At 45.9% G+C, this 288358-nt stretch overlaps 2 protein-coding genes across 10 annotated transcripts; both read right to left on the bottom strand.

Annotated features, from left to right (window-relative positions):
- Positions 1 to 53789: 53789 nt before the first annotated feature.
- slc9a6a (solute carrier family 9 member A6a) lies at positions 53790 to 114074 on the bottom strand. Of its 2 annotated transcripts, none has more exons than XM_078211734.1 (16): positions 113675 to 114074; positions 104757 to 104956; positions 104296 to 104373; positions 103408 to 103484; positions 98507 to 98619; positions 94627 to 94732; positions 86872 to 87018; positions 83592 to 83692; positions 78868 to 78956; positions 76901 to 77014; positions 75108 to 75219; positions 69755 to 69908; positions 66990 to 67044; positions 66145 to 66224; positions 58410 to 58515; positions 53790 to 54499 (listed from the first exon to the last, which is right to left on the bottom strand). In XM_078211734.1, the coding sequence occupies exons 1-16, from the start codon at positions 113838 to 113840 to the stop codon at positions 54236 to 54238; spliced, it is 1962 nt and encodes a 653-aa protein (XP_078067860.1). In that variant the 5' UTR covers positions 113841 to 114074; the 3' UTR covers positions 53790 to 54235. The 2 variants fall into 2 exon arrangements, with proteins under 2 accessions (XP_078067860.1, XP_078067859.1); XM_078211733.1 differs by having other exon boundaries at positions 83592 to 83697; positions 86877 to 87018.
- Positions 114075 to 124925: 10851 nt separating this feature from the next.
- On the bottom strand, positions 124926 to 211639 carry ints6l (integrator complex subunit 6 like). 8 transcript variants are annotated; one of them, XM_078211730.1, is made up of 18 exons: positions 211363 to 211639; positions 211144 to 211221; positions 201800 to 201949; positions 191704 to 191793; positions 185072 to 185255; positions 177752 to 177880; positions 169109 to 169272; positions 160672 to 160824; positions 156133 to 156265; positions 151331 to 151425; positions 147860 to 147973; positions 144626 to 144841; positions 144000 to 144126; positions 139006 to 139148; positions 137652 to 137877; positions 136719 to 137129; positions 133151 to 133244; positions 124926 to 125785 (listed from the first exon to the last, which is right to left on the bottom strand). In XM_078211730.1, exons 1-18 carry the CDS (start codon positions 211471 to 211473, stop codon positions 125686 to 125688), a joined length of 2718 nt encoding a protein of 905 aa, XP_078067856.1. In that variant the 5' UTR covers positions 211474 to 211639; the 3' UTR covers positions 124926 to 125685. The 8 variants fall into 8 exon arrangements, 5 of the variants coding, with proteins under 5 accessions (XP_078067856.1, XP_078067853.1, XP_078067855.1 ...); XM_078211727.1 differs by having other exon boundaries at positions 169109 to 169224; positions 211363 to 211604; XM_078211729.1 differs by lacking the exon at positions 211363 to 211639 and adding an exon at positions 207200 to 207241 and having other exon boundaries at positions 211144 to 211172.
- Between the last annotated feature and the right edge of the window lie 76719 nt (positions 211640 to 288358).

Raw genomic sequence — 288358 nt, 5'->3', positions numbered from 1 at the left:
CTGAAAGGTGAAACTAGAACTAAGGGGCATGGCCTCAAAATAAGGGGGAGTAGATTTAGGACTGAGTTGAGGAAGAAGTTCTTCACACAAAGGGTTGTGAATCTGTGGAATTCCCTGCCCAGTGAAGCAGTTGAGGCTACCTCATTGAATGATTTTAAGGATAGATAATTTTTTGAACAGAAATGGAATTAAAGGTTATGGTGTGCGCGCGGGTAAGTGGAACTAAGTCCATGAAAAGATCAGCCATGATCTTATTGAATGGCGGAGCAGGCTCGAGGGGCCAGATGGCCTACTCCTCATCCTAGTTCTTATGTTCTTATGTATAATGAATATTCTCTGCTGGCTGTGATATACACACAAATCTCGAATGAGAGTTATCCTGTTCAATGTGAGAGCCAGCGGCAGAGACCTCACCCTCGAGTCGAGCTGATGACAAATGATCCACATTTCACACAGCGGAGGTTCAAATCCTCCCACTGGGCAAATTGAGCACATTCATTATAAAAATGTGAGATGAAGAGTTTGGAATATTTTCCAGGGCGGCTGAGATTTATGGGCTGTTTCTATAAAAATATGAAGGAAAATATCGAGTGAAAGGCAAATAAATCAAACTGATTCTCACACTATATTTGGAATAAAATTTGACATTAGCCATTTGAAAATTTGGAGATAATTCACAGAATCACTTATTTTACTAGTTTACAAAATGTGTAAAAAGGATTTAATTCCCCGCTCAGCTATTTTAGAGGTGATTAACTTTCGGGTCAAGTCAATGATAAAACAATGAGTCATTGGAGAGATTTAAATTCATTAATGAACAATGGAATAAAACAGTTCCTTCAATAGACACCTCGGGCCTACAGCACAGAAACAGGCCATTCGGCCCAACTGGTCAATGCTAGCGTTTAAGCTCCACTAAAGTCTCCTCCCACTCTTCTTCGTCTCACTCTATTAACCTGACTAACATGTGGAAAACAAACAGAAGGATTAACTCTCACAGGTGGAGTGGAGAACATTGAAAGGGGGAACGTAACTAAAGTGACAAATGTTGTGAGGGGATGAATTAGTGCGCGAATCGGTAACCAGGGATATTAATTCACATTTAGGAAATAATTACCTGTATTTCTATAATCTTTTCAACATAATAAATATCCCAAAGCTTTTCACATGAGTAATTATCAAATAACATTTCACCCCAAGCTCACAACAAGGAAAGCTTGGATGAGATGCCTGGACGAGCACTCAGATCCTGTGCGGACCAGCTGGCGGGAGTATTCACAGACGCCTCTACTTTCTCAGAAGACTAAGGAAATTTGGCATGTCAGCTATGACTCTCACCAAATTTTACAGATGCACCATAGAAAGCATTCTTTCTGGTTGTATCACAGCTTGGTATGGCTCCCGCTCTGCTCAAGACCGCAAGGAACTACAAAAGGTCGTGAATGTAGCCCAATCCATCACGCAAACCAGCCTCCCATCCATTGACTCTGTCTACACTTCCTGCTGCCTTGGAAAAACAGCCAGCATAATTAAGGACCCCACACACCCCGGACATTCTCTCTTCCACCTTCTTCCATCAGGAAAAAGATACAAAGGTCTGAGGTCACGTTCCAACCAGCTCAAGAACAGCTTCTTCTCTGCTGCTATCAGACTTTTGAATGGACTTACCTTGCACTAAGTTGATCTTTCTCTACACCCTAGCTATGACTGTAACACTACATTCTGCACTCTCTCCTTTCCTTCTCTATGAATGGTATGCTTTGTCTATATAACATGCAAGAAACAATGCTTTTTACTGTATATTAATACATGTGACAATAATAAATCAAATCATATCAGATAAATCAAACCTCTCTTTACACCAATCTGAGGTCTCTATCTGCTTCAAGAAGATGACCATCATCTCGGTACCAAAGAAAAGACAGACAACATCCACTGCTCCATCTTCATCAATCATCTTCATCACTTCCTCGAAAAACTCAATCAAGTTCGTGAGACATGACCTCCCCTTCACAAAACCATGTTGCCTCTCGCTAATATGTCCACTTATTTCCAAGTGGGAGTAAATCCTATCTCGAAGAATCCTCTCCAATAATTTCCCTGCCACTGACGTAAAGCTCACTGGCCTGTAATTACCTGGATTATTCTTGCTATCCTTCTTAAACAAAGGAACAACATTGGCTATTCTCCAAAGTATTCATTCAATACCTTGCCCATTTCCTCTGGCTCCACGTATAGATTCCCTCCCGTCCTTGAGTGGGCCAACCCTCTCCCTGGCTATCCTCTTGCTCTTTATATATATATATATAAAAAGCCTTGGGATTTTCCTTAATCCTGCTGGCTAATGATTTTTCGTGACCCCTTTTAGCCCTCCTTACTCCTTGCTTTCTACTTTTCTTGTATTCCACACTTGCTTCGTGTGTTCCCAGCCTCCTAGCCTTGACAAATACTTCCGTTTTCTCTTTGACTAGGCTCACAATATTTCCCATTATCCAAGGTTTCCAAAACTCCCTTGAGAGCAAGAACATCCTTCCTCTGAAAAGGAGACCAAAACTGCACACAATACTCTAGGTGTGGCCTCACCAAGGCCCTGTATAATTGCAGCAACTCATCCCTGCTCCTGTACTCGCAATCTTTCACAATGAAGGCCAACATATCGTTTGCCTTCTTTACCGCATGCTTACCTTCAGTGACGGGTGCACAAGGACACCCAGGTTGACTATTGACTACAGCTCAGCCTTCAACACTATTATTCCTACGAAACTCATCTCCAAACTCCGTGGCCTGGGCCTCAGCTCCTCCCTCTGTGACTGGATTCTAGACTTCTAACTCACAGACCACAATCAGTAAGGATAGACAACAACACCTCCTCCACGATCATCCTCAACACCGGTGCCCCACAAGGCTGTGTTCTATACTCCTTATACACCTATGACTGTGTGGCCAAATTCCCCTCCAATTCGATTTTCAAGTTTGCTGACACGACTGTAGTGGATCCAGTCTCAAACAATGATGAGACGGAGTACAGGAAAGAGATAGAGCATCTGGTGAAATGGTGCAACGACAATAATCTCTCCCTCAATGTCAACAAAATGAAGGAGATAGTCACCAACTTTAGGAAGCACAGTGGAGAACATGCCCCTGTCTACATCAATGGGGATGATGTGGAAATTGTCGCAAGCTTCAAGTTTTTCGGTGTCCAGATCACCAATAACCTGTCCTGGTCTTTCCATGCCAACGCTATAGTTAAGAAAGCCCACCAATGCCTCTACTTTCTCAGGAGGCTAAGGAAATTTGGCATGTCTGGTATGATTTTCATCAACTTTTACAGATGCACCATAGAAAGCACTCTTTCTGGTTGTATCACAGCTTGGTATGGCTCCTGCTCTGCCCAAGGCCACAAAATACTACAAAGGGTCATGAATGAAGCCGAGTCCATTACACAAACCAGCCTCCCATCCGTTGTCTACACTTCCTGCTGCCTTGGAAAAGCAGCCAGCATGATTAAGGACCCCATGCACCCCGGACATACTCTCTTCCATCAGGTGAGATCACATACCAACCGACTCAAGAACAGCTTCTTCCCTGCTGCCATCAGACTTTTGCCTGGACCTACCCTATATTAAATTGATCTTTCTCCACACCCGAGCTATGACTGTATCACTACATTCTGGACTCTCTCCTTCCCTTCTCTGTGAATGGTATGCGTTGTTTGTATAGCGCGCATGTATACTAATAGATGTGACAATAATAAACCAAATCAAATCAAAAAAGCTTGGTCAAAGCAATAGGTTTTATGACTTATTAAAAATTTGGACCCTTCAGCCTGACAGATTTCAGATTCTTTGAAGCCACTCTTTATTTAGGTCAATCCCTGGGCATTGGTCCCCAATCCTCTTTCCCAGGCCCAGTTGGGAACCCCCAGGATGTTGATTCTGGGATTCAGCGATGGTGATGCCATTCACTGTGAAAGGGAGATGATTAGATCCTCTCTTGTTGGAGATGGTCATTACCTGGCATTTGTTTGCTGCGAATGTTACTCCTTTTATGAAGCACCTTGGGACATTTTATTCCATGAAAAGAACAATGTAAATGTAAGTTGTTATTGTTGTTGAAAGTGGGGTAGAGAGGAGAGCCAGGAGAATGTACACAGAAGAAAGAAGATTGGAGAATGGATAGATTTCTAAAGGGGAAATTGTGTCTAACTAATTTGCTGGAGTTTTTTGAGGAGGTAACAGAGAGGATTGATAAGGGTAATGCTGTTGCTGTGGTTTACATGGACTTTCAGAAGACATTCAATATAGTGCCACACAACAGACATGTGACAAAAGCTATAGCTTATGGAATAAAAGGGACAGTCGCACTGTGGATATGGAATTGGCTGAATAATAGAAAGCAGAGAGTAGTGGTCAATGGATTTTTTTCAGGCTGGAGCAGAGAGCAGCAGAGCGGCGATGCTGATTGGCTGTTGCAGGGAAGATTTGCATAGGCGCAGGCACTGCTACCAGAAGGTGGACCTCTGGAAGGCACCCTCTGCATTCGAGTGAAGGCAAGTGTCCAGCAGAGCAGCAACGCTGATTGGCTGTTGCGGGGAAGATGTACCGAGGCCTAGGCACAGGCACTGGCACTGCTACCAGAAGGTGGACCCTCTGTGTTCGAGTGAAGACAAGTGTCCACTATGACTTATTGAAGGATGGTTTGTAATGGAGTTCCCCAGGGGTTGGTATTTCCCCCACAGTAAGGTAGGTTGGTAGCACGGACACAATCCGCAAGGTTGGCGGTTTCTGACAGAGAACGCAATCATCTTTGCAATAAAAATCTTCTTTATAATTCCCCAAGCTCCTCACCTTAACCCAGCCCCACAACCCTCCACCCTTGAGCTACACTCACCCTCTCACTCTCCACCACACTGATTTCACACACAGCATTTGACAGATTGGGATTGTTCACCATTCATCATGGTGCCACTGGGGGTGGGGGGGGGGTGGCTGGAGGGGGCACTCCCTCAGTACTGACCCTCTGACAGTGCGGCACTGCCTCAATACTGACCCTCTGACAGTGCAGCACTCCCTCAGCACTGACCCTCTGACTGTGTGACACTCCCTCATACTGACCCTCTGATAGTGCAGCACTCCCTCAGTACTGAACCTCTGACAGTGCAGCACTCCCTCAGTACTGACCCTCTGACAGTGCGGCACTGCCTGAATACTGACCCTCTGACAGTGCAGCACTCCCTCAGCACTGACCCTCTGACTGTGTGACACTCCCTCATACTGACCCTCTGATAGTGCAGCACTCCCTCAGTACTGAACCTCTGACAGTGCAGCACTCCCTCAGCACTGACCCTCTGACAGTGCGGCACTCCCTCATACTGACCCTCTGATAGTGCAGCACTCCCTCAGTACTGACCCTCTGACAGTGTGACACTCCCTCATACTGACCCTCTGATAGTGCAGCACTCCCTCAGTACTGACCCTTTGACAGTACAGCACTCCCTCATACTGACCCTCTGACAGTGCGGCACTCCCTCAGTACTGACCCTCTGACAGTGTGACACTCCCTCATACTGACCCTCTGATAGTGCAGCACTCCCTCAGTACTGACCCTCTGACAGTGCAGCACTCCCTCAGCACTGACCCTCTGACAGTGCGGCACTCCCTCATACTGACCCTCTGATAGTGCAGCACTCCCTCAGTACTGACCCTCTGACAGTGTGACACTCCCTCATACTGACCCTCTGATAGTGCAGCACTCCCTCAGTACTGACCCTTTGACAGTACAGCACTCCCTCATACTGACCCTCTGACAGTGCGGCACTCCCTCAGTACTGACCCTCTGACAGTGTGACACTCCCTCATACTGACCCTCTGATAGTGCAACACTCCCTCAGTACTGACCCTTTAACAGTGCGGCACTCCCTCAGTACTGACCCTCTGACAGTGCGGTATTCCCTTAGCACTGACCCTCTGACATTGCGGCACCCCCTCATTTCTGACCCTCTGACAGTGCAGCACTCCCTCAGCACTGACCCTCTGACATTACGGCACTCCCTCAGTACTGACCCTTTGACAGTGCAGCACTCCCTCAGTACTGAACCTCTGACAGTGCAGTACTCCCTCAGCACTGACCCTCTGACAGTGCAGCGCTCGCTCAGCACTGACCCTCTGACAGTGCAGCACTCCCTCAGTACTGACCCTTTGACAGTGCGGCACTCCCTCAGCACTGACCCTCTGACAGTGCAGCACTCCCTCAGCACTGACCCTCTGACAGTGCAGCACTCCCTCCGTACTGACGCTTTGACAGTGCGGCAGTCACTCACCACTGATCCTCTGACAGTGCGACACTCCCTCAGGACTAACGCTCTGACATTGCGGCACTCCCTCAGTACTGACCCTTTGACAGTGCGGCACTCCCTCAGGACTAACGCTCTGACATTGCGGCACTCCCTCAGTACTGACCCTTTGACAGTGCGGCACTCCCTCAGCACTGACCCTCTGACAGTGCGGCATTCCCTCAGTACTGCATCTCTGACAGTGCAGCGCTCCCTCATTTCTGACCCTCTGACAGTGCGGCACTTCCTCAGTACTGACCCTCTGACAGTGCGGCACTCCCTCAGTACTGACCCTCTGACAGTGCGGCACTCCCTCAGTACTGACTCTCTGACAGTGCGGCACTTCCTCAGTACTGACCCTCTGACAGTACGGCGCTCCCTCAGTACTGACCCTCTGACAGTACGGCGCTCCCTCAGTACTGACCCTCTGACAGTACGGCGCTCCCTCAGTACTGACTCTCTGACAGTGCGACACTCCCTCAGTACTGACCCTCTGACAGTGCGGCACTCCCTCAGTACTGACCCTCTGACAGTGCAGCACTCCCTCAGCACTGACCCTCTGACAGTGCGGCACTCCCTCAGTTCTGACCCTCTGTCAGTGCGGCATTATTTGCTCACACAGTTTTCAATGTGATGGTTGATTGGCAGTTTTGTTATAACAGTACTTGTAAGTAATTTGAACTCTGAGATTGTGGGGAATTTCAATGGGATATTTTCCAGGTTTAATTAAAACTACATATTTTACTTGTATTAATAAATTTCTCCCAATTCTGGAAGAAACTTGAAATCTGTTTCCAATTCTGGGGAGTGTTTGTCACGTTGAAAATATTACATGAGATCACCATTTGTGTTTTGCTGATTTCATTATAATTAGAAAGTGTTTTCATTGTAACTAAGCAGATGGGTTGGTGAGGTCTGACTCACACTCCAGCTATAAGCAGGCTGACGAATTAATGGTGTGCTCACAACTGTCCCATTCTCCTGACCCCAAAATTCATTGCTGACCTTGAGAAGCCGGCTCTGATTTGATAAATGTTTACACTTCATTCTGGAAAAGAGCCGTGAAACTGAGGTGAACTGGACAGAAAATAATCCAGAAGGACAGGCACATTTAAACATAAAGCACATCCTACACACTCAGGGTAGGTATTGTGTGCATGATCTTCCAATTCTCCCTTTAGGATGACAATCTCACTACAATGTCTCGGTTATGAAGATGGTTCAGTGTGATGGGAGGAATCTAGTCAGGGTCAAATGGAATCAAAGACTAACTGCAGGAGCAGGAACAGCACAATGGCTGATCCCTATGGAGAGAACACTGAGATATAAACTCGGTAAATTCCAATGAGTGAAGGGAGGGAAACATCAATAATGAGGGAGACAGGAGGAGGAGGCTCCACTAATCTCCTTATTCTCAATGATGGCAGAGTCCAGCACACCCGTGCAAAAAGCTGAAGCACCTGTGACTATTTTCAGCCAGACTGGATGATCCATCTCGGCCTTTGGAGCGGGTCAGAGGCTCAGAATCCTGCGGCAAGTAACTCACCTGCTAACTCCCCAAAGTATCCAGACGTATCACAGCTTGGTATGGCTCCTGCTCTGCCCAAGACGCCAAGAAAACTACAAATGGTTGTGAATGTAGCCCAATCCATCATGCAAACCAGCCCCCCATCCATTGACTCTGTCTACACTTCCCGCTGCCTCATCAAAGCAGCCAGCATAATTAAGGACCCCCACGCACCCCGGACATTCTCTCTTCCACCTTCTACCGTCGGGAAAAAGATACAAAAGTCTGAGGTCACGTACCAACCGACTCAAGAACAGCTTCTTCCCTGCTGCTGCCATTAGACTTTTGAATGGACTTACCTTGCACTAAGTTGATCTTTCTCTACACCCTAGCTATGACTGTAACACTACATTCTGCACTCTCTCCTTTCCTTCTCTATGAACGGGATGCTTTGTCTGTTTAGCGCGCAAGAAACAATACTTCTCACTGTATACTAATACATGTGACAATAATAAATCAAATCAAATTTCCTACCTCTTCAGCTGCCAACATGGCCCCCGACCCCCGCAGGTAGGAGCTCTCCCAAGAAGCTTCTCTACCACAGTCTTCTCATCTTCAGCGCTGTTTGTATGTTGGGGGAACAGTTTAAGGGAACGGGTCACATCACCCTGGGTGTCTGGTGATCTGGCGGGAACCTACCCTGGGAGCGAGCGAGACCTGCAAATAAATCCCTGTGTTCCCCGGCGTGTGACTGTGGAGTCAGTTCTTGGGATACACCTCAGTCACCAAATACACAGCAAGCACCAATCGAATGCTCCACAATAGTGCTGTTCTGGAACTGTTGGAGAAAATGGTGGACTTGCATTGTTACTGTTTCTCAGACTCTCCTACACCTGCTCAAAGCCAGTCAGGCCATTCTCGAGCTGCAAGAAGCAGTGATCTGGATATCAGGAATTACATCACAGCTTTTCTTCAGATATCTGTCTGGGGTCCACCAGAGAGAGCGGACAAGACCTTGGCTGAACATTTCATCCAAAAGAAGGCACTTCTGACAGTGCGGCACTCGCTCAGTACTGGCCCTCTGACTGTGCGGCACTCCCTCAATACTGACCCTCTGACAGTGCGGCACTCGCTCAGTACTGACCCTCTGACAGTGCGGCACTCCCTCAGTACTGACCCTCTGACAGTGCGGCACTCGCTCAGTACTGACCCTCTGACAGTGCGGCACTCCCTCAATACTGACCCTCTGACAGTGCGGCACTCGCTCAGTACTAACCCTCTGACAGTGCAGCACTCCCTCAGTACAGACCCTCTGACAGTGCGGCACTCCCTCAATACTGACCCTCTGACAGTGCGGCACTCGCTCAGTACTGACCCTCTGACAGTGCGGCACTCCCTCAATACTGACCCTCTGACAGTGCGGCACTCGCTCAGTACTGACCCTCTGACAGTGCGGCACTCCCTCAGTACTGACCCTCTGACAGTGCGGCACTCCCTCAATACTGACCCTCTGACAGTGCGGCACTCGCTCAGTACTGACCCTCTGACTGTGCGGCACTCCCTCAATACTGACCCTCTGACAGTGCGGCACTCGCTCAATACTGACCCTCTGACAGTGCGGCACTCCCTCAGTACTGACCCTCTGACAGTGCGGCACTCCCTCAATACTGACCCTCTGACAGTGCGGCACTCGCTCAGTACTGACCCTCTGACTGTGCAGCACTCCCTCAGTACTGACCCTCTGACAGTGCAGCATTCCCTCAGTACTCACCCTCTTACAATGCAGCACTCCCTCAGTACTAACCCTCTGACAGTGCGACACTCCTTCAGTACTGATCCTCTGACAGTGCGACACTCCTTCAGTACTGACCCTCCGACAGTGCAGCACTCCCTCAGTACTAACCCTCTGACAGTGCGACACTCCTTCAGTACTGATCCTCTGACAGTGCGACACTCCTTCAGTACTGACCCTCCGACAGTGCAGCACTCCCTCAGTACTTCACTGGAGTGTCGGGCTGTATTGTGTGCTCAAATGTCAGGAGCGGAGCTTGAACCTGGCTGTTTGTGTCTTAGAGGCAGGCATGTTACCCACTGAGTCCCAGCTGATATGAGTGTGAAGCTCCATTATGTAAACTCTGACACTTAGCTGAAGCTTGACAATACAGAGGAAACAGAACGGGTGCAGAATATATCTGAATGATCTATTACAACTATAACAGACTCCATATATTCTGCTTCTGCGCATTTTGTACACATAACACTCTCTGCATTATCAAACATTAACTCTGTAATATTGACCAATTATACTTAGACCCTAAGTAACGCACCATTCTAATCACTGAACTTAGTTCATACTGAACCAGTCTTTAACTTGTGAAATTGTTCAAGTTAATTTCTTGAACCTTGTTAGCTTCACATTGAAGTCACTGATATATGATTGTAAATGGCTGTGTATGTGAAATGAGATGTTAAGATTCATTTCCACAAACAGACATTCCTGATAAAATTCATAAAACAGCCAAGACTGGATGGGGATTATAGTCAGGAATGAGTTGGACTGTTCCATGGAAATGCAGAAGTGGATCAAGCAATATTTAATCACAGATTTACTAAAGTTGAAGACATTGTCATCTTTTTCCTCTATCCTGCTGATGCAATGTTCCATCAGTTAATAGGAACAGCTTTCCTTTGTCTGCCTTATCTAACGCTGTCAGAATCTTGTCCACCTCTAATAAATCCCCCCTCACGCAAACCAGCCTCCCATCCATTGACTCTGTCTACACTTCCCGCTGCCTCGGCAAAGCAGCCAGCATAATTAAGGACCCCATGCATCCTGAACATTCGCTCTTCCACCTTCTTCCTTCGGGAAAAAGATACAAAAGTCTGAGGTCACGTACCAACCGACTCAAAAACAGCTTCTTCCCGGCTGCTGTCAGACTTTTGAATGGACTTACCTTGCATTAAGTTGATCTTTCTCTACACCCTCGCTATGACTGTAACACTACATTCTGCACTCTCTCCTTTCCTTCTCTTTGAACAGTATGTTTTGTCTGTATAGCGCGCAAGAAACAATACTTTTCACTGTATCCCAATACATGTGACAAGAATAAATCAAATCAAATCAAATCAAATCATAACGAAAGCTCCTCATCCCTGGGAACATTCTGGTCAATCTGCAGCAACTGAAACACCCTCACATCCTTCCTAAAGGCTGATGGCCAGACCTGGGGCCTAACCAAAAATTTATAAAGATTCACAGAATCTCCAGGGTTTTGCCCTCAATGTCTCCATTTCTAAAGCCCATGATCCCACAGGCTTTGCTAATCACTGTATCATTGGAAAGACGGAGGCTGAGGGGAGATCGGATAGAGGTCTACCAAATAGTGAGGGGCATAGACAGAGTGGATAGTCAGAGGCTTTTTCCTAGGGTGGAAGTGTCAATTACAAGGCAGCATTGGTTCAAGATGAGAGAGAGAAAGTTTATGGGAGATGTGCAGGGGAAGTTTTTCATGCAGAACGGTGGGTGTCTGGAACGCGCTGCCAGAGGAGGTGATAGAAGCAAGCACATTGGCAACATTTAAGAGGCATCTGGATGGGTCCATTATTGGGAGGGAATAGAGGGATACGGACCGGGTAAGTGCAGAAGGTTTTTTTTTAGTTCAGTTAGGGCATCATGATCAGTATGGGCTTGGAGGGCCGAAGGGACTGTTCCTGTGCTGTACTTTTCTTTGTTCTTTGATCCCTGTTCAGCCTATACAGGTGAACCATTAATACTATTTTCCCACCGCATGACTCCTTTGTCAAAATACACTACCTCACAAATTTATGTATTAAATTCTAGTTGCCACTTGCTTTCCGTTCTACCTGATTATTGCTGCTGGCAATTGACATCATCCTCACCGTAGCTTCCAGATCCTTGATTAAAATCATCGACATTTAGTCACATCCAAAGTCATAAAGACAACATTCAGCATGAGATTATCAGTGTAGTACAGAGTGCCGCACTGTCAGAGGGTCAGTACTGAGGGAGTGCCGCACTGTCAGAGGGTCAGTACTGAGGGAGTGCCGCACTGTCAGAGGGTCAGTACTGAGGGAGTGCCGCACTGTCAGAGGGTCAGTACTGAGGGAGTGCCGCACTGTCAGAGGGTCAGTACTGAGGGAGCGCCGCACTGTCAGAGGGTCAGTACAGAGGGAGTGCTGCACTGTCAGAGGGTCAGTATTGAGGGAGTGCCGTACTGTCACAGGATCAGTATTGAGGGAGTGCTGTACTGTCAGAGGGTCAGTACTGAGGGAGTGCTGTACTGTCAGAGGGTCAGTACTGAGGGAGTGTTGTACTGTCAGAGGGTCAGTACTGAGGGAGTGCTGTACTGTCAGAGGGTCAGTACTGAGGGAATGCCGCTCAGTTGGATGTTCTGCATTAGCCTGATGTTCTCTCTGAAGTGTTAACCATGATCTGGCGAGGATGGGTGAAGTGCTCACTTCTCCACGAGTCACAATGTTTATTTCTCTGATTTCTGCAGCAAATCGACACTTTCCTGTCGGCCTCTGAATGACCTCGCACTGCCCAGGTTTCTCCAAAAACGAACCAGACTTCGTAACTCACAGACCACAATCAGTAAGGATAGGCAACAACACCTCCTCCACGATCATCCTCAACACCGGTGCTCCACAAGGCTGTGTTCTCAGCCCCCTACTATACTCCTTATACACCTATGACTGTGCGGCCAAATTCCCCTCCAATTCGATTTTCAAGTTTGCTGATGACACCACCGTAGTGGGTCGGATCTCAAACAATAACGAAACAGTGTACAGGAATGAGATAGAGAATCTGGTGAACTGGTGCGGCAACAATAATCTCTCCCTCAATGTCAACAAAATGAAAGAGATTGTCATCGACTTCAGGAAGCGTAAAGGAGAACATGCCCCTGTCTACATCAATGGGGACGAAGTGGAAATGGTCAAGAGCTTTTAGGTGTCCAGATCACCAACAACCTGACCTGGTCCCCCCATGTCGACACTATAGTTAAGAAAGCCCACCAATGCCTCTACTTTCTCAGAAGACTAAGGAAATTTGGCATGTCAACTATGACACTCACCAACTTTTACAGATGCACCATAGAAAGCATTCTTTCTGGTTGTATCACAGCTTGGTATGGCTCCTGCTCTGTCCAAGACCATAAGAAACTACAAAAGGTCGTGAATATAGCCCAATCCATCACGCAAACCAGCCTCCCATCCATTGACTCTGTCTACACTTCCCGCTGCCTCAGCAAAGCAGCAGCATAATTAAGAATTGCACGCACCCCGGACATTCTCTCTTCCACCTTCTTCCGTCGGGAAAAAGATACAATAGTCTGAGATCAATCACGTACCAACCGATTCAAGAACATCTTCTTCCCTGCTGCTGTCAGACTTTTGAATGGACTTACCCTGCATTAAGTTGATCTTTCTCTACACCCTAGCTATGACTGTAACACCACATTCTGCACTCTCTCATTTCCTTCTCTATGAACGGCACAAGAAACAATACTTTTCACTGTATGTTAATAATGTGACAATAATAAATCAAATCAAATCAAACCAAAGTCTGGTCCAGTAGAAAGGCAACGTTAACATACAGAATGAAATATGAAAATATAAAAATTACTCTAAATTCCCTAACTGTCACTCTCACACACACCCTAAAAAAGAGAAATTCTGTCAAAGGGTTAAATGTCATTGGTTCAAGGGTCAAGGATAAATGGGGTTGTCCTTGAAATGGTTCCTGGGTTATGCAGCTGCTCTCAGTGCCGTTGTGTGGAAACTCTTCCACTACGTTTCAGGCAGATTTCACTGGAAACTTGCCGTTAAAATCAATCGATTTCAGAAAGTAGGGCAACTGCCGAGTAAGTGCCCCTCACTTCTTGCTTCCAATTGGGTCTCGAGCTTCAGGAGCTGGTGTGTTCTTTTCCCAATCAGTTCATGTTTCTCTAACACAAACCTTGCCGACCAGCTTTTAATCACAGTTTTCCCAGCATGACTTTCCTTCAAAGCTTTAAACTACCGTGTGGCCCTTTCGTCAATTCCACTGGGGTCAGGAGTTTTCCAGCTTCTTTCAAACTGCCTAGTTACCTTTTCCTGTAAAATGTTGTCTTTCCCAGAAACAGCAGCAACCAGAGTCCTTGCAAGATCAGTGCTGTGGCACAATGGTTAGCACTGCTGCCCCACAGCGCCAGGGACTTGGGTTCAATTCCAGTCTTGGATCACTGTCTGTGTGGAGTTTGCATGTTCTCCCCATGTCTGCGTGGGTTTCCTCCAGGTGCTCCGGTTTCTTCCCACAGTCCAAAAGATGTGCGGGTTAGGTTGATTGGCCAGGTTAAAAAAAAAATTGCCCCTTAGAGTCCTGGGATGTGTAGGTTAGAGGGATTAGCGGGTAAATATGTGGGGGTAGGGCCTGGGTGGGATTGTGGTCGGTGCAGACTCGATGGGCCGAATGGCCTCCTTCTGCACTGTAGGGTTTCTATGATTTCTATGATAATGCATTTATGACACTAATTATTCCTTAGCCAATATACAGCTAAAATTAAAAAAGTCAGATTTGCTCATTATTCCATTATTGTTTGTGGGATCTTGCTGTGTATAAATTGATTGCCATGCTGCCTACAGTACAACAGCATGTACATTGAAAAGATCATTCATTGGCTGTGAGACAATGTGGGATTTTCTGTGGTGATGAAAAGCAGGCTCTTTCCTTTTCTTTTGGTTAGTATTTTACTGAGATCAGGTTTCCCCCAGCTGTAATTTCAGCCATTCCCATATATGTCCAGCTTTCAGTCGAGTGTGGGAGTTCACCCAATGCACAGCAGGACTCTGATTTTTCCATGTTGCTAATCCAGGGATCCTAAGGCCAGTTTTAGTAACTTTGCAACACCTGTCCAACATCCCCAACTTGTCACGGGCAATGGGCCATCGCTAGGGGAGCTAAAAGGACAGTGTAACAGCAACAGAGAATCCAACATTGGATGACCTTTCTTTATGCGGAGGTTCTGTCAGCGAGCAACATGTGTTCTCAACCTTCCTTAGAAACCCCAGTGGACAGTCGCAACAACATTGTGGTAATGTAATCCATGTAAATACTGGGGAAGCTTTGTAAGTGTAGCTGATGCTCTCACACTGACACTCAAACATCAAACTCATTCACAGCATTCAGGGGAGATGCTGGCACAGGGGTAATGTCACAAGATGAATAATTCAAAAACCCAGGCTAACTGGGGACAGAGGTTCGAATCCCATCACGGCAGCTGGTCGAATTTAACATTTGCCCCTTAAATCTGGAATATAAATCCTGTGACCGTGAAACCACAAATTATTAAAAACCCATCTGGGTCACTAATGTCCTTTTGGGAAGGAAATCTGCTGTCCTTACCCTGGTCTGGCCTACATGTGACTCCAGAGCCACGGCAATGTGGTTGACTCTGAACTGCCCTCGGGCAACTAGGGATGGGCAATAAATGCTGGCCCGGCAGCGACGCCCAGGTCCCATGAAAATATAAAGAAAAGGGAATGAAAAGCACAGAGGGACTCTCAGAGATTCACTGACTGAATCTAATGATTAACCACGGCACACTTATTGAGGTAACTGTAATGAAATTAAAGAACAAACAAGGAGGAATTAACTGGAATTATGGAAAGGTGGTGAAAATCTGGAAACTTTCCAAACTGCCAAACACTTAGGTTGAGCCGAGAGGCTCGAGACCGGCCTCCAAACTGAATGCCAGAAACTCGCAGTGATTTGGAGCCAGGATCAGGGAGAGTTGGCAAAGCCGGACATTCCAGTCTGAGTGAGTCAATGTTATTGTCAGAATCACCGCAACAAACATCAACACACAAACAACCATTCACAGCACTGAGGGGAATGGAGGGGGGGGGGGGGGGGGCGCAGGGTCAGTGAAGTGGGTCAGTGAGGGGGGGGTCAGTGCGGGGGGGTCAGTGAGGGAGCGTCAGTGAGTGGATGGAGGTCAGTGAGGGGGGGGGTCAGTGAGGGAGTGAGGGGGTGGGGGGGTCAGTGAGGGGGGGTCAGTGAGGGGGGGTCAGTGAGGGGGGGTCAGTGAGGGAGCGTCAGTGAGTGGATGGAGGTCAGTGAGGGGGTCAGTGAGGGGGGGGGTCAGTGAGGGAGTGAGGGGGTGGGGGGGTCAGTGAGGGGGGGTCAGTGAGTGGATGGACGTCAGTGAGGGGGTCAGTGGGGGGGGGTCAGTGAGGGAGTGAGGGGGTGGGGGGGTCAGTGAGGGGGGGGTCAGTGAGGGGGCTCAGTGAGGGGGGTCAGTGAGTGTGTGGGGGGTCAGTGAGGGGCTGGGAGTGCAGGGGGTGGTGGGGGAGGGTGCCTGGGTTTGAGGGGCATGGGGATGGGAACCTGGGCCAGGCACAGGTTGGGGGTGGTGGGGGGGTAACTGGCCCATTAAGGATGCCCCCACCCCTGCTTAGTGCCAGCCTTTGCCCTGCTTGTTGTGGGTCTCTCCGACCACTTGTGCAATCCCATCAACAGTAGGAGTGGGTATTCATTGGCTACTGGTTGGGTGGTCTGTCCATTCCCTGCCGTAGGTAACATTGCGCTGGGTGCAGGGGTGGATGGGGAGAGTGCAGGGTGCTGGGTGCAGGGGTGGGTGGGGAGAGTGCAGGGTGCTGGGTGCAGGGGTGGGTGGGGAGGCAGCCCAGCCAAGTTGGTTTTCACCCAGTTAACTTTCTCTCTTTCTCCTTGTCCAATGTTTGCCTAAAACATACAACATAATGATCGCTGTCTCCCAAATGTTATCCTGCTGACATCCACCTCATTCCTAAGAACCAGGTCCAGCAGTGCCTCCTTCCTCATTGGACTGCAAACCTACTGAAGAAAATGTTCCTGAGCACACTAACCCCTGTCCCTCTCCGCCCAATCAACTATTAGCTGTCTATATTATGAAAATTAAATGCTGGTTAGGGGCATTGACCCGAACTGGCACTCGAGTGTGGCGACTAGGGGAGTTTCACAGTAACTTCATTGCAGTGTTAATGTAAGCCTTGTGACTAATAAATAAATAAACTTTAATAAACATTTCTCAACCTTGCAGCTTATAATTAATACCCAGTGTGTGGACACCTCTATTCAATGTTCCTTAGCTCTGTGCAAATAGATTCTGCCCTTGAGCCCTCTGGGACATCTTCTCTCTCTCTCATCATGGCACAGTGGTTAGCACTGCTGCCTCACAGCACCAGGGAACCTGGGTTCAATTCCCGGCTTGGGTCACTGTATGCGCGGAGTCTGCACATTCTCCCCGTGTCTGCGTGGGTTTTCTCTGGGTGCTCCAGTTTCCTCGCACAATCCAAAGACGTGCTGGTTAGGTGCATTGGCCATGCTAAATTCAACCTTATTGACCATGCTCTGCATATTTGCACAGTAAACTGAAGTTTAACCTGAATGTATTTCCTCTCACTCTGGCCCCATTCCTTATGCTCATTCTATCCTTGTACACGTTCCTTTTTTTCCCTATTTAACCTGCTGCTTCCCATTTCCCAGCCTGGTTAGTTTAAATCCTCCCTAATGTTTCCGAGGCCCAGAACCAATGTTTGGCTGAATGTCCTGGAAGGTTCCAGCACATTAAAGGCAATATATAAATACTGTCTGTAATGTATCAATACAGATGGTTGTTGATGGATTCCCCACAGAAAATCAGATAATTAACCAGGATGATTTACACAGTCCCAGTGAACTTTACCACACAGTTACAGCATTAACACTGTGAGGTCTCAATAACTGCATCCCCAGCATCAAACAGAGCACAGGACATTAACCAGCTAAACAATATAGATACATAGAAACTAGAAGCAGGAGGAGGTCATTCCACCCTTTGAGCCTGCTCCGCCATTCATTTTGATTATGGCTGATCATCGAATTCAATATCCTGATCCCCCCTGCTCCCCATATCCCTTGATCCCTTTATCCCCAAGAGCTATATCTAACTTCTTCTTGAAATCAGACAATGTTTTGGCCTCAACTACATTCTGTGGTAGTGAATTCCACATGTTAACCATTCACTGGGTGAAGAAGTTTCTCCTCACCTCAGTTCCAAAAGGTTTACCCCCTATCCTCAAACTATGACCCCCTCGTTCTGGACTCCCCCACCTCTGGGAACATTCTTTCTGAATCTACCCTGTCTAACCCTGTTAGAATTTTATAAGTTTCTATGAGGTCCCCTCTCACTCTTCTAAACTCCAGTGAATATAATCCTAACCGGCTTAGTCTCTCCTCATATAACAGACCTGCCATCCCAGGAATCAGCCTGGTAAACCTTCGCTGTATTCCCTCTGTAGCAAGGACATCCTTCCTCAGATAAGGACACCAAAACTGCACACTACTCTAGGTGTGACCTCACCAACGCTCTATACAATTGCAGCAAACATCCCTATCCCGATACTCAAATCCTCTCGCTAAGAAGGCCAACACACCATTTGCCTTCTTTACTGCCTGCTGTACCTGCGCGCTTACTTTCAGCGACTGATGCACGAGGACACCAAGGTCTCGTTGAGTATCCAACTCTCTCAATTTACACCCATTCAAGTAATAATTTGTCTTCCTATTATTGCTACCAAAGTGGATAACCTCACATTTATCCATTTATACTGCATCTGCCATGCGGGTGCCCACACACTCGGCCTGTTCAAATCACGTTGGAACATCTCTGCATCCTTCTCACAGCACACCCTCGCACCCAATTTTATATCATCTGCAAATTTGGAGATAATACATTCCATTCCCTCTTCCAAATCATTAGAACAAAGAACAAAGAACAATACAGCACAGGAACAGGCCCTTCGGCCCTCCAAGCCCGCGCCGCTCCCCGGTCCAGGATTGAATCCTGAATCCAGGATCCCCGCCCAATTTTCCAGCCTATCTACATACCAATATCCTATCCACCGAGCTGTCCCTCACAGCTACGATGCTTTGTTCATCACAACCTATTAACTCACCCCCACCCCCCCATTCCAGACCATGTGATCTCCAGGGAGAGGCGAAAACCCAGAGTGAAAACCCCAGGGCCAATATGGGGAAAAAAATCTGGGAAATTCCTCTCCGACCCCCTGAGGCGATCGAAACGAGTCCAGGAGATCACACTGGCCCTGATCGGAAAATGCTTCCCAACCCTATTCATTTCCACTTCCACGAACACCATATGAATTCCCTGCCCCCGAGACAGGTTCCCAACTATCCGCAGTCTCGCTCTGTACTGGCACCAGCAAGATGATCATAGAATGAAGCCTTGAAACGAGAAACAAGGAACAATTAGCCCGCGCCGCTCCCTGGTCCAAACTAGACCACTCTTTTGTATCCCTCCATTCCCACTTCGTTCATATAGCTGTCTAGATAAGTCTTAAACGTTCCCAGTGTGTCCGCCTCCACCACCTTGCCCGGCAACACATTCCAGGCCCCCACGACCCTCTGTGTAAAATATGTTCTTCTGATATCTGTGTTAAACCTCCCCCCCTTCACCTTGAACCTATGACCCCTCGTGAACGTCACCACCGACCCGGGGAAAAGCTTCCCACCGTTCACCCTATCTATGCCTTTCATAATTTTATACACCTCTATTAAATCTCCCCTCATCCTCCGTCTTTCCAAGGAGAACAACCCCAGTTTCCCCAATCTCTCCTCATAACCAAGCCCCTCCATACCAGGCAACATCCTGGTAAACCTCCTCTGTACTCTCTCCAAAGCCTCCACGTCCTTCTGGTAGTGTGGCGACCAGAACTGGACGCAGTATTCCAAATGTGGCCGAACCAACGTTCTATACATCTGCAACATCAGACCCCAACTTTTATACTCTATGCCCCGTCCTATAAAGGCAAGCATGCCATATGCCTTCTTCACCACCTTCTCCACCTGTGACGTCACCTTCAAAGATCTGTGGACTTGCACACCCAGGTCCCTCTGCATCTCTACACCCTTATATATTATATTATACATTATATTATACATTATACATTAATATATAATGTGAACAGTTGGGGTTCTAGCACAGATCCCTGCAGAACCCCACTAGTCACTGACTGCCAATCAGAAAAAGACCCATTTATTCCAACTCTTTGCTTCCTATCTGCTAACCAGCTTTCTATCCATCTCAAGACATTACTTGCAATCCCATGTGCTTTAACTTTACATAGTAGTCTGTTATGTGAGACCCTGTCGAAAACCTTCTGAAAATCTAAATAAACCACATCCACTGGTTCTCCTCAGTCAATTCTACTAGTTACATCCTCAAAGAATTCCAATAGATTCGTCAAGCGTGGTTTCCCTTCTGTAAGTCCATGCTGACTTTGTCTGATTATTCCACTGCCTTCCAAATGCCGAGTTATGAAATCCTTGATAATAGACTCTAGCAACTTCTCCAGTACAGACGTTAGGCTCAGTGGTCTGTAGTTCCCTGTTTTCTCTCTCCCTCCCTTTTTGAATAGCGGAGTGGGAACTGATCTGAAGCCAGAATAAACCCCCTCCCTCAACAACCCAGCAAAAACCTTCAATTATTTCAATAACACCCTAAAGGAGGGATTAGGATTTAAATGTGAATTTGTCTCATTTTAGGATGAAATTCTGGATGGTGCCTTGTGTTGGATCTGAATTCATAGACTTAATGTCCATTTAGCAATGAGAGCAGCGAGGAGAGAGATTTTGCTCTAATTGGATCCAGATGAGGGAGTGAGAAGCTTTTGGACTGATGCTTGTTTTGAAGAGATTGATTCCAGAGAAAGGCTTTTAGCTCGCGCACTGTCACAACAGCTGAGAAACAAGCAGCCAAAGGGTCAAATTCTGAGTGTGTGAGTCAGATGGCACAACACCACGTCCCACACAGAATGTCGAATACTTCAGATTTAATCCGACCCATTAGAAATATCTGCAACTGATAGCAGCGACAGATGTAACTCTGAAAGGTTCATCAGAAGCTGCAGGACACATTGCCACATCAAATCATAGAATCCCTACAGTACAGAACGAGGCCATTCGGCCCATCAAGTCTTTACCGATCACAGTCTAACCCAGGCCCTATTCCCGTAACCCCACACATTTACCCTGCTAATTCTCCTGACACTAGCATGGCTAATCCACCTAACCTACACATCTTTGGACTATGTGAGGAAACTGGAGCACCCGGAGGAAACCCACGCAGACACGGGCAGAACGTGCAAACTCCACACAGACAGTGACCTGAGGCCAGGAATCGACCCAGGTGATTGGCGCTGTGAGGCAGCAGTACTAACTACAGTGCCACCGTGCAGCACCATCAGAGGGTCAGTACTGAGGGAGTGCCGCACTGTCAGAGGGTCAGTACTGAAGGAATGCTGCACTGTCAGAGGGTCAGTACTGAGGGAGTGCCGCACTGCCAGAGGGTCAGTACTGAGGGAGTGCTGCACTGTCAGAGGGTCAGTACTGAAGGAATGCTGCACTGTCAGAGGGTCAGTACTGAGGGAGTGCCGCACTGCCAGAGGGTCAGTACTGAGGGAGTGCTGCACTGTCAGAGGGTCAGTACTGAAGGAATGCTGCACTGTCAGAGGGTCAGTACTGAGGGAGTGTTGCACTGTCAGAGGGTCAGTACTGAGGGAGTGCTGCACTGCCAGAGGGTCAGTACTGAGGGAGTGCCGCATTGTCAGAGGGTCAGTACTGAGGGAGTGTTGCATTGTCAGAGGGTCAATACTGAGGGAGCGCTGCACTGTTAGAGGGTCAGTACTGAGGGAGCACTGCACTGTTAGAGGATCAGTATTGAGGGAGTGCCACACTGTCAAAGGATCTGTTTTCCAGGTGAGATGTTTAGTTGAAGTGAGACGGTTCTCTTATATGGATTTAAAAGAGGCCACAGCTGCTCGTCGAAGAGGAGCAGGAGGAAGTCACCCCAGTCCCCTTGGACAATATTTATCCCTCAACTGATCTCCCCAAATCAGACGATCTCAATCACTGCTGCTAGTGGGATCTTCCTGTGCTAAGGTTGGCTGCCAGATTTTGCACATTACAGTGAGTGCATCACCATAGGATCTGATTGGTTGTTAAGTTTTTTGCATGTGCTGAGGTGATGACAAGAGCTGTTGGAATGCGAGTTTGTCCTCACAGTTCTTATTGATTTACATTTCAATAGTATTGCCCGGGGTTTGGTTTGTGTCTTAACTAACGGTTTATAACGACAGCACAAAGTGTGCTTTCCCTGTCTGTTAGCTTTCTCTCCCTGTGCTTGGCCATCGGGGAGTTAAAACAGAGAACTGCCTCGCTGGATAAACATCCACACTGCCCACAGCTGTTCTACTTACAACATTGACACAAGTATAAAAACAAATGCTTAAAATAATTTACTTGTATTTTAACAACCTGAGTGAGAGTTACCCAAAGCTCTAAGTAAATACCTAAATCTTTCAATTTCAATCAGTATCTGGAGACCTGGCATTGTACTCAATACGGGGGGGATGGGAGTCAAGTTAACAGACTATGTGACTTTTAATCAGTCGAGCTCTTGGTCAGAAAGTGGACACACTCCCCTCTCAACAGCATTAGATGTGTACAGTTCGAGAGGTGCTGTGGGTGCCTAGGGGTGTAACACAGTACTCCATCCAGTAACACAGACAACCAGAAACCCTCGCAGCAACAAAAAAGGCCAATCACCCCATCACAGCTGTGCTGGCTTTTTGAATCATAGAATCATAGAATCCCCACAGTGCAGAAGGAGGCCATTTGGCCCATCGACTCTGCACCAAAACTCACCCAGGCTTAACACATATTTACCCCATGAATCCCCCTAACCTATATATCTTGGGACACTAAGGGGCAATTTAGCAGAACTGTGACTTTATATTTTGTATACATTTTGGTTTCTAAACTTATTATTTAATTATAACTGCGGCTCAATCTTAGTTTCTGGGCTCGGGTCCAACAATTCCTGAGTTGATGGATCAAGGACTCAGCTGTTCCTTATCTCTTGTTTCTATTGTTATGGACTCTCTAACAACACAGATTCGTCCTGTTTGCTTTTGAACTACAAAAGTGATTCTCGCAAATTAATCTTAATTTAAATATAAAGACTTAATAAGTAACATCACACAGCTAAATATGTCAATAAAAAGGGAATTCATAATTCCAGTCCTCATAATGACTGTTATTAAAAGACAGACTGTTTTGTAATTAGAAATTACTGGCAGATGTTTTTAATACATTTTAATGTGTTGTTTTACTGTCAGGTCCAATTCCAATTCTCTTCTCACACCTAGTGAAGCCCTAAGGCAGAATCTTGTCTGTTTCCATAGCGACTTATTCCTGGAACAGGAATCCTGTCACCATCGCTGTCAGCTACAGGCTGTAATTTTGCTAAACTTAAAAGTTTTTCAATATTGCAATTTCATGTATTTTGCTCAAAGACTTCTCTTCAAAGGCTATTCATCTTAGTCAAGCCTATTAAATAACAAATAGTTTATCTGATATATGTCAAAATTCATTGAGGTTCAGTATCTGTTGCCGGCTAGTCTAATTCATTGTCAGTACAACAATATATAAAGTAGTTACTGTTAAAGAATAACATGTTGCTTCTAAGATGGCTTCCCTTGGCCCTGTTAGTTTATTCAATAAGTTTAGTCTAAGAATGATTGACTTTTATTTAAAAATCACCATCTCGGCTTATTTCCCTATTTGTGGAAACATTTCTCTGAACTTGTTCATTTCTTAATGAGATTATTGCAATTCCAGTTTCATGCCCTCACTCCAGCCAGTGAACTGAGCCCGTGATCCCATTGTGGAAAAAAACCACATCCCTGTGTTGAAATCTTTCAGCTTTTATTTAATATGCCATCGTTCTGTGAATTTAGTTTACTTTCCTGTCATGAGCAGATATGTTTTTGATAAGAAGTGGAAACCTCTGCAGAGTTGACTATAGAGCACTAACATCGAACACTAACTCGAACACTAACAGGAAGGGCAATCTGCTTTACTGGTTATTCTGCCCTTAACCCCTTACTGAAGTTTAGTTTCTAACATAAATAGTACTTTCTCAGGAAACTAAGGAAATTTGACATGCCCGCTACAGCTTTCACCAACTTTTACAGATGCACCATAGAAAGCATTCTTTCTGGTTGTATCACAGCTTGGTATGGCTCCTGCTCTGCCCAAGACTGCAAGGAGCTACAAAGGGTTATGAACGAAGCCCAGTCCATAACTCAAACCAACCTCCCATCCATTGACTCTGTCCATACTTCCTGCTGCCTCGGCAAAGCAGCCAGCATAATTAAGGACCCCACACATCCCGGACATACTTTCTTCCACCTTCTTCCATTAGGAAAAAGATACAAAACCTGAGATCACGTACCAACCGACTCAAGAACAGCTTCTTCCCTGCTGCCATCAGACTTTTGAAGGACCTACCTCACATTAAGTTGATCTTTCTCTACACCCTAGCTATGATTGTAACACTACATTCTGCACTCTATCGTTTCCTTCTCTATGAACGGTATGCCTTGTCTGTAGAGCGTGCAAGAAACAATACTTTTCACTGTATGTTAATACATGTGACAATAATAAATCAAATCAAATCAACTGAGGCACTGTGGGCCATCAACAGCAGTGGAATTGTACTCCAGCACAATCTGTAACCTCATGGCCCGGCGTATCCCCCACTCAACCATTATCATCAAGCCAGGGGATCAACCCTGGTTCAATGGAGAGTGCAGGAGGGCATGCCAGGAGTAGCACCAGGTATACCTAAAAATGAGTGTCAACCTGGTGAAGCTACCAAACAGGACTACTTGCATGCCAAACTGCAAAACAGCAAGTGATAGACAGAACTAAGCGATCCCACAACCAACGAATCAGATCTAAGTTCTGCAGGTCTGCCACATCCAGCCGTGAATGGTGATGGACAATTAAACAACTCACTGGAGGAGGAGGCTCCACAAATATCCCCATCTTCAATGAGGGGGGAGTCCAGCACATCAGTGCAAAAGATAAGGCTGAAGCATTCACAACAATCTTCAGCCAGAAGGGCCGAGTGGATGATCCATCTCGGCCTCCTCCAGTGGTCCCCAGTATCTCAGATGCCAGTCTCCAGCCAATTCGATTCACTCCACGTGATATCAAGAAATGGTTGGAGGCACTGGATACTGCAACGGCAATGGGCCTTGATAACATTCCGGCAATAGTACTGAAGACTTGCGCTCCAGAACTTGTTGCTCCCCTAGCCAAGCTCTTCCAGTACAGTTACAACACTGGCATCTACCCAACAATGTGGAAAATTGCCCAGGTAAGTCCTGTACTCAAAAAGCAGGACAAATCCAACCCGGCCAATTACCACCCAATCAATCCACTCTCAACTGAAATGGACTATGCCACTAATGCAGTGTCCTGTGGTTTAATGGTCCTTTGGGGATTGCTGAGTGGAGCTTGATTGAGGTTGATTGACAGTTTATGTCATGTGGGGCTATGCTTCAGAGAAAAGTCCAGTTTTAGTTTAGTTTCTTAGTTGTGCTAGAAGCTGGTGGAGGCAGTCAGTGTAGCTCTCTCTCTCCGGGCCCTGTCTCTCTCTCTATGTGTGTCTCTCTCTCTCTCTTTCTCTCTCTCTCCCCCTGGGCCCTGTCTCTCTCTCTCTCTCTCTGTCTCTCTCTCTCTGTCTCCAGAGGCGTGCTGAAAGTTCCAGGACTGGGAAGCCTCGGAGATTTAATCCAACATTCAAAGGAGCAATTCATATAGGGTTAAAAGCTGCACTCCAGCATCACCTGAGCATACTTGTTTCTATGCCAACTCTGAAGAGGGGTTTGTGTCTCTGGGATGGTGGTTAACTTGGAACAACAGAGATAGCTAGCTGTTAGGAGTTACACTGTGACATGTTTAATTCTTGTAATTGGTAAAAGTTATGTTAATTCTTTTTGTTATATTCTGTGTTTTTAAATAAACTTTGTTTGATAAAAGCTTCCTAGTGGATCACATGAATCATACCTGGAGTGAAACACCTTATGCTCTCCAACGCCAAAATCAAATGGAAAACTGAGGATCTCAGCTAACTTCACAAAACACCTGCGATTTTCTGGTTTGGGTCTTAATATGCCTGACATATCTGATTGAATTTTTTGAGGAGGTTATCAGGTGTGTAGACGAGGATAGTGTAGTTTTTGATTTGATTTATTATTATCACATGTATTAACATACAGTGAATACAGTTGGGAAATGAACCGGGCCAAGTGTTAGATTTGGTTGTGGGAGAGCACTTTGGAGATAGTGACCACAATTCGGTGTCTTTTGTTATTGCAATGGAGAGGGATAGGGCCGTACGGCAGGGCAAGGTTTACAATTGGGGGAGAGGTAATTATGATGCGATTAGGCAAGAATTAGGGGGCATAAGTTGGGAACAGAAACTGTCAGAGAAAGGAACTAATGAAAAGTGGAACTTTTTCAAGGAACAAATACTGGGTGTCCTTGATAGGTATGTCCCTGTCAGGCAGGGAGGAAATGGCTGAGTGAGGGAACCATGGTTCACGAAAGAGGTGGAATGTCTTGTGAAAAGGAAGAGGGAAGCTTATGTAGGGATGAGGAAACAAGGCTCAGATGGCTCGATTGAGGGTTACAAGTTAGCAAGGAATGAGCTGAAAAAGGGGCTTAGGAGAGCTAGGAGGGGACACGAGAAGTCCTTGGCGGGTCGGATCAAGGAAAACCCCAAGGCTTTTTACTCTTATGTGAGGAATAAAAGAATGACCAGGGTGAGGTTAGGGCCGGTCAAGGACAGTAGTGGGAACTTGTGTATGGAGTCAGTAGAGATAGGCGAGGTGATGAATGAATACTTTTCTTCAGTGTTCACCAAGGAGAGGGGCCATGTTTTTGAGGAAGAGAAGGTGTTACAGGCTAATAGGCTGGAGGAAATAGATGTTCGGAGGGAGGATGTCCTGGCAGTTTTGAATAAACTGAAGGTCGATAAGTCCCCTGGGCCTGATGAAATGTATCCTAGGATTCTTTGGGAGGCAAGGGATGAGATTGCAGAGCCTTTGGCTTTGATCTTTGGGTCCTCGCTGTCCATGGGGATGGTGCCAGAGGGCTGGAGAATGGTGAATGTTGTTCCTCTGTTTAAGAAAGGGAATAGAAATAACCCTGGTAATTATAGACCGGTTAGTCTTACTTCGGTGGTTGGGAAATTGATGGAAAAGGTCCTTAGGGATGGGATTTACGACCATTTAGAAAGATGCGGATTAATCCGGGATAGTCAGCACGGATTCGTGAAGGGCAAGTCGTGCCTCACAAATTTGATAGAATTTTTTGAGGAGGTAAATAAGTGTGTTGATGAAGGTAGGGCAGTTGATGTCATATACATGGATTTTAGTAAGGTGTTTGATAAGGTCCCCCATGGTCGGTTTATGATGAAAGTGAGGAGGTATGGGATAGAGGGAAAGTTGGCCGATTGGATAGGTAACTGGCTGTCTGATCGAAGACAGAGGGTGGTGGTGGTGGATGGAAAATTTTCGGATTGGAGGCAGGTTGCTAGCGGAGTGCCGCAGGGATCAGTGCTTGGTCCTCTGCTCTTTGTGATTTTTATTAATGACTTAGAGGAGGGGGCTGAAGGGTGGATCAGTAAATTTGCTGATGACACCAAGATTGGTGGAGTAGTGGATGAGGTGGAGGGCTGTTGTAGGCTGCAAAGAGACATAGATAGGATGCAAAGCTGGGCTGAAAAATGGCAAATGGAGTTTAACCCTGATAAATGTGAGGTGATTCATTTTGGTAGGACTAATTTAGATGTGGATTACAGGGTCAAAGGTAGGGTTCTGAAGACTGTGGAGGAACAGAGAGATCTTGGGGTCCATATCCACAGATCTCTAAAGGTTGCCACTCAAGTGGATAGAGCTGTGAAGAAGGCCTATAGTGTGTTAGCTTTTATTAACAGGGGGTTGGAGTTTAAGAGCCGTGGGGTTATGCTGCAACTGTGCAGGACCTTGGTGAGACCACATTTGGAATATTGTGTGCAGTTCTGGTCACCTCACTATAAGAAGGATGTGGAAGCGCTGGAAAGAGTGCAGAGGAGATTTACCAGGATGCTGCCTGGTTTGGAGGGTAGGTCTTATGAGGAAAGGTTGAGGGAGCTAGGGCTGTTCTCTCTGGAGCGGAGGAGGCTGAGGGGAGACTTAATAGAGGTTTATAAAATGATGAAGGGGATAGATAGAGTGAACGTTCAAAGACTATTTCCTCGGGTGGATGGAGCTATTACAAGGGGGCATAACTATAGGGTTCGTGGTGGGAGATACAGGAAGGATATCAGAGGTAGGTTCTTTACGCAGAGAGTGGTTGGGGTGTGGAATGGACTGCCTGCAGTGATAGTGGAGTCAGACACTTTAGGAACATTTAAGCGGTTATTGGATAGGCACATGGAGCACACCAGGATGATAGGGAGTGGGATAGCTTGATCTTGGTTTCAGATAAAGCCCGGCACAACATTGTGGGCCGAAGGGGCTGTTCTGTGCTGTACTGTTCTATGTTCTATGTAAAAGTATTGTTTCTTGCGCGCTATACAGACAAAGCATACTGTTCATAGAGAAGGAAACGAGAGAGTGTAAAATGTAGTGTTCCAGTCATAGCTAGGGTGTCGAGAAAGATCAACTTAATGCAAGGTTGATGTAGTTGATGTAGTTTATATGGATTGCAGCAAAGCCTTTGACAAGGTCCCATATGGGAGATTTGTAAAGAAGATAAATTCACATGGGACACAGGGTAATTTGATAAAGGATTCAAAATTGGCTCAGTTGTAGGAGACAGAGGGTGAGGACAGAAGGCTGCTTTAGTGACTGGGAGCCAGTGTCCAGTGCCGAACCACAGGGATCTGTGTTGGGCCCCCTATTATTCATCATTTATATAAATGACATCGATGAATCCTACGTAGGAGTAGGATTAGTAAGTTTGTGGATGACACAAAGATTGGCTGGTGGTTAACAGTGAGGCGGAGTGTCTTGGGCTACAAGAAGATATAGATGGAATGGTCAAATGGGCAGATAAGTAGCAAATGGAATTTAACCCTGAAAAATGTGAGGTGATACACTTTGGAAGGAACCATTTGGCAAGAAAGTATTCAATGAATGCTAGGACACCAGAAAGTTCTGTGGAACAAAGGGACCTTGGTGTGTTTGTCCATAGACTCTGAAAGTGGAAGGGCATGTTATTAGGCTGGTGAAAAAGGAATATGGGACACTTGCCTTTATCAGTCGAGGCATAGATTACAAAAGCAGGGAAGTCATGTTGGAATTGCACAGAACTTTGGTGAGGCCACAGCTGGAGTACTGTGTGCAGTTCTGGTCGCCACATTATTGGAAGGATGTGATTGCACTGGAGGGGGCGCAGAGGAGATTCACCAGGATGCTGCCTGGGATGGAAAATGTAAGTTATAAAGAGAGGTTGGGTAGGCTTGGGTTGTTTTTGTTGGAGGAGAGAAGACTGAGGGGGCGACCTGATTGAGGTGTACAAGATTATGAGGGGCATGGACAGAATGGAAAAGGAGCAGCTGTTCCCCTTAGTTGAAGGGTCAGTCACAAGTGGCTGCCTTGGCCAGTGGGATTAAGTTGTAGATAATCCTTCCAAATACTGCACTCTCCTAACCTCGATTCTAAAAATACAGAGTGTTCTGGCTGAAGGTGATCGTATAGAAATGCTCTGACAGACGGTTACAGAGTGTGGCTGATCTTACAGAGAATCATCAGTAATGCTGAGCCACCTGTGTAAAGTGTCTCAGATCAGGTTAATGTAGTTATTCTTTGTTTTACCTGGTAAGAGTGTGGATAAAGCACGGTCTTTGGTCAGTTCCACTTGCGTCCTGAGACTGATTCTCAGGTAACAAGGACGTCTGTGTACCTTCCAGATATAGTCAGATACTACCCCTAATAAAATGACCGAATTACAGAACAATACAGCACAGGGGGAGACCATTTGTCCCATCATATCTGTAGCAAGCAGTTCTTTGAAAGAGCTATCCAATTATTCTCACTCCCCTGCATTCTCCCCAAACACTGTAATTGTTCTTATTCAGTATTTATCTGCTTCCTTTGTGAACGTTATTATCGAGTCTGCTTCCAGGCGGCACGTCCCAGATCACAACAAATGGCTGCCTCACAAAAATGGTCCAGATGTCACCTCTGGTTCTTTTCCAATGACCTTCAGTCAGTATCTCCAACCCTCCTGCCAATGGAAACAGTCTCTCCTTATTGACTATATCCAAACCCTTTGTGGTTTTAAACACCTTAATTAAATCTCCAAAACTTCTCTGCTCCAAAGAGAACAACCCCCAGGTTCTCCAGTCTCTCCACATTCACTGTATTCCCTCATCCCTGCTCCCACTCCAGGAAATCTCCTCTGCACCCTCTCCAAAAACTTCACCTCCTCTGAAAGTGCAGCTCCCAGAATGGGATACAATTCTCCTGTTTTTATAACTTAATTAATTTGCTGAATTCATTCCAATCTTCACATTTTCCAATAATTAACACCGCAGGTTAACCTGAGGAGGAAGCGGAGGAGCGAAATGTCGAGAAAGGGAAGGTAAAACCTAAGGGATGGAAATAGTGAAATCTGACTCTCTCGGGTGTATTGAGCTTCTGACTGCAGCGGGATAGAATGTTAACAAGATATCTGGGACAGCCAAGGTCACGCAGAGAGGATCGGGGCATACAGGAGGTCACCAGCAGCACGCAAAACATCTTGTTTGAGATTTTAGATAGACAAATAATCAGTGAAAAGCATTTTGTTAATTTATTGCTAAAAAGATTCATTAACCTGAGGAGCTGTTAAAATATCAGTGCGGTCAGTACAAGACACACTACACCCGATCATTTATAGAACAGTTTGAATTGGAAGTGATCTCCCTACATGAGCTGATTCCCTGTTATTGGCGTATCCCAGACCCAGAAACACAACATATCTTCTGGGGCAAATCACAATTGACAGGCTGTACAGGAGAACATGAGAAACAGGAGCAGGCCACTCGGCCCATCAGGCCTGCGGCTGATCTATCTCAAAGAACAAAGAACAGTACAGCACAGGAACAGGCCCTTTGGCCCACCAAGTCTGTGCCGACACAGATGCCTCTCCAATCTGATATTTTCTTGCCTCTACGTGGTCCATATCCCTCTATTCCCTGCCTATTCATGGATCCATCCCGATGTCTCTTGAACATTATTATAGAATCTGCTTCCACCACCTCCTCCGACAGCACGTTCCAGGCATTCACCACCCTCTGTGTGAAAAACTTGCTCCTTACATCTCTTTTAAAATTTCCCCCCACTCTTTTTCAACCTATGCCCCCGAGTAATTGACTCTTTGACCCTGGGAAAAAGACTCTGACTATCCACTCTATCCAAGCCTCTCATAATCTTGTAAACATCCATCAAGTCCCTCCTCATCCTCTGATGCTCCAATGAAAATAATCCAAGTTTGTTCAACCTTTCTTCATAGTCCATATCCTCCAAACCAGGCAACATCCTGGTAAATCTCTTCTGCACTCTTTCCAATGCATCAACATCCTTCTGGTAGCGTGGCGACCAGAAATGTACACAATACTCCAAATGCAGCCTAACCAAAGTCTTATACAGCTGCAACATGATTTTCCAATTCCTATACTCAATGCCCTGACCGATGAAGACCAGCATGCCATACGCTTTCTTCTGGCTTGTCCACCTGAGTTGCCACCTTCAGGGAACTGTGGATTTGCACACCTAGATCCCCCTGGATGCTAACATTTCTAACGGCTGTACCATCTCAACTTCACTTTCCCGCCCGTTCCCCAAATCTTATAATTCCTCATGAAACCAAACATTTGTCTATCTCAGCCTGAAATATATCCGACAATGGAGCTTCCAGAACCTCTGTGGAGTAGAGAATTCCAAAGATTCACAACCCTTTGAGTGAAGAATCACAGAACTGTTCCGGTGCAGAAGGAGGCCATTCAGCCCATCATGTCTGCCCTGGCGTTCCAAACGAGCATCATCATTTAGTGACATTCTCCTGCCTTTTCCCCCATATCCCCATGCACATTGTTTCTATTCAAATAATCATCTAATGCCCTCATGAAGCCTCAATTGAACCTTCCTCTGCTACCCTCCTACGCTGTGCATTCCAGACCCAAACCCCTCGCTGGGTGAAAAGGTTTTTCTGATGTCACATTTGCTTCTTTTGGAGGCAGGTTCAAGGACACCTTCTCTTGGATAATTATGAATTCACAATAAATGCTGTGATAGCCAGCGACACCCACATCAGTAATGATGAAATGTGAATGCCACCTCAATCTCCTGGTGGGGCTCTGCGCATTCTCTACTGCTCATTACCAGCATTGGTGCCACTTAGCTGCCAGTTTCAAATGGCCATTTAGTCTTGGCATTGTACCAAATAACTGGCTGAGCAGGGGTTCCTGATGTGAGCTAACTCTGTGGCTCACTGTGGATGCAGGTTCCTGCTCATGCCCAATGTATGGACCCTACACCCAGTCTGCTCTTGTATGGAATTTGTTTCTGACAGACAGGGCAGTGAGCTCGCGATAATGAAAATCCTGCCCCTTTCCAGATTGTTCCAGCTCATCGAGTCGCTTTAGGCACCAGCTCACCTGATTGGGTCACTGACCCACACTCCCTCAGCGAGCTCCAATCACCTCCCTGCTGCACCCACCGCCCCCCACCCCTCCCCACCCCACCCCACTACTCCCCCTCCCCACCGCCCCCCTCATTCGCTGGGAACAGAACCTCTGTCTGACCCTCCACCTCCCACAGGAGCATCTCCAGAGAGGAGCCCCCCAACCCCACACCCACACCCCCACATTCCCCACCCCCACATCCCCAACACCCGTCCTCACCTTCACCCCCACCCCCACACTCCCCCACCCCCACACCCTCAACACCCACCCCCAACACCCACCCTCACCCACACTCCCCACCCCCAACACCCACCCTCACCCCCACCCCCACATTCCTGTCAGCCCAGCCATTCTGCACAGCTTTCCTTCTTCAGCACCCCTCCTTCCCTGGGTGAAGGCTGCACGCTGGCCTTTCAATACAGTTCAGATATCCTCCCTGCTGACACACTGCCACCCAACACCCATTATAAACCCTGGCTGAATGACCAGATGTTAATGGGAGAGTGTGGAGGCTGCACCCACTCCTGTGTGCAGTCCCAAGATCCACAAATCACACAAGTGTTGAGATTGGAGTGAATCGCTAACGTTCTAGACCCTTACAGATCGGCTCAAAATATCAGAGACATTCTTATCAAATCAGTCATCTGATTTTTAACAAACATTCGCTTGTGTTTAATGGTTTATTTATGACAAAGAATTTATTGCAGAAAAACAGCCCCATGGTTCGATGTGTCAAAAGTAGCGTCACTGCCCCATGGCTCCTCATCTCAATATCCTTACATTCCTTTCCCCCTCAGGTATTCATCCAACTTCCCCTAAACCATATCGACCACATTCACCTCGAGCACTCTGAATGGCATTGAGCTCCACATTCTCCCCACTCTCTGTGAGAGCAAGTCCCACATTCTCCCCACTCCCCGTGGGAGTGAGTCCCACATTCTCCCCAATCTCTGTGGGAGCGAGTTCCACATTCTCCCCACTTTCTGTGGAAGCGAGTTCCACATTCTCCCCACTCTGTGGAAGCGAGTTCCACATTCTCCCCATTCGCTGTGGGAGCGAGTTCCACATTCTCCCCACTTTCTGTGGAAGCGAGTTCCACATTCTCCCCACTCCCTGTGGGAGCGGGTCCACATTCTTCCCACTCCCTGTGGGAGTGAGTTCCACATTCTCCCCACTCCCCGTGGGAGCGAGTTTCACATTCTCCCCACTCCCCGTGGGAGTGAGTCCCACATTCTCCCCACTCCCCATGGGAGTGAGTTCCACATTCTCCCCATTCTCTGTCGGAGCGAATCCCACATTCTCCCCACTCCTTGTGGGAGCGAGTCCCACATACTCCCCACTCTCTGTCGGAGCGAATCCACATTCTCCCCACTCCCTGTGGGAGCGAATGTCACATTCTCCCCACTCCCCGGTAAAGAAGCTTCTCCTGATTTCCCCAATGGATTTATTCGGGACTATCAGATATTTATGGTTCCAATTTTCAAACTCCCACGGAAACCAAATCATCTTTGCCACAACTATCCTATTGAACTCTTTCAGAATCCTAAAGAGCTCCATCAAGTCACTCCCCCAGAGAACAAATGATTATTATGAAGCTGCACCTTCTTACTGGAATAAAGTAGGATTTTGTAAAACACACGCACAAATCTCCAAGGTTTCCACAAAACAATTTTTTTAAAGCAACATTTTAAACGTCTACAGAAAGGAAACTGCCTGTTAAAGTAATTGATTGAGTCTAGGAATGTCAAACTAAAATCCTGCAGATACTGGAAATCTGAAATAAAAACTGGAAACACTTAGTAAGTCAGGCAGCATCTGTCGAGAGAGAGAAAGATGGTTAATGTCCTGAAGAGTCGAATATGACTCTTCAGAGAAAGATGCTGCTGTAAAGATGCTCAGTAAGAGTTTTAACAACACCAGGTTAAAGTCCAACAGGTTTACTTGGTAGCAAATGCCATTAGCTTTCGGAGCGCTGCTCCTTCGTCAGCTGGAGTGGATATCTGCTCTCAAACAGGGCATACAGAGACACAAAATCAAATTACAGAATACTGATAAGAATGCGAATCTCTACAGCCAACCAGGTCTTAAAGATACAGACAATGTGAGTGGAGGGAGCATTAAGCACAGGTTAAAGAGATGTGTATTGTCTCCAGACAGGACAGCTAATGAGATTCTGCAAGTCCAGGAGGCAAGCTGTGGGGGTTACAGATAGTGTGACATAAACCCAAGATCCCGGTTTAGGCCGTCCTCATGTGTGCGGAACTTGGCTATCAGTTTCTGCTCAGCGACTCTGCGCTGCCGTGTGTCGTGAAGGCCGCCTTGGAGAACGCTTACCCAAAGATCAGAGGCTGAATGTCCGTGACTGCTGAAGTGCCCCCCACAGGAAGAGAACAGTCTTGCCTGCTGATTGTCGAGCGGTGTTCATTCATCCGTTGTCGTAGCATCTACATGGTTTCCCCAATGTACCATGCCTCGGGACATCCTTTCCTGCAGCGTATCAGGTAGACAATGTTGGCCGAGTTGCAAGAGTAGGTACTGTGTACCTGGTGGATGGTGTTCTCACGTGAGATGATGGCATCCGTGTTGATGATCCGGCACGTCTTGCAGAAGTTGCTGTGGCAGGGTTGTGTGGTGTCATGGTCACTGTTCTCCTGAAGGCTGGGTAGTTTTCTGCGGACAATGGTCTGTTTGAGGTTGTGTGGTTGTTTGAAGGCAAGAAGTGGGGGTGTGGGGATGGCCTTGGCGAGATGTTCGTCTTCATCAATGACATGCTGAAGGCTCCGGAGGAGATGCCGTAGCTTCTCCGCTCCGGGGAAGTACTGGACGATGAAGGGTCATCCCTTTGAACAGGATATGGCGCTCGACTCATCGATCGACAGTTCCGACACGCCACAGCGAAAAACAGCACCGATCTCCTCAGAAGACAAACACGGGACACAGTGGACAGAGTACCCTTCGTCGTCCAGAACTTCCCCGGAGTGGAGAAGCTACGGCATCTCCTCCGGAGCCTTCAACATGTCATTGATGAAGACGAACATTTCGCCAAGGCCATCCCCACACCCCCACTTCTTGCCTTCAAACAACCGCACAACCTCAAACAGACCATTGTCCGCAGCAAACTACCCAGCCTTCAGGAGAACAGTGACCATGACACCACACAACCCTGCCACAGCAACCTCTGCAAGACGTGCCGGATCATCGACATGGATGCCATCATCTCACGTGAGAACACCATCTACCAGGTACACGGTACCTACTCTTGCAACTCGGCCAACGTTGTCTACCTGATACGCTGCAGGAAAGGATGTCCCGAGGCATGGTACATTGGGGAAACCATGCAGACGCTACGACAACGGATGAATGAACACCGCTCGACAATCACCAGGCAAGACTGTTCTCTTCCTGTGGGGGAGCACTTCAGCAGTCACGGGCATTCAGCCTCTGATCTTCGGGTAAGCGTTCTCCAAGGCAGCCTTCATGACACACGACAGCGCAGAGTTGCTGAGCAGAAACTGATAGCCAAGTTCCGCACACATGAGGACGGCCTAAACCGGGATCTTGGGTTCATGTCACACTATCAGTAACCCCCGCAGCTTGCCTCCTGGACTTGCAGAATCTCACTGGCTGTCTTGTCTGGAGACAATACACATCTCTTTAACCTGTGCTTAATGCTCCCTCCACTCACATTGTCTGTATCTTTAAGACCTGGTTGGCTGTAGGGATTCACATTCTAATCAGTATTCTGTAACTTGATTTTGTGTCTCTGTGCCCTGTTTGAGAGCAGATATCCATTCCATCTGACGAAGGAGCAGCGCTCCAAAAGCTAATGGCATTTGCTACCAAATAAACCTGTTGGACTTTAACCTGGTGTTGTTAAAACTCTTACTGTGTTTACCTCAGTCCAACGCCGGCATCTCCACATCGTAAAGATGCTCGACAGAGCTGTGGAGTATTTCCAACACTTTCTGGTATTTATTTATTATTAATGAGGAACCGATGGCCACTGTCAGACTCTCAATGCTTCTGAATTTCTGTTAAAGTAAAGAGATCTTCACCATCATAACAAATATTCCACAAGTGTACAGACAAAAGTTACACACTTACACATCTGACTTCTCCACTGGGTCACTCCTCGCTTTCTGCTCACATCCGTGCGTTCTCCTTCATTTAAATAGTTTTCCAACAAAATCCCAGTGGAAACTATCCAAGCAGACAATTCTCCAGTTCATGAATCCAGCACAGGATCGGACCTTGGAGCCAGAGACCACAGGAAACATTCCCACATCGATGTCACTTCTCTGGAATGTGATGAATTTCCTTCCTCAATTAGAAAATTTAATGACTCTAAAATGGTTTGTGTTGAGAAAGATTAACAATCTCCGAGAATTGATTCTATCATAAATAAACAACACAGACAACATTCTGAATATTTATCTGTTAATTCCATGAACTAGAAGATGCGTATTAGCAACATTTAAGAGGGACCTGGATGGGTCCATGAATAGGGAGGGAATAGAGGGATATGGACCTAGTAAGGGCGGAATGTTATCTCTTAGTTTAGAATCATAGAAACCCTACAGTGCAGGAAGAGGCCATTCGGCCCATCGAGTCTGCACCGACCACAATCCCACCCAGGCCCTACCCCCATATCCCTACATATTTTACCCGCTAATCCCTCTAACCTACTCATCTCAGGACACTAAGGGGCAATTTTAGCATGGCCAATCAACCTCACCCGCACATCTTTGGAGTTTAGTTAGGGCACCATGATCAGCACAGGCTCGGAGGGCCGAAGGGCCTGTTCCTGTGCTGCACTGTTCTTTGTTCTAATGAGTCATTAGCCAGAGTGATCACTATCGCTAGAATCACAGCAAATTGGGAGCAGGGACAAAAACAGAAAATGCGGGAAAATCTCAGCAGTTCTGACAGCCTCTGTGGAGAGGGAATAGAGCCAACGTTCCGAGTCTGGATGACCCTTCGTCAGAAGGCCTTCTTCATCCTCATTTACATCCCCTTTGTCCAATTACAGCCCCCTTCCCCCCAACCCTCACAGTATAAATCTCTTTGCTCTCAGTTCTGACGAAGGGGCATCTGTTTCAGATTCCAGCATCCACAGTATTTTGCTTTTAAATTAGGAGCCGGAGTAGGCCATTCGGCCCCTCCAGCCTGCTTGGCCATTCAATGAGATCATGGCTGATCTGACTGTGGCTTCAACCCCTCTTTTCCGTCCAGTCTCCAGAACCACTGACTTTCATGTTGATCAAAAGAAGGCAAAGGTTTTGCAAGAGTTGCAGATGATGGAGGACCGGGAGATGGGGTGGGGAGGGGGTCGAGGGGAGGGGGAGATGGGGTTGAGGGGAGGGGGGAGATGGGGTGGGGGGGCAGGGGGAGGAGGAGCGGGGGTGGGGGTGGGGGAGAGGGAGATGGGGCAGGAGGGAGGGCAAGGGGGCATGGGGAGGGGAAGGGGTGAGGGAGAGGAGGGGATGGGGCGAGGAGGGGGCAGGGGTAGGGGGAGATGGGACGTGGAGAGGGGAGGGGGAGATGGGGGAGGGGGAGGGGGAGATGGGTCGGGGAGCAGAGAGGGGGAGATGGAGTGGGGGAGGGGAGACGGGATGGGGAGGGGGATGGGAGAGGGGGGCGGGGGATGGGATGGGGGGGCGGGGGTAGGGGGAAATGGGGCAGGGGCTGAACAGAATTATTGCGCGATATTCAAATTTAATGCAGGTTCGAACGAGGCTTTCAGCTGAGACAATGCAATTGGTGGAGTTAGCAATGGAGCAGGGATGGACTGGGATCCACTCCTGGTGGGAGGGAAAGCCAGTGGGGGTGGAGAATTCAATGGGACTCCCCCAAACCCCCATTCAGATCATCCCCTCCACGCTCAACAATGAAGTGATTGGCTTCCTGCCTTGAAAAGGTCATCAACCCATTAACATACATTTACATCTAATTAGTGGGCTTGCCCCCATATTCAATAATCCCCCTTGTGAATGTCTCCCAGGGTAGAGGGTCATGCCTGAGCTGTCTCCTGGGCACTACCCCCTGGCACTGACCCCTGGCACTGCCCTAGTACTGACCCCTGGCACTGCCCCCTGGCACTGCCCTAGCACTGCCCCCGGCACTGCCCTAGCACTGACCCTTGGCAGTGACCACTGGTACTGCCCCCTGGCACTGCCTCCTGGCACTGCCCCCTGGCACTGCCCTCGGCACTTCCCCCGGCACTGCCCCCCTGCGCTGCCCCCGGCACTGCCCTTCTCTCCCAAGGTTGCTGGTGGGAGGAGTTCATTCAGAATCTGCCCCGCCAGAGTGAGATTATGGTACTGACTCCCTGAATATTTTTAACTGAGTGCAGAACCATCCTGCGGGAAAGGTGTCAGCAGCGGGATTGACACCTTAGTTAACAATTAGTCAAAAATAAGAACGTTCCACCCATGGAGTCAGAAACGCAGCTAATCATTAACCACCGTAGAGTCATAGAGTCACGGAGGTTTACAGCATGGAAACAGGTCCTTTGGCCCAACTTGTTCATGCCGCCCTTTTTTTTTAAAACTACGAAGCTAGTCCCGATTGCCCGCATTTGGCCCATATCCCTCTGTACCCATCTTGCCCATGTAATTATCTAAATGCTTTTTAAAAGACAAAATTGTACCCGCCTCTACAACCAACTCTGGCCGCTTGTTCCAGACACTCACCACTCTGTGTGTGAAAAAAATTGCCCCTCTGGACCCTTTTGTATCTCTCCCCTCTCGCCTCAAACATGTGCCCTCTAGTTTTAGACTCCCCTACCTTTGGGGAAAAGATAACCATCAACATGCAGAATATCAGTCTCTGAGCGCAAAGTATTGGGTAAAACGAGAATATCGCTTCATCAAAATAGCTGCAGAATATCTTTTAAAATCATGTTGACTTCATAGAATAATATGGAGGCCATTCAGCCATCATGCCTGTTCTAGCTCTTTAAAAGTGTCTATCCTTGAAGCAGAATGTTAGCATTATGGGAGTAACTTCTCCCCTGAATCCTGCAGGTATAAAGAGGCTAAATGTTTTTTCTATTACGGGAAAGGTCATTTAAGGCATTGATGCAAAAGCAACTCTTGCCTACCCAATAGCTAGTTAAGTGGAGTGTCACAAGTATAAAGTGTGGCAGAAGCTAGCACCAACGATTTAGATGTTCACTCCCTGCTTAACGGGAAAGGGGGTAAGACAGACCCCAGCACCGTAACACTCCTGGCAAAGATGGAAGTCAACACCGGGGCATCTGCCACTGTGCTAGGTCGACATACATTTCACTACTCGAGGGAAGAAGCCCAGCCACTGAATTTCAAGAGACCTGAGGCAAAGTTAACAAGTTACACGGGAAAAGCCTTAAAAATAATGGGCATGGCAACAGTTCGTGGAAGCGACGGGGCAGCAGTCTGCCCGGCTCCCTGTAACAATCGTGTCAAATGAAGAACAAAGCTTAATAAAAGCAAATTACTGCGGATGCAGGGCAAGGTTTACAATTGGGGGAGAGGTAATTATGATGCGATTAGGCAAGAATTAGGGGGCATAAGTTGGGAACAGAAACTGTCAGGGAAAGGAACTAATGAAAAGTGGAACTTTTTCAAGGAACAAATACTGGATGTCCTTGATAGGTATGTCCCTGTCAGGCAGGGAGGAAATGGCTGAGTGAGGGAACCATGGTTCACGAAAGAGGTGGAATGTCTTGTGAAAAGGAAGAGGGAAGCTTATGTAGGGATGAGGAAACAAGGTTCAGATGGCTCGATTGAGGGTTATAAGTTAGCAAGGAATGAGCTGAAAAAGGGGCTTAGGAGAGCTAGGAGGGGACACGAGAAGTCCTTGGCGGGTCGGATCAAGGAAAACCCCAAGGCTTTTTACTCTTATGTGAGGAATAAAAGAATGACCAGGGTGAGGTTAGGGCTGGTCAAGGACAGTAGTGGGAACTTGTGTATGGAGTCAGTAGAGATAGGCGAGGTGATGAATGAATACTTTTCTTCAGTGTTCACCAAGGAGAGGGGCCATGTTTTTGAGGAAGAGAAGGTGTTACAGGCTAATAGTCTGGAGGAAATAGACGTTTGGAGGGAGGATGTCCTGGCAGTTTTGAATAAACTGAAGGTCGATAAGTCCCCTGGGCCTGATGAAATGTATCCTAGGATTCTTTGGGAGGCAAGGGATGAGATTGCAGAGCCTTTGGCTTTGATCTTTGGGTCCTCGCTGTCCACGGGGATGGTGCCAGAGGACTGGAGAATGGCGAATGTTGTTCCTCTGTTTAAGAAAGGGAATAGAAATGACCCTGGTAATTATAGACCGGTTAGTCTTACTTCGGTGGATGGGAAATTGATGGAAAAGGTCCTTAGAGATGGGATTTACGGCCATTTAGAAAGATGCGGATTAATCCGGGATAGTCAGCACGGATTCGTGAAGGGCAAGTCGTGCCTCACAAATTTGATTGAATTTTTTGAGGAGGTAACTAAGTGTGTTGATGAAGGTAGGGCAGTTGATGTCATATACATGGATTTTAGTAAGGCGTTTGATAAGGTCCCCCATGGTCGGTTTATGATGAAAGTGAGGAGGTGTGGGATAGAGGGAGAGTTGGCCGATTGGACAGGTAACTGGCTGTCTGATCGAAGACAGAGGGTGGTGGTGGATGGAAAATTTTCGGATTGGAGGCAGGTTGCTAGCGGAGTGCCACAGGGATCAGTGCTTGGTCCTCTGCTCTTTGTGATTTTTATTAATGACTTAGAGGAGGGGGCTGAAGGGTGGATCAGTAAATTTGCTGATGACACCAAGATTGGTGGAGTAGTGGATGAGGTGGAGGGCTGTTGTAGGCTGCAAAGAGACATAGATAGGATGCAAAGCTGGGCTGAAAAATGGCAAATGGAGTTTAACCCTGATAAATGTGAGGTGATTCATTTTGGTAGGACTAATTTAAATGTGGATTACAGGGTCAAAGGTAGGGTTACCATAGAACCATAGAAAATTACAGCTCAGAAACAGGCCTTTTGGCTCTTCTTGTCTGTGCCGAACCATTTTATGCCGAGTCCCACTGACCTGCACTTGGACCATAACCCTCCACACCCCTCTCATCCATGAACCCGTCCAAGTTTTTCTTAAATGTTAAAAGTGACCCCGCATTTACCACTTTATCCGGCAGCTCATTCCACACTCCCACCACTCTCTGCGTGAAGAAGCCCCCCCTAATATTCCCTTTAAACTTTTCTCCTTTCACCGTTAACCCATGCCCTCTGGTTTTTTTCTCCCCTAGCCTCAGCGGAAAAAGCCTGCTTGCATTCACTCTATCTATACCCATCAAAACCTTATACACCTCTATCAAATCTCCCCTCAATCTTCTACGCTCCAGGGAATAAAGTCCCAACAGGTTCTGAAGACTGTGGAGGAACAGAGAGATCTTGGGGTTCATATCCACAGATCTCTAAAGGTTGCCACTCAAGTGGATAGAGCTGTGAAGAAGGCCTATAGTGTGTTAGCTTTTATTAACAGGGGGTTGGAGTTTAAGAGCCGTGGGGTTATGCTGCAACTGTACAGGACCTTGGTGAGACCACATTTGGAGTATTGTGTGCAGTTCTGGTCACCTCACTATAGGAAGGATGTGGAAGCGCTGGAAAGAGTGCAGAGGAGATTTACCAGGATGCTGCCTGGTTTGGCGGGTAGGTCTTATGAGGAAAGGTTGAGGGAGCTAGGGCTGTTCTCTCTGGAGCGGAGGAGGCTGAGGGGAGACTTAATAGAGGTTTATAAAATGATGAAGGGGATAGATAGAGTGAACGTTCAAAGACTATTTCCTCGGGTGGATGGAGCTATTACAAGGGGGCATAACTATAGGGTTCGTGGTGGGAGATACAGGAAGGATATCAGAGGTAGGTTCTTTACGCAGAGAGTGGTTGGGGTGTGGAATGGACTGCCTGCAGTGATAGTGGAGTCAGACACTTTAGGAACATTTAAACGGTTATTGGATAGGCACATGGAGCACACCAGGATGATAGGGAGTGGGATAGCTTGATCTTGGTTTCAGATAAAGCTCGGCACAACATCGTGGGCCGAAGGGCCTGTTCTGTGCTGTACTGTTCTATGTTCTATGTTCTATGCTGGAATCTGAAACCAAAAGGGAAAATGCTGGAAAATCTCAGCAGGCCTGGAAGCATCTGTGAGGAGGGAAAAGAGCTGACGTTTTGAGGCCAGATGAGCCTTTGTCAAAGCTCTTTTCTCTCCTTACAGATGCTGCCAGGCCCGCTGAGATTTTCCAGCATTTTCCCTTTTGCAAGGGCAAAGCTTTCTGGGCTGTGTTTGGCTTAAAGAAGTCAAGTTAAATTGGACCGAGACTTTCTAAGTGTGGAAGGAGGGACTGCTCAAACTGATGAAGAAATATGAGAATGTCTTCAGAGACAGGTGAGGCAAGAATAAAGGCCTGCAGTCAAAGATCAATAATGAATCCAGAGGAGACCGCTTGTTTTTTTTAAGGCAAGACCACTGCCGTATGAGAAAAGATAGGTACAGGATTAAAGAGATTGAAGGAATTGGGCATTATCCAGTAGTTCAGTTCGTGGAATGGGCAGCACCATAGTCTCCCTGAAGCCAGACAAGACGTCCGCATGTGGAGACTACAAGTTAACAGTTAATCGGGTTGCCAAATTGGATAAGTTGACAACCCCGAGAATTGAAGATCTTTATGCAAAGCTGCTCAGAGATCAATCTAATATAAAGCTGGATATGAGTCACGCAAATTAGCAACTTGAATGAGACGACACTTCCTGAGGTTATTCCACAATAAACACAAACAAATGTTCACTCCAGTACACGCACCTGCCTTTTGGTGTGTCATCAGCATGTGTTATTTTCCAGTGGACAATGGAGAGAGTCTGCTGCAGTGGGTTCCAGGAATTACAGTAAACCCCTGGATGATGGTCTCATAATTGGATCAACAGAAGTCGACCACCTAGATCACTTAGAGGAGGCGCTAAGGATATTGCAAGAGGCTGGGGTTATGAAGCAGAAATGTACTTTTTAAGCCACTGAGGGTAACCTACCCGGGGAACTGAGTAAATGCACAAGGATTACACCCCATGGAAGACAAGGTCAGAGCCAGAAAAGGGGCATCGGCCCCCGAAACACACCTGAGCTCAAGTCATTTTTAGGAATGGTGAATTACCACGGGTGTTTTTTTAATCAAATTTGTCGACATTATTGGCCCCCTTGAATATTCTGCAAAAGCAACACCAGCGTTGGATTTGGAAGATTCCCAGAAAGAAGCTTTTAACAAAGTAAACAATTTGCTGCATTCTTTGAACTTAGTTCGACCCATCTCAGGAACTGGTGTTAACCTGCAATGCCTCTCCATATGACGTTGGTCCAAATTGTCCCATGAGCTGGGCGGCAGATCTTAAAGGCCAATAGGGTATTTCTCGAGAACACTTCGAGAGCAAAAAAAGGCTACTCACAAATTGAGAAAGAAGGATCATCAATAGTTTTTGGTATCAAGTAATTCCACCAGTGTTTATACTGTCGGCACTTAATAGACATGGTAGAGTCGGGAGGCAATGGCCTAGTGATATTATCACTGGACTATAAATCCAGAAACTCAGCGAATGTTCTGGGGACCCAGGTTTGAATCCAACCATGGCAGATGGTGGAATTTGAATTCAATAAAAATATCTGGAATTAGGAAGCTACTGAAGACTATGAAACCATTGCCGATTGTTCGAAAAACCCATTTGGTTCACTAATGTCCTTTAGGGAAGGAAATCTGTTGTCTTTACCTGATCTGGCCAACATGTGACTCCAGAGCCACAGCAATGTGGTTGACTCTCACCTGCCCTTGGGCAACTAGGGATGGGCAATAAATGCTGTAAGAAGTCTCACAACACCAGGTTAAAGTCCAACAGGTTTATTTGGTAGCAAATACCATAAGCTTTCGGAGCAGAGCTCCTTCGTCAGAAGCTGCTCCGAAAGCTTATGGTATTTGCTACCAAATAAACCTGTTGGACTTTAACCTGGTGTTGTGAGACTTCTTACTGTGCTTACCCCAGTCCAACGCCGGCATCTCCACATCAATAAATGCTGGCCAGCCAATGATGCCCATGTCCCACAAATAAAAAAAAACGTGGTCATCATTTATGATCACAAGCTGCTTTTGGGTATTTTTCAAAGAAGACAAAGCTATTCTGCCAATCTCAACAAGAATTCAGTGTTCGATGTCAATCCTCTCCACCTATGAATGTACCTTGAAGCAGCTGCCTGGAAAACCCACAGTGAATGCAGAGAGTGTAGCACCTCCCCCAGTACCACAGGAAATTGCCATGGTGTTGAATTTCTCAGACACATTGCCAGTTGCGGTGAAACAGATCATGTACTGGTCCAGTCAGGTGAGGCACAGGTTACTAATGGGTTGGGCGAATGAGCCAGCTTCTGAATAGATGAAAACATATTTTTATGAAAAGATGAGTTGAGTTGCCAAGCTGGCATCATACTTTGGGGAGCAAGTGTAGTCGTCCCTGTATCAGGAAGAAAGTTGCTCCTAGCTGAATTACACAGTGTCCATCCGGGTCTGCTCGCCAGGAGTTATGTCTGGTGGGCTGGCACCAATGCCAACATTGAGACCCTAGTCAAGCATTGTGTACAGTGCCAATTGCAGCCAGGTTGCAGTCAGTTGGCTGTTAAATATTGGCCAAGAATTTCAATTAATGAGGTGCCACAATTCTGGGTTAAAGTCAAACATGATGCAGGTTTATTTAGGAGATGTTGCTCATCAAAGGCGAAGATGGAAGTGCCCCAAAGGCCCACGAACCTCTGCTTATGACACTACAGGTTACCTGACATTCTACTTGCAGAGATGCAACTACTTTAAATACATAACATCCCTCCACCTTTACTTCTTTAGTTCCAAACTACAGCTTTTCTTTATGTTTAAACAACAGACCTAATTAAACAGTGGATACATACTTACGCATATTTATTTTTTCATTTCTGTGCCAGTAGTAAGAGAGTCTCTCAGGTGGACGTCAATCATCAATTTCTTTTGGGTTGGACTCAATGTCCTCGAATTTGGTTACTTGTGATCTTTGAAGTGCCCTCTTTTAATTGGGTTGTTAATTCTTTATGTGAAACAATTTCAGTGTCAGTTTCAATTGGTGTTCAACATTCTACTTAGCATTTCCACTAATGCTTCTTGTGAAGCTTCAGTGAATTCACTTCTTGAGGCTAGTATTTGCTCAATATATCGCCACTCTCATCATCCAGCTGTACGATATAAGATAATGGACCTGTTTTGCTAGTGTGACATTAGTGTAGCTTTAAGAAGGGTTTTTAAAAAAATCATGATCTCTGCAGCTCTCACAGTCAGTGTTATTCAGCTCACAGCCTTAGCTGATGCCATTATGGCACTGGCTTATCTGGAGATATACTTTTCTTGCTGCTTATAGAGAGAGAGAGAGAGAGAAGAGGAGAAAGGAGTTTTTTTCATTTTGAATTTGGAGCTGCAGATTTGAGTTTTAGTTTTAGAAGCGACATCAAGCTGAAAAGAAGCCTCTCTCTCTCCCTGGTTTTGGAAATTCTGCAGGTTAGTTGAAAGCCTTCCTGGAGTAGAAAATCTGCTGTTGGGGGCTTGACCAGAGTCTACCAGGGGTTCTGAGATGCTGTTCTGACTTCAAATTGTTTTGGGTGCATCCAGAGAACTGCAGACTTCAAACAAAGGACTCAATTTCAGTATCACGTGAGCATTTGTCTTTGCTATGTTGAACTTGTTTAAAGGATTTTGTTAGATTGGAACATTTTAGATATCTTTAATGGTTATACATTACAGTGGTTGTTTTGTTTCTTGTTTGTAATTGATAAGAGTTCTTGCTAATTTTCTTACTATACATGTTAACTATATTCTTATATAAACTTTGTTTGATAAAAGCTCCCTACTGGGTCCCTTGAATCAACTATGCTTATCCTAGCCAAATTCAAGATGCTAAACATATGATCCAGGCGGGCTCCATAAATCACTTTGGAGTTTCTGACCTGAACCATAACACTGGCAGGTGCCCAATTTTCATTGGTAGTGTGCTTGTGAGAAGTTACCTGTTCCCCCTAAATAAATATTCTCTGTTCCCTCTTAGCAATCTGCTTTTTGTTGTCTTTCATCAATCAGCTGGTATCAAAACGTCAAACTTTGTTCGATCTTTTTATAAGCAGTATCGCTGGTGAATTGTGTAATTGTGTGTGTGATTTTCCTATATGATATCAGTGATTTATTTACTCATCTTGGCAACATCCCTTGGTCCTGTGATACCTTTAATGAATGTTTGAGTAACAGTATGAATTGTTCAGATAATCCATTTGTCAATGGATGATAAGGAGCTGATTTGATTGTTGTATACCATTTTCTTTCAAGTAATCTTTGAACTATTACTAAAGAATACGGGAGAGGAATTAAGTACTCCTCTAATACTAGAGGAGTAGTATTAGACAAACTAATGGGGCTAAAGGCAGGTAAGTCCCTAGGTCCATGGTGGCACAGTGGTTAGGACTGCTGCCTCACAACGCCAGGGACCTGGGTTCAATTCCCGGCTTGGGTCACTGTCTGTGTGGAGTCTGCATGTTCTCCCTGTTTCTGCGTGGGTTTCCTCCGGGTGCCTCCCATACTCCAAAGATGTGCGGGTTAGGTGGGTTGGCTGTGCTAAAATTGCCCCTTAGTGTCCGGGGGCTAGCTAGGGTAAATGCATGGGGTTATGGGGATAGGACCTGGGTGGGATTGTGGTCAGTGCAGACTCAATGGGCCGAATGGCCTCCTTCTGCACTGTAGGGATTCTATGACTCTAGGTCCAGATGGTTTGCATCCTAGGATCCTAAAAGAAGCAGCTACAGAGATAATGGATGCATTTGTTTTAATTTTCCAAAAATGCTTGGATTGTGGTGAAGTACCGGAGGATTGGAAAACTGTCAATGTGACACCTGTATTCAAAAAGGGAGGGAGGTAAAAAGCAGGTAACTATTGGCCGATTAGCCTAACATCTATTGTTGGAAATGTTGGAATCAAGAATTAAGGAACTAACAGCAGCAAATTTGAAAATTCCTCATCTAATCAATAGAGTCAGCATGGCTTCATGAAAGGGAAATCGTGTCTGACTAATTCATTAGAGTTTTTCGAGGAAATCGCAACCAGGATGGATAGAGGGGAACCAGTAGATGTGTTGTATTTGGACTTTCAGAAGGTGTTTGACAAGGTACCTCACAAAAGGTTAAATAGTAAGAGCCCATGGTGTTGGAGGTAATATATTGGCAAAGATAGAGGATTGGCTAAGAGGCAGGGAACCGCGAGTGGGGATAAGGGGTTCTTTTTCAAGTTGGTGACCTCTAACCAGTGGAATTCCATAGGGATCAGTGCTGGGACTGCAACTGTTTACAATATTTATTAATGACTTGGAGGAAGGAAGCGAATGCAGACGACACAAAACTAGGTTGAAAGACAAGTTGTGAGAGGGATACAAACAGTTCACAAAGAGATATTGATAGGTTAAGTGGGCAAAAAGATGGAAAATGGAGTGTAAGGAGGGAAAATGTAAGTTGTTCATTCTGGAAGGGAGAACAAAAGAACAGAGTATTATTTAAATAGAAAAAAACTGCAGAAAGCTGCAACACAAAGGGGACTTGTGCATGAAACACAGAAAGCCAGCAGACAGGTGCAGCAAGTAATCAGGAGGCTAATGGAATGTTGGCCCTTATTTCAAAGGGGTTGGAGTATGAGAGTCGGGAAGTCTTGCTGCAACTGTACAAGGTACTGATGAGACCACATCTGGAGAACTGTGAGCAATTTTGATCCCCTTATTTAAGGAAAAATATTTTATTGGAGGCAGTTCAGAGAAGGTTCACTAGAATGATCCCCAGTAAGAGATTGTTTTATGAGGAAAGGTTAAACAGGTTGGGACTCTACTCATTGGAATTTAGAAGAATGAGGGGTGATCACATTGAAACATACAGGATTCTTAAAGGGCTTGACAGGGAAATGTTGAGAGGATGTTTCCCTCATGGGAGAGTCTAAGACCAGAGGACACACTCAGAATAAAGGGGCAACAATTTAAGACTGAGATGAGGAGGAATTTCTTTTCTCAGAGGGTTGAGAGTCTTTGGAACTCCTTGCCACAGAGAGCTGTGGGGGGCAAAGTGATTTTAAGGCTCAGATGCAGAGATTTTTGATCAGTAAGGGAATTGAGAGTTATGGGGAAAAGGCAGGAACGTGGACATAAGAAATGTCGGATCAGCTATGATCCTATTGAATGACGGAACAGGCTCGAGGAGCCGAATGAGCCACTCCTGTTCCTATTTCTTATGGTCTTATGATAACAATATAGAGTGCAACAGTGTGCAGCGTAACATTTTAACCCATTTGATTGGAGTCCATTTCACCCTGTACAATATACCTTTAAAATACATCTTAATCTTGAGATGTTGAGTAATCTTGTCTGAAGCAATATATCAGTCAGAATGGTGTGTCACCAGTCGATGAATCTGGAAGCAATGAGTTAGACTGTGTTTAATTGCTTGGTGAATGAGTGAGAGCTTCATCATGGACTGAATTGTCCACATTGAATAATCTCAGAGTTTGGTAGCAATGGTGCTGAATTGAATAATCTGCACAGCTAAATCAAACTATTCCCAGTTATAAATGAAAGATACATTTCCAATCTTTCAATTACTGAAAGGAAAGACAGTGGACAGGCAATGACAGGCATTTAAAGAACAAATAGGTAAACTCCAGAAGTTGTTTATTCCTGTTTAGCGCAAGAGTGGTAAGGGAATTGTGGCCAAACCATGATTTACAAGGAAAATTAGAGATAGTATCAGATTCAAGGAAGAAGCGTACAAATTGGCAAGAAAAAGCAATAGGCCTGATGATTGGGAGCAGTTTAAAATTCAGCAATGGAGGACCAAGCGATTGGGCAACATGGTAGCACAGTGGTTAGCACTGCTGCCTCACAGCACCAGGGACCCAGGTTCGATTCCAGCCTTAGGTCACTGTCTGTATGTATGGAGTTTGCACATCTTTCCTGTCTGCATGGGTTTCCTCCGGGTGCTCCGGTTTCCTCCCACAATCCAAAGATGTGCGGGTTAGGTTGATTGGCCATGCTAAATTGCCCCTTAGAGTCAGGGAGACTAGCAGGGTAAAGATGTGGTGTTACGGAGATAGGGCTTGGGTGGGATTGCTGTCTGTGCAGACTCAATGGGCCGAATGGCCTCCTTCTGCATTGGAGGGATTTTATAAAGAATTAAGAAGGGAAAAATAGAGTATGAAAGAAAGGAGGCGGGAAATATAAAAACTGACTGTAAAAGTTTCTATAGATAAGTAGAGAGAGAAAGATTAACAAAAATGAATGTGGGCCCCTTAGTCAGAAACAGGAGAATCATAACGGGGAATAAGGAAATGGCTGAGGAATTAAATTTGTACTTTGCTTCAGTCTTCACAAAGGAAGATATGAATAATGTACCAGAAGTGCTGAGAGAAACATGTTTTAGTGAGGAGCTGAAGGAAATCAGCATTAGTAGAGGAATGGTTTTGGGGAAATTGAAAATGGATAAATCTCCAGGTCCTGATAATTTTCATCCCAGAGTACTTCAGGAAGTGGCCCTGGAAATAATAGATTCATTGGTGGTTATTTTCCAAAATTCTTTGGACTCTGGATTGGTTCCTAAAGATTGGAGGGTAGTTAATGTAAGCTCGCTATTCAAAAAGGGAAGTAGTGAAAACAGTGAACTATAGACCAGTGAGCCTAAAGTCAGCACTGGGGAAGTTGTTTGAGTCTATTATCAAGGATTTCATCACTCAGCATTTGGAAGGCAGTGGTATAATCAGACAAAGTCAGCATGGATTTACAGGAGGGAAATCATGTTTGATGAATCTATTGGAATTTTCTTTGAGGATGTGACTAGTAGAGTTGATCGAGGAGAACCAGTGGACGTGGTTTATTTAGACTTTCAGAAGGCTTTCGACAAGGTCTCACATAACAGACTACGAAGGGCCTACTATATGTCAGGAGTAAAAGAATGACTAGGGTAAGATTAGGGCCAGTCAAGGACAGGAGTGGGAAGTTGTGCGTGGAGTCTGAAGAGATAGGAGAGGCACTAAATGAATATTTTTCGTCAGTATTCACACTGGAGAGGGACAGTGTCGAGGGGAGTACTGAGATGCAGGCTGTTGGACTGGATGGGATTGAAGTTCATAAGGAGGAGGTGTTAGCAATTCTGGAAAGGGTAAAAATAGATAAGTCCCCTGGGTCGGATGGGATTTATCCTAGGATTCTCTGGGAGGCTAGAGAGGAGATTGCAGAGCCTTTGGCTTTGATCTTTGGGTTGTCATTGTCTACTGGAACTGTGCCAGAAGACTGGAGGATAGCAAATGTTGTCCCCTTGTTCAAAAAGAGGAGAGACAACCCTGGTAACTATAGACCGGTGAGCCTTATTTCTGTTGTGGGCAAAGTATTGGAAAGGATTATAAGAGATAGGATTTATAATCACCTGGAAAGGAATAATTTGATTAGGGATAGTCAGCACGGTTTTGTGAAGGGTAGGTCGTGCCTCACAAACCTTATTGAGTTCTTTGAGAAGGTGACCAAAGAGGTGGATGAGGGTAAAGCGGTTGATGTGGTGTATATGGATTTCAGTAAAGCGTTTGATAAGGCTCCCCATGGTAAGCTTTTGCAGAAAATACGGACACGTGGGATTGAGAGTGATTTAGTGGTTTGGATCAGGAATTGGCTAGCTGGAAGAAAACAGAGGGTGGTGGTTGATGGGAAATATTCATCCTGGAGTTCAGTTACTAGTGGTGTACCGCAAGGATCTGTTTTAGGCCACTGCTGTTTGTCATTTTTATTAATGACCTGGATGAGGGCATAGAAGGATGGGTTAGTAAATTTGCGAATGACACTAAAGTCGGTGGAGTTGTAGACAGTGCGGAGGGAAGTGGCAGGATACAGAGGGACATAGATAAGCTGCAGAGCTGGGCTGAGAGGTGGCAAATGGAGTTTAATGCGGAAAAGTGCGAAGTGATTCACTTTGGAAGGAGTAACAGGAATACAGAGTACTGGGCTAATGGTAAGATACTTGGAAGTGTGGATGAACAGAGGGATTTGGGTGTCCATGTGCATAGATCCCTGAAAGTTGGCACCCAGGTTGATAGGGTTGTTAAGAAGGCGTACGGTATGTTAGCTTTTATCGGTAGAGGGATTGAGTTTCGGAGCCAGGAGGTCATGTTGCAACTGTATAAAACTCTGGTGCGGCCGCATTTGGAGTATTGCGTACAGTTCTGGTCGCCGTATTATAGGAAAGATGTGGAAGTGTTGGAAAGGGTGCAGAGGAGATTTACCAGGATGTTGTCTGGTATGGTGGGAAAATCGTATGAGGAAAGGCTGAGGGGCTTGAGGTTGTTTTCGTTAGAGAGAAGGTGGTTAAGAGGTGACTTAATAGAGGCATAGAAGATGATCAGAGGATTAGATAGGGTGGATAGTGAGAGCCTTTTTCCTCGGATGGTGATGGCTAACACTAGGGGACATAGCTTTAAATTGAGGGGTGATAGATATAGGACAGATGTTAGAGGTAGGTTCTTTACTCAGAGTAGTAAGGGCGTGGAATGCCCTGCCTGCAGCGGTAGTGGACTCGTAATCATTAAGAGCATTCAAATGGTTATTGGATAAACATATGGATGACATTGGAATAGTGTAGGTTAGATGGGCTTTAGATTGGTTTCACTGGTCGGCGCAACATCGAGGGCCGAAGGGCCTGTACTGCGCTGTAATGTTCTATGTTCTATATAAAGTTAAAGCACATGGGATTGCAGGCAATGTCTCAAGATGGATAGAAAGCTGGTTAGCCAATAGAAAGCAAAGAGTTGGCACAAATGGGTCTTTTTCTTATTGGCAGTCAGTGACTAATAGGGTTCCACAGTGCTAGGACCCCAACTGTTCACATTAATATATAATGATCTGGAAGAGGGAACTGAATGCATTATCTCCAAATTTGCAGATAGAAACATAGAAAATAGGTGCAGGAGTAGGCCATTTGGCCCTTTGAGCCTGCTCCACCATTCAATTTGATCATGCGCTTCCAGTATCCCACTCCCGCTTTTTCTCCATATCCCTTGATCCCATTAGCCACAAGGGCTACATCCAGCTTCCTCTTGAACAGATCTAACAAACTGACCCCAACAGCTTTCTGTTATAGAGAATTCCACAGGTTCACAACTCTGAGTGAAGAAGTTCTTCCTCATCTCATCCTGAATGGCTTACCCCTTATTCTTAGATTGTGATCACAGGTGATACAAAGTTGGGTGGGAGGGTGAGCTGTGAGGATGCAGAGATGCTTCAGCGTGATTTGGACAGGCCGAGTGTGTGGGCATATGCATGGCAGATGCAGTATAATGTGGATAAATGTGAGGTTATCCACTTTGTAGCAATAATATGAAGACAGATTAGTACTTGAATGGGTGGAAATTGAGAGAGGTGGTTACTCAACGAGACCTTGGAGTCCTCATGCATCAGTTGCTGAAAGTAAGCGCACAGCTACAGCAGGCAGTAAAGAAGACAAATGGTATGTTGGCCTTCATAGCGAGAGGATTTGAGTATAGGGATGTTTGCTGCAATTGTATAGGGTGTTGGTGAGGTCACACTTGGAGGATTGTGTGCAGTTTTGGTGTCCTTAACTGAGGAAGGATGCCCTTGTTGTAGAGGGAGTACAGCGAAGGTTTACCAGGCTGATTCCTGGGATGGCTGGTCTGTCATATGAGAAGAGACTAAGTCGATTTGGATTATATTCACTGGAATTTAGAAGAGTGAGAGGGGATCTCATAGAAACTTATAAAATTCTAACAGTGTTAGACAGGGTAGATTCAGAAAGAATGTTCTCAATGGTGGGGGAATCCTGAACTAGGGGTCACAGTTTGAGGATAGGGGGTCATAGTTTTAGGATAAGGGGTAAAACTTTTAGAACTGAGGTGAGGAGAAATTTCTTCACCCAGAGGGTGGTGAATGTGTGGAATTCACTACCACAGAATATAGTTGAGGCCAAAACATTGTCTGATTTCAAGAAGAAGTTAATACAAGACACAGGCTCTGAGAGCCATCAATGGGTATTTTGGGAATGACTGAGCAGCAATTCTAATAGTTTACACCTCAGAGTTCCTTCAGTCAAATGGAAATATCATTCATGCCTGATTCCCTCAAATTAAAACCTGCTAGTCAACCTCAAAGCTTTAAATACTGACCAGCATCAAGTTAATAATCTGCACCAATCCGGCAACCACTTTCCCTGAAGCTGGAACGGTGCAACTGGTTCTAGAAGCAGAATGAAACCCAATCAGATTTACACACAGGCCGGGCTCTCCCCAATAAGCCAGCTTTAATAAGATGTGACTGAACCAGGCCATCTCAGTGTCAACAAATCAAACCATCTCTTTCTTAATGAAAAGTGCAACAAAATTCAAACTATTTCAAAGTCAGGGTGAGAGAGTGAATAAAGTGCCGAACCCATCCTTGTTAAGGTGATGTCTTGTTGGGAGGGCAGATCGTTGAAAAAGAAAAGGAACCAAATGGAGAGAGAATTAGTCTTAACCACAATCCATTCACATTTCGAAATCCACCTTCCTGTCTCTCTGCTCCAGTTGGGAATGAAATTCAATCCTTCAAACAGCTCAAAGTAGATTAAATAGCAGCCCCTCCAACTCCCGATTACACAGACGTCAGCCAATGGCAATGGGCCACCAGAAATTGCACCAAGGATGAATGAAGTCTCTGATTGGACATCTTACATCAGCTGAGGACCAGAATTCTCGGGCAGCTTTAAGTCAAGGGCGGGTTCAGTGTTTTCCACGGGAAGGACCAGCCTGGTTCCCCGAATCACCAGCTCGTGCTCCCCAGAAGCCAGCTCCTGTTCCTGGGCATCTTCCAGGTTATGAATGAGGTTCCTGCGATCAGAGGTGGTGGTCTGGCTGGAGTCTCCATACGTCAGACTGATGTCTCCATCATTCAGAATCAAGTCCGAATCATCATCTTTCAGCTGTTCCTGGTTCTGAGAAACAGAAACAATTTAGTTCAGCACGACCAGCATAATATACAGTAAATGCAGGAGAGGCGATGGCCGAGTGGTATTATTGCTAGACTATTAATCCAGAAACTTAGCCAATGTTGAGAGGTGACCTGATAGAGGTTTACAAGATGTTGAGGGGTCTGGATAGGGTGGACTCTCAGAGGCTATTTCCAAGGGCTGAAATGGTTGCTACGAGAGGACACAGGTTTAAGGTGCTGGGGGGTAGGTACAGGGGGGATGTCAGGGGTAAGTTTTTCACTCAGAGGGTGGTGGGTGAGTGGAATCGGCTGACGTCGGTGGTGGTGGAGGCAAACTCGTTGGGGTCTTTTAAGAGACTTCTGGATGAGTACATGGGATTTAATGGGATTGAGGGCTATAGATAGGCCTAGAGGTGGGGATGTGATCGGCGCAACTTGTGGGCCGAAGGGCCTGTTTGTGCTGTGGCTTTCTATGTTCTATGTTCTATGTTCTGGGGACCTGGGTTCAAATCCCGCCACAACAGCTGGTGGAATTTGAATTCAATAAAAATATCTGGAATTAAGAATCTACTGATGACCATGAAACCATTGTGGATTGTCAGAAAAACCCATCTGGTTCACTAATGTCCTTTAGAGAAGGAAATCTTCCATCCTTACCCCATCTGGCCTACATGTGACTCCAAAGCCACAGCCAATGTGGCTAACTCTCAACTGCCCTCAGAACAGGGGCAACAAGGGCAATAAATGCTGGCTACACCCATGTCCCACAAATGAATTTAATAAAATATACACATATATATACACAATATAGAATCAGACAGCCACTGAATTGTTACAGTGCAGGAGGACATTTGGCCCATCCTGTCTGCACCGGCTCTCCAAATGAGCATTGTGACTTAGTGCCATTCTCCTGCCTTTTCCCCCGTCCCCCTGCACATTGTTTCCATTCAAATAATCATCTAATGTCCTCTCGAATACCTCGATTGAACCTGCCTCCACCACACTTCCAGGCAGAACATTCCAGACCCCAACCACTCACTGGGTGAAAAAGGTTTTTCTCACATCACATTTGCTTCTTTTGTAAATCACTTTAAATCTGTGCCCTCTCGTTCTCGATCCTCCTATGAGTGGGAACAGTTTCTCTCTATCTACTCTGTCCAGCCCCCTCATGATTTTGAACATCTCTATCAAATCTCCTCTTAGCCACCTTCTCTCCAAGGAGAACAGTCCCAACCTCTCCAATCTATCCTCATAACTGAAGTTTCTCACCCCGGAACCATTCTTGTAAACCTCTTCTGCACTCTCTCCAAGTGTTCACATCCTTCCTATAGTGTGGCACCCAGAACTGTGCATAATATTCCAGCTGATGGCTAACTAGTGTCTTGTGTAATTTCACAACAACATAATATTCCAAGATGGTGCTGTAACGAGGCGACTTCTTGTAAGCTGTGCCCAGCATACCCTCTAATTCTATCTTTTACTCTTGTTCTCTGCTTTGAAAACTTCATTCTAACTCTTTTAAACTCTCTAACAATGCTTTAATTCAATCTCTTACAGATTTGGCATATGTTGATCTTTCTCTACACCCTAGCTATGACTGTAACACTACATTCCACACTCTCTCCTTTCCTTCTCTTTGTACTGAATGCTCTGTCTATATAGTGCGCAAGAAACAATATTTTTCACTGTATGCTAATACATGTGACAATAAATCAAATCAAAATTCAGCATAACTTCCTTGCTCTTGTACCCTGTGCCCCTATTAATAAAGCCCAGATTACTATATGCTTTATTAACTGTTTTCTCCACCTGTCATGCCACCTTCAATGGTCTCTGCACAGATACACCCAGCTCCCTCAGCTCCTGCCCCCTTTAAGAATTTTGCCCCTTATTTTATGTTGTCTCTCTATGTTCTTTCTACCAAAATGCATCACTTCACACTTCTCCGCATTGAACTTCATCTACCGCCTATCTGCCCACTCCCCCAACTTGTCTGTGTCATAGAGTCGTGTCCTTTTGAAGTTCTGCACTGTTCTCCTCACAGTTTACAATACTTCCAAGTTTTGCATCAGCTGCAAATTTTGAAACTGTCCCCTGCACACCAAGATCTAGATCATTAATATATAATCGGGAAAAGCAAGGCTCCCAATATCGACCCCTGGGGAACTCCACTACAAACCTTCCTCCAGCCTGAAAAATATCCACTGACCATTACTCTCTGTTTCCTATTATTCAGCCAATTTTGTATCCATGTTGCTTCTGTCCCTTTTATTCCATGTGCTATGACAAACACACATATAAATATGTTTTATTCATTCATGATCTTCCTGGCTAGATTAGCAGTGGTGAGCTGCCATCTTGAACCGCTGCAGGGGTGTCAATCAAGCAGGGCTGCTTTGTGATGTTGAGCTTCTTGAGTGTTGTTGGAGCTGCACTCATCCAGGCAAGTGGAGAGTATTCCATCACACTCCTGACTTGGGCCTCAGACAGGCTTTGGGGAGTCACCACAGGATTCGTAGCTTATGGCCTGCGTGTGTAGCCACAATATTTATATGGCCCGTCCAGTTCAGTTGATAGTGGGGGATTCAGCGATGGTAATGCCATTGAATGTCAAGAGGCGATGGTTAGATCCTCTCTTATTGGTGATGATCATTGCCTGGCACTTGTGTGGTGTAAATGTTACTTGCCACTTATCAGCCCAAGCCTGGATATTGTCCAGGTCTTGCTGCATTTGGATATGGACTGCTTCAGCCTTATCTTTTGCACTAAGATGCTGGGCTCCTCCATCATTGAGGATGGGGATATTTGTGGAGCCTCCTCCTCCAGTGAGTTGTTTAATTGTCCACTACCATTTACGGCTGGATGTGGAAGGACTGCAGAGCTTAGATCTGACCCGTTGGTTGTGGGATTACATAGCTCTGTCTATAATTTGCTGTTTATGCTGTTTGGTATTCAAGTAGTCCTGTGTCACAGCTTCACTGGGTTGATAGCTAATTTTCAGGTATGCCTGGTGCTGCTCCTGCAATGCCCTTCTGCACTCTCCATTGAACCAGGGTTAAACATAGAAACTAGAAGCAGGAGGAGGCTATTCGGCCCTTCGAGTCTGCTCCGCCATTCATTTTGATCATGGCTGATCAACAAATTATATATCCTGATCCCCCCTTCCCCCCACAAGCCCCCAGATGTTAGTAAGGAGATCTTTGCAGGGTCGACAGGGCTGGGCTTGCCGTTGTTGTTTGCAGTACCTGGGTCGATGCCGGGTGGCCCATTAGTTTCATTCCTCTGAGACTTTTCTTTAGTGTTTTGATACAACTGAATGTCTCGCTTGGTCATTTCAGAGGCATTTACGAGTTAACCACATTGCTGTGGCTCTGCAGTCACCTGTAGGCCAGACCAGGTAAGGATGACAGATTTTCTTCCCCAAAGGACATGAGTGAACCGGATGGGTTTTTCTGACAATCGACAATGGTTTCATGGTCATCAGTAAATTCTTAATTCTAGATTTTTATTGAATTCAAATCCCACCATCCGCTCTGGTGGGATTCGAACCCGGGTCCCCAGTCCAGTGAGAATACACCACTGCATCACCCGATATACAATACACACACATGTATAAATATACCCAGAGAGTGCACATACCCGACTCATTGCCAGCCACATATTAGCCGCTGAACAGTGTCAGTGACGGAGCAGATATCGGATTGGCTCTCATTCATTGCGAAAGCTGGAATTTTGGAGGGAATGAACCAATGAGGCACCTTCCTTGGGCTCCTCCCTGATCAGGGAGCCAATCATTGCAGGTTGGGTTCATAGAGCTTCCAGCAGAATAAGGCACTGCAGCTCGATGCAGCTTCCAGAAGCTTCCAGCAAACACAACCAGAGAGATTCATGGATAAGATTGATGGTGTTCTCACCTGGTAAGCCAATGGGCTGGTCAAGAACCTGGCGATCGGTCCACACCATCCGGGCAATGTGGTGGTGAGAGGGGGTCCGCTGTCCGTTAAAATCGGTTTCAGATAACTGGTTACCTCTGGTGAAGGAAAAGAGTTTCACAAACTGGCTACAAGTGGAGGAAGCAGTCGAGTGACTGAAACCTGACAATTCCCTCCTTCAGACTTAAAAAGTCACTCGTTCAGAGCAGCAAGGAGCAGTGGAAATAAATTCAATGGCAACTTTCAAAAGAGGAATTTGATAAATAGGATAATATAATAGTGACAGTACTGAAGGTGTCTGTTCGGCCTGTATTGTCTGTGCTAGCTCTCTGGTTTAGTACCCTTCTCCTGGCCTATCCCTGTGCACTGCACATTCTTTCTATCCAGATAGTAATCCAATTCCCTTTTGAAAACCTCGATTGAAGCTGCCTCCACCACCCTCACAGGCAGCACATTCACTGGGTAAAGCTTTTTTAAGTACAGTAAGAAGTCTCACAATGCCAGGTTTAACCTGGTGTTGTGAGACTTCTTACTGTGCTTACCCCAGTCCAACGCCGGCATCTCCACATCATAAAGCTTTTTTCACATGGTGCATTTGCTTCTTTTGCCAATTACCTTAAATCTGTGCCCTCTCATTCTCAATCCTTCCACCAATGGAAACAGTTTCTCTCTATCTACTCTGTCCAGTCCTCTCATGATTTTGAACATCTCTATCAAATCTCTTCTTAGCCTTCTTCTCTCCAAGGAGAACAGTCCCTACATCTCCAATCTATCCTCATCACTGAAGTTTCTCATCCCTGGAACCATTCTGGTAAATCTCTTCTGCACTCTCTCCAATGCGTTCACATCCTTCCTACAGTGTGGTGCCTAGAACTGTACACAATATTCCAGCTGGATAAAAGTTACAAAAGTCCGAGGTCACGTACTAACCAAACTCAAGAACAGCTTCTTGCCTGCTGCCATCAGACTTTTGAATGGGCCTACCTCAAATTAAGTTGATCTTTCTCTACACCCTAGCTATGACTGTAACACTACATTCTGCATCCTCTCCTTTCCTTCTCCCTTATGTACTCTATGAACAGTATGCTTTGTCTGTATAGCGTGCAAGAAATAATACTTTTCACTGTATCCCAATACATGTGGCAATAATAAATCAAATCAAAAAATCAAAGCTGAGGTCTAACTAGTGTCTTGTATAAGTTCAGCATAACCTCCTTGCTCTTGTACTCTGTGTCCCTATTAATAAAGCCCAGATTACTATATACAATATTAACTGCTCTCCCCACCTGTCCTACCACCTTCAATGATCTCTGCAGAGATACATCCGGGTCCCTCTGTTCCTGCACTATTTAGAGTTGTACCTTTTGTTTTATACTGTCCATGTTCTTTGAGTTGAGTTTTTGAGGTAGTAACAGAGAAGGTTGGTAAGGGCAATGTTGCTGATGTAGTCATAAAATCATAGAGGTTCACAGCATGGAAACAGGCCCTTTGGCCCAACCTGTCCATGCTGCTCCTTTTTTTAACCCCCATGCTAGTCCCAATTGCCCGCATTTGGCCCATATCCCTTTATACCCATCTTACCCATGTAACAGTCTAAATGCTTTTTAAAAGACAAAATTGTACCCGCCTCTACTACTACCTCTGGCAGCTTGTTCCAGACACTCACCACCCTCTGTGTGAAAAAATTGCCCCTCTGGACCCTTTTGTATCTCTCCCCTCTCACCTTAAACCTATGTCCTCTAGTTTTAGACTCCCCTACCTTTGGGAAAAGATATTGACTATCTGGCTGATCTGTGGCCCTCATTATTTTATAGACCTCTGTAAGATCGCCCCTCAGCCTCCTGTGCTCCAGAGAAAAAAGTCCCAGTCTATCCAGCCTCTCCTTATAACTCAAACCATCAAGTCCCGGCACATCCTAGTAAATCTTTTCTGTAAATGGATTTTCAAAAGGCATTGGAAAGAAGGTCACAAAAGTCTTGTGAGCAAAATTCTAGCTCATGGAGTAAAAGAGAAAGTCGGCACTTTGATAAGAGATTGGCTGACAGGCAGGAATGGAGAGTAATGGTAATTGGGTATTTTTCAGATTGGAGGAAGGTTTGGAGTGGAATTCCCCGGGGGTCAGTGCGGGACCCTTGCTCTTCCTGATATCTAAGAATGACTCAAACTGTGCTGTTCAAAGCATGACTTCAAAACTTACAAATATTACAAAGATTGGAAAGTTATGATGGGGATAGTCTTGAACTTCAAAGGACAAAGACATATTGGTGGATTGGGCAGACAAGTGGCAGGTTAAGTTCAATGCAAAGACATGTGAGGTGATTAATTTTGTCAGGAAGAATATGCAGAAAAGGCATAAAATAAAGAGAGAAACTCTAAAGTAGGTGCAGGAACAAAGGGGCTTTGGTGTGTATGCGCACAAGTCATCGAAGGTGGCAGGGCATATTGAGAGAACAGTTGATAAAGCATCCAGTATTTTAGGCTTTATTAGTAGGGTATTGGGTACTAAGTAAGGAGGTCCCGTTGAACTTGACATTAGTTGGGCCTCATCTGGAGGCTGTGTCCAGTCCTGGGTGCCATACTTGAGGAAGGATGTGAAGGCATTGGAGAACAGAGAAGATTCCAGGGAGCAAGAGCTGTAGCTTTGAGGATCGATTGGGGAGGTTGGGTCTGTTTTCCTTGCAGTAAAGAAGGTTGAGATGAGACTTGATAGAAGTTTTCAAGATCCTGAGGAGTATGGACAGTGTAAATAGTGAGAAACTGTTCTCTCCCAAAGTACCTCAAGATGGGAGGAAAATAATTCACCCGGAGGATGTTTGGGAGTCTTGAATGAACTCCCTGAGAGGGTGGTGGAGGCAGGTTCGATCGAAGTATTCAGAAGGGAATTGGATTGTTATCTGAAAAGATAGAATGTGCAAGGTTACGGGGATAAGGTGGGGAATGGGGCTAGTTAGAATGCTCTGAGGGCTAGTGCAGACTCGATGGGCTGAATAGCCTCCTTCTGCATTGTAAAGGTTCTGTGATTCTTCCTACTGAAATGAATCAGTTCATACTTCCCTATATTAAGTATTATCTTTCATTTGTCCATCCCCTCCAGCAGCCATTAATCCATTGAGGCGCTACACTGTGCTCACAGCTTGTCATGTTTCCCAGTTTTGTGTCATCTGTAAATTTTGAAAATGTGTCCCTGCATACCGAGGTCAAAGTCATGAATATGGAACAAGATAGGCAGTGAACTTAACACTGATAGAAACATAGAAACTAGAAGCAGGAGGAGGCCATTCGGCCCTTCGGGCCTGTTCCATCATTCAGTTTGATCATGGCTGATCGTCAAATTCAATATCCTGATGCCCCCCTTCCCACCCTATTCCTTGATCCCTTTAGTCCCTAGAGCTATATCTAATTTCTTCTTGAAATCAGACAACGTTTTGGCCTAAATGCATTTGTGGTAGTGAATTCCACACATTCACCACCCTCTGGGTGAACAAATTTCTCCTCACCTCAGTTCTAAAAGGTTTACCCCCTATCCTCAAACTATGACCCCTAGTTCTGTTTTGCTGCAATTGTATAGGGCATTGGTGAGGCGGTGTGTGTGGTTTTGGTGTTCTTATCTGAGGAAGGATGTTCTTGCTGTAGAGCGAGTACAGTGAAGGTTTACCAGGCCGATTCCTGGATATTGAATTCAATGATCGGCCATGATCAAATTGAATGGCGGAGCAGGCTCGAAGGGCCGAATGGCCTACTCCTGCTTCTAATTTCTATGTTTCTCTCCCTATCCATATACTCAACTCCTCTCACTATGACAGCCAACATACCATTTGCCTTCTTTACTGCCTGCTGTACCTGTGTGTCTACTTTCAGTGACTGATGCACGAGGACGCCAGAGTCTTGTTGAGTATCCACCTCTCTCAATTTACACCCATTCAAATAATAATTTGCCTTTGCGGCACAGTGGCACAGTGGTTAGCACTGCTGCCTCACAGCGCCAGGGGCCCGGGTTCGATTCCTGGCTTGGGTCACTGTCTGTGTGGAGTTTGCACATTTTTCCCGTGTCTGTTGTTTAAGAAGGGTAGCAGGGATAACCCAGGAAATTATAGGCCGGTGAGCTTGACGTCCGTGGTAGGGAAGTTGTTGGAGAGGATTCTTAGAGACAGGATGTATGTGCATTTAGAACGGAACAATCTCATTAGTGACAGACAGCATGGTTTTGTAAGAGGGAGGTCGTGCCGTACAAATTTGGTGGAGTTTTTTGAGGAAGTGACAAAAACGGTTGATGAAGGAAGGGCCGTGGATGTCGTCTATATGGATTTCAGTAAGGCATTTGACAAAGTCCCACATGGCAGGTTGGTTAAGAAGGTTAAGGCTCATGGGATACAAGGAGAAGTGGCTCGATGGGTGGAGAACTGGCTTGGCCATAGGAGACAGAGGGTAGTGGTCGAAGGGTCTTTTTCCGGCTGGAGGTCTGTGACCAGTGGTGTTCCGCAGGGCTCTGTACTGGGACCTCTGCTATTTGTGATATATATATAAATGATTTGGAAGAAGGTGTAACTGGTGTAATCAGCAAGTTTGCGGATGACACAAAGATGGCTGGAATTGCGGATAGCGAAGAGCATTGTCGGGCAATACAGCAGGATATAGATAGGCTGGAAAATTGGGCGGAGAGGTGGCAGATGGAATTTAATCCGGATAAATGCGAAGTGATGCATTTTGGAAGAAATAATGTAGGGAGGAGTTATACAATAAATGGCAGAGTCATCAGGAGTATAGAAACACAGAGGGACCTAGGTGTGCAAGTCCACAAATCCTTGAAGGTGGCAACACAGGTGGAGAAGGTGGTGAAGAAGGCATATGGTATGCTTGCCTTTATAGGACAGGGTATAGAGTATAAAAGCTGGAGTCTGATGATGCAGCTGTATAGAACGCTGGTTAGGCCGCATTTGGAGTACTGCGTCCAGTTCTGGTCGCCGCACTATCAGAAGGACGTGGAGGCATTGGAGAGAGTGCAGAGAAGGTTTACCAGGATGTTGCCTGGTATGGAGGGTCTTAGCTATGAGGAGAGATTGGGTAGACTGGGGTTGTTCTCCTTGGAAAGACGGAGAATGAGGGGAGATCTAATAGAGGTATACAAGATTATGAAGGGTATAGATAGGGTGAACAGTGGGAAGCTTTTTCCCAGGTCGGAGGTGACGATCACGAGGGGTCACGGGCTCAAGCTGAGAGGGGCGAAGTATAACTCAGACATCAGAGGGACGTTTTTTTACACAGAGGGTGGTGGGGGCCTGGAATGCGCTGCCAAGTAGGGTGGTGGAGGCAGGCCCGCTGACATCGTTTAAGACTTACCTGGATAGTCACATGAGCAGCCTGGGAATGGAGGGATACAAACGATTGGTCTAGTTGGACCAAGGAGCGGCACAGGCTTGGAGGGCCGAAGGGCCTGTTTCCTGTGCTGTACTGTTCTTTGTTCTTTGTTCTGCGTGGGTTTCCTCCGGGTGCTCCGGTTTCCTCCCACTGTCTGAAAGGCGTGCTGGTTAGGTGCATTGAACCAAACAGGCACTGGAGTGTGGCGACTAGGGGAATTTCACAGTAACTTCATTGCAGTGTTAATGTAAGCCTTACTTGTGATTAATAAATAAACTTTAAACTTTACAATTCCTATCAAAGTGGATAACCTCACATTTATCCACATTATACTATGTATTTGCCCACACACACAGCCTGTCCAAATCACGCTGAAGCATCTCTGCATCCCCCTCACAGTTCACCCTCCCACCCAACTTTGTGTCATCTGCAAATTTGGAGATAATACTTTCAGTTCCCTCTTCCAAATCATTAATATATAATGTGAACATTTGGGGTTCTAGCACAGATCCCTGTGGAATCAATAAGGGAATTAAGGGTTATGGGGAGCGGGCGGGTAAGTGGAACTAAACCACTATCAGATCAGCCATGATCTTATTGAATGGCGGGGTAGGCTCGAGGGGCTAGATGGCCTACTCCTGCTCCTATTTCTTATGTTCTTAACCCCACTAGTCACTGACTGCCAATCCGAAAAAGACCCATTTATGCCAACTCTGTGCTTCCTATCTGCTAACCAGCTTTCTATCCATCTCAAGACATTACCTGCAATCCCATATGCTTTAACTTTACATATGTGTCTATTGTCTGCCCTGGAGCTCCCCCTGCTGAGCCATCCAACACATTACAAGTCACCACGACCCAACTCCTGGTCTGTACAGAATTGAAACCTGCTTCCAATATCTGGGTTGAATGTTACACTCCCCTCCGGGCTGCTTCAGAGGCTGGCGGGGGGGGGGGTGTTGTAATATTGAATGGGTGGGATTCCCTCCAAGTTTCCGCCCTCACTGACCCAAATTCAATTTGACGTCCACTTTCTATGCCTTTTAGCTTTGACAAAGGGTCATATGGACTCGAAACGTCAGCTCTTTTCTCTCCTTACAGATGCTGCCAGACCTGCTGAGATTTTCCAGCATTTTCTCTTTTGGTTTCAATTTGAAGGTGCGGCCTGTAAACGACTCCCACAAGTGACCTTTTTAGCTTTATCGTTCCTCGTCTCTACCCAAACCCATTTCCTGAACTTGGGTCACCCCCTCTATTGTGCTAATCCCATCATTAACTAACAGAGCCACATTTCCTTTACTTCCTGTCCTTCCAAAATATCCCGTACCCTTCAATATTCCGTTCCGAATCCATGTCCTCTGAAATAGCTATTAATCGGACTTATCTATTTCTATGCGCGCTCTCGGTTCATCTGTTCTGTTTTGAATGCTTTGTACATTCGGATAGAGGGATTTTAGTTTTATCCTTTTAATCTTTTTATAACCTCAAGCCTCGTCTGTTGATTATTAGATTTGTGCTCTCTGACCCTTCCTGTTACCGGTGGCTTTTCATTCCCATAATGCCTTTTTCTTTGCCTTGTCTCTACTTTGATTCGCCACATCATCCACATCTGATACCCTTAGTTTAAAATCCTCTCTACTTCCCTAGCAATGCAACTTGCATGAACACTTGTCCCAGCATGCTTCAGGTGTATGCCATCCCAATGGCACACATCTCAATTTTCCCCAGTACTGGTGCCAGTGTCCCACGAACCGAAACCCACTTCTCCCACACCAGTCTTTGCCAATTTGCAGGTAGCTCAGTTAATAACCTCGAGATTATAACCGTGGAGGTTCTGTTGTTTAATGTGGTGCCTAGCTCCTCATTCTCAATGCAGAACTTCTTTCCTGGTGCTAACCATTTTGTTAGTACCTACAAGGACCATGACAACAGGATCCACACCCTCTCATTGCAAGTTCCTCTCTAGCCTGCATCAGATGTCCTGAACGCTGGCACTGGGCAGGCAACAGCTGTCTGGACTCTGGCTTTTTGTTGCAGAGAACAGTCAGTCTCCTTCACTACATTCCTTTTTCTCCCCTCACTTGAATGGCTTAATGTACCACAGTGCCACGGTCAGTCAATCAACGGATCCATGCTGAAGCCCCCACTCCCTTGCATACAAGCTGAGAGAACCTCAAACCTGTTGGACAATTGCAGAGGCTGACACTCCTGCCCTCAGGGTCCCCTCCCCTGCCTCACTCGCAGTCGCACCCTCCTATCTGAACAGTCATCAGTTTATATGATCTTGCTGCAAGGTCCACAATAGAAACCTCATCACCGCAGCAACAGCCGTACTTGGAGTCGGTGTAAGAGTGAAGGATACTTGTGGTCAAACGTATACCAGAGGCGGAAGAGCCAGGCACTCTCGGCTTTCGTGTTCCTTTGGCCTCCTTCAGAACCATCCTGAGGAAATAGGAAAGGAACAGGTTAGAATCCTCAGTGACGCTCCCACATTCCCAACTCTCCCAAAACTAGCCAATGAGAGAGGGCTGAACATTCTGGCAGACACAGTGAGGGTTTTGTGTGCTCTCATTGGATCAAATCATCACCTGATCAAACTTCAGAATTTGCCATTATTCTCACTTGGAGAATTTGTTACAGTTTGTCCTCCCGCCCCACCCTTCTTCCCCCCCCCCACCCCCCATCCCCAGACAGAATCAGGAACGCTTTCTTACACTGACTGAGAAACATTTCAAAATATTCCCATCGAATATTCCCAGTGCTGTGGGAAAGAGCAGGAGAGTGGGAATAATTACATAGACTACTCAAACGGCCGGCAGAGTTACAATGGGCCGAATGGCCTCATTTTGTGCTGTATGTTTCTATGATGTTCTTAAGTTCATAAGATATAGGAGCAGAATTAGGCCATTCGGCCCATCGAGCCTGCTCCGCCGTTCGATCATGGTTGATATGCTCCTTCTCCCCGTAACTCTTCAACCCATTACCAATTAAAAATCTGTCTAACTCCTCCTTAAACTTACTCACTGTCCCAGCATCCGCACTTTGGGGTAGCAAGTTCCACAGATTCAAAACCCTTTGGGAGAAGATGTTTCTTTCCCACATGGAAAATAACAGGTTTAAATGAAAAACAAACTCTGCTGCAAGATCACCTCAAACTCCAACATTACAAAGGGTCACTTTAGCCACAGTTGAAGCAGCAGAATTTACCTGTTGTGAATGATCAAGATTAACAGAATGTTCTTGGTCAGGATCAACACCAACTCTGAAATCAAGATTCAAAATTAAAATTATTTCACAAATACCTAGACAAAACACGAAGAGAGAAAAGGAATAAGATAATTCTGTTGAAGGGTCATCCAGACTCGAAACATTGGCTCTAGTCTCTCTCTACAGACGCTGTCAGACCGGCTGAGATTTTCCAGTTTTTGTATCAGTCAGACTGTTCACACTCTCACAAGTTTATTAATCCACAACTTAACTCATAAACTACATTGTTGAATTCCAATCTCCTGAATCATTTCATATCCCGCCCTGTCTAAACCCACTCTCCATTTCCTATTTGTCAAATAAAAGTAAAGTTTATTTGTTAGTCACAAGTAGGCTTACATTAACACTGCAATGAAGTTACTGTGAAATTCCCCAAGAGGGTTATGGACTTTCAATCACTGGTTTGCAGTGGAGAATTGGACTAGGGATATTGGAGCAGAGGCCATTCAGCCCCTTGAGCCTGCTCCACCATTCAATAAGGCCATGGCTGATTTGGCTGTGCTCTCAAATTCAGTTCCTGTCTGCCCCCCATAATCCTCACTCTCTTAACAGCAAAACATCTCTCTAACTCAGCTATGGATAAATTCGCAGACCCAGCCCTCTGGGGGAAGAGAATTCAGTAAGAAGTTTCACAACACCAGGTTAAAGTCCAACAGGTTTATTTGACAGCACAAGTTTTCGGAGTGTCGCTCCTTCTTCAGGTGAGTGAGGAGTCTTTACAGGTAATCAAGTCTTAAAAGTACAAACAATGTGAGTGGAGAGAGGGTTAAGCACAGGTTAAAGAGATTTGTATTGTCTCCAGCCAGGACAGTTAGTGAGATTTTGCAAGCCCGGGCAAGTCGTGGGGGTTACACACCTCTTTAACTTAAGACTTGATTACCTGTAAAGACTCGCATTCCAACCATTATCTTGTAAATTGAGTTTGTGTCTATAAACGCCCTGTGCGAACACAACTCCTCACTCACCTGAAGAAGGAGCGACACTCCGAAAGCTTGTGGTACCAAATAAACCTGTTGGACTTTAACCTGGAGTTGGGAGACTACTTACTATGTTTACCCCAGTCCAATGCAGGCAATTCCATATCATGGAAGGAGAATTCCACAGACTAATGACGCCCTGAGAGAAAACATTTCTTATCATCCCCATCTTAAACAGTAGAGATTATATTTTTAAAACTGTGTCCGTTAGTTCTAGTCTTCCCCACATGAGGTTCAAGATGAGGGGCAGGAGGTTCGGGAGGTGGGGTGGGGGGGGGGGGGGAAGAGATGCGAGAAAAATCTTATTTACCCGGAGGGTAGTGACACTGGCTGGAATGCACTGCCTGGGAGGGTAGTGGAGGCGAGATGCTTATCAGCCTTTAAAAAGTACCTGGATAAGCAGTGCAGCACTCCCTCAATACTGGCCCTCTGACAGTGCAGCACTCCCTCAGTACTGACCCTCTGACAGTGCGGCACTCCCTCAATACTGACTCTCTGACAGTGTGGCTCTCCCTCAGTACTGACCCTCTGACAGTGCGGCACTCCCTCAATACTGACCCTCTGACAATGCGGCACTCCCTCAATACTGACCCTCTGACAATGCGGCACTCCCTCAATACTGACCCTCTGACAGTGCAGCACTCGCTCAATACTGACCCTCTGACATACTACATGCATTCAGATAGAGAGCTTTTTGGCCTTTTTTCCCCTATCTTGATCACCTTTAGCCTTATTGGTTGGGTTGCAAGTTCTGTCCCTTCGTGCCACTCTGGTCATTTTCCTCTCTTGCCCTTTCTTCTCTATTTCATTTTTCACATCTTCCCTCACTTGATCCCTCACCCCCTATATTTTGTTTAAAGCTCTCTCTACCTCCCTAGTTTTACATCTTTCCAGAACACTCATGGCAGCGGTGTTCAGGTGTCGAACGTCCCGGTGATACAGGCCCCACTTTCCCAGTACTGGTGCCAGTGCCCCAGGAATTAAAACACATTTATCCCACACCAGCCTTTGAGCCACACATTTAACTCTCTAATCTGACATACTCTGTTCCAATTTGCTCAGGAGTCAGGTAGTAATCCAGTAATTATTACCTGTGAAGTTCTCCTGTTTAATTTAGCTGCCAACTGCTTATACTTCCACAACAGAACCTCTTTCCTAGTTGTACCCATGTCACTGGTACCTATGTGGAGATTCCCGTGCGTCCCTCCCCCCCCCGCCCAATGCTCTGTGTTCCTCTCTAGCCCAGAGCTGATGTCCCAAACCCTGTTACCGGGCAGACAACACAGCTGCCTGGATTCCCGCTTTCGGCTGCAGAGAATAGTGTCAATCCCCCTATACCCTCCCCAACCACCACTACATTCCTATTCGTCTCCCCTGCAGCACAATGCCACGGTCAGTTTGCTTGCCTGCCCTGCAGCCCTCACTCTCATCCATACAGACAGCCAGAACATCAAACCTATGGGACAGTTACAAAAACTGAGGCTCCTCCACTTTTACCTTCTCAATCCCTGTGCCTATCTCATTCACAGTCACACCCTCCTGTCCCTGACTACTGGCCACATCAGGAGACCCCATCCACAGGAATGTGACTGCCTCCAGGTACAAAGTGTTCATGTAACTACCCCGTCCCCTGCTATTCCTGTTGTGTTATGGGTTATCAGGTGATTGGACATCACTCTCACTTCAGTCGTGCACCAACTATCTGAGGTTGTTCGTTGGGGATCTCACCTGATTTGAAGCCAGGACAACATCTGTGTGGTTCCTCCCCCAAAGACCCAGACAGTGAAGAAAACAATTAAAAGTGTCGTACTGAACATCATCTGACGTGCGTAGGTAGCAGTGTCGCGAATGGCCAAGGCAAATGCCATTGCCCCTCTCAGACCTGGAAGACAGGGTCACTCACACAATAACAATTACATTCTGGGGCAAAGCAACAGTAACCTAACAACAACTCACCGCATTCAAACACAGCCCAGAGCAGCTGTGGGGTTTGAGTTTCATTCCACTGGTATTAAAAAGGGAGAATCACAGTTAGCCTGACCTCCACATCTGCTTTCAGCACTGGGGAAGATGAGAGAGTCTATCATAAAAGTCATAATAACAGAACATTTTTGGAAAGCATTAACGGGATTGGACAAAGCCAGCGTGGGTTTATGAAAGGCAAATGATACTTAACAAATCTACTGGAGTTTTTTGAGGATGCAACTAGTAAAATAGATAAGGGAGAACCAGTGGATGTGGTGTATTTGGACTTTCAGAAAGCTTTCGATAAGGACCCTCATAAGAGTTTAGTGTGCAATATTAAAGCACCTGGGATATGAGGTAATGCATTGGCATCGATCGAGAATTGGTTGACAGACAGGAGAGTGGAAATAAATGGGAGGATAATAGGGGCTGCAGAAGGTTAGAGATAGGGAGAGGTGTAGGGACTGAAAGAGGTTACAGAGATAGGGAGGGTTGTAGGGGCTGGAGGTTAGAGTAAGGGCAGGTGAGAGATAGGAATAGGCCACTTGGCCCCTCAAGCCCACTTCACCATTTAACTGGATCCTGGTTGATCTTCTAGCTAAACGCCATTCTCACATTATTCCCAATTCCCTGAATATCTTTAGTATTCAGTATCTATAGATTTCTGTCTTGAACATGCTCAATGACTGAGCTTCCACAGTTCTCTGGGGAAGAAAATTCCAATGATTCACCACCCTCCAAGTGAAGAAATTCCACCAGATCACAATCCGAAATGGCCACCCCTTATTCTGAGACTGTGACCCTGGGTTCTCGACTCCGTCCCAGCCAGGACGAACATCCTTCCTGTTGAGCCCCAGAGGAATTTTATATCCTTCAATGAGATCACCTCTTATTCTTCTAAACTACAGCGAATACAGGCCCAGTCTCCTCAATCTTCCCTCAGAGGACAATCCCACCATCCCAGGATTCAGTCTGGTGAACCTTTACTGCACTCTCTCCATGGACAGTGTATCTTCCTCAGTAAGACTAAAACTGCACACAATGCTCCCGGTGAGGTTTCACCAATGCTCTATAAATCTGGAGCAAAACTTCCTTACTCCTGTACTCACAGCATCTTGCAATAAAGGCCAACATACCATTTACCTTCCTCATTGTTTGCTACACCTCCATTTTAGCCATCAGTGACTCATGAATAAGGACATCCAGCTCCCTTTGGACACCAACAATTCCCAACCTCTCGCCATTTAAGAAATAATCCGACTTTCCGTTTTTTCTACCAAAGTGAATAACTTCCCATTTTTTCACATTATTTTCCATCTGCCATGTTCTTTCTCACTCATTCCGATGTCTAAATGCCCTTGAAGTTCTTTGTGTCCTCCTCACAACTCATATTCCCACCTCATTTTGTGTCATCAGAAAATTTGAAAATATTACATTTGGTCCCAAATCTAAAGAATTTAAATAGATTGTGAACAGCTGGGGCCCCAAGTACGGTCCTCGTGGTAAACCCACTAATCGCAGACTGCCATCCTGAGGATGACCCATTTATTCCTACTCTCTGGTTTCTTTCTGCTTACCAATTCTCAATCCATGCCAGTATATTACCCCCAACCCCATGTGCTCTAACCTCCTGTGTGGGATCTTCTCAAAAGCCTTCTGAAAATCCACATATATCATATCCACTGGTTCTCCCTCATTGATCTGCGAATAAAATCCTCTAAGAACTCCAACAGGTTTATCAAAGATGATTTCCCTTTGATGACAAAGAGAAGAATTTGAAAATGAAGGCCTTGATGGACCAGGAGTCAGTGTAGCGAGCACAGCGTTGATGAGTGAATAGATATTAAATAAGTGATTGTTTGGGGTATAGAACTGGAGTGTTGCTGAAGAGAGAGCCATGCTGATGAAGCTTTCTGCCTCATACTCATCAGGACAGAATATACCAATGGTAAATTTATACTGCATTAGAAGAGAGTGCTGATTGGTTGACAAGTGCACTCTGATTGGCAGAAATGTTGCCATGGAGAATGCATCAATTAATTGATGACTGGTAATTAACTGCCAAGCTTTGTTTAAATTGAAACCAGTCGGGTTGACTCTGATTGGTCAAGACATTGCCCTGGGGAATGAACCAGAGAATTGTTGTTGCCTATTTTGTTTAGTTGAAACAGACGCAATGTGTGTATATGTTCTTTCTGTCTGCAAAGAGCAGGGTCTGGTGTATTGGTATGTGTAGCTTCTAGGCCACACTGCGAGCCTGATTTATAATCTTAAATTGTCTGTCAATATAATCCTTAGCACACTAAGGATTGTTTAGCTAATGTTGTCCAATCATGGAATCACATCTAATGTTGGACACTGTTGCCGGAATTCTACCGCCCCGCCTGCCACGGGAATCGGTGTGGGTGAGGGGCGGACAATGGGAAGGTTCGTTGACCTCGGGCAGGATTTTCCGGTCTCAGTTTAAGCAGGGCCACAAAATCCCGTCCAGTGTTGAGTTTTACAAGCACAGGCTGGTTGGTATGGTGTGTACAATGCCCATTGTGCACAGTGGCTGGGACATGCTGTTTAAAAGACGTGCTGGTTAGGTGCATTGTCCGTGCTAAATTCTCCCTCAGTGTACCCGAACAGGCGCCAGAGTGTGGCAACTAGGGGATTTTCACTGTAACATCATTGCAATGTTAATATAAGCCTACTTGTGACACTCATAAATAAACTTTGATGATCCAACAGTCTTTTGGGACGCCTGACTTATGATTAAAGTTTTAAAGTTTCAGATTCACTTTTGAAATGGAGCAGGCCTTCCTCGCCCTGACGTGCTAATTGAGAAATCTACCAGTAAGCTCTCTGTAACGATCAATCACAAGCCTACTTTCACCAATCAATATTTGCCTTGGAATTCCTACAGTTGTACGTGTTATATGATTGGCCATATTGGCAACCTCGTAAATAGGGTCCAAGCCATCTCATTGCACAGTGTCCTCTCGCAATCCACAGCCAATCAGATAATAATCTGCCTTCCTATTTTTGCTACCAACATGATGCAACTGTCAAGCCAGAAAGATGCTCTGCCTATCATGCGAGTAAAGTGATATATGAATTCCAGTGCTGCCCTGATGCTGGACATGTAGCCACATGTTTCAGGAACATCTGTGCAATCTCTCCAAGCTCCCACCTGCCCCGACCTTCTATTCTGTTCTCCAGCCTCTCTTAAACACTATAAATTCCATCACACTTCTCCCTGTCTTTAACTCGGAAGATGAGTCATACAGACTCGAAATGTTAGCTCTAATCTCTCTCCACAGATGCTGCCTGACTTGTTTTTCCAGCAGTTTCTGTTTTAAAGTCCATTCTGCCGTTCGCAGTGGGCAAAGTACAGACTGCACAATGTTCAACATTAGATGTGATTCCATGATTGGACAATAGCGGCTAAACAATCCTGTGTGCCAAGAATTACACTGAACACCAATTTAAGATTATCAATCAGGTTCACCATGTGACTCACGAATGCCAGAAGCTATAGATATTAATGAGCATGTATATTAATATGCATGTGTTATGTTAATGTACAGGATCCTGGCCTTTGCAGACAGAGGGAACACGGACATACACTGTGCCTTTTTCAACTAAACAGCCCAGGGTTCAATCATATGGCAATGCCTTGACCAGAGTCAACCTACCAGATTGAATATAAGCAAAGCTTGGCAGATAACTGTCAATCATCATTTAACTGGAGCATTCTCCATGGCAACAATCCTATCGATTAGAGACCACTCACCAGCCAATCAGCATAGAAACATAGAAAATAGAGGCAGGAGGAGGCCATTTGGCCCTTCGAGCCTGCTCAGTCATTCATTACAATCATGGCTGATCGTCCAACTCAATAGCCTAAACCTGCTTTCTCCCCATAACCTTTGATCCCATTTGCCCCAAGTGCTATATCCAGCCGCCTCTTGAATGCATTCAATGTTTTGGCACCAACTACTTCCTGTGGGAATGAATTCCACAGGTTCACCATTCTTTGGGGGAAGAAATGTCTCTTCATCTCCATCCTAAATGGTCTACCCCGAATCCTCAGACTGTGACCCCTGTTTCTGGACTCCCTCACCATCGGGAACATCCTCCCTGCATCTACCCTGTCTAGTCCTGTTAGAATTTTATACGTCTGTATGAGATCCCCCCTCATTCATCTGAACTCCAGCGAAAACAATCCTAACCTAGTCAATCTCTCCTCATACATCAGTCCCGCCATCCCCGGAATCAGCCTGGGAAACCTTCGCTGCACTCCCTCGAGAGCAAGAACATCCTCTGATGAAATAGAAGTTGTTGTTCTCTTTACAACTTGATATTCTTGCAACATGTCCTGATGAGTGCAAGATGAAAAGCTTTTACAGCATGTCTCTTTTCTCAGAACATAAAATGCGTTGTGAAATTTGGAGATAAACTAATTAAGAGTTTGGTTAAATTCTCCATGGAATTAACTGGAAAACTGCAAGTGGATTACCAACATTGCCAGTCCAAGAATAAAGGCACTGATTGGCTAAAGGCACCACTAGATCAATGCTTAAGGGAGAAGGTGGGTGAGAAAGATTTGCGATTGGCCTGACAGACCTCAGTTTGTCCTCAGTGTGGGAGAGACACTCGAGAGCAAGGTGAAAGGTTTCATCCATTGTCAGACCTTCCTGCACATGTGACAGATACACGGAGGTTTGAAGTGTAACAGGCATGTAGAGAGCAGAGTGGACGCGAGGGGAAAAAAAACTCCAAAATACTTTAAAAAATCAGTCATTCTCCCTTGGCAAGGCAAACCTGAGCTGGAGTGCAGTTTGGGGAAAGGGGATAATTGGAGCAGGAAATGCAGATAGAAACTCAGCCCACATTTTAAAGTCCCACATTCTGTTCTTTCTTCTTTATATCTTCCTGTTATGAATTCCAATTTCTAGCAGAAATGTATGTAAACATCACGCTGTAATTCCACCCTGCCATCTGTGGTGGGATTATAGCATCCATAGTGATGGTGCCAGATGTTGAGAGAAGTGAAAGGAGCTATAGGATTTGAATACATCACATCTGGATGTAGTTGAATGATAAAATTCACACAGTGACTGTAACACACCGGCAAACATCATCATGTGCTGCAGATTGGAACCAATCTTTTTCCTTCGACCCAAGTTCAGGAGGAACGAAAGTGGGTAAATATTCGCAGCTCTCCCGAGGAACACAGCCAGCTAAGCGAATGGATTAAGGAATGAACAGCTGGAATTACAATGCAGAGACAAATCACAATCTTCCACCAGGTCACCAGAAAGAATCCAAAAACAAATCTTTTGTTTCAAGATTAAATAGAAAATGTATTTCCAGAGCCAGGGTACTCTGTGCTGCACAATTAAAATTCTGTCCAAGTAATAAAAACCCAGACAATTACACTGTCATTAAAACTTAGATCAATTCATCTTATAATTTACAGGAACAAGCATTCAGACAAACCCATTCTCTCAACAATATTATTTAATTATGAAGGCTATAGATAGGGTGAACAGTGGGAAGCTTTTTCCCAGGTCGGAGGTGACGATCACGAGGGGTCACGGGCTCAAGGTGAGAGGGGCGAGGTATAACTCAGATATCAGAGGGACGTTTTTTTTACACAGAGAGTGGTGGGGGCCTGGAATGCGCTGCCAAGTAGGGTGGTGGAGGCAGACACACTGGCATCATTTAAGACTTACCTGGATAGTCACATGAGCAGTCTGGGAATGGAGGGATACAAACGAATAGTCTAGTTGGACCAATGAGCGGCCCAGGCTTGGAGGGCCGAAGGGCCTGTTTCCTGTGCTGTACTGTTCTTTGTTCTTTGTTCTTAAAATACTTTATATTTTGGGATTATTTCGATTGTCAGAGGATTGATAATCACAGATTTAAAAATCTATCACCAATACTTTAGCAATACAAACATATCAACACAGGGATTAGGAACCGGCTGCCTCACCTCTCAACAAAACACTTACAAAGTAGACACTTCACAGTTTTACTCATTCACCCTGGGATGTGGCTTTCACTGGCGAGGTCAATGTGACTGACTCTCAAAAGCCCTATGAAATGGAGGGCACTTAGGGATGGGCAATAAATGCTGGCGACGCCCACATCCCATGAAAGAATAAAAAAAAAGTCAGCATTTATTGCCCATCCCCAATTGCCCTTGAGAAGATGGTGAGCTGTCTCCTTGAATCGCTGCAGTCCATGTGGTGTAGGTACACCCACAGTGCTGTTAGGGAGGGATTTCCAGGATTTTGACCCAGCGACAGTGAAGGAACAGCCGATAGTCAGGAATGATGAGTGGTTTAGAGAGGAACCTCCAGGTGGTGGAGTTTCCAGGCATCTGCTGCTCTTGTTCTTACAGATGGTAGTGGTCGTGGGTTTGGAAGGTGCTGTCTAAGGAGTCTTGGTGAGTTCCTGCAGTGCATCTTGTAGATAGTACACACGGCTGCTACTGTGCGTTGGTGGTGGACGGAGTGGATGTTTGTGGATGTTGTGCCAATCAAGCGGGCTGCTTTGTCCTGGATGGTGTGAAGCTTTTTGAGTGTTGTTGGAGCTGCACCCATCCAGGCAAGTGGGGAGTATTCCATCACACTCCTGATTGTGCCTTGTAGATGGTGGACAGGCTCTGGGGAGTCGGGAGGTGAGTTACTTGCCGCAGGATTCCTAGCCTCTGACCTGCTCTTGCAGCCACTGCGTTTATCTGGCTAGCTTGCGTTTAGTTTCTGCCCGATGGTAACCGCCCCCGGCATGTTGATAATAAATGTCAAATGTTGTATCTCTATTGCTGGGGGTGATTATTGGTGGCACATTCGTGTTGTCATTAATTAGACCAGAATGGCAACAGCCCATCAGATGGTAATAAATCAGAAAGGATACAAAAGCGGCAATGATGAATGTGGGATTGAAGGCGTGGCTCTCAAACGTGAAGAGCGTCAATCCCATGTAGGAAAAGATAAAATTTTCTGCCAAGAAATTGAGGAGTTCAAATAACTGAAAAAAACAAAATACATCATTTTTATATTAATTCATATGAGATCAGTGTAATCACATGATCAAACACAACACTGCCAGAGTCTCAGTTAAAGAATCAGTTCAAGCACAGAGCTGGGAATTAAATCCTCCAGCAGTCACCACTTTCCCAACAGTTATTCCGCAAGACAGCAAACCCAGATTCCAGGAGTTTGATTTTGACATTCTTCCTATATCTTCCCCGCCCAAGTCGCCCTCTGTAAACCAGCGCCTAGGATAGTCACCAAATCATCAGAACACTCATTATCTGGCCAACTTGGAAATACTGAATGGATCCTGTGAATGGAAGATGAGAACGAGGCCGGCGTAGGAGGGCTAAGAGGAGGACTTTGTACAAATATTTGGGTGAGGGGGGCGGCGGGTGAGGGGGGCGGCGGGTGAGGGGGGCAGCAGCAGGCAAGGATTTGCTCTGGGATTTGAGCCGGGGGCATAATTCATTAAAACACTTCCACTGCCAGAGAGAATCGACTCCAGCGAGAGACACAGAGAGCAAAACATGAATATAACTGGCTGCAATTCAGATCCTTCAGAGACAGAGAATTCAGTCCAATGTTCAAATCAATGGTGACACATGTAGCTATTCACTGCCTACTTAGATTTAAAACCCCTGGATCTTCAGTACTAAGGGTGTGCCGCATTATCAGAGGGTCAGTACTGAGGGAGTTCCGCACTGTCAGAGGGTCAGTGCTGAGCGAGTGCAGCACTGTCAGAAGGGTCAGTACTGAGGGAGCGCCGCACTGTCAGAGAGTCAGTACTGAGGGAGTTCCGCACTGTCAGAGGGTCAGTACTGAGGGAGTTCCGCACTGTCAGAGGGTCAGTACTGAGGGAGCGCCGCACTGTCAGAGGGTCAGTACTGAGGGAGTTCCGCACTGTCAGAGGGTCAGTACTGAGGGAGTGCCGCACTGTCAGAGAGTCAGTACTGAGGGAGTTCCGCACTGTCAGAGGGTCAGTACTGAGGGAGTTCTGCACTGTCAGAGGGTCAGTACTGAGGGAGTTCCGCACTGTCAGAGGGTCAGTACTGAGGGAGTTCCGCACTGTCACAAGGGTCAGTACTGAGGGAATACCGCATCGTCAGAGGGTCAGTACTGAGGGAGTGCTGCACTGTCAGAGATGTTTAAAGAAGGCTTGCATTCCCTTTTCTTTTGAGCAATGTAATTTATTGGTTATAATAATCTTGGAGATTGGGAAATATGGGTGTTTCTGACAGGATGAATTCAATTCAGTAACAGAGATTTCTTCCCTTCCTGGGTGGTCTTGAGGAGGCAGTGCAGCTGGACTATGGACCAATGGTAGGAGAGTGGGGGGGGGGGGGGGGGGGGGGGGTGGCATTATGGGGTGCAGGTCATGTGACAAAAGCTCCAGGAATGATCCCACCACCTCAATTTGAGTTGGCAACCCCTAACCTGGTTGGTCAGAGTGAATTGAAGCTGTGAAAGTTGGAGAGATAGAGATGAGTGTCCAGAGAGCTGGACCAAGGCTCAGATGTCCCACACTCAGCCCAAAGCTGCACCTTAAAATCCATCTCAATGGCCAGGGAAAGTGCCAGAGCTTCTTCACTGAAACATCTCAAATCAATCTCGATTGCTGACTTATCTGGGAAGCAAAGTAATTCAAATGAGAAATTACTCCACAAATGACACATCACAAAGAGCCATCAATATTTCCACAGATAAATAATGTTCAATTTCTGGAGTCAACATTGACACAGAGAAACTGGAGGAAGAGTTTCAAAAGGTGTGCTATTCGCAAAGTAACTGAACCCTCTCTTTAAACCTCAATCTCCAATTAACACATTGCAAATAACAATGTCTGACCTGCTTGGTGCGGATCCTGGACTCAGGAGATAGGTTATTGTAGGTATAGTGAGCCTGTGTGATCCCACAGAATAGGACAGCCACAACTCCTGGAAAACAGCAAGCAAGAGGAGTCTTTCATTTTTATTTTATTAAATGATCAGAATCCAGTTTCCAAAACAGGATGTTGGCATAAACAGAAATGCAATTTGATTTAAATCCACTTTCAAATTCCACAAATACAAAATAATATAATTCAGGGGTTCCCTATTTTGAAGGCTACACAGACTGATATGTCACTGAGCATTCCAGCACAGAAAGAGGCCAATCGGCCCCTTGAACCCAAAAGAGAAAATGCTGGAAAATCTCAGCAGGTAGAGCTAATACCCCACCTCGACCCCTTTGTTTTCATTTCATTTAATTTTTTTTTACTGTTCTCTACCTTTTATTTCTTCATTGTCGTTCTTCATTTTTCTTCCCCCCACTTTACCCCCTACTTTATCCCCGATTTCCTTACCTTTTCTCCCCGTTTCTTCTAAATTTTATCTCTCTCTCATCCATTCCGCCCCCTCCCCCCACATCCTCATCTGTCACAGCTTACCCTCTGATTTCAGCTTCTCTGCCGTTTGGCCGTTCACACCCTTTATTCTCTCTGTGGACTGTCATTAGCAGTCTTTTCCCCTGGTTTCTGTGGCTATGACTCATCTTTCATTCCCTCACCCTGCAGTATAAATATCTCCCACTTTCTATGCCTTTTAGCTTTGACAAAAGGTCATCTGGACTGAATACGTCAGCTCTTTTCTCTCCTTACAGATGCTGCCAGACCTGCTGAGATTTTCCAGCATTTTTTCTTTTGGTTTCAGATTCCAGCATCTGCGGTAATTTACTTTTATCCATTTGGATTTCTGTTCCACACAAGTTTTCTCCCACCCACCTCTCCATCAAAGCCCAGTCCGATCCATCTTTTGATACTCACAAAGTCTCACTTCAGACCGAACACAAGTCATTCTGAGTTCCTCAGGAAATCGTGAGGCTTACAGTGATGCACAGCAAAACAATTACATTAAAAAACTGATCAAACTAACCATATTCCCACTGAAGGTCCACTCCAATATAAACTGGGGCAGCTTTAGTCGGAAAGGAATGGAGGGAACAGGATCCTTGAGCTACATTCAGGAGAATGTTTTTAGCCAATCTGTAGCAAGTCCAACAAGAAAGAGTGTCATTCTAGACTTGATTTTGGAAAATGAAGCTGGACAAGTGGAAGGACTGGCCGTGGGGGAGCATTTCAGCAGTAGTGATCAGAATTCGGTTACTTTTAACATAATTATGGAAAAGGATAAAGATAAGACAAGATTTAGAGTTTGCAATTGGGGAAAGGCCCATTTCACAAAGCTGAATAGTGATTTAGAAAAAAATGGATTAGGAACAGCAACCTGAAGGTAAATCAGTGTCAGAGAGGAATTCAAATGGCAGATTGAAGGGGTTCAGAGTAATTAAAGTTTATTTATTAGTGTCACAAGTAGGCTTATATTAGGCATTACATTATGGGGAGGTGGTATTGTCGCTAGACTATTAATCCAGAAACTCAGCTAATATTCTGGGGACCCGGGTTCAGATGGTGGAATTTGAATTCAATAAAATATATCTGGAATTTAAAGTCTAATGATGACCATGAAATAATTTGTTGATTGTCGGAAAAACCCATCTGGTTCACAAATGTTCTTTAGGGAAGGTATTCTGCTGTCCTTACCTGGTCTGGCCTACATGTGACTCCAGAACCACAACAATGTGGTTGACTCTCAACTGCCCTCCAAGACCAATTAGGGATGGGCAATAAATGCTGGCCAGCCAGCGACGCCCATGTCCCATGAATGAATAAATTTTTAAAAAACACTGCAATGTTACTGTGAAAATCCCCTATATGCCACACTCCGGTGCCTGTTCGGGTACAGTGAGGGAGAATTTAGCATGGCCAATGCACCTAACCAGCACGTCTTTCAGACTGTGGGGGGAAACCGGAGCACCCGGAGGAAACCCATGCAGACACGGGGTAACATGCAAACTCCACACAGACAGTGACCCAAGCCGGGAATCAAACCTAGGTCCCTGGCGCTGTGAGGCAGCAGTGCTAACCATTGTGCCACCGTGCCACCCCAAAGTTCCCACAAAGAAAAAGGGTGGGACGGCCAGACGTAGAGACCCCTGGATGACAAGGAGCTTACAGGACAAGACAGACAGACACTGTCTACACTTTCCGCTCCCTCGGAAAAGCAGCCAGCATAATTAAGGACCCCACGAACTCCGGACATTCGCTCTTCCATCTTCTTCAGTCAGGAAAAAGATACAAAAGTCTGAGGTCACGTACCAACCGACTCAAGAACAGCTTCTTTCCTGCTGCCATCAGACTTTTGAATGGACCTACCTTGCACTATGTTGATCTTTCTCTACACCCTAGCTATGACTGTAACACTACATTCTGCACTCTCTCATTTCCTTCTCTATGAACGGTTTGCTCTGTCTGTATAGCGCACAACAAATAATACTTTTCACTGTATGCTAATACATGTGACAGTAATAAATCAAATCAAATTATGTCAGACATCATGAGCTTAATGCTATAGAAAGTGAAAGGGTGAAATTGGAAAAGAAATTCGGAAAGCAAGGGCAGTGCATGAAAGAATATCGGCAAGTAAAATCAAGGAGAGTCCAAAGATGTTTTATCAATGTGCTAAGAGGATAACTAAGGAAAGATTACAGCCCAGAGAAGAGCAAAAGGTAACCGATGTGTGGAGGTGAAGAATGTGGGTATGGTCTTTAATGAATCCTTTCTTCATAAAAGAGGGAGACATTGCAGACAATGTGGTTAAGGAGAAGAGTGTAAAAAGTTAGATGTGAGAAACAAAGGGAGAGAGGAAGTATTGAGGGATTAGCATTCTTGAAAGTGGATAAATCACCAGGGTGGAATGAAATGTTCTCCAAGTTGTTAAAAGAAACCAGGGAGGAAATAGCGGAGGGTCATTTTCCAACTCACTGGATACAACTGTGATGTCGGTGGATCAGAGACGTGCTGTCTTTGTATCTTTGTTTAAAAGGGGAGCGAGGGACAGTTCGAACAATTACAGGCCACTCAGTCTAACAGAGGTAGTGGGCACGCTATTAGAAGCGATCCTGAGGGACAGGACAAACTGTCACTGAGGCACGGATTAATCAAGGACAGTTGGCATGGATTTATTAAGGGAAGGTCATGTCTGACTAACAATGAGGATTAGGAACAAAGCAATTAGGAACGAGAGAAGGCCAATCAGCCCTTCGAGCCCGCTCCGCCATTCTATATGATCATGGCTGATCTCCATCTCATCCTAACTCCACTTCCCTGCCTTTTCTCCATAGCCCTTTATCCTGCTTTTGATCAAATATTTATCTATCTCTTTCTTGAATCCATTGATTGATTCTGCATTCTGGGCCAGTGAGTTCCATAGATTCACAACCCACTGTGAGAAGTAGCTCCTCCTTATCTCTGTCTTGAGTCTCCTCCCTCTTACTCTACAACTATGACCTCCTGTCCTAGATAGTTCGAGAAGGGGGAACATTTGGTTAACATTTACTTTATCAATCCCGTTAAGTATTTTATATACTTCAATCAAATCCCCCCTCATTCTTCTGCACTCCAGCGAGTACAAGTCCAAGCTACTCAACCGCTTCTCATACAACAGCCCCTTCAAACCTGGAATCAATCTTTGATTGAGGGCAGTGCAATTGATGCGATCTACGTGAATTTTAGCAAGACTTTCGGCAATGTCCCACATTGCAGATTGGTTAAAAAAAATCGCCTGGGACCTAAGAGAATGTAGCAAGCTGGGTACAGAATTGGTTCAATGACAGTTTAAAAATAAAAGCCGGGAATCGAACCTGGATCCCTGGCGCTGTGAGGAAGCAGTGTGAAACACTGTATCACCATGCTGCGTGTGGTAGGAAACAGAGTAATTGTTGATGGATGTTTTTGGAACCGGAAGACTATTTCCATGGAGGGGTTCTGCACAGCACAGTTCTAGGATCCCTGCCCTTTGTGCTAATTTGGACACAAATGTAGGGGGAATGATCAGGAGATTTATAAAGGAACTGAGGAGGCTGAGGGGGAATTTTCTGGAGATGTACAAAACTATGGGGAGCCCGGATAGAGTGAGTGGGAAAGATCTATTTCAGTTAGCAGAGAGATCAGCGACTAGGAGTGATAGATTTAAATTGACTGGTAGAAAGATTCAAAGGGAAAAGCTTTTCACCCAGAGGTTTGAGAGGATCCGGAACTCACGTTGGAACTTTAGAAGAGGTAGAAACCCTCAACTCGTTTGAAAGATGCCTGGTTATTCACCTCTCGTGCCGTAATCATGTAGTGGAAAATAGGATGAGTTTGGCCAGTGGAGAGACTGGCTCCAGATTGGCTCCTTCTGTGCTGTAAATATTTCTACTTTTTCTAAATGTCTGAAAAAAAAGGAATGTGCAGGAATATGGGGAGAGGGCGGGGCATTGCGGTATTGCTCTTTAAGGAGAGTCACCACGGACAAGATAGGCCGAATGGCCATATTCTGTAATGATTCTATTCACACACACTCAGATCCACACACACTGTGGAACCGTACAGGCTGCCTGTACTGACAATATAGCCAGAGGCTAACTCCTATACCATACACTTAGAGAGTGAATCCTTCATGATAATGTTTTAAGACTGTGTTATATTTGCTTACCTGTAAAGCCACATGCTTCAGCCAGCAGAAAGGTGCTCCAGGACATCAGGAAGAAAAGAGCCGTCTCCAGTAACTGGAAGTCTCTTAACTTTGTGAATTTTGTAACGTACTCAGGTTAAGATCAAACAGACAGAGACAGGTACTGAAGCGCATCCAGGGATCCCGGACAGGGAGTGAGACACACCCAGGGATCCCAGACAGGGAGTGAGACACACCCAGGGATCCCAGACAGGGAGTGAGACACACCCAGGGATCCCAGACAGGGAGTGAGACACACCCAGACAGGGTGTGAGACGCATCCAGGGATCCCGGACAGGGAGTGAGATGCATCCAGGGATCCCGGACAGGGAGTGAGATGCATCCAGGGATCCCAGAAGGGAGTGAGACACACCAAGGCGTCCCAGACAGGGAGTGAGACACACCCCGTGATCCCAGACAGGGAGTGAGACACACCCCGTGATCCCAGACAGGGAGTGAGACACACCCCGTGATCCCAGACAGGGAGTGAGACACACCCCAGGATCCCAGACAGGATTCTGGGTTCTAGACAATGTACATTTCTAGTCACCCTGCTCCCCCCGCGACACGCATTTTGCTGAAGGGGGTCTTGGTGTGCGGTTTGAATGTTTTGTCTCTTTGCCTCTGATTTTGGTCGGAAACATGTTAGTCTTTTCCCAAGAAAGACTCAACCCAGAATTCACTGCTCACTGAGGCTTTGAACCAAGAGGGAAGCACTCCCTTAGTATTGACCCCCTGACACTGCGGCGCTCCCTCAGTACTGACCCTCTGACAGTGCAGCACTCCCTCAGTATTGACCCCCTGACAGTGCAGCACTCCCTCAGTACTGACCCCCTGACAGTGCAGCGCTCCCTCAGTACTGACCCTCTGGCAGTGCGGCACTCCCTCAGTATTGTCCCCGACAGTGCGGCGCTCCCTCAGCACTGACCCTCTGACAGTGCGGCGCTCCCTCAGTACTGACCCTCTGACAGTGTGGCACTCCCTCAGCGCTGATCCTCTGACAGTGTGGCATTCCCTCAAAGCTGATCCTCTGACAGTATGGCATTCCCTCAGCGCTGACTGACTGTGCGGCATTCCCTCAGCACTGACCCTCTGACAGTGCGGCACTCCCTCAGCACTGACCCTCTGACACTGCGGCGCTCTCTCAGTCCTGACCTTGACACTGCGGCACTCCCTCAGTACTCTCTGCGATTGCCATTCTAGATTTTCTAGATTATAACAGTGACTAGACTAAAAGTGTCTAATTGATGGTAATGTGCTTTGTGGTTATTCTCAATCAGTGAAAGGAGCGATTCAATTTTATCTGCTCCAACCCTGAATGAGGTTGTTAATGGCAGAGCACTGGTACAGATCTGAGTGTAATTCATTGGATGATGCAGGATATTGTTCGCTGTGTTTCTAGGTGAGCACACAGTGAGCTGGGCCCAGGCTGGACCCAGTGGAGGCAGTGAGGAACGGGTAAGATCGGGGAGAAACTGAAGGTACGATCTAAGGAGGTCCATCAAAGATGCCAAAAGACAGTACCAGACCAAGCTAGAGTCCCGAGCTAGCCACACCGACCCCGCTGACTATGGCAAAGTCCGCAAGACATAACATGCCAAATGAAGGCTTGTAAAATCGCCGGTTCCAACGCACCCCTCCCTGATGAGCTCACTGCATTCTACGCCCGTTTTGAGCAAGAGGTAATCGAAAGCATGCCCTCCACCCTGGAAACCCTGGATGAACCTGTATCTGGGATCACCACTGCAGATGTCAGAGCAGCTTTCTCAAAGGTCAACCCACGGAAAGCAACTGGCCCGGATAGGGTACCCGGACATCCGCGCAGGATTTGAGTGTATCAGCTGGCGGGGGTATTCGCAGACATCTTCAACCTCTCTTTACACCAATCTGAGGTCCCTATCTGCTTCAAAGAGATGACCATCATCCCAATGCCTTAATGACTATCGGCCGGTGGCTCTGACATCCATCATTATGAAGTGCTTCGAAAGGTTAATCATGGCACGAATCAATTCCAGCCTCCCGGCTTACCTGGATCCACTACAGTTTACCTACCACCGCAACAGGTCCACAGCAGATGCCATTTCCCTGACCCTGCACTCAACCCTGGAACACCTAGATAACAAGGACACCTATGTCAGACTCCTATTTATTGATTACAGCTCAGCCTTCAACACTATTATTCCCACGAAACTCATCTCCAAATTCTGTGGCCTGGACCTCGGCATCTCCCTCAGTGACTGGATCCTGAACTCACAGACCACAATCAGCAAGGATAGGCAACAACACCTCCTCCACAATCATCCTCAACACCGATGCCCCACATGGCTGTGTTGTCAGCCCCCTACTATACTCCTTATACACCTATGATGTGCAGCCAAATCCCCCTTCAATTCGATTTTCAGGTTTGCTGACAACACTACCTTAATGGGTCGGATCTCAAACAATGACGAGACAGAGTACAGGAATGAGATAGAGAATCTGGTGAACTGGTGCAGCAACAATAATCTCTCCCTCAATGTCAACAAAACGAAGGAGATTGTCATTGACTTCAGAAAGCGTAAAGGAGAATATGCCCCTGTCTACATCAACGGGGGATGAAGTAGAAAGAGTTGAGAGTTTTAAGTTTTTTGGTGTCCAGATCACCAACAACCTATCCTGGTTCCCCCATGCCGAAATTATAGTTAAGAAAGCCCATCAACGCCTCTACTTTCTCAGAAGACTAAGGAAATTTGGCATGTCAGCTACGATTCTCACCAACTTTTACAGATGCACCATAGAAAACATTCTTTCTGATTGTATCACAGCTTGGTATGGCTCCTGCTCTGCCCAAGACCGCAAGGAACGATAAAAGGTTGTGAATATAGCCCAATCCATCACAAAAACCAGCCTCCTATCCATTGACTCTGTCTACACTTCCCGCTGCCTCAGCAAAGCAGCCAGCATAATTAAGGACCCCACACACCCCGGACATTCTCTCTTCCACCTTCTTGCTTCGGAAAAAAGATACAAAAGTCTGAGGTCACGTACCAACTGACTCAAGAACAGCTTCTCCCCTGCTGCTGTCAAAGACTTTTAAATGGACTTACTTTGCATTAAGTTAATCTTTCTCTACACCCTAGCTATGACTATAACACTACATTCTGCACTCTCTTGTTTCCTTCTCTATGAATGGTATGTTTTGTCTGTATAGCGCAAGAAACAATACTTTTCACTGTATGTTAATAGATGTGACAATAATAAATCAAATCAAACCAAGATAAAGGATATCAGTGCAGTCACCACTCCTGTGGCTGATCCGAGTGCAAACGATCCACTGAAAATTCCCAGAAATAATCCAAATGATTTGAACATTGCAGACACATCAAAATTGTGAGAACCAACCCCCACTGGCTGATATGCCACAATCGACCTAAAAACAGAAATTCCAGTTAGTGATCAGACACCAAAATCCAACCGAAAACTAGAGAAGGTTCAGATCAACACACTGCCCCAAACCATCAAAAAACCCTTCGCAGTCTGTCACAGTTCCTCCAGCCGTGTGGGGGGGGGGGGGGGGAGGGGGGAGATAGTTGTCATTCTGGGGGGGGAGCGGATGGTCAGTGTTTATAGGTGCCCTTGTCGAGAGTTCACCCTGTCACCCACACAGAAACAATAGGAGGGGTAGGGTGAGTGCTGGGGGCTGCCGTTGAATCAGTGACCAAGTTGCCACTGAGATATCTAGGATTTAAGATCAATCTGAAAACAGGCTCGGCGGTGTCGGGGAGGGGGATTGCGGGGAGGCGTGGAAAATGGAAGGTACACCTGCAAGAGTTAAAAGTTGTGCCAACAGCCTGCATACCCCCCCAGCTCCATCCCACCCTGGAATTATTTTCAAAGATGAGGGACGTGGGCTGGGTGGCTGGTGACAGGATGGATCCAACCGGACTCATTCAGGAATTCCTAAGGATCCTGGTAAAATGCAGCAGCCTATAGATAGCCACAGGGTGTGGTCTGGCTGAAAAAAATCATTTTTATTTGAATGTGGAAGTTGTGGAGAGCACTGCTGTCTCTCGTTTACCCAGCTTGCCATCCTGCTGCTGTTTTCCAGTTGTAAAGCCCACTCGCCATTCTTTATCAGATCGCCAGTGCACCCCCACCTCCCCCCATCTCCCAGACAGTATTCACAGAAAATCCCATTGCTTAATTATTTCCCACGCTGTGTTGCTTTGTATCCCTGATGACGGTGAGCTCACAGGGTATTCCTACCCTACTGACGAGCATGAGGTGATGTGAAAAACTGCCCAGCACACCTGGAGCAATGTCATTCCTAAACAGACCTGGGAGCACTGTCAGAATCACCAATCCCAGAGGGAGCCATTCAGCCCATCAATCTCGATCCTGATAGTTGAACAGCTCAGTTTGTGATGGAGCCCTTTAGTTAGACACTGGTTCCAATATTCCCTCAACATTTACCAGTTCAAAAAAAAAATCACAAAAGTTTAATATGATGACTCTATGACTCTAAGGGCGAGGGCTAAATTCCAAACACAGGACACAATAGGAGATCATTATTTGCAAATCAGATCATCTATATTTAGGAATTGTCAATTGAAACCAACTCCAAAAGTAATGGTCAGTTAGAGACGGTCACAAGGTTTAATCCAAGTTTTTGATGAGTGAGATTTGCAGAATGTGAAGATTATCCCATGGTTAAATACTGAGATTGCACCAACCACACAACAAAACCTTTGAAAAACTCATGGGATAATTCATTATTCCATACATTGGTTAATGACCCCCTGAACTTTAGCACTGTGTGACGTGTCAGTCTGAGTTTGAGCGGAGTATTCGGAATACTTCTGCCGTTATTCTAGGAGAGTAGATGCAGCCACAATGGGCCGAATGGCCTCCCTCTGTGCTGTAACAATCCTGCGATCTGGTTATTACACCGAGTTCAGATCCTGGGTTCACAAAGAAAAGCTAATTATTGTTCCTGCTGAACCAAACCCTCATATCCCAGAGCAGAATCGTGGAGCCAGCTCCCCGGGACACAGTGTCATAGAGGTTTACAGCTTGGAAACAGGCCCTTCAGCCCAACCTGTCCTTGCCACCATGATCCTGGTACTGGGTGGAAGGTGATAGAAACAGAGGACTAATCAATCTCGGAATTCAAACTAGATATAAGCCGCAATGTAGGTAAATCATAACTCAATCTTCAGAGAGTTGAGAGTCTGGATTAGCAGTTGATGTCTTTGAACAGGTATTGTATGGGGTACATTTACACTAGGACACAAGGACAAAACCCAGTTTACTGTGCTCCCAGTGCTAATCGAGATAAACCCATTCCAGGTATGGAATATAGCACAAATTCACAAAGAGAACGCATGCAAACGAGATTCAGATTTTAAAAAACAGGATAATTGCAGTTTTGAAATCCCCCGTGGCAATTTCCATGATATATATTCATGTTTTGAATGTCTCTGTACAAATATAACGGGTTTGTCAATGTGAATAACATGTACTCATGTCTCCAATTAGTGTCATGTACGCAAATACATGTGAGCAGATATTACACTTACTAGTATGCAAATATTCTGTATTTATGCATGTAAATATGATGTATGATTTCTATTATACTGGCATGTGCAAATATTGCATCTGTCAGTGATTGTTACATATACATGGTTTGCGTCTGCAATTATGTATTCATGAGATTATGATATATTCCTGTATTCCAATTTGACATATTTATGCATGCAATTAATACATAATCAGAGGTATGAACATTTTGCATATTCAAGTATGCAAATATTATGTATTCTTCTATGCAAATACTACCAAGAGTTCACACAATCAAAGTTTATTCCACAACGCAGTGTGGGTTTTTCATGCAGATACATGACTTTACTCAAACCCTGTTGCATTTGGCAGCCGAGTCTCAATGGATTCACGAAGTTGCTGTTTCCCAAAACAATTAAGAATTCTGTGAATAGATGGTCTGAGTGTGAATATTCTGTTGAAATATTGAGAGTTAAAGTAATTTGGTGAAAGGTAGATATTACTTGTACAGGGACTTTAATAAACCCCGTGTTACTAATTTCACCAACACAAGCCACGGGTGATTAACGAGTTTGTGTTGCGGCCTTCCTGGATTGCGAAGCCCTGGTCGTTCTCACACACACAAATAAACTGTAAAATGTTAGTTTTAGTGTCACAAGTAGGCTGACATTAACACTGCAATGAAGTTACTGTGAAAATCCCCTACAAAACTAGGAGCAAAGGCAATGTCCACACTGATACTCTCAAAGCAGCCGAACCTTTCCTCGTTCAGTCTGTTCAAACCAGCAGGCTATACAGAGGAAACAGGAGCAGTAAAATTGGACCATTCGGCCTTTCGATCCTGCTCCACTAGTCAATACGATCACGGCTGATCTGATTGTAACCTCAACCCCACATTCCTGCCGACCCACCCATAACCTTTCACCTCCTGTTTACTGTGATAATTCCCCCAAGGCCAGTCTCCATCACCAAAGGCCTTTTTATGATAACACCAGAATGGCCCCTTGGCTCACAGCAAGTCAGCCCCCGAGGATCTACAGAATACTGGCTCAGAGTAAAGCAATGGCTTTTAATCCCCCCGCTGTAACTCCCGATTGGACAGGCCGTCCCTCACTCCCGATTGGACAGGCCGTCCCTCACTCCCAATTGGACAGGCCGTCCCTCACTCCCAATTGGACAGGCCGTCCCTCACTCCCAATTGGACAGGCCGTCCCTCACTCCCAATTGGACAGGCCGTCCCTCACTCCCAATTGGACAGGCCGTCCCTCACTCCCAATTGGACAGGCCGTCCCTCACTCCCAATTGGACAGGCCGTCCCTCACTCCCAATTGGACAGGCCGTCCCTCACTCCCAATTGGACAGGCCGTCCCTCACTCCCAATTGGACAGGCCGTCCCTCACTCCCAATTGGACAGGCCGTCCCTCACTCCCAATTGGACAGGCCGTCCCTCACTCCCAATTGGACAGGCCGTCCCTCACTCCCAATTGGACAGGCCGTCCCTCACTCCCAATTGGACAGGCCGTCCCTCACTCCCAATTGGACAGGCCGTCCCTCACTCCCAATTGGACAGGCCGTCCCTCACTCCCAATTGGACAGGCCGTCCCTCACTCCCAATTGGACAGGCCGTCCCTCACTCCCAATTGGACAGGCCGTCCCTCACTCCCAATTGGACAGGCCGTCCCTCACTCCCAATTGGACAGGCCGTCCCTCACTCCCAATTGGACAGGCCGTCCCTCACTCCCAATTGGACAGGCCGTCCCTCACTCCCAATTGGACAGGCCGTCCCTCACTCCCAATTGGACAGGCCGTCCCTCACTCCCAATTGGACAGGCCGTCCCTCACTCCCAATTGGACAGGCCGTCCCTCACTCCCAATTGGACAGGCCGTCCCTCACTCCCAATTGGACAGGCCGTCCCTCACTCCCAATTGGACAGGCCGTCCCTCACTCCCAATTGGACAGGCCGTCCCTCACTCCCAATTGGACAGGCCGTCCCTCACTCCCAATTGGACAGGCCGTCCCTCACTCCCAATTGGACAGGCCGTCCCTCACTCCCAATTGGACAGGCCGTCCCTCACTCCCAATTGGACAGGCCGTCCCTCACTCCCAATTGGACAGGCCGTCCCTCACTCCCAATTGGACAGGCCGTCCCTCACTCCCAATTGGACAGGCCGTCCCTCACTCCCAATTGGACAGGCCGTCCCTCACTCCCAATTGGACAGGCCGTCCCTCACTCCCAATTGGACAGGCCGTCCCTCACTCCCAATTGGACAGGCCGTCCCTCACTCCCAATTGGACAGGCCGTCCCTCACTCCCAATTGGACAGGCCGTCCCTCACTCCCAATTGGACAGGCCGTCCCTCACTCCCAATTGGACAGGCCGTCCCTCACTCCCAATTGGACAGGCCGTCCCTCACTCCCAATTGGACAGGCCGTCCCTCACTCCCAATTGGACAGGCCGTCCCTCACTCCCAATTGGACAGGCCGTCCCTCACTCCCAATTGGACAGGCCGTCCCATACTCAGTAATAGAGTTTGCACTCCACGAAGCCCACAAGGAAATCTATTGATTGCCTCAGAGACCACTATAACATCCCTCCCCCTTTAGGTCCCCCACCGCGAGAAGGTCCTTTCTGTCAGTTGGCAGCCAGTCTGAGGTCCGAAGGCGGGGCTGGGCCTGGTGGTGTGAACAGAATAGGGAGCCTTTGTGTCCAGAGGGAGTGTCGCAGGGTGACTGACGCGGGCTCCTCCCTGGGTTCTGCTTCAGCCACGATGCCAGCTTCCAGTCTGTGTCCTCCTCTTCTGGAGGGGCTAACACAGGCCGGCTTCAAGTTGTGGGTAGACACTGGAAGGAGCATCTCCACAGCTGGTGAGACCTGCTCGGGCAGGGACTCCCTACCTCTGAGATGGTCCAGGTATTTCTTTACAATGTTGCCCTGGACTTTAACCTTGTAAGTTACTGGGCCCGTTTTCTCCATAATGATCCCAGTGACCTAACTGGAACCATCTCCAAAGTTCCTTATGTGAACCAGATCACCTGTTTTCTATGTTCATTTAGTCCTTGCAGAATGGTGATTATTTTTCTGGGTTTCTTGTTGGGACTCCACGCTTCCTCCCTCCCTCCCTCCCTCCCACCCCCCTATTCTCCCACCCACCCTCTCCTCTTCCCCAAGGTTTTTTGTGGCATTTGCACGTTCTCCCCGTGTCTGCGTGGGTTTCCTCTGGGCGCTCCGGTTTCCACCCACACTCCAAAGATGTGCGGGTTAGGTGGATTGGCCAGGCTAAATTGCTCTAATGTCCCAAGGTGTGTTTGGGTTAGACGTAGGAATCCACATCTCTTCCTCTCCACCTCATAGACGGAATTCAAAGGAAGGACGGGTATCTCTACCTCCGGAGCCCACTCAGTTGCAGGGGGTTGGGAGGCAGGTTGGAATGGGGGAGAGGGAGGAGGAACATTCCTCCTTTCATAAAACCATATCGACTCAGCTTAATCATCTTGTCATTTTCTAAATCTCCTATTAGCATCTCGTTAATCTATCCATTTACCCAACCCCTCAAGCAGACTACCCCACATGTGGCAGTCTGCAGATCCCGCATTGGACTCTCAACCATCTCAGAACCTATCCACCTGGAGGGAAAGTGAGTCACTCCCCCATCCTGAAAGACTGTCTCGAAAGAGCAGAATACTCTTCAAGGGCCTTTGCTAAACACTGGAGCCCTTCCTGTTTAGGACTCTGTGCAGTGGAATATAAGAGCAGGAGGGGGCCCTCAAACTGATACATGAGAGAATAATCAGATCTGGGCAATAGATGGGTTGGGATTGATGGGCATATTAGACTTCAATGGTTCTTTAGTTGGGTGTTAGTGCAGAAAGTGCGATGACTCAAGCACCAGGAAATGCTGTGACTTTTCAATTCTGGGGGCAGGGTTCAAATCTCTTCTGGACGAGAGGGAAATTTCACAGTAACTTCATTGCAATGTGAATGTAAGCCTTATTTGTGACTAATAAACAAACTTTACTTTACTTTCTCTCTGTTAGCCTGATGCAAGATGCCAACTCTTACAATATAAACGTGGCTGGCAGTTTCACCAGATGATGCCACAGGGGTGGGTACAGAACCCACTGGCCTGCAGCCACTTGGATCTTGGTGTGACTGAGGCTGTCGGGATAGGTGTCTAAACCAGCACAGGGGAACACTGAAACTGGCAGTACCCCAGTCCCCAGCTCAAAACACCAGGAAAACTGAGAAACAGGAAACAGCAAAGTCCGCATTTCACAAGTAAAAGGAAAAGCGCAACATGAGGAGACGAAGGTGGCAAAGTGGATACAGAACTGACTCGGACATAGAAGACAGAGGGTAGCAGTGGAAGGGTGTGTTTCTGAATGGAGGGCTGTGACAAGTGGCGTTCCTCAGGGATCAGTGCTGGGACCTTTGCTGTTTGTAATATATATATAAATGATTTGGAGAAAAATGTAACTGGTTTGATTAGTAAGTTTGCGGACGACACAAAGGTTGGTGGATTTACGGATAGTGATGAGGACCATCAGAGGATACAGCAGGATATAGATCGGTTGGACTTGGGCGGAGAAATGGCAGTGGGGTTTAATCCAGACAAGTGTGAGGTAATGCATTTTGGAAGGTCTAATACGGATAGGAAATATACAGTAAATGGCAGAACCCTTAAGAGTACTGATCGCCAGAGGGATCTGGGTGTACAGGTACACAGGTCACTGAAAGTGGCAACGCAGGTGGAGAAGGCAGTCAAGAAGGCATACAGCATGCTTGCCTTCATCAGCCGGGGCATTGAGTTTAAAAATTGGCAAGTCATGTTGCAGCTTTACAGAAGCTTAGTTAGGCCGCACTTGGAATATAGTGTTCAATTCTGGTCGCCACACTATCAGAAGGATGTGGAGGCTTTGGAGTACAGAAAAGATTTACCAAGATGTTGCCTGGTATGGAGGGCATTAACTATGAGGAGAGGTTTGTTCTCACCGGAACGACGGAGGTTGAGGGACGACCTGATAGAAGTCTACAAGATTATGAGGGGCATGGAGAGTGGATAGTCAGAAGCTTTTTCCCAAGGTGGAATTACTCGGGGGCATAGGTTTAAGGTGCGAGGGGCAAGGTTTAAAGGAGATGTATGAGACAAGTTTTTTTACACAGAGGGTGGTGGGTGCCTGGAACTTGCTGCCAGGGAAGGTAATGGAAGCAGATACGATAGTGAGTTTTAAGGGGCGTCAGGACAAATACATTATTAGGATGGGAATAGAGAGATATGGTCCCTGGAAGGGTAGGGGGTTTTAGTTCAATTGGGCAGCCTGGCTGGTGCAGGCTTGGAGGGCCGCAGGGCCTGTTCCTGTGCTGTAATTTTCTTTGTTCTTTGAATGAAGTTGTGGCTGTCAGCAAGGATGCATCTGGTGACTTGTTAATTACCAACTGACCAAGTTTCTCTTGTTCAATAATCAGGAACTGGAAACTTACGAAGACAGGACAATGGCAACCGCATCATTCAGGACACTTTCTCCAAACAGCAGGGCGTACAGATCCACATCAGCTTGTAGTTCATTAAATATTGCAAGCACAGTCACTGTAAGAGAATGGATTTCATTAATAAAACCTCAATGCTGGCTCTCTGCATACATTAGGGTGGCACAGTGGTTGGCACTACTGCCTCACAGCACCAGGGACCCGAGTTCAATTCCAGCCTTGGGTGTCTGTGTGGAGTTTGCACGTTCTCCCTGTGCGTTTCCTCCGGGTGCTCCAGTTTCCTCCCACAGTCCAAAGATGTGCAGGTTAGTTTGATTGGCCATGTTAAATGCAAGGACAGGGTGGTGGGATGCTCTTTCAGAGAGTTGGTGCAGACTCGATGGGCCAAATGGCCATTTCTTGCACTGTAGGGATTCCATGGGTGAACATCAGAATTTAAAATCCGAGAAAGTTTATGTCACAGAAAGAAGCCACTCAGCCCATCACGTCTGCACGAGCCTAACCCCTGTCCAGTACTTGGTTATGGGATTTCAGGTATACCCAGACAGCTGAGGGTTTCTGCCTCTACTTTCAGGCAGCGGATTCCAGAACCCCGCAACCTTCTGGGTGAAAAACTGTTTCCTCATCTCCCTCTAACCTTTCTACAAATCACTTTAAATCTATGCCCCTTAGTCACTGACCTTTCTGCTGATGTAAATAGGCTGTCCCACTCTCCCCAGGACCCTCGCATTTTTGTACATCTCAATCAATACTCCCCTCAGCCTGTTCTGTTCAACAACCAGTCCCAACCAATCCAATTTTCCAGTCCTGGCCACATGTGCGTAAATCTCCTCTGGACCCTCCTTAGGTAAGTTTATTTATTAGTCACAAATAAGGCTAACATTAACACGGCAATGAGGTAACTGTGAAAATCTCCTAGTCGCCACACTCTGGCGCCTGTTCGGGTACACAGAGGGAGAATTTAGCATGGCCAATGCACCTAACCAGCACGTCTTTCAGAATGTGGGAGGAAACCGGAGCACCCGGAGGAAACCCACGCGGACACAGGGAGAACGTGCAAACTCCACACAGACAGTGACCCAAGGCAGGAATCGAACCTGGGTCCCTGGCACTGTGAGGCATCAGTGCTAACCACTGTGCCACTCCTAATGCAATTAAATCCTTTCCATCATGAGGTGACCAGAACTGCACACAATACTCAAGTTGTAACTATCTGGTATTTAATACAGCTCCAGCACCACTTCTCTGTCCTTACATTCTATACATGATGTGGAGTTGCTGGCATTGGACTGGGGTAGACACAGTAAGTTGTCTCACAACACCAGGTTAAAGCGCACTCGCCTGATGAAGGGGCAGCGCTCCGAAAGCTCGTGCTACTAAATAAGCCTGTTGGACTTTCACCTGGTGTTTTAGGACTACTTACTATATTCTACACCTTAGCTAATAAATGAAAGGATTCCCTATGCCTTCTTAACCATCTTATCAACCTGTCTTGCAACCTTCAGGGGTCTGTGGACATTCACTCCAAGGTCTCTCATTTCCTCTACACCTCTCATTATCCTCCGACATGTTGTCTAATCCTTGGCTTAATTTGATTCCAAATGCGGCTCCTCACATTTCTTCAGGTTGAATTCCATTCCAGGACATGAATATCTTCCTTGTCTACAGTAATTCTCCTATCAACCATGCAGACAACTTTTATGCCGTCTGCAAATCTCCTGATCATTCCCCCTACATTTATGTCCAAATTATTAAGAAATACCACAAAAGGTATGTGTCCTAGCACTGTGTGGTGCAGAACCCCTCCATGGAAACAGCCTTCTGGTTCCAAAAACATCCATCAACAATTACTCTTTGAAAGACAGGAACATAGAAGAAAGGATCAGGAGGAGGCCATTTGGCCCTTCGAGCCTGCTCCACCATTCATTACTATCATGGCTGATCATCCAACTCAATAGCCAAATCCTGCTTTTTCCCTATAACCTTTGATCCCATTCGCCCCAAGTGCTATATCCAGCTGCCTCTTGAATACACTCAATATTTTGGCATCGACTACTTTCAGTGGTAATGAATTCCACAGGCTCACCATTCTTTGGTTGAAGAAATGGCTCCTCACCTCCATCCTAAATGGTCGACTCTGAATCCTCGGACTTTCTTTCCTGCACTGAGTCAATTCTGTACGCAGCTTGCTACATTCTCCTGGATTCCATGGACTTATTTTTAATCAATCTGCAATGTGGGATATTAACTTTCCTCCACCAGTCAGAAGCCATGATAACAAAACATTGCTCAAGCTCCCAACACCCTCCTGGTCACCACTGCCTCCACCACAAAGAACCAGACAATGTCCCTGAGGCAGAGGCTCAGAATGGCCATTTTGTAACTGAACACAATCCCACTCAGGAGGAGGCCATTCAGCCCATTGTGTCTATACTGGCTCTTTGAAAGATCTATCCAATTAATCCCAGCTGCCCCCTGCTCTTTCCCAATTGTCCTGCACATTTTTCCTTTTCAAATATTTATCCAATTTTCTTTTGAAAGCTCCTACCAAATTTGTTTTCAATGCACTCTCAGGCAGTGCCTTCCAGATCACAACTCACCATGTTAAAAAACATTTTCCCATCCCCCCAGCTCTTTATTCATATTTTCAATCTCTATCTCTCTAAAGACCCTCCTGCCACTGAAAACTATTCCAACTTATTCCGCGTTTCCCAAACTCTGGAACTCTGGGTTTGTGCTGAATGCGTTCAAGAATGTCGCTGATGTACAACATTGGAAAGATGCTGTGAAGATGCTTCTCCAATCACAGGCTGGTTTTTCCATCAATCAGTGAGAAGCTGGCCTCTGATTGGACAGCAGGAAAGATCCAGTAAAGGTGAGAGTGAGGAAGAGAGCGGCTGGTGGAGTCGGGTCGTGGGGCACAAGGGCAAGTGATGTGTGTGGGGGAGTGAGAGGACGCGGGGCGGACACGGCGTGGGCGAGACTGTGTGCGTGCGAGACTGCGTGTGATAAAATCCTGGAACACCCTCCCTAACAGCACTGTGGATGCAGCTACGCCACATGGACTGCATCGGTTCAAAGAAGCAGCTCACCACCAAGTTTTTAAGGGCAATTAGGATAGACAATAAATGCTAACCTAGGATGTAGCCACCAAAGCTCATATACATACAAAGGGTTGTGAATGCACCCCGGTCCATCATGAAAATGACCTCTTGCTTCAGGAAGGGAGGGAGGCAGGAAAGAGGGAATTAAAGGCCAGTTTGGTTGATCTCTGTCATGGGAAGGTGCAGGAGTCAATCAGAGAGAGGTTATAGCTGGACACTCAGACAAGCTGAAGGTCATTGGGAAGAGTGAGCCTGGTTTCGCAAAGGTGATTGGTGTTGAGCACCGCCTTGGCTGCAAGAGATTTCAGCTGGAGTCTGGGGAAAGAGGGAAGAGTGTCCCTTCTTCTCTCCGATTGGTGAGTACTTCTTTGCTTTAAAATGAAAGGAAGGGTCGCACACAGACTTTTTGTAAAGTTTTGTGGACATTCACAAATATCCCACAGAGAAGGGAACTTGCGCATGGTCTACATGTGACCCCGCTCCCAGCAGCCAGTCCATGGAATAGAATCGGATTTAGCAGCGAGGATAGTGCTGAGCCAGAGCCTGTCCACAGCTCAGAATAAATGCTCGAAACGGTACCGGCATTATTCCTCTCAGAGGGACAGCTGATTGGTAGGGTAAGGAAATGCCACCACCTTCCCTCCACGCCCCCTGTCCTCCTAAAGTCCGTCCCTCCCTCTCCCCCACTCCTCCATCTCCTACACTCCTCCCTCCCACTCACCCTGTTCTGGTTTGAGATCTCTGCCAGCTGATTGGCCAGTTTGACGTACCTGGGTCAGTCGCAGAAATCAAAGCCCCGAAGAGCAGGCAGTCTGTGAAATAAAAGTCCCCATTCAGCTGGCCAATCAGAGCCATCAGCTTGACACAGCCATACATAATCAGCCTATTGAAAGAGAGAAGGGAGAGAATTCATTCTGGGCAGTGATTGGATATGTTTATTTAACTCTTCGTGTCAGTTTGCGTGAAGCAGCGCGAATCCAGATCCCAGCCGGTCCGTTGCTGGGATCTCGCAGCTCCAGCCAATCACAGACAGCTTAACAACAGATTCCAAATCCGCAACCCCTCCCCCAACCCCTTCATCCTGAGACTGTGTCCCCGTGTTTTAGGTTCCCCGACCAATGGAAACAATGTCTTCGGCTCCACTCTATTAAACCCCGACAGAATTTTTCAGATTTCAATGAGATCACTTCTCATTCTTCCAAACTCCAGAGAATATCGACCCAATTTACTCAGCCTCTCATCCCAGGGCAACCCCATTTATCCCAGGAACTAATTGTGAATCATTGCTGTATCGCCTCCAATGCAAGTATATAAGAAACTTAAGCAAGGAGTAAGGAGGTCAAAAAGGGGTCACGAAAAAGCATTGGCCAGCAGGATTAAGGAAAATCCCAAGGCTTTTTATACATATATAAAGAGCAAGAGGGTAGCCAGGGAGAGGGTTGGCCCACTCAAGGACAAGGGAGGGAATCTGTGCGTGGAGCCAGAGGAAATGGGCAAGGTATTAAATGAGTACTTTGCATCAGTATTCACCAAAGAGAAGGACTTGGTGGTTGATGAGTCTGGGAAAGGATGAGTCATGTTGAGATGGTATTGGGGTTCTTGAGAAACATTAAGGTAGACAAGTCCCCAGGGCCTGATGGGATATACCCCAGAATACCAAGGGAGGCAAGGGAGGAAATTGCTGGGGCTTTGAGAGAAATCTTTGTATCCCCACTGGCTACAGGGGAGCTATGATGTGGAGATGCCGGCGTTGGACTAGGGTAAGGACAGTAAGAGGTCTCACACCACCAGGTTAAAGTCCAACAGGTTTATTTGGCAGCACTAGCTTTTGGAGCCCAAGCCCCTTCTTCAGGTGAGTGAGGACTCGTGTTCACAAACAGGGCATATAAAGACACAAACTCAATTTACAAGATAATGGGTGGAATGCGAGTCTTTACAGGTAATCAAGTCTTAAAGGTACAGACAATGCGAGTGGAGAGAGGGTTAAGCACAGGTTAAAGAGATGTGTATTGTCTCCAGCCAGGACAGTTAGTGAGATTTTGCAAGCCCAGGCAAGTCGTGGGGGTTACAGATAGTGTGACATGAACCCAAGATCCCAGTTGAGGCCATCCTCATGTGTGTGGAACTTGGCTATCAGTCTCTGCTCAGTGATTCTGCGTTGTCATGTGTCGTGAAGGCCGCCTTGGAGAACGCTTACCCGAAGATCAGAGGCTGAATGCCTGTGACTGCTGAAGTGTTCCCCGATTGGAAGGGAACACTCCTGCCTGGTGATTGTTGAGCGGTGTTCATTCATCCGTTGTCGCAGCGTCTGCATGGTCTCACCAATGTACCATGCCTTGGGACATCCTTTCCTGCAGCGTATCAGGTAGACAACGTTGGCCAAGTTGCAAGAGTATGTACCGTGGATGGTGTTCTCACGTGAGATGATGGCATCCGTGTCGATGATCCGGCACGTCTTGCAGAGGTTGCTGTGGCAGGGTTGTGTGATGTCGTGGTCACTGTTCTCCTGAAGGCTGGGTAGTTTGCTGCAGACAATGGTCTGTTTGAGGTTGTGCGGTTGTTTGAAGGCAAGAAGTGGGGGTGTGGGGATGGCCTTGGCAAGATGTTCGTCTTCATCGATGACATGTTGAAGGCTCCGGAGAAGATGTCGTAGTTTCTCCGCTCCGGGGAAGTACTGAACGACGAAGGGTACTCTGTCCGCCGTGTCCCGTGTTTGTCTTCTGAGGAAGTCGGTGCGGTTTTTCGCTTTTGTCGATCAATGAGTCGAATGCCATATCCTGTTCTTATGAGGGTATCCTTCAGCGTCTGTAGGTGTCTGTTGCGATCCTCCTCATCTGAGCAGATCCTGGGTTACGGAGGGCTTGTCCGTAGGGGATGGCTTCTTTAACGTGTTTAGGGTGGAAGCTGGAGAAGTGGAGCATCATGAGGTTATCCGTGGGCTTGCGGTAAAGTGAAGTGCTGAGGTGACCGTCCTTGATGGAGATGCGTGTGTCCAAGAATGCAACCGATTCTGGAGAGACTACTCTCCGTGAAGGCGGCCTTCACGACACACGACAACGCAGAATCGCTGAGCAGAGACTGATAGCCAAGTTCCACACACGAGGACAGCCTCAACCGGGATCTTGGGTTCATGTCACACTATCTGTAACCCCCACGACTTGCCTGGGCTTGCAAAATCTCACTAACTGTCCTGGCTGGAGACAATACAAATCTCTTTAACCTGTGCTTAACCCTCTCTCCACTCACATTGTCTGTACCTTTAAGACTTGAATACCTGTAAAGACTCGCATTCCACCCATTATCTTGTAAATTGAGTTTGTGTCTTTATATGTCCTGTTTGTGAACACGAGTCCTCACTCACCTGAAGAAGGGGCTTGGGACTCTGAAAGCTAGTGCTGCCAAATAAACCTGTTGGACTTTAACCTGGTGTTGTGAGACTTCTTACTGTACAGGGGATCTCCCAGAGGATTGGAGAATAGCCAATGTTATTCCTTTGTTTAAGAAGGGTAGCAAGAATAATCCAGGTAATTACAGGCCAGTGAGCCTTACATCAGTGGTAGGGAAATTATTGGAGAGGATTCTTCGAGACAGGATTTATTCCAACTTGGAAATAAGTGGACGTATTAGTGAGAGGCAACATGGTTTTGTGAAGGGGTGGTCGTGTCTCACTAACTTGATAGAGTTTTCCGAGGAAGTGACAAAGATGATTGATGAGGATAGGGCAGTGGATGTTGTCTCCATGGACTTCAGTAAGGCTTTTGACAAGGTCCCTCATGGTAGACTAGTGCAGAAGGTGAAGTCGCATGGGATCAGAGGTGAGCTGGCAAGATGGATACAAAACTGGCTCAGTCATAGAAGACAGAGGGTACCAGTGGAAGGGTGTGTTTCTGAATGGAGGGCTGTGACAAGTGGCATTCCTCAGGGATCAATGCTGAGACCTTTGCTGTTTGTAATATATATACATAAATGATTTGGAGGAAAATGTAACTGGTTTGATTAGTAAGTTTGCGGATGACACAAAGGTTGGTGGATTTGTGGATAGCGGAGGACCATCAGAGGATATAGATCAGTTGGAGACTTGGGCAGAGAGATGGCAGATAGAGTTTAATACAGACAAATATGAGGTAATGCATTTTGGAAGGTCTAAAACAGATAGGAAATACACAGTAAATGACAGAACCCTTCAGAGTATTGATAGGCAGAGGGATCTGGGTGCACAGGTACACAGGTCACTGAAAGTGATAACGCAGGTGGAGAAGGCAGTCAAGAAGGCATACGGCATGCTTGCCTTCATTGGCCGGGGCATTGAGTTTAAAAATTGGCATGTCATATTGCATCTTTATAGAAGCTTAGTTAAGCTGCACTTGGAATATAGTGTTCAATTCTGGTCACCAGAAAGATGTGGAAGCTTTGGAGAGGGTACAGAAAAGATTTACCAGGATGTTGCCTGGTATGGAGGGCATCAACTATGAGGAGAGATTGGAGAAACTTGAGTTTGTTCTCACTGGAGCGACGGAGGTCGAGGGGCAGCCTGATAGAAGTCTACAAGATTATGAGAGACATGGACAGAGTGGATAGTCAGAAGCTTTTTCCAAGGCTGGAAGAGTCAATCACTAGGGGGCATAGGTTTAAGATGCGAGGGGCAAGGTTTAAAGGAGAAGAACAAGGCAGGTTTTTTTTTTACAGCGGGTGGTGGGTGCCTGGAACCCGCTGCCAGGGGACATTGTGGAAGCAGATATGATAGTGACATTTAAGGGACGTCTTGACAAATACATAAGATGGGAATGGAGGGATAGGTCCCCGGATGGGTAGGGGGCTTTAGTTCAGTCGAGCAACATGGTTGGTGCAGGCTTGGCGGGCCGAAGGGCCTGTTCCTGTGCTGTAACTTTCTTTGTTCTTTATCTCCTTTCTTAAATGTGGAGACCAAAACTGCACACAGTATTGCAAATGTGGTCCCACCAAAACCCAAATCACATTGGCCTTTTTAGAAAGGGAGTTAAAGTATCAGAATAAGGAAGTCTCGTCAAAGTTACATGGACTTTAGATGTACGCCATCCCTTTGCAATTTTTTATTGGTACCTCTTAGTACTTTATTTCTAATTTAAAAAGCCAATTCCAATTAAGTCCAATCATGGTCCCCACACGAGGGACAAACAGGATCCAAGCTGACAGGATGAGGCATTGCAGCCCCTCCCGGGCTTCATCTTTGCCAAGAGGCCAAGCTGGCTTTGAAAAATTGCATCAGGTAAAGCCTAGATTTTCCCTCATTGGCTTCCCTGATCCTTTACTCGACCCTAGCTCAGAGGAACCACCATCGCAGGTGTCAGCATACCTCCCATGCAATGGCCTAGCCCAATTCAGGCCAACATTTCATTTGCCTTCCTAATTATTTGCTGTACCCATTAACATTCTGTCGATGTTGTGATAGGAGTGTGAAAATATAATTCCTCAACTTTGAATTCATTTAATGATTGGATGATTTTTTTTGGAAGTAACTGAATCCAGGAATTTTGTATAACGGGCCCTTAACCCACCTGCCCTCTGCTGGTCAACAACATTAACAACAGATAAACCACAGCTAAACTCCAACCATTCTCACAATGAAGTTTGAGGAAAGTTCACTGTCTAAATTATTGCTGGTCAGAATCAGGAATGTGTTGGTAATACTCACCCAATCACAATACAGGAAATGACAGTCCCAATAAAAGCATACGCCAAAATGGAGCCCAGGTTCCGGAAGAAATGTCGCTGAAAACACACAAAGTGATAAATTTCCCAACACGCAAACTCCAAACTAATCTCCAGGGAAAGAATTTAAACCCTGGGGTCTTGATTAATAAGGGGACGAGGAGTTTATGGGGAAAAAGCAGGAGAAAGGTGATGAGAGAAATATGAGCCTTAATTGAATGGTGGAGCAGACTCGATAGGCCGAGTGGCCTAGTTCTGCTCCTGTGTCTTATGATCCCCAGAAATATTGGCTAAGATTGGCTTGGAGGAGGAGCTATGCCTACTCCAATCAGCTTGGATCATGTAGATCAAGCCCAAGACAGGAGGTGAAAGCCCTGTCTTGTCAGCTTGGATCGGGAATGTCTCAACTTGTTGAGACTCTGAATTGGGGACTTGATTTGATTGAATTGGAATAAAGATACAAAAATCTATAAAATATCTCCCCATTTCAAACAGCTTTGTAAATGTGAACATTCCCAATGTTATGAACCCACTGAAAAATTCCTTTTCTTGGGAACCTTCCTGATTTTCCCAGTCCACCTGCATATTGAAGTCCCCCATGATTATTGTAATATTGCTTTTTTTTAATGTCTTTTCTATCTCCTGATTTATTTTCTGCCCCACATCCTGACTACTGCTCGGGGGCCTGTATATAACTCCCATCCCATATCTTACCTTTGCGATTCCTCAACTCTACCCACAGAGATTCTACGTTGTCCGACCCTATATCAATTCTTGCTATTGATTTAGAAATTTATTCTGATATTTAACTAAAATACAGAAACATACATCAGTTGCACTCATGAAAATCAGAGAGTAGAATTTGACTCACTCGTTTCAGACTGTAACCTGCATAAAATATAATCGGAGGGAGCAGGATGTTAAAGAACACTTCTGGGTCAAAGGTCACCTGTACATCAAAGCAGAAGCAATGGTAGAATTATCAAAACCTAGAGCGGGTAAAGAGATAAACCCAGGCCTCACTAACACCCTCTCCCTAACCCCTCCAGTCCCCTGCCCCTCTCCCCTTCCCACCCCCTGCATTACCCACACCACTTCCTCCCCATTGAGCTCTGCCACCCACCCCAGTGCTCCCCCTCCCCAACTCCTTACCCCGAGGTCCCACCCATCCTCCTCCCATTCTCCCCACTCCCACCCCCTCATCTCTCCCCCCCCCCCCCCGCCCAACCCCATCACATGCCCATCCACGCTCTTTGCTTCTTTCCCCCAGTCTCTCAGCCCGATCCCCCGGATTCTCCACCAATCAGTGAGTGAAATCAGGAATACATTTACCTTTTGCAGCATCTCGTTGTCGTGTACATTATTAATGTCCTTGGGGCTGATTTCACTCTTCATTGTGTATTCATAAAACTTCCCACTGACATTAATTAATAAAGTTGCAGGACTGTCTTCTAGCTCACAGCTCAGGGTCACATTATTGACGTCCGTGGGAACATGGATCCCATATCGGAGAACAACTCCAGCCAGGAGGCCTAAACAACAGGCAGAGAGATATTAGAACCCTAAACAACAGGCAAAGAGACACTAGAACCCTAAACAACAGGCAGAGAGACACCAGAACCCTAAACAAAGGCAGGGAGATATTAGAACCCTAAAGAAAGGCAGAGAGATATTAGAACCCTAAACAACAGGCAAAGAGACACCAGAACCCTAAACAACAGGCAGAGAGACACCAGAACCCTAAACAACAGACAGAGAGATATTAGAACCCTAAACAACAGGCAAAGAGACACCAGAACCCTAAACAACAGGCAGAGAGACACCAGAACCCTAAACAAAGGCAGAGAGATATTAGAACCCTAAACAACAGGCAAAGAGACACCAGAACCCTAAACAACAGGCAGAGAGACACCAGAACCTTAAACAAAGGCAGAGAGATATGAGAACCCTAAACAACAGGCAGAGAGATATTAGAACCCTAAACAACAGGCAGAGAGATATTAGAACCCTAAACAACAGGCAGAGAGATATCAGAACCCTAAACAAAGGCAGAGAGATATTAGAACCCTAAACAACAGGCAGAGAGATATCAGAACCCTAAACAAAGGCAGAGAGATATTAGAACCCTAAACAAAGGCAGAGAGATATTAGAACCCTAAACAAAGGCAGAGAGATATTAGAACCCTAAACAAAGGCAGAGAGATATTAGAACCCTAAACAACAGGCAGAGACACACCAGAACCCTAAACAACAGGCAGAGAGATATTAGAACCCTAAACAACAGGCAGAGACACACCAGAACCCTAAACAACAGGCAGAGATACACCAGAACCCTAAACAACAGACAGAGACACACCAGAACCCTAAACAACAGGCAGAGAGATATTCGAACCCTAAACAACAGGCAGAGACACACCAGAACCCTAAACAACAGGCAGGAAGATATTAGAACCCTAAACAACAGACAGTGACACCAGAACCTTAAACAGCAGGCTGAGAGATATTAGAACCCACACAAAGTTAGTATGTAGGTACAGCAGGTAATTAAGAAGGCTCATGGAATGCTGCCAAAAGTAAGGATGTTATACTGCAGTTTCACAGGACATTGGTAAGACCACATCTCGAAATAAATGTATTGGAGGTGGGTTACGTGATTGATACCTGGAATGAGTGGGTTGTTTTATGAGGAAAGATTGGACAGACTGGGCTCGTCTCCACTGGGGTTTAGAAGAATGAGGGGTGATGTGATTGAAGTTTACAAGACCCTGAACGGTATTGACAAGTTGGATGGGCAAAAGATGTTTCCTCTTTTTTATTATTCATTTATGAACATACAACATACAAATTAGGAGCAGGAGTAGGCCACTCGGCCCCTCAAGCCAGCTCCACCATTCAATAAGATCATGGCTGATCAGATTGTAACTTCAACCCCACATTCCTGCTTACCCTCAATGTGGGTACCCCATGGGATGTGGGCTTTACTGGTCAGGCCAGCATATATTGCCCATCCCTAATTGCCCTTGAGAAGGTGATGGTGAGCTGCCTTTTTGAACAGCTGGAGGCCCTGAGATGTAGGCACACCCACTGTGCTGTTACAGAGGGAATTCCAGGGTTTTGACCCAGTGATGGTTAAGGAACCGCGATATATTTCCAAGTCAGGATGCTGAGTGGTTTGGAGGGGAACCTCCAGGTGATGGTATAACCACGTATCTACAGCCCTTGTCCTTCTAAATGGTTCTGGTCATAGGTTTGGAAGGTCCTGTCTAAGGAGTTTTGGTGAGTTCCTGCAGTGCATCTTGCAGATGGCACACACTGCTGCCACCGTTTAAAGTGATGAAGGGAGTGAATATTTGTGGAAGGGGTGCAAATCTAGTGGGCTGCTTTGTCCTCCATGGTGTTGAGCTTCTTGAGTGTTGTTGGAGCCGCACCTATCCAGGCAAGTGAGTATTCCATTACAAGACAGTCCAAGAGAGTATTCCATTACACTCCTGACTTGCACTTTGTAGATAGTTATAGAAATGTGTTTAGTCACATTTTCGAAGAACTCCACCAGGCTCGTAAGGCACGATCTGCCCTTGACAAAGCCATGCTGAGTATTCTTGAGCATACTAAACCTCTCTAAATGCTCATATATCCTGTCCCTCAGGATCTTCTCCACCAGTTTACCAACCACTGAGGTTAGACTCACCGGTCGGTAATTACCTGGGCTATCCCTATTTCCCTTCTTGAAAATAGGAACCACATCCGCAATCCTCCAATCCTCTCCCGTCTCCATCGACGACGCAAAGATCATCGCCAGAGGCTCTGCAATCTCCTCCCTCACCTCCCACAGTAACCTGGGGTACATCCCATCCGGACCCGGCGACTTATCTATCTTGATGCCATTCAAAGATTCCAGCACAACCTCTTTCTTAAAGTCCATCATTATTTTGATGATGGCTGATCATTAAATTCAATATCTTAGAAACATGGAAAAACGACAGCACAAACAGGCCCTTCGGCCCCACAAGTTGTGCCGAACATATCCCTACCTTCCAGGCTTACCTATAACCCTCCATCCTATTAAGTCCCATGTACTCATCCAGGAGTCTCTTAAAAGTCCCTATTGAATTTGTCTCCGCCACCACTGACGGCAGCCGATTCCACTCACCCACCACCCTCTGTGTGAAAAACTTCCCCCTAACATTTCCCCTGTACCTACCCCCCAGCACCTTAAACCTGTGTCCTCTCATAGCAGCCATTTCCACCCCGGGAAAAAGCCTCAGAGTCCACCCGATCTATGCCTCTCAACATCTTATATACCTCTATTAGGTCTCCTCTCATCCTACGTCTCTCCAAGGAGAAAAGACCAAGCTCCCTCAGCCTATCCTCATAAGGCATGCCACTCAATCCAGGCAACATCCTTGTAAATCTCCTCTGCACCCTTTCAATCATTTCCACATCCTTCCTGTAATGAGGCGACCAGAACTGAGCACAATACTCCAAGTGGGGTCTGACGAGGGTCTTATATAGCTGCATCATTATCCCCGGACTCCAAAACTCAATCCCTCGATTGATAAAGGCCAGCACATCATACACCTTCTTAACCACCTCCTCCACCTGCGGGGCCGATTTTAGAGTCCTATGGACCCAGACCCCAAAGTCCTTCTGATCCTCTACAGTACTAAGAGTCTTTCCCTTAATATTGTACTCCTTCATCCCATTTGATCTGCCAAAATGGACTACGCATTTATCTGGGTTGAAGTCCATCTGCCACTTCTCCGCCCAGTCTTGCATCCAATCTATGTCTCTCTGTAACTTCTGACATCCCTCCAGACTATCCACAACCCCACCAACCTTCGTATCGTCGGCAAACTTACCAACCCATCCCTCCACTTCCTCATCCAGGTCATTTATGAAAATGACAAACAGCAAGGGTCCCAGAATAGATCCCTGGGGCATTCCACTGGTGACCGACCTCCATTTAGAAAAAGACCCATCTATATGCACTCTCTGCCTCCTTTGGGCAAGCCAGTTCTGGATCCACAGGGCAGCAGCACCTTGGATCCCATGCCCTCTCACTTTTTCTAGAAGCCTTGCATGGGGGACCTTGATCCCCCTTCACCCCATATCCCTTGATCCCTTTAGCCCCAAGAGCTGTATCTAATTTCTTCTTGAAATCAGACATTTTGGCCTCAATTATATTCTGTGGTAGTGAATTCCACACATTCACCACTCTCTGGGTGAAGAAATTTCTCCTCACCTCAGTTCTAAAGGTTTACCCCTTACCCTCAAACTATGACTCCTAGTTCTGGACTTCCCCACCATTGGGAACATTCTTTCTGAGTCTACCCTGTCTAACCCTGTTCGAATTTTGTAAGTTTCTATGAGATTCCCTCTCACTCTTCTAAACTCCAGTGAATATAATCCTAACCGATTTAGTCTCTCCTCATATGACAGACCTGCCATCCCAGGAATCAGCTTGGTAAACCTTCACCATTCTCCGAATGAGGTTATCCAGCCCATTGAGACTGCACCGACTCTCCAAAAGAGCATCCCTCCCATAGGCAGGGGCTACAAATGGACAAAGATAAACGCAAAATACTGTGGACGTTTCATCTCATTCTCCATTTTATCGCTCTCCTTTCCACCTCGCCCCCACCCCCTCCACCCACCCCCCCTTTTTCAGGCCAACTGCCAGATTCCTTAGGCAGTCCTTTACCAAGCTGTACCTTTGTTTTGCCCATTCACACATTCTGATTACTTAATGGACACTTTTAGCACCTTCTCAGCCTTCTGCATTTACATTCCCTTTGTCCAATTCCACCACCCCCACCCTCAAGAGTATAAATCTTGTCTGATTTTCTTTCCTCTCAGCTCTGACCAAGGGTCACCCAGACTCGAAACGTTGGCTCTATTCTCTCTCCACAGATGCTGTCAGACCTGCTGAGATTTTCCAGCATTTTCTGTTTTTGTTACAAATGGACATAGATGGGTTTAGTGAGTGGGCAAAAATCGGTCAAATGGAGAATAATATGGGCAAATGTGAAATTGCCTATTTTGACAGGAAGAATGGTGAGAGGTTGCAGAACTTTAAGGTGCAGAGGGATCTGGGTGTCCCAGTGCACAAATCACAAAAGCAGGTACAGCAAGTAGATAGGAAAGCTAATTGAATGTTAATGTTTATCGTGAGGAAATCAATTACAGAAATAGGGAGGTTATGCTTCAGTTTTACAGGACACTGGCGAGACCGCATCTGGAGCATTGTGTACAGTATTGGTCTCCTGATTTAAGGAAGGATGCAAATATATTAAATATTGCAGTATCATGTTCCTGTATTAAGGGTTGCAGCATCTTGTGTGTTTGCTGGGAACACATTCTAGCTGTTGCCTTATCAGAATAATTCTGGGCCCTTTCTCTGCTGCAGTGAGCACAACCTCCCTAAAAGTGTATAAGTGTTATGTAAACAAGATAATCTACACATATTTTGCGATACAGATGCTGCTCGAACAATGATTCAATGTCTGTGTCACCTTTACCTGGGGCCTCAGAAAGCTGCAATGTCGGAATGCTGATTACTGATCAGTAAACAAAGGGAGTCTTGTGAAGTGTCTAAAAGTAACAAGTTATAAATAGAAAATACACAGACAACAAGAGGGTCAGGGGGGAGGGGAAAGTTTGGAGGGGGGGTGGGGGGGAGTTTGGAGGGGGGTGGGGGGGGGGGGGGGAGTTTGGAGGGGGGTGGGGGGGGGGGGGGGGGGAGTTTGGAGGGGGGTGGGGAGTTTGGAGGGGGGTGGGGGGGGGGGGGGAGTTTGGAGGGGGGTGGGGGGGGGGGGAGTTTGGAGGGGGGTGGGGGGGGGGGGAGTTTGGAGGGGGGGTGGGGGGGGGGGAGTTTGGAGGGGGGGTGGGGGGGGGGGAGAAGAGTTTGGAGAGGGTAGTTGGGAGAGGGGGTTGGGGCAGGGGTTTGGGGATGGAGGCTGGGGGTCTCCTTACCGTACACCATGGCCAGTCCATTCTCACTGGGGTGGGGGAGGGAGTTTGGGGGGCTGGGGAGGGGGGCTGGTTGGGTGGGGATCTCTTTACCGTACACCATGGCCAGTCCACTCTGCTCGGGGGTAGGTTGGGGAATTTGGGTGGGGAAGTTTGGGGAGGGGGGTGGGGAAGTTTGGGGAGGGGGGTGGGGAGGTTTGGGGCTGGGGTCTCCTTACTGTACACCATGGCCAGTCCACTCTCATGGGGAAGTAGGGGGGAGGAAGGGGATTGGAGGGGGGAGGTTGGGGCGGGGATCTCCTTATCGTACACCATTGCCAGTCTGCTTTCATGGGGAGGTAGGTTGGGCAGTTTTGGGGGGGTGGGGAGGAGTTGGGGGGGTTTGGGACAGTTTTGGGGGGGTTGGAGGTGGAGGGAGAGGGTTGGAGGTTGGGGCGGGGGTCTCCTTACTGTACACCATGGCCAGTCCGCTCTCATGGGAAGGTAGGTTGGTGAGTTGGGGGGGGGGGGGTGGTGAGTTGGGGGGGGGTGGTGGTGAGTTGGGGGGGGGGGGGGGGGTGGTGAGTTGGGGGGGGGGGGGGGTGGTGAGTTGGGGGGGGGGGGTGGTGAGTTGGGGGGGGGGGGGGGGTGAGTTGGGGGGGGGGGGTGGTGAGTTGGGGGGGGGGGTGGTGAGTTGGGGGGGGGGGGTGGTGAGTTGGGGGGGGGGTGGTGGTGAGTTGGGGGGGGGGGGGGGGTGAGTTGGGGGGGGGGTGAGTTGGGGGGGGGGGGTGGTGAGTTGGGGGGGGGGGGTGGTGAGTTGGGGGGGGGGTGGTGAGTTGGGGGGGGGGGGTGAGTTGGGGGGGGGGGTGAGTTGGGGGGGGGGTGGTGAGTTGGGGGGGGGGGTGGTGAGTTGGGGGGGGGGTGGTGAGTTGGGGGGGGGGTGGTGAGTTGGGGGGGGGGGGGTGGTGAGTTGCGGGGGGGGGTGGTGAGTTGGGGGGGGGTGGTGAGTTGGGGGGGGGGTGGTGAGTTGGGGGGGGGGGTGGTGAGTTGGGGGGGGGGGGTGGTGAGTTGGGGGGGGGGGGTGGTGAGTTGGGGGGGGGGGTGGTGAGTTGGGGGGTGGGGTGGTGAGTTGGGGGGGGGGGTGGTGAGTTGGGGGGGGGGGTGGTGAGTTGGGGGGGGGGTGGTGAGTTGGGGGGGGGGTGGTGAGTTGGGGGGGGGTGGTGAGTTGGGGGGGGGGTGGTGAGTTGGGGGGGGGGTGGTGAGTTGGGGGGGGGGTGGTGAGTTGGGGGGGGGGTGGTGAGTTGGGGGGGGGGGTGGTGAGTTGGGGGGGGGGTGGTGAGTTGGGGGGGGGGGTGGTGAGTTGGGGGGGGGGTGGTGAGTTGGGGGGGGGGGTGGTGAGTTGGGGGGGGGGGTGGTGAGTTGGGGGGGGGGTGGTGAGTTGGGGGGGGGGGTGGTGAGTTGGGGGGGGGGGTGGTGAGTTGGGGGGGGGGTGGTGAGTTGGGGGGGGGGTGGTGAGTTGGGGGGGGGGGTGGTGAGTTGGGGGGGGGGTGGTGAGTTGGGGGGGGGGGTGCTGAGTTGGGGGGGGGGGTGCTGAGTTGGGGGGGGGGTGGTGAGTTGGGGGGGGGGGTGGTGAGTTGGGGGGGGGGGTGGTGAGTTGGGGGGGGGGTGGTGAGTTGGGGGGGGGGTGGTGAGTTGGGGGGGGGGGTGGTGAGTTGGGGGGGGTGGTGAGTTGGGGGGGGGGTGGTGAGTTGGGGGGGGGGGTGGTGAGTTGGGGGGGGGGGTGGTGAGTTGGGGGGGGGGGGTGGTGAGTTGGGGGGGGGGTGGTGAGTTGGGGGGGGGGTGGTGAGTTGGGGGGGGGTGGTGAGTTGGGGGGGGGGGTGGTGAGTTGGGGGGGGGGGGTGGTGAGTTGGGGGGGGGGGGTGGTGAGTTGGGGGGGGGGTGGTGAGTTTGGGGGGGGGGGGTGGTGAGTTGGGGGGGGGGGGTGGTGAGTTGGGGGGGGGGGTGGTGAGTTGGGGGGGGGGGTGGGTGAGTTGGGGGGGGGTGGTGAGTTGGGGGGGGGTGGTGAGTTGGGGGGGGGGTGGTGAGTTGGGGGGGGGGGTGGTGAGTTGGGGGGGGGTGGTGAGTTGGGGGGGGGGTGGTGAGTTGGGGGGGGGGGTGGTGAGTTGGGGGGGGGGGTGGTGAGTTGGGGGGGGGGGTGGTGAGTTGGGGGGGGGGGTGGTGAGTTGGGGGGGGGGTGGTGATTGGGGGGGGGGGTGGTGAGTTGGGGGGGGGGGTGGTGAGTTGGGGGGGGGGTGGTGAGTTGGGGGGTGGGTGGTGAGTTGGGGGTGGGTGGTGAGTTGGGGGGGGGTGGTGAGTTGGGGGGGGGTGGTGAGTTGGGGGGGGGGGTGGTGAGTTGGGGGGGGGGGGTGGTGAGTTGGGGGGGGGGGTGGTGAGTTGGGGGGGGTGGAGTTGGGGGGGGTGGTGAGTTGGGGGGGGGTGGTGAGTTGGGGGGGGGGTGGTGAGTTGGGGGGGGGGGTGGTGAGTTGGGGGGGGGTGGTGAGTTGGGGGGGGGTGGTGAGTTGGGGGGGGGGTGGTGAGTTGGGGGGGGGGTGGTGAGTTGGGGGGGGGGTGGTGAGTTGGGGGGGGGGTGGTTGAGTTGGGGGGGGTGGTGAGTTGGGGGGGGGTGGTGAGTTGGGGGGGGGTGGTGAGTTGGGGGGGGGTGGTGAGTTGGGGGGGGGTGGTGAGTTGGGGTGGGGGTTGGTGAGTTGGGGGGGGGGGTGAGTTGGGGGGGGGTGGTGAGTTGGGGGGGTGTGGTGAGTTGGGGGGGGTGAGTTGGTGAGTTGGGGGGGGGGTGAGTTGGGGGGGGGTGAGTTGGGGGGGGGGGTGAGTTGGGGGGGGGGTGAGTTGGGGGGGGGGTGAGTTGGGGGGGTGGTGAGTTGGGGGGGGTGGTGAGTTGGGGGGGGGGTGGTGAGTTGGGGGGGGGGTGGGGGTGGTGAGTTGGGGGGGGGGTGGGGGTGGTGAGTTGGGGGGTGGGGGTGGTGAGTTGGGAGGGGGGGGTGGTGAGTTGGGAGGGGGGGGTGGTGAGTTGGGAGGGGGGGGTGGTGAGTTGGGAGGGGGGGTGGTGAGTTGGGGGGGGTGGTGAGTTGGCGGGGGGGTGGTGAGTTGGGGGGGGGTGGTGAGTTGGGGGGTGTGGTGAGTTGGGGGGGGTGGTGAGTTGGGGGGGGGTGAGTTGGGGGGGGGGTGGTGAGTTGGGGGGGGGGGTGGTGAGTTGGGGGGGGGTGGTGAGTTGGGGGCGGAGATTGGAGCGGTGGGGGTCTCCTTACCGTACACCATGGCCAGTCCGCTCTCATGCAGGAAGCGGAAGCGGCGATGTTTAAAGAGCCAGATGCTGAGGATGGTGAGGGTCAGCAGGAGGATAAAGAGCAGCAGGTTGGCGCTGTCCTGCCGGTGACTCTCCTCCGCCTCCTTCTCCGTCGTGATGTCCTTCATGGCCCCGGGCACAGGCTCAGCACAGTCCAACCTCAGCAGCACTGTTCCGGCCACACACACCGCTCCCAACCCCGTGCTAAACCCGCTCCCAGCGCAGCATCGCGGAGCCCGGAGCTGAGAGAGAGACCGGGAGCGACACGGAGAGAGAGACACAGAGAGAGAGCGAGACAGCACCGACACCAAACCCAGAGACAGCGCCAACCAACACAGCCCAAACCCAACACTAATACAGCCAGAGAGGCAGCACTGAGCAATTCAAACCCAAACCCAACTCCAATTTATTATATTTGATCCCACAGGCTTTCCTTAATCTTGTCTGGCGGAGTGGATTGTATCTTTCCAGGTTGAGTCCTTAGGTGGCTGGTCCGTCATAAGGAGAGACTAAGTCAATTAGGATTGTATTCACTGGAGTTTACAAGAGTGAGGGGATCTCATAGAAATTTATAAAATTCTCACAGGGTTAGACAGGGTAGATTCAGAAAGAATGTTCCCGCTGGTGGGGGAGTCCAGAACTAGGGGTCATAGTTTGAGGATAAGGGGTAAATCTTTTAGAACTGAGGTGAGGAGAAATTTCTTCAGTCAGAGGGTGGTGAATGTGTGGAATTCACTACCACAGAATGTAGTTGCGGTCAAAACGTCTGATTTCAAGAAGAAATCACATATAGCTCTTGGGGCTAAAGGGATCAAGGGATATGGGGGAAGGCAGGATCAGAGTATTAAATCTGATGATCAGCCATGAATGGCTGAGAAGGCTTGAAGGGCTGAATGGCCTACTCCTGCTATTATTTTCTATGTATGTTTTCTCAAGATACCTTGACAATTCTTCCAGTTGGTAGGGTCTCCTTTGTGCGGAAGTGTGTTAAATTTTCCAGTTGATGGGGCCTGAGCGGCACTTCCAGTCTGGCTGGAGATGAGTGAGGTTTATTTTGTGGAGACAAGCTTGTTGATTCTTCTTCTATCCTGCTCCCCAGACCTAGAATACCTGATGCTAAAATGCTGCCCCTATTACCTTCCACATGAGTTCACCTCTGTTATCCTGACAGCAATGCCTCAAACATCCCACACCATGCAGACGTGAAGATCGCACTGGACGAAATATACACCACTACAAATAGCCTTGAGACGAAACACCCCGAGGCCTTGTTCATCGTGGTCAGGAACTTCAATCAGGCCAAGCTCAAGAGCCTACTACCAAGTTACCACCAACACGTTTCCTGTTCCACCAGAGACCCAAACACCCTAGACCACTGCTACACAAATATCAAACATGCCTACCGCTCTATCGCCTGTCCACACTTTGGCAAATCAGACCACGAGGCTGTGCTCCTGCTTTCGGCTTACAAGCAAAAACTGAAACGGGAGAATCCATCAAAGCAAGTCATGCAATGTTGGTCTGAGGAATCGGATGATCTCCGAGGGGCTGCTTGGAGTCAGGGGACAGTATTTAAAAGCTCTGTGACCAGTCTGAATGAGTATGCCACTACTGTAACTGATTTCATTAGTAGCTGTAGAAGACTGTCTGCCAAAGAAGCAAATCTGCATGTTTCCCAACTGGAAGTCATGGATGAACAGGGATATCCACTGAAGTCCAGGTCTGAGGCATTCAAGTCAAATGACCCTGACCTATACAAGAAAGCTGGATACAATCTAAGGAGATCCATCAAAGATGCCAAAAGACGGTACTGGACCAAGCTTGAGTCCCAGGCTAGCCATACAGACTCCCACCGACTATGGCAAGGTCTGCAAGACATAACAGGCTACAAGATAAAGGCATGTAAAATCGCTGGCTCCAACACATCCCTCCCTGATGAGCTCAACACATTCTATCTATGCCTGTTTTGAGCAAGAGATCAGTGAGAGCATGGCCTCCACCCCGGAAGCCTTGGATAAACCTGTATCTGGGGTCACCGTTGCTGACGTCAGAGCAGCCTTCTCAAAAGACAACCCACGGAAAGCAACTGGTCCAGATGGGATACCTCGATGAGCACACAGGTCCTGCATGGACCAGCTGGTGGGGATATTCGTAGACATCTTCAACCTCTCTTTGCAGCAATCTGAGGTCCCTATCTGCTTCAAGAAGACGACCATCATTCTGGTACCAAAGAAAAGCCAGGCAGCATGCCTTTGGGACTTGGTGACTATCAGCCGGTGGCTCTGACATCCATCATTATGAAGTGCTTCGAAAGGTTAGTCATGGCACAAATCAATTCCAGCCTCCCAGACTACCTGGATCCACTACAGTTTGCCTACCGCTGCAACAGGTCCACAGCAGACGCCATCTCCCTGGTCTTACACTCAACCTTGGAACACTGAGATAACAAAGGCACCTATATCAGACTCCTATTTATTGACTATAGCTCAGCCTCCAACACTATTATTCCCATGAAACTCATTTCCAAAATCCGTGGCCTGGGCCTCAGCACCTCCCTCCGCGACTGGATCCTGAACTTCCTAACTCACAGACCACAATCAGTAAGGATAGGCAACAACACCTCTTCCATGATCATCCTCAACACCGGTACCCCACAAGATTGTGTCCTAGGCCCCTTACTATACTTATGCACCTATGACTGTGTGGTCAAATTCCTCTCCAACTTGATTTTCAAGTTTGCTGATGACACCACCGTTGTTGGTCAGATCTCAATGACGAGACAGAATACAGGAAAGAGATAGAGAATCTGGTGAACTGGTGCGATGACAATAATCTCTCCCTCAACGTCAACAAAACGAAGCAGATAGTCTTCGACTTCAGGAACTGTAAAGGAGAACATGCCCCTGTCTACATCAATGGGGGCAAAGTAGAAATGGTCGAGAGCTTCAAGTTTTTAGGTGTCCAGATCACCAACAACCTGTCCTGGTCCCTCCATGCAGACGCTACAATTAAGAAAGCCCACCAACGCCTCTACTTTCTCAGGAGACTAAGGAAATTTGGCATGTCCGTGACAACCCTCACCAACTTTTATAGATGCACCATAAATCACAGCTTGGTATGACTCCTTCTCTGTCCAAGGGTACAATAAACTACAAAGGGTTGTGAACGAAGCCCAGTACATCACTCAAACCAGCCTCCCATCCATGGACTTTCCCGCTACCTTGGAAAAGCAGCCAGCATAATCAAGGACCCCACACACCCTGGACATTCTCTCTTCCACCTTCTTCCGTCGGGAAAAATTAAAAAAAAACTTTTCCAATTCAATCAAATCAAGTCCAATTCAGAGTCTCAACAAGTTGAGACATTTCCGATCCAAGCTGACAAGACGGGGTATGTGACCCTTTACTCTGTCTTGGGCCTGATCTACATGAGCCAAGCTGATTGGAGTAGGTGGACATCTCCGCCCCCAAGGCTTGATCTCATTTGCATCTTAGCCAAAAGGCCGAGATGCCGCTTTTAAAAATTGCTTCATATGAAAATGAAGCTTAAATGCAACCCAATGGCCACTACCAAGTGCAGCATCAGCAGACTACACTTGATCTTAGCCAAAAGGCCGAGGAAGAAAATACATAAGTCTGAGGTCACATACCAACCGACTCAAGAATAGCTCCTTCCCTGCTGCCATCAAACTTTTGAATGGACCTACTTTACATTAAGTTGATCTTTCTCTACACCCTATGACTGTAACACTACATTCTGCACTCTCTTGTTTCCTTCCCTATATATGATATGTTTTGTCTGTATAGCGTGCAAGAAACAATATTTTTCATTATGTTAATGCATGTGACAAATCAAATCAAATCCCTGCTCCAGACCCACACAGCAACACTTCATCCTCAGCAGTAACGTTCCTCTTGCTGGGCCAGGAGCCACTGCTCCAGACCCACACAGTAACACTCCATCCTCAGCAGTAATGTTCCTCTTGCTAGGCCAGGAACCACTGCTCTTGACCTGCACAGTAACACTCCATCCTCTCAGCTGTGTGTGTCTGCAGAGCTGGAAAAGTTTGAATTAATCTGACATGTCGAAATGCCATCCAAGGAAAACCATCCGCTTTACACTGGACAGGACTGGGTCTGTGTGTGTCCAATTCCAGATTCGCTTTGACGATAACAGCAGCATATCCAAGACGTTGAGGGCTAACACTAACTACTTGTGGTACTGAGGGTGGTGATGTTGTTTGAGGCAGAGGAACAAAGAACAATACAGCACAGGAACAGGCCCTTCGGCCCTCCAAGCCAGCACCGCTCATGTGCCCATTAGACCATTCTTTTGTATCCCTCTATTCCCAGTCTGTTCATGTGGTTATCTTGATAAGTCTTAAACGATCCCAGCGTGTCCGCCTCAATCACCTTGCTTGGCAGTGCATTCCAGGCCCCCACCACCTTCTGTGTAAAATACGTCCTCCTGACATCTGTGTTGAACCTTGCCCCCCTCACCTTGAACCCGTGACCCCTTGCGTTCGTCACCTCCGACCTGGGAAAAAGCTTCCCACTGTTCACTCTATCTATGCCCTTCATAATTTTATACACCTCTATTAGGTCGCCCCTCATCCCCCGTCTTTCCAGTTTACCTAATCTCTCCTCATAGCTAACCAGGCAACATCCTGGTAAACCTTCTCTGTACTCTCTCCAAAACTTCCACGTCCTTCTGGTAGTGTGGCAACCAGAACTGGACGCAGTACTCTAAATGTGGCCTAACCATCGTTCTATACAGCTGCAACATCAATGCCAACTTTTATATTCTATGCCCCGTCCAATAAAGGCAAGCATGCCATATGCCTTCTTCACCACCCTCTCCACCTGTAAGGATCTGTGGACTTGTACACCTAGGTCCTTCTGTGTGTCTATACTCCTGATGGTTCTGCCATTTATTGTACAGCTCCCCCTTACATTAGATCTACCGAAATGCATCAGATGACTCAGGGCATCAGTATTTGATATTTTGGTACCTGGTTAATGTCGGAGCTGCTGTATGAAAGCCCACAAGCTGATGCAGTAGGTGGAATAGACTTTTCTTTGCAAAATAATCCTAATAATGGCTTGTAATCAATGATGATCACAAATTGACACCCCTAAACATAATGGCGGAATTTTTTAAAACTCCGTAACTGATGGCTAGCCCTTCTTTCTCAATTTGGGAGTATTTTGTCTTGGCATCAGTTAAGGTTCATGATGCGAAAGCGATGGGCCATTCTACGCCATCTTCCAGTCTATGAGACAAAACTGTCCCTGGTGAAGCATCACACATTAGGATTATTTCTCTATTTGTGAAGTAAATTTGAAGATTGTAAAGCAAATTTAACTTTCTTGAAAGCTTCTTGTTGTGACTCTGTCTACACTTCCTCCTGCCTCGGAAAAGCAACCAGCATAATCAAGGACTCCACGCACCCCGCACATACTCTCTTCCACCTTCTTCTGTCGGGAAAAAGATACAAAAGTCTGAGGTCATGTACCAACCGACTCACGAACAGCTTCTTCCCTGGCTTTTGAATGGATCTACCTCATATTAAGTTGATCTTTCTCTACACCCTAGCTATGACTGTAAAACTAGATTCTACACTCTCTTTTCCATCTCTATGAACGGTATGATTTGTCTGAATAGCATGAAAGAAACAATACTTTTCACTGTATACCAATACACGTGACAATAATAAATCAATTCAAAAACTCTTATCAAAAACTATTAGTGGAGAGCCGATGGCCGAATGGTATTATCGCTAGACTATTACTCCAGAAACTCAGAATAAAAAATATCTGGAATTAAGAATCTACTGATGACCATGAAACCATTGACGATTGTCAGAAAAACCATCTGCTTCACTAATGTTCTTTAGGGAAGGAAATCTGTTGTCCTTAACCTGGCCTGGCCTACATGTGATTCCAGAACCACAGCAATGTGGTTAACTCTCAACTGCCCTCCAAGGGCATCTAGGGATGGGCAATAAATGCTGGCCCAGCCAGCAATGCCCATGTCCCATAAATGAATTTTTAAAAAAATCACCATTTCTTTATTGTCATTCGGTCAATATCTTTGAACTCTCTCCCAAACAGCATTGGGGGTGTATAGTTGTGTCCAATGAGGTTCTTCACTCTGGTCAGTGTGTGGATGGAGGATTTGCTGCATTGTTTGTGGCTCCTGCATCGGTGGATGGGTCTGCGCAGTCAGGTGTTCCAGGTTGCTGTCGGACTGCGGTTTGGCTTTGCAGGTTGGTGGATGTCCAGACCACTCTCCGGCATGGATGGGTTGAAGTCATACACCTATGACTGTGGCCAAATTCCCCTCCAACTCGATTTTCAAGTTTACTGACGACACCACCATAGTGGGTCGGAGCACAAACAATGACGAGACAGAGTACAGGAATGAGATAGAGAATCTGGTGAACTGGTGCGGCAACAATAATCTCTCCCTCAATGTCAACAAAATGAAGGAGATTATCATCGACTTCATGAAGTGTGGAGAACATGTCCTTATCTACACCAATGGGGATGAAGTAGAAATGGTCGAAAGCTTCAAGTTTCTACGTGTCCAAATCACCAACAACCTGTCCTGGTTCCCCCCTATGCCAGCACTACAGTTAAGAAAGCCCATCAACGTCTCTACTTTCTCAGAAGTTAAGGAAATTTGGATGTCAGCTACGACTCTCACCAACTTTTACAGATGCACCATAAAAAACATTCTTTCTGGTTGTATCACAGCTTGGCATGGCTCCTGCTCTGCCCAAGACTGCAAGAAACTACAAAAGGTCATGCATGTAGCCCAATCCATCACGCAAACCAGCCTCCCATCCATTGACTCTGTCTACACTTCCCGCTGCCTCAGAAAAGCAGCCAGCATAATTCAGGACCCCAAGCACCCCAGACATCTCTCTTCTACCTTCTTCGGTCAGGAAAAAAATACAAAAGTCTGATGTCACGTACCAACCGACTCAAGAACAGCTTTTCCCCTGCTGCCATCAGACTTTTGAATGGACCTACCTCGCATTAAGTTGATCTTTCTCTACACCCTAGCTATGACTGTAACACTACATTCTGCAGTCTCTCCTTTCCTTCTCCATGAACGGTATATTTTGTCTGTGTAGCTCGCAAGAAACAATACTTATCACTGTATGCTAATACATGCGACAATAATAAATCAAATCAAAAATACACATTGACTGCAATGGTTCAAAAAGGCTGCTCACTACCACCTTCTCAAGGACAAATAGGGATAGACAATCCAATGACATTCACATCACAGAATTGTTATGGTGCAGAAGGGGGCTATTCGGCTCATTGTGTCTGCACCAGTGGTTCAAATGAGCACCATATCCTGAATGTTATGTACATTGTTCCTATTCAAGTATTCCTCAATTGAACCTGCATTCACCACACTTCCAGGCAATGCATCCCAGACCCAAACCACTCGCTGGGTGAAAATGTTTTCTCACAAAACATTTGTTAATTTTGCAACTAACTTTAAATCTGTGCCCTCTTGTTCCCAAGCCTTTAGAGTGGCTACAGTTTCTCCCTATCAACTCTGTTCAGCTGCCTCATGATTTTGAGCATCTCTATCAAATCCCCTCCTAGAGTGGCGCCCAGAACTGTACATAATCCTCTAGCTGAGGTCTAACTAGTGTTTTGTATAAGTTCAGCATCAACATCTTGCTCTTATACGCTATGCCCCTATTAATAAAGCCCAGAATGCTTTTTTAACTGCTCTACCTGTCCTGCCACTTTCAATGGTCTCTGCAGATACACCCAGCTCCCTCTACTCCTGCCCCCTTTAAGAATTTTACTGCTTATTTTGTATTGTTTACGTTCTTCCTATCAAAATGCATCACCTCACACTTTTCCACATTGAACTTCATCTGCCACCTATCTGCCCATTCCACCAACATGTCTGTATCCTTTTGAAGTTCTGCACTGCCCTCCTCACAGTTTACAATAATTCCACGTTTTGTGTCAATCACAAACTTTGAAATTGTCTCCTGCACACCAAGATCTAGATCATTATCAGGAAAAGCAGGGGTCCCAATACCGACCCCTGGGGAACTCCACTACAAACCTTCCTCCAGCCTGAAAAATATCCACTGACCGTTACTTTTTGTTTCCTATTATTCAACCAAATTTGTATCCACGTTGTTACTGTCCCTTTTATTCCATCCACTGAATGGATGAAAGAATTATAATAACAATCTACTTATTGTACAATTGTATGATTAGAGTAACAATCTGCTTAACCTTATGAGGCAGGAACATTGAAGAATGTTTTGCATTTTTCGTTGTCTATAGAAGTTGGCTTACTCTATGGATTCTCTGTTGTCACATGAAGCTTCCCATTCTTTCAACAGCATACTTGAGCTTTCTCTGCATTGTCAGTGGATAGCACTCTCTTCATCAGAAGATTTCTTCAAGCCCCACTCCATGCTTGAACAAGTAATCCAGCTTGATGATTTAGTGCTGGATCTTCTTAAGTTACCTCACTATAACTGTGTTGAACCTACACTGCATCCCTTTAAGGTCAATATATCCTTCTTGAAGTGCAGTATCCAAGACGATTGCAGTGGTCCAAATGGGGTCTTATCAAGGCTCTGTACAAGTAAAACATTATTTCCTCACCTGATTGCGTTCACTTCTCCAACTCTACAGGCTTTACAGACTTACATATAATTTACAGCACAGAAACAGGCCATTCAATCCAATAGCTCTACATTAATTTACCTCCAACCCTACTTTGTCTCATTCCATGACCAAATCCTCCTTTTCACTCCTGCATTTACCTAGATTTTCCTTAAATATATCTATGCTATTCAGCCCCGTGCATGTGAGAACTATTGGAACCGACTGAATGGAATGTAGTCATTTCCAGTCCTTAACTTTCTCCAGTTCCTATAATAAATGATGCTGCCATTAACTTGCAGGTAATGCAGTTGCTCAGTATCCGGATTTAGGATTAACCTACCAAGGATGTAATAGTATTAACAATAGCCCTTTCCCAAATCTCCTGGTCCAGGATGCTGAAATAGGAGAAATCTGTGTGTAGTACAAAGGTTCAGTGGAACTCATCCCCTGGGATACCAAGCCAAGATTGCTGGGATCTGGCAGCTCACTTTGTCCCCTCCAATTATTTACATCCTTCTATATCTGCGCAACATTGAACCTTGACCTTTAAACTGGTATTTATTCTGCACTATTTGCATGTTACCTGAATATCCCCCAAGTCCTCTGTGGGTAAGGGAAGAACGTTTTTTCAAATATTTGAACTGACTTTTAGCGAATTAGTTTTGTATTCATGCCACCTCACTCCGACAGTCTAATGTTAAAGTAAAAGGCAAAATACTGTGGAAGCTGGATTCTGAAATAAAAACAGAAAATGCTGGAAAATCCCAGCAGGTCTGACAGCATCTGTGGAAAGAGGATAGAGACAATGTCTTGAGCTCTGACGAAGGGTCATCCAGACTCGAAACATTGGGTCTATCCCTCTCTCCAGAGATGCTGTCAGACCTGCTGAGATTTTCCAGCATTTTCTGTTTTTGTTACTGTTAAGTAAGATGCTCCTCCCCTTGGCCTGATTTTGTTCACCCCAATGAAAGTACGGATCTCTTCCTAAATTTGAACTTGAGTTCAAAATACCTTAATCAATCTTTTCTGAACGTTTTTCAATATATCAAAGTCATTTTGACGGTTCATTATACAAAACTGTACACAATGTTATAAATGTAGCCTGCCCTATAGCATTAGCTGTGGTTCAGAAGGTAGCTCTGAGTCAGAAGATTGAGAGTTCAAATCTGACCCCAGAGACTGGAGTACAGAAATCTAGAGTAACACTCCAGGGTAGAACTGAGGGAGTACTACACTGTCAGAGGCATATCTTTCAGGTCATAGAATTGTAGAGGTTTACAGCATGAAAACAGGCCCTTCAGCCCAACTTGTCCATGCCGCCCTTTTTTTTAAAACCCCGAAGCTAGTCCCAATTGCTCGCATTTGGCCCATATCCCTCTGTACCCATCTTACCCATGAAACTGTCTAGATGCTTTTTAAAAGACAAAATTGTACCTGCCTCTACTACCTCTGGCAACTTGTTCCAGACACTTACTCCCCTCTGTGAAAACATTGCCCCTCTGGACACTTTTGTATGTCTCCCCTCGCCTTAAACTTATGCCCTCTAGTTTTAGACTCCCCTATCTTTGGGAAAAGATATTGACTATCTAGTTGATCTGTGCCCCTCATTATTTTATAGACCTCTATAAGATCACCCCTCAGCCTCCTACGGCTCCAGACAAAAAAGTCCCAGTCTATCCAGCCTCTCCTTATAACTCAATCGATCAAGTCCCGGTAGCATCCTAGTAAATCTTTTCTGCACTCTTTCTAGTTTAATATCCTTTCTATAATAGGGTGAAAGATTAAACTGAGGCCCTGTCTTTTCTCTTTGTGGATGTAACAGCCCCCCATCATCATACTGAAGAGGAACAGGGGAAGTGTCCAGGCCAACATTTATCATTTCACTAAAACAGATTATCACATTGCTGTTTATGGGAGCTTGCTGGTGCCAATTGGCTGCCACGTTTTCTAAATTACAACAGTGATTACATGGCACAAAGTATTTCATTGGTTGTAAAGTGCGTTGTGATGTCCTAAAGCTATATAAATGAAGTCTGTCTTACAGGTTACATACATAGTGTTACAATAATTTGCACATTCAAATTACACATTTGTTTATAGGTGCAAAAAAAATACAATTAAAATATATTTTGGTCTAAAATATTTTAACCAGGAAAGATAGCCAGGAAGTTATTCCTTTTGTTTAAAATTTAACGTCACAGCTATTTCAGACTATACATATCTAGCAGAAAAGGTTCTCAACATATAAGGTCATGCATTCAGTAAAGTGTGTGCTACAACAGGGTTTGAAAGGTATCGAGTATCTATAAATCTTACAGACTTACACAAGCCTTCAGATTCTCTAAACCTTCAGCTTCCAAAACTCTGATATTAAACTTGAAAGATTTGCTTGCCCCTAAAGGATTTTTAAAAAAATATAAAATAACACAATAACAGAAGTCAATTTTAAAACAACCATTTGTTATCAACAGGATTAAAAGAAAACTCTTACAATAGTATAAAGTGCCATCAAAAAATGTGTTCGATACATTTTCACATGTAAATAAAAAATTCATGATAAACTGTATTTATTTTCAATAGATAGAAGTTACAAAAGTTACCTCACACTTTAAAATATGACAATTTGGTGCTTTATTTTGTAACAATGTGGTTCAAAAATAATTCCTCTCATATGAACATTAAAAAGGTCAATATGTTCTGTATCCACTTTAGTGCTTCCAAAGCACATTGTGGAAAGTCCACTCAGTAAGACAGCATCCTCCCCATGGACTGGAACACAACTAAGGAAGAATTAGCCACAAGTGAACTTTCAACAAGTCTGCAGACAAAACAGTAAAGTGAGTCTGAGGTAGATGGTTTCTTCCCCATTTTTAATTTTCAGTTCTCTTTTTAAATAAAATACTCACATTTTCTCTCCCCCCCCCCCCCCCACAGTGCCTGGTTCATGTGCCAAAATAAAAACGGCACCATATCTGAACAATGCAAAAATGCAGGCCTATACCAAAGTCTCCATATTAACAGGCCAGAGAAGAGCAGTTACAAAGTGGAGAATTGTGGACACTATCCAACTCTCCCCCATCTTTTAGGCTCACCACATCTCTCTCTCAGAGCAACAGCTGCTCACAATACCAATAAAACTCTTCAAACAATCCAACATGGCTTCAGTTCACAAGCTCTGCCACCCCAAAATTCCAAGAGAAGCTAATGTCACTGGGTGAAAGGATGGTTAAAGCGAGCAGTTACAAGTGTTCATGCGCTGTACACAGATTGAAAGGGAAGTACATTCCTGGTCCGCAGTTCAGCAGCTGGGCTAGCTGCTGTTGACATGGTTGATCTGTGCTGACAAAGACCTTGAAATAACATCTTCCAGTACTCTTTCTAGTTGCTGTATTAACACTCGCCTTTTAAACCTAGGGGACAAAATCAACAGCCAGAATCAGAACATAAAGTACACAGGAAGAAAAGGCCATTGCTGCATCAGTTTCACATCACAGACTAGGCCAGTTTATGCAATCATAGAATCATGAACCCACTCTCCATCAAACACTCTGTGGTAGAAAGTGAATATCATTGCCAGCAAAAACTGGATATAATGCACACCAATGTCATAGATCATTTCCCTTTAGCCCGACAGTGTCTGACTTAATATTGGGTCAGGCTAGTTATCAGGCACCTGAGCTGACTGCCTAAAGTACACATTGAGCTGCTTGCAAGTGTTACTGACAGACTGGTGAGGTTTTAGGGAAACTGCACAAAGCAAAGGCAGATTGAATGTGGCCCAGGAAGCAGCTGTCCCATAAAGGCAAAGTCCATCCCACAGCTGACCCATTTCATCCGTGGCCACTCCCTTCCCCTCCACATGTTTCTGATTGCCCCCATTCTCCCCAGGACTTGGCTTGCAGTTTCTTGAATAGGAGAGGAAATAATGTTAAATGAAGCATGAGTCCAAATTTGGGCCACCATTTGTTCCACCTGGTTAAGATGCAGAACCAACCACTTCAGTCCCAAAAATAGAAGTGCACAGGAGAAGAGTGAGCAGAGAGATCTGGCTGTATATGTGCGTAAATCATTGAAGTTGCAGGACAAGTTGAGAGAGCAATCAATAAAGCATATAGTATCCTGGGTTTTATTAACAGCAACAGGAGAGTACAAAAGCAAGGAAGTTGTGTTAAAACTGTACAAAACGCTGGTTCAGCCTCAATTGGAGTATTGTATCCAGTTCTGGGTGCCACACTTTAGGAAGTAGGTAATGGCATTAGAGAAAAGTTGATTTTATTCATTCAGGGGATGTGAGCATCGCTGTCTAGGCCAACATTTATCGCCCAACCCTAATTGCTTGAGAAGGTGCTGGTGAGCTGCCGCCTTGAACCACTGCAGTCCATGTGGTTTAGTAGGGGAAAAGTCACTTGTGGGAATGGCTGGCAACCCCTTAACAGTAACCATAACATAGAGCAAACTCTAGAAGTAGTATTGGGTGTTTGTGCTAAAGGGACGGTAGTAATCATGGGTGACTGCGATCTATAGAGAAACTGGAAAAATTAGATTGGCATTAGAAGCCTGGATGAGGAGTTCTTAGAAAGCTTAGAATATACTCTGCAACCAACCAGAGAGCAGATTATTTTAGATTTGTGTATTTGATAGGATTGTAACCCAGTAAGGGAATCAAGGGTTATGGGGATAAGGCAGGAAAGTGGAGTGAGGATTATATCAGATCAATCATGATCTCTCTGAATGGCTGAGGAGACTCGAGGGCTTACGACTTAATTAATGACCCCAGAGTAAAGGCACCCCTGGGTCGCAGCGACCACAACAGGAATGAATTTTCTATTCAGTTTGAAAGGGAGAAGAGTAGATCTAGGGCTAGTATTTTAAACTTAAATAAAAGTAAAGTTATCTAAAGTTGAGTTAGGTGAAGTGAACAGGGGTACTAGGTTAAGGGATAGATTAATAGAGAAGCAGTGATAGACATTTAAGGGAATATTTCAGAATATTCGGAATAAGTATATATTCCTGCTGTATAGAAAAATTATAAAGGAAGGAATAATTTCTCCTCATCTGCTTCCTCTTATCCTAAAATTATGACCTCTTGTTCTAGCGTGTCCTACAAGACGAAACATCTCTCCATGTCTACTTTGTCAATCCCCCTGATCAGCTTGTACACCTCAATTAGATCTCCTCTCATTCTTCTAAACCTTCAGGGAGTTCTAGGCCTAAACTGCCCAATCTCTCTTTGTAAGTCAAACCCCCCATCTCTGGAATCAATCCAGTGAACCTCCTCTGAACCGCCTCTAAGGCAACTACATCCTTCCTCAAGTAAGGGGACCAAAACTGTACACAATATTCTAAGTGTGGTCTCACTAATGCTTTGTACAGTAGCAGCAACACTTCAATACTTTTACATTGTATTCCTTTAACAATAAATGCCAAGATTCCATTTGCCTTCCTTATTACCTACTATACCTGCATAAATAGGTCTTTGTCTGATTGGCAGGATGTGACAAGTAGAGGCCCATAAGAGGCCTGTGCTGGAGCCTCAGCCTTTTACAACTTCCATCAATTACTTGTGAGAGGAGTGAAGGCATGGTAATTAAATGTGCAGATAACAAAGGTAGGAAAGTATGTTGTGAAGAGAACACAGAGTTTGAAGATGGATATAATTAGAGTGTACAAACATCTGAAAGGTGGGGTATTAAGTGGGAAAGTGTGAAGTTGTTCACTTTGCAAAGAAGAATTATAAAGCAGGATATTACTTAAATGGAGAACGACTGTAGAATGCAGAAGGATTTAGATGTTCTCGTACATGAGTCACAAATTTAATATGCAGGTACAGCATGTAATAAAGGCGGCTAATGAAATGCTTTTCTTTATTATGAGAGGAATTGAACTTAAAAGTGAGGATGTTTGGCTTCAGTTAGTAAGAAGTTTAACAACACCAGGTTAAAGTCCAACAGGTATATTTGGTAGCAAAAGCCACACAAGCTTTCTGAGCCCCAAGCCCCTTCTTCAGGTGAGTGGGAATTCTGTTCACAAACAGGGCATATAAAGACACAGACTCAATTTACATGAATAATGGTTGGAATGCGAATACTTACAGCTCAAGTCTTTAAGATACAAACAATGTGAGTGGAGAGAGCATCAAGACAGGCTAAAAAGATGTGTATTGTCTCCAGACAGGATAGCCAGTGAAACTCTGCAGGTCCAGGCAGGCTGTGGGGATTACAAATAGTGTGATATGAACCCAATATCCCGGTTGAGGCCGTCCTCATGTGTGCGGAACTTGGCTATCAGTTTCTGCTCAGCGACTCTGCGCTGTTGTGTGTCGTGAAGGCCGCCTTGGAGAACGCTTACCTGAATATCAGAGGCCGAATGCCCGTGACCGCTGAAGTGCTCCCCAACAGGAAGAGAACAGTCTTGCCTGCTGATTGTCGAGCGGTGTTCATTCATCCGTTGTCGCAACGTCTGCATGGTTTCCCCAATGTACCATGCCTTGGGACATCCTTTCCTGCAGCGTATCAGGTAGACAACGTTGGCCGAGTTGCAAGAGTATGTACCGTGTACCTGGTGGATGGTGTCCTCACGTGAGATGATGGCATCTGTGTCGATGATCCGGCACGTCTTGCAGAGGTTGCTGTGGCAGGGTTTTGTGGTGTCGTGGTCACTGTTATCCTGAAGGCTGGGTAGTTTGTTGCGGACAATGGTCTGTTTGAGTTGTGCGGTTGTTTGAAGGCAAGAAGTGGGGGTGTGGGGATGGTCTTGGCGAGATGTTCATCTTCATCAATGACATGTTGAAGGCTGCGGAGGAGATGCCGTAGCTTCTCCGCTCCAGGGAAGTACAGGACGACGAAGGGTACTCTGTCCACCGTGTCCCATGTTTGTCTTCTGAGGAGGTCAGTGCGGTTTTTTGCTGTGGCGCGTTGGAACTGTTGATCGATGAGTCGAGCGCTATATCCTGTTCTTATGAGGGCGAGTCATGGACTACTCTCTGGAATCGGTTGCATTCTTGGACACACGCATCTCCATTAAGGACGGTCACCTCAGCACCTCACTATACCACAACCCACGGATAACCTCACGATGCTCCATTTCTCTAGCCTCCACCCCAAACACGTTAAAGAAGCCACCCCGTACGGACAAGCCCTCCGTATACACAGGATCTGCTCGGATGAGGAGGATCGCAACAGACACCTCCAGACGCTGAAAGATGCCCTCATAAGAACAGGATATGGCGCTCGACTCATCGATCAACAGTTCCAACGCGCCACAGCGAAAAACCGCACCGACCTCCTCAGAAGACAAACATGGGACACGGTGGACAGAGTACCCTTCGTCGTCCAGTACTTCCTCGGAGCGGAGAAGCTACGGCATCTCCTCCGGAGCCTTCAACATGTCATTGATGAAGACGAACATCTCACCAAGGCCATCCCCACACCCCCACTTGCCTTCAAACAACCGCACAACCTCAAACAGACCACTGTCCGCAGCAAACTACCCAGCCTTCAGGAGAATAGTGACCACGACACCACACAACCCTGCCACAGCAACCTCTGCAAGACGTGCCGGATCATCGACACAGATGCCATCATCTCACGTGAGAACACCATCCACCAGGTACACAGTACATACTCTTGCAACTCGGCCAACGTTGTCTACCTGATACGCTGCAGGAAAGGATGTCCCGAGGCATGGCACATTGGGGAAATCATGCAGACGCTGCGACAACGGATGAATGAACACCGCTCGACAATCACCAGGCAAGACTGTTCTCTTCCTGTTGGGGAGCACTTCAGCGGTCATGGGCATTCGGCCTCTGATATTCAGGTAAGCGTTCTCCAAGGCGGCCTTCACGACACACAACGGCGCAGAGTCGCTGAGCAGAAACTGATAGCCAAGTTCCGCACACACGAGGACGGCCTCAACTGGGATATTGGGTTCATGTCACACTATTTGTAATCCCCACAGCCTGCCTGGACCTGCAGAGTTTCACTGGCTATCCTGTCTGGAGACAATACACATCTTTTTAGCCTGTCTTGATGCTCTCTCCACTCACATTATTTGTATCTTAAAGACTTGATTAGCTGTAAGTATTCGCATTCCAATCATTATTCATGTAAATTGAGTCTGTGTCTTTATATGTCCTGTTTGTGAACAGAATTCCCACTCACCTGAAGAAGGGGCTTGGGGCTCCGAAAGCTTGTGTGGCTTTTGCTACCAAATAAACCTGTTGGACTTTAACCTGGTGTTGTTAAACTTCTTACTGTGTTTACCCCAGTCCAACGCCGGCATCTCCACATCATGGCTTCAGTTACACAGGGCATTGGAGAGATCACATCTCGATATTGTGCACAGTATTAGTCTCCTTATTTAAGGAAGGATGGAAATGCATTGGAGGTTGTTTAGAAGAGGTTTATTAAATTGATATCCGGAATGAGCAAGTTGTCACATGAGGATAGGTTGGAAAGATTGGGCTTACTTCCATCGAATCTACAAGAGCGATGTGTGACTTGATTGAAGTATATAAGATCCTGAACAGTTTTGACAAGGTGGACACTGAATGGATGTTTCCTCTTGTGAGTGAGTACAGAACCAGGAGGCACTGTTTTGAAATTAAGGGACATCTTTGTAGGACAAAGATGAGGAGAATTTTTTTCTCGGAGGATTGTGTGACTTTGGGACTCAGCCTCAGAAAGTGGTGCAAGTGGGATCACTGAATAGTTTTAAGGCAGTGGTAGATAGATTCTTGGGGTAGATGGGAATGTGGAATTAGAAACTCAAACAGGTCAGATATTGAATGGTGGAGTAGGCTTGAGGGGTCAAATGGCCGACTATTGTTCCTATTTCGTATGTTCGTAATGTGGTGCAATCATTAGCAAACTTCCTAATTTCTGACCTAACGGTGGAAGGAAGGTCATTGATGAAGCAGCTGAAGTTGTTTGGACCTAGGGCACTATCCTGAGGAACCTCTGCAGGGATGATCTGGAATTGAGATCATTGACCTCCAACAACCACAACCATCTTCCTTTGTGTTGGTATGTCTCCAACCTGCAAAGAATTTTCCCTTTGATTCCCATTGACTCCAGTTTTTCTAGGACTCCTTAATGCCACATTCGGTCTAATGCTGCCTTGATGTCAAGGGCAGTCACTCTCAGCTCACAGTGCAGAAAAGATTCACAACAATGGTTCCAGGAATGAAGAACTTCAGTTATGAAGAAAGATTGGAGAAGATGGGGCTATTCTCCTTGGAGAAGAGAAGGTTGAGGAGAGACTTGATAGAGGTATTCAAAACCACAAGGGATCTGGACAGGGTAGATAGAAACTGTTCCCAGTGCTGCCTGGGAGGGTGGTGGAGGCAGGTTGCCTCACATTCTTTAAAAAGCATCTGGATGAGCACTTGGCACATCGTAGCATTCAGGGCTATGGGCCAAGTCCTGACAGATTTGATTAGGTGGGAGTTCAGGTGTTTCTGATGAGTCGGTGCGGACTTGATGGGCCGAAGGGCTATAATGGTTCTATGATTCTATAATGGTAGAACATTCAAGAACAAGAGGGCACATATTTAAGGTTATTGGTAAAGAAAGAAATGGTGACATGAGGAAAAACTCTTTTATGCAAGTAGCATCAATGGGATCTGGGGTGCATTGCCTGAGCATGTGAAGGAGGCAAATTCAATCAAGGCATTCAAAAGGAATTGAATTATATGAAAAGGAAGGATGTGCAGGGTTACGGGGAAGTGGGCAGGGACTGGCACCAGGTAAATTTTGCATTCAGAGCGCCAGCTCAGGCTCCTGTAACAATTCTGTGAACTTCCATCCCATCAATTTCCTTCCCTGAAAAAAATGACCTCGTAGCACTGTTAATACTTGGATAATCTCCAGCTTCCAGTGCGTGGGTAACATTGGCAAAGCCTCATTATAGCCTATAATTTGGCTCTTCCAAGTGGTGATGAGCCTGCCTTTGTCATTGCAGTCTGTGCTGAGGGTGCTCCCTCAGTCCTGCTCCCTTTTAAAAGTCTTCAATAATCCCAGATCAACTATCTTCTGCTACGTTCTATTACTGGAATGGCAACTCACATATGAAGAGAGGCTGGATCGACTGGGCTTCTACTCACTGGAATTTAGAAGAATGAGAGGGGAATCTCAGAAACATAAAATCCTGATGGGACTGGACAGGCGAGATGTGGGAAGAGTGTTCCCATTGTTGGGGAAGTCCAGAACTAGGGGTCACAGTCTAAGAATAAGGGGTAAGCCATTCAGGATGAGACGAGGAAGAACTTCTTCACTCAGAGTTGCCAACATGTGGAATTCTCTACCACAGAAAGCTGTTGGGGCCAGTCCATTAGATATGTTCAAAAGGGAGCTGGACATGGCCCTTGTGGCTAAAGGGATCAAGGGATATGGAGAGAAAGCGGGAGTGGGATACTGAAAGTGCATGATCAATCATGATCATATTGAATGGTGAAGCAGGCTCAAAGGGCCGAATGGCCTACTCTTGCACCTATTTTCTATGTTTCTACCCTGAAAAGGTTTGAGGCTTGCTGAATTTTGAATCTGTTTCCCACAGATGTACCAATTCTGCTTTGTGCCAGAATCCAGCTCTAAAGGGGGATTATGATTAATACCTTTGGTAATGGCGTAAATTTATATTTACATCACTCATTGTATTACTCAGATATTTCCACAGTCACTGTTGGTGGTAATGAGTAACTGGCAATTGGTATTTTAAGTTACAAGTATCACTATTTCAGTCAATGTGGACCTCGCGGATAAATATGCACTTACCTGGCAGCTTCTTTGATAGTATTCTGAATGAAATTCCTCTGAATATCCAAAGGACCTTGTATACCCTCCAGTAATCTGAAGAGTCTCTCATAATCTGAAATTTAAAAATAGTCAACGATTTAGCAAAAGATACAGATGCTTTGGGAAAAGGAAAAGCTGAAAGATTTCAAACAAATCTTCAGCCAAAGTCATGGGGAACATATCAATTCAAAGGTACCACAAAGAAAGTATAACACTTTATTGTGTGTGTTATTTACTGCAATATTATTTTACTTATTTTATCCCGCTAAGGTCGTTCTCTCTGTAACAAGCACAGTTCCCTAACCGAGAGGTTAAATACCAACCTACATCTCAGATAAAGGCAATTTCTACAGGGACATAATCAGAGCAAAACACCAGTCCTGGAACACAATCTATTTTTACAAAATGATATCAGTTAAATATTTCAAAGTGCACAGAGACATCTGTCAGTAGGTTTTTGTTTTATTCCAGGAGATTGCTGTGAGAATATGTTAAATAAAGCCAAACATTGGCTAAGTGAGCACATTGTCTGCTTTAGCATCATGAAAGACAGTGGCTTAACATTTTCCAGCTTTATTTTTCACTTGTGTTTTGGTCACATGCAAATTTCTAACAAACATGATAAACAAAGAACCATTATTTCCTACCCATCGGACGTTCCACTGTATTCCTCCTGTGCTCTACATCTCTTATTGTGTAAGTGGAAAACATGGGGTTTCTTTAACCAGGTAGTAGACTCCAATTCTCAGAATGCATGGGGGCAGAGGGGAGTGCAATGGGTGAAAGGACAGTGAACCGTCTCAGCTGGAAATGAACAAGTGGAAATGTGCCAACGAATGAAGATGAACTGATCATAACTGGGAACAAGAGGAGCTGAAGCAATACTCAGCCTGGCCAGGGAGAGGTTTCAGGTCAACGTCAGCACCCAGAAACAGTGCAACATTAAAGTGGCTTTTGACTGATTTGCAGGGTATTTTAATTCTTTGCTATGTGCAATTTTTTCTGCATTCTTTTTGCTCAGAAAATACAAATCTTTAAATATATTTGACATACTTATTTTGATTGTTACCTTAAAATTTACTTTGATGTAAGAGCAGACTTCAGAGGAAATCTCTACTTAGACTGACTCTTTTGCATTGTCTAATATCCTGGGAAAATCTTTCCTCAATCCACTCAAAGCTCTCTTGGAATGAACTGAAGTAGGTGATGCTCGTCAACAGGTTTGAGGACATTTAGCTGCCCTTTACACATTTGTACAAAGAACAGTACAGCACAGGAACAGGCAATTCAGCCCATCAGGTCTGTGCCGACACAGATGCCTCTCTAATCTAATATTTTCTTGCCTCTACGTCCATATCCCTCTATTCCCTGCCTATTCACGTATCTATCCAGATGCCTTTTTAACGTTGCTATATAATCTACTTCCACCACCTCATTTGGCAGCACATTCCAGGCATCACCACCCTCTGAAAAATTTGCCCCTTACATCTCTTAAACCTTCTTTCTCTCACTCTCAACCTATGCCCCCGAGTATTTGACACTTCAACCCTGGGAAAAAGACTCTGACTATCCACTCTATCCAAGCCTGTCATAATCTTGTAAACCTCTATCAGGTCCCCCCTCATCCTCCGATGCTCCAATGAAAACAATCCAAGTTTGTTCAACCTTTCTTCATAGTCTATCTCCTCCAAAACAGACAACATCCTGGTAAATCTCTTCTGCACCCTTTCCAATGTAGTGTGGCGACCAGAAATGTACACAATACTCCAAATGCATCCTAACCAAAATCTTATACAGCTGCAACATGATTTTCCAATTCCTATACTCAACGCCCTGACTAATGAAGGCCAACATGTCATACACTTCTTGACCACCTTGTCCACCTGAGTTGCCACCTTCAGGGAACTGTGGATCTGCACACATAGATCCCTCTGTGTGCTAACATTTCTAAGGGCTCTACCATTTACCGGAGACTTTCCTTCTGCAGTATACCAAGCAAATCGCATCACCTCACATTTGTCTGAGTTAAATTCCATCTGCCATCTTTTGGCCCAGGTCTCCAGCTGATTTATATCCTGCCGTATCCTCTGACAATCCTCCTCACTATCCGCTACTGCCCCAATTTTTACATCATCTGCAAATTTACTAATCAGACCACCTACATTTTCCTCCAAATCATTTATATATATTACAAACGACAGAGTCCCCAGCACTGATCCTTGTAGAACACTGCTTGTCACAGACCTCCAGTTAGAAAAGTACCCTTCCACTGCTACTCTCTGCTTTCTATGCCCAAGCCAGTTTTGTATCCATCTTACCAGCTCACCTCGGATCCCATATGACTTCACCATCAGCCTGCCATGAGGAACCTTATCAAAGGCTTTACTAAAGTCCACGTATACAGCATCCACTGCGCTGCCCAATCTTTCTTGTCACTTTCTCAAAGAACTCAATCAGGTTTGTGAGACATGACCTGCCCTTCACAAAATCATTTTGCCTATTGCTAATAAGCCTATTCTCTTCTAGATGCAAGTACATCCTACCCTTAAGAATCTTCTCCAATAATTTCCCCACCACTGATGTAAAGCTCAAGTCTGTAATTTCCCGGATTGTCTCTTCTGCCCTTCTTGAACACAGGAACAATGTTAACTACTCTCCAATCCTCTGGTACCTCGCCCGTGACTAAAGAGGATACAAGGATTTCGGTCAAGGCCTCAGCAATTTCTTTCCTTGCCTCTCTCAGTATTTTCTGGGATAAACCCTATCTGGCCCTGGGGACTTGTCCACCTTAATGTTTTTCAAAACCTCCAATACCACCTTTTTTATCTCAACATATCCTAGAATGTCAACATCCTCCTTTCTATACTTATCATCAGCACATTATTCTCCTTTGTGAATACTGACGCAAAGTACTCATCAATAACTTCATCCATCTCATCTGGCTTCACACACAAATTCCCTCCACTGTCCTTGAGTGGGCCTACCCTTTCCTGAGCTACTCTCTTCCTCCTTATATACTCATAAAAAGCCTTGGGATTCTCCTAAATCCTGCCTGCCAAGGACATTTCCTGGCCTTTTTTTGTCCTCCTAAGTCCCTGTTTAAGCTCTTTCCTGCTACCTTTGTATTCCTCAAGAACCTTGTTCGTTTTCAATTTCCTGAAATTTACTTATGCCTTTTTCACTAATCTTTTTCACTAAGCTCACAAGCTCTCTTGTCTTCCAGGGTTCCTGAATCTTCCCATCTTTATTCTTCATTTTTACAGAGACATACAAAAGTCAATTGTTAAAATTGTTAAAAGTCACTGACTTTTAAAAGACTTCCACATATCGGATGTTGATTTACCCTCAAACAACCACCCCCCCAGTCTACAATCCCTAGCTCCTGCCTAATACTGTTGTAGTTAGCCTTGCCCAGTTTAGTACTTTCACTCTGGGACTCCTATCCTTTTCTCCAAGTATCTTGAACTTATAGAATTGTGAGCATTGTTCCCAAAATGGTTCCCCATTGAGCCACCAATCAGCTGAGAGGCTGGAAAAAGACACTTACTTCTCCCTGGTTTACGAATTTCCTTCATGACTCTAATCCTGAGTTCAGCATTGTTCCCCTCCACTACTGGCTGAATTTGTACTCTGTCAGAGTTGGCCAAAGGTAAGTCTGGATTGCTTTCTGCGGTCACATCTGTTTCATCATCAGTCTCAGATGGGCACTCTAATGAGTCTCTCATAACCATATCTGTCCCAAGTTTATGATCAAGTACATCCTCAGCCACATGATTGAGCTCTGGGACAGGCTGAAAGTCACAGTGCAGCAGAGTCTCTACTGTTGAGAGAGCAGACGTTGATGCAGGTCCATCTGTTGGAGAAGTTACCAGTACATCTTCAGCCAGTGTCTCTATTGGCTGCCAGTCATCCATCCTCTTCTCTCCACTCGCATCTACCAATGTAATGCTATTTAAATCTGAATGTGAAAGAAAAATGAAGGCCATTGAATAGTTCCAAAAATTAGTACAGCAGTTGTAAGTAATTTATTCAACAATGAAAAGAAAATCCCAGGCATTTTCCTAAAATACTGCTTCCCACTGGCACTGTGTGATGGAGGGACTGTCCATGCACACTAACCACAATGATATCTGTGGTCAAAGCAGCAGCATCCATCCTTCTACAATTTCCTTACACCAGTCAAAAGTTACCTCTTTCGGCATCTGCACTGTCCCACACACGCACAATTCCACATTCACCTCAGAAGAAAAGCTTCCTCGCTTCCATCCCAACACAACCATGTAGGTGACATTTTCACTCAATTTCCCACAGTAGACATTTTGGAAGTGTCACAAATTCAGTGACAGAAATGACACAGGATTGCTATCACTCTGCAACACTGATTGTTACTAGTCTCAATCAGATTGGCAAACCTCGTGATCAATCAGGTTCAAACATCCCACAACCTAACCACATGCTGCAAGAATGCGTGTAGCTTTACCTTTATGTACGGCGACAGGTTTTACAAGGTTGGGTTGGGCTCCAGGACTCAAAGGAGGTACCTTTCCTCCGATGTGATTGATGATGGGTGGAGATTGAGGTCGCCGCAGTAATGGTGACATGCTACGCCTTCTCTTCAGAGATCCAGGTGTGTTGGATTCTCCAGGTCGTTTCACCTTGTTCTGTGGCCCTGCCACAAACTCATCTGCCTCATCAATCATCATTCCCTGATTGGAAAAAGCAAATAAAACACACAAATGAAGTGATAAACAGTGACGAAATCCCCATGAGGAAAATAAAAAGTGGTTAACCTGGTTTCTGAACATGCTTCTGTAACAAATAATTCTGCAGGTGTTAATCAGAGTGCCAAACTTTTATGGTTTGCATTCTGAAAAGGCAGGTCAGTAAACATTAGGTGACTACAAAATGCCTGAACTTCCTCAGAGTGGCTATCAAAATTGGATTGCCATTCCTAGTTTTTTCCATCCTATCTGGCCTGACATTCCGACTCAAGCAGGTGAGATCCGGGCAATGCAGTGCATCCCTGGGGCCTAGCATCGAAGGGCAGCTCTGTCAGATGCAAGGAGGCCATACGCCCTTTTTTTACGGCACTCGTTGCTGTAATTAAAGGTCCAACCCAGGCTAAAGGTCTTTGACGTGCCAGAGAAAAGGTGAGTGTATAAGGTCAGTGGGTAGGAATTCTGGGCTGGGCAGCAAGCAGGTAATCAGAATGGGCCTTGGGTCCCCTGCATATCTTTTGGTACCCCCCAATATGACACCCTGCAGCTCAAGTTACGAGCCAAAGTGTAGCAATAGTGGAGTCCATTTGTTTTAAGTGCAAAATAAACATCTCAGTCTGGAGTTCCAGTTACATCCTCTGCCCGTCCGATCAGGAGTACTGTGCATTACCCACCACTCTCCCAAATCCATCTTCTCATCAGTACTACCATCCATGGTTGAGCATCTAGTTTCCACTCTCAGGAATTTTCACTTCACTCAGTCCCCAATATTAACAGCCTACTCCTGCCTCATCCTATGCCTGTGCATTTGGTTACCTTGTCTATCTCTTGCTCAGGGCATGCTGAGATGTTCATGGTGCTATGTGTACAGTGTTATTGCAGTCTACATTCTTATTGCAGACTGCATCACCAGCATGCAGCGGATGTCCATGATCAACGTAACTCATCAGCTAATTTGTTCAGCCTTGAACATTCAGTAAGGGATCCCGGCGTCTAGTTTCAAATCCAATTATGTTCCTTCAAGCTTGTCCCTAATGTGATCTTCAAAATTTGCACCATCTAACAGTGACAAAAACTTTCACAATAACCTGTCTCCAGAGTGCTCCAGTTGCCTACCTTCTTGTCCTGCTTAAAAGGATTGCCAAACGTATGGAGCCGTTTAGGTTGATCTGGGTCAATCTCACGAAGAGGAGAAGGCATAAGTTTCAGGTATTCTTGATAGTTGCCCATCTGTGCCACAGGGATGCTGTGCAGATAATCTGCAATGAAATGAAAGCTGGCATGAGCTGCAGATTTGTAAAAGCATTGTAACAAAATTATTAATACAAGTCTGGTAATTGTAACTGATTAACATTCAATATTAACACCTTAGAAAGAATAATCACCTATTATGTTAATTGATTCATTCTCAAATGGACATTTTATTAGAAAAGCAGCATTATACCAAATAATATATTCTAAATTATTCCCCTGCTAAACTGTGGCTGTGTACAACATGCTATGTTTCTTTAACACTAAAATGTAAATGTTGTGCCCTAGTTGTATGAGTTATAAGCTTATTAACCAAGCTTAGGATCTACTAAAATCAGAAGTAAGGGTCACAAAAGAAAAAGAAAATCAGAGTTTTATTTAGCAATCTGATGAATGCAGACCCACAACAGATACAAAGGGGTGAAAGCTCCTCTCGGGACCCAATTAGCTGACTTATCACTGACCCCATTTACACCAGTTGATCAGGAGAAGCTCCAATGACATTGTGTGTGAATGTCAGCACCCGTGCAGAGTTATACTTGGTGCAAGAGGTGGAATTGGTGGAACACGAAATGAGGGAGGAGTGCACAGAAATTTTTAAGAATGTAGAAAACAAAAAGAGTTGTAGGATTCTAGCCAGGGGCAGCAATACAGGTTGTGACCAAACGGGCCACCTAAAATGGCGATTTGCAGAGCAGGCTGGGATAATTGGACAAGCACTGAAACAGCAGGCTGCAGCTTAAAAGACAGAAATAAACAGGCTGCAGCTCAGACGACTGAATACACAGGAAGTAGGCCACCGAAAGACAATGGACACTTTCTGGTCAAACATACTTGTTTACCAGACAAAGGGGAGCCATAACCCCTTATTTGCGAGGGAGGTATGTGACCTACAGGCCTCCAGCACCTACAGGCATGGCCGTTGGGTACACAGTAAGAAGTCTCACAACACCAGGTTAAAGTCCAACAGGTTTATTTGGTAGCACAAGCTTTCAGAGTGTCGCTCCTTCTTCAGGTGAGTGAGGAGTTGTGTTCACAAACAGGGCATATATAGACACAAACTCAATTTACAAGATAATGGTTGGAATGCGAGTCTTTACAGGTAATCATGTCTTAAAGGTGTAGACATTGTGAGCGGAGAGAGGGTTAAGCACAGGTTAAAGAAGTATGTATTGTCTCCAGCCAGGACAGTTAGTGAGATTTTGCAAGCCGTGGGGGTTACAGATAGTGTGACATGAACCCAAGATCCCGGTTGAGGCCGTCCTCGTGTGTGGAACTTGGCTATCAGTTTCTGCTCAGCGATTCTACAGATAGTGTGACATGAACCCAAGATCCCAAGGAAGAGAACACTCCTGCCTGGTAATTGTCGAGTGGTGTTCATTCATCCATTGTCGTAGAACTTCCTGTCGGGGAACACTTCAGCAGTCACAGGCATTCAGCCTCTGATCTTCGGGTAAGCATTCTCCAAGGCAGCCTTCACGACACATGACAACGCAGAATCGCTGAACAGAAACTGATAGCTAAGTTCCGCACCCATGAGGAAGGCCTCAACCGGGAACTTGGGTTCATGTCACACTATCTGTAACCCCCACGACTTGTCTGGGATTGCAAAATCTCACTCACTATCCTGGCTGGAGACAATACACACTTCTTTAACCTGTGCTTAACCCTCTCTCCACTCACAATGTCTGTACCTTTAAGACATGATTACCTGTAAAGATTCGCATTCCAACCATTATCTTGTAAATTGAGTTTGTGTCTATAAACGCCCTGTTTGTAAACACAACTCCTCACTCACCTGAAGAAGGAGCGACACTCCGAAAGCTTGTGCTACCAAATAAACCTGTTGGACTTTAACCTGGTGTTGTGAGACTTCTTACTGTGCTTACCCCAGTCTAACGCCGGCATCTCCACACGTTGAGTACACACCCGGAGATCGGTGTGATAGCACCTGATTGGACTCTTATCGATCAGGGTGATCAAGTCCTGATCGATTGATTGACAAAAATCAGGAGACCGCCCAAAAGGACACGAAACCAAGGAGGGATAAAAGATACAGCACAACAGCTCTCTCTCTCTGACCCCACAAACGAGCTACAATAACGGTGACCATCGCCAGCAACGACCAGCACGAGGAGAGCCACCACACCCGAGAAAGAAGGAAGACCAGAGCCAGAGTGTCAGACCAGACCAAAGGAGCAGACTACGCAGAGGACTACTGAGACCAGCACACAGATAAAGGCCAATATCTGCCTGATACTTGCCAGTCACGCAAAAGTTAAGTCAAGGTCTAGTATTGGACTTGAACTTTAGTATTTCTGCAAGATAACTTATTGGTTGGGTGGGTGAAATATTGTTGTACTAACAAGAAGTCTACTCGCAATTCTTTGTCCACATTATATTCAGTTGCTCGGCCATTTCTTTGTCCCCTATTATACATTCCCCCGTTTCTGTCTGAAGGGGACCTACATTTGTCTTCACCAACCTCTTTCTCTTCACGTATCTATACTCGTGCACCTATTTTCTACATTTCTATCCTCAAACTTCCCTCCATATGTTACCCTGTTGCAGCTTGTATAGATTCACTGCCCCTTCCTTTCCCCCCAATGATATTTTCTCCTCTGTAATGCAATTGTCTTCATGTTGGAAGGAAAAATTGACAGGAACACCTCAATTTGGATTGAACATTGAGAGCCCATGATGTGGTAATGATGACGATGCTTTTAAGAGTTGGTTGGTTCCATATGGAATGCTGAAAGCCTGGTAGAAGCAGCGTCGTGGAGAGTCGCTGCTGACAATGTGCACAATCCCGTGGTGCAGAAACCGACGGGCATTTGATTACATTTGGGAGCATTTGTATTTTGGCACAAACAGGATCCAGGTCCTTTGAGATCTGAGTGGCTTTTGTTGCAAAAAAAAGTAATGTGAATGTTCAGTTAGAAATGAGTTAACTGTGTTCGTGCCAGGGAAGGCGCGAGTCTAGATTTCATTGTCACAGATTCCAAGCATTCCTTTAACAGTCAGGGATTCGATGGACTGAGTAGTCTCCTTTGTCAAAAGCACGGTTTATTAATATTCCACTGACTTGTGGCTCATGTTTTGCTAATGTTCCCCCTATACTCCATCAATGAAGCTTGAATATGTTACTGTGTTAAATTCAAAAGGTGACAAGTGGAGTTTGATGTACACATTGCTGATTAGCACATCCTTATCATGCACATCTGTGATGTGGGCTTTGCTGGTTGGACCAGCATTTATTGCCCCTCCCTCCCTAATTGCCCTTGAGATGCTGTGTACAGTTCTGGTCACATTATTATAGAAAGGATATTATTAAACTAGAAAGAGTGCAGAAGAGATTTACTAGGATGCTACCGGGACTTGATGGTTTGAGTTATAAGGAGAGGCTGGATAGACTGGGACTTTTTTCTCTGGAGCATAGGAGGCTGAGGGGTGATCTTAAAGAGGTCTATAAAATAATGAGGGGCATAGATCAGCTAGATAGTCAATATCTTTTCCAAAGGTAGGGGAGTCTAAAAGTAGAGAGCATAGGATTATGGTGAGAGGGGAGAGATACTAAAAGGTACAGAGGGGTAATTTTTTCACACAGAGGGGGGTGAGTGTCTGGAACAAGCTGCAGAGGTAGTAGTAGAGGCGGGTACAATTTTGTCTTTTAAAAAGCATTTAGACAGTTACATTGGTAAGATGGGTATAGGGGGATATGGGACAAATGCGGGCAATTGGGACTAGCTTGGGGATTTAAAAAAAAAGGGCGGCATGGACAAGTTGGGCTGAAGGGCCTGTTTTCATGCTGTAAACCTCTATGACCATATAAGGGTTAAAACAGACTGTGCAGCAGGCACAACAAGGTTTTTTCAATTTGTTCTGTGTCTAATGAATGTTCTTTTAAACATGGCAGCTGGAGAAGAAAAAAATACCACAGTTACAAAACTAATTGTCCCATAACTAATAACGGTTTTAAAATTTTTAATGTAACAAAAGAAAGTCAAGTCCTTTAACATGATCAGGTCATCCTCTTCCACTGTCCAACTTGGTTCAGTCCCCTCCTCTGCTTCTGATGTTAATGATTTGATCATAGCTAGAATATCTCCAGCAACAGCTTATTTTCTCAAGAAGGGAAGTATCCAGCTTTGCCTTTCTTCCTCTATCTGCCAAAACATTGAGCTACATGTACCTGAACCCCACCCAGCTCTATCCCTCCACCACTTCCCTTGATCTCTTCATGGTCTCTATGGCATCAAACTGCTTATCCAAGTGCAGTCTGTGTTCCGCAGGTTCCGCACACATATAGCTATAGCCAGGTTCCGCACACGAGGACGGCCTCAACCGGGATATTGGGTTCATGTCACACTGTCTGTAACCCCCACAACCTGCCTGGGCTTGCAAAATCCCACTAGCTGTCCTGTCTGGAGACAATACACATCTCTTTAACCTGTGCTTAATGCTCCCTCCACTCACATTGTCTGTACTTTTAATACTTGATTAGCTGTAAAGGCTCACATTCCAATCATTATTCATGTAAATGGAGTTTGTGTCTTTGTGCCCTGTTTGTAATCAGAACTCCCACCCACCTGACGAAGGGACAGCCTATTCCGAAAGCTAGTGGCTTTTGCTACCAAATAAACCTGTTGGACTTTAACCTGGTGTTGTTAAGACTTCTTCCTGTATCCAAGTGTAGCCAGAGGTGCCCTCAGCCACAAGATTTGTGACAAATTTCATCTCTTCTTCAGATCTCCAGCACAACCAAGACTATGACAAAACTCCTTTCCCACTAACTGGCTTATAAAATGGAACATATCTGCCATTTTGCAGTTTTAATGGTATCTCACATTCATTCTTACCTTCATCTTGTCCACGAATCAGTTTCTGGGTTGTTTTAAGCAGATTTGATCTCATTCTAGTTAGCTGGTCTAACAGGCTCCGGCGAGGAATATCGTAGGCATTCCTGTACGTCTGCGGCTTAACATCCTAGTTTTGAAGATAAGGCCATTTTAAAATTGAATTTTCTTGTTGAGAAACCCAAATACAATTTCACTCAAAATACGAGGGGAGATGGTGCCATAGTGGTAATGTCACTGGACTCATGCTTATGCTTTGGGGACACAGGTTCAAATCCCACCACAGCAGCTGATGGGTTGTTAAATTCAATTCAGTCTGGAATTGAAAGCTAGTCTCAGTAACAGTGATCCTGAAGCTATCACCAATTGTCATAAAAACCTCTGATTCACTAATTCACTTTTGAAAGAGGAAATCTGCCATCCTCATCCGGTGCCTCCAGATCCACAGCAATGTGGTTGGCCTCTGAAATGGCCTAGCAATTAGGGATAGATAACAGTGCCCACATCACTTTAAAGCAGGAATTTAAAAAAACTTCCCATCATTAACAAGGCAATGGAATCTCTATCACAATACAACATTTTATTTCTTGTTCAACCATGTATATTAACTAATAGAAGAAACCATTCACCTTGTTCAGGATTGCCATCTGAAAGCCAGCAAACTCCTTCATGCTTAGTTCCATGGGCCTAAGGGGCACTTCCCCCATGATTCCTTGCAGCAGCTGTTTGAAGTCTCTGCGATGAGCCAGAGACAGAACACTAGATTGGTTTTTAACTTTGATTCCCACCTCTTGCGGGGTCTTTTTCCCAACGGATGCAATTATACGGTCTGACTCTATTTTGGCCTGAAACACAAATCAGCTTTATATTACATATATTCTATTACAAAATCAGTAAACTCACTCAGGCTTGGTGCATAAGTAACTCCTGTTAAGTAGTTCCCATATGCTTACATATGTAGACTCGCTGGAGTAGACTCGCACCCCCAATATCTACCTATGCAATAATATAACTTAGGAATCCAGTAACAGTACTCCAGTATGATCTGTAGCGGATATTTGCATTTCCTGCATGCACCTAACCCACCAATCCTTTTAACGTGAACTGGTAAGGCAATGCCAGGTATTAATTATTAAGTTGCTGCTTAGTACAGAACTCGAATATTGCTGAAATGAGAGACAGGTTGCCAAATTTGGTAATCTTGCATTTGTCCTGATGAGTACCAGATAAAATGTTTTGGTAATGTGTCTTTTTTTTTTAAAGCAATGTTGTTAAGGTACTTTTACTTTATGTAAGTGAGTTCAGAGCCATAGTTTATGATCAACCTATTTTGTTCAATCAATACAACTCATCTTCATGTAAAAATACAAAAACCAAACATGTCCCCTAATAGAGTCACGTTGCTGGGCTTAAAACACAACAACTACCTTTCTGTATTTTTCCCCGAGCTGCATGTTAACCCTAAGAGTTAGGGTTAACATGCAGCTCGGGACTCCCTTTGACTTCAGATTTCTGAAGCCTTTCCCCATTTAGAAAATAGTCTATGTCTCTATTCTTCCTACCAAAGTGCATAACCTCACACTTTCCCACATTGTATTCCATCTGTCACTTCTTTGCCCACTCTCCTAGCCTGTCCAAGGAGCGTTAAGCCTTGATTTTGTGCTCAAAATCTGATAGTGGGGCATGAAACTAGAACCTTGGAATTCAGAGGTAGGAGTGCACCAACTGAGCCACGGCTGTATCGCTGTGGATCCACAGCTAGAACCAGCTAGGAGAGAATTACAGAAGGGAAGCACAGAAAGAGGCCATTCGATCCAACATGTCCGTGCTGATTCTCGTACTCTACATGATTCCCCTTCCACCTTCCTCATTCAACTAGATCAGTATAACTCTCTATTCCTTTCTCCCTCATATAATTATCTCATTTCTCCTTAAACCCACAGATTGGTTACAGAACGGGAGGCCAATCGTCTCATTGTACTTGCTGGTTCTCTGAAGGGCAAGGGGATGTGGGAATGGGGAAGGGTTGAAATGGGGTGGCAAGGGGTAAGGAAATAGGTGAGATGTAGGGTGTGGAAATGAAGAAAGGGTGGAGAGAGGGGAAAGGGTTGAGAAAACTAAAGATGAATAGGTTATGTGGATTAGCCATGATGAATGGGTGGGGTTACGGAGATAAAGCGCCAGGAGGGGCTGGGTAGGATGGTGATGATCGCTCTAACCTAGATAATCCTTTACCATTAAGTCATCAATTAGTCCTCTCATTACACATATCCTGGTCCAAAATAGCCTGCTCCCTGGTCTACAAGTTAGTGCTCTAAGAAACTGTCCCAAAATACATGCTATGCACCCATCCTCCAGACTGTCTTTGCCAATTTAATTTGGTCAATGTATACGAAGATTTAAATCTGCCATGATTTTTGCAGTACCTTTCTTGAGTGCCCCCCTTGTTTTTTGATTTATACGCTGTGGTACAGTGCAACTACTGTCAGGAGGCCTATAATTCACTCCCACTACTTTCCTTTGCTATTTCTCATCTCCACCCAAACTGATACATTTTATTTCTCTGAATCAGGATCATTTCTCACGACTATATCGATTTCATCATTTACTAACAGGGCCACTCCACCTCTTTTTCTTTACATTCCCAACCTTCCATAATGTCAAATACCCTTATGTACAATTCAATTTAAACATGATCATTCACTTTTCATACACAAACTCACTGGAACTGTCAAGCTGAGCAGAAAGTGACAAACTGTCCAAGAGATGTCAAAGGATACCAGGTGAGTTGACATGAGAGGGTTGGAACAAAGGGCAGCGAGGGGGATTATGGGTGTCATATGTTAGCACTAAGGTGGCATGGGGAAGTGACGGGCTATGGGAGTGGGCAGAGGGGCATGACCTGGTATAGAGGGGCCATGGATATCAATTGGCATAGATGGTGTATAGAGAGTGTTTGGCAGTCAGGGCTGGAGGGATGTTTTTATTACTTATTAAAAATGTAAACATGGCGCAGAGGCAGACCCTTGGGCCCAACCCTCACCCAAACATTTCAGTCTCCACACTTGTTCTGGAGTCACCTGTACTGCCTCCTATTTCAGCGCACCAACACCCCCCCCCCCCTCACAACTCCATCTTTGAGCTATGCATTAAATTCTCTGATCTTATTGACCGTATGCCAATTTGCTCATGGCTCAGATAGTTCCCTTGCTCAAACCCTCTAGGCAGAATTTCTTAGTCCCACCTATGGTGTTGGTACCCACATGAGTCATGATAACTGGATCCTGCATCCCACTCAAAGTTCCTCTCCAGCCCTGAGATGTCCTTTACCCTGGCAATGGACAGCCTTCAGGGTTCTCCCCTTGGCTGCAGTATCCATCTCCCTAACTGTACCCTACTAAACATATATTCTTTGTTATTCCCTCTGCAGGTTCCTCTGAATGCAAATATTTCCCAGTCACTCACCATTCAAAAATATTCTGCTTTTTTATTTTCCTACCAAAGTATAGCATCAGCACACATTGCAATACCTTGTTAGTTACAGCCTGCCAATCCAAAATATCCCATTTATATCTACTCTTTTCTTTGTATCCATTAACCAATTCCCTCATTCAATGGTAATCTACAACCCCCAATCCTATGAATCCTAATTTTATGCAATAACCTGGTATGATATCTTATCAAATGCTTTCTGAAAATCCAAATATGCTACAACCACTGGTTAAATCTTTACCACACCATAATAAGGAGGTTCTGGCAAAGATCATTCATTGAACCTATACATTTGCTGCTCTGTATGGTTCAGTGCCATACCAGGTAAGAGCCATGGTAATGGAGGATATGAAGCTTAATTTGTTTATTACCTGTTGGCTGAGTTTCTTGAGGTAAGAAATTACACTGTAACTGAGCCCACAGTCAATACTACTGTCACCGATTAAATTGGGAGCTCCCATCATCCGCAGTGCTTTTTTCAATGGCTGAAACATAAAGACAATGATCAGAAATGTGCAAATGTTTGTGCCACACAAGAGCCAGGCAATGACCATTACATAATAAGAAATAACCTGACCATTTCCTTTTGATGTTCAACAGCATTATTACAGTCAACATCCCGGAGATTGCTATTACCCAGAAATTTATCCTTCTATAACTATAACACAGTAGCATAGATTTTAAAGTTGATTTATTATTGTCACAAATAGGCTTACATTCACACTGCAATGAAGCTGTTGTAAAAATCCCCTAGTCGCCACACTCTGGCGTCTGTTCAGGTACACTGAGGGAGAATTTAGCATGGTCAATGCACCAAACCAGTATATCTCTGTGGGAGGAAACCGGAACACCCGGAGGAAACCCACGCAGACACGGGGAGAACATGCAAACTCCACACAGTGACCCAAGCCGGGAATTGAACCCAGGTCCCTGGCGCTGTGACGCAGCAGTGCTAACACTGTGCCACATGCTGCTTTGGATGAGCCTTGGACAGTTTTCGGAAGTGCCTGGAAGTTTATGTTGCGTTATTTCAAAAGGGGCTGTTTAGTGGCAAAACGTATGCAGATCATACTCACCAAGCAGCAGTTTTTAACCCCTTGCAGTGAGAAGCTGTGTACCCACCCTCACAGTGAGAAGCTCTGTGTGCGACCCCCCTCGCAGTGAGAAGCTCTGGGTACTCCCCCTTGCAGTGAGAAGCTGTGTACCCCTCCTCACAGTGAGAAGCTCTGTGTGCGACCCCCCTCGCAGTGAGAAGCTCTGGGTACTCCCCCTTGCAGTGAGAAGCTCTGTGTACCGTTCCCATCGCAGTGAGGAGCTGTGTGTGCACCCCTACCCCTCGCAGTGAGAAGCTGTGTGTGCAACCCCCCCTCACAGTGAGAAGTTCTGTGTACCCTTCCATTGCAATGAGAAGCTCTGTGTGCACCCTCCCCCCCACCCCCCCGCAGCGAGAAGCTGTCTGTCCCCCCGCCCCCCTTCGCAGTGAGAAGCTCTGTGTACCCCTTCCATCGCAGTGAGAAGCTCTGTGTACCCCTCCCATCGCAGTGAGAAGCTCTGTGTATCCCTTCCATTGCAGTGAGAATGAAGACAACCCCTGAGTTTGGGGCAGTGTTAGAGGACATGCTCTGGAACAGACTAGTCTGCAGCATTATTGAGGACAAGCATTCAGCATTGTTTGTTGGGAGAAGCCACTCTGACTTTCCAGAAGGCTCTAGAAATTTCTCAGGGCTTCCAGCTATGCAAAGATATTCTAAAGGTCAACGTGTACAGGTGGGTGCAGTGCATCAAGTAAAGAAAGAGGCTGCAAATTGTGTATAAGGCAGTGGTTTAGCAGGCGCACGACCAGTGGGAGAGAAACTGCAGCCAGAGCGAGGGTATCGGAAATTTGGAGCTGATTGGGAATTCGGTGCTGAGGGGAACAGGAGGAGCAGAGAGGCAGGGAGACTTGAGGGCAAGTAAGAGGTAGACAGAAATCGAACCGTGATGTCACAGCCAGCAGGCAAGTGATTGGCTGGTGACTGGCAAGTCGTTTTTCTTTTCTTTTTTCTCTTGGCAAGTTAACTTAAGGGTTAAGTCATGGCAGGAGATCCTAGACCCGTGTCATGCTCCTCTTGAGCGATGTGGGAATTCAGGGACCCTTCCGGTTTCTCTGGCTCCTTCATGTGCAAGAGATGTGCAAGTGCAGTTCCTGTTTGAGTGCCTGACGGCTCTGGACCTGCAGATGGATTCACTTGGAGCAGCCACGAAGCTGAGGAAGTCGTGGATAGCACGTTCAGTGAGTTGGTCACACTGCAGATAAAAATTACTGAGAGAGCTAGGGAATGGGTGACCACCAGACAGAGGGAGAGTAGGAAGGCAGGGGGGTCCCCTGCGGTCATCTCCCTCCAAGACAGATATACCATTTGGATACTGTTGGGGGAGATGGCTCACCAGGAGAAGGTGGCAGCAGCCAAGTTCATGGCACCATGGCTGGCTTTGCTGCGCAGGAAGGCAGGAAAAGAGTGGCAGAGCTATTGTGATTGGGGATTCGAATGCAAGGGGAATAGACAGGTGTTTTTGCGGACGCAAACGAGACTTCAGGATGGTACGTTGCCTCCCTGGTGCAAGGGTCAAGGATGTCTCAGAGCAGCCGTGGTACATATAGGCACCAATTATATCGATAAAAAAAGGGATGAGATACTACAACCTGAATTTAGGGAGTTAAGAGTTAAACTAAAAAGTAGAACCTCAACGATAGTAATGTCAGGATGCTACCAGTGCCATTTGCTATTCAGAGTAGGAATGTCAGGATAACCAAGATGAATATGTGGCTTGAGGGACGGTGCAAGAGGGAGGGATTCAAATTCCTGGAACATTGGAACCAGTTCTGGGGGAGGTGGGACCAGTACAAATAGGACTGACACCTGAAAACTGCTGCTTCCTGCAGTGGGGTGCTGCTGTGAAAATGTGAATGCTGGGTTTTGAGGCAATTTCCACCATCTGATCGCGTTACCAAAATTAGAATTAAAGAAACGCTCAAGAATTTTCTGCACCCCCTCTCGCCTTTGGCGTTCTAAAATCATCCATCTGTGGAACTCTTTTCCGCAGAAGGCTGTGGAGGCCAGGTCATTGAGTGTCTTTAAGACAGAGATAGATAGGTTCTTGATTAATGAGGGGATCAGGGGTTATGGGGAAAAGGCAGGAGAATGGGGATGAGAAAAATATCAGCCATGATTGAATGGTGGAGCAAACTCAATGGGCCGAGTGGCCTAATTCTGCTCCTATATCTTACGGCCTTAAAGCAACCCACTTGATTTGCACCTCATCCATCAACTTAAACATTTACTCCCTCCTCCATTAAGGCAGCAGTGGATACCAACTACAAGCTGCACTGAGGCAACTCACAAAGGTTCCTTCCATAGCACCTTCTAATCCCATAACCTCTACCACCAAATACAAGGAGAGCAGATACACGAGGACACCACCAATTAAAAGTTCCCCACCAAGTCACACACCAGCCTGACTTGGAAATATATTGCTGGTCCTTCACTCTCACTGGGTTAAAATGCTGGAACTTCCTCCCAACAGCACTGTGGGTGTACCTACACCACGTGATTGCAGCAGTTCAAGAAGGCATCTCACCATCACCTTCCCAAGGGCAATTTGGAATGGGCAATAAACACTGGCTAAGCTAGTGGTACCAACATAAAAACAAAATACTGCGGATGCTGGAATCTGAAACAGAAACAGAAAATACTGGAAAATCTCAGAGGGTCTGATAGCGTCTGTGCAAAGAGAACGGAGCCAACGTTTCGAGTCAGCTCTGATTCAAAATTAACGAATGAAAACAAACAATTTGCACGTACCAACAGATAATACGGAGGCATGGTCTTCAAGTAATTCTCAAAGGTTTGGCGCCACTTCAGATTTGGTTTCAATTTGTGCACTTTGAACAAATCATCTGTAATGACAATAAAACAAGCAATGACAGCTTCTTGGGAATGAACAAATCATGCTATTAAATAACATCAAATCTCAGGTATGACTGATTTACTAATAAACATATGAATTAGGAGCAAGAGAAGGCCACTCAGCCTGTCGATCCTGCTCCGCCATTCAAAAGAATGGTTGGTTTGATTGTAACTTGCACTCCACTTTCCCGTCTATCCCCAATAACCCCTTGTTAGTCAAGAATTGATCTACCTCTGCTTTACAAATATGCAAAGACTCTGCTTTCATTACTTTTTAAGGAAGCATTCCAAAGACTTGCAACCCTCAAATAATATTTCTCCTTGCCTGTCTTAAATGACTAGGAAGTCAGTGTTTAATTTTTAAACACCGACTTCCTAGTACAGATTCTCCCACAAGAGAAAATATCCTCTCCGAAACCTCTCAGAATCTTATGTTTCTATCATGTCCCTCTTACTCTTCTAAACTCCAGCAGATACAAGCCTTTCCTCGTAAGATAACTCACATTTCATAGAATCCCGACAGTGCAGAAGGAGGTCATTCGGCCCATCGAGTCTGCACCGACCACAATCCCACCCAGGCCTCATCACCTTGAACCCAGGTATTTTCCCTGCTAGTCCCCCTGACACTAAGCGGCAATTTAACACGGCTAACCCACCTAACCCACACATCTTTGGAGTGTGGGAGGAAACCAAAGCACCCAGAGGAAACCCACACAGACATGGCGAGAACATGCAGACTCCACACAGTGACCCGAGGCCAGAACTGAACCTGGGTCTTTGGCACTGAGAGGCAGCAGTGCTAACCACTGCGCCACCCATTGAAGGCATCTAGTAAATCAGGAGACCAATATTGTTCACAGTACTCCAAATGTGGTCTTACCAATGCTCTGTATAATGGAAGCATAATTTCCCTACTTTTGTAATCAATTCCCCTCGCAATAAATAATAATGTTTTCTCACTTTCCTGGTTACTTTTAGAATCCTCGCAGGGCAGAAGGAGAACACTCGGCCCATCGAGTCCGCACCAACTCCCCCACCCGCCCCGTGCAATCTCAGGACTAATCCACCTAATCTACACATCTTTTGGACACTAAGGGACAATTTAGCATGGCCATTCCACCTAACCTGCATATCTTTGGGCTGTGGGAGGAAACTGGAGCACTAGGAGGACACCCACACAGACACAAGGAGAACGTGCAAATTCCACACAGTCACACAAGGCCAGAAGCAAACCAGGGTTCCTGTGTCGCAGCAGTGCTAACCACTGTGCCACCACTTGTTGCACATGCATACTAGCCTTTTACGATTCATGCACTAGGATCGCCAGGTCCCTCTGTATTGTAAGAGCTCTGTAATCTCTCATCATTTCATAGAATCAACAGTGCAGAAGGAGGCCATTTGGCCCATCAAGCCTGCACCACAACAATCCTACCCAGGCCCTATCACCTTATCCCCTCGTATTTTCCCTGCTAGTCCCTCTGACACTAAGTGGCAACCTTAATCATCTTTCTGATTTGCCACTTCTTTTAGACTCTAAGATGAGGAACCTGTCAGCCCACAGCTCCAACAATTTACTCAATACCATTTCCCTGGTGATTGCAATTCCCTCAGTAGTGAAGCTTGATGCAGAATGCCAGTTCAATTTATCTGCCATCTCCTTATTTTCCGTCATTAATTCCCAAGATACACTTCCTGCAGAACTAACACACTTTTTTACAAGAATATTTGACTTTATGTTTCTAGCTAGCTTTAACTTGTACTCTAATTCTTCCTTCCTTATCAAGCTCTCCGTCATTATTTGCTGTTTTTTGGCCACCTAACCTGCCACCCATGTTTGTGCAATTATATGTTTTTTCTTCAAGTTTGATACTGTCTTCTTTTTAGTTAACCACATGGTGGGTCTTCTCTTTGGATGTTTTCTTTCTCATTAGAATGTATCTAATCTGTGCATTCTGAAATCTCCACTTAATGTCTGCCTCTGCATTTCTATTGATCTATCCCTCAATCTCTTGGTCAGTTCACTTTACCTAGCGCTGTTTTTATGCCCTCATATTGCCCTTATTTAAGTTTAAAATACTAGTCTTGGATCCACTGCTCTCCCTCAAACTGAATGTAAAATTCAATCATATCACGATCACGGCCACCTAGGAACACCTTCACTCATAGGTCATTAATTAATTCTAATTATTTTAATACCAATCTCCACTGCTCCCATCACTAATTAGAAAGACATCGGCAATGATGTCTCAGAAACATTATCACTTTCAAATCATTCCCCATCCTTGCTTGGGGGTACATCGCTGCTCCCTCACTGTTACTGACTCAACATCCTACCTAACATCATCATCATGCAGACTTCAGTAATTCAAAAAGGCAATCCACTACAATTTTCTCAGGGTAACTGGGGGGGGGGGGGGGGGGGGCGGGGGGGAAGATATTATTGCCAGCCTATCAGCAAAGTTCACATCCAGGGGGGTTGATTTTTAAAAAACAATATACTCTGTATTAGGCAATGCATTTTATATATATAAGTGGTTAGGTACTTTTATCCTTTGCATACTTCTTCAATTAAAGTCTGCTGTCCACAAGCTTTTCTTGTTTAGAGCCCGTTTTCTGTTTCTCTCTTTTTAATTGAACTGGCACCTTTTCTCGTCCCATCTCAAGTACTCTTCTTTTGAAATCTTTCTTCCGTCCTCTGCCTGGAATTCTTGCCTCCTATGGTGCTCCACTCCCAGCCACTTGACCCAGGCTTTTGCACAGTTTTGCTTCTTGGACAGGCGGGTTGGCCACAAAATAAGTGCTAATAGCAATCTGTGCACATGCAGCCTGTTCCCCATCTAGAGTTGGAGTTTCCAACCTCCACTCTCAACGTTAAGATGAGTTTGACTTTCATAATACTATGTAAGCCTCCACCTTTTCTTAACAGACCTGCGGATGCCTCAGCTTCTTGTTCAGGTTTCTGGCAGTTATTCAACTGCCTTCCCAGAACTTTTCAAGCTAATTCCTCTGGCAACTCATTCCAAATACGCACCACCCTGTGTGTGAAAAAGTTGCCTCTCAGGTTCCTTTTAAATCTTACCCTCTCACCTTAAACTTATGCCCTCTAGTTTTGGACTCCCCTACCCTGAGGAAAAGACCTGGGTTATTCACCTTATCTCTGCCCTCCGTGATTTTAAAACCTCTATAAAGGTCACCACTCATCTTCCTACACTCCAGGGAAAAAGTCATAGAGTCATAGGAGATTTACAGCATGGAAACAGGCCCTTTGGCCCAACTTGCCCATGCCGCCTTTTTTTTAAACCCCAAAGCTAATCCCAATTGGCCGCATTTGGCCTATATCACTATATCTATTTTACCCATGTAACTGTCTAAATGCTTTTTAAAAGACAAAATTGTATCCACCTCTACTACCTCTGGCAGCTTGTTCCAAGACACTCACCACCCTCTGTGAAAAAATTGCCCCTCTGGACACTTTTGTATCTCTCTCCTCTCACCTTAAACCTATGCCCTCTAGTTTTAGACCCCCCTACCTTTGGGAGAAGATATTGACTATCTAGCTGATCTACGTCCCTCATTATTTTATAGACCTCTATAAGATCACCCCTCAGCCTTCTACACTCCAGAGAAAAAAGTCTCAGTCTATACAGCCTCTCCTTAACTCAAACCATCTTCTTTTAGGGTGGGAATAGAAGGATATGGTCCCTGCAAGGGTAGGGGGTTTTAGTTAAGTCGGGCAGCATGGTCGGTGCAGGCTTGGAGGGCCGAGGGGCCTGTTCCTGTGCTGTAATTTTCTTTGTTCATCAAGTCCCGGTAGCATCCTAGTAAATCTTTTCTGCACTCATTCTAGTTTAATAATATCCTTTCTATAATAGGGTGACCAGAACTGCACACAGTATTCCAAGTGTGGCCTTGCCAATGTCTTGTACAACTTCAACAAGACCTCCCAACTCCTGTATTCAATGTTTTGAACAATGAAACCAAGCATGCTGAATGCCTTCTTCATCACTCTGTCCACCTGTGACTCCACTTTCAAGGAGCTATGAACATGTACCCCTAGATCTCTTTGTTCTGCAACTCTTCCCAACGCCCTACCATTAACTCATTAAGTCCTGTCCTGGTTCAATCTACCAAAATGCATCACCTCGCATTAATCTAAATTAAACTCCATCTGCCATTCGTCAGCCCACTGGCCCAATTGATCAAGATCCCATTGCAAATGGAGATAACTTTCTTCACTGTGCCACCAATCTTGGTGTCATTTGCAAACTTACTAACCATGCTTCCTATATTCTCATCCAAATCATTAATATAAATGACAAATAACAGTGGACCCAGCACCGATCCCTGAGGCACACCGCTGGTCACAGGCCTCCAGTTTGAAAAACAACCCTCTACAACCACCCTCTGGCTTCTATCAAGAAGCCAATTTTGCATCCATCTCAGTCTATCCAGCCTCTCTTTCCAATTCAAACCTTCCAATCCTAGTAAAATTCTTGTAAATCTTTCTTGCATCCTTTCCAGTTTAACAGAACAAAGAACAGTGCAGCAAATGTGTAAAAATATAAAGCAAACAGGCAACAATGTTTGATTCAATGTTTCTATTGAAGGAGTTTTATTAACTGCCCTTTATATCATGTCAGAAACCCTCTTCCCTCGTATTTATTCATATTAAAAGTTTACAATACAGATGAACATACCAAGCTGTGGTAGCAGCACCGGGTAGTTGTAAGGCATAACAAAGAGATTCACACAGGTTAATGTTGTGCTCGCCTTAAGGTAACCGAACGGATGACCAAGATCACTGTATTTTCCACTACTGCTCACAAACACCTAGGAATGAAGTGTAAAAGTGAGTCAGTAAACAAAGTACCTCACATTTTTCAAATCAATGCTGTTACTTGACTATTTGAAGGGGGGGAAAAAAAATAGAGCTGTGGATAATGAGTAGAACAAGATTAATGCACGGCTCTATCAAAGAGCCAACACAGAAATGATGGGCCCGATAGCCACCCTCTATGTTGCATCATTTCATACTTCACAACCAGTACTACATACATTACATGATACGACTGGAGCTTTCGAGCAAGTTTCAGTAAATTCCAGAATTGAATGTTTTGGCACAACAGGATAAGTTGAAAAGTTGTCAATCATACCATTGAAACTAGAAACAGGAGGAGACCATTCGGCCCTGAAGCCTGCTCCGCCATTCATTTTGATCATGGCTGATCATCAAATTCAATAGTCTGATCCCCCCTTCCCCCCATATCCCTTGTTCCCTTTAGCCCCAAGAGCTATATCTAATTCCTTCTTGAAATCTCTCAATTTTTTTAGCCTCAACTATTTTCTGTGGCAGTGAATTCACATTCACCACCCTCTGGTTAAATAAATTTCCCCTCACCTCAGTTCTAAAAGGTTTATCCCTTATCCTTTAACTATGACCCCTTGTTCTGGATTCCCTCACCATTGGGAACATTCTTTCTGAATCTACCATGTCTAACCCTGTTTGATCCTATGAGATCCCCTCTCACTTTTCTAAACTCCAATGACTATAATCCTAAATAACTTAGTCTCTCCTCATATGGCAGACCAACCATCCCAGGAATCAGCCTGGTAAACCTTGCTGTATTCCCTCTATAGCAAGGACATCCTTCCTCAGATAAGGACACCAAAACTACACACAATACTCCAGATGTGGCCTCACCAACACCCTATACAATTGCAGCAAAACATCCCTATCGCTATACTCAAATCCTCTCGCTACGAAGGCCAACATACTATTTGCCTTCTTTACTGCCTGCCCGCTTACGTTCAGTGACTGATGCACGAGGACTCCAAGGTCTTGCTGAGTATCACCTCTCTCAATTTATACCCATTCAAGTAATAATCTGTCTTCCTACTTTTGCTAGCAAAGTGGATAGCTTCACATTTATCCACATTATGCTGCATCTGCCATGCATATGCCCACACACTCAGCCTATCCAAATCACGCTGAAGCATCACCCTCCCTCGCAACTTTGTATTATCTGCAAATTTGGAGGTATTACATTTAGTTCCTTCATCCCAAAGCCAGAACTGAACCTGGGTCCCCGGTGCTATGATGCAGCAGTGCTAAACCACTGCGCCACCCTGTGAACATACAACATAGACCTGTTCAGCTATTCTTAAAAAATACATGCCAGAAACTGATGTATTATTTTCTAGAAACCAATAGGATCCCTCAATAGATCATAAGCCATGTGAAACTTTATAATCGCACTGACACGTCTGGCTATATTATATATAATGCATGTATTTACATTTGACAGAGTTGGCCAAGAGTGAAAGAGTTCCCTCTGGTTCAGAGATACCCAGAAGCTGTGCCACTTCTCATTTGCATTATCCTCACTGTCACCTACCCAACATCATGTTTGCAGTAGGACGCTGAGAACTGAGGCTTACTCTAGTCTGAGTCTAGTTCATTGCATTCCATACCAATATCAAAGTTCCAATCATGACACCAAATGGAGAACAAATTCTAATTTCCAGGTGTCACACTTCTGCTAGTTGGTATCAAATTTACTTTGGTTGAGTGAGTTAAAGTGGATCACAATTGCAAATCTCATTCTTGAGCTAGCAACACAAAAGAGAAAGGTTTTCTGCTACACCTCAAGGATTAGTCAAATCAGCAGTATTTGGCAGGTAGGAGCTAGTGCCAGCTGAGATTTAAGAATAAAGGAACCTGCATCGTTTTATTCTTTCATGGGATGTGGGCATCACTGACCAGGCCAGCATTTATTGCCCATCAAGTTTGCACTGACTCCAAAAGAGCATCATAACCTATCCCCGTAACCCCACACATTTACCCTGCTAATCCCCCAACCTACATACCTTGGGACACCAAAGACAATTTAGCATGGCCAATCCACTAACCTGCATATCCTCGGACTGTGGAAGGAAACCGGAGCACCCGGAGGATACCCACGCAGACACAGGTAGGTCGTGCAAATTCCAAAGTCACCTGAGACTGGAATTGAACCCAGGTCCCTGGCACTGTGAGATAGCAGTGCTAACCACTGCTATCACAGGTGGACACAGGTGAAGTCCCAGAGGATTGGAGGATAGCAAATGTGGTCCCAAAATTTAAGAAGGATAGCAAGGATAACCCGGGTAATTATAGGCCGGTGAGCTTGACATCCGTGGTAGGGAAATTGTTGGAGAAGATTCTTAGAGATAGGATATATGCGCATTTAGAACAGAATAATCCCATTAGTGATAGACAGCATGGTTTTGTACGAGGGAGGTCATGCCCCACAAATTTGGTTGAGTTTTTTGAGGAGGTGACAAAAACGATTGACGAGGGAAGGGCCGTGGATGTCGTCCATATGGATTTTAGTAAAGCGTTTGACAAGGTCCCTCATGGCAGGCTGGTGCAAAAGGTTAAATCTCAAGGGAAAAAAGATGAGCTAGCGAGATGGGTGGAGAACTGGCTTAGCCATAGAAGACGGAGGGTGGCAGTGGAGGGGTGTTTTTCAGGTTGGAGGTCTGTGGCTAGTGGAGTTCCGCAGGGCTCTGTACTGGGACCTCTGCTGTTTGTGATATATATAAATGATTTGGAGGAAGATGTAGCTGGTGTGATCAGTAAGTTTGCGGACGACACGAAGATTGCTGGAGTTGCGGACAGTGATGAACATTGTCAGAGAATACAGCAGGATATAGACAGGCTGGAACATTGGGCGGAGAAATGGCAGATGGAATTTAATCCAGATAAATGCGAAGTGATGCATTTCGGTAGATCTAATGTAAGGGGGAGCTATACAATAAATGGCAGAACCATCAGGAGTATAGACACACAGAGGGACCTGGGTGTGCAAGTCCACAGATCCTTAAAGGTGGCAGCACAGGTGGAGAGGGTGGTCAAGAAGGCATATGGCATGCTTGCCTTTATTGGATGGTAAGAAGTTTAACAACACCAGGTTAAAGTCCAACAGGTTTATTTGGTAGCAAAAGCCACACAACCTTTCGGAGCTCCAAGCCCCTTCTTCAGGTGAGTCATTATTGGATGGGGCATTGAAGATAAAAGTTGGCATATGATGTTGCGGCTGTATAGAACGTTGGTTAGGCCACATTTGGAATACTGTATCCAGTTCTGGTCGCCACACTACCAGAAGGACGTGGAGGCTTTGGAGAGAGTACAGAAAAGGTTTACCAGGATGTTGCCTGGTATGGAGGGTCTTAGCTATGAGGAGAGATTGGGTAAACTGGGGATGTTCTCCCTGGAAAGACGGAGGATGAGGGGGCGACCTAATAGAGGTGTATAAAATTATGAAGGGCATAGATAGGGTGAACAGTGGGAAGCTTTTTCCCAGGTCGGTGGTGACGAACACAAGGGGACACAGGTTCAAGGTGAGGGGGGCAAGGTTCAACACAGATGCCAGGGGGACGTATTTTACACAGAGGGTGGTGGGGGCCTGGAATGCACTCCCAAGCAAGGTGATTGAGGCGGACACACTGGGATCGTTTAAGACTTATCTAGATAGCCACATGAACAGACTGGGAATAGAGGGATACAAACGAATGGTCTAGTTGGGCACATGAGCGGCGCAGGCTTGGAGGGCCGAAGGGCCTGTTCCTGTGCTGTATTGTTCTTTGTTCACTGTGCCACCCTTGTGCCACCATGTTGACCTCAGAGCATTGGCCTGGATACCTGGATTACTGGTCCAATGATAATACCACTTCACCACCACCTCCCTGTCTAAATATCACCGTTAATATTTCTTGAATGTCTGATGTTTCACAGCCAACTAACCAATTTTAAAATAGTCACTGTTGATATGGAGGAAAAAGTAGTACGCCCCTAATAAATTAGTACACAGTAAGGTTCCAATAGATATAAATGAACAAATAACCTGTTTTAGCAGCGTTGGTCAAGTGATAAACATTTGCCACGGCACCAGTACAGGTAGGCAGCTCAGTTGTTAACAATTTTTCCAAAAGACATACGGAACTCCCTCAGTACAGCATGGAAATGCGAGGGGCAAGATTACCAAGCTAACATTGAAATCTATTTTCTCTGTTAAAGACTATTGTTATGGTGAAATATGTGCATCTCATGTGTGGTCAGTCTGTTAGCAGGTAGCTCTCTTAATACCCACTGTTCCCAACAATACAGGAAGAAAAAACAAAATCAATGGCCCAAAGGAAAGCACTGACGGTACAAATGCAGAATACACATTCACTGGAGCCAGAAGTACACTTACCTGCCAGCAGGTGTGAGGGGATTTGCGCTCTAGAATGTACTGGGTCAAAGGTGAGGGTTCAAGTTCATATTTGTCAAAGGGTAATTTATCAATGACCATTGGTTCACAATCAGCACAGGAGAACCTTACCACCGGGTGAGCTGTACGTGGAGGCTGTGGATCAAACACAAGGAAGATAAATACTCATTATGTACTTTTTGTAAGGTATAGGAAGGGAGGATTGATTCCACAATTTGCTGTATCACCTATTTTGTGCAAAGATATCCTTAATTGAAATAAACCTGCCAAGCAGAACCACAACTTTCTGCTGCAACACTAAAAGCAGGTAGTTCAGGAATAATAACCTAATGGTAACAAAGGTTTGAATGATACAAAAATAATCCGTACAGGACTCAGCATTCTTGCAGTCCAGTTAATATTCCCAGAGCAGTGCATGATTCAAAAGATAGATACCTTGGAGCTCACAATGATACCCCCTCCTTTCCATTCACCACCCAGCTCCAGGCTATTTTCAACCTCAAGTCAAAAGGTGAACGAGACCAGTCCCAGTGACATCAAATATTGCTCCCATCTGAAAATCAAACGATTTCCCTGCAAGAATTACAGACTCCATATTCAATGCATCCTTAAGTCCCCCACTAGCATGTGCATCTCAGTAACTCCACAGCTGAAATTACCAATTGAAGAAGTGACCATGTGTGATAGACATTAAAACTTGTCATCACAACATTGGTGACATACAAGGTTGGTTTAAAATAGTTTCCAAATACTAGCCTCAAAAACAGTGTGTGGAGTTTGCACGTTCTCCTCATGTCTGCGTGGGTTTCCTCTGGGTGCTCATCTTCCTCTCTCAGTCCAAAGATGTGTACGTTAGTTGGATTGGCCATGGTAAATGCACGGGATTACAGGGAGAAGGCAGTAGAGAAGACCTGGGTGGGATGCTCTTTCAGAGAGTCAGTGCAGACCCAATGGGCCGAATGGCCTCCATATGCACTGCAGGGATTCTAACCGTGTATGAAAAGAGAGCCTGAATTTATATCTCATTGTTCGCAACTGCGTAACATCACAAAGTCCTTCACAGCCAATGTAATCTGAAAATATAGCCATAGTAGGGTGAAATGCAGTAGCAGTCAACTTGTGCACAGCAAGATCTCAGAGACAGTAAGATCTCACAAATAGCAATGTTACGTTGGGCTCTGACGAAGGATCATCCAGACTCGAAGCGTTAACTAGAAGAGGAGCAAGATTTCACCCCGCTCCCAGAACCAAGATAGGGTCCCCCTTGTCCTCACTTTTCACCCCACCAGCCTCTGCATTGAAAGGATCATACACCGGCATTTTTGGCAACTCCAGCATGATGCCACTACTCAACACATCTTCCCCTCCCTCCCGCTGTCAGCATTCCGCAGGGACCGTTCTCTCCGGGACACTCTGGTCCACTCCTCCATCACACCAAACACCTCACCCCATGCCCACGACACCTTCCCATCCAATCATAGAAGGTGCAACACTTGCCCCTTTATCTCCTTTCTGCTCACTGCCCCAGAGCCCAAACACTCCTTTCAGGTGAAGCAATGCTTCACATGCATCTCCTTCAATCTCCCAATGCCGTCTACTCTACATTGCAGAGGCCAAACGCAGACCGGGTGACCATTTTGCTGAACACCTTTGGTCCGTCCGCAAGCAGGACCCAGACCGTCCTGCCACTTGCAGTTTCAACACACCATCTTGCTCTCCTGTCCACATGTCTGTCCTTGACCTTTTACAATGTTCTAGTGAACGCCAACGCAAACTGGAGGAACAGCACCTCATCTTCCGATTCGGCACTTTACAGCCTTCTGGATTGACTATTGAGCTCAACCACGTCAGAGCGTGAACTCTCCCCTCCACCCCATTCCCACTTATTTTATTCAATTTCTTCTTCCCATCTCATTCACCCATTTTTAATCACTTTTCATTCTTATCTCTACTTTTCTACTTCTGAAATCTTGCTCTCCATCTTGTCTAAGCACCCCCCCTCTTCAGGGTTAACTGCCACATTCCTCAGGCAGTCCCTTAACAATCTGTACCTCTGTTCTGCCATTCACACATTCTGATCACTTAATGGACACCTTTAGAACTTTTCTCAGCCTTTATCATTGCCATTTACATTTCCTTTCTCCAATTACCGCCCCCCTCCCCTCCCCATAGTATAAATCTTGTCTGATTTTCTTTGCTCTTAGCTCTGACGAAGGGTCACCCAGACTCAAAACGCTGGCTTTATTCTCGCTCCACAGACGCTGTCAGACCTACTGAGTTTCTCTAGCATTTTCCGTTTTTGTTTCAGATTCCAGCATCTGCAGTATTTTGCCGTTATCATTATAACTCTCTGTTCCCAAAATTCAAACAGGAAAAACAGCTAATTAACAAAGCAAGAATAATCAAAAGTTTCAGTAACTAGACTAATTAGATTGAAAGGCATACTCCTGTCCATATGGGGCAGAGGTAGCAAGCACACCCAAAACAAAGCGTTAATTTTTCCTGACACACACTGAATACCCATGATCCATACGCACTTAAAATGGAATGTGCGGGCAAACAACTTTTATCCCAAAGGTACATTTTCTGCACGAAAATTCACAAAATTTAAAAATCTCAAGAAGGTTAGCAATTAGAAAAAGATTTGGTCCACTTAATCATGATCCTGTATGACGGGCGACTTTGAGGGTGGCAGGTTCTGCCTTATTTCACCCTTTAAAAATTATTTGAGAGCACCGAGATGGAGGATTATGTGGATATCAAAACTGGGTTATAATATTCATTCAATATCAACAACTTAGCTTTCAGTTTTCTTACAAAAGGTTTACCCCCACAAACATCATTTTTCTTTAGAGATTCTTCAGAGGCCGGCACAGTGATTAGCACTGCTGCCTCACGGTGTCAGGGACCCAGGTGACTGTCTGTGTGGAGTTTGCACGTTCTCCCTGCGTCTGTGAGGTTTTCCTCCGGGTGCTCTCATTTCCCCCCACACTCCAAAGATGGGCACAGTAAGAAGTCTCACAACACCCAGGTTAAAGTCCAACAGGTTTATTTGGAATTACAAGCTTTCGGAACGCTGCTCTTTCATCAGGTAAGTGGAGAGGTAGGTTTCACAAACATGCCATATATAGACAGAGACACAATTGCAAGATAATGATTGGAATGCGAGTACTTACAGGTAATCAAGTCTTTACAAGCGCAGACAATGCGAGTGGAGAGAGGGATAATCACAGGTTAAAGGGTTGTGAATTGTCTCAAGCCAGGGCAGTTAGTAGGATTTTGCGAGCCCAGGCAGTATGGTGGGGGTTACATGTAGTGTGGCATGAACCCGAGATCCCGGTTGAGGCCGTTCTCATACATGCGGAACTTGGCTATCAGTTTCTGCTCGGTGATTCTGCCTTGTCATGTGTCTTAAAGGCCATCTTGGAGAACGCTTACCCGAAGATCGGAGGCTGAATGCCCTTGACTGCTGAAGTGTTCCCCAACAGGAAGGAAACACTCCAGCCTGATGATTGTTGCGCAGTGTCCATCCATCTGTTGTCGTAGCGTCTGCATGGTACTAATGCACCACGCCTCGGGACAGAGTTTCCTGCACCGTATCAGGTAGACAACATTGACCAAGTTGCAAGAGTATTTACCGTGTACCTGGTGGATGGTGTTCTTGCATATGATAGTGATATCCGTGTTGATGATCCGGCACATCTTGCAGAGGTTGCTGTGACAGGGTTGTGTGGTGTCATGGTCACTGTTCTCCTGAAGGCTGGGTAATTTGCTGCGGCGAACAATGGTCTGTTTGAGGTTGCACGGTTGTTTGAAGGCTAGTGGGGGTGTGGGGATGACCTTGGCGAGATGTTTGTCTTCATCGATAACATGCTGAAGGCTTCGAAGAAGATGTTGTAGCCTCTCCACTCCAGGGAAGTACTGGACGACGAAGGATACTCTGTTGGTCGTTTCCCATGTTTGTCTTCTGAGGAGGTCATGTGGTTTTTCGCTGTGGCGCGTCCGAACTGTCAATCGATGAATCGAGCGCCATATCCCATTCTTACAAGGGCGTCTTTCAACATCTGTAGTTGTCTGTTGCAGTCCTCCTCATCTGAGCAGATCCTGTGCATACAGAGGACTTGTCCCATAGGGGATGGCTTCTTTAACGTGTTTAGGGTGGAAGCTGGAGAAGTGGAGCATCATGAGGTTATCCGTGGGTTTGCGGTAGAGTGAAGCGCTGAGGTGACCATCCTTGATGGGGAACACAGTCGGGAACACTTCAGCAGTCAAGGGCATTCAGCCTCTGATCTTCAGGTAAGCGTTCTCCAAGGTGGCCTTCAAGACACATGACAATGCTGGATCGCAGAGCAGAAACTGATAGCCAAGTTCCGCATGCATGTGGATGGCATCAACTGGGATCTTGGGTTCATGTCACACTACATGTAACCCCCACCATACTGCCTGGGCTCGCAAAATCCTACTAACTGCCCTGGCTTGGGACAATTCACAACCCTTTAACCTATGATTCTCCCTCTCTCCACTCGCATTGTCTGTGCCTGTAAAGACTTGATTATCTGTAAAGACTTGCATTCCAATCATTATCTTGCAATTGTGTCTCTGTCTATATATGCCATGTTTGTGAAACCTACCTCTCCATTCATCCGATGAATGCAACCTGATGAAAGTGTCCAAGAATGCAACCGATTCTGGAGAGTAGTCCATGATGAGTCTGATGCTGGGATGGCACTTATTGATGTCATCATATAGTCGTTTCAGTGATTCTTCGCTGTGAGTCCAAAGGAAGAAAATGTCTTCGATACATTTTGTGTATCGCATTGGTTGAAGGTCCTGTGCAGCGAAGGGGTCTTGTTCGAACTTGTGCATGAAGATTTTGGTGTATTGAGGTGTGAACTTGGTCCCCATGGCTGTTCCATGTATCTGGATGAAAAACTGGTTGTTGAAGGTGAAAATGTTGTGGTCCAGGATGAAGCGGATGAGTTGTAGAATAGTGTCTGGAGACTGGCAGTTGTCGGTGTTGAGTACTGTACAGTGAGTACGGTGTTGAGACTTCTTACTGTGCCCACCCCAGTCCAACACCGGCATCCCCACATCATGACTCCAAAGATGTGCAGGTTAGGTGGATTGGCCGTGCTAAATTGCCCCCTAGTGTCCCAAGATGTGTAGGTTAGGGGAATTAGTGGGGTAAATACTTGGGGTTACGGAGAACAGGTCTGGGTGGATTGCTCCTTAATGTCAGGGGGATTATGTGGGGTTACAAGAATAGGGCATGGGTGGGATTGTTGCCAGTGTAGACTCGATGGGCTGAATGGGCTCCTTCTGCACTGTAGGGATTCTATGATTCACTGCGCATTTCCAAAATTTTGTTCATATTTTAATATATTAATTTTGATACCAGGCATTTACTTCACAATTAAACATGTTCATGACTCACTGCATGTCGCTGAATTGTAAAAACAACAATTTACATTTATATAGGGCCTCTAACCCAGTAAAGCAAACCAAAACGTCAACAAAAATGGACAAGCCAAAAAAGGATATAAATAGTTATTTGGTAATGCAGAACTGGAGTAGTTCTGAAGAGAGAAATGTTTTTGAAACTTTTTGTCTTGCACTCATCAGGGCAATTCTCAAGAGCCAAATGTAAAGGGAACAACAATTTATACTTCATGAGAAGAGAGTGCCGATTGGTTAACAAGTAGATTCTGGCTGGTAGAGGCGTTGCCATGAAGAACGCACCAGTTAAATGATGACTGATAGTTAACTGCCAAGCTCTGCTTAAATTGAAACCAGGCAAGCTAACTCTGATTGGTCAAGACATTGCCCTGGGGAATGAACCAGAAAATTGCTGTTACCTGTTTTGTTTAGTTGAAATGGACGCAATGTGTGTATATCTTGTTTCTGTCTGCAAAGATCAGGATCCAGCGTATTAATGTATTTAGCTTTTCACTCAAGTAAGTAGTCGACATTACAAGCCCAACTGATGATCATAAATTGTTTTGTCAGTGTGCTAACAATCCATAGCACACTCAGGATTGTTTAGCAAATGGTATCCAATCACAGATTCACATCTAATGCTCATAGAGGTAAACAGCACTGAAAATTGCCTACGGCCCATCACGACTGTGCCAAAGACAAACTACCCAACTATTCTAATCCCATATTCCAGCACTTGGCCCATAACCTTGTAATCACAAGTGCATATCTAAATACTCCTTAAATGTTTCCAATTTTATACTCCATTCCCTTTGAAATAAAGGTCAACACTCCATTTGCCTTCCCTATTACCTGCTGAACTTGCATGCTGGTTTTTTGAGATCTATGCACAAGGACCCCCAAATCCCTCTGTGCTGTAGCTTTCTGCAGTCTTTCTCCATTTAAATAGTGTTCAGCTCCTTTATTCTTCCTACCAAAGTGCATAACTTCATATTTTCATACATTATGTTCCATATTCCAAGCTTTTGCCCACTCACCTAACCTGTCTATACCCATCCGAGTCATCTTCACCACTTGCCTTTCCAGCTATTTTTGTGTCACCTGCAAACTTGCCAATAGTACATTCGCTTCCCTTGTCCAAGTGAAAAAAAGTTTATTTATTAGTCACAATAAGGCTTACATTAACAGTACAATGAAGTTACTGTGAAATTCCCCTAGTTGCCACATTCCGGCGCCTGTTCGGGTCAATGCATCTAACCAGCACATCTTTCAGACCGTGGGTGGAAACCGGAGCACCCGGAGGAAACCCACGCAGGCACGGGGAGAACGTGCAAACTCCATACAGACAGTGATCCAAGCCTGGAATCGAACCCAGGTCCCTGGCGCTGAGAGGCAACAGTGCTAACCACTGGGCCACTGTGCCGCCCACGTCATTGATACATATTGTAAATAATGCGGCCCCAACACTGATCCCTGTGGCAATCCACTAGTTACAACTCATATCAGTTGAGGTTATTCATGAAGGCCCATCTTCTCAACCTTGCCCCTCGCCTGAGGTGTAGTGATCATTAGGTTAAATCACCACCAGTCAGCTCTTCCCCTTAAAAGGGGAGAGCAGTCTATGGTCATCCCTTTGCAGGTTGCTATCCTGAAAATGCCCCTCTTAATCCACTCTGTCTATTAGTTAGCCAATCCTCTGTCCAAGCTAATGTACTACCCACAACACCATGGGCTCTTATTGTTAAGTAGCCTTTTGTGCAGTACCTTCTTGAACTTTTTTTGGAAATCCAAATATATTTCATCTCCTTGTTCCCCTTTATCTATCCCACTTGTTACCACCTCAAAGAATTCTAACGAATTTGTCAAGCACAGTTTCTCTTCATGAAGCCATGCTGACTCTGCTTGTTTATGTTATGGGGCAGGATGGCACAGTGGTTAGCACTGCTGCCTCACAGCATCAGGGACGTGGGTTCGATTCCCAGCTTGGGTCACTGTCTGTGCGGAGTCTGCACATTCTCCCCGTGCCTGCGTGGATTTCCTCCGGGTGAACAAAGAACAAAACAGCACAGGAACAGGCCCTTCGGCCCTCCAAGCCTGCACCGATCATGTGTTCCTAACTAGACCATCCGTTTGTATCCCTCTATTCCCAGTCTGTTCATGTGGCTATCTAGATAAGTCTTAAATGATCCTAGCGTGTCTGCCTCAACCACCTTGCTTGGTAGTGCATTCCAGGCCCCCACCACCCTCTGTGTAAAATATGTCCCCCGCATACCTGTATTGAACCTTGCCCCCCTTACCTTGAACTTGTGAACCCTTGTGTTTGTCATTTCTGACCTGGGAAAAAGCTTCCAAAAGCTCCGGTTTCCTCCCACAGTCCAAAAGATGTGCTGTTTAGGTGGATTGGCCATGCTAAATTCTCCCTCAGTGTACCTGAACAGGCGCCGGAGTGTGACAACTAGGGGATTTTCACAGTAACTTCATTGCATTGTTAATGTAAGCCGACTGGTGACACTAATAAATAAAAAGCTTCTAAACACTCTGCGATTACATCCTTTATAACGGATTCTAACATTGTCCCAATAAAAGATATTAAGTTAACTGGCCTATAGTTACCTGGTTTTTGTCCACCTTGATCCCCATTCATCATCAAGCCAGTCCCCATCTCTCTTTTATAGTTGTCTTTTTACAAAACAGTTCCATTCATTAATCTGTGAAGCTTCATTCCCAATCAATGGAATCTGATTATTTAGAAACTTACAATGTTGATTATTTAGAACTTTAATAATCTGCGGATTATTTTCTATCAATCTAATTTGTTAAGACATTTGAGTAACTTTGGTTTTAAATGTGTTTCCTGTTTATATGGTATAGGTACTTACACTAGATTGCAGTTATTAAATTAATTACAAAACACTGATCAAGTCAAAACAGCAACAAAGAGCTTATGTAAAGAGTAACACATGTCCTGGCCACTGATACTCACCAATGTGGGGGAGTTTTGATCCGGCCAAAAAGATTCAGGAATTGGCCAGTGTCCAACAGGTACGCCAGTCTTGGGGTTTGGTCTCACATAAATCAGTTTGTGACAGGTATGCCAAGCTTGAGGAGTAAATGAAGAGGTTGCTCGAGGTGGTTCAACAATACAATCTGAAACATAGCAGAACAAAAGGAGTAGGAGCTTTGTGCTGCATTATTGATCTTGGAGCCAATTACTGCAGTGAGGAAGGATGGTACCTTAGCAGGCTGCTCAACTGAGGCCACATCGTTGGAACTTAAAAACAAAAAGGGGCAATCACATTGCTGAGAGAGTGTTTAATATGCTCCCAAACAGGGAGAGAGAGAAGAGCAGATATGGAGCCAAATTTCAAAGAAGTGCAAAAACAATGTGGTAATAATAGTCGGGGATTTCAACTTCCCCAATATTAATTGGGATAAGCAAAGTGTGAAAGACTTAGAGAGGGTGGAATTCTTAAAGAGCATCCAGGAAAACCGTTTGAGCCAGCATGTAGAAAGTCCTACAAGGAGAAGGGGTGGGACTAGATCGGATTTTAGGGAATGAAGCTGGGCAGATGGTAGAAGTGTCAGTGGGAAGCATTTCTGTGACAGTGACCATAGCCCGGTCAGATTTAAGGTAGTTATGCAAAAGAACAAAGATGGATCCGAAATAAAGTTGCTGAATTGGGGGTGGCCGGTTTTAAAAGAAGAAGACAGGATCTCGCCAAAGCGGACTGGGTCTGGTTGAGGGGTCAATCATGAGGGGGCATAGTTTTAGGGTAAAGGATTTGAGAAAAAATGTTCACTAAGAGGGTGGTGAGAATCTGGAATGCACTACCTGGGAAGATAGTGGAGGCTGAAAACCTTGCAACCTATAAGGAGTATCTAGATGAGCACTTGATTGGTTAACAAGGGAAACTAAGTGTGTAGATGCCCTCAACCACACACCGTCACCTCCTCCAAAATTCAATTAAATTAGTTGGGCATGATCTCCCCCTGACAAAGCCATTCTGACTATCATTGATTAACCAAGTGAAGATTAATTCTGTCTCTGAGAATTTTTTCCTATAAAACTTACCTACTACTAATGTTTGACTCACTGGCCTATAATTACCTTTTTTTTGCCTGCTTCCGTTCTTATATGATGGTACCATGTTGGCTGTCTGTTCAAGGCACAGCAACAGTCACTGTCCCATCAGCTCTTCTTCATGGCACATCCTGTTCTTTGCTAATACAGGGGTAGCCTTCTTTTAACCACCAGACTTTGCTGGTGTATTTATGGATACCCATCAGGCAACAAGGCAGAGGGCGAAGGTCAAAGGTTGTTTTTGCAACTGGAAGTTTGTGTCCAAAGGTGTACCACAGGGATCAATGCTCGGTCCCTTTGCTCTTTGTAATGTAGATTAATGATCTAGATGGAAATGTGGGGTGTATGATCAGTAAGTTTGCAGATGACATGAAAATTGATGGTATGATAAATAGCGAGGAGAAAAGCTTTAGGTTACATAGGTGGGTCAGTCAGATGGGCAAACAGTGGCAAATGGAATTTAATCCTGAAAAGTTTGAGGTGATGCATTTTTGGAGGACTAACAAGGCAAGGGAATGCACAATGAACGGTAGTATGCTAGGTTGGAGGACTAGAGGGACCTTGGGGTACATGTCCAAAGATCCCGGAAGGCAGCAGAACAAGTAGATAAGGGGCTAAGAAGGCATATGGAATACTTGCCTTTATTAGCCAAGGCAAAGAATATAAAAGCAGGAAGGTTATGATGGAGCTGCATAAAATGCTCCATCATAACCACATTAGGTCACAGCTAGAGTACTGTGTGCAGTTCTGATCACCACACAATAGGAGAGACTTTAAACTAGAAAGGTTGGGGGGAGGGAATCGAAATGAGGGGACTGAGAGCGAGGAGGTTAGCTCGCAAATAGATAAGGAATGTAAACAGGGTAAGAGGGAGGTTAGACGAGTGATGGAGAAGGGAAGTGCTCAGGCTGAAGGTCTGAGATGTGTCTATTTTAATGCCAGGAGTGTAGTGAATAAAGTGGATGAGCTTAGAGCGTGGATTTCTGCTTCGAATTGTGATGTGGTGGCCATTACGGAGACTTGGATGTCTCAGGGACAGGACTGGGTGCTTCAGGTGCCGGGTTTTAGATGCTTCAGGAAGGACAGGGAGGGAGGCAAGAGAGGGGGGGGAGTGGCACTGTTGATCAGGGATAGTGTCACGGCTGTAGAGAAGGTGGACGCCGTGGAGGGATTGACTACGGAGTCTCTGTGGGTGGAGGTTAGGAACAGGAAGGGGTCGGTAACGTTGCTGGGTGTTTTCTATAGGCCGCCCAATAGTAACAGAGATGTTGAGGAGCAGATGGGGAAACAGATCCTGGAGAGATGTAGGAATAACAGAGTTGTCGTGATGGGAGATTTTAATTTCCCAAACATAGATTGGAATATCCCTAGGGCTAGGGGTTTGGATGGAGAGGAGTTTGTTAGGTGTGTCCAGGAGAGTTTCCTGACACAGTATGTGGATAAGCCTACTAGAGGAGAGGCTGTACTTGATCTGGTGCTGGCTAATGAACCTGGACAGGTGGAGGATCTCTCGGTGGGTGAGCAGCTTGGGGACAGCGATCATAATTCTATCTCCTTCACGATAGCATTGGAAAGAGATAGGATCAGGCAGGCTAGGAAAGTGTTTCTCTGGAGTAAAGGGAAATACAGTGTCATCAGGGAGGAAATTAGACGGGTAAATTGGAAGGAGGCATTCTTGGGGAAAAGTACCGAAGGAAAGTGGAGGATTTTCAAGGAATGTTTGTCTGGAGCTCTGCATGACAACGTTCCGATGAGACAGGGGGGTGTTGGTAGGGTACGGGAACCGTGGTGCACGAAGGTTGTGATGAACCTGGTGAATAAGAAAAGAGAGGCGTACAGAAGGTTCAGAGAGCTAGGAGGTGTTAAGGATTTAGAGGAGTATACGGGATGTAGGAAGGAGCTTAAGAAGGAAATTAGGAGAGCGAGAAGGGGTCATGAGAAGGCCTTGGCGGGTAAGATTAAGGAGAATCCCAAGGCTTTCTACAAATATGTCAAGAGTAAAAGGATGAGATGTGAAGGCATAGGACCCTTAAAAGGTGAAGGGGGAAAAGTTTGTGCGGAACCGTTAGAAATGGCGGAGCTGCTTAATGAATACTTTACCTCGGTATTCACGGTGGAAAGGGATCTGGGTGGTTGTACTGCTGGTTTGCGGTGGACAGAAAGGATCGAGCATGTGGACATAAAGAAAGAGGATGTGTTGGAACTATTGAATGGCATCAAGGTTGGTAAGTCGCCGGGACCGGATGGGATGTACCCCAGGTTACTGTGGGAGGCGAGGGAGGAGATTGCGGAGCCTTTGGCGATGATCTTTGCATCGTCGATGGAGACGGGAGAGGTTCCGGAGGATTGCAGATGTGGTCCCTATATTCAAGAAAGGGAACAGGGACAGCCCGGGAAATTACCGACCGGTGAGTCTAACCTCAGTGGTTGGTAAGTTGATGGAGAGGATCCTGAGAGACAGGATTTATGATCATCTAGAGAAGTTTAGTATGATCAAAAGTAGTCAGCACGGCTTTGTCAAGGGCAGGTCGTGCCTTACGAGCCTGGTTGAGTTCTTTGAAAATGTGACCAAACACATTGACGAAGGAAGAGCGGTGGATGTGGTCTATATGGACTTCAGCAAGGCGTTCGATAAGGTCCCCCATGCAAGACTTCTTGAGAAAGTGAGAGGGCATGGGATCCAAGGGGCTGTTGCCTTGTGGATCCAGAACTGGCTTGCCTGCAGAAGGCAGAGAGTGGCTGTGGAGGGGTCTTTCTCTGCATGGAGGTCAGTGACCAGTGGAGTGCCCCAGGGATCTGTTCTGGGACCCTTGCTGTTTGTCATTTTCATAAATGACCTGGATGAGGAAGTGGAGGGATGGGTTGGTAAGTTTGCTGACGACACCAAGGTAGGTGGTGTTGTGGATAGTTTGGAGGGATGTCAGAAGTTGCAGCGAGACATAGATAGAATGCAAGACTGGGCGGAGAAGTGGCAGATGGACTTCAACCCGGATAAGTGTGTAGTGATCCATTTTGGCAGATCCAATGGGATGAAGCAGCAGTATAATATGAAGGGTACCATTCTTAGCAGTGTAGAGGATCAGAAGGACCTTGGGGTCCGGGTCCATAGGACTCTTAAATCGGCCTTGCAGGTGGAGGATGCGGTCAAGAAGGCGTACGGCGTACTGGCCTTCATTAATCGAGGGATTGAGTTTAGGAGTCGGGAGATAATGTTGCAGCTTTATAGGACCCTGGTTAGACCCCACTTGGAGTACTGCGCGCAGTTCTGGTCACCTCATTACAGGAAAGATGTTGAAGCCATTGAAAGGGTGCAGAGGAGATTTACAAGGATGTTGCCTGGATTGGGGGGCATGCCTTATGAGGATAGGTTGAGGGAGCTTGGTCTCTTCTCCCTGGAGAGACGAAGGATGAGAGGTGACCTGATAGAGGTTTACAAGATGTTGAGAGGTCTGGATAGGGTAGACTCTCAGAGGCTATTTCCAAGGGCTGAAATGGTTGCTACGAGAGGACACAGGTTTAAGGTGCTGGGGGGTAGGTACAGAGGAGATGTCAGGGGTAAGTTTTTCACTCAGAGGGTGGTGGGTGAGTGGAATCGGCTGACGTCGGTGGTGGTGGAGGCAAACTCGTTGGGGTCTTTTAAGAGACTTCTGGATGAGTACATGGGATTTAATGGGATTGAGGGCTATAGATAGGCCTAGAGGTGGGGATGTGATCGGCGCAACTTGTGGGCCGAAGGGCCTGTTTGTGCTGTGGCTTTCTATGTTCTATGATGTGATTGGGGCAGCATGGTGGCACAGCTGCCTCTCAGCACCAGAGACCTGCGTTCAATTCAAAGAATTACAGATTAGATTGGCCACGGTAAATTGCGTCTTAGTACCAGGATGATCAGCAAGATGGGGTTACTGGGATAGGGCCTGAGAGAGATTGCTGTCAGTGTAGGCTCGATGGGTCGAATGGCCCCCTTCTGCATTGCAGAGATTCTATGATTTTAGAGAGGGAGCAGAGGAGGTTCACCAGGATGTTGCCTGGGATAGAGATTTTCAGCTATGAAGAGAGGCTGGTTAGGCTGCGTTACTTTTCGTTAGAGCAGAGAAGGCTGAGGGGGTCCTGATTGAGGTGTATAAGATTATTAGAGACATAGATACAATAGATAGGAGGAATCTTTTCCCCTTAGTAGAGGTGTCAATAACCAGAGGCCATAGATTTGAAGTAAGTGGCAGGGTATTTAGAGGGTATTTGAGGAAAAACATTTTCACCCAGAGGGTGGTGAGAATCTGGAACTCACTGCCTGAAAAGGGTTGTGGAGGCGGGAACCCTCACATAATTTAAAAAGCATTTAGATAAGCAGCTGGAACACTATAGCGTACAAGGCTATGGACCAAGTGCTGGAAAATGGGATCCGGATAGACAGGTGCTCGATCGCCATTGCAGGCACGATGGGCTGAAGGGTCTCTTTCTGTGCTGTAAAACTCTGACTCTATGAGTTCATACCTGAGCTAGGAAAATCAGATCACAAGAAATAGGAGCAGGAGTGGGCCAATTAGCATATTAATCTGCTCTGCCATTCGATAAGATCATGGCTGATCAGATTGTAGCCTTTACCCCACTTTCAAGCCTCCATAATCCTTGACACCGCGTCAATCAGAAATCTGTCCATTTCATCCATGAGTATATTCAATGACCCAGCTGCCAAAGCTTAGCACGTGCAATGTGCTCTACTCCAGCTATTTTTGAAATAAAGCGTTGATACTACAATGTAGTTTATATCAGATCAACCGTACCATCTATGGGATGCTGCAACCATCACGATACTCCAGCCATCATGGGCAGGATTTTACGGCCTCGCTTGACCAGAAACCATAAAATCCCACCCGAGGTCAATGGACCTTTCCATGGTCTGCCCCTCGCCTGCTCCATTTCCCGTGGTGGGCAAGGCGATACAATTCCAGCCCATGACTTTTAGGGCAAGTTTGATAGAGGAGATTCTCTTTTCCTGTCCATCAATTTTGTATATTCATATCAACTTGATTGGTGCTCCCTTGAGTTAAGAAGGTTAAGTGGTGATATATTTGAGATGTTTAAAATTATAAAAAGATTTTATCCAGTAGATAGGGAGAAGCAGTGGTAAGCCATGTTTAATCAAGAACAAGGGGGCATGACCTAAAAACTACAGATTGGTCATTTGGAACTGAAATCGGAAAGCGCTCATTAAAAAACAGTGGTGATATTCTGTTGGGTATGAAGGGATATGGAGCAAAGGTGGGAAAGAGTGTTGAGATACAGGTCAGTCATTATCTAATTTGAACATGGAACCAATTCAAGGGATTGAGCTTCCTTCTCCTATTCCTATGTTTTAACACATGTAACTGTACCATGAGGTCTGGCTTCCCAATGAAAACTCTGCAACATCTTTCCTTACAATTGAAGACAGGTGCAATTTTTGATTTATCTGATGTGAAAAGGATGTACTAGCTGTGTTTACAAATGAACATATGATACACAAATTACGAGCAGGACTAAGCCACTCTGCTGCCTCACAGCACCAGGGACCCGAGTTTGATTCCCTGCTTGGGTCACTGTGTGGAATCTGCATGTTCTCCCCGTGTCTGCGTGGGTTTCCTTGGGTGCTCCGGTTTCCTCCCACAGTCTGACTGACGTGCATTGACCATGTAGGTGCATTGAACATGCTAAATTCACCCTCAATGTACCCGAACAGGCGCCAGAGTGTGGTGACTATGGGATTTTCACAGCAACTTCACCGAATGTTAATGTAAGCCTACTTGTGACACTAATAAATAAACTTTAAATTTTAACCTATCAATGCTTCTTTGTACCTTTCTTATGCCCTCTTCACAATTTACTTTCCTACCCATCTTTGTGTTGTCAGCAAATTTAATCATACCTTCACTCCCTTCATTTATATCAATTGTAAAAAGTTGAGGCCCAGCACAGATCATCGAGTCAGAGATTTGCAGCATGGAAACAGGCCCTTTGGCCCAACTTGTCCATGCCGCCCAGTTTTTACTACTAAGCTAGTCCCAATTGCCTGGATTTGGCCTATATCCCCCATACCCATCTTACTGTCCCCACCTGCATTTTAAAAGACAAAATTGTACCCGCCTCTGGCAGCTCGTTCTAGACACTCACCACCCTGTGTGAGAAAAAATTGCCCCTCTGGACCTTTTTGTTTCTCTCCTCTCTCACCTTAAATCTATGCCCTCTAGTTTTAGACCCCCCCACCTTTGGGAAAAGATATTGACTATCTACCTCATCTATGCCCCTCATTATTTATAGACCTCTATAAGATCACCCTTAAGCCTCCTACGCTGCAGGGAAAAAAGTCCCAGTCTATCCAGCCTCTCCTTATAACTCAAACCATCAAGTCCTGGTAGCATCCTAGTAAATCTTTTCTGCACTCTTTCAAGTTTAATAATATCCTTTTTATAATAGTGTGACCAGAACGATACACAGTATTCCCAGTGTGGTCTTACCAATGTCTCATACAACTTCAACGAGATGTCCCAACATCCTGTTTTTACTGTTCTGACCAATGAAACAAAGCATGCCGAATGCCTTCTTCACCACCCTGTCTACCTGTGACTCCATTTTCAAAGAGCTGTGAACCTGTACCCCTAGATCCCTTTGTTCTATAACTCTCCCCAACGCCCTATCATTAACTGAGTAAGTCTTGCCCTGGTTCGATCTACCAAAATGCATCATCTCACATTTATCTAAATTAAACTCCATCTGCTATTCATTGGCCCAATTGATCAAGATCCCTTTGCAATCCTAGATAACCTTGTTCACTGTCCACTATGCCACCAATCTTGGTGTCACCTGCAAGCTTCCTAAATTCTCATCCATTTTTACGCTCAAAATGGGATTGTCAGGGCTACAAAGGGAATATTTCAGGCATTTAGGGCAAGGCAAACACTCCTTTGATTGGGTATATCAGATGTTGGGCAAAGCTTTCTTGAGATTACTCTTGAACCACAAATATATTCTCTTCTGCACATGTTCACACGACTCCCCACCCACTAACACCAAACAGTGCCTCATTCGGAGACTTTTTGTAGTGAGGCCCAACTGCATTCTTATTAAAACTGTTTAAACTTATTAAGAAAAATGAGGAAGCTGACTTTTGATTTGAGTTGTAGATGAACCCAGATCCGAGTGGTGAATGGTCAATCTCTATCCCTCTGAATCATGCAGGTTGACAGCCACATCTTGTCAGAAACCAAGCAGTTTGATAAAAAGTCCAGAATTATTCCCCACTTTACACCATCCTACAGAGTCAACATATGTCCCAGTTTATGCACACTAAATTGGAGTTCAATCTCTTAAAATCTGTACATCCTCAGTGCTGATATACGAGTTACCTGTCGTTCAAGGTGCAGTGTTAATAATAACCAAAAACAGAGGCAAAACATATACATGCGTCAGACAGTTCCAAGGATAGACAAAACCTTTTCATGAATATTCCCTGCAAACATTTTGCTGGCTACAGTCCAAATGGAAAACATTTTTAAGGAATATTTTTCTTACCTTCTCCAACTGGCGTGGGGTCTGGTCCAGTTTTTTCAAAATTAATAACCACTCCACTTTGAACCTTCTGCACTAAGGATTCTAGGCACTGGTTTAGCATACGCTGTGTGCGCACACAATAGGACCGACCTTGAACAGAAATAAAAAGCAACTTAAGCACCCTGGTGCTACTAAATCCAGGACTTCCTGATGCAGATGCTCAAACCTTAAAGCTTTTGAAAAAGGTGCATTGCAATATTTAACTTTACTCCTTAAGTGCAAAAAGGAGACACGTGTTCGAGTAAATTATCAAGATCTTTCTTGCACTGTTTCCTGTGTATATGACATTTAATAATGATAGATCATTTACCGTAGATTGCCTCTTCCATATTCTGTGTGTGAAGTTCAACCTCCACAAATAAATAGGAGTTCTCTCCATCCTATGAGAAATCACTCTCTGGGACAGTGTCCCCATAAATTTTCAGGTTTCAAGTCAGACGATCTTCCCCAGCTCTGCTGACTCACAGCCTCACTCGGGAGCAGATCCACTTGTTCTTTGTCTGTAGAAACAACAGGTAGGGATCTTCAAGCCTGGTGACAGCACAGAAAGATGGCAAATGCAATCTGCACTCCCACAAGCTGTTGCATCGACAGGTCAACTGATCTCTGTCTGCACTGGCACCAGCCACACAGCACTGGCGCTTGGTACCAGTTACACAGCACTCACACTGGGTACCAGTTACACAGCACTGGCGCCAGGCACGCAGAGGACAGGGAATAAATTACCATTACCCTCTGTTTATTAAAATTTCAAAGTGATGCTAAGTTGTTGGTCTGCACTCTGCACTGTTCTAACCCAACAAACACTATAGACCTTGATTCACTTCATGGGCCACTATCACAAGATGACAAAGATGGGAATAAACAGGTCATTCTCAGGATGGCAGGCGATTGACTAGTGGGGTGCCACATGGATCAGTGGTGGGGCCACAGATGTTCAAAAACTTGATAAATAATTTGGATGTGGGGGCCAACTGTAATATTACCAAGTTTGCTGACGACACCAAACTGGGTGGAAATGTAAGCTGTGAGGAGGATGCCAAGAGGATTCAAGGGAATTTGCAGACTAAGTGAGTGGGCAAAAACATGGCAGATGGAATATAATGTGAATAAGTGTAAAGTTGTCCACTTTGCTAGAAAAAGCAATAAACAAAGTATTTCTTAAATGAGGTGTTGGGAAGTGTTGATGTCTAAAGGAACCTGGGTGTCTTTGTTCATGAGTCACTAAAAGATGTGGCAAGTAATTAGGAAGGCAAATGGTATGTTGGCCTTCATCACAAGGGGATTTGAGTAAAAAAGCAAAAATGTCTTGCTCAAATTGTAGAGCCCTGGTGTATTGTGTATAATTTTGGTCTCCTTACCTTATCTAAGGAAGCATGTACTTGCCATAGAAGCATGCAACAGAGATTCACCAGACTGATTCCTGGGATTGCAGGATCGTATTATGAGGAAGGATTGAGGAAACTGGGGCTGGCCATTAAGGATGGAGATGAGGGAGCATTTCTTCACTTGGAAGGTGCTCAATCATTGAGTATGTTTGAGACAGAAATCAACAGATTTCTGGATACTAATGACATCAAAGGATATGGGGATGGTGGGGAAAGATCACATTGAGGTAGAAGATCAGCCATGGTCTGTCTGAATGGAGGAGCAGGCTTTACAGGCCGAATGTCCTATTTCTGCTCCTATTTCCCATGTTCTTGTATCTCAAGTGCAACAATTTTCTCCCCTCTTCCCAAATCACAGCTAGTAGTAAAAAAAAAGCCTTTATCCATGTCTACATTTGCCAATGATACCAAGATAATTGGAAAGTTGCCAAGAGGAGATAAAGACTCTACAAAGCGACATAGATAGGTCAAGTGAGTGGGGAAAATTGTGGTAAAATGTAAACTTGCCCACTTTGACAGGAAGATTTGAAAAACAATATACTATTTAAATGGTGAGATTGTAGAATTCTGCAGTAGGGCAATCTGGTATCCTGGCACATAATCATAAAAAGTTAGTATGCAGGTACAGATAGTGATTAGTCGGAGGGGAAATGGAATGCTGGAATTTATTCCAAGGGAAATTGAATATAAAAGTAGGGAAATCTTGCTGCAACCGTATTGAGCCTTGGTGGTGGCAACTGGAGTATGGTGTACAGTTATGGTCTCTTTATTTGAAAAGGGTTTGAAAATGCATCAACAGTTCAGAAAAGGTTCACTCAACTTATTCCTTGGATGAAGAGCCTACTTTACAAAGAAAGGTTGAACAGGTTGGGCTACATCCATTAGTGTTTAGGAGAATGACAAGTGACCTTATTGGAACATATAAAATCTCAAAGGGATTTGACAGGATGAATGCCAGGAGGATGTTTCCTCTCATGGGAGAGAATTATAGGACACAATTAAAAAATAAGAGGGTGCACATTTAAGATAGACACGATAAGGTTGTTTTGATCTGTGAAATTCTCTTCCCCAGCAGTGGAGGCTTGATCATCGAGTTTATTGTAGATAGATTCTTCATAGACAGGGGAATCAAGGATTATTGGGGGCAGTCAGGAAAATGGAGTTGAGAACACAACCAGATTGGCCACCATCTAATTGAAAAGCAGGGAAGGCTTGAAGGGCTTACACCTGCTCCTAAGTCCTATATTCCTATGCAGTGGTGGTGCAGGGGTGGAGGGTTACATGTGGAGAATGAGAAGGAAAAGACAAAAAAACAAGCATAAGAGTAAGAGAGAGTGCTGTGTGACAAATGTCAATCATTTTCCAATGGAATGTTGTGCCTACTTCAGTTCACCTACAGACATTCAATTACCACAGTATCAATAAGTACCAATGCCAAGATGCCCTTATTAGAAAAAGCAGACTTACCTGTCTAAACATCACATGTCCTTTTATGGGAATGTTTGCTCTCTATTTTTACTTTTTAATACTTAGTGCTCTCACACAATAAGTCGACTCGTGTATTTACTAAAACACAACACACCAGAATTGGATAATGCTATTTTAATTTGATAGGACTCCTGGCCTGTTAAAAGTTGTCAAAGTTCAGCCTTTGATGTATTTTTCAGGAGGAGCAATGTTCTGGCTAAGAGGTTAAAATACTTGGAATGGAAACACATTAACTTTCAAGGCTGCTCCATGTGTTCCCAAGCGTGATATGTATTCAGCCGACTGATGAGCACATTGCTCAGGAGAGAGGGAGTGATACAATGGAACTCGGTTGCTATGAGTTGGTAACTTGAGACTTTGAGCTGAGGCTCATGAGTAGATATAATGAAGCAGGAAATACATGCAGCAAGGCAGATATAAACTGGGGCTAAATGCTAACAGAGACTGGAATGGGAGAGAGAAAGCCCCAAATCCCTCCATCCAGTGTTTGGGAGACACGTCAAGCGGAAACCATAGAATCCCCGCAGTGCAGAAAGAAGTCACCCTGCCCAGCGAGTCTGCATTGATTCTCTAAAAGAGCATTCCATCCAGATCCTCCCCTCCACCCTATCCCAGTAACCCTGCTTATTAGCATCGCTAACCCACCTAACCTACACATCCCTGGACACGAAGGAGCAATTTAACAAGGCCAAATAACCTAACCCACACATCTTTGGACTGCGGGAGGAAATTGAAGCACCCGGAAGAAACCCATCACACACGGGTGAACATGCAAACCAGAGACCAGAATTGAACCCAGGGGCAAACCACTGCCAGCCTACACCATGCCACGTACTTTATAAAGGTTGTGAGGTTTCCTCTCTCGACGACCCTCCCAGGCAGTGCATTCCAGGCTCCCATAACCCTCTGGGTGAAAAGCACTTTCCTCAGATCCCCTCTAAACTTCCTGCACCTCACCTTAAAATTATATCCCTTCGTTATTGATCCTTCATCTAAGGGGAACAGCTGCTTCCTATCCACCCTGTCCAGGCCCTTCAACCTTATATACTTCAATTGGGTTCCCCCCGCCACCACCCGGCAGCCGACTCTGTTCTAAAGACAACAACCTGAGCCTATCCAGCCTCTCTTCATAGCTGAAACGCACCAGCCCATGCAACATTCTAGTGAATCTCCTCTGCATCCTCTCCAGTGCAATCACATCTTTCCTACCGTGAGGCGACCAGAACTGCACATAGTGCTCCAGCTATGGCCTAACCAAAGTTTTGTACAGCTCCAACGTAACCTCCCTGCTCTTATAATCTATGATGTGGAGATGCCGGCGTTGGACTGGGGTAAACACAGTAAGAAGTTTAACAACACCAGGTTAAAGTCCAACAAATTTATTTGGTAGCAAAAGCCACACAAGCTTTCGAAGCTCTAAGCCCCTTCTTCAGGTGAGTGGGAATTCTGTTCACAAACACAGCTTATAAAGACACAGACTCAATTTACATGAATAATGGTTGGAATGCGAATACTTACAACTAATCAAGTCTTTAAGAAACAAAACAATGGGAATGGAGAGAGCATCAAGACAGGCTAAAAAGATGTGTATTGTCTCCAGACACTTCAGCGGTCACGGGCATTCGGCCTCTGATATTCGGGTAAGCGTTCTCCAAGGCGGCCTTCGCGACACACGACAGCGCAGAGTCGCTGAGCAGAAACTGATAGCCAAGTTCCGCACACACGAGGATGGCCTCAACCGGGATATTGGGTTCATGTCACACTATTTGTAACTCCCACAGTTGCGTGGACCTGCAGAGTTTCACTGGCTGTCTTGTCTGGAGACAATACACATCTTTTTAGCCTGTCTTGATGCTCTCTCCACTCCCATTGTTTTGTTTCTTAAAGACTTGATTAGTTGTAAGTATTCGCATTCCAACCATTATTCATGTAAATTGAGTCTGTGTCTTTATAAGCTGTGTTTGTGAACAGAATTCCCACTCACCTGAAGAAGGGGCTTAGAGCTTCGAAAGCTTGTGTGGCTTTTGCTACCAAATAAACCTGTTGGACTTTAACCTGGTGTTGTTAAACTTCTTACTTATAATCTATGCCATGGCTGATAAAGGCAAGTGCCCCATATGCCTCCTTAACTACCCTATTAATCTGTTACACTACCCCCCCCCCCCAACCTTTGTGGACAAGCACCCACCAGGGATATCTTCAAAATTCATACTTGGGGGAGTCAGAGTATGCTCTCCAATGTGTTCCCATTGTTTGAACATCTTACCAATGGCGGGACTAGAAGCAGACAGGCTCTCCACAGCAAAAAGCTGGGCAGTCAATTTACATATTAAAAAGTCTTATTAAGGGCAATGTTACTAAGCTGTCAGCATCTTGCTGACAGCAGAGCGACTTCCCTTCAACTAACATGTGTTAGTTTGTCAAACACCTTTTGAAAGTCTTTTGCCTATTAAATGAGGGAGTACAAGCCAATTTTCAATAACCACTGAACTATTAAACTAAAACTGACATTGAACAATTAAACTAAAATGGACTTCAAAGCAATGTCCAGTTTAGAGAAAAAAATCAAATGGAAAAACATTTCAGTGCATACTGCAGAGACAGTATGATGTTAGTTCCGCAGGAAGAATCATCTGCAAATACATCATCCTTTTTAGGATCAGGAGATGTGATATGGAATGTTACAGACTTATAATTAGAAATTTCACATGACAGAATAGAACAAGGTGAGTAACAAAGCAAGGGAATGTGCAGAGAAAGATATAATTAAAACTAAAGTCACTGATAAGGGACAAGGGAAGAACCTGATTGGAATATGGAACTGTATTAGGTCATGCAGAAACGTGTGGATTTGTCATGTAGCAGGGGTATGGCAGAGTTAAGAACAGTGGCTAATTAGGAGTTAGAGGTCTGTAGTTGTCTCGTAAGCTTGTCACTATAATGAGTTTAAATTCTTTCAATTAAAGCGAATGTTTCTGCTACAAGTATGTTTGGTTATTGTAACTTAGATCCTCTAATACCTAACATTCAATGCTGCAAACTCAATTAGAGTAAACTGTACAGATATTTACCACTCCGACAAAAGTGGGGTTCAACAACAATAAAAAGAAAAAATGCTGGAAATACTCAGCAGGATAAGCAGAATCTGTGGAATGAAACATAATGAACATTTCAGGTTAGGATGGCTTTCCATCCTGAGTCGTTCCAGCAATTTCTGTTTTTATTTCAGATTCCTAGCATCTGCAGTATTTAGCTTTTGGGTTGGAATTCAACAATTCTGCTTACCGCTTCAGTCAGGGCACATGATACAAATCCCAGGAATTCACATTGTTCTAAGCTTGCATTCTGCACACAAACCAAATGATGTGCTGGTCTACTTGCATCCCAATGCAATTCACCCCCAGCTATGCACATTACGGAGTGAATTTTACCGTCCCGCCCGCCACAGGAATCGGAGCAAGCAAGGGGCGGACCATGGAAAGTTCTATTGACCTCGGGCAAGATTTGCCGGTTTTGGCGCGAGCGGGGCCGGAAAATCCCACCTTGCATCTTGCTAATTTATGCACCACCATGCTACACTTTGACCTTATTTAATATGGTTAATTTTTACTCTCTGTAACCAATCTATCTCCTTGCAAATGTTATCTACTATTTGTCAGCCCAGTTCTAGACAATGTCAAGCTCCTGCTGAAGGCTGGGAGAACCTGCCATTTTCAAAACCCTAGGGAGTGAAATATGAGAGTTTCCATTGGTGAGAGAAAGGTGAAACGAGCAACAGTGATAGATAATAATCGTACTATGCAAGGGTTGGTAATTATAATAATCTGAAGATAAGGGCATACCCAAGTCCAAAGTGCGATGGAATATTCACCACAAGCCAGGACAGGTAGAATGTCTGAAAAACTATCCAGAATACCTTTCTTGCATCCCTGCCATTGGACACAGCACCCAGCGTTCTCCATCACTGGCACACTGTGGCTGCAATGTGTAAAATCTATTAAATGCACTGTAACACCTCACTGAAGTTACTTCAACTGCATCAGCTTCCCCATGGTCTCAACATCAAGAAGGACAAAAATAATTGTCATGGTAATACCATTGGACCTTGGACATAAATTATCTTTTCTTCATTGTCACTGGGTCAACGTCATCATCACTAATACTTCAGTGGTTGAAGGAGACACCCCATTGTCACCCATGCTGCTCACATCCCAAAAATAAATTGTTTTTAAAGTTACATTTCTAGATTGCTGCAAAGATCTTTTGTGCAAAAAGTTGGCATCCTAGCCACCACAGAGGATTCCAAGCCTCTGCCCTGCTCTTGTAACCAGTCAGAAAATACTGCAATCAGCTAGGAAATCCAAAATCAAGACCTTTCCCTTGCTCAGTAGGATTGTTGACTCACCTCCTGTTACTTCACACATTTGGGTTACTGCAGATTCATCTGAAGGTACACTGCCAAGCTGCTCCGCTTCGAGAGATGAAGCGCCAGGGAGACGAAGGACCAGTGCAAACAACCTCTGATCCCAACGGAATGGTTCTTTTGTCAATTCGCTGCCAGGCAAGGGGGAATTTAGCGGCAGGTGAAGCTGGAACAGGAAGAGAAGGTTTGTGACACAGACAGAATTTAACATAATACAGCATGTCCAAAAGCAACAACACAGATAGAATTTAATTGAATGCTGTCCCGTGTCAGGTTTGATGGCAGGGGTGCAGTTAATCAGGCGGGAATGTGGGGATTCCCACCTCTACCCCGATTAAGTTCCATGAACTGACTTCCTGCCCAGCTACCAATTGAGGTCCTTAAGTGGGAAATGAATAACCAATTAATGGTCTCATTCCACTGCCACTGGTTTGACACTGTGGGCCATCAACAGCAGCAGAGGAGGCTCCACATCCAAAATAACAGGGGAGCACAGTACATCGATTCAAAAGACAAGGCTGAAACATTTGCAACAATCTTCAGCCAGAAGTGCCAAGTGGATGTTCCAACTTCCAGCATCACAGATGTCAATTTTCAGTCAATTCGATTCACTTCACTCCAAGAAATGGCGAAGGAACTGGAAACTGCAAAGTCTATGGGACCTGACAATATTCCAACAATAATACAGAATGTCACATCCCTAGCCAAGCTGCTCCAGTGCAGCTACAAAACTGCCATCTATATCTGGCAACATAGAAAATTGCCCAGGTATGGCCTGTACACAAAAAGCAGGACAAATCCAACCCAGCTAATTACCACCCCATGAGTCTACACTTGATCATCAGTAAAGTGATGGAAGGGTTATCAACAACACTATCAAGTGGCACTTGCTTAGCAATAACCTGCTCACAGACACTCAGTCTGGATTTCACCAGGGTCGCTCAGCTCCTGGCTTCATTACATCCCAAGTTCAAACATGGACAAAAGAATTTAATTCCATAGATGAGGTGAGAGAGTGGCTGCCCTAAATATCGAGGCAACACTTGACCGAGTGTGGCACCTAGTAAAACTGGTGTCAATGGGAATCAGGGGAAAAACTCTCCGCTGATTGGAATCATATGGAACACAATGGAAGATGGTTGCAGCTTTTGGAGATCAATCATCTCAGCTCCAGGGCATCGCTGCCGGAGTTCAAATTTCATCATTCACAACTCACCCATCAGATAGTGAAGCAACCATGCTCACATGCAGCATGACCTGAACAACATTCAGGTGTGGATGTGGTAACATCTGTGTCATACTAGTACCAGACAATGACCATCTCAAACAAGAGAATCCAACTATCTCTTTAAAGTTTTAAAGTTTATTCATTTGTGTCACAAGTAGGCTTACATTAACACTGCAATGAAGCACAAGGAAAATTACAGCACAGGAACAGGCCCTTCGGCCCTCCAAGCCTGCACCGACCAGGCTGCCCGACTTAACTAAAACGCTCTACCCATCCGGGGACCATATCCCTCTATTTCCATCCTATTCATGTATTTGTCAAGACATCCCTTAAAAGCTACTACCGTATCCGCTTCCACTACCTCCCCCGGCAGCAAGTTCCAGGCACCCACCACCCTCTGTGTAAAACATCTGCCTCATACATCTCCTTTAAACATTGCCCCTTAAACCTCTGCCCCCTAGTAATTGACCCTTGGAAAAAGCTTCTGACTATCCACTCTGTCCATGCCTCTCATAATCTTGTAGACTTCTATCAGGTCGCCCCTCAACCTCTGTCGTTCCAGTGAGAACAAACCAAGTTTCTCCAACCTCTCCTCATAGCTAATGCCCTCCATACCAGGCAACATCCTGGTAAATCTTTTCTGTACCCTCTCCAAAGCCTCCACATCTGATAGTGTGGCGACCAGAATTGAACACTATTTTCCAAATGCAGCCTAACTAAGCTTCTATAAAGCTGCAACATGACTTGCCAATTTTTAACCTCAATGCCCCAGCTGATGAAGGCAAGCATGCCATATGCCTTTTTGACTACTTTCTCCACCCGCGTTGCCACTTTCAGTGAGCTGTGTACCTGTACACCCAGATCCCTTTGCCTATCAATACTCTTAAGGGTTCTGCCATTTACTGTATATTTCCTATCTGTATTAGACCTTCCAAAATGCATTACCTCACATTTGTCTGGATTAAACTCCATCTGCCATTTCTCCGCCCAAGTCCAACCGATCTATATCCTGCTGTATCCTCTGATGGTCCTCATCACCATCGGTAAATGCACCAACCTTTGTGTTGTCCGCAAACTTACTAATCAAACCAGTTACATTTTCCTCCAAATCATTTATATATATTAAAACAGCAAAAGTCCCAGCACTGATCCCTGAGGAACGCCACTTGTCACAGCCCTCCATTCAGAAACACACCCTTCCACTGCTACCCTCTGTCTTCTTTGACCAAACCAGTTTTGTATCCACCTTGCCAGCTCACCTCTGATACCATGCGACTTCACCTTCTGCATCAGTCTGCCATGAGGGACCTTGTCAAAGGCCTTACTGAAGTCCATGTAGACAATATCCACTACCCTACCTTCATCAATCATCTTCGTCACTGTGAAATTTCTCCATGACATTCAATGGCATTACCATCACTGAATTCCTCACTATCAACATCCTGGGGGTTACTATTAACCAGAAACTGAACTGGACTAACCATATAAATACTGTGGCTACAAGAATAGGTCGGAGGCTGGGAATCCTGTAGGAAGTAACTTACCTCCTGACTCCCCAAAGCCCATCCACCATCTACAAGGCACAAGTCAGGGCAGCACAATGGCACAGTGTTCTCCCCGTGCCTGCGTGGGTTTCCTCCGGGTGCTCCGGTTTCCTCCCACAGTCCCAAAGACGTGCTAGTTAGGTGCACTGGCCATGCTAAATTCTCCCTCAGTGTACCCGACAGACGCCAGAGTGTGGCGACTAGGGGATTTTCACAGTAACTTCATTGCAGCATTAATGTAAGCCTATTTGTGACACTAATGAATAAATAAATGAGTGCAATGGAATACTCTCCACTTGCCTGGATGGGTGCAGCTCCACCAATTCAGGAAGTTCAACACTAGCCAGGACAAAGCAACCCACTGACACTCCGTCTACACCTTCTACCTCCACCCTGACGCACAGTGGCTGCAGTGTGTACCACCCCCAAAATACACTACAGGGACTTCAACGGCACCTTCCAAATGTCTAACCTCTAACACCTATAAGTATAAGGGTTATTGATGCATGGGAACACCACCACCTGCATGTTCTTCTTCAAACCACACACCATTCTACTTGGAAGTACATTGTCGTCACTTTGTTGTTGCTGGGTCAAAATCCTGGAACTACCTTCCTAACACCACATGGACTGCGGCAGCTCAAGGTGGCAGCTTACTACCACTTTCTCAAGGTGAATTAAGGACGTATAATAAACACTGCTGGCCTAACCAGCGACTCCCACATCCCTTGAGAGAATAAATGTTTAAAAACAGAAATAAAGGTCTGGTCATGGAGATTCCTACAGAAAGGTCCCTGTTGCTTTGGAAGCAAAACAGCAAAGAGTAGATCATTAGATCACACTGGATGCCACTCAGTGACAGCCAGAAGTGGAACCAGAAATCAAACTTTTAATGAGGTGTGGTCACTTTGTCAATAGTCAGAAAATTGTAATTTTCTCCAACAAAACACGAGTCAGAATGAAGACGGCGGTATTTAATGGAGGCAAGAGGAGCTCTCAAAGGAGATTTGAAAAGAGTTCTACCTTGCCTCTTTCTGGGAAGGCCTACCAAATGAAGTGACACTCAGGGTCTTGTACCAAGAGCTGCCAGCCAGAGGATGAGAAGTCAGAGCCAGCTTTCATGGGGCTCCCCCTTCCTAAAGCCCACAAGCAACCCCAACTGAGTATACTTTGCATTTTTGGCTTCCAGCGTGGAGAGTCCCCAGCACAACACTGGGTGAATACCAGCAGTAGCAGGATGAGACTCTTAAATGAGCATGAATTACCCAGTTAAAATGCCTCAATTGGCAGCGGAACGCCACAAACTTAATTGGGGCAGATATGGAATGTACACACGCCACCCTCCCACCTGATTAAATGCAACCACCACCTCATGCCCCGTACTCACCACGCTGAAGGTATTAAATTCCACTCGTTGCACAATACAATACAGGTTGCCTGGCTTGATTAGTGCTGCAGTTGGTTCTCTCATCAGGAGAGAGTTGTGTAAATTCAACACTGGTTCAGTGATGAAATGCAAATGGACAGATAACGCCCAGTGACTGAGAGCAAACACTGCTATGGGTTGTTACCAAGCATTTGCATAGCTGCCCTGTTCCCGGAGAAGGACACTCAAAATATCAGATCTCCTTAGGGAGCAAACTAATCTACAATAAAACTAACATCTTCAACATAGTCAGAGTTTGAATTGTGTTCAATAAGAAGAAAAATATCGCTGCTAGACAACAGAACATTTTCTCACTTCATACACAAATAGTCTGAAGATTATGTCAATAGAGGTAGCAACCTTACCTACAAGTAAAGGATTTTTAGACACAAGACCACCACTCAGCCCTTCAAGCCTGTTCTTCAATTCAATCCTGATATGGGTAATTTGTGCCACAACTCATATCACTGGATACTCTCAACCAACAAAAATCCATTGACCACAATTTTAAGTTTCAACTGAATCCATGCCTTTTGAGGGAGAGAATTCCAGATTTCCATTATTTTAAGGGGGGAAAAAAACATCACCAATGATTTCCAGAGGGCATATTTTGGGTAAAAACCCAGAGCTGACCAGAGAAACCTGGCACTTATTTGAGGATGGAAGAAAATTAATGTGTGACCCTTTACATAATTATGATACACCACCTCACCACAACTTTAGGGATCATGCACATCATTGGAAGGATCTCAAGACAGAAGAGCTTTACATCAGATCTCCTCTTTAAATATTTTTAAACAAGCAAAGGGACAAATTCGTTCATTTCTAATATTGAACCATGTGTAGGACACATATCCTTCCAATGCCAAGGGAACAAAAAACCTGACAAAGTGACAGATAGCAAATTATAAAACTAATTCTTGTAATATTTGCAAATGGTAAAGTTTTAAAAAGATGAAGAATCCTCAGAAAGATGGATTGCCACAAACTATCACTCAATAACTTGACAAGTTTACCCAGTGAGCAGTAGGCCAGGAGGACACCAGCAGCATACTTGGTCTGTGCTAAATTATAGCTCCAAACCAGAGTGCCAGCACAGTCTCTGCATCTGGCCTGAGAAACATTGTGGGGAACAAACAATTTTCATCCTTGATTGCTATCCATATCACACTGACATATCATAGAATCATAGAAACCCTACAGTGCAGAAGGAGGCCATTCGGCCCAGCGAGTCTGCACCGACCACAATCCCACCCAGGCTCTACCCCCATATCCCTACATATTTACCCGCTAATCCCTCTAACCTACGCATCTCAGGACACTAAGGGGCAATTTTAGCATGGCCAATCAACCTAACCTGCACATCTTTGGACTGTGGGAGGAAACCGGAGCACCCGGAGGAAACCCACGCAGACATGAGGAGAATGTGCAAACTCCACACAGACAGTGACCCAAGCCGGGAATCGAACCCAGGTCCCTGGAGCTGTGAAGCAGCAGTGCTAACCACTGTGCTACCGTTATGACTGCAGATGTTAGTCGAGGGCCCTCCTGTGATCTTTGAGTACTCTTATCCGTGGCTCCATTTGTCTATAATCTCTCACCCAATCATCTAGATTGGTTAGACTGATTCCTGAGCCAAGAGGCTTGTCCAATGGGGAGAGATCGAATCAAATGGATCTATGCGATGTGGACATTTAGAAGAATGAGAGGAGATCTAGTTGAAAAGCTTAAAATTCTGACAGGACTTGACAGGGAAGATGCTGAGAGATTGTTTTTCCTAACTGAAGAGCCTGGAACTCAGTTACAGCTTCAGGACAAAGTCATTCATTTCAGAAGAAATCTTTTCATTCATAGTTATGAATCCTTAGAATTCTTTACCCCCAAAGGCTATAAACAATCAATTATTGAAAATATTCAAGGCTGAGATCAATATATTTTTGGATACTAAGGAAATCAAGGGACTTGGAGATGGGTGGGAAAGCAGAGTTGAAGTTGAGGATAAGCCATGATCTTACTGGATGGTGGAGCTGGCTGGAAGAGCCTTGTGGTCAACTCCTGTACTTCTTAAGTTCTTATCCATCTAGTTCCCTCATCCATCCATCCATCCACTTAGCTGTTCCTTGCCCCCAGCCATTCATCCATGTGTGGTTAAGCAGTCAGAAAATGCTCACTGGTCACGTTCACATCTGAATGATCACTTGGGCAAGGTATCTGAGGAATACTGCACTTAGCAAGGAACTTCAAAGATAAAAGAGAGCAGAAAATCATTAAGGGGGACAAAAAAAGCTACAGGAATCCATGCTAAATTGCTTCATTTACTTATCAGTACAATGTCAAAAACTCTAAACCAGAAATCATGCTCTCGAACAGCATAAAGTTATCAGTTTACAAAGTGGTCCAAGGATCTGGGTCTTACCTCCTCTTGCACCCCACCATTATTTGTCATTCTGCTTCCGTCAGAGATAGTGATTATAACAGATGGTTCAAGAAAAAAAGGATTCCTCCCCTGTAGAGAAAGAAAGCAGACAATATGGAGCATGCAAGTAATACGGGGAAGTCTGTACATGTCAAATTGTACAGCAGCTTAATTCACAGTTCCACAATGGTCCTCAGCAAGTTCAGTTACAAAGAGAGCACAGCCACTAGTGAAAGTAAGCCACTGGTAAACACACAGCACCAATTTGTTGTAAACATTTCTACGTCTCATGACTTTAAATGAAGTTTGTGCTTATTATCGCTTTCCAGGCATCACGCAAAATACGTTTCGTAAAGAAAAAATGTACATTGCTAAAGTGCTTTTCATGTTCTCGGGATGCTTCAATGGGCTTTATAGTGCATTCGAAGTGTAATCTGTGTCGTAATGTAGGAAACCAGTAGCCAATCTGCACATAGCAATTCCCCACAAACAGCAATGAAATTGTGACTGCCTGTTTTAATGATATTGGTTGAAGGATATATAAGGTGTGACTTTCCCGCCCGGCAATGCTACTCACTCAGCATAGCGGGGTGGGAAATGTAAGTGGGACTCAAAAAATCTAATTCTTGCCTGGCAGCTGGCCGTGATCTTCCCAGACCATTTTCTTTGATGTAACCAGCCTCGCGCTGTTATTTATTCCTTCATTGAAATCTATTCTCCACTGGCGTGAATCGCATGACGGCCTCTGTATTGCACAGAGCGTCGTACATTCATGAAACTCAGCTCACCAAAAAAAACAGGTGGGAAAACCTCCCACTGGACACTGGAAAATCACGCCATATAGGTCAGACTGGGTAAGTGTGTTACAACATGTGACAATTCTGTGAATTTTTGGTCACCATTACTGATATTAACATTTTATTCCAGATTTGTATTTAGTTAATTGAATTTAAATTACTATGATGAGATCTGAAACACAGCTCCAGATCACAGCTCCAGTAATATAGCCACTGCGTTAACATATTCCTTTGGAATCGCAGGAAGGATATGAACAGGCCATTGTAGTCACATTACTGCATTACAAGATAACTGTAGAGTTTGCACAATATACAGATGGAACACACATGAAGAAATTAGGTTAGATGCACACAAAACTCCTCTTGCAGAGTGAAAATAAGACCACCCAGGTGGAATAGTGCAAGCAGAGTGAAATCTCAAGGGCAATGAATCCAGCAAAGTCGACATCTCTTGAATGAATAAAAAAACTGCTTTAAGGTGAAAATACAGATAACTCCCAGAATAACAAAGAAAAGCTAAACACTGACTGTGTTAATGAAACTGGTTTGGTTTCTGATATAGAACCACTTGCCCTCTATGGTATCCATGTTAAAGACTTAAATTGAAGTAATTGAATTTATATCTCCCCGTCCAGTGGGATTTGAATTCCTGTCTTCACAGCATTAGTACAGGCTTCTGGATTGCTAGTCCAATAGGATTACCATTATCCATCCCCCTTGATACTGTTCTATGCTGTGCAATTCACTTCATCCTCAATAATGAAAACAAGACTGTTCTATACGAGCTCAAAGCTATTCATGCAAATTTTTAGTGCATCAGTCGCACTCCAGATGTGTCTGCTTTTTATATAAATGCCTAATCTCAAATGAACAATCATTCTGTGCGTTTCCTGCTGTCCTTCTGCCCTCAAGATAAGCAAGGTTGTTGTTCAACAAGAGGAAGAGCCAAACAATTAAAAAATCTATATAAACTTTCAGCAACAATAGGTAGCCTATATATGAACCTCAGACAGTACCTCGCAGCAATCTTATAAAGAACTGGGCAGGTTATTTTCCTCTTTCACAGAATGTGGGCATCACTGGCTGGACCAGCATTTATTGCCATCCTTGAATGCCCTCGAGAAGGTGGAGTACATATGTTGCGCGCATACATCCTCAGTGCTGTTAGGAAGGGATTTCCAGGATTTTGACCAAACCCAGTGAAGAAACAGCGATACAGTCCAAGTCAGGATAGTGAATGACTTGGAGAGTATCTTATTAGTAATGGTGTTCCCATGCAGCTGCTGCCCTTGTCCTTCGAGGTGGTGGAGGGCACAGGTTTGGAAAGTGCTGTTGAAGGAGCCATTATTGAATTGCTGCAATGCATTTTACAAATGTTACATTATGCTGTGCACCAGAACCAGTCTACAAGCTACCAAAGTGAAAGCAAAGATCATCTAAAATCCCTTTCAACTCTTCATGCAGTCCTAGATTTGGTATTTCTTCAGTGAAACAGGGCAGCATTGTGGCACAGTGGTTAGCATTACTGCCTCACAGCGCCAGGTAGCTTGAATCATAGAATCCTACAGTGCAGAAGGAGGCCGTTCGGCCCATCAAGTCTGCACCGACCACAATCCCACAACCCCATGCATTTACTCCAGCTAGCCCCCCTGACACTGAGAGGCAATTTAGCATGGCCAATCCACCTAACCCGCACATTTTTGGACTGTGGGAGGAAACCAGAGCATCCAGAAGAAACCCACACAGACACGGGGAGAACGTGCAAACTCCACACAATTTGAATGAGTACTATAGACATGCAAATACCAACAATGATTGCTCAAAGCTATTCAACCATGGGAGGCATCACAGTCAGGCCCAATCTCCTGAAGTCATCTTATGTAGCTGGAAGTGGGGAATTGTGGACAACCAATTTTCTCCTCCCTCATCCAGGGGCACACAAACACAGTACAACATTGCTCCCCCAGTAAGCATTACGACCTTCATTATAGATTTGTGAAGCTACGTCCCTGAATAAGCTTGCAGAATCCATCCAAACATTATTCCCAATATGTGCCATGTGGGAATCTTTGCACACGGGAATAAGTAGTGGGTGGAGGGTAAAATATTCCTTAATTAAAATTTCCAGTCTCAAAACACAGGACGAGTAAGAAGATTTCTTGAATGGTCAATCCCATAAGCTTTAGATGGCTGAATCAAGTTGGACACAGTCCATGAGTCTTTATAGAGGTTCAATGTTTAATTTTTTTAAAAAGTTCCAACGCAACTCATTCTCTTCAGTTGGGCACTCAGTAATCAAATGGCATGTATCGAGCCCCCACCACACTGCTCGCATTGGGTGACATTCCAGTGCCCGTCGCACCAACTGGGCAGTACTGATGCAATATGGTGTCAAAGATACTTTTATTTGGTGGGACAACCTGCAACATTCCACCCAGCTCCAGCACAGCTAGTGGATGCAAAGATGACACTGGATGTGGATCAGATAGAAAGGACCAGGTGGGTGGACTTAAAAACTGCATTGGTCTGTACGGACAGAACAAATTTGAAGGGCTGTTATACTGGAAGAATGCAGAATTTGCAAGATTCATCCTGGACGGCGCAATTACATTTGGAGGGGGATATTTGGTGCAAGGTGTTGGTAGCTCCAAGGACATGTAGGAATTTAGTGGAAGCTCTGGATAGTTGGTGCAAAGATTGTCCAGTATGGAGAGAGGCACGATTGATGTGGAGATGCCGGCACTGGACTGGGGTGGGCACAGTAAGAAGTTTCACAACACCAAGTTAAAGTCCAACAGGTTTATTTGGTAGCACGAGCTTTCGGAGCGCTACCCCTTCATCAGGTGAGTGGAGAGTTGGGTTCACAAACAGGACATATGTAGACACAGACTCAATGACAAGATAATGGTTGGAATGTGAGTCTTAACAGGTAATCAAGTCTTTACAGGTGCAGACAACGCGAGTGGAGAGAGGGTTAAGCACAGGTTAAAGAGGTGTGAATTGTCTCAGGCCAGGACAGTTGGTGAGATTTTGCAAGCCCAGGCAAGTCGTGGGGGTGATAGGTAGTGTGACAGGCACCCAAGATCCCGGTTGAGGCGTCCTCATGCGTGTGGAACTTGGCTATCAGTTTCTGCACAGCGATTCTGCGTTGTCATGTCTTGAAGGCCGCCTTGGAGAACACTTACCCGAAGATCAGAGACTGAATGCCCTTGACTGCTGAAGTGTTCCCCGACAGGGAGGGAACACTCTTGCCTGGTGATTGTCGAGCAGTGTCCATTCATCCGTTGTTGTAGCCTCTGCATGGTCTCACCAATGTACCATGCCTCGGGACATCCTTTCCTGCAGCGTATTAGGTAGACAACCTTGGCTGGTAGATGGTGTTCTCACATGAGATAATGGCATCCATGTTGAAGATCTGGCACGTCTTGCAGAGGTTGCTGTGGTGGCCGCTGTTCTCCTGAAGGCCAGTGGCGTAGCTAGAGGGGGAGCAGGGGGAGCGACCGTTCCCCCTGAGCACATTCTTCAAAAGTGGCGCCTTTTCAATGGGGTGTTCCTCACGGGCCCCTCAGATCTCTTCCCGAGATCTGAAGTCCTTGATCCGTGTACTGCAATCGCAGGATGCGATACGGATGTGGGGACTTCAGGCAGCAAGGAAGGCATGCAATCTCCCGAGAGGGCATGCAATCACGAGGATAACTGCAGAGGCCGCCAAGGACATAAATATGCAGCCACCGCGACGAACAGGCAGTCGAGACCAAGCATCCCTCGCCGACGGACATCACCAGCCGAGATTGGGTGAGTAAATAGATTTGGTGATTATCACTTGAAGAATTTAAACCACTACAGAGTCCAACATTGGCAGCTTTAATTTAAATAAACCGTCTCATTTAAGTACAGGGCAAAGATCAAGAACAAGAGTATGACATCGCAGGAATGGTTTAGTGAAAATATTCAACGCGTAATTTATAGTTTAAGTCACCATTCATTCAATACTGTGTATCATTAGAATTAACTACTCCAAAGCTGAACTAGAAACTGGCCATGATTGCCAGTTTCTGGAGGGTACAAGTGCACACGCCCTGCCACGCGTGCTCAGCGGGAGCAAAGTGAGAAAGGCGATATGGATTACGGGGTTGTTCAATTTAGTTTATGGCATATATATTGCAAAGGCAAGTTGTTGCTTTTTCGTTTTATTATGAGGGTGTTATATGTCTATTGTTAAGATTGCCTAGAAAAACTAAATGGGCGGCACGGTAGCACAGTGGTTAGCACTGCTGCTTCACAGCTCCAGGATCCCGGGTTCGATTCCCGGCTCGGGTCACTGTCTGTGTGGAGTTTGCACATTCTCCTCGTGTCTGCGTGGGTTTCCTCCGGGTGCTCCGGTTTCCTCCCACAGTCCAAAGATGTGCGGGTTAGGTTGATTGGCCAGGTTAAAAAAAAAATTGCCCCTTAGAGTCCTGGGATGCGTAGGTTAGAGGGATTAGCGGGTAAAATATGTGGGGGTAGGGCCTGGGTGGGATTGTGGTCGGTGCAGACTCGATGGGCCGAATGGCCTCCTTCTGCACTGTAGGGTTTCTATGATTTCTATGATTTTTTTTCTGATAAGGGATGCCATGGAGAAAAACACTATGAAGAAACTATCTGGGTGGGACAGAAAGAGATAATGAGCACTAGCAGTAAGGCAAATTCAAGTGTCGAGAAACTGACCATCAACAATGTACTAAAATTCATGATCGTCAATGACATGTGTTCCACTTATCCTAACCTGTCCACATTGTACCACATTTTTCTGACCTTACCAATAACTAGCGCAGTTGTGGAACGATCCTTTAGCCGGCTCCAACACAAAGTCCTACCTTCGTTCTACAATGGGCGAGGATAGATTGTCTGGGTTAGCTTTGGTCTCCATTGAAAGACAGTTGGCTACTGAGGTAGATTATAATAAAGTAATAGATAACTTTGCTAGAATGAAGCCTAGACGAAAGAGGCTGTTCATAGAAATCATAGAAACCCTACAGTACAGAAAGAGGCCATTCGGCCCATCGGGTCTGCACCGACCACAATCCCACCCAGGCCCTACCCCCATATCCCTACATATTTACCCACTAATCCCTCTAACCTACACATCTCAGGACACTAAGGGCAATTTTTAAGCATGGCCAATCAACCTAACCCGCACATCTTTGGACTGTGGGAGGAAACCGGAGCACCCGGAGGAAACCCACGCAGACACGAGGAGAAGGTGCAAACTCCACAGAGTGACCCGAGGCCGGAATCAAACCCAGGTCCCTGGAGCTGTGAAGCAGCAGTGCTAACCACTGTGCTACCGTGCTGTTGTAGCTGCTTCATACCTTTTTCATATTGCTTCGTTTTGTTTTCATTTTACGTTTAAAATGTAAAATAATTAAAGAACACACATGTTTTTATTATGTTTTGATTTTAAATACAAAATAAAAATGTATAATGAATTTAAAATTATTTGGTATGCGTTGTGGCGCCTTTTTTATGTGCTCGCTCCCCCAACTTTAAAACCTGGCTACTCCCCTGCTGAAGGCTGGATAGTTTGCTGCGGTGAACAATCACTGAAACAACATGATGACATCAACAAGTTCCATCCCACCATGGACTACTCTCCGGAATCGGTTGCATTCTTGGACACATGCATCTCCATCAAGGACGGTCACCTCAGCACTTCACTGTACCGCAAGCCTACGGATAACCTCACGATGCTCCACTTCTCCAGCTTCCACCCAAAACACGTTCAAGAAGCCATCCCCTATGGACAAGCCCTCCGTATACACAAGATCTGCTCAGATGAGGAGGAACGCAACAGACAACTAGACGCTGAAAGATGCCCTTGTAAGAATAGGACATGGCGCTCGACTCATCGATCAACAATTCCGACGCTCCACAGCAAAAAACTGCACGACCTCCTCAGAAGACAACGCGGACATAGGTTAGCTTTGGTCTCCATTGAAAGACAGTTGGCTACTGAGGTAGATTATAATAAAGTAATAGATAACTTTGCTAGAATGAAGCCTAGACGAAAGAGGCTGTTCATAGAAATCATAGAAACCCTACAGTACAGAAAGAGGCCATTCGGCCTCCATGAGAGTCTGATGGTGGGATGGAACTTGATGTCATCATGTTGTTTCAGTGATTGTTCGCCGCAGCAAACTATCCAGCCTTCAGCAGGGGAGTAGCCAGGTTCTAAAGACACACGGACATGGCGGACAGAGTACCCTTCATTATCCAGTACTTCCCCAGAGCGGAGAAGCTACGACATCATCTTCGAAGCCTTCAACATGTCATCGATGAAGACAAACATCTCGCTAAGGCCATCCCCACACCCCCAATACTTGCCTTCAAACAACCGTGCAACCTCAAACAGACCATTGCTCGCAGCAAACTACCCAGCCTTCAGAACAGTGACCATGACACCACATAACTCTGCCACAGCACTCTTTGCGAGACGTGCCGAATCATCGACACAGATGCCATCATCTCAAGTGAGAACACCATCCACCAAGTACACGGTACATTTGCGACTCAGCCAACGTTGTCTACCTGACACGCTGCAGGAAAAGATGTCCCGAGGCGAGACCATGCAGACGCTACAACGGATGAATGGACACTGCTCGACAATCATCAGGCAAGAGTGTTCCCTTCCTGTCGAGGAACACTTTAGCAGTCAGAGGTCTTCGGGTAAACGTTCCCCAAGGCTGCCTTCAAGACACACGACAACGCAGAATCGCCGAGCAGAAACTGATAGCCAAGTTCCGCACACGAGGATGGCCTCAACCGGGATCTTGGGTTCACGTCACACTACCTGTAACCCCGACGACTTGCCTGGGCTTGCAAAATCTCACTAACTGTCCTGGCTTGAGACAATTCACACCTCTTTAACCTGTGCTTAACCCTCTCTCCACTCGCGTTGTCTGCACCTGTAAAGGCTTGATTATCTGTTAAGACTCGCACTCCAACCATTATCTTGTCATTGAGTCTGTGTCTATATATGCCCTGTTTGTGAACCCAACTCTCCATTCACCTGACGAAGGGGCAGCACTCCGAAAGCTCATGCTAACAAATAAATCTGTCAGACTTTAACCTGGTGTTGAGAGACTTCTTACTGTGCATATTCCATTGATAATCCCAGGCGTTTTGACTCATGCCTAAAGGAGTCTCTTTGGGAAATGCTGGTGTCATCTTCATTGGAGGAAGGACTTGAAGTTGATGTGCTTGGGAGTGAGGGTAACTGGCTCTTGTGATGAGCACTCTGTGAGGAAGAGAATGAAGAGGAGCACTCAGGACTCTCGCATGCTACCCGATGGGGATGCCAGGAGTTTAAATCTTGCTGCACAGCTTCTTCATCTGAAGACTTGAGCTAGGCTTGAGTGACTGTCTGTGCGGAGTCTACACATTCTCCCCGTGTCTGCGTGGGTTTCCTCTGGGTGCTTCGGTTTCCTCCCACAGTCTGAAAGACGTGCTGGTTAGGTGCATTGGCCATGTTTAAATTCTCCCTCAATGTACCCAAACAGGCGTTGGGAGTGCGGTGACTATTTCACAGTAACTTCACTACAGTGTTAACGCAAGCCTGCTTGTGACTAATAAATAAACTTTTTTTTTAAAATGTCCCCCCCGCCCCCCCCGGTCATTCTTGGGATCATTCTTGTGAACCTCCTCTGAATCCTCTCCAAGGCCAGCACATCCTTCCTTAGATACAGAGCCCAAAACTGCTCACAATATTCCAAATGGGGTCTGACCAGACCCTTATAAAGCCTCAGCAGTACATTCCTGCTTTTGTATTCTAGTCCTCTCGAAATGAATGCTAACATTGCATTTGCCTAACTGCCAACTGAACCTGCAAGTTAATATTAAGAGAATCCAGAACTAGGACTCCTAAGTCATTTTGCACTTCCAATTTCTGAATTCTCTCCCCATTTTAGGGGATTTTCACAGTAACTTCATTACAGTGTGAATGTAAGCCTACTTGTGACTAATAAATAAAATAAAAAATAAAACATTTAGAAAACAGTCTACGCCTCTAATCTTCCTACCAAAGATGTGCAGGTTAGATGGATTGGCCATGCTAAATTGCCCCTTAGTGTTAGGGGGACTAGCTAGGGTAAATGCATGGGGTTGTGGGGATGGTGCCTGGGTGGGACTGTGGTCAGTGCAGACTTGATGGGCCGAATGGCCTCCTGCACTGTCGGATTCTATGCTTCAAAGTGCATAATCTAACACTTTCCCACATTGTATTCTATTTGCCACTCTTCTAACCTGTCCAAGTCCTTCTGCAGCCTCCCTGCCTCCTCAATACTATCTGTCCCTTCACCTATCTTTGTATTATTTGCAAACTTAGCCTTCATCTAGATCACTGATGTATAAAGGGAAAGGTTGCGGTCCCAACACTGACCCCTGCGGAACTCCACTAGTCACCGGAAGGGAAAGTGCTAACTCCTAGCAGTAGCTTTCCCCTATGGATTAATCACAAAACTGAACTTGTTGATGAATTCTCAGTATACTGATTTTTGGCAGCTACAATTCTATTTCTAACACCTACCCTTTTACCATCTGCACCTTCTATATAAGGAAGATGGCATCAAAATAATCTGTGCAAACAATTGTGGCTATGTTATACAACTGAATATTGCACTCGTGTGGAACAAATTGGGTCTGAAAGTTGCCATGGCAACATAAAGGGGCATGACAAAAACTCCAGAAATTTCAGTTGATAGATGAGATCTTCTAAGGGGGATTAGCAGAGTAAATGTGTGGGGTTATGGGAATAGGGCCTGGGTGGGACTGTGGTCAGTACAGACTTGATAGGCCGAATGGTCTCCTTCTGTGCTGTAGGGATTCTATGATCTTCTAACTTTATACAAAGTTGAGATCCTGCACCATTTACAGCACTGACCATCAACTAGACACAGATTCTGCATTCAGTAGTGCCACTTTTCCCAGTTTCCTTCCTGCAACACTCAGTTTATTCACCACCTTGTACACAATCCTGGGCTACAAGTTTAGTTGATGTTATACAGCAAATTAATTTCCACAAAATGACAGACTCAGCAAAAATATTTTATTTATAATTGGGCTACAGGACCCAAATTTCAGTACGGAATGAAAATATCATCCATTTTTAAATCCTCAGACTCAAGAAAAGGTTTAATTTTAAAAGGTGTATTCTAACTTTAAACACCACAAATGTCACAGGTAACAATTACAAAAACTCAGTTAATAACTGGAAGGAGTTCAAGCAGCCAGGGGATTTAATAAAAATATCTAACTGTACTTACCTGGCCATAATTATCTATCCCAGAAACTAGACGGTTCAGATTGAGCAAATCGAAGGATGCGCGCAGAGCTTGCCCAAGCGTGGTCAGGCCTGTGGCCTGCAGATTCTTCAGCTCATTCATGAAAGTCGCATGGTTTTCTTTCCAGCCAGCCTGCAAAATAATTACATCATCTAATGGCCATTGGACATGCTCTTCCATATAATCACTATAATGTGAAATTCAATAAGGAACAACCTGTCTCTGCAGCTTTATCGGATGGCAAATCAACTTTGTCCTGAATGAATAGCACCAATGAACACTTTACTCTCTACAGAGTTTGAATGTGTCTGACAATTGCATCCATTCTAAAAGGTGCCAAATTCAAAATCATGTTGCCAAAATGTTAAATCCAACTCTTACCAAAGAGTTTTCTATTAATAAATCAAACCTCAGGTTGCAGCACGAGAGGTTTGAATCAGAGGGTCACCAACAAGTTATAAAAAAATGTTGCTGCAAAAACTTTATGCTGCCCCACCTGGAACTGTCAAGCAACTGGTGTCAATATTCCTGTGCAAAATGACATCACAGGGACTTCTCTAGCAGACTCAACTGGGAGGGGACCGCCTTTAAAAACAATGAATGATGCTAAAAAGAGGAACATGCTGCCAAAACTTTTGGTCTTGCACTCAGAACAAAAGCAAGAATGCCAAATTTCAAAAGATCACAACTATTTATACTACACGAGAAAAGGGACGTGGATTGGTTTGCACACCTATTGTGATTTGCCACGGCGTTGCCATGAAGAAAGTAATGGAAAGCTAGTGTCCCCCATAGTTTTGTTTAATTCAAAAAGACACAATCCTTGAACATATTCCTTTTGCCTGCGGAGGGCAGGTTTCCTGCATATTAACATATGTAGCTAGCTTAAGTAAGTGGGCAGAAATTTGGCAGAGGGGTATAAATTGGGAAGTTGTGAACTTGTCCACTTTGGCAACAAGAATAGAAAAGCAGCATATTATTTAAATGGAAAGAGGCTGCAGAACTCTATGGTAGAGGAATCTACAGAGGAATTTGGCAGCACGGTGGCAGTGGTTGGCATTGCTGCCTCACAGCACCAGGGACCCGGGTTCGATTCCTGGCTTGGGTCACTGTGCGGAGTCTGCACGTTTTCTCCGTGTCTGCGTGGGTTTCCTCCCATAATCTGAAAGATTATGCTGGTTAGGTGCAAGGGCCATGCTAAATTCTCCCTCAGTGTACCCAGACAGGCGCCGGAGTGTGGTGACTAGGGGATTTTCAGAATAACTTCATTGCAGTGATAATATGACTAATAAATAAATAAAATCTGGGTGTTCTGGTACATAAACCACAAGATGTTAGCATGTAAGTGCACCAAGTGATTAGGCAATGTAACGTTGGCATTTAGTGCAAGGGAAATTTAGCATAATAGTAAGATGTTGCTACAACTTCTCCAATATTAATTGGGGATAGTCAAAGTGTAAAAGGCTTATCTGATGGAATTCTTAAAATGCATTTAGGAAAGCTTTTTGAGCCAGTGTGTGGAAAGTCCAACAAGAGAGGCGGCACTGGCCCTAATTTTAGGGAATGAAGTCAGACAGGTGGTAGAAGTGTCAGTGGGGAACATTTCGGTGACAGTGGCCATAACTCAGTCAGATTTAAGGTAGTTATGAAAAGAGCAAAGACGGACCAGAAATAAAGGTTCTGAATTGGGGGAAGGCCAATTTTAATAGGATAAGGCGGGATCTGGCCAAAGTGGACGAGGAGCATACTTGTAGGAAAATCCACATAACAGTGGGAGTCATTCAAAAAGGAAATAGAGAGGGTGCACAGCCAACATGCTCCTGTAAAGATAAAGGGCAGGACCAAAAGGTCCAGAGAACCCTGGATGTCAAGGAATATCAGGATTGGATTGGGGAAAAAACAGAGGTTTATGGGAGATAGAGAGGCTCAAAACCATGGAATCTGTAGAGTATAGGGAGTGCGGGGGGAGCTTAATAAAGAAATCAGGAGAGCAAAGAGGGGGCATGAAAAAACACCAGCAGGCAAAATAAAGGAAAATCCCAAGGTGTCCTATAAGTATATTAAGGGAAAGAGGGTAACCGGGGAATGGCTAGGGTCTGTCAAAGACCAAAGTGGCAATGTGCATGTGAACAAAGAATAGTACAGCACAGGAACAGACCCTTCAGCCCTCCAAGCCTGTGCCAATCATGATGCCCTAACTAAACTAAGAAAAAACCTTCTGCCCTTATTCGGTTCATATTCCTCTATTCCCTCCTTATTCATGTACCCATCCAGGTGCCTCTCAAATGTTGCTAATGTGCCTGCTTCCACCACCTCCTCTGGCAGCACGTTCCAGGCACCCATGATTCGCTGCATGAAAAACATCCCCAGCACATCTCCCTTAAACTTTTCCCTCTCTCACCTTGAACCCCCTTGTAATTGATACTTCCACCCAAGGAAAAAGCCTCTGACTATCCATCCTGTCTATGCCTCTCATAATTTTGTAGACATCTATCTGGTCTCCCCTCAGCCTCTGTCTTTCCAGTGAAAACAATCCTAGTTTACTCAACCTCTCCTCATAGCCAAACCCTCGAGACCAGGCAACATTCTGGTGAACCTTCTTTGCACTCTCTCCAAAGCTTCCACGGCTTTCTGGTAGTGTGGTGATCAGAACTGCATGCAATACTCCAAATGCGGCCTAACCAAGCCTTTACATAGCTGCAACATGATTTCCCAGACAAACTCTGTAGAGAGTAAAGTGTTCAACTCCTGTACTCAGTGCCCTGGCTGATGCAGGCAGGCGTGCCATATGCTTTCCTAATCACCTTGGCCTGTGTTGTCACTTTTAGGGAACTGTGGACCTGCACGCCCAAATCCCTCTGTATGTTAATGTTCCTAACGGTTCTGCCATTTACAGTATAATTCACACCTAAATTTGATCCTCCAAAATGCATCACCTCGTATTTGTCCGGATTAAACTCCATCTGTCATTCCTGTGCCCCAGTCTCCAATCTATCTATATCCTGTTGTATCCTCTAACAATCCCCAGCACTATCAGCAACTCCGCCAATCTTTGTGTCATTCACAAACTTACTAATCAGACCACCCACATTTTCCTCCAGATCATTTAAATATACTACAAACAGAGGGTCCCAGCATTGATCCCTACGGAATATCACTATCTACAGATTTCCATTCTGAAAAACATCCATCCACCGCTGCTACTCTATCTTCTATAATCAAGCCAGTTCTGTATCCATCCAGCCAGCCCACCCTGAATCCCATGTGCTTTTAGTTTTTGTACTATTCTGCCATGTGGGACCTTGTCAAACGCCTTACCAAAGTCCATATAAACTACATTCACAGGCCTCCTTCCCTCTTCACTTATCTTTGTCACCCCTTCAGAAAACCTCATCAAGTTGGTGAGACATGACCTTCCCTGTACAAAACCATGCTGCCTGTCACTAACTAGTCCGTTTTCTTCCAAATGTGCATATATCCTGTCCCTCAGTATCTTCTCCAAAAGCTTCTCCACCACTGATGTCAGGCTCACCGGCGTATAATTTCCTGGATTATCCCTGCTTCCTTTCTTAAACAAGGGAACAACATTGGCTATTCTCCAGTCCTCTGGAACCTCACTGTGGTCAAAGAGGATGTGAAGCTATCTGTTAAAGCCCCAGCTATTTCTTCCTTTGCCTCCCACAGTAACCTGGGATATATGCCATCTGGCCCCGAGGACTTGTCTACCTTAATGCAATTTAGGATACCCAACATATATCCTTTGATATATTGACATTCTCAAGAGCGTTCACACACCTATCCCTGACTTCAACATCTGTCATGCCCTTCTCCTTGGTGAATGCCAATACAAAGTACTCATTAATGACTTCACCCACTTCCTGTGGTTCTACTCATAACTTCCCTCCGTTGTCCTTGAGTAGACCTACTCTTTCTCTTGCTCCTCATATACGCATATAAAGCCTTAGGATTCTCCTTGACCCTGTTTGCTAAAGGCAGTTTATGGCCCCTTTCAGCCCTCCTAATTCCACGTTTAAGTTCCTATTTTCACTGTACTCAAGGGCTTCATCAGTTTTTAGATGCCTAGATCCTTTCCTTTTTCCTTCTAACTAAGCTTACAATTTCCTTTGTCATCCATGGTCCCCGAATCCTGCCTTTTCTATCCTTCATTTTTATGTGGTCGGAAGATGTAGGTGAGGTTCTAAAATAGTTTTTTTCATCTGGTGTTCACTACGGAGAAGGACGATGAAAGTGTAGAAAGTAGGGATGGGGAACTGTGATGTAACTGAAAAAAATTAGTATTGGAAGGGAGGAGGTATTAGCAGTTTTAGTGGGCTTAAAAGTAGATAAAACCCCAACCCAGATGAGATGTATCCCAGGCTGCTCTGTGAGGCAAAGGAGGAGATGAATGGAGTGGGAATGGAGGGATACAAAAGAATGGTCTAGTTTGGACCAGGGAGCGGCACGGGCTTGGAGGGCCGAAGGGCCTGTTCCTGTGCTATATTGTTCTTTGTTCTTTATTGCAGAGGCTCTGCCGCTAATTTTCAAATCCTCTGACCACAAGAGAGGTACCAGAGGACTTGAGGACAGCTAATGTAGTACCATTATTCAAGAAGGGAAGTAAGGATAAACCAGGTAATTACAGGCCAGTGAGTTTAACATCAGTGGTAGGGAAATTATTGATTCTGTCTCTCAGAACTTTTTCCAATCTTCAATCTTGGAGAGACAAGGGTTAATCAAGGATTGTCAGCATGGCTACATCAAGGGGAAATCATGAATGACAAATTTAATTGAATTTTCAACTAGGTGTATAGATGAGGGCAGTGCAGCTGATGTAGTCTACATGGACTTAAGTAAGGCCTTGACAAGGTCCAATATGGGAGACTGATCAAGAAGGTAAGAGTCCATGGGATCCAGGGCAATTTGGCTTAGTGGCAGCAGGCAGAGGGTGATGGTAAAAGTATTCTTTGTAAACATGTATCCAGTAGTGTATCGCATTGATCAGTGCTGGGTCTGTTGCTGTTGAGTGTACATTAATGGGAGATTTGCGTCTAGATTATTAAAGACTGAGATGAGAATTTTTTTTTCCTCATGGCTCTTGGCCATGTTATGTAAATTTGTGATGGACAAAGAATCTAGGATTGTGTGTGGCATGTTAGGAAAGTGGAGTTGAGGTCACAATCAGATCAACCATGATCTAATCAAGTGACGGAGCAGTCTTGAGGTGCCAGATGCTTGCATTGCATTCACTCCACTTCCCCGACAGAGGCGTCTGCTCTCTGCAACTCCTTCCTTCATTATTCTCTCCTCACCAGCTTCCCCGCCACCCCTTTAACCCCATTTCCTTAACCATGCTTTTGAGTCACCTTTCTGATTACTGCTTACCAGCCAGTTCCATCCTTTGAAGCACCTCAGGAAGTTACACTACTAAAGTTAAACATAAATGTGAAATAATGTTGCTGTCCTTTGCTGGCAAGAGATCTGTATCTGAATAATAAGAATTCCTTAAGATGCAGCAACAGTTTTCTGTCATTCACACTTAAATGGTTGGTTTAAATCCTGGAAGATATATGAAGAAGTGTTTGAAATAGTAACTTTTGAAACTCTACACTACACCTCAATCCTTGTAAACCTTTTAACATCTCTTTTCAATAAACCGATGGGAGATTCTGACTAAAAGTCACACGGTTGTCATAAGACTTCCTAAATCATATCAAGCCGATAATGTTATCACCACAATTGCACAAGGTTTGATATCAACTGAGGCAGACATTACTACACTGTACTGACTTTAGAAAAGTTTCCTTACCCCTCAGTGACACAGGCAGGTTCTCTCATTACAAAACCCTTAATCTTTAGAATTAGTGACAGATTGAGAAAAAGGCGGCAAATACTACACATGCATCAAGACTCCCACTTTAACACAAAGGATTTTATTAATAAGGAAAAACTGTACAGAGGCCTGCCGCCTCACCAGCCACTGTGGAGCTCCAGTACTTGCACGCCTTCAGACTGTCTTTTGCCTAAGAAAACTCCACTGCTGGGGTGATTACCCACTCTCAGTCCCAATTAATCCGTCAAGCCAGGTGACCGCCTTCTGCTGTGTTATCCTTAAAGGGATAATCACCACATCCCTCCCCTTTTAATTCTTTCATACATTCTTCAAGTCAAAGTTACTCAATTCCAAATTCAAACTAAACATTATACAGGAATTGGACTATTATAAATCAAGTCTTTGAGGGGTTTTTGTATTTCTTGTAGAGTGTAATTCAATAGTCTGAGATGATGCTTCCACAGGATCAACATTAACTGGAATTGCAATAACAGGTGCCTCTTCTATCTCCACAGAAACATTAATTGTGTCTTTAACAGGTAGATCAGAGATTTCGGTGCTTACAAGTTTGAAAACATTTCTCGATAGCTCATTGATGAGATCTTGAAGTTTGTGTGTGCAAACAGAGAAACTTTTATTGGTCGGCTTTAACCATGTACAGTTCCAAATATGGGCTTGCATGGAGCTGTTCCATACATGCTTGTTGCTTTTTCATTTGCATGACCAATTCAGAATCTTATTCTGGTATGTAATCTCAGTTTCTTTGTGTCTGAATTGCTGATTCTGCTGTCAATTTTACTGTTTTTATTTCTTCAATTAATTTCTCATTGTCGAGCTTCTTTCCTTCAAGCTTGATTTGATTTATTGTCACATGTATTAACATAGTGAAAAGTATTGTTTCTTGTGCGCTACACAAAGCACACTGTTCATAGAGAAGGAAACAAGAGAGTGTAGAATGTAGTGTTACAGTCATAGCTAGGGTGTAGAGAAAGATCAAGGTAAGTCCATTCAAAAATCTGACAGCAGCAGGGAAGAAGCTGCTCTCGAGTCGGTTGGTACGTGACCTCAGACTTTTGTATCTTTTTCCCGACGGAACAAGGTGCAAGAGAGAATGTCCTGAGTGCGTGAGGTCCTTAATTATGCTGGCTGCTTTGCTGAGGCAGTGGGAAGTATAGACAGAGTCAATGGATGGGAGGCTGGTTTGCGTGATGTATTGGGCTACATTCACGACCTTTTGTAATTCCTTGTGGTCTTGGGCAGAGCAGGAGCCATACCAAGATGTGATACAACCAGAAAGAATGCTTTCTATGGTGCATCTGTAAAGGTTGGAGAGTCGTAGCTGACATGCCAAATTTCCTTAGTCTTCTGAGAAAGTAGAGGCTTTGGTGGGCTTTCTTAGCTAAAGTGTCGGCATGTGGGGACCAGGATAGGTTGTTGGTGATCAGGACACCTAAAAAAAAAATCGAAGCTTTCGACCCTTTCTACTTCGTCCCCGTTGATGTAGACAGGGACGTGTTCTCCTTTAGGTTTCCTGAAGTCGATGACAATCTCCTTAGTTTTGTTGACATTGAGGGAGAGATTATTGTTGCCGTACCAGTTCACCAGATTCTCTATTTCATTCTTGTAGTCTGCCAGCCTATAACCCTTTAGTGCCCTCCATAATCCTTTAATACTCTTGCCTAATAAAAGTCTCTCTCACTTTTGAAATTTTCAACTGATCCCTAGCCTCAGCACCTGTTTGAGGGAGCCAGTACTGGATTACTACACAGAGTCATTCTGCACAAGCAAAACTGCACAGCTGGTGCAGAATGCTGCAACCAGTCGCCCTCCAGCAGGCAGTTTTGCCTCCTACCTGACACTTGATATTAAATTTGAGTTTAGAAGTTCAGGGGAAGCCCACCTATTTCAGAGATCCATAATATCTCTCAGACGGTCAGTTTTGTTTAGATTCAGGGTTTCCAATAGATAGGGTCAACAGCAAGCTGGAAACACAACTTGTCTCAGATACTGGTTTGGAAACCCAAAGAGGAACTATTATACCTCTTGGCACCGCGTACCAACACCCAAAAGGAAAAGAATGCTATTGCTCGTAGCATTAGATTTTCAAATAATATACTGTTTATGGATCCTCTTACAGACACACTCCAGTTTGAATAAGAGGTAAACTCCTATCAAACTTGCACAATAAATTGAGAATATCCTTGCAATCAAAATTATAGAACAAGTGAATTTCTTTCAGAACTGGGCTGCTCTGCAAGCTTTGATCCCAGTTTGCATGCTGTAACAATGTGGGTGACTGTTCATCAGCTATTCATCCCTGGTAAGACTTTGCTGCTGTATATTTTCAGCATTTTAAAAAAATATACCTGACACTCATCTTTTAACCCTTTTATCTATCCTGATGCACAACCCATAATTATTTAATCCTGCGTGTATACTCTGGGCTATGCTCCTGGAAGATTCCAGTTAAATTGAGATGATGGGGAGCCGAGTAAAGTCAAGAAAATACTCATTGGATCAGCCATGGTGGGGCCTTGTTCGGAGTGGGTTGAGTTGGTGAGCAGACACGCCCTCTGGCGATGCATCAAGATGATGGCTGCCATTGTGAGTAAAGTTGTGGATGACAAACAAAGAAAATTACAGCCTTTTGGCCCTCCACGCCTGCACCGACTATGTTGCCTGCCTGGAATAAAACACCCTACCTTTCCGGGGGACCATATCCCTCTATTCGTGTATTTGTCCAGACACCCCATAAAAGTCACTATTGTATCTGCTCACACCACCTTCCCAGCAGTGAGTTCCAGGCACCCACCACAGTCTGTGAAAAGCTTGCCTCGTACATCTCCTTTCAATCTTGCCCCTTAAACTAATGCTCCCTGGGAAAAAGCTTCTGATTATCCATTCTGTCCATGCCCCTCATAATCTTGTAGACTTCTATCAGGTCGCCCCTCAACCTCCGTCGTTCCAGTGAGAACAAACCAAGTTTCTCCAACCTCTCCACAGAGCTATGCCAGGCAACATCCTAGTAAATCCTTTCTATACCCTCTCCAAAGCCTCCACATTCTTCTGGTAGTGTGGCGACCAGAATTGAACACTATATTCCAAGTGCGGCCTAACTAAGGTTTTATAAGGCTACAACATGACTTGCCAATTTTTAAACTCAATGCCCGGGCCGATGAAGGCAAGCATGCCGTATGCCTTCTTGACTACCTTCCCCACCTGCATTGCCACTTTCAGTGACCTGTGTACATGTACACCCAGATCCCTCTACCTAGCAATACTCTAAAAGGGTTCTGCCATTTGCTGTTCAGACGTTTCCGGTTTATGAACAGGTGACGTCACGCAGGCGCCATACAAAGAAAGCGGCGCCATGTTGAAGCCCGGACGGTTTCCCGGCTCCCCCCCCGCAACCCGCCCCTCTTTCCAACCCCCCGGGGCGGTTTCCCGGCTCCCCGCGGCCGGGCTTAACCCCCTCCCTCCCGGCTGAAGCCCTCACCTTGATGCCGTAAGGCGGCTCATCGAACGTCACCAACATGTACCTGTCGCCGCGGCTGGCGGGGTCCCGGGCCCGGAGCTGTGAAGAGACAGAGAGAGTCGGGTGAGAGCGGGCCCGGTGTGGGAGATGTGGGGAGCCCGGTGCGGGAAGGGGGGGGCGGGTGAGGGCCGGCGGGCGGGAACCGTTAGCTTTCAAATGTGACTTTGTTTCCCGCGTTACCTTCATGAAGATCTCCACGGCGCCTTTGGCGATGTCCAGGAAGGTGGTGCCCAGGTGGCTGCGCTGGTTCATGGAGGCGGACGTGTCAATCAGGAAGAGTAAGATGGGCATTTTGGGGCCTCGGGCTGCTGGCGGACGGGACGCGGAGGAAGCGCTCGAGCTCGCCCGCCGCCGCCGCCACTCGAACTGACTGGGAGCCCACGAGGGCCGCGCGCTCCCGCACGCGCGCCCCTGCCTCGCTCCGCGCGTGCCTGGTGCCGGGGCAACCTTCCGCGGAGCGGGGCCGCGCAGCGCACGTAAGTGTAACCCCGCCCATTATGGGCTGAGTGCGCGTGCGCACATTCGAGGACGCTGGGAGTTGTAGTCTTTCCAGCTCGAATCGAATCACAATTAGATACTGCAGGTGCTGAAAACCTGCAGTAAAAACACAACCTGCTGCAGTGCTCATATCCCTAAGGGTTGGTTAGGGAAATGCTGCTGATGTGGTGTACATGGACTTCCAAAATACATTTGATCAGTGCCACACCACTGAGCAAAGTTAGCTCATGGAATAGAAGGGACAATAGCAATATGGATAAGGAATTGGCTAAGTGAGGGAAACAAAGAACAGTTGTGAATTGATGTTTAGGTGAGCGCTGGCCCCCTTGCTCTATCTGATTGAGACAATGGGAAGCGGGTGCGTAGTGATGTTGTTGCTGGACTAGTAATCCAGAGACTCAAGGTAATGCACTGAGGACCCAGGTTTGAACACCACCATTAAATTTGAATTCTATAAAAATGTGGAATTAAAAGAAATTGCAACTGTCTTCCACCATGAAGACTGATTCCTCTGCCATTTCCTGCTTCCCATTCTCTAAGGGGCCTATGGTCTCTCCCTTCCTTTTTATATATTTAAAGAAGCTCTTACATTCTGTTTATATATTACTTGTGTATGGGGAGGCAGTAACATAGTGGTATTGCTGCTGGACTAGCAATCCAGGGACGCAGGTTCAAATCTCACCATGGCAGATGGTGAAAAATCTGGAATTAAAAGTCTAATGATGACCATGAAATCATTGTCAAGTATAGTAAAACCCATTTGGTTCACTAGAGTCATAGAGGTTTACAGTAGGCCCTTCAGCCCAACTTGTCCATGCTGCCCTTTTTTTTTAAAACCCCGAAGCTAATCCCAATTGCCCGCATTTGGCCCATATCCCTCTATACCCATCGTACCCATTTAACTATTTAAATGCTTTTTAAAGGACAAAATTGTACCCGCCTCTACTACTACCTCTGGCAGCTTGTTCCAGACACTCATCATCCTCTGTGTGAAAACATTGCCCCTCTGGACACTTTTGTATCTCTCCCCTCTCACCTTAAACCTATGCACTCTAGTTTTAGACTCCCCTACCTTTGGGAAAAGATATTGACTATCTAGCTGATCTGTGCCCCTCATTATTTTATAGACCTCTATAAGATCACCCCTCAGTCTCCTATGCTCCAGAGAAAAAAGTCCCAGTCTATCCAGCCTCTCCTTATAACTCAATCCATCAAGTCCCGGTAGCATCCTAGTAAATCTTTTCTGCACGCTTTCTAGTGTAATAATATCCTTTCTATAATAGGGTGACCAGAATTGCGCACACTATTCCAATTGTGGCCTTACCAATGTCTTGTACAGCTTCAACAACTCCTGTATTCAATGTTCTGACCAATGAAACCAAGCATGCCGAATGCCTTCTTCACCACTCTGTCCACCTGTGACTCCACTTTCAAGGAGCTATGAACATGTACTCTTAGATCTCTTTGTCCTGTAACTGCCCCCAACGCCCTACCATTAACTGAGTAAGTCCTGCCCTGGTTCAATCTACCAAAATGCGTCACCTCGCATTTATCTAAATTAAACTCCATCTGCCATTCGTCAGCCCATTGGCCCAATTGATCAAGATCCCGTTGCAATTGGAGATAACTTTCTTCACTGTCCACTATGCCACCAATCTGAATGTCATCTGCAAACTTACTAACCATGCCTCCTATATTCTCATCCAAATCATTAATATAAATGACAAATAACAGTGGACCCAGCAGTGATCCCTGAGGCACACCGCTAGCCATAGGCCTCCAGTTTGAAAAACAACTCTCTACAACCACCTTCTAGAAGCCAATTTTGTATCCCTTTGTATCACTAATGCCCTTTGGGAAAGGAATCTGGCGTCTTTACCTGATCTGGCTTCCATGTGACTCCAGATCACAGCAAATGGCCTAGCATGCTATTCAGTTCAAGGGCAATTAGGGACGGGCAATAAATACTGGCCTTGACAGTGACGCTCACATCCTGTGAATGGATTTTAAAAAAATACCCCCATCTGATGTGATCTGCAAGTTTTGACTCAAATTCCCAAGTCATATTGATGTATCTGGTAAATTTCCAACAGTGGTTTCAGCACCAATTCTTGGGGAAATGACTTCTCACTTCCTGTCAGTCTGAGACACTGCTTCAACTCCCGCTATCTTCTTTAATCCATCCCCAGCTACTTAAGATGTCATCTAAGTAAACTGCAACATGAGGAATGCCTTGTGACAGGTTGTCCATTGTCCTTTGAAAGCTCGCTGGACTGGAAGATACATCAAAAAGCAAATGATCGTTCTTGAACAAACCTTTATGCATGCTGATGGTCATGTACTACTTTGAATCTTCCTGCAGCAAGAGTTGTTGATATGCCTGGCTCATGTTCAGTTTTGAGAACATCTCCAGAATTGAAAACAAATCTTCCACCCGAGGTAATGGATAAGCCTCTAACTTGGAAACCTAGAGAACTGAATAGGCTCAATGATTCCGAGCCTTTGCAGCCATTCCAATTCCTCCTCCACTCTCCACCTCATTTCCTGGGCTTGAAAAACGAGGAGTAACCTGAGGATCTGCTTACAACTTCACTGTAATACCACGCAATATACCCAGTTCATCCTTGAACATATCCAGATGCTTGTTAATGACATCCTCTACCTATTCCCAGCTTTCCACATGGTGCATAGCTGCTTGAGGCTTCCTCAAATTAAAATTTTCTTACTCAGCCTTTGCCTTTTGCATCCCAACATTTCTTCACTAAATGCCCCTCTTGTTATCTCAGTGACATTAGCCTGTTGAATATCTCCAGTATCACTGGCAGCCATCTCCATGTCCTGACAAATTTCCAAAGCCTTCTTAACGTGTGGCTTCACTCAACAACTGATGCTGAATGCTGGCCTTTAATGCTACAGACCAGCCTATAGAACCATAAAATCCTACGTTGCAGAAGAAGACCATTTGGTCCATCAAGTCTGCACTGATCACAATCCCAACTAGACCCTATCTCCATAGCCCCATGTATTTACTCTAGCCAGTCCCCTGACCCTAAGGGGCAATTTAGCATGGCCAATCAACCTAACCCACACATCTTTGGACTGTGGGAGGAAACTGGAGCACCCAGAGGAAACCCACACAGATACGGGGAGAACATGCAGACTCCACGCAGACAGTCACCCGAGGCCGGAATTGAACCTGGGTCCCTGGTGCTGTGAGACACTGTTGGAGAACAGATTTTCACTCCATCTGACGAAGGGGCAGCGCTCCGAAAGCTTATGGTATTTGCTACCAAATAAACCTGTTGGACTTTAACCTGGTGTTGTGAGACTTCTTGCTGTGAGGCAGCAGTGCTAGCCACCGTGCCACCTATCTCTGAGCATATTTGGGGAGGTGGAGCGTAGTGGTATTGTCACTGAATTGGTAATCCAGAGACCCCAGGCATGATCTGGGAACTCGGGTTCAAATCCCACCCATGGCAGATGGTGATATTTGAAATCAATAAAAATCTGGAATGAAACCATTGTCAATTGTTGTAAAAACCCATCTGGTTCACTAATATCCTTTAGAAACATAAAAACTAGATGCAGGAGTAGGCCATTTGGCTCTTTGAGCCTGCTCGACCATTCATTTTGATCATCAAATTCAATATCCTGATCCTCTCTTCCCCCTCATACCCCTTGATCTCTTTAGCCCCAAGAGCTATATCTAATTGCTTTGTGAAATCACACAACATTTTGACCTCAACTACTTTTGATGTTGGTGAATTCCACACATGCACCACGCTCTAGGTGAAGACATTTCTCCTCACTTTGGTTCTAAAAGGTTTGCACCTTATCCTCAAACTATGACCCCTAGTTCTGGACTTCCCCACCATTGGAAACATTCTTTCTGAATCTACCCTGTCTAACCCTGTTAGAATTTTATAAGTTTCTATGAGATCCTGTTGGAAGCCAACCATTTGGCTGTATAAGGCTCTGGTCAGACCCCTTTTGGAATATTGTGAACAGTTTTGGGCCCCATATCTAAGGAAGGAGGTGCTGGCCTTGGAAAGAGTCCAAAGGAGGTTCACAAGAGGAATGAAGAGCTCGTCGTATGAGGAACGGCTGAGGACTCTGGCTCTGTACTCGTTGGAGTTTAGAAGGATGAGGGGGGATCTTATTGAAACTTACAGGATACTGCGAGGCTTGGATAGAGTGGATGTGGAGAGGATGTTTCCACTAGTAGGAAAAACTAGAACCAGAGGGCACAACCTCAGGCTAAAGGGACGATCCTTTAAAACAGATGAGGAGGAATTTCTGCGGTCAGAGAGTGGTGAATCTGTGGAACTCTTTGCCGCAGAAGGCTGTGGAGGCTAGGTCATTGAGTGTCTTTAAGACAGAGAAAGATATGTTCTCAACTAATAAGAGGATTAGAGGTTATGGGGAAAAGGCAGGAGAATGGGGATGAGAAAAACATCAGCCATGATTGAATGGCGGAGAAGACTTGATGGGCCGAATAGCCTAATTCTGCTCCTATGTCTTATGGTCTTATTTTATTTTTTATAATTTTTATACCATTTTCCACAATGCATTTGTACTAACATTTTCTCATGGGATAAATCATGCTGAGGTTTCACTTGTGCTGAGGCTTCATGTTACAACATGCTGGAACATGCTGCTTACTCCCACAGCACTGTGATTGGCTAACCTTGGCAGAGACCACTAACTCGTGGACAGTGCATGATCAGAAGTCAGAACCAATTAGTGTCGGCCACCTCTGCAAATGTGCTTAATCAACCAATGAATGTAAATGGGTGTTCTCTGGAGTAATGTTTAATTAAGACTGTGTAAGAGAGAACAGTAGAAGGAGGAGACTGGTAATATCATGTAATGATGTGGAGATGCCGGCGTTGGACTGGGGTAAACACAGTAAGAAGTTTAACAACACCAGGTTAAAGTCCAACAGGTTTATTTGGTAGCAAAAGCCACACAAGCTTTCGGAGCTCCAAGCCCCTTCTTCAGGTGAGTGGGAATTCTGTTCACAAACAGGGCATATAAAGACACCGACTCAATTTACATGAATAATGGTTGGAATGCGAATACTTACAGCTAATCAAGTCTTTAAGATACAAACAACGTAGGCAGAGAAGGAACTTCTAATGAACTCTATGCTTGTAGCAGACCACGAGGTGTCGGCAAATTCTTGAACTGAATAATTCGGCAAATTCTTGAACTGAATAATTCGGCAAATTCTTGAACCGAACAATTGTGGAGTTGTCGGCAGGATCACCGATCGTGAGGAGCACTGACGGACCCATTGGCACCGAGAGGTAAGAACCCCTCTTAACAAAGGTTCTCCTCCATTGTGTGACTCGACCGCTCATATGATTCCATATTTGTCTGACACCTGGTCTAGACATTTCGGCTCGAGGCCCCCATTGACTGCACTCCTCGTCTAAAGGTTAGGCCATGATCATTTTTTTACCCCAACCAGCTCGAGACCCCACTAATACTCAGAGTTGAAGATGGCAGGAAAAAGTAGCAAAAGTCATCTACCTACTACAGAGAAAAATGGCAGTGCCCCTCTGAATGATGCGATGACATAAAGAGTTTGTAGAACAGCTAATTGGGGCAAGGCAAATTTTGAAGGAATTAGACAGGGACTTGCAAGGGTTGACTGGATTAGCTTGTTTGAGGCAAAGGGACCTCCGACAAGTGGGAGGACTTTAAAAGTTAAATAGCTAGAGTTCAGGGTCTATATGTTCCTGTTAGGATGAAGGGCAAGGCTGGCAGGAGTAGGGAACCCTGGATGACAAAACCATCAGGAAAAAGATACAAAAGTCTTGAGGACACGTAGCAACCGACTCAAGAACAGCTTCTTCCCTGCTGCCATCAAACATTTGACTGGACCTACCTCACATTAAGTTGATCTTTCTCTACACCCTAGCTATGACTGTAACACTACATTCTGCACCCTCTCCTTCCCTTCTCTATGAACAGTATGCTTTGTATAGCGCGCAAAAATAATACTTTTCACTGTATACTAATACATGTGACAATAATAAATCAAATCAAATCAATGGGGCAGCACGGTGGCATGGTGGTTAGCACTGCTGCCTCACAGCGCCAGAGATCCGCGTTCAATTCCCGGCTTGAGTCATTCTCTGTGCGGAGTCTGCACGTTCTCCCTATGTCTGCGTGGGTTTCCTCCAGATGCTCCGGTTTCCTCCCACAGTCCGAAAGACGCGCTGGTTAGGTGCATTGGCCATGCTAAATTCTCCCTCAGTGTCCCAAACAGGCGCGCCAGAGTGTGGCGACTAGGGGATTTTCACAGTAATTTCATTGCAGTGTTAATGTAAGCCTGCTTGTGACACTAATAAATAAACTTTACTTTAAATCAAAGTACAGGCAACACAGCTGAAAGACGTCTTTGGGGGAGATGAGTCTTCTCCATCGGAGGAGGACTGTGAGAATGAGGAACAAGAAGTAACAGCCAAGAACCTTTTCCCCCTCAAATATAAGAGGATGAAGATTGAGTCTGAAAGAACAACAGATGGAGGTGGGCTCAGTCGTACCCACAACAAATATGGTGACATAGCTGTCCATATACCCGCAGACCCAGAAAAATCGTTAAATGGACTAAAGAAGTATGTCACCGTAAGAAAAGTGGAGCAAAGATGTGGGACATTTTGAAGCGCCTAAAAGGAGTTTATGGGCTTCACCTGTTGGACGGTGTACAGATATTATCCTTTGTGGTTCCAAAGAGGCAAAGTGGAATGTTAATGACTGATGTCTTGGCCGGATTGGGTGATGACAGACAAAACCTCGATGGGGATGGAACCAGATCCAATCGTGGTGCACGGCGAACACACCAAGCAAAACAGACTGAAGTAAAATAGTGTTGTGTTAACAGAAAATGAGTGAAGAAGTGTCTGATTATGAAGAACAATTCAGGATAACTTGGCTCGAGCATGTAACAGCGAAAAACATAGATGCAAGTGTCGGCGTTTGTAACTGGCCTGAAGCTGGAGTTATCTAAACCGCTGAAGGTTAACAAACCTGATTGGGAAGAAGGAGGCACCGTCTATACTCAACTGGTTACATAGAGTCAACTAGAACAGGATATGACTGTGAATGTTAGAAGCATGTGATAGTGCGTTCATCCAATGACAGACACCCAGGTCTGTGTCATAACTGGAAAGGAAGACCGTTGGGTGAAAACATGCCAAGCACGGGGACGAGGCCGAGGAAGGCAGAGCAGGAATTCTGAGAAAAATGCTAAAGGCGAAGCAGATGGATTAGTAGAGCAATTTAAACAGCTCACTGCCCGACAGCAGGAAGCAGCCCTGCAAATGGCAGAAAATGAGTAGACCCTACCCTCACTTTACCGCTGGCTTTCTTGCAACAACACACCTCCAAATCATTTATATATATATATTACAAACAGCAAATGTCCCAGCGCTGATCCCTGAGTAATGCCACTTGTCACAGCCCTCCATTCAGAAACACACGCTTCCACTGCTACCCTCTGTTTTCTATGACCGAGCCAGTTCTGTATCCACCTTGCCAGCTCACCTCTGATCCCGTGCGACTTCACTTCTGATCAGAGGTAAGAGCCAATTAGTATCGGCCACCTCTGCAAATGTGTTTAATTCACCAATCAACTGGTTGGCATGGCGGCACAGCGCCAGGGACACGCATTCAATTCTGGCCTTAGGTGATTGTGTATAGTTTGCACATTCTCCCTGTGTCTGCACAGGTTTCCTCCGGGTGCTCCAGTTTCCTCCTACAGTCCAAAGATGTGTGGGTTAGGTTGATTGGCCATGCTAAATTAACCCTAGTGTAGGGGAGGTTTGCAGGGTAAATATGAGGGATAAACGAAATAGGGCCTGGGTGGGATTGTGGTCGGTGCAAACTCAATGGGCCAAATGGCCTCCTTCTGCACTGTAGGGATTCTATGATATGTAAATGGGCGTTCTCTGGAGTAATGTATAATAATGACTGTGTAAGAGAGAACAATAGAAGGAGACTGGTGGCACCATGTAAGACAGAGAAGGAACTCCTAATAAACTCATATGCTTGTACCAAACCACAAGGTGTCAGAGGATTCTTGAACCTAACAATCATCTCTCACTCTTCTAACTTCCTAACTGACTTAGTCTCTCCTCATATAACAGACCTGCCTCAGATAAGGACACCAAAACTGCACACAATACTCCAGGTGTGGCCTCACCATCTCCCTATACAATTGCAGTAAAACATCCCTATCTCTATATTCAAATCCTCTTGCTATGATTTCCCCTTTGTAAATCCATGCTGACTTTGTCTGATTATTCCACTGCCTTCCAAATGCTGAGTTATGAAATCCTTGATAATAGACTCTAGCAACTTCCCCAGTACCAACGTTAGGCTCAGTGGTCTATAGTTCACTGTTTTCTCTCTACCTTCCTTTTTGAATAGCGGGCTTACAATTGGAGGGTAGTTAATCTGTAGGAACTATTCCAGAATCCAAAGAGTTTTGGAAAATAGCCACCAATGATCTATTTCCAGGGCCACTTCCTTAAGTACTCTGGGATGAAGATTATCAGTTACCGACAGACCTGCTTTCCAAAAAAAGTTATGAAATTTTAATCTTTCAACAATCATCGAGGCCTTCAGATTATGGTGATTCTGGACCAGAGCAACTAACTCTGTAAATGAAATATCCACTGGCTTCTATGATGTGGCAGGATTCCTCATCAACTTAAGTCTTCGCATTTATTCAGGTGCTTTTCATTCTGACTTTTTGGCCCATTACATCCGCCAAGCGCCGGAAAGCCATTGGCCACCAAAAATGGGTGAATTTCTTGTGCACTTATGTTGAAAGATCACAATCTAACTCTTGATGGGAGCTGCAGCCTTCAGTGGGACAATCTCCGTTGGCTCCAGCGCAATGCAGGAGGACTTCTGAAGGCATTTGATAAGGTGCCACACAAGAGAATGATCCAGAAAGTTAGATCCCAAGAGGTTGCAGGTACAGTAATGGCTTGGATTGAGGATTGGCTGACTGATATAAAGCAGAGGGTTGGGATAAATGGGTCCTTCTCCAGATGGCGATCTGTAGCTAATGGTGTCCCGCAGGGGTCAGTTCCCAGACCACAACTACAAGCAGAGACAGTGCGTAACATAGCGAAATTTGCTGATGAAATGAAAATAGGTGGGAAAGCAGGTTGTGATGAGGAGATGAAAAGTTTACAAATGGATATTGACAGGCTAGAGTAATGGGCCAGAATCTGGCAGATGGAGTTTAATGTGGATAAACGTGAGGTTATCCACTTTGGCTGGAAAAAAAAAAGGACAAATTACTATTTAAATGTGAAACAGATTCAAAAGGCATCTGTGCAGAAGGATCTGGGTGTCCTTATGCATGAGTCTCAAAGTGGGTATGCAGGTGCAGAATGTTATAAGGAAGGCAAACGGAATCTTGGCATTTATTGCAAAGGGTCTAGATTATAAAAGTAGTGAAGAGTTGTTACAATTGTATAAGGCATTGGTGAGACCACACTTGGAGTATTGTGTTCAGTTTTGGTCACCGTCTTTGAGGAAGGATGTGTGGCACTGGAGGTGGTTCAGAAGGGGTTCACTAGATTGATTCCAGGTTTGGAGGGTCTGTCATATGAGGAGCGGTTGAGTAGCTTGGGCTTGTTCTCACTGGAGTGCAGAAGAATGAGGAGGGATTTGATTCAGGTATATAAAATACTCAACAGGATTGATAAAGTAAATGTTAACCAAATGTTCCCCCTTCTAGAACAGACTAGAACAAGAGGTCATAGTTGTAGAGTAAGACGGGGAGGTTCAAAACAGAGACAAGCAGAAGCTACTTCTCACAGAGGGTTGTGAATCTATGGAACTCAGTGCCCCAGAGTGCAGTGGATGCAGAATCCATCAATGGATTCAAGAAGGAGATAGAAAAATATTTGGTCAAAAGCAGGATAAAGGGCTATGGGGAAAAGGCAGGGAAGTGGAGTTAGGATACGATGGAGATCAGCCATGATCATATAGAATGGCGGAGCGGGCTCGAAGGGCTGAATGGCCTACTCTCGCTCTTAATTGCTATGTTCCTAACCTCATAACCATTATGAGGGGCCAGACTAAGAATCCACATTGAGATCTAGCTTTGAAACAGCAGTTTTAAAGTGAAGGCAGAGAGGTCAAAAAGATTCCCTGCTATTATGAAGGTATGTTCAATTATTTTTCATCTTCTTTTGCTTTTTCTTTTATACAGTTAATCCTATTTTTATTGGCTCATTTAAAGAGTAATATCTAATTTTACTTTTATGATTGAAGATCAGTATTTTTAACATGTATAAATGAACATAGGTTTTGTTATTAAGAGTCATAGAGGTTTACAGCATGGAAACAGGCCCTTCGGCCCAACTTGTCCATGCCGTCCTTTTTTTTAAAAAACCCCTAAGCTAGTCCCAATTGCCCGCATTTGGCCCATATCCCTCTATACCCATCTTACCCTTGTAACTATCTAAATGCTTTTTAAAAGACAAAATTGTACCCGCCTCTACTACTACCTCTGGCAGCTTGTCCCAGATACTCACCACCCTCTGTGTGAAAAAATTGCTCCTCTGGACATTTTTGTATCTCTCCCCTCTCACCTTAAACCTATGCCCTCTTGTTTTAGACTCTCCTACATTTGCAAAAAGATTTTGACTATCTAGCTGATCTGTGCCCCTCATTATTTTATAGACCTCTATAAGATCACCCTTCAGCCTTCTATGCTCCAGAGAAAAAAGTCCTAGTCTGTCCAGCCACTCTTTATAACTCAAACCATCAAGTCTCGGTAGCATCCTAGTAAATCTTTTCTGCACTCTTTCTAGTTTAATAATATCCTTTCTATAATAGGGTGACCAGAATTGTACACAGTATTCCAAGTGTGGCCTTAATAATGTCTTGTACAACTTCAACAAGACGTCCCAACTCCTGTATTCAATGTTCTGACCAATGAAACCAAGCATGCTGAATGCCTTCTTCACCACTCTGTCCACTGTGACTCCACTTTCAAGGAGCTATGAACATGTATCCCTAGATCTTTGTTCTGTAACTCTCCCCAATGCCCTACCATTTACTGAGTAAGCCCTGCCCTGGTTCAATCTACCAAAATGCATCACCTCGCATTTATCTAAATTAAACTCCATCTGCCATTCGTCAGCCCACTGGCCCAATTGATCAAGATCCCGTTGCAATCCGAGATAACCTTCTTCACTGTCCACTGTGCCACCAATCTTGGTGTCATCTGCAAACTTACATGCCTCCTATACTCTCATCCAAATCATTCATATAAATGACAAATAACAATGGACCCAGCACTGATCGCTGAGGCACACCGCTTGTCACAGGCCTCCAGTTTGAAAAAAAACCCTCGACAACCATTCTCTGTCTTCTGTCATCAAGCCAATTTTGTATCCATTTAGCTACCTCACCCTGGATCCCATGAGATTTAACCTTATGCAACAACCTACCAAGCGGTACCTTGTCAAAGGTCTTGCTAAAGTCCATGTAGACAACATAAACTGCATTGCCCTCATCTACCTTCTTGGTTACCCCTTCAAAAAACTCAAATCAAATTTGTGAGACATGATTTTCCACTCACAAAATCATGCTGACTGTCCCTAATCAGTCCTCGTGCCTCTAAATGCCTGTTGATCCTGTCTCTCAAAATACCTTTCAACAACTTACCCACTACAGATGTGAAGCTCACTGGCCTGTAGTTCCCAGGCTTTTTTTTGCAGCCCTTTTTAAACAAGGGCACAACATTTGCCACCCTCCAATCTTCAGGCACCTCACCTGTGACTATCGATGATTCAAATATCTCTGCTCGGGGACCCGCAATTTCCTCCCTAGCCTCCCACAGTGTCCTGGGATATACTTCATCAGGTCCTGGGGATTTATCTACCTTGATGCGCTTTAAGACTTCCAGCACCTCTTTCTCTAATATGTACCCTTCTCAAGGCATCACTTTATTTCCCCAAGTTCCCTAACATCCATGTTTTTCTCAACAGTAAATGCTGATGAGAAATATTCATTTAGGATCTCACCCATCTCTTGTGGATCCGCACATAGATGTCCTTGTTGATCTTTAAGAGGTCCTCCTGTCTCCCTTGTTACTCTTTTGCCCTTTATGTCCTTGTAGAAGATTTTTTGGATTCTCCTTTGCCTTATCTACCAAGTCTCATGTCCCTTTTTGCCCTCCTGATTTCTCTCTTAACTCTACTCCTGCACCCTCAATACTCTTCAAGGGATTTGTTTTAAATCTGTGAAGCTACTATTTGAATCTGCATTATATTATATAACTTTATGTGTGGCATGCTCACAAGTATGTTTTCATTTAGAATGTGGAACCTGAAAATGTAATTGGGAAGAAGAGAGGTCAGAGCTTCTCGGAGCATGATTTGGATTCCTTATTGTAGGAGGTCGAGCAAAGGAGAGTTCACATTTTCGGCTGTGGAAACTCTAAACCAGCACGTGTTTAAGTATTCCTCTGCCTTGTCTACTTCAATTATAACGACCTTATATTTAACTTCTGTTTTGATGTTTCAATGAAGCATTGTAGAATTTTGTAAATTTTAATGTAAGCAATGAACAAAAATGTTGTATAAATACAAAATTTTGATACGATTAAAATTTAACTTTAGCAGCTGCCGTATGACATTTTGTTTAATTGCCTCAAATTTTCCAAATTTCTCGCAATGACATATATTTTTGCTCTTTAACACATCAGTTCTGTTGTCTCTATAAACAAGGAGGTAATGGAGGAAAGGAGGGACGTGAGGAGGGATAAGGAGGAGAGGAGAAGGGAGAGGAGAGGAAGGGAGCATTTGGATATATTTATTATACATTTTACATATATCCTGACTTTTCCTTTATGATCTCTACGTTGAAGCCTCAAAAGAACTTCAGTGATGTTAAGAAGCCAAACTAAAAGGTGGAACATGACTCCAGATTTTAAATCTGCACTGGATTCTGCAATACCTATCAGAGAGATGGTTCACATCATCTTAAGGAATACACTTTCTTAAGCATTTGAAATAGCCAAGTTGCATACTTCCTACTGTAAATGTAGAACTCATTTCACCTGATATCTTGACCAGGTGTGTAGATGAGGGGAGTGCAGTTGATGTCGTCTATGTGGACTTAAGTAGGGCTTTTGACAAGGTCCCACATGGGAGACTGGTGAAGAAGGTTAGAGCCCATTGGATCCAGGGCAGTTTGATAAATTGGATCCAGAAATGACTCCATAGCTGGAAGGAGACACAGGGTGATGGTCGAAGGTTGTTTCTGTGACTGGAAGCCTGTGTTCAATGGTGTACCAAAGGAATCGGTGCTCTGTCCTTTGCTGTTTGCAGTGTACATTAAAGATCCAGATGTGAATGTGGGGATGTATGATCAGTAAGTTCGCAGATGACACAAAAGTTGGCAATGTGGTAAATAGTGAGGAGGAAAGGCTGAGATTACAGGATGATATAGATGGGCTGCTCAGATAAGCGGAACGGTGGCAAATGGAATTTTGCCTTGAAATGTGTGAGGTGATGCATTTTGGGAGGACGAACAAGGCAAGGGAATAAACAATGAATGGTAGGACGCTAGGAAGTACAGAGGACCACAGGGACCTGGGGTGCATGTCCAAAGATGCCTGAAGGCAGCAGTACAGGTAGATAAGATGGCTAAGAAGGCATATGGTGTGTACTTAGTGATTTCTTACCAGCAAATTGAAGTTGAACAAAGTACTTTAGAATAATGCATGCATAATGTCGCTGGAAGTGATGTAATCGACTGCTTGCGTGGGTAACTGCAGAGTAGGTCTGCAGCCTGTACTGAACACATCTCTTTAATAAAGCTCCTTAGTTTGTTGAATCCCTGTAGCCTCCTAGCACTCATCCTGCGAACAACACAGCATTTGGGACACTTGCTTTTATTAGCCGAGGCATAAAATATAAGCACAGTAAGAAGTCTCACAACACCAGGTTAAAGTCCAACAGGTTTATTTGGTAGCAAATACCATAAGCTTTCGGAGCATGGAGACCACTCCATCTGACGAAGGAGCATTGCTCCGAAAGCTTATGGTATTTGCTACCAAATAAACCTGTTGGACTTTAACCTGGTGTTGTGAGACTTCTTACTGTGCTTACCCCAGTCCAACGCCGGCATCTCCACATCATAAAATATAAGGACAGAGAGGTTATGATGGAGCTGTATAAAATGCTCATTAGGCTACAGCCGGTATACTGTGTGTAGTACTAATAGGAAGAATGTGATTGCACTGGAGAGAATGCAGAGGAGATTCACCAGGATATTGCCTGGGCTGGAGCCTTTCAAGGAACAAAGAACCCAGGAACAGGTCCTTCGGCCCACCAAGTCTGTGCGACACAGATACCTCTCTAACCTAATATTTTCTTGCCTCTACGTGGTCCATATCCCTCTATTCCCTGCCTATTCATGTATCTATGATGTGGAGATGCCGGCGTTGGACTGGGGTAAACACAGTAAGAAGTTTAACAACACCAGGTTAAAGTCCAACAGGTTTATTTGGTAGCAAAAGCCACACAAGCTTTCGAGGCTCTGAGCCCCTTCTTCAGGTGAGTGGGAATTCTGTTCACAAACAGAACTTATAAGACACAGACTCAATTTACATGAATAATGGTTGGAATGCGAATACTTACAACTAATCCAGTCTTTAAGAAACAAAACAATGGGAGTGGAGAGAGCATCAAGACAGGCTAAAAAGATGTGTATTGTCTCCAGACAAGACAGCCAGTGAAACTCTGCAGGTCCACGCAACTGTGGGAGTTACAAATAGTGTGACATAAATTCTGATTCTAGGATCGCATGATAAAGACTCAGGAGGAAAAAAGCAGAAATATTTATGTGAAATAGTGTGACATAAACCCAATATCCCGGTTGAGGCCGTCCTTGTGTGTGCGGAACCTGGCTATCAGTTTCTGCTCCGCGACTCTGCGCTGTCGTGTGTCGCGAAGGCCGCCTTGGAGAACGCTTACCCGAATATCAGAGGTCACGGGCATTCGGCCTCTGATATTCGGGTAAGCGTTCTCCAAGGCGGCCTTCGCGACACACGACAGCGCAGAGTCGCGGAGCAGAAACTGATAGCCAGGTTCCGCACACACAAGGACGGCCTCAACCGGGATATTGGGTTTATGTCACACTATTTCACATAAATATTTCTGCTTTTTTCCTCCTGAGTCTTTATCATGCGATCCTAGAATCAGAATTTATGTCACACTATTTGTAACTCCCACAGTTGCGTGGACCTGCAGAGTTTCACTGGCTGTCTTGTCTGGAGACAATACACATCTTTTTAGCCTGTCTTGATGCTCTCTCCACTCCCATTGTTTTGTTTCTTAAAGACTGGATTAGTTGTAAGTATTCGCATTCCAACCATTATTCATGTAAATTGAGTCTGTGTCTTATAAGTTCTGTTTGTGAACAGAATTCCCACTCACCTGAAGAAGGGGCTCAGAGCCTCGAAAGCTTGTGTGGCTTTTGCTACCAAATAAACCTGTTGGACTTTAACCTGGTGTTGTTAAACTTCTTACTGTATTCATGTATCTATCCAGATGCCTCTTTAACGTGGCTATAGAATCTACTTCCACCACCTCCTTTGGCAGCACATTTTAGGCATTCACCACCCTCTGTGGAAAAACTTGCCTCTTACATCTCTTAAACCTTCCTCCTCACTCTCAACCTATGTCCCCGAGTAATTGACCCTTTGACCCTGGGAAAAAGACTCTGACTATCCACTTTATCCAAGCCTGTCATAATCTTGTAAACCTCTATCAGGTCTCCCCTCATTCTTCAACGCTCCAATGAAAACAATCCAAGTTTGTTCAAGCTTTCTTCATAGTCCATATCCTCCAAACCAGACAACATCCTGGTAAATCTCTTCTGCACTCTTTCCAATGCATCAACATCCTTCTGCTAGTGTGGCGACCAGAAATGTACACAATACTCCAAATGCAGCCTAACCAAAGTCTTATACAGCTGCAACATGATTTTCCAATTCTTATACTCAACGCCCTGACCAACGAAGGCCAGCATGCCATATACCTTCTTGACCACCTTGTCCACCTGAGTTGTCACCTTCAGGGAACTTTGGATCTGCACACGTTGATCCCTCTGTGTGCTAATATTTCTAAGGACTCGACCATTTACTGTATACTTTCCTTCTGCTGTATACCTAGCAAATCGCATCACCTCGCATTTGTCTGGGTTAAATTCCATCTGCCATCTTTTGGCTCAGGTCTCCAGCCAACTTATATCCTGCTGTATCCTCTGACAATCCTCCTCACTGCCCGCTACTCCCCCAATTTTCGCAACATATGCAAATTTACTAATCCGACCAGCTACATTTTCCTCCAAATTATTTATATATAAAACAAGCAACAGAGGCTCCAGCACTGTTCCTTGTGGAACACTGCTTGTCACAGACCTCCAGTTAGAAAAGTGCAACTTTCTACTTCCACTGCTCCTCTCTGCTTTCTATGCCCAAGCCAGTTTTGTATCCATCTTACCAGCTCACTTCAGATCCCATATGACTGCACCTTCTGTATCAGCCTGCCACGAGGAATCTTATTGAAAGCTTTATTAAAGTCCATGTATACAACACCCACTGCCCTGCCCTGGTTAATTTTTCTTGTCACTCCCTCAAAGAACTCAATCAAGTTTGTGAGACACGACCTCCCCTTCACAAAACCATGCTGCACTCTTCAGCTACAACCAGAAAGAATGTTTTCTTTGGTGCATCTGTAAAAATTGGTGAGAGTCGTAGCAGACATGCCAAATTTCCTTTGTCTTTTCTGAGAAAGTAGAGGCGTCTTAACCATAGCATCAGCATGAAAGGACCAGGACAGGTTGTTGGTGATCTGGACACCTAGAAACTTGAAGCTCTCGACAATTTTCACTTCATCCCCATTGATGCAGACAGGGGCCTGTTCTCCTTTACGCTTCCTGAAATCGATGACTATCTCCTTCATTTTTGTTGATATTGAGGGAGCGATTATTGTCATCACACCAGTTCACCAGATTCTCTATCTCTGGACGAGAGGGGAGGGAATAGGGGAAATGAGGGGGATGGGGATTTGGAGAATGAGGGTGATGAGGAATGAGGAGAATGGGGGATGTAGGGAATGAGGGGGATCAGGGGGTGATGTGGGGGTGAGTGGGACTTGGGAAATGAGGGGATGTGGGAATCTGGGATATGCAAATGAAGGAGGTATGTGTGTGAGGGATTGGGGTTATGGGGAATGGGGGAATCATAGGGGTGAGGGCGATGGGAATATACGGGAGATATGGGAAAATGAAAAGGATGGTTCTAGAGGGAAATGGGATATGAGGCGGTGGGGATATGGGGGTTGAGGGTGTGGGAGTTATATGGGTGAGGGGATGGGAGGATACGGGGTGCCGATATGGTGGGGATATAGGGTGACGCGATGGGGTATATGTAGTGACAGAGATATGGGGATGAGGGGAATTATGGGATATGGGGAATAAGGGGGCAGGATGAAATGGGGGTGAGGGTGATTGGGGCATGGGGAATAAGAGGGTGGGGAGATATGGGGCAATGGGAATGAGGATGAAAGGGGATACGGGGTGAGCGGGATGGGGAATGAGGGGGAAGATGAATATGGTGTTGAGGGGATGGGTGATGTTTGGGGGATATGGATATGGGGGTGAGAGATATGGGGGATATTGGGGTGGAGGAGGGGGATATGGGCGAGGGGATCGAGGAGGTGACAGGTTGAGGGAATGGAGAGGAAAAGGATCGAGGGCAGAGGGATTAGAGGGACAACGTATAGAGATCAGGGAAATAGTGGAGATGGGGGTTAATGGAGGGAACAGTGAGGGGGAACAGAGGAGGGAATGGAGGGGTCAGGGTAGAATAGAGATGGTTGTGGTGCAGAAGGGGTGAATAATGGTGATAGAGTGCAGAGCAGAGCAGAAGAATAGAGAGGATGGGGAAATAGTGGGGATACTGGGTAGGGGGAGTGGAGGGGACACAGGGCGGTGAAAGGAAGAAAGTGAGATGGAAAGAGTAGGAGACCGGGAAGAAACAAAGAAAGGGAGAGTGAGTGATAAAGGGAAATTAGATAAGCTTCAGTGTCAGCAAGGAGATCCACCTGTCTGCCTCAGAGTCTTCCTGGAGACCCATCTTCTTTCTCAGAAAAAAGAATATGGTACCCAGGTATGATGGTGGGACTTGCACTATCAGACTTGCCCCGCATAGAATATGGTACAGTGAGTAGTCTCACAACACCAGGTTAAAGTCCAACAGGTTTATTTGGTAGCACGAGCTTTCGGAGCACTGCTCCTTCATCAGGTGAGTGTGAGACTGTGACTCACATGCCCTTTAGTGAGTGTGAGTTGTGAGACTACTTACTGTGCCTACCCCAGTCCAACGCCGGCACCTCCACATCATAGAAAATGGTGTTACACTCCTGGGCACATAATTAATGAGTTGGGAGCTGGAAGATATGGTGTGGTTTCCCGCCAACTCTAGAGCGGGAAACACGCCATGTTCCTCTACTCCCACCACGGGACAGTGTCCTGGGTGGGAGAATTCCACCCAGGTAGTCTAAGCCTACAGTTTCCTGCTGTTTCTCTCCCTCCTTCCTGAAATAGAGGTCTTACATTTTGCAGTTTCCAGTCCACTTGGGCCTTTCCTGAACCCACGGGATTTTAGCAGATTACAACCAATGTGGTGCCAGAGCAGAGGCCTAGACATCCAGGTGAGTGATGGCGGGAATTGGATTGTGGGGCAGAGGAGTGGGTTTGGTAGCAAGGACAGATGGGTGGCTCTCAGTCGGCTCCCCTTTCCCATTGCCTGGTCCTTTGATAAGACACTTCAAAGCCTTTGAATAAGCCCCCTCCCCCTCTCCAGGAGACAACAAGCAACCTGAGAGTGTGACAGTGATCAATGGTTACTTTTTAGGCTCCCTGCATGACAAGTCCCCCCATCCACCACTGGGTGAATACCAGCAGTGACAGGATAAGGCCTTTAGGTGGTCATTAAATGCCCATCTAATGGCCCAATTGGTGGCAGGCAGGAAGGCCATTCATGAGGCAGGGAAAGTAGCAGGGTCCGCAACAATCACTCTCCCGCCTGATTAAATGCCTTCCCCCACCAGCTCCAAATTTACCACGGGAAAATGCATTCAGTTCCACCCATTATTTTAGTGAGGGCATGTACACAAAGGAAAATTCATTTAAAACAAAAATGGTTCAAAGGAATTAAAGGAAAATACTTACATTGTAAAATTGCGCAGACCTTATTTTTCTGAAATCACAAATGACCAGTTTCTTAGTCATAGAGTCATAGAGGTTTACAGCATGGAAACAGGCCCTTCAGCCCAACTTGTCCATGCCACTCTTTTTTTTTAAACCCGTAGATTAATCCCAATTGCCTGCATTTGGCCCATATCCCTCTATACCAATCTTACCCATGTAACTATCTAAATGCTTTTTAAAAGACAAAATTATACCCGCCTCTACTACTACCTCTGGCAGCTTGTTCCAGACACTGTGTGTGAAAAAAATTGCCCCTCTGTTCACTTTTGTATCTCTCCCCTCTCACCTTAAATGCTCTAGTTTTAGACTCCCTGACCTTTGGGAAAAGATATTGACTATCTAGCTGATCTGTGCCCCTCATTATTTTATAGACCTCTATAGGATCACCCCTCAGCCTCCTACGCTCCAGAGAAAAAAGTCCCAGCCTATCCAGTCTCTCCTAATAACTCAAACCATCAAGTCCCGGTAGCATCCTAGTAAATCTTTTCTGCACTCTTTCTAGTTTAATAATATCCTTTCTATAATAGGGTGACCAGAATTAGACACAGTATTCCAAGTGTGGCCTTACCAATGTCTTGTACAACTTCAACAAGACATTCCAACTCCTGTATTCAATGTTCTGACCGATAAAACCAAGCATTCCAAATGCCTTCTTCACCACTCTGTCCACATGTGACTCCACTTTCAAGGAGCTATGAACATGTACCCCTAGATCTCTTTGTTCTGTAACTCTCCCCAACACCCTACCATTAACTGAGTAAGTCCTGCCCTGGTTCAATCTACCAAAATGCATCACCTCACATTTGTCTAAATTAAACTCCATCTGCCATTCATCAACCCACTGGCCCAATTGATCAAGATCGCGTTGCAATTGGAGATAACTTTCTTCACTGTCCACTGTGCCACCAATTTTAGTGTCATCTGCAAAGTTACTAACCATGCCTCCTATATTCTTATCCAAGTCATTAATATAAATGACAAATAACAGTGGACCCAGCACTGATCGCTGAGGCACACCGCTGGTCACAGGCCGCCAGTTTGAAAAACAACTCTCTACAACCACTCTCTGTCAAGAAGCCAATTTTGTATCCATTTAGATATCTCACCCTGAATCCCGTGAGATTTAACCTTATGCAACAACCTACCATGTGGTACCTTGTCAAAGGCCTTGCTAAAGTCTATGTAGACAACATCAACTGCACTGCCCTCATCTACCTTCTTGGTTACCCCTTCAAAAAACTCAATCAAATTTGTGAGACATGATTTTCCACTGTCCCTAATCAGCCCTTGCGTCTCTAAATGCCTGTAGATCCTGTCTCTCCAAATACCTTCCAATAACTTACCCCCACAGATGTGAGGCTCACTGGCCTGTAGTTCCCAGGCTTTTCCCTGCAGCCCTTTTTAAACAAAGGCACAACATTTGCTACTCTCCAATCTTCAGGCAGCTCACCCGTGAGTATTGATGATTCAAATATCTCGGTTAGGGGACCTGCAATTTCCTCTCTAGCCTCCCACAATGTCTTGGGATACACTTCATCAGGTGCCGGGGATTTATCTACCTTGATGCGCTTTAAAACTTCCAGCACCTTCTTCTCTGTAATATGTACACTCCTCAAGACATCACTATGTCTTCTGTTGTTAGAACTTAAGAGTTCATAGGAAGGAGGAATTTTTTTGATTTGATTTGGTTTTGATTTGATTTATTATTGTCACTTATATTAGTATACAGTAAAAAGTATTGTATTGTTCTTATGTTCTAATGTTTCTTGCACGCTATACAGACAAAACATACCGTTCACAGAGAAGGAAAGGAGAAAGTGCAGAATGTAGTGTTACAGTCAGAGGTAGGATATAGAGAAAGATCAACTTAATGCAAGGTAAGTCCATTCAAAAGTCTGATGGCAGCAGGGAAGAAGCTGTTCTTGAGTCAGTTGGTAATTTCCACATGTGGCATATAGAATGGGACAGTCCTGGCTTCCATAATGCCTGTGCTTATGGTTTTATCAACCGGGAACAGTGGAAGTCTCTCCTCCCACCTTCTATTAACCTGATCTGATCGATGAAGCACATGGAACACAATTTGTGTTTGGTTTTGGTCACCTTGCGGTTTGCATGCACTGGACAAGTAACTTAGCTACAGAAATATTACAATTCACAAGAGGCCGAAATTCCAGTGAATACAAAGGTAACACAAAATTGATTTATGTGCGCAGCTGAAATAAAAGCTGATTAGCAAAGACCTTGTCTGGAGAAAACCAAATATTATGACATTCTCTGCTGGTTAATTTTCTAATGGGCGGGGGGGGGGGGGGGGGGGGGGGCGGGGGGTGGGGGGGGGGGGTTGTTGGTGCTACAAATCGTATTACTGTTGTCAGCAGCATGATTCACTGCGCGATGGGGAATGTGCAGAAGAAGAAGTGGAAAATGTATAGTTTTATTCACTGTAAAAGGATCAACAAAAGGACCTTGTGTATGTATAAGGGAGACTGTCACTTTCCATCCCTGGAATACTCGCCACGTGACTGGTGTGCAACCTCATTGAGAAGCAGGGTGAATGCCAAAAGTGCACAAAGCATTTATTACAGACATACTCATCTGCACTGGAAACAGGGACACTTTAAAGTGGATAATGTGGTCCACTTTATCAGAAGTGGGCAATGCTATCATCTACATCATTAGGTAGGGAAATTTTGGGGAAGGGAGGAGGTTTGACATATTCACTCTTGCATTCAAAATCATACAACGAAAATCATATTTTGTATCATTCCCCATCGCGCATGCTGCTGACAAAAGCAATAAGATTTGTAGCACCAACAACCCCCCCATTAGAAAATTAACCATCAGAGAATACAGCATGTCATAATATTTGGTTTTCTCCAGACAAGGTCTTTGCTAATCAGCTTTTATTTCAGCTGCGTAAGAACAAAGAACAAAGAACAATACAGCACAGGAACAGGCCCTTCGGCCCTCCAAGCCCGCACCGCTCCCTGGTCCAAACTAGACCATTCTTTTGTATCTCTCCATTCCCACTCCGTTCATGTGGCTATCTAGATAAGTCTTAAACGTTCCCAGTGTGCCCGCCTCCACCACCTTGCCTGGCAGCATATTCCAGGCCCCCACCACCCTCTGTGTAAAATACGTCCTTCTGATATCCGTGTTAAACCTCCCCCCCCCCTCACCTTGAACCTATGACCCCTCGTGAACGTCACCACCGACCTGGGAAAAAGCTTCCCACCATTCACCCTATCTATGCCTTTCATAATTTTATACACCTCTATTAGGTCTCCCCTCATCCTCCGTCTTTCCAGTGAGAACAACCCCAGTTTACCCAATCTCTCCTCATAACTAAGCCCCTCCAAACGAGGCAACATCCTGGTAAACCTCCTCTGCACTCTCTCTAAAGCCTCCATGTCCTTCTGGTAGTGTGGCGACCAGAACTGGACGCAGTATTCCAAATGTGGCCGAACCAACGTTCTATACATCTGCAACATCAGACCCCAATTTTTATACTCTATGCCCCGTCCTATAAAGTCTTTATATTCTCTATAAAACCTAACACTTCCTCCCTTGTAATGGAGATCTTCTCTAACGGTTCAACACTCCCCTCCAAGACACTCCCAGTCAACACATCCCTCTCCTTTGTGAATACCGATGCAAAGTATTCATTTAGGATCGCCCTTACTTCTTTGGGCTCAAAGCATAATTCCCCACTTTTGTCCCTGAGAGGTCTGATTTTTTCCCTGAGAACCCTTTTGTTCCTAACGTATGAATAAAATGCCTTGGGATTCTCCTTAATCCTGTCTGCCAAGGACATTTCGTGACCCCTTTTTGCCCTTCTAATTCCTCGTTTGAGTTCTTTCCTACTTTCTTTTAATTCCTCCAGAGCTCCCTCCATTTTTAGCTGCCTGGACCTAACGTACGCCTCTCTTTTCTTTTTGACCAGTCCCTCAATTTCCCAGGTTATCCATGATTCTCGAATCCTACCCTTCCTATCCTTTTTTACAGGCACAAGCCTGTCCTGCAGCCCTAACAACTGTTCCTTAAAAGACTCCCACATGCCAGATGTGGATTTACCCTCAAACAGCGTACATAAATCAAGTTTGTGACACCTTTGTATTCACTGGAGTTTTGGCCTCTTGTGAATTGTAGTCATTTCTGCAGCTAAGTTACTCGTCCAGTGCATGCAAACCGCAAGGTGACCAAAACCAAATCAGGATTTTGTAATGCAGCCATAGATTGTCCTGTGGGTAATATTTATCTCTGTTGTTCAAAGCTGTTCTGCACACAAGTGATTAGGCTGTTATTGATATCTGTTATAAATGCCTCATGCAATCATGATATTCATCTCTGCCCCGGGGTTGGATTGCACACAGTTGGTATTCCAGTGACGCAGAGCCATGGTCTCCCTTCGACTCACACAAACTCCTTGCCGACTGCCTAATTTTCACCAAAACACATGAATTGGGAAATTGTGGCTTTCTTTTTGTTTCACCTGTTTCAGCACAATTAAAGATGTTATATAAATGCAGTTGTTGTTTAATTCCTTCTTTTCTCAAGCCCATGCTTGTTCTCTTTCTCTTTTGGCTTCCAATTTACTCCCTCCATTTTAATTCTATTTTCTTTCTTTCCAGCTCTGACCCACATTTGGTAAAAAGTTTAATATCATTTGGTCCCTTTGCCTTTTGCACTGTCTCTCACTCTTTCCCTCTGCCTCTGTTTGTGTATTTTCCTGTAGGTCTGACTTGCTCCCTCTTTCTCCTTGTCCCGGGCTGTCTGTACATCTGTCTTTCTTTTGTCATCTCTATCTTCTATTACTGTTTTCCTTTCTCTATTAATTTCTCGGTCACTTTTGCTGTCAAAATCTATTTTTCTCACTATCCATTCCTCTTTGTCATTCCACTTCTTTCCCTTTCTCCCTTCCTCGTTCCCTACCTCAGCCTTTCCCACTTCTCACCTGCCTTGATGTGGATCTGGGTGACAGATCATCTGGTGCCATTCATGACAAACTGGGATATTTCCACTCATGAATGGGGCAAGGATATAACCAGAAGATTCTTCCCTTTGCTATCAGTTGGCAACTTTGCACATCATAGAATCCCTACAGTGCAGAAGGAGGTCATTTGGTCCATCGAGTCTGTACTGACTCTCCAACCAAGCATGTTACCCAGACCCAGAATCTGCCCTATCCCCGTCGCCCCATGTATTTACCTTGCGAATCCCCCTAACCTACAGATCTTGGGACACACATCAGTTTTTTGCACATAAAACTGAACATTAGTCCTCTTCAACTAGAATACAATCATAGAATCCCTACAGTGCAGAAGGAGCTCAATCGGCCAATCGAGCCTTAATCAACAACAATCATACCCAGGCCCTATCCCCATGTATTTATCCTTCTAGTACCCTTGACACTAAGGGGCAATTTAGCATGGCCAATCCATCTAACCTGCACATCTTGGGCTGTGGGAGGAAACCGGAGCACCCGAAGGAAACTCAGGCAGACACGGGGAGAACGTGCAAACTCCTCACAGACAGCCACCCGAGGCCGGAATCAAACCCGGGCAGCAGTGCTAACCACTGTGCCACCCACTTCAGTGGAACAGTTCAGCCACTCCTGTAGGCAAGTGGTGAATGCCATTCATGGTATTCCAGAGTCCTTGATTTCTGTGAGGTTTATGTTTAATATCAGTCCCAGGCCTTTCAGCAAAATCCCCAATGAGAACAGACACGGAAGGCCAGAAGCAGCATGAACATAGAACAGTACAGCACAGAACAGGCCCTTCGGCCCACAATGTTGTGCTGAGCTTTATCTGAAACCAAGATCAAGATATCCCACTCCCTATCATCCTGGTGTGCTCCATGTGCCTATCCAATAACCGCTTAAATGTTCTAATGCTTGAGGTTCAAAATACTGATACAACATTCCAAAGAAAATGCTGCAATCCTTCCCACATCATCATAGCTCACACCAAGTCTCTCACCACTGGCCAACATTGGCACCCTGTTCAACGAGACCTGGATTTTAAATTCTCAAATTCCTCCATTGTCTCAGCCCTCACAATCTCTGTTACCTCCTCAGATTCTACAACCCTTTGATATTTCTGTGCCGTGTCTTTTGTGCATTCTTGATTTTGATTTGGCAATGATGTGGAGATGATGTGGAGATGCCGGCGTTGGACTGGGGTGGACACAGTTAGAAGTCTCACAACACCAGGTTAAAGTCCAACTGGTTTATTTGGTAGCACGAGCTTTTGGAGCGCTGCCCCTTCATCAGGTGAGACTCACCTGATGAAGGGGCAGCGCTCCGATACCTTTGGCTGCCTCAGTAGTAAGGTCAGGATCTGGGAGAGAAATCCTGGGCCCTGGTGTTTCTCCTTTGGATCTGTCCATGAAACAATATTTGCAAGACACTCTTTTTTCAGGAGGATGGTCGCTTTAAATGCCACAATGCTGTCCAAACCTTTTTCTTTTCAAAGAGACTCCCACCCCCAACCAAAAAATCTGAGTGGTGTAAGGCCTGGAATTCTCTCCTTAAACTTCTCTGCCTCTCCAGCTGTCTCCTTCAAGACACTCTTTAAAATCTATTTATTTGACCAAGATTAAGGTAATCTGTCCTACTAAGTGACTCTGTCAAATTTTCCTTGGTAACCCTCCTGTATAACATTTTAGGATATTTTACTATGTTATAGATGCTATGTAAATGCAGCTCATTGTAACTAGCATTGGGATTGTGACAGCATTATGTAGCTGTTGTGTCAGTAAAGACCAGCAGAGGGTGTGCTTGGTCAGTGTAAAGATACAGTGAGAAGTCTCACAACACCAGGTTAAAGTCCAACAGGTTGATTTGGAATCATGAGCTTTCGGAGCGCTGCTTCTTCATCAGGTGAGTGTAAAGGTAGAGGAACAGGAGGGTTTTGAGGATCTTGCTTGGGATCGCAGGTATCTTATAAGGTTTCATGGTGATAATGGAAGCTGGAAAATGCCTGTAAAACATTAACAATATTGTATTCCAGAAGTTGCACTGCAATGCCTCACATTCTTCAAGTTTGTCACTGACGCAGAGTATTTACTGTACACCCACGTTATGCAGTGCGCAATGGCTCAATGTGGCTGAAGGGTAAAAAAAATTCTGGCTTCCCCAGGAGCAGCTTAGGAAGGTCCAGGATCCTCAGTGCCTCTGAAGAAGGAACAACCCCAGTAAAATATGGGAGGCCCTTTGACGTGGAATATCTCTGGATAACATTCTGCATAGAAGCCTAGTCATTAGGACGGCACGGTGGCACAGTGGTTAGCATTGCTGCCTCACAGCACCAGGGACCCAGGTTCGATTCCAGTCCCGAGTCACTATCTTTGTGGAGTTTGCACATTCCCCCCATGTCTGCGTGGGTTTCCTCTGGGTGCTCCGGTTTCCTCCCACTGTCCAAAGATGTGCGGGTTAGGTGTATTGGCCATGCTAAATTGACCCTCGTGTCAGGGGATTAACAGTAAATATGTGGGGTTATGGGAATAGGGCCTGGGTGGAATTGTAGTTGGTGCAGACTCGATGGGCTGAATGGCCTCCTTCTGCACTGTAGGGATTCTATGATTAAGCTCAAGGATTCAAGGGCACCTTAGAAAATAGGTGAGAAACTGGTTGAAGGGCAGGAAACAATGAGTAATGGTTAGAGGAGATATGTCAGAGTGGGAAGAAATACTGAGTGACGCACCTCAAGGTCATTGCTGGGCCTGGGGCAGAATTCTCCATTTTTGAGACCAACGATGGCATTCTCCCAAGCCGCCTGTGGCAGGTTTGGTGGTGGGCTGTGTGGAGAATCTGGCGAAAGCCAAAGGGCTGGATCCTCCGATCTCGGCCATGACTGAGATTCTCCAGTCCCGCTGCTGTGAATGGAGATTTGGCTGAATGCCAGACTCTCTGTTATCGCTGGCAGTGGGAGCGGGACGGGAACAGCCAGAGAACTCTGGCCAAAAGGTGGAAACCCATCCGAAATATGGTGCCACCAATGGGATGGCTGTTGGGACTGGTACCTAATGGAATTCCCATTTGACAGGCACTCCATGCGCATTGGGCCTGGCACCTAATAGCTACAGGACTGAAAGTAACGTTGAATGTGAAAAGGGGCAGAGACAGACTCTCGAGTTGATTTGTTTTTAAGGTTGAATGGAAGTACCAATAATCAGGTGTGGTGCGCGATTAAATCACTCGGGAGGCTAGATCGTACCCGGGAAATAAAGGCTTTTATTAGTAACAAGAATGGAGCATACTATATAACAATACAATCCCAGACTAAAGGGTCACCAGGCAGTGCAGTGACCTTTATACTCCTACAGGTAGGCGGAGCCAACCGGAGTGTACCACAGAACAATACCAACAGGTAGAACACCCCAAACCTAACCCCAAGAGTGACAACAGTAACATATGTACAAGTACCCATAGTGCTAACCATCTATGGTTCACCACATTCACCCCTCCTTTAAAAACAAAGGCCGGTGGGGCAAAAAAACAGTACGAACTGTCCATATATTCACAAGTTCAGTCGTATTGGAGGGCCGCACCGTCTCTGCGACCTCCTCAACACTGGCGGTAGCGCCGGTTCTGGTGACCGTGATGACCCTCTCTCCAAGGCGGTGTCCAGTGACTCCTCCAGTTCCTCACGGACAGGTGGACCACGAGGTGGCGACAATCTCCTGGACTCGAGCACGCCCCGAGGTGGCGACAATCTCCTGGACTCAGGCAAGCTGTACACGGGAGTAAGAGGATTAAGTGGTGGTCCCGATACTGCCCGCGCCGTGTCAGGAGGGGAGATAAAGGTCAAGGGGTCCCTAACCAGGGGTGCGGGAGCGACAGGGGTTTCCAAGTCCCCTGCAGGCGCCAGATCTCGAATAGAGACCGTGTCCTCTCGCCCGTCAGGATATGCCACATAGGCATATTGAGGGTTGGCGTGGAGGAGATGGACCTGTTCAACCAAAGGGTCGGACCTGCGGTCGGTGCCGACCAAAATGGCTGCGCCCATGGATCGCACGTGGTCGGTGGCGCTGAAAGTGGCGGCCCCTGCAGGTTGCACGTGTCTTGCGTCGTCGTCGTCAGGAATGGCGGCGCTCGTGAATCGCACGTGGTGGAAGACCTCGATGAAGCCGGAGACAAGGAGACAGGTTCTGGAGAATCACACGCCGCGCTGCTAAGCTTCAAGGGTGGTTTAGCTCTGCATACTTTGGCAGAGTGCCCTTTCTTCCCACACGCGGAGCAAAATACCGTTCTGGCCAGACATCGCTGCCGAGGGTATTTCGCCAATCCACAGAAATAGCACCGCGGGCCTCCTGGAGCTGCCGCCGTCGTCAGGTCCGAGGTTGAAAGCACAATCGCGCAGTTTTTCAGAGCCGCTGGGTAGAGTTGAGTCGGTGGCTGTACTTGCCACGATGTTCCCACGTGGTCGGTGGGGTAAGTTTCTAGACTTCTGGAGGCCGTTTCCATCGTGTCAGCCAATTCCACCGTCTTAGCTAGGTCTAAGTTACCTTGCTCTAGCAGCCGCAGGCGAATATAGGATGAGCCGATTCCCGCCACGAACGCATCTCGGATCAAGTCGTTAGTATACTGGGTCGCCGACACTGGCTTGCAATTGCAGGCTCTGGCTAGCTGCTGAAGTTCGCGCAGGTACTGTCCTGTTGTTTCGCCGGGCTGCCGCCATCGAGTGGCTAGAAGGTGTCGAGCATGAATCTCGTTTGGCGGTTTGTTGTACAGTTTCTTAAGTAGTTCGATGGCCCCTTTGTAGTCTTGGGCATCGCGGATTGATGAGTATACAGTGTCGCTTACCCTTGCGTGGAGGACCCGCAGTCTATCGGCGTCATTTTGAATGGCTGTTGAGGCATCGATATAGTCTTGAAAACACTTCAACCAATGGTCGAAAGTGTTCGACGCTCCAGCTGCACGTGGATCTAAGGTAAGCCAATCGGGTTTTAACATTTGCTCCATGGTTTTTTTTTAACCAAAATTGTTACTAATAAAATTGATGCGCGATTAAATCTCTCGGGAGGCTTGATCGTACCCGGGAAATAAAGGCTTTTATTAGTAACAAGAATGGAGCATACTATATAACAATACAATCCCAGACTAAAGGGTCACCAGGCAGTGCAGTGACCTTTATACTCCTACAGGTAGGCGGAGCCAACCGGAGTGTACCACAGAACAATACCAACAGGTAGAACACCCCAACCCTAACCCCAACAGTGACAACAGTAACATATGTACAAGTACCCATAGTGCTAACCATCTATGGTTCAGTACCCATAGTGGTAACCATCTATGGTTCACCACAAGGTGTATCACTGGGAAACAGTCAAATACTCCACAGAGCAGTAAATTTAACAAGGTTCCAAATCTCCGCTCCATCCAATGTTGCTTAATTGCCTGATCAATTGCTTATTCATTGACATTAACAATTGCAGACACTCTACCGAGTACGATCCAATGAGGTGTGAAATGATCTTTCAACACTTTAGCTGCTAAACTAAAAACCTTTGGCGACTTTCTGGCTGGTTAACTCAGGTGGTTAGAGGGTGGCATTAATAACACCAAGGTCGCAGCTTCAATCCCCATATGGGCCAAAGTGTTGACGTATGCAGGGCTCCTGTTGCATCCAGGTCCAATACCTTTGCTCAGTAAGTAGTCTCACAACACCAGGTTAAAGTCTAACAGGTTTATTTGGAATCATGAGCTTTCGGAGCGCTGTCACAGTGAGCCGATCCACGCCACAGTGAGCTACGGGCAGCCCTCCTCGAGGTCAGTGGCGAGCGCAGTTGCGATGACATTTTCTGCATAATCTGACCAGGTGTGGTGCTGGCATCAGATAATGACCATGAAAAGTTGTTGCTTTGCTGTAAAAACACAACCTAATGGCCTTCAGGGTCGGGAAGCAATGCCCTTACACAGTCTTGAATCCAAAGCGATGGAGTTGACACCTAATGCTCAGGACAAGCAATGCTGGGGCATAAATTATTTGCTTTGTTCAGTTCCAATTATGAGATCATTTGTTTGGGAATACAGTAGGGGGAGCTCTGTTCTTCCACTTCAGAGAGTACAAAAAGGTTGTTTGTATTTTATACAGAGATAAATAACAGATAATACTGGAGATAATTTTCCAATTGGTCCGAACGGTGATGTACAGAAAGTGAAAATAAAAACAGGGAAGAGTTGCAGCAGTGTGACTCTTATTAACCCTCAGTGTAAATGGGATCAAAGACAGTGGCTAAGGTGATAGGAAGAAGGAAGTTGGGTAAATAATATTTGCTCCAAAAATGATTTTTATTTTGATGTTTGATGTAGATGCAATCTGTTTCCTCTGATTGAGGAGTGACTGATAAGGAGGTCTTCAATTGAAAGTTTGCATTATAGCAAAAAGAGAGGGCGGGGGGGGTTAGAAAAAATATCTTTACTCAGAATCATAGACCGGAATTTTACCAGCATGCCCGCTCCAATTCGGGGGGTAGGCACAGCTGGAGAATGACATTCTCCATTGGCCTCGGGTGGAATCGTACGAACGTTGTGCAGACGTGCCGGTAAAATTCCGCCCCATGAATCCACAGTGCAGAAGGAGGCCATTTGGCCCATCGAGCCTGCACTGACACCAATCCCACCCAGGTCCCATCCCCATAACCCCACGTATTTATAGTTCTAGTCCCCTGACACTAAGGGACAATTTAGCATGGCCAATCAACTTCTTTGGACAAGCGCCTGGAGGAAACTCACGCAGACAGGGGGAGAATGTGCAAACTCCACACAGTCAGTGACCCAAGGCCAGAATTGAACCCAGGTCCCTTGCGCGGTGAGGCAGCAGTGCTAACCACTGTGCCACCGTGCTGCTCAAGGCTTTTGGAATGTTTTGATGCACAGAACCGTTCAGGTAGAATCGCTGCATTGTTTGAGGGAAAATTAGATAAATATTTGAAGCAGAGGAAGGTGCAGGCTTAATGGAGAATGCAGGGGAAGTGGAATTAGCTTCAGCAAAGAGCTAGCGTGGCTACAATTGGACAAATGGCCTCTCCTATGCTGTGAGTTATGGTTCCAGAATAAAATTTGCTATCGGAGAGCCTCGAACTCACATTCATGGTCCTGAACTTAAACCTTCAATTTTTCATCATTTTAAAATTTTATCATTTTAAAAGTAAGTTGTTGAAAATGCTCTTTCGTACTTCAGCCAAAGGTTTCATTCCCTCATCAGATACTGGACTGGTTTAGGATGGATGAAGTTAGAGAGGAAAGGAGATTGTGTGGTCCGATTTGTTAATACATTGCCCTTTAATTTCTGAAGATTATGGGATGAAAATCTATCACCATTGATGGGTGTTGAGAATCCTAAATTAATTTATTGAGTTTCCAATCAACTTTCAATGGGCGCGACACCAAGAATACTGTCTTTAAATGCATTTGTCAATTTTAATCTCATTTGGGAAGTCCACAATAATGGATATTTTGAAAGTGGAAACAAATCACGCCACTGAAGATGGGATGAGAATGGAAGGATGATATTAATTGAAGACAGGTTGGAGAGAGCTTTGCTGTACATATGCCTTATTATATTGTTGATTAGGAAGTTCTGGACACAGCAACTGGCTGCCCAGTTTATATTCCCAAGTACTAACCTCCCTCATCTTGTACATATAAGTTGAAAAGAAAAGAAAACTTGCTGATATATTATCCTTTTGTATGAATTTGGAATTGAATCTATAGGAGCAGCACAGTGGCACAGTGGTTAGCACTGCTGCCTCACAGCTCCAGTGATCCGGTTTGATTCCCGGCTTGAGTCACTGTCTGTGTGGAGCTTGCACGATCTTCCCGTGTCTGCGTGGGTTTCCTCCGGTGCTCCGGTTTCCTCCCACAGTCCCAAGATATGCGGGTTAGGTTGATAGGCCAATCTAAATTGCCCAAAGTGTCCAGGGGTGTGTAGGTTAGAGGGATTAGTGGGTTAAATGTGTGGGGTTGTGGGGATAGGGCCTGGGTGGGATTGTTATTGGTGCAGACTCAATGGGCTGAATGGCCTCTTTCTGCACTGTAGAGTTTCTATGATACCATCGAACATAGAGGCAAGAATGTCACAGCTGACTGGAAGGAAATGCATTACTCAGAGTTAGCCATGATCTTCCATTTGAAAGAAATAAAATTAATCAGCAGTTTTAAAAATAGTTAATCAGACTTTGAGCAAAACATTAGCGTTCACTTCTTGTCAAGTTTTAAAGTTTATTTATTTGTGTCGCAAGTGGGCTCACATTAACACTGCAATGAAGTTACTGTGAAATTCCTCGAGTCGCCACACTCTGACGCCTGTTCGGGTACACTGAGGGAGAATTTAGCATGGCCAATGCAACTAACCAGCGCGTCTTTCAGACTGTGGGAGGAAACCGGAGCACCCAGAGGAAACCCATGCAGACATGGGGAGAACATTCAGACTCTGCACAGACAGTGACCCAAACCGGGAATCGAACCCAGGTCCCTGGCACTGTGAGGCAGCAGTGCTAACCACTGTGCCACCATGCGGTGGCAGGTTATATTTTAGAACTGAATTTTCTGGGGCCACACGCCTTGTGCCACTTTGACAACTTCAAAATTCAACTAAATCGGCAACCGATTTGTTTAAGAGATGACACTATGCGATCCAGTAAGAAGTCTCACAATACCAGGTTAATGTCCAATAGGTTTATTTGGAATCACACGCTTTCGGAGCGCTGCTCCTTCATCACCTGATTAACATTAACCTGGCGTTGTGAGACTTCTTACTGTGCCCGTCCCAGTCCAACGCCGGCATCTCCACATCACTATACGATCCATTATTCTTCCACATTCTGCTCCAGTGTTGTGATTTTTTTTTGTGATCCTCTTAGCAAGAACAGCTGTTTGTTGGTGTCTTTGCCTGCTTCATGTTTTCATAGCTGGCTGGAGAAGTATAATTTTTTGTTGCTTGATTTTAGTGTGCCAGATTTACGCCACTGTTTATTGCTTGGACTGGAGCTAAAAGAGGCATTGATTTGGGAACATAGGCAGAGAGGGTGATACTGTGCACGTGCACTGTCATTTCTAAGGTGAGTTCAGGAAAAAACCCCTTTATGCTTGTAATTTTTTTCAATACATTATTCCAAACACATGCCTCAGTGATGTAACAGGAAAATGCTTTTAATCATTCACAGAATTTATTTCATTCATGAATGTGATGCAAGCCATAGACCAAAGTCACTGAAAATATGATGCATTTAAAGAACAGTTTGTTGTCTCTGTAATTTGAAAGCCGCGCACTTGAGAGCGAGAGAGTCAATGCTGGGGAGCTACTTGTAGTATTTATGTAATATTTTTCCAGTTGAAGGAATTGACCATGAATGTGGGATTGAACCTGGACTTTGAGTATAGTAGATGGACACTTTCAAATCATTCTGTCTTTCGATCTGCGTAAACTGATATCGGCTGCTTGCACAGATTTTATTTAAAAATTCATTTGTGGGACATGGGCGTCGCTGGCTGACCAGCATTTATTGCCCATCCCTAGTTGCCCTTGGAGGGTAGTTGAGAGTCAACCACATTGCTGTGGCTCTGGAGTCACATGTAGGCCAGACCAGGTAAGGACGGCAGATTTCCTTCCCTGAAGGACATTAGTGGAACCAGACGGGTTTTTATGACAATCGACAATGGTTTCCTGGTCATCAGTAGATTCTTAATTCCACATATTTTATTGAATTCAAATTCCACCATCTGCCGTGGAGGTATTCGAAACCAGGTCCTCAGAACATTAGCTGAGTTTCTGGATTGATAGTCTAGCGACAATATCACTAGACTATCGCCTCCTCACTGAGTGATGGATGTTTGGTCAGTGCTCAGTCGAGGCACTCACTCTGTGATCACTGCACTTGGGTCATGAGTTTTGATTATGCCACTGGTTGTTTCTCCCAATTTCTTTGCCACCAGAACCTCTCGTACTGCCCCCCTGCCACCCCCACCCCCCCCCCCCCCACACCCCCTCCACCAACTCCCACCCTTCCCGAGGAAAAGGTAGCTTCTTTGCTCTGCAATTAGTTTTAGACATCCTGGCCGGAATTTTACCACCCCGCCCACCACGGGAATCGGAGCGGGCGAGGGGTGATCAATGGAAAGGTGGGATTTTACAGTCTTGGGATGAGAGAGGCCGTAAAGTCCCACCCCCGACTCCAAACAGCATCTTTCTGGATGATGAGATAAAGCAGTTTTCGGTTGTTTACTACAGAGGCAAGTCATTCGCTAAACCAGCTGGTAATCCTTTTTATGATGTCGCAGAATTAATGAGCAGGGATGTTGCGTATTGCACTGAGTAAGACTGGCCCATGCTCAGCTGCTGGTAACCATTATTGAACTAACTTTATTTACACCTCCCCAACAGAGAAGGCAGCAGAGAGGGCAGTATCACTAAAATACTCAGATCTTGCAATACCTGACAGGTGAAAGGTACGGTCACCTAAAAGTTATAACCATGCAGAGGTTCAGATCACACCAAGGCAAATTGTGAAATTGAAATACTTAAATTGTTAATTTCACCCGCTCTAAACCTCTGCCTCTCACTCTAAATCTATGCCCTTGATGTTGGATCCCTTAAGCAAGGAGAATAGATCCTTCCTACGCACCAAAACTGGATCCCTTATCATTTTATACATTTCAGCTGGATCTCATCTCAGCCTCCTCTGTTGCAAAAAAAAACTCAACCCTGGCCTATCCAAACCTTCCTCATCATTAAAATTCACCAGTCCAGGCAACCTCCTTATAAATCCCCTCTGTACCTTCTCTAGTGCAATCACATCTTTCCTATAGTGCAGTGACCAGAACTGCATGCAGTACTCCAGTTGTGGTCTAACTTGGTGTTTTATAACAGTGCTCCCCAACCTTTTATATGTCATGGCACACCCCCCTTAGGGAAGGAAATCTGCCGTCCTTACCTGGTCTGGCCTACATGTGACTCCAGAGCCACAGCAATGTGGTTGATTCTCAACTGCCATCCAAGGGCAACTAGGGATCGACAGTAAATGCTGGCCAGCCAGCGACGCCCCTGTCCTACGAATGAATATCCCATTTTCTCTGTCTTCTTCTCTTACTGGGAACTTTGTTTTTAACTGCACCCTGCCCTCTCACCCTTTTTTTTAAACATCTCTCTGTCTCTCGCTTCTTCCAGGGTATTTTCGCCCTTTTTGAGGTTTTGTTTTTAGTACGGGCACATGGGACTTTTGTCTTCAGCTCCAAGTCCTTTTGGTCATGTGCATGGGCCTGACCAATGGAAGAAATCTAAACCATGCACTTGTGGCTCTTTGCCGACTGGCAGATGCGTGGGAGGGTCAAGATTCATCGGGTCTTGGAGATGTCAACCACAGAGCTGGAGACGAAGAGTAGTTTTAGTTTAATTGAATGAAATTTGAATAATTTTGAATATTTTTTCATGGCACACTTGGGGGTGCCTTCACAGCACTGGGAACCATTGTTTTGTACAGTTCAAGCATCACCCCCTAGCTCTTATATTCTATGCCTCAGATAATAAAGACAAGTAGACTGGATCCACCTTGACCACCTTATCTACCTGTCCAGCCATCCTCAGGGATCTGAGAACATGTGCTCTGAGATCCCTCGTTCCTCCTCACTTCCCAGTATCCGACCATTTGCTGTGTAATCCCATACCTTGTTAGCCTTCCCGAAATGCGTTACGACACACTTCTCTGGATTGGACTCCTTTTGTTTTTAATGTCCTCTGAAATGACCTAGCAAGCCACCAATTAACTCCAAAATTCAAAAAATAAGGAAATGAACAGAAGTCAATGATAATGTTTGCTTTGAATATTAGAATAATGGTGAAGAGGATCTACTGCTAATTGAGGTGATGAGGATTGGGCTGGTACAGGGCGTAATCTACTCAAAGCCGCGGGTGCATCTACATTAACTGTTTCAATTGTTAATTTCTCCTATTTATTGGCAGCAGGTCAGTTGCTGTAGGAAGGGTTTGATTACTGCACACTAAGTTGTAGCTCATGAGTGGAAGGAAGACAGTCTTTAGAATATGAATATTGCACCCATATAAGGAAACAGTGTACCTGAGAGTCTGAACAATTCAACCCATGGTATATGGGACTTTCTCGTATTACTTTCTCACAGGCAACTATATAAAACATTGGTTGGGCCGCATTTGGAGTACTGCATGCAGTTCTGGTCACTGCCAGAAGGATGGTGGAAGCTTTGGAGAGAGTGCAAAGAAGGTTCACCAAGATGTTGCCTGGTCTCGAGGGTGTTGGCTATGAGGAGAGGTTGAGTAAAATAGGATTGTTTTCACTGGAAAGGCGGAGGCTGAGGGGGAGACCTGATAGAGGTCTACAAAATTATGAGAGGCACAGACAGGGTGGATCGTCAGAGGCTTTTTCCCAACGTGCAAATGTCAATTACAAGGGGGCACAGGTTCATGGCAGAGGGGGAATATTTAAGGGAGATGTGCAGGGGAAGTTTTTCACGCAGAGATTGGTGGGTGCCTGGAACGTGTTGCCAGAGGAGGTGGTGGAAGCAGGCACATTAGTACCATTTAAGAGGCATCTGGATGAGTACATGAATAGGGAAGGAAATAGAGGGATACAGACTGAGTAAGGGCAGAAGGTTTTTTTTTAGTTAGGGCATCATGATCAGCACAGGCTTGGAGGGCTGCAGGACCTGTTCCTGTGCTGTACTGTTCTTTGTTCTTGTTCAAATCCTCAGCTCAACACTACATACAGAAACAATTTCTGTTTCAGTCCTGAGGTGAAACAAGGTTCACATTGTGACACAATGCAGGAAAAAAAAATGAGTAGAAGAATGTGATGAATGAAGAGGCAGTGGCCACGTGATGCCAGCCTTGGGTTAAAACACACTAGTCTCTAGGAGGAAGAGAAGAATAAGGGAGTTAAGTCTCTCTCTACAGCCTTGAGACTCTGAGACAGAATGAGTGAGAGTAGGAAACGGAGCAGAGAGTTTTAATTTCAATTTGAGGATGTGTGGGGACGGAGGATTGGAAGATCAAAGACAATAATGATAATTAGGGAGATCCTGTGGCGCAGTGGGTAGCATTTCTACTTCTGAGCCAAAAGCTCCAGGTTCGAGTCCCACCCCAGGATGTAATGGCCAAGGAAGGCCAAACAGGTTGAGTGTGTCAACCTGTAAATCCTTCTGTTACATATTTAAGTGGTTACAGATGCTTTTAGAGCTGATCACATGATTTGATGGTGATGTTGTTAGGGTGTTGCACAGGCTGCAGTTTGTTCTCTGTGACAGGCTCCTAGCATAAATCTGTTGTTGTTACTTTGAATCTATGTGTGCAAAGCATCTCTTTTTCTATTTGTTGAAATCCACAATCCCCAACAGATTTAGGACATTACACCTTCCAACACACCAATGGCTGATGGTAAGAGTGGGAGGGACTCCTGGTTAGCCACGCTTGAAGTGAAGTGGCGCCTCTCAAGCTATAATCCCCTGAAGACAGACTAGAGACACGTTCCGGGAATTACTAGCTATGGAAACAGACAGAAGTCTGCCTTAGTGCACCACTAGGCGTGGGAAGAGAATTGGAACTAGAAATAACTAGAGACAAAATTTCAGAGAAGCAAATGGAGAGAGATGAGAACAATTCTAACCAAGGTTGAGGTGAGAGGATAGAACAAAGAAACTTACAGCACAGGAACAGGCCCTTCAGCCCTCCAAACCTGCACCGATCATGCTGCCTGACTCAACTAAAACCCCCTACCCTTTTGGGGACCACATCCCTCCATTCCCACCCTATTCATGTATTTAACAAGACGCCCCTTAAAAGTCACTATTGTGTCTGCTTCCACTACCTCCCCCGGCAGCGAGTTCCAGGCACCCACTACCCTCTGTGTAAAAACCCTGCCTCGTATATCTCCTTTAAACCTTGCCCCTCATACCTTAAACCTATGCCCCCTCGTAATTAATTCTTCCACCCTGGGAAAAAGCTTCTGACTTTCCACTCTGTCCATGCCTCTCGTAATCTTGTCGACATCTATCAGGTCGCCCCTCAACCTCTGTCGTTCCAGTGAGAACAAACCAAGTTTCTCCAATCTCTCCTCATAGCTAATGCCCTCCATACCAGGCAACATCCTGCTAAATCTTTTTAGTACCCTCTCTAAAGCCTCCACATCCTTCTGGTAGTGTGGCAACCAGAATTGAATTGAACAGATTTTCCCCGGCCGATGAAGGCAAGCATGCCATATGCCTTCTTGACTACCTTCTCCACCTGCGTTGACACTTTCAGTGACCTGTGTACCTGTGCACCCAGATCCCTCTGCCTATCAATACTCTTAGGACTTTTGAAGTTTTGCTTGTATCCAGGCCTATAAAGGTGATAGAAAATGTTCCTGCAACATGGGAGTAGTGTCCAAGTCGAATTACGTGCATGTTGTAGCCTTGAGCTTTTGGGAGGGATTTTCTGGTCTTGCTTACCCCGAAACTGGAAAATCCCGCCCGAGGTCAAATGGACATTTTCATAGTCCACCTCTCGCAGACTCCAATTCCCGGCCATTGTTTGTGATTATAGAGATTTCAATTTCTTTCCATCGCATGACTGACTAGGAACCTCTCCTGTACTCACCGCCTGCCATGAGCGTGTGTTGCAAGGAGTTACAAGTCGATGGCAACTGGTTAGTCATGGTATGAACGCGCCTTACTTTGGCCAGCATGTCCTGGAGTGGAACCTGAACCTGGAGTTCCTGGCTCAGAGGCAGGGATGCTACACACTACATCACAATACCTCCTCCTTCTTGTACCACGCATAGAGATGGATACGGTCAGACCCTGTCAATGGTTTGATAGATGCCGAAGCATTGACATATATAATCATCAAATTGTTTTAGAGTAGGATCTACAGCGGATCGCAGCTCACGTAAACAGCCATGATCATAATGAATGGTAGCAGGTTCAAAGGGCTGAAAAACCACCTCCTGCTCATATTTTTTATGTTTCTATGACTTCAGAACTGAGTAGAGATAGAAATGTGATAGGTTTTATGCTGTTGAATGGGTTGAGGATGGGGGGGGAGGGGAGAGGTGTGGTGGTGAGGCAGGTGGAGCAAAATGGAAAGTTGGATAGATTAGAGGACCAGAAATTAAATGATAAAGATGTCATGAGACACGACAAAGGGAGGAGCAATGATTGTATTAAACAATCTAAAGCCTTGGTCCAGAGTTTGTGTTAATAGAGAAAGAGTTGAGTGCTGTCTTAAAGCAAAACGTGAGTACAAGATACTGACAACCACTTAGGGCAGCAGGGGCGGTCAAATGGAGGACAGAGTTCATGGTCTGAAGCTGTTGAACTCACTGTTTGAGTCCAGAAGGTTGTAAAGTGCCTAAGATGTTCTGTTTCTCCAGCTTGAGTTGGGCTTCACTGGAACATAGCAGCAGGGTGAGGACAGAAATGTGAGCGTGAGAACAAGCTGGTGAATTGAAATAATACCTTGAAGTGTATTCCTGTCGCTGACTGGGCTTGGCCTGCACATGCTTGTGATGCATTCAGAACATCTCTAAAAGCTAGGAACTGCTATTGAGTAGCATGATGTGGAAATGCCGACATTGTACTGGGGTGGGCACAGTAAGAATTCTCACAACACCAGGTTAAAGTCCAACAGGTTTATTTGGGATCACGAACTTTCAGAGCGCTGCGCCTCACTCACCTGATGAAGGAGCAACGCTCCGAAACTCGTGGTACCAAATAAACCTGTTGGACTTTAACCTGGTGTTGTGAGACTTCTTAATGAGTAGTATCGTGAACATTACAAACTCTTTGCTTCCACCTTCTTAAGCACAGCATACTGCAATGCATGGCAGTGGGGAGAAAGAAGCTGCAACTGGTTTGCCTATCATAATAGGCTCCAAAATCCTCGATAAGAAAGTTATATCTGACATTCAGATTTGTTACAACAGCAACTGGAGTTTCCTCAACATCTTTAATATTGACATGACTTCACTATGATAGAAAGAGCTTGGGAACTGGCATTCAATTGTTCTCATCACAACTAATTAGATGTTTCTCCATAAGAGAAGTTTAGCCATGGAATCACAGAATTGCAGCCAACTAAACAATTCCCAGAGAATTCATGGCAGGGGAGGCTGGATGTGCACCTTTGTGTAGATATTAATATGAACCTAACTTTAAGAAATTGTTTGTTTTAAAAAAGAGTTGTTTGGTGTTGCATCTTTTGCATGGATATTTCAATCTGAGGGGCTTCTAAAAGCTGGTGAGGGAGTAGTTTTCGGCTGTGAATATTTCACACATGTTTCTCCCCAAGGCATTGATTCCTTGCTGGGATATAGCTCTGGGATGTGATGCCCTCCTGTCGCCATTTTTTCATCTGTTCTTAGGTTGTGTTTTTTAACTCTTCTGAATGTAAGGTAGAAAGTATATGCACAAGCTGGTAATAAAGATGACCACTTAGTAACCTGATAAGAATCCAGTTTGAATGTCGGTGAGGGACAAAGTTAGAGAAATTGATGGAATACCAACACATTCACCAATTTCAGGGGGACCTGTTACATTGAACAGAACAGCAATGGCATTTTCAGTTGAGTTGCCCAGATATTTTGGATTGATACAATAATGTTTAATTGTCATGTTTCAAAGAGCAAATATTGTTAATCTTTAATGTCTGATTTTAATCTGGAAATATCTGCATCCATTTTAAGGGTTCAGTTACCCATCTTCCTATCACAGAATATTTTCACCAGGTAAATAAAAGATTATGTGCTTTCATACATCATTTAATCAAGCAGAAAAATGAGAGGTTGGGCTGCATTAATGACCTACCTTCCATCATCAGTTCAGAAGTGGGGCAGCTCCCTGCCGACTGCATGGTGTTCAGCACCATTCTCAACTCCACAGTTACTGAGGCAGTCTATTTTCAAATGCGGGAGACCTGGACAATATCCAGGCTTGGGCCGACAGTTGGCAAGTTGCAATCATGCCACACAAGTGCCAGGTCATGATCATCACCAGCAAGAGAGAATCTAACCATCACCCTTGACATTCAATGGCATTACCATCACTGGATCCCCCACTATCAATATCCTGGGAGTTACTATTGTCTAGAAACTGAACTGGACTGGTCACATAAATACCGTGGCAACAAGAGCAGTTCAGAAGCTAGGAATCCTGTGGTAAATAATTCACCTCCGAACTCCCAAAAGTCTGTCCACAATATACATGGCACCAGTCAAGAATGTAATGGAATACTCTCCACTTGCCTGGATGAGTGTAGCTTCAACAACATTGAAGTAGCTTGACACCAGACAGGACAAAGCAGCCTGCTTGATTGTCACCCCATCCACAAATGTTTATTCCCCCCCCTTCTCCCCCCCCCCTCTCCCCCCCCCCCTTCCCCCCCCCCTCTCCCCCCCACCACTGATGCATAATGGGAGCGGTGTGTACCCATCTACAAGATGCACTGCAAGAACTCTCCAAGGTTCCTTAGGCAGCACCATCCAAACACATGACTGCTACCATGGAGAAGGACAAGGGCAACAGACACATGAGAACACCACCACCTGGAAATTCCCCTCCAAACCAGTCACCATCCTGGCTTGGAAATAGCCAGCGATGCCCAAATCCTGTGGATGAGTCAAAAAACTAAGCAACATAATTGAAGAATTTCTAACTGTGTGTTTTTTAACTTGTATGTTTAAGTTCTTTCTTTTTTAATAAACATTTCAATTCTTCAAATGTTTAAAGTTATCACAGGAGTCCTGTCCTTTTGTGTTCAGTTCTCATTTCTACAATGCAAAAGAAAATTATGATCAGCCAATCTGGATTTCAATGTGTGATCTGACGAGCTCAGTATGAATATCAGCTGCTGTCATAATGGGGTAGATGTGCATATATCATTAAAGGTGGCAGGGTAGTTTGCGAAAGTGGTTGAAAAGTCCCACGGATCATGGGTTCTATAAATGGGTACAGAATTTAAAAGCAAAGAGATTATGATAAATATTTGTAAATGTTATATTTTGGGGTTTAAGTCTTTTCTACAGTAAAGAGCAAAATAATAGGTAGCCACACATTGGATTAACCAACTGTTAGTTAGCTGTTTATTAGAGTCACAAGTAGGCTTACATTAACACTGCAATGAAGTTACTGTGAAAATCTCCTAGTCACCACACTCCAGCGCCTGTTCAGGTATACTTGAGGGCGAACTTAGCGTGGCCAATGCATCTAACCAGCATGTCTTTCGGATTGCAGCACCTGCAGGAAACCCACGCAGACACAGGGAGAACGTGCAGACTCCGCACAAACAGTGACCCAAGCCGGGAAACAAACCTGGGAGTCCCTGGCGCTGTGAGGCAGCAGTGCTAACCACTGTGCCACCCCAAGTCAAGAGTTTATTGAGATAGGTGTTGCTTCATCACAGTCTAAGAGGGAAGAGAAATAGACCCATGCGAATGCCTCTGGTGATGTCACAAAGCTGCATTGCCTTACAATACATATCAGTGAGACACTTTTTTGAACTCAACTGGTGTATTATGCCCATTTCTGGGCATTACACTTTAGGAAGAATATGAAGGTTTTAGAAAGGGCTGAAACAAAATTTATGAGATTGGTTCAAGTATTGAGAGACTTCAAATAGGTGGATAGATCAGCAATGCTAGGTCTGCACTCCTCAGGGAAGAGAAGGCCCAGAGGAAATTTGACAGAGCAGTTAAAATCATAAGGGATCTAGACAGAGTTGTTAGAAACTGGTCCCAATGACAAAAGGATCAAGAACCAGAAGACGTTGATCTAAAATGATTGGCAAAAGAACCAACAATAACAAGAAGATATTTTTATATGCACCAAGTAAATGCACTACCTGAGAATATGGGGGAGGCTGATTCAATTGTGGCTTTCAAAGGGCGAGCACCTGAAGACAAACAAAATGTAAGACTTTGAGTAAAGGACTGAGGAGTGGGACTAGCTGAGTTGATCTTGCAGAGGGACAGCACATACATGATGGGCCAAATGACCTCCAATGCTGTCATGTGCTAATATTTTAAGATTTCCTTCTCAGCCGTTCCTGTTTCTTCACCCTTGAAACTCTCGCTTAAGGAAATAGACTTGGTCACTGAGGCTCCAGATTCCCTGCCACTGTAGGCTTGCTATTCACATTGTCACAAATAGAATCACAGAAACATAGAATCCTATAGTGCAGAAAGAGGCCATTTGGCCCATTGTGTCTACACCAACAACAATCCCACCCAGGCCGTATTCCCATAACCTCATGTATTTATCCTGACACTAAGGGACAATTTAGCATGGCCAATCAACCTAACCTGCATACCTTTGGACTGTGGGAGGAAACTGGAGCACCCGGAGGAAACCCACACAGACACGGGGAGAACGTGCAAACTCCACACAGACTGTGTCCCGAGGCCGGAATTGAACCCAGGTCCCTGGCGCTGTGAGGCAGCAGTGCTAATCACCATGCTGCCTTGAACAATACAAAAACAAAATACCCTAAAATTGGGCATGCAGTGATACCTCTCTCCAAGAAATTTTGTTTCATTATTTTTTTTCAAACTCTTCATTTACTTAAAACTGAATACTATAATGTTTTATTAATAGTCACAGAGTGTTGTAAAGGAACTTTATTCAAACAGTGTCGTCTGAAGTACTTATTCTTAGTCTAATGTTGGTTTTGATGATTAGGTTTCTTTTCATCAGAACTATTGCTCATTGACAACAAAGGTACAGATATCGTCAATGTTCTAGATTGAAACTAATGGATCCTCCGTAGCATTCAGTACACGTACCATTACACTGTGCTTGTAAAGCTTGGTCTTTTTCTGACCCGGTGAAGAGGGATGAGGGAGTCAAGAATCCAAGGAAATGAATGTGTTGTGGGGAAGGGCTGGAGGAAAGAAGGGGCACAGGGAAAGTGCCACAGAGGTTGGAGTTGAGAATTTCAAATTAGGCCTCATCTATAGTAAATGACATGAACTGTGAGAACAGGTATCAGAGAATCTTTTATTCCGTTCAGATGAGGAATCGAATATTTTTATGCACTCACACTGTCCGTAAGACCAAGGATCTTTTTCAAATGGTCGCCAAAAACACTGACCAAGCAAGCCTTGACTTCCTCTCTATATGCTCTGTCCTAACTGTCCAGTATTAGATTAAAGAGGAAGAGAGCGATAAGCTTAAAATGCACTTTGAGTGTTACATTTTCCCAAAGTGACTCTCACTTTTGCTGGTGCAACTGGCAGCTTAGAATTGGTTCAGCTTCCAACTTCAGAGCGAGGGAATTCAGTATAATTCAAACATCAGGCTTTCAATATGGGATGTGCCTCCAAACAAAACCAGCTGTGAAGCCATTCAAACACAAATAAATCCATTGCATTCATGAATAATGAGAGTTTTAATAATGGATGCGAGCTTCGCTGGCTAGGCCAGCATTCATTGCCCATCCCTAATTGATCTTGAGAAGATGCTGGTGAGCTACTTCCTTGACCTGCTGCAGTCCATGTGGTGTAGTTGGACCAACAATGCTGTTAGGAAGTTCCAGGATTTTGACCCACTGACAGTGAAGGAACGATGGTGGAACGTCAGGATGGTGAGTGGATTGGAGGGGAGCATTCAGATGGTGGTGTTCCTTTGTATCTGCTGCTCTTGTCTTTCTACATGATAGAGGTCATGAGTTTTGAAGGTGCTGTCAAAGAGGCCTTGAGTTCCTGCAGTGAATTTTGCAGACAGTACACACCACTGCCACTGTGCATCGATGCTGGAGGGAGTGGATGTTTATCGATGGAGTGCCAATCAAGTGCACTGGTCTGTCCTGTATGGTGTCAAGTGCCGCCAAACAGGCCACCTAAAATGGCGATTTATAAAGCACTCTGGGACAATTGGGCAAGAACTAAAACAGCAGGCTGCAGCCTAAAAGACAGAGATAAACAGACTGCAGCTCAGACGACTTAATACACAGGATATGGGCCATCTCCAGGACAAAAGGGACTTTCTGGTCAAACTGGGTTGTTTACGAGACATAGGGGTGCCCTAACCCCTTATTTGGGAGGGAGGTGTATGTCCTACATGCCCCCAGCACCTATAGACATGGCCGTTGGGGACACACCCAGAGATTGCTGTAGCAGCACCCAATTGGACTTTATCAATCAGGGTGATCAAGTCCTGATCGATTGATTGGCAATGGCCAAAAGGGGCGTGAAACCCAAAAAGGTATAAAGGGTGCTGCACAACCAAGAATCTCTCTCTCTGACTCCATGAATGGGCTATAACAACGGTGACCATCGCCAGCAATGACCAGCACGAATAGAGGAAGACCAGAGCCAGAGTGCCACAGATCAGACAAAGGACCAGACTACGCAGAGGACTACAGAGACCAGCACACAGATAAAGGCCAAATTCTGCCTGAGTACTTGCCAGTCACGCAAAGTCAAGGTCTAGTATTGGACTTGAACTTTAGTATTTTCTGTAAGATAACTTATTGTTGGTTGGGTGGGTGATTATTGATTGTGTGTTTAAATAAATATTGGTTGTACTAACAAGAAGTCTACTCTCAATTCTTTGTCCACTGTGTAAGGGTTAAAACAGACTGTGCGACAGGCACAACAAATTGGCAACTCTGGTGGGATATCGACAAGAAGTAACTTTGTGGCTCCGATATCGAATCCCACAGAACCTAATAGTCCTGGAGATTTAGCCTGAGCCCGAATTAAGACGACAAATGCCCCACGTGACGGCCAGGATTTCAAGTAAATTGAAGGGAGTGAAAGGTCTATATTGAATGATTATTTAAAACTCAGAGCCAACAGGTGTAAACTCCTTATTGGACCAAATAACTGCTTTCGGGAATTATTATTGTGCATGCATTGTTACTAACAAGGAGGATAGGGTAAACTCCGCAGCTTTGCATTAGAATCCGGAGGGATTAGGACTGGAACATAGCCCAAAGCCGTACCCGCAGTCTGATCAACTCCCTACTCCTTGTCGTTGAATATAGAATGGCAGGAAACAGCACAGAGACAGAGAAGTGTCCCATATGGGAAACAAGAATCAGAGAATATATTGAGAAGAAAGGGTGGCCCCTATGGGCAGAATCTTGTGCCAATACTGAGACGGGACCGGGATCCCTAGGGCAGAAGTATTAGAACGATCTGAGGAAAGTTCAGGAAAAACGGGCAGGCAAATGTGAGAAAGCGACTGCCATGGTGAGCTGCATAGGACAGCTACTAGGAACAGAAAAGGAATTAAACACAGTTCGTAAGGAACTGGAGGAATCGAAGCAGGCACAGGAGAAAAAGGAGGAGGAGATTAAGAAACCAAAGGAACAGCAGCAGGAGAGGATAGAGCAAATAAGAGCCGAAAAGGACAGAGAGGTAGAGGAATTAAAGAGAACCAACCAGGCAAATTTATTACATCTGGGCAATTTTCAAACTCAGTATGAGAGAGCCTACCAAGACACCCAGCGTGCTGTCTTGGCCAAAGGTGAAGCCGAGCAGGCGGTAGCACGATTGGAAGCTAAGTGCTCTGATCTGCAGGCGGCAATAAAAGCGCTACATCAAGCCAGTAAAGAACAGAGACAGGCAACCGCTGACCACTCCAAATGCCAGCCAAACATTTCATGGCTGGAATCCCTATTATCGGTTCAAAACGGATTTATGTAAACCTTCAGGACAGTAGAGGAAGAGGAGATAGAGAATGCGGATTGGGGAGAGTTAAAGGAGGATGCTAAGCTGTACATTACATGAACCAAGGATGGAGTCCATCTTTCCCAGGGAAAGTCATACCCACCGCGCCCCCAGATTCACCTCCAGTACCAATGCACCCAGTGATGACTGAACGTCAGGTAGGAGAACCTCAGGGCCCAGTTATTACATACACGACCCCGTTTACGGTGGCACAATTGACTGAGATTGTAAATAAAATCACAACCTTTGAGTCATCGATTGGCCCACACAGTTTCTTTGAGGATGTTAGGCAGCAAAAGATGCACGGGTTAGATGAAAGGGAAGAAGTGAAACTGATAGTCATGTGTTTAAGCAAGTCTGTACGGTCTGCCCTGCCAGCCCCTCAAAATGTTGGGGAAGGAACCTTAAACGAAATTAAGGAAGCGATATTGACCACGGTAGGGTTTAATAAAGAGGATCCTGTAGATGGGTTAAATAAATGTAGACAGAGGAAAGGGGAACATCCGACTGCCTTTGCCAGTCGTTTATGGATCCATTTCACGGGAGTGTATGGGGAATTAGATTGGGCTAGATTAAATGAAGCTGATCCATCCAAATGGGCTAGGATACTAATGTCGCACACCACAGAGGAAGGCAAGAAAGCCTGCGCTAATTTTGATCCTGCAGAGACCACAATGAAGCATGGGTTCTCCGATGGTTAGCTCGAGTCTGGGAGCAGGAAGTTCAGGGACCCCCAACGTCACGGTCAGATAGGGAAGCGAGAATGCTTCCGATGAGGGCTAGCCAGGGTCCAGTATGGAGAAACGAGGGTAGAGAGGATCCCCAACACCAGAGAGGTACAGCTCCACCTTACACAGCAGCCTTGGGGAGAGATAGAGGCTCCAAGTGGAGAGGATCTCCAAGAAGATCGCACATATCGACACAGACATCAAGTTTCTGCAAAGATCATTATTTTGTAAATTGAGTTTGTGTCTTTATACGCTCTGTTTGTGAACAGAACTCCCACTCACCTGATGAAGGAGCAGCGCTCTGAAAGCTTGTGGCTTGTACTACCAAATAAACCTGTTGGATTTTAACCTGGTGTTGTGAGATTTCTTACTGTGCTTACCCCAGTCCAACGCCGGCATCTCCACATCATGGCTACCATCGACACCACAAACTGCCGACTCCAAGTGGAGAGGATCTCCAAGAAGATCACGCATATTGACACAGATATCAAGTTTCTGCAAAGATCATTATTTTGTAAATTGAGTTTGTGTCTTTATATGCCCTGTTTGCGAACTGAACTCCCACTCACCTGATGAAGGAGCAGCGCTCTGAAAGCTAGTGGCTTGTACTACCAAATAAACCTGTTGGACTTTAACCTGGTGTTGTGAGACTTCTTACTGTGCTTACCCCAGTCCAACGCCTGCATCTCCACATCGAGAGATAGAGGGACATGCTTTAATTGCGGGCAGCCAGGACACTTCGCCCAAGATTGAAGGAGACCCCCGCCATCATATACACTGTCCCTGAGACTACCAGGACCACCGGCTCCACCAGTTAGGCCAGCTCCTAGGTACGAGGGAGAGCACCGCCCACCATCGATAGAAGATCCTGGTCACCCCATGCATACCGTAAGCGCTAGCCCACCACTGTATCCAACTTTCCCCCCTATGGAACCCTAGATTGACGGTGCCTGGCCTCCTCAACCTGGTCTGTAGCACCAGGTGGGATAACATAGGGAGACCCCTAGTTAACGGCAAGGTAAGAGGCCACTCGTAAAATTCCTTTGGGATACCGGAGGCTCCCGAACTATCCTGAATGTATCAAAATTAAAAACAGACATCCCTTGGCCAACTACGGGCACAATTACACTCAGTGGATTCACATGCAAGAGAGACGAAATTACAACCCCTTTACAGGTCTGCCTGGGTAGCATGGTGTGTGACCATCCGGTGGTGTCAGTTGACCTTCCCCCAAACGCTGAACACATCCTTGGGTCCGATTACATGAATAAATGTAATCTTTCATTTGATCCAGCTAATCGATGCATTTGGCAGATGGCTACGATTAGCAGAGCGCCATCAATCATTCCAGTTGGGACATATGCTAATAGGGTTAGCACAATAGGGGAATTCTGGTTTGATCCTTTAATGATTAGCAGTGATCCAGCCGTCAGGGAGGTGCTTCAAAGAAACAATGGGGTGTTTGCGCAGCATAAGCACGATTGTGGCCAGATACCTGGGGAGGTGTTAATTGAAGGGCCGGACCCGAAACCACAGAGACGATACGGTTTCCCCAGACAGGCAGAGGGGGCGGTGGCCAAAGTAATTGATAGTCTATTACAGCAGGGGGTGTTGAGACGAGTGGCATCTACAAATAATGCGCCGATATGGCCCGTGAAAAAGGTAGATGGATCATGGAGATTAACGGTCGATTATCGGGAATTAAATAAGGTTCCCACTCACGGCCCCCACAGTAGCCACAAGCCCCGTCACCATGATGAGACAGGGAGCCCAGACAAAGTTTTTCACGGCACTAGATATCAGTAACGGCTTCTGGTCCATCCCTTTAAATCGGTCTTGCCAGTACAAGTTTGCCTTTACCTTCCAGGGACAGCAATACACTTGGACTTGCCTACCACAGGGTTTCCATAATTCCCTGTCCACCTTCCACAGATGACTAGCTACCAGAATAGAAAAGTTTTCCCGACCCGAGTGCTTGGTCCAATATGTAGATGATTTATTGTTACAGACTAACACCAAAGAAGAGCATGTAAGATTGCTGGATGAATTACTCGCACTGCTCCACTCATTAGGCTGCAAAGTCAACTGGAAAAAGACCTAGGTTTTGCAACCCAAGGTCATATATCTAGGTACAGTGATTACCCAGGGGAAGAGGGAGATCAAACAGAAAAGGATAGACTCCATTGTGCACCTCCCACTGTCCCGAGATGTGAGTGCCCCCCGATCTTTCCTAGGCCTAGTAGGGTACTGTCGGAACAATATAGACGGCTTTGCCACCAAGGCAGCCCCACTGTCCGAATTGCTAAACGAAAGCGCGACCTGGAAGTGGACTGCGCAGCACACAGCTGCAGTAACCGATTTAAAGCGCGCCCTCACCACAGCGCCAGCCTTACTAGTCCCCGACCCAGATCTACCATACGCCTTAGAGGTTGCAGCTACTGACTTTCAGCAGTATTATTACAAGAAAGACATGGTAGACCAGGCCCAGTAGCCTATGCCTCACGAGTATTAGACCCAGTAAAACATGGCTTCTCCGGGTGCGAACGACACCTGCTCGCGGTATTTTGGACTGTGCAGCATTTCGACTATATCACCGGACTGAACCCAATAACTGTCCTCACTGAACACACCCCGACCCAGCTTCTGCTGGATGGCCGCCTTAAAGATGGCTCAGTAAGCCAGGTCCGCACTAGCCATTGGACGCTACGACTGCAGGGTAGGGACATCACTGTAAAGTGAACCAAAGTGCCCACGTTCCTAGCAGATAATTTAAATTACGGGGAAGATCCGCATGAGTGTCAGGTTATAGCCACAAAGGAGCCCACAGGTCTGTTTTTCCCGAAACAACAGGGGACAAGGTCAGGGAAAAACCAGACAGCCACCCAACAGACAGATTCAGCCATGAGAATTTATGTAGACGGTTCATCCACCATAGAGGATGGGACCAGAATCACAGGATGTGGTATTTATGTGGAAAATCAACAGGAACAGCCACTAATAGAACTCGCTCTCAAACTACCCAGCCATTTGGGTGCTCAAGCTGCCGAACTAGCAGCAGTCGCGCACGTAGTGAGTCACCCAGACCTACTTCCAACCCCTGCCAACATACACTCCGATAGCATGTACGTGTGCAACAGCCCGACTGAGTTCCTACCGTTATGGGAAGCCAGAGGCTTCGTATCTGCGGACGGAAAGCCCCGATCGTCAGCCCCCTTATTAAAATACGTTCTGCAGGCCACCGAAGGGCGCACATATGGAATTATTAAGGTTAGAAGCCACCACATGACCTCCCCACCTGGCAACTGTAAAGCTGATGCATTGGCCAAGGCCGGTACCCGTACAGGACAGTTTTGGCAGCCACCTGTACGAGAGCGAGTAAACACTGTGGCCATCTGCCAAAATAAGATAGCTAACCTGGTCCAGGCAGGCGCAGCGCATAGCAGTTCCCTAAAACAAATTTTAGAAGGTGTCTACCCAGCCATTTGAGTGTTCAAGCTGCCGAACTAGCAGCAGTCGCGCACGTAGTGAGTCACCCAAATGAGAAATGGAAGGACAAAATACAGCTTCAGGATGGTTTGATATTAAAGGCAGGCACGTACCTAGTCCCTACCCAGGACAGAAATCAGCTCCTCCACCAGTATCATGACGGACTTGGACATCAGGGCATAGAGACAACAATCGAGTGATTAAAATAATTATGTTGGTGGCCCGAACTGCACGATGACGTTGCCCATTATATTGACAATTGTTTAATTTGTGTCCAGAACAACCCTGAGGTATGCCAGAAAAGCGGAGCTAAGGCACACACGCCCAGTAGAAGGCCCCTGGACAAATCTCCAAATTGATTATATCGGCCCACTACCGCCATGTAGGAATGAATTTAACTGCGTCCTGGTAATAATAGACACTTTCACCAAATGGGTTGAGGCCTTCCCCACTAGATCCAACACATCTAAGGCCACCGCAAAGATATTAGCCCAGCGGGTGTTTACACGATGGGGTCTTCCCCGCAGCACAGAGTCCGACCAAGGGACACATTTCACTGGGTGGGTGATGCAGAACATTATGGCTTTGCTTGGCATCAAGCAGAAATTCCATATTGCCGACCATCCACAATCCAGTGGAATTGTAGAGCGCATGAACCGAACGCTAAAAGGGATCATTCGAAAGACATTGCAGCAAAACAACACAACATGGGGTACAGTACTTCCCTTTGCCCTCATGATGGTACGTAACACTGTTTCCAGTTCTACTGGGTTCACCCCCAATACATTAATGACTAGCCGACCTATGAGGGGAGCTGAATACTTATTGGGGTTTGACTTAACTGAGCCTGCTATCACAGCGCTCACCCACGAGAAAGCCATCCAGCAGATAACCGAAAACATGAAAGCAGCCCAGTTAGCCGTGGCTGTCCGATTAGGAGTTAAAAAGAAACAGAGCAAGGCATATTTCAATAAAAGGGTATACCCGGTAGAATGTACAGCTGGCCAGCAGGTAATGATCTACCTCTGCAACCCCAGTTCTTTCTTGTCCCCGAGATATGCAGGCCCGCACACCATCACCGACAAAATAAGCCCCTCAGTGTATAAGGTCCTAATCGCCAACGGGAAAACTGGTTGGTTCCACGTCAATCAACTGAAAGCTTACGGGACTCAGAATAATCACTCCCACCGTCTCACATTAGAGATAGGGGAGGATGACACGAGGCGACCGGAATGGCCTCACCCAGGAAATGTGTTTCCCCGGACACCTTCTCATCCACTTCCAAGTTCAGACCAGACCCTTTCCCCGGCCACACTACAGCCCAGAGCCTTGTCCACACCTGAAGTGCCCCTAAGGGTACTGATCGACCCAGACATAACAGGAGACTTGCGCACCCTCGAGGACTGGCGCGACTCGCTAGATATCGGCCCTCACAGCATTATGGATTCTCCTAAAAATATAAACCTTACTAACCCCAGACCCAACAGGGAGGCCTTGACTAAACGGTACCGGGTTATTTTGATGGGGACACCCGGTGCTGCATTCCCCACTTGGGTAAGGGACCAGACACGCAGATTAATTAGAATGGAAGACGAGGATAAAGGACCCCCAAACCCAGATCCAAACGCAGACCCCACAGTGCAGTCCAACAAACAGACACGGGTATGGAGGCCAGGTGAGGAGGTAATGATGGAGCCCCATGAGACAAATGATTCAGAAGATGAGTCTCTGTTGGGCAATTTGTTAATGGAAATGCTGAATGAAGGAATCTAAGGTGCACCAAATGATGAAATTCAGCCTACAATTCAGACCAATGCAAGGTACAAGAATCTCTGATGGAAGCACCCACTTAAAACCCCGCGACCTGCAGGTCCACCGTAACCGACTGACAGTAAAATGTCCACGGTTAAGTACAACCGACTCATTCCCATACCATTTGTATACTGCTAGTACAATTAACCGGGTTATTTACACAGTCCGACACCGTGCCCTTTGGCCACCCTTCTCCAGTTAAGACGATCATTGAGGCAACTGTGCCAAACTCTGAGATCATTAAGGCAACTATGCAAATTATTGAGGCAGCAGTGCTAAATTTTAAAATCGTCAAGGCGACTGGACTACATTTTCAACTCTTAAGAGGCACTTGTGCTAAATTTTAAATGTGTTCCGCCTTCAAACTTCAAGACACTCATGGAACAGACACCTCTTCAGGTCATTACAGACCGACTCCAGTGCTATTCGAATCCCTAGGGCTAATCCCTAGGAGGGAGGCAAGAGAGGGGGGGGAGTGGCACTGTTGATCAGGGATAGTGTCACGGCTGTAGAGAAGGTGGACGCCGTGGAGGGATTGACTACGGAGTCTCTGTGGGTGGAGGTTAGGAACAGGAAGGGGTCGGTAACGTTGCTGGGTGTTTTCTATTGGCCGCCCACTAGTAACAGAGATGTTGAGGAGCAGATGGGGAAACAGATCCTGGAGAGATGTAGGAATAACAGAGTTGTCGTGATGGGAGATTTTAATTTCCCAAACATAGATTGGAATATCCCTAGGGCTAGGGGTTTGGATGGAGAGGAGTTTGTTAGGTGTGTCCAGGAGAGTTTCCTGACACAGTATGTGGATAAGCCTACTAGAGGAGAGGCTGTACTTGATCTGGTGCTGGCTAATGAACCTGGACAGGTGGAGGATCTCTCGGTGGGTGAGCATCTTGGGGATAACGATCATAATTCTATCTCCTTCACGATAGCATTGGAAAGAGATAGGAACAGGCAGGCTAGGAAAGTGTTTCTCTGGAGTAAAGGGAAATACAGTGTCATCAGGGAGGAAATTAGACGGGTAAATTGGAAGGAGGCATTCTTGGGGAAAAGTACCGAAGGAAAGTGGAGGATTTTCAAGGAATGTTTGTCTGGAGCTCTGCATGACAACGTTCCGATGAGACAGGGGGGTGTTGGTAGGGTACGGGAACCGTGGTGCACGAAGGTTGTGATGAACCTGGTGAATAAGAAAAGAGAGGCGTACAGAAGGTTCAGAGAGCTAGGAGGTGTTAAGGATTTAGAGGAGTATACGGGATGTAGGAAGGAGCTTAAGAAGGAAATTAGGAGAGCGAGAAGGGGTCATGAGAAGGCCTTGGCGGGTAAGATTAAGGAGAATCCCAAGGCTTTCTACAAATATGTCAAGAGTAAAAGGATGAGATGTGAAGGCATAGGACCCTTAAAAGGTGAAGGGGGAAAAGTTTGTGCGGAACCGTTAGAAATGGCGGAGCTGCTTAATGAATACTTTACCTCGGTATTCATGGTGGAAAGGGATCTGGGTGGTTGTACTGCTGGTTTGCGGTGGACAGAAAGGATTGAGCATGTGGACATAAAGAAAGAGGATGTGTTGGAACTATTGAATGGCATCAAGGTTGGTAAGTCGCCGGGACCGGATGGGATGTACCCCAGGTTACTGTGGGAGGCGAGGGAGGAGATTGCGGAGCCTTTGGCGATGATCTTTGCATCGTCGATGGAGACGGGAGAGGTTCCGGAGGATTGGAGGATTGCAGATGTGGTCCCTATATTCAAGAAAGGGAACAGGGACAGCCCGGGAAATTACCGACCGGTGAGTCTAACCTCAGTGGTTGGTAAGTTGATGGAGAGGATCCTGAGAGACAGGATTTATGATCATCTAGAGAAGTTTAGTATGATCAAAAGTAGTCAGCACGGCTTTGTCAAGGGCAGGTCGTGCCTTACGAGCCTGGTTGAGTTCTTTGAAAATGTGACCAAACACATTGACGAAGGAAGAGCGGTGGATGTGGTCTATATGGACTTCAGCAAGGCGTTCGATAAGGTCCCCCATGCAAGACTTCTTGAGAAAGTGAGAGGGCATGGGATCCAAGGGGCTGTTGCCTTGTGGATCCAGAACTGGCTTGCCTGCAGAAGACAGAGAGTGGCTGTGGAGGGGTCTTTCTCTGCATGGAGGTCAGTGACCAGTGGAGTGCCCCAGGGATCTGTTCTGGGACCCTTGCTGTTTGTCATTTTCATAAATGACCTGGATGAGGAAGTGGAGGGATGGGTTGGTAAGTTTGCTGACGACACCAAGGTAGGTGGTGTTGTGGATAGTTTGGAGGGATGTCAGAAGTTGCAGCGAGACATAGATAGAATGCAAGACTGGGCGGAGAAGTGGCAGATGGACTTCAACCCGGATAAGTGTGTAGTGATCCATTTTGGCAGATCCAATGGGATGAAGCAGCAGTATAATATGAAGGGTACCATTCTTAGCAGTGTAGAGGATCAGATGGACCTTGGGGTCCGGGTCCATAGGACTCTTAAATCGGCCTCGCAGGTGGAGGATGCGGTCAAGAAGGCGTACGGCGTACTAGCCTTCATTAATCGAGGGATTGAGTTTAGGAGTCGGGAGATAATGCTGCAGCTTTATAGGACCCTGGTTAGACCCCACTTGGAGTACTGCGCGCAGTTCTGGTCACCTCATTACAGGAAAGATGTTGAAGCCATTGAAAGGGTGCAGAGGAGATTTACAAGGATGTTGCCTGGATTGGGGGGCATGCCTTATGAGGATAGGTTGAGGGAGCTTGGTCTCTTCTCCCTGGAGAGACGAAGGATGAGAGGTGACCTGATAGAGGTTTACAAGATGTTGAGAGGTCTGGATAGGGTAGACTCTCAGAGGCTATTTCCAAGGGCTGAAATGGTTGCTACGAGAGGACACAGGTTTAAGGTGCTGGGGGGTAGGTACAGAGGAGATGTCAGGGGTAAGTTTTTCACTCAGAGGGTGGTGGGTGAGTGGAATCGGCTGACGTCGGTGGTGGTGGAGGCAAACTCGTTGGGGTCTTTTAAGAGACTTCTGGATGAGTACATGGGATTTAATGGGATTGAGGGCTATAGATAGGCCTAGAGGTGGGGATGTGATCGGCGCAACTTGTGGGCCGAAGGGCCTGTTTGTGCTGTGGCTTTCTATGTTCTATGTTCTATTAATGGTGACTGCTGCTAGAATAAAACAGGCTGCCTTGATTTTGCTGGCCAGTTAAACAAGCTCTTTCCGACCACTCCATGACTCATCCATTTATCGATCTGAACAAAAATTTCCTCGGCAGTGGTTCACAATTCGAATAAAAACTACAACACCCAAGCGACAATTGATACATCCGGGTCCTCCTGACCACATCACTGTCGATAGTGTTAAAAAAAAGGGGGACATGGACAGTTTAAATACTTGTATATACATCAAATATTGGATGCGATAACAGCAGAAATTACATTGATTTCCTCAGGACAACGACGGACGACGACAGAGATGCAACCTACAATCTACCTCATCGGACTCATCATCGGGATAAGCATGCAGGACACTCCAAGCAAGATGAACTTGTGGTATCCCGGTTATTTATGGTTTGCCCCGCCTGATGCAAGGGAATGTGAGGATGGCGTGTTATGGGTGCATCCCGTTAAAAGTATAATGTTTGGCTGTAACAACCAGCGGCTGGTGTACAAAAAACCAAATGGCAGTTCAACTGAATGTTATCTGAGTGTCACCGTAGCAGGGGATTGGTGGGGATTTTTCAATTAATGGGTGCCCTGAAATTGGATGCTTGGCCAACAGCCCAGAAAAAGGATTAGAGCTCAGGCAGCAGTGCCCCGGGACACTCATAGGGGGGAACTTTGCATTGTATGAAATAAGAACTGGGCTGAAGCCAACCCCAGACCCATCCCACTCAATTTGTCCTGAAGCCACCCCCGGACCACAGAATGGATTGATACTAAAACACACAGGGAAAACCTTGTATGACAACATTCACCACGAATTAGTACCTGTGGTGGTGGATATAGCTGGGACCCAACTGCCAGAGTGGTGCTCTCCCCAACTTAAGAGATTATACCTCCACTTAACTCGCAGACTGTTAGGGTGGAAGATAGGAATGGACGAAAGACAGGAAAGATCCAAGTAGGAGTTAGTCAATGACATGGCCACAGCATACGGGGCAGGGATAGCAACCATCAACGCCCTTGATTTAGCCGACCTGGACAATAAACTTAGGGTTCTGATCCAACAGGTTAAACAGACACTAAATTGTATCAATGAGGACAATCAACAAGATGCTGAAGGGGAACTGACCGGGAACACAGCCAGCAGCCACATGGTAGCTGTATTAGAAGGACACGCCAAGACAATCAATCAAATTATCAGGGAAAAATTAGAGGATGATGACCAACAACAGAACCAGACTTTATGTAGTGCATACGGACAGTGGATGATAGAACAGCAAAGGGAAAACCTAGAGCAGGTACGCAATGGACAGGTTCCGCCTTGGATTAGTGACAAACAGATGGAACACCTATTTACGGGTAAGAAACACCCCGAGTTATCTGGCTGCCAGATGCGACAGTTGACCAAAATCTGGTTCAATGACAACTGCAAAGGGACTCCAGGGAAAGCCCTCGGAAAGATATTAGGGCTCCCCATAATCACTGACGACCGGGTCGGACTGAGGGTCTTTGAAGTGGAAAATATAGGGACTATCCATGAGGATATCTGGATAGGGCACGACGGCACTTTACCGTACGCAGTGGAGAAAGAAAGGAGGCTCATAGGCACTACTCTGGACAGATGTCAGCAAACTGATAAAATAATTGCATGCCCGTACCCAGTTTACTTAAATGAGCACGCGCTGTGTGGCTTCAGAACAAACACTAGCCTAAATTGCTCAGTAGAAGCTTGTAGCCTGGACACAGACATAACTCGGGTGGCTTACAAGGGAGCTGGGAGATACTGTCTCACCACCTCCCTGAAACAATATCAGTATGGCGCGACACATTGTAACATTACTAACACTACATTCTGTATCAAACCAGACATACCAGCCAGGGTGGGCCTCATTCAACTAATAGACATCCATAAGAGGGAGAGGATGGATTTGAACGCCACTGACGAGCTCCAACAGACTCTAGGGGAGTACCATGAGAAATATGACACAAGCCTAAAACTCCTGCCAGAGGAGTTGAACCAAATTCGGGTAAAATTGGCTACAGCCCACAGAACATTCACCAAAGTAGTACAGCAGACCCAAGAGGTGAAAAGAGGAATTAAAGAAATTAAAGTCACCTCCTGGTGGGGTGACCTTTGGAACTGGGGCTCAAACATCCAAATCCACCCATTTGTTAGCATCATGTCACACCTAGCGGTATTACTGATTTTTTTCACTCTGGTATATCTAATCATCCTCACAGTCCAATTCAGCCGATGGAAAAAGAGGATCACCCGGAGGCAGGACGCAGGGTCCGCCCTTGAACCACGGTCCCCTCTAATTCAGCAGAGCAATGTTTACAGGAAACCTGCCATTTGCAATTTGTACGAATGAACCGTTGAAAATTCTACTACCAAAATGTGCCTCAGATCTGCGAATACTTTATTGTAACATTTATTTGAATGTTGGTTTATAATTAGCTTATTGTAATAATGGTGTTTAGAATATGCGGTTATTTGTACTTGTGGAGTGTTGCTGTCTGTAGCTCCTGGAATGTAAATATGTTGTAGGGATGTATTATTACTGTGCATGCCAATGCCTGGGCCTTGCTTGACTGTTGAGTGACTGGGGAATTCCTGACAGATACTGGTCCTGAGTTTGTGATCCATCACGCTTCACGTTCAGGATCAAAGGGGGGACTGTGGCCAAATGGGCCACCACCTAAAATGGCGATTTGTAAAGCACTCTGGGACAATTGGGCAAGAACTAAAACAACAGGCTGCAGCCTAAAAGACAGAGATAAACAGGCTGCAGCTCAGACGACTGAATACACAGGATATGGGCCATCTCCAGAACAAAAGAGACTTTCTGGTCAAACTAGGTTGTTTACCAGACATAAGGGCGTCGTAACCCCTTATTTGGGAGGGAGGTGTGAACCCTACGTGCCCCCAGCACCTGCAGACATGGCCGTTGGGGACACACGCAGAGATTGGTGTGGCAGCACCCAATTGGACTTTATCGATCAGGGTGATCAAGTCCTGATCGATTGATTGGCAATGGCCAAAACGGGCGCGAAACCCAACCGGGTATAAAGGATGCTGCACAACCAAGAATCTCTCTCTCTCTCTCTGACCCCATGAACAGACTACAACAACGGTGACCATCGCCAGCAACGACCAGCATGAGGAGAGCCACCACACCCGAGAAGGAAGGAAGACCAGAGCCAGAGTGTCAGACCAGACCAAAGGACCAGACTACGCAGAGGACTACAGAGACCAGCACAAAGATAAAGGCCAATATCTGCTTGGTAACATGCCAGTCACGCAAAGGTACGTCAAGGTCTTGTATTGGACTTGAACTTTAGTATTTTCTGTAAGATAACTTATTGTTGGTTGGGTGGGTGATTATTGATTGTGTGTTTAAATAAATATTGGTTGTACTAACAAGAAGTCTACTCGCAATTCTTTGTCCACTGTGTAAGGGTTAAAACAGACTGTGCGGCAGGTACAACACAAGCTTCTTCAGTGTTGTTGGAGCTCCACTCATCCAGACAAATGGAAAATATTCCATCACACTCCTGACCTGTGCCTTTTATATTGTGGACCAGCTTTGGGCAGTCAATAGGTGAGTTACTCACCTCTGGATTCCTAGCCTCTGGCCTGCTCTTGTAGCCACAGTATTTATACGGCGAGTCCAGACAGTTTCTAGTCAATGGTAACCCCTAGGATGTTGATAGTGGGGGATGGTGGCACAGTGGTTAGCACTGCTGCCTCACAACGCCAGGGACCCTGGTTCAATTCCGGCCTTGGGTCACTGTCTGTGTGGAGTTTGCACGTTCTCCCCGTGTCTGCGTGGGTTTCCTCCAGGTGCTCCGGTTTCCTCCCACAGTCCAAAGATGTGCGGGTTAGGTTGATTGGCCATGCTAAATTAACTGTAGTGTCAGGGGGATTAGTAGGGTAAATATGAGGAGTTACGGGACCAGGGTCTGGGTGGGATTATGATCGGTGCAGACTCAATGGGCCGAATAGCTCCTTCTGCACTGTAAGGATTCTATGATTCAGTGATGATAATGTCATTGAATCTCAAAGGGCTATGGTTAGTTCCTCTCTTGTTTAAGATGATGATTGCCTGGCACTTATTTCCTTCAGAAATCCCCCCTGATTCCCATTGACTCCAATTTACTAGAGTTCCTTGATTCCACAATTGACCAAATGCTGGTCTAATGGCAAGAACAGTCACTCTTACCTCACCTCTGGAGTTCAGCTGTTTTGAACATGTTTGAACCCAGGCTATAATGAGGTGATGAGGGAACCAACAGGAAGGAAAGATATACTTGACCTCATCCTTCAGGGCTGAGTGGCCCTGGCAGAACCCAAACTGAGCATCAATGCCACTTAATAGAGCTGTCGATGATCCATTCCATCACTTTACTGATCAACTAGAGTAGGCTTCAGTACTATTAGTAGAACATTGTCAGCGCCCATAGCTTTTGCTCTATCCAGTGCCCTCAGCTGTTTCTTGAGGAGTGAATAGAATTGGCTGAAGTTTGACATCTGTGAGGCTGGGGACTTCTGGAGGAAGCTGAGCTGAATCATCCACTCAGCACTTCTGGCTGAAGATTGTTGCGAGTGCTTCAGCCTTATCTTTTGAACTGATGTGCTGGGCTCCTCCATCATTGAGGATGGGGATATCTGTGAAGTCTCCTCCTGCAGTGAGCTGTTTAATTGCCCACCACCATTCACGGCTGGATGTGGCAGGAGTGCAGAGCTTAGATCTGATCTGTCAGTTGTTGAATTGCTTAACTCTGTCTGTTACTTGCTGCTTAAGCTGTTTGGCATGCAATTAGTCCTGTGTTGTAGCTTCATCAGCTTGACACCTCTTTTTTTTTAGGTATGCCTGGTGCTGCTCCCGACGTGCCTTTCTGCACTCTTCGTTGAACCAGGGTTGACCTCCTGGCTTGGTGTTAATGGTAGAGTGGGGGATCTGCCAGGCTATGAGGCTTCTGATAGCCCACAATGCCTCATGTTGTCCAGTCTTGAGTTGCTGGACCTATTCAAAATCTATCCCATTTCAGGATGATGTTTGTGCGACATGACACAATGAAGGGTATCATTTAAGAGAACAGGACTTTATCTCAACAAGGACTGTGCAGTGGTTACGCCTACCATTACTGTTATGGACCAGTGCGTCTGTGGCAGGCAGGTTGGTGAGGATGAGGTCAAGAATGATTTCCCCTCTTGTCGGTCCCTTCACCACCTGCTGCAGACCTAATCTAACAGCTATGTCCTTTGGGACCTGGCCAGCTCAGTCTGTGGCAACGTTACCAGCCAAAACAAATGCTTCATGGCTACACAGAGTTTAATATTATATAGTTCACAGCCTATTCTCCTGAGGGGCAGATTTGGCCTATTAATGTAATAAAGTGTAATTGTTTTTAAGTAAACAAAATTTGAGTTATTCTAAACGGGAGAGTTCATCTCTATTATGCATAATACCTCTAAGTAATACATTTGAAAGCATATGCCACACTTGCAGCTGATTTATTGCTTTCCTATGGTGTTGTGCTTGGAAAAATGAACATATTGCTGGAAAATTGAGTAAAATGTAATGGAATGAAGCATCTCTGTGGCATCTTAAGTTCTCTGATTTTAAATTGTAGGATTGTAATGTAAAATGGAAGCTGGAATTATGGGTGCGGAGGCAAATAAAAATGTTGTTCTGTATTGTGATGTGGAGATGCCAGCGTTGGACTGGGGTAGGCACAGTAAGAAGTCTCACAACACCAGGTTAAAGTCCAACAGGTTTATTTGGTAGCAATACCATAAGCTTTCGGAGCGCTGCCCCTTCGTCAGATGGAGTGGATATCTGTTCTCCAACAGTGCACAGACACAGAAATCAAGTTACAGAATAGAACCATAGAACCATAGAAAATTACAGCTCAGAAACAGGCCTTTTGGCCCTTCTTGTCTGTGCCGAACCACTGTTCTCCTGAACTACCCAGCCTTCAGGAGAACAGTGACCACGACACCACACAACCCTGCCACAGCAACCTCTGCAAGACGTGCCCGATCATCGACACGGATGCCATCATCTCACGTGAGAACACCATCTACCAGGTACACGGTACCTACTCTTGCAACTCGGCCAACGTTGTCTACCTGATACGCTGCAGGAAAGGATGTCCCGAGGCATGGTACATTGGGGAAACCATGCAGACGCTACGACAACGGATGAATGAACACCGCTCGCCAATCACCAGGCAAGACTGTTCTCTTCCTGTGGGGGAGCACTTCAGCAGTCACGGGCATTCAGCCTTGGATCTTCAGGTAAGCATTCTCCAAGGCGGCCTTCACAACACACGACAGCGCAGAGTCGCTGAGCAGAAACTGATAGCCAAGTTCCGCACACATGAGGACGGCCTAAACCGGGATGTTGGATTTATGTCACATTATCAGTAACCCCCACAGCTTTCCCCCTGATCTTGCAGAATCTCACTAGCTGTTCTGTCTGGAGACAATACACATCTCTTTAACCTGTGTTGAATGCTCCCTCCACCCACATTATCTGTACCTTTAAGACCTGGCTGGCTGTAGAGATTTGCATTCTAATTAGTATTCTGTAACTTGATTTCTGTGTCTGTGCACTGTTGGAGAACAGATATCCACTCCATCTGACGAAGGGGCAGTGCTCCGAAAGCTTATGGTATTTGCTACCAAATAAACCTGTTGGACTTTAACCTGGTGTTGTGAGACTTCTTACTGTTCTGTATTGTGCCAGTGCAAAATGTTGGCTCTAACTGGATGGAGATAATAATGACCTATTTGGAGAAATTAAGTAATAGAAAGAGACCTGTTGGCCACTGTTCATGAAGACACTCTTGAGAATTTATGGAGGTAACGCAAGAGAAAAGAAACAGTTAAAAGGCCTTCCATCTCTGCTTGGAAATTCCGGGCCTCTACGGGAGACCTTAGTTTCTACATGGCAATAAGAAGAACAATTTGCCAGTCATGCAGGCCCTGTTTACAACATTGTCCTCATTGTATCCCACATACTCTCACTTCTTGTTTCTGAAATGAAAGGCCTATCTGTGGTTGTCCCATCAATTACTTAGTACAACCTCATATTCTAACTTCCACCATCATTTGTAATAATCTTGAAGGGAAAACCCAGAGGAAAACACCTTTGGCTAGCTACAGATGAGGGAAAAAAATTGCAAAATTCCTATCTTCCTTATCATGAGACAATCAACTGAAACAATCACTCTGAGCTTTAAACATAGAAACATGGAAACTCGAAGCAGGAGGAGGCCATTCAGCTCTTCAAGCCTGCTCCGCCTTTCATTTTGATCATGGGTGATCATCAAATTCAATATCCTGATCCCACCTTCTCCCCATATCCCTTGATACCTTTAGCCCCAAGAGCTATATCTAATTTCTTCTTGAAATCACCCAACATTTTGGCCTCAACTACTTTCTGTGGCAGTGAATTCCACTGATTCACTACTCACTGGATGAAGAAATTTCTCACCTCATTCCGAAAAGGTTTACCCCTTATCCTCAAACTATGACCCCTCGTTCTGGACTACCCACCATCGGGAACATTCTTTCTGAATCTATCCTGTCTAATCTGTTGGAATTTTATAAGTTTCCATGAAATCCCTTCACATTCTTCTAAACACCAATGAATATAATCCTAATCGACTTAGTCTCTCCTCACATGACAGACCTGTCATTCCAGGAATCAGCCTGGTAAACCTTCGTTTGCACTCCCTCTATAGCAAGAAGATCCTTCCTCAGATAAGGACACCAAAAGTACACACAATACTTCAGACGTGGCTTCACCAATGCCCTATACAATAACAATAAAACATACCTATCCCTATACTCAAATCCTCTCGCTACGAAGGCCAAGTTACCATTTGCTCTCTTTACTGCTTGCGCATTTATTTTCAGTGTCTGATGCACAAGGACAGCAAGGCTTTTCTGAATATCCACCTCTCTCAATTTGCACCAGTCAAATAATAATTTGCCCTCCTATTATTGCTACCAAAGTGGAAACCTCACATTTATCCACATTATACTGCATCAACCATGCATATGCCCACACACTCAGTCTGTCCAAATCACGCTGAAGCATCTCTGCATTCTCCTCATTGCTCACCCTCCCATCCAACTTTGTATCCTCGGCAAATTTGGAGATAACATATTTTGTTCCCTCTTCCAAATCAATATATAATGTGAACAGTTAGAGTCCCAGCACAGATCCCTGCGGTACCCCACTAGTCACTGCCTGCCAATTGGAAAAATACCCACTTATGTCAACTCTTTGCTTCCTTTCTGCTAACCAGCTTCCTATCCATCTCAAGACACTACCCGCAATCCTATGCGCTTTAACTTTACAGAGTAGTCTACTATGTGAGACCTTATCAAAAGTCTTCTGTAAGTCTAAATAAATCATATCCACTGGTTCTCCTTGATCAACTCTACTTGTGATATCCTCAAAGAATTCCAAGCATGATTTCCCCTTTGTAAATCCATGCTGACTTTGTCTGATTATACTACTGCCTTCCAAATGCTGATCTATGAAATCCTTGATAATTGACTCTAGCAACTTCTTCAGCACTGATGTTAGGCTCACTGGTCCCTGTTTTCTCTCTACCTCCCTTTTTGAACAGTGGGTTCACATTAGTTACCCTCCAATCTGTAGGAACCAGTTCAGAGTCCAAAGAATTTTGGAAAATGACCACCAATGGATCTATTATTTCCAGGGCCAATTCCTTAACTACTGTGGGATGAAGTTTATCTGGCCATGGAGATTTATCCACCTTCAATTCCATTAACTTCCCCAAAACGATTTCTCTACTAATGATTTCCTTCAGCTCCTCACTAAAATTTCTTCCTCTTCGAACTTCTGGTACATTATTCATGTCTTCCTTTGTGAAGACAGAAGCAAAGTACGAACTTAGTTCCTCAGCCATTAACTGGGTAATCACAGGGTGGAATTTTACGCCAGTGTTATTTTCCCGCTGAAGACAATACAGTTCTGAAAGGCTCACCACATTGTAAAGTCCCACACCCTCCACGACAGGGCTTTAAAATTCTACTCATGAAGTTACACTTCCCTCTCCCCTCCTATTTGTCTCTGTTAACCTGCTTTACTTCTTTTATGGTTAAGACAGGAAAGAAAATATATGTAGATATCTTCACTTGCTGGACTACTTTATAAAGTGATTATTTTTTAATGCTTTTCAAAATGGACAATTGCTCAGCTGACAAATAGCTGCAGCTGGTCACATGCTGACTTCCAGATGTTTCTGAGGCAGTTCAAAGTGAATACCTCAAAGATCCTGGAAGGTAGCACTCCTTGTATTGTATAAACATTTCAGCCAAGCTAACTCACTGGCCTAGCATATGGATTGTGTACCCGAGCGAGCTACGAACAAAGGCAGCCATTTACATGTCTTAATCTCCAATAATGATGCTAACAGCTAAGCATTAACTGTTTTAAAACAATTGTTTCAACAAGGGGGCCACGTTTAGGCAACCCAAAACCAGTGTCCCCAAGAACAAAAGGAATCCTGACTCCAATTAAACATCTCAAGACTCCAGTCCCTTTGTCCAACATCTAGGATGAATGGTGGGAGGTACATCACATGACTTCCATAGAATCCCTACGGTACAGAAGGAGGCCATTTGGCCCATCGAGTTTGTACCAACCACAATTCCATCCAGGCCCTATTCCCGTAACCCCACACATTTACCTTGCCAATCCCCCTGACACTAAGGGTCAATTTAGCATGGCCAATCAACCTAACCCGCACATCTTTGGACTGTGGGAGGAAACCAGAGCACCCGGAGGAAACCCACACAGACACGGGGAGAATGTGCAAACTCCACACAGACAGTGACCCGAGACCGGAATTGAACCTGGATCCCTGGCACTGAGAGGCAGCAGTGCTGACCACTGTGCTACCGTGCCACCCCAACTTCCCCAAGCTGCACTGTAAGATTGTCCTGCGGAACTAAACTCAGGCAGTTGCTGTTGGACTTCCGAAGGATACAGTAACCTATCAAACTGGAGGCAACAGAAACTGGAACATTGGAACCTGTGCCTCGAAGACTAACTCACTCTCCATGCCCTCTCCCATCATGGAAGTCTGACTTCTGGAAAGACGGAACAACCTGCAACAGTCGGCCAACCTCCCCTCTGAAGGAACATTCCGTTAGACTTTTGATTCTGGACTCTGGACACATGTAAAACCCTAACTTATATTTTATTGCAGTCATGCACTGAGCCCTCTTCCTTTTTCCTTATCTTCTGTTTATTGCATGAGTGTAAAATGGGCGGATATCGCGAAACCCCTCTTGGGTGTGCGTGTAAAAATAAACCAACCTTTTTATTTTATCTTATCTCGAGTTTGCTCTGTAAGTTATTCATAGAGGATTGGAACACTCCAAATTTAAAGTTTGGTGAAAAAACGCCATTATTTACAAAGAGGGCAATCAGACATAAAAAGAAACACCTTTTTGTTTACAGGTAGTCAGAGGAGAAATTAGGGCTGTTTAAATTAACCCCCCTCCTATCTGTAACACTCTAACACCCTTCACAGGTCTGTTTACCAAAATTGTACCCATTATCATCCTAAAATTTATGGCATCCAGCATCTCCAGTGATTTCCTGGATATTCCATTCTACACACTTCCATTAAGAATTTCTATTTTAACTGTCTTCATCTTTGTCGAGCTAAGATTGAATCCAAGCCATCTGCCTTTTCAAGATGGCTGGGACTTAACTCCCCACCAGCTGGTTGGCAGCTCTCCAGTCAATTCAGGAACAGCACTGCAGTGGCCAGAGGGGTACTGCAGTTAGCTGCCTGGAATGAGGTGCCTGAAAGCAGAGGAAAGGTAAGTGGCAGGGGTGAAGAGGAGAGGGTGGGAGGGTAGGGAAAGCCTGGAGGAAACTGCGATGGGCATTTCAGGTGTCGGGAGTTGGGTTGGGGGGTATGGAGGATGCCTCCTGTCAGAAGGTGCCATTCCCCTCCCATCCCCACCCAAGATCAAACTTCATTCAATCTTGGGCTTCCTCCCCATCCCCTGATCTATCATCTGGCTGCCAGCCTAAGAATTGAGACTGGGCAGGAAAGTACCCTTAAATGATCACTGAGTGGCCACTTAAGTGCCTTAATTGGGGCAAGGGTGGGCTTCCCGTCCAAGGCCCTGCCGGCTCCGGCATAAGACCATAACCAGGCTGGCAATCAGGATCCGAGATGGAATCTCTGACATTGCAATTTCACATTTCTTCCCCCACTGCCTTAGAACCTGCTGGTGGGTATGTAAAATTCTGGCCAAGGTGGCATGGAATGAACATTCTGGGATCTGCTCTTTTTATTCTTCCTATTTCTAGATATACCAAAAAGATCACCATTAGATCACAATAAGATTACAAGTTGTTGTAGTTGTTCAAAATGCAAGATCTTTCATCAGCACACCTGAATCTTCTCATAGAGTCATAGAGTCATTGAGGTTTACAGCAGGCCCCTCAGCCCAACTTGTCCATGCCGCCCTTTTTTTTTAAACCCCTAAGCTAGTCCCAATTGCCCGCATTTGGCCCATATCCCTCTATACCCATCTTATCCATGTAACTGTCTACACGCTTTTTAAAAGACAAAATTGTACCCGCCTCTACTACTACCTCTGGCAGCTTGTTCCAGGCACTCACCACCCTCTGTGTGAAAAAATTGCCCCTCTGGACACTTTTGTTTCTCTCCCCTCTCACCTGAAACCTATGCCCTCTAGTTTTAGACTCCCCTACCTTTGGAGAAAAATATTGGCTTTCTAGTTGATCTATGCCCCTCATTATTTTATAGACATCCATAAGATCACCCCTCAGCCTTCGACGCTCCAGAGAAAAAAGTGCCAGTCTATCCAGCCTCTCCTTATAACTCAAACCATCAAGTCCCAGTAGCATCCTAGTAAATCTTTTCTGCACTCTTTCTAGTTTAATAATATCCTTTCTATAATAGGTGACCAGAACTGTACACAGTATTCCAAGTGTGGCCTTACCAATGTCTTGTACAACTTCAACAAGACGTCCCAACTCCTATATTCAATGTTCTGACCAATGAAACCAAGCATGTTGAATGTCTTCTTCACCACTCTGTCCGCCTGTGACTCCACTTTCAAGGAGCTATGAACATGTACCCCTAGATCTCTTTGTTCTGCAACTCTCCCCAATGCCCTACCATTAACTGAGTAAGTCCTGCCCTGGTTCAATCCACCAAAATGCACCACCTCGCATTTATCTAAATTAAACTTCATCTGCCATTAGTCAGCCCACTGGCCCAATTGATCAAGATCCCACTGCAATTGGAGATAACTTTCTTCACTGTCCACTATGCCACCAATCTTGGTGTCATCTACAAACTTACTAACCATGCCTCCTATATTCTCATCCAAACCATTAATATAAATGACAAATAACAGTGGACCCAGCACCCATCCCCAAGGCACACTGCTGTCACAGCTTGAAAAACAACCCTCTACAACCACCCTCTGGCTTCTGCCATCAAGCCAGTTTAATTGGTTATTAATTTATTAGGTCCCGAGATTAACCAGCCTGATCAGTAGCCCCTCAGTGGAGCCTTCTTCAGGCTGCTCAATTCTAATGACTTCATCACTATCTAACTTGTTCAAACTGGATTTTAGTTCTTTGAAAACCTGATTTACAACCATTAGCAGTGCCAAATGAATTAAACATTCATGGTGAGATGTACCTTATTATCAGGGGCAGGCCAGGCAGCTACAAGCTGCCAAAGTTACTGGAATGAATAGAAGAGTTCAGCTTCTAGCTGTAATGAATAGATGTATCCAGCCTCCTTTGATAAAGGGAAACAGACAAGATGATTCCCTTCTCGTTCCCAGGAGTGCAGGTGTTAGGAGCGACCCTTGAACCTACCGGATTTGCATAGGGAAGGTTGCTAGGCAACGTAGGGAAGAACCTCTGGGTTTGGTTGACCAATCAATTCCTAACTCTGCTGGCCAAAGTAAATAAAGTGTATTATTGTAATTGGACCATCCAGCTTGGATGGCAGGTTGGGTGGGAAGATCATCCAAGCTGGACAGTATATCTGTTGTGCTCATGGGATATAACATCAGAGAGAAGTTGGAATCCTCTGACTATCTCTCTCCCAAGGTGTTGGTCAAATAAAGAACGTCTTTAACTGCATACTGTCTTTTGCAAGTCTTTGTGTTAGCTGGATTCGGCTGAATACAAGACCCTCCGCAGAGGGAAACCCTGAGAAACCCCCTTAAATCCTGCCACCGACCAATGCCAGATTCCCGCAATGCTGGAAAATACGCCACTGTGAAACATGTTCAGAACAACGCGGCGTTCAAATGCTGGGACTCATCTGGATAATGTCTGCGGCTGCTTCCGGAGTTCAGGACGGAGGTCGCCCACAACCCTGGATCCCGGAACACCACAGCAGTGAGTCAAGATGAACATCTGCAGGTCGACCGTCCAGATTAGGTGTGCTTGGAGGGGGTCCATCTTCCAGCCTCAAGAGTTTTCCTGGAGATCTATTTTTGTTTTTAAGCAGTCCATCTTCCAGTCTCAGAGCACTCCCAAAGATTTATCTTAATTTTCAGGAGATTTACCTTCTTTCTTCAATAGTGGGTCAGTGGTATTGGGCGCCTTTTCAATATGGCACCCAGATAGAGCAGACGACATTCCATCCAGGCCTGTCCAGCCGCTGAATATGGTGCAAAACACCGGGTACATAATTAACGAGGTTGGGGCTAGAAGATTTGGTGCGTTTTCTTGTAGCGGGAAACACTGCAAGTTCCCACCCCTGTGATGGCACTTAATCTCAAAATGGAAGAATTACACCCCTTGGGGGTGATTCTCCCATCGCGACCTGCAAATGTTCTGGTGGGTCAGGTCAGGAGATGCCCGTGTCGGCCATTTTGCGGGATTCACGCATGCGTTCCTGACGCATGCGTGTCTCCCAGAGCCAGAAAACAGTTGCAGTCGGGACCGTGCTGGAAACTGTCGGGAAGAGAGGTAAGTGATTTTAATCTGTTTGAAATGTATTTTTAATCGATTTTAAATGTAATTATGGGCCCGGCATGGACTTGCTGAGCTCGATAGCATCTCCCACCCCGCCAGGAGTATTTCATTCCGGCGGGATTTTGAGTAGTTCCCCACATTCAGGGAACTAGCGGGAGACCCCACCAGAGTGAAGGGGGGGGCAATTAGGGCCCCCCAGGGGGTCAGGTGGCCAGATGCCCCTGGGCATGGACACCCAGGCAATGCCAGCCTGTGCCCCCTGGCACTGCCCAAGGGGCAAAGTGCCCATGCCCAGGGGCACCTTGGCACTGTCCACTGGGCATTGGGCAATGCCAAGGGGACAGGGCCTACAGTGGGCGGGGCCTAGGAGGTGATCAGTGAGGGTGGGGGGTCCTGCTGCCACTCTGCATGGGGATCGGTCTGGGCTGGAGGGAGGCCAGTGATTGGGGTGGAGTGCTCTGTCGGGGAAGGGTTCTGCCTCCTGTCCGGGGGTGGTTTGCCTCCGGGGGGGTATTGGTCTGCCGGGAGTTGGTCAGCGGGGGGGCGGAGTCTGCTGTGGTGTGGGGGAGGTGGTGGGTGGATCGCCACTACTGCGGGGGAGCTGGTCCTGTGCTGGCCAGTGATTGAGCTGGGCAGCAAACGGGGAGACTGACAGATCGGGGCCACTGCGCATGTGCAGAGTTCCAGAACTGTCGGCCTCCGGGGTGAATGGGCCCCGCCCCCACTGGGTTTTTAATGATGTTCACGATTGTGACCTCTGCAGTGCACAGAGTGCAGAGATTCAGGTCTGAAGCTGCTGAAAAAACGGGGGCGATTCTCCCAAAAGTGCTGAATTGGTGGGAAAACTGGTCTAGATCATAACTGTTTATTCAGTGCAACTTCAGACCCAAATCTCCGCACTCTGTGCATTGCAGAGGTCACAATCGTGAACATCATTAAAAGCTCAGGTGTCGGAGCCTATACACACCAATGAGCCTGAAATGTGCAGGACGAGTGGGAACCCACGCATGCGCACATCGCTGGGAGATCGCTGAAAAGACCTCTCAGCATCCAGATCACTGCCATCCAACCCCCACAGACATCGCTGCCCTCATCGCTGGCCCCCACAACCCCCCACAGACATCACTGGCCTCATCGCTGGCCCCCACAACCCCCCCACAGACATCGCTGGCCCCCTCCCCCATACAGACATCATTGCTCCCCCCACTGTCTCCCCCCACACACAGACATGGCTGCCCGCTCACTCCATGCCCCCATGGATCCAGAGAACTCGCGCTGTGCTGACATGCACAACACCAGCTTGCGAACATTCCCTCTCTCGAATGGGAGCCTTGAGTATTGCACTCCCCCTGGATACAGCAGCTTATTGAATGGCAGCCAATCAGCACCCCGAAGGATGCATGACACTCAACTGAAAGCAGCCTTCAAAATTTCTCACAAGTATTTGTTGCCAACGGGCCCTTGACTGGCCGCACTCACTGCCCCCGCACTCCCCTGACTGGCCGCACTCACTGCCCCCGCACTCCCCTGACTGGCCACACTCACTGCCCCCGCACTCCCCTGACTGGCCACACTCACTGCCCCCGCACTCCCCTGACTGGCCGCACTCACTGCCCCCGCACTCCCCTGACTGGCCACACTCACTGCCCCCGCACTCCGCTGACTGGCCACACTCACTGCCCCCGCACTCCCCTGACTGGCCGCACTCACTGCCCCCGCACTCCCCTGACTGGCCTCACTCACTGCACCCGCACTCCCCTGACTGGCCTCACTCACTGCACCCGCACTCCCCTGACTGGCCACACTCACTGCCCCCGCACTCCCCTGACTGGCCGCACTCACTGCCCCCGCACTCCCCTGACTGGCCGCACTCACTGCACCCGCACTCCCCTGACTGGCCGCACTCACTGCCCCCGCACTCCCCTGACTGGCCGCACTCACTGCACCCGCACTCCCCTGACTGGCCTCACTCACTGCACCCGCACTCCCCTGACTGGCCACACTCACTGCACCTGCACTTCCGAATAAGCCAGTGCTGTATATAAGCTGCAGGAATGGAAACACAACCAGTCACACCACAAAGATGTCTGCGTGCAAACTGGCACCCAGATTCACAGAGGCCGACCAGGAACACCTGCTAGATGCTGTGGAGGAGAGGCGTGAGCGGATCTTCCCCGGCCAGGGCCCTTACCCAAGGGGTGCATCCACCATGGCATTGTGGGAGGAGGTGGCAGAAGTGGTGAATGCCAGGAGCCTGACACCACGCTCTGGCCGGCAGTGTCGGAAAAAAATGTACGACCTTCTTCGGGCAGCAAGGGTGAGTGAGCATCCCACTTGGAACCGCACACATGCTTGGCACGGATCTCAAACCCTGCTTAGACACCTGAAGGGCATGGACCCTTCCCCCAAGAACAGAATCTAACCGCTTCCCCTCACCCCTCAACGAGCACCCTTTAATGATGACCCTTTTCCCCGAAACTGCCAACACAAGGCCCGAGACACAGGCACACATTGCCCACCATACACTGCAATATATTAATGCTTGCTTTCCACCTTATGTTCCCACAGGAGAAGAACATTCACAATTTACGTGAGACGACACAGACTGGTAGTAGTGTGCCTGATCTGCGGCAGCTGACCAGCATGGAAGAGTGTGCCATGGAGCTGGCAGGGGGTGATGGGGCATCCCAAATGGTCACAGACAGCCAAGTCGGCATCCAGCATGCAAGTGAGCAGAAGCGCACCCTCAACCTAGGTCCTCCTCGAAGTAAGTGCGATGCTGCGTAGAATGTTTTGCCTCCCTTCCCCTACTGTGTGTTCTTTATTGCAGCTCTGGACCCAGAGGAACTCTTCGACCGCCCCCACTGCTCTGGAGTAAACTGCTCATGACCCCTGGATGACACCTCGGAGGGAGGCAATGAGGAATCCTCCGAGGGCAGCACCACTGAAGCGGCACCGGCATCTACCACACAACCCACCAACACAGAGACGAACTGTGGGTGAATGCTTCAAATGTTGAGGCTTCTGGGTCACGAGCTAGTGAACACATCACAGACACTGATGCACATCGGGTGGAGGCGGGCGCATCCGAGGGCTCGGGCTGCCGGGGGCCAGGATTCAGCTGTCCCCAAGCCAGGTGCCGGGCCTCGGGGTGTGTTCTTCCCAAGGCTGGTGCCGATGCACCAGCAAACCCGGGGATTTGTGGATGGGTTGTCAGCAAATATGCTGCGACTGCAAGACTGTTTAGGGGAGTCCAACAGAGTGCTGATGCAAGAGGTGGTGCCAACACAGCGTGCGAACCAGGCCAACACTGCAAGGGTGGTGACTGCAGTGAAAAGACAGAGAGTCAGGGGTCTGTCCTCATGGGTGACAGGGTCCAGGCCATCCTGGTGACACAGTGGATCACGGGTAAGTGTGTTTCCGACATCCAGGAGGCACAGCGTTCCATGGCCACGGGTGTCGGGGGCATGTGGGAGACACTGCTGGCCATGGCTGGGACTCTCGCTGGCATTCTGGAGACACAGCAGGCCGTGGCTGTGAGCCTCAATAACTTAGCCCAGGCTCAGAGGGCTACTGCTGAAGGGCTCCAGAGCCTGGCTTGCTCACAGAATGCTGTAGCGGAGGGGCTCCAGAACTTGGCCCAGCCTGAGAGGGCCAGGACTGAGGGATCAAGGGGCAGAAGCATCTGGGCCTTCAGGGCTGGCAGAGCCAGATGACACCGACGTTTCTAGAGCTCAGTCCAGCTACCCTGGCATCCCATGGAGTGTCCCCAGGGCCTCTGGGCACCCCAAGGGAGGAGGAAGGCCTCGAGTCCATGCCAGGGCCTTCCACCCAGGAGATTCTGGACGTCCCAAGACCTTCCAATTCCCCCCTTCCCCACACCGGGGCATCTCAGGGCCAGCAAGATGAACAGGGTGGCACCGAAACAGTGCCATCCACAAGTTCTCCAGGTCCCGGCCACCCAGGGGATGTCTGCCAAGGGCATCAAGGGCAATGGGGCGTGCATCACAGTGGACACCTCCACCTCTGATGTGAGTCCTGGGGTAGCAACTAGAAGAAGCAGTGGACCGCACAAAGTAAGAAAGTTGTAGATGGAGGGCACGGGTGAAGGTCGTCTGTAGTCAGGATTTATTCATCAATAACATTAAGAACGCAATAAAGTTTTAATTGCACCTCACAGCTGTGGCTAATGTGTCTCTGATTCTCGCCCCCTCCCCATCGCCCACATCTATTGGCCAAAAATCATGTGTCCCCAACCCTTACAGCTACATGGGCCAGGGTGGCAGCGTGCATTCGGAGTACAGAAAGGAGTCAGGCTTGAGTGGCACGAGGGGCAGGATCCCAGTGTGCACAACAGCGAGTCGTCATCATCCTCCAGCCTTCAACCAAGACTCGCTACCATTGCCAGCCCAGGCACATTAACAGGTCTGGATGTTTCTGGGGGATAGGGTGGTGGGATGAGAGAGGCTGGGGAAGGGTGATGTGGTGGTTTGAGAGCTCAGGTCGGTTTGGAGGGGGAATAGCGGCTGCACTTGCTCCTGGGATGTGGTGGATGTGTGGTGGTTGCAGCCCCCTCACTGCACAGCACCAGCTGGTGAAGCGGGCTGTAATCAAGGTGTCCCTCGCTGCCCTTCCCTGCCGGACACCTGCCATCACCGCCTGCCCTCTTTCCTCCGGCTCCTCATATGGCGGGACATCCACCTCGCCCCCTCGCCGCTCCTCCCCCTGCTCCAGCTGGCCTCCCCGCTGCTGGGTGATGTTGTGCAGAGCGCAGCAAACGATGATGCGTGAAGCACACACAGGGTCATACTGGAGGACTCCCACCGCAGAGCGGTCCACGCAGCGAAACCGCATCTTCAGCAGGCCGATACACCGCTCAATGATGGACCGGGTGGCTGCATGGGCCTCGTTGTCGCGGGTCTCCGCCTCGATCTCGGGCCTCCGCACAGGCATCATCAGCCATGACCTTAGAGGGTAACCTTTATCACCCAGTCGTAAACACGGGAGCCTGGGCTGGTTTTCAAAGAGCCCAGGGATATCCAACTGACTGAGCACAAAGCTGACATCGACACTCCCTGGATGGTGTGCATCGACCTGCATGATCCTCATTAGATGGTCGCAGACAATTTGGACGTTCAGGGAGTGGAACCCCTTCCTGTTGACAAATTGCTGTGGTGCTGCATGTGGGGCCCGCAAGGCGATGTGTGTCCCGTCCACTGCTCCCTGGACATTGGGAATCCCAGCAATGGAAGCAAAGCTGAGAGCCCGGGCCTCCTGCTGTGCACGGCCCACATCAAAATTTATGTAGTGCCCTCCCCGGGCATTCAGGGCATCTGAGACCTACCGCACACATCTGTGCATGGAGATCTGGGAGATCCCAACTGGGTCGCCACTGGGTGCCTGAAATGAGCCAGAGGCATAAAGATTCAGGGCAGCCATAACCTTCATGTCAACAGGGTCAACGCCCCTCCCCTGAGGTGCTAGGTGTGCGAGCACCTCACAAAGGTGTCGCACTGTGGTCTTGGAGAGCCACAGCTGGCAACTGCACATCTCCTCCAAGAAGACCTCGAATGAATTGCGGAGCCTGTACTTCCTTGGCCTCGGCACCTTCCGCCTTCTGTGCACCCTCTCGGGAGCCTTCTCACACACCCCCTGGCCCTCAGCGGCAGCCCCCTGCCCTCCATCGTGGGGGATTGGTAGTGATTGCTCCTGCAGTGGTCTCTCCACGCCCGCCACCTCCTGAACTGCCTCCGCCTCCTCCTCCTCCGCCCCTGTTGCCACCATAATGGCAGCTCCAGATCGAGCAAACCGAGATCCATCTACAGAGTGGAGTTTGGAAAGAGCATAGAATGATGGATTATTGTCATTGGCTGCATAGACCCAGCACCACCCCAATCCCTCACTTGGGCCAGAACCCCCACTTGTGGGAGCTGGCAACACCACACAATCCATGGTGCCAGGCGTGACCCGATTAGGGTTGTGTGAGATTCCCATCATGACAAATGCTGGCACAGCTTATACAGGCCGGTGTGCAGTCATGGGCAATGCGCACCCTTGAGCCATTGCTATGTGTGCTACTGCAGCATCCGTTACAGGCATGTGTTGCTGGTCCGTGTCACAGGGCAGGGACAGACTGCAAATCAGCACCAGATGTGTGCCCAGTGACAGCAGATTCCATGCAGTCCATGTCTGAACCTCTGCACCCCGGCCTGGAGCAGCAGCTGCTTCATCTGGTTAGGCCTCAGTCAGCACATGATTCACTCCTCCCCAGCACTCAGTCGAGTCCCTAACCACACCCCGCGGCAAAACAATGCCACTGCAAAGTGCTCTGGAGGGGGAGGGTGAGCAGAACTCCTTGAGGGTGCCTCCCACACTGAGCTACAGTGCTGCCCTGGAGGGGAAGGCTGAGCAGGTCTCCTTCACGGAAACTCACCCAGAGAG

This window comes from Mustelus asterias, chromosome 4, assembly GCF_964213995.1.
Source record: "Mustelus asterias chromosome 4, sMusAst1.hap1.1, whole genome shotgun sequence".
Taxonomy (NCBI): Eukaryota; Metazoa; Chordata; class Chondrichthyes; order Carcharhiniformes; family Triakidae; genus Mustelus; species Mustelus asterias.
Note: the sequence above shows the minus strand (reverse complement) of the source record. Positions and strands in the feature narration are given on the sequence as shown.

Bases quoted from the DNA above. Each gene is read 5' to 3' on its own strand.
- slc9a6a (XM_078211734.1), bottom strand. From the start codon at position 113,840: ATGAAGGACATCACGACGGAGAAGGAGGCGGAGGAGAGTCACCGGCAG. The intron at 94,733-98,506 runs GTACGTCAAACT...ATTCTCTTACAG, and splicing joins GATTTCTGCGACTGACCCAG to TGACTGTGCTTGCAATATTT. The intron at 54,500-58,409 runs GTGAGAACACCA...TCTGTTTCTCAG, and splicing joins CCAGCCCATTGGCTTACCAG to AACCAGGAACAGCTGAAAGA.
- ints6l (XM_078211730.1), bottom strand. From the start codon at position 211,473: ATGCCCATCTTACTCTTCCTGATTGACACGTCCGCCTCCATGAACCAG. The intron at 151,426-156,132 runs GTATGTTCATCT...TTGTCATTACAG, and splicing joins GGTGCTGCTACCACAGCTTG to ATGATTTGTTCAAAGTGCAC. The intron at 125,786-133,150 runs GTAAGTGCATAT...TTTGTCCCCTAG, and splicing joins ACTATCAAAGAAGCTGCCAG to GTTTAAAAGGCGAGTGTTAA.